The following is a 288,358-nucleotide window of genomic DNA, read 5'->3' as shown; positions in this document are numbered from 1 at the left end:
AGCCAAATAATGATTTCTTGGGATTTAAGGAAATGCCATATTTCCTGCATGTTAGGAAAATCTGTCTCAAATGTTTCAGATGTTCTTGGTCAGATTTTGAAAAGGGTGTAAGATCATCTAAGTAAATGACTAGGAAGTCATGAATCTCTTTTGCAAAAGCAATATCCATTGCTCTTTGAAATGTTGCCCCTGCATTTTTCAATCCAAAGGGCATTTTTACATATTTGAAAGTTCCCCATGGGGTTGTGAATGCAGTTTTGTCTTGGTCATCAGGGTGTACCAAAATTTGATTAAAGCCTGAGAATCCATCAAGTGATGACATCCTTGAAGCCCCCACCACTCTTTGGAGAATGTGATCCATTTTGGGTAAAGGGTAGTTATCTTTGAGTGATACTTGATTTAGATTCCTTAAGTCTACACAAAGTCTAATCTCACCAGTCTTTTTTCTTGTAGGGACTAAGTTGGAAATCCATTCAGAGAATCTGATTGGTGCTATGATGCCAGCTTTGAACATTTTTTGCAATTCCTTTTCAATGGAAGGAAGGAGTATAGGATTGATCCTTCTCAACTTCTGCTTGAATGGTTTTTTATTAGGCTTGAGAGGAATGGTATGCTGGATGACAGAAGTATCATAGGACTTTAGATCCTCATAACCCCATGCAAAGACATCTTGGAACTCTTTAAAGAGGTCAATGTACTTGGGTTTTTGATTAGGGGACAAAGAAGCAGACAGCTTTATTATTTTGGGCTTGTCAATGGTACCAATATTGCATTCTTCAACGGCTGCATCTAATGGTTGCATTTTTGGCTTCCTAGGGATGTCGTTTGAATCAAAAATGTCCTCTAGCGGGGTAAGGCCTGTTGGAAGGAAATTGTCTTTGAGTTCTATGATTTCAGCTTCAGCGCTGGTCACCTCTTCACAGTCAATTTGGTGAATTTGCTGAATGTTTTCGTTGTTGAAAATGGTTGGATTCAGTAATTGTTTTGTTGTTCTAGGTGATATTGGATGAACCATTTGTTGAAACAGTATTTGTGATTGACTTGCTCTGTCAAGCATTTGTGATTGACTTGCTGACTCAAGTATTTGTGATTGACTTGCTGACTCAGTGTCAATATTTAATCCTGCAAACTCTTGTTGTAAGGTTAAAAAATTGTTTATTTGCATATCATCCTCAAATACTTGCCATTCTTTGACATTGTTTGGAATGGAGGGTCTGTACTTGACCTCGGCTGTGAAGCAGTTGTTGGGTTCCAGTGGAAATTTGAAGGTGCTGGCAAATGTTGCCAAACTGTGTGCATGGAGATTGTGGCTCCTTGAAATTTTTGTGATAAGGAACTCAGAGAAAGTGTCCAATATTTCAATTACAGCGGACCTGTAAGACCTCAACTGATCCAGGTGGATGTTGGTGGCCACCCACCAACCCATTTGGACCCTCACAACTGTCTCTTTCAGTCTTTTCAGTTTCCTAAATTGTAGCACAGTTTACTATTTTTAGCAGTTTTTCGGGTCCTGAACTTCCGGAGCCATTTTGAGGCCCTAAACGACGTTTTTTTGGGATTCTGGGGCAACATGGGTCCATAGACCCATGTTGCCTCCCAAAGTGGTAGTACTCGGATAGATCTTTCTAACGAGCTATCGTACGCGTCAAACGGAGATCGTATGCCAAAGTTACGACCCCGGGAAATTGATGTACCAATTTACCCAAACGGGGCCCACAATTTGGCGTTTCATCTTCTAGGGTTAGGTTTCGGGATGTGAAGGGTTTTCCATTGTTTCTCAACAATAAATAGGCCTTCGAGCCTCATTGTAATACAGTTTTGAACAGTTCAGAGGCATGTAGCCGCACATCTCTTCTCAGAGATAAGCTACCATCGCCCTAGCTGGTTTATTTCCATTTCTGGTTGTAAGCATATTTCAGTATTTTACAGTAATGAAATGAAGTATTATTTCCGCTGCATCTCTGTATTTATGGTTATCGCATCTCTGTATTTATGGTTATCTCTGTAATCTATTGTGTTCCTGTCTAAATCCGGATCAGTGGTATCAGAGCGGTCTGCTTTTTCTCTGTTTTTCTTCGCATGTCCCCAACGAGGTCGGGATATAAGGAGTTAGGGCTTGAACTGGTCGAACCTTTGCAAGACCAGCCTCGGAAATCCCGACGGCCTCCCATGGCGGATGAGAAGAAAGACGAGGGGGCAGGAGATCCTATCAAAATCTTGCTCGAAGAAGCGCTCGAGCGGCAAAGGAACGCGATGATGGATAGCTTTGCGCAGATCCTTCAGCGGCTACCCAGAAGCGATGCGTCGGCTTCCAGCAGCTACTCTGGAAACGCCACGCCCTTTAAGGTACAAGTTAATTTTGAAATCCCCATCTTCGAGGGACAAATAGACGCAGATGCCGTAGATAAATGGTTAAATCTGCTAGATGGGTATTTTTCTGTTCATGAATTTTCAAGTCGGGAAAAGATTGTTTTTGCTCTTCTCAAAGCAGCCCCCCACGTCAAGGACTGGTGGGAAACCTACTGCGAGCAGAAGGATGAAAGTACAGGCTCACTGTTTTCAGCCGCACCCACTTGGAATGACTTCCGGGATGCCATCAAGGAGCAGTATTACCCTGTCGGAAGCTATGAGGACAAATACATCAAATGGACCACACTGCGGCAGGGACGAGACCAAGATGTGTCAGAGTTCACAAACATTTTTCATACCCTTCGCACACAGTTGGGTATCAAAGATTCTGAGCTGCATCTGGTACTCAAATACCGTGGCTGCCTGCACAAATACATCCAGGAAGAGATGGTGTTCTTGAACATCTCCTCACTCGGCACAGCATACCGATACGCTGTCAAAATCAAGCAAAAGTTCAAACAGAAGAAGCGAGACTTTGGATCTGCAAATCTGAAGCCCAAAGGACAAAGCCAAGGCGGGGTGACCCAAGACAACCCGTCGAAGCCGCAAGAAAAGAACAACACCACGAAGCCGAAGAAGGACACAGGGAAGTGGTGTGAGTTCCACAAGAGTCCCACTCATAACACAAGTGAGTGTCGGACCAAGCAGTCCCTTGTGGCCGAGTTGAAGGCTTCCGAATCAGATGCATGTTCCGATCCTGAGCCAGAACCCGACAAGGGGAATGGTAAAGGGAAGCAGATCATTGATGCAGATCCCAGTGCCACTGTTGCCACTGCCAAGATCAAGAAAAATGAGCCCGAAGATCCAGAGGAGGGGGAGCGTCTTTTCCACTCACAGATGTGGGTGAAGGGTTCACCGCTGCGATTCATTGTTGACAGTGGTAGCCAAAAGAACCTGGTTTCAGTAGAGGTCGTGAAGCGGTTGGGCCTACCGACTACACCACACCCGCAGCCGTACAGTATCGGGTGGCTTCATGAAGGACGAGATCTCAAAGTTCGCCAGCAGTGCCGCCTTCCCTACAGCATCAAGCCCTTCACTGACGAGGTATTATGTGATGTTACACCTCTGGATGTTTGTGATGTACTATTAGGCCAGCCATACTTGTGGAGGCGACATGCTGTGTATGAGTCAAGGCCTCGCGCTGTCATTATTTCTTTGAATAATTCATTATACAGGATACCGGAGGTAGCCCCACCCACTGCCACATCCTTGATCACTACCAAGAAAGGCAGCAAGCTCATATCACAGACCAGGAAATTCATTTGTCTGGTTCACTCCCAAAATAAGGGGAAGATCGTTGCTACATCCATGACCCCTGCAAAGGGTTCCTCCACGCAGCAGCAGCAGCAGAGGGATACGGTCATGACAGAACACAGGAACAACTTCTCCTCACCCATAGGGGTACCACACAAGTTTCAGGTGGGCGACAAAGTTTGGTTACATCTGCAGAGAGAACGCCTTACCAGAACCCATCAGAAACTCAGGCAACTCCGACACGGTCCTTACACTAGTACCAAGGCTATGGGCAACAATGCTTTGAAGCACAACATTCCTCCATTCCTTCGCCTGCACCAAATGTTCAATGTGGACCATCGTCGACCATGCTTCCCACCATCACTGGACATATCAGAGATTGCAGGACAGGTTCAGCAGATGGAGGGACTCAACGCAATGGGGACCATTGCTTCCTAAGGGGGGAGGAATGATCCAGGTGGATGTTGGTGGCCACCCACCCACCCATTTGGACCCTCACAACTGTCTCTTTCAGTCTTTTCAGTTTCCTAAATTGTAGCACAGTTTACTATTTTTAGCAGTTTTTCGGGTCCTGAACTTCCGGAGCCATTTTGAGGCCCTAAACGACGTTTTTTTGGGATTCTGCGGCAACATGGGTCCATGGACCCATGTTGCCTCCCAAAGTGGTAGTACTCGGATAGATCTTTCTAACGAGCTATCGTACGCGTCAAACGGAGATCGTATGCCAAAGTTACGACCCCGGGAAATTGATGTACCAATTTACCCAAACGGGGCCCACAATTTGGCGTTTCATCTTCTAGGGTTAGGTTTCGGGATGTGAAGGGTTTTCCATTGTTTCTCAACAATAAATAGGCCTTCGAGCCTCATTGTAATACAGTTTTGAACAGTTCAGAGGCATGTAGCCGCACATCTCTTCTCAGAGATAAGCTACCATCGCCCTAGCTGGTTTATTTCCATTTCTGGTTGTAAGCATATTTCAGTATTTTACAGTAATGAAATGAAGTATTATTTCCGCTGCATCTCTGTATTTATGGTTATCGCATCTCTGTATTTATGGTTATCTCTGTAATCTATTGTGTTCCTGTCTAAATCCGGATCATCAACCTTTTGTTATTGGTGACAAAACTTCCTTTCACTTGTTGAATCACTAGATCAGAATCTCCCATGATCGAAACCGTAGGAGCTTGTAATGCCTTTACTAGCTTGAGACCTAGTAACAGAGCTTCATACTCTGCCATGTTATTAGTGCATCTAAAGTTTAATCTATAAGCTCTGCCTTCTGCATGGTTTTTCTCTTTGTTATGTATCCAAACTCCAGCTCCTGCCCCTAACTTATTGACTGAGCCATCAAATTCTAGGACCCACAGGATATCTTGCTTGACAGGAGATTTAAAGATCTGTTCATGGGATGGCAATGTAAGCAGGAGTTGGGGTTTCTTCTCTAGCTTGTCTTCTAGGACAGTTTCATCACTTGTTTGAAAATCTTTGACAACTAGAGGAGGGGCAGTGTCTAGTGCTTGACTGATTGATGTTTTATGGGTGGTACTTCCTTGATTAATGTTTTGTTCTTGCATGAGTGTTTTAGTCCCAATATCATTGTTTGAGAGGCTTGCGCTGTCATTGAAGAGAATGAACGAATCTATGTCTGAATGGACAGCATATACCGGAAAATTTTGAGGCTTTTCCTCACTGTTGACCATGTATTTCATGAGTGTTTCTCTGTAGAGTCTTTTTGGTTGCCCAAAGACAGAGATGGTGGCATATGACATATCTAATTGCAGGGAGCCTTGGAGTTTAGCTCCCCATGATCTTGATAACAGCATCCCATATTTAGGTGGGATATCAGCGACTACAACATCCATTAGAATGGTTTTGTTAGGGTATTGAACCAGAGACACACATAAATCTTTTATTAGACCTAAACACTTGACTTGGCTGGAGTCAAAGGAAAACAGGTCCTTGTATGGTCTTGTTATATCCAAATTCAATCTTTCCATGACTGCTTTTGGCATGAGGTTATGAGAGGCACCTGAGTCAAACATCGCATTATGCAGTATTTTGTCATGAATATGCAAGCTGACATAAAAAGGTAATATCCCTGTGACTACTGTTTTTCCATCTACCTCTGGGCCAAACAGTAATTCTGGAGTGTCATCTAACACATTTACATCATCTTTGCTATTAGTGAGTTGAAGGGATTTCTTAATCTGTTGCTTATAGATGTCAAGCTTGGCTAGCTCTGAGAGGGGAATTGCTATCTTTAGCTTGCCAATCTCTGTGCTTAGGTCAAAGGATTTTTCAAATTGGGTCCTGGGGTTATAGGTGGCAGCCCTTTCTTTGCTCATTAAATCTTCTTGTTGGTTTTCATCTTGACTTTGAGACCTGCCCCTTTCACTCATGTCTTGAGGGGTAATATTTAAATCAGGGTGAGAGGACGACGTTGCCATAGGCTGATGTAGTGGTGACAATAGTTTGGTGACCTCTTCAACCACTACTTCTTCTATAGGCAAGTTTGTTTTGTCATTAGGTTCTGTGACTATGGTTCCTTTAGACTGCTGTTTATCCTTTATCTTTTCAGGCTGATTTACATTTACAGTCCTACTCCTTAGCTTGTACTGTTTATGGACTTCATAGACAGCACTATCATATCCTTGTTTAAAATCAAAGGATTCTCCTGATTTAGTTTGGAATATTTTGATTTCATCATCCTCATGATCCTCTTGTGTTAAGAAAACTTGGCTTTTACCATCTAGACCCATTAGATTAATCTCAGGATCTTCATTGGGTTCAGTTGATGTTGAAGTTTCTGCATAATTTTCTTGGAAAGGGGGTCTTATGTCTTGGTCAGCACTGGCCTTGCCAATGTTTGGGTTTGGGTTTCTCCTAAAATTTGGATTCCTAGGAGGATTGTTTTGTGGTGTTTCCCATGATGCTTTTCTCTCAACCGATTCTACCCTATCACCCAATCTCTTCATACCATTAAGTATTGCATCAAGTTTTTGATCAAGGGCTGTAGGTTCTTCTTTGTATATGCTTCTCTTTTCTAACCTTGCCCTGTTTCTTTTGGCAATCAGGTTTGCCTCCACTGTGACAGCAGCCTTTTGAGCGTCTTCAAGGGTTTCAGGTTCTCTTTCCTTCAACTGATATGCCATGTCAGGATCAAATCCATCAGGGAATTTGTACAAGGCCAAATCAGGAGGAGGTCTTAGGTTTTGTGGTATTGCATTGTACACATTGTTGAATCTAGCACAATACTCCAGAACGGTCTCTTGCGGACCTCTCTTGATTGTTTCATACTCAGCAAGTATGTGCAGGGGATCTTTCTTCTTCTCCCATCTGGTAGTAAAGGCTTGATACAGATCATTGGGAGTTGCAATGGAGTTTGCATTCAGGGATCTAAACCAAGTTCTAACATCCCCAGTTAAGCTTTGAACAAAAATTCTCATTCTGACACTGTCATCATCTATTTCATAGGTCTCAAAGTGGTCTTGCATCTTCTTAGCATGCTGGACAGCTGTTAGAGAGCCATTGGAGTCAAAATATGAGATTTTGCTTTGGTAATCTTGAGGTAAAGCTGCAGCATTAGCTGGTATCTGCAAGGGTGCATATCTGTTAGCCATATTTACAGGATTTAGAGGATTAACAGGTGCAGCTGGGATAATAGGGACGATGGGTACCACAAGGGTGACAGGTGAAGCTGAACCTAAAGTGTGGTTCAAGGGGATATGTGCAGTGGATGAAGATGTGAGAGGAGGACTGTGAGAAGTGGATGGTGAACTAGGGGAACTAGGGGTGGACCGGAAAAGAACTTTTATTGGAGTAGAAATGGGGTTGGGATGAACTGTATGAGGGGTTAAATCAACAAGTTGGTGCTGCCTTTGCTGCCTTCTAATATTTCTAGGGATGGTATTTGGATTATCAACAATGATGGGTGGATTAGGGTCAGGATTTGCCCTAGTATGCCGTGGATTTTTCTTAGGAGCCAGCTTCCAACCTGTTTTTTGGGATTTTGTAGGAAGTTTTTATATCTGCAAGGATTGGATGAAGATTTTGGAATGGCTATATATTCTCAGAGCTAAGATGAAGATTCCCCAAACAAGCTCCTCCTTAAAGCTGTTAATGTGATGCAGAAACAAATTAAAGGCCTCTTGGCTGATTTCAGGCTTGATAGTAGCTATGAAAATATATGGTAATTGAAAAATTCAAGCACTCCCCAGTGGAGTCGCCAATTATGTTAACACCCAGGTTGTTCCCTATGACTCCCAAGGGAATACGGCCGGGGTAACCACTAACCAATCTTTGGGTTACAGTTCCTAGCCTAACTGCAACCAGAGAGGGCTCTCTCTTTATGATTTGTCTCTGTTATGATGGTGTTTTAGGCTAGCTATTATGCTCAGGTTTTGGTTTATGTTTTGGTTGAAGGATTTCTTTCAGGTCTTATGATACAGTGTTTAGATAGTATAATACCATTGGGCAATGGAGTCTGGAGTTGTGAAGTGATCTGATACGCTGGATTGGTGGTGTTCAAACTGCAGGGCCTATTGTGTATTTTAGACAGACAAAATTAGATCAAATGGTGATGTATGTCAACCAACAGAAAGCAATTAAGAATTTTCTATTAAGTTGGTGGGGTGAAAGTGAGCACACTGCACAGGAGCAAAACTTGAATTCCTGTGACAAAGGTCACTGTGAAAGATGTATTCTGAAAGTGCAGCAATTAAGAATTACACTTATCTAGATTACAGCTGAAGAAAAACATTCATAAACAACACAGATTGAACTCAGGGTACTCAGTGAATAAATCCTGAAAGCTATTCTTTTTCCTTGTTGCTTAGTATTGAAATCAGATAACATATATGGATTTTAACAAAACAACTAATTAACAGAGAGAGATACAGAGACTTATTGTATGGTGAAATACACAGGGATCCAGCAGTTATCAACAGACACCAGAACGCATCCAACACCTCAGAAATCCGAGAAATTCCATTGCTTTCTCTATTAACTTCTGAAAGGATTACAGCATAAGAACTTCTTCAGGAGAAATCAACAACAACCCTTGCAATCTTATGCGAAGGGGACTTTATAGGAATGCGTATACAAAATATCTCAGGCATTGAGTCATCCGAGAGAGAAAATATCTTCATTACTACGTTCAGAAAGTAGGCAAGGAGTTATTACAACTTTGAATGCAGCGTAAATGCTCTTTATGTCTGTCAGAGGATTGTTTTGACTTTTGAGAGTCACTGAGTCGGTTGCATTACTCTGTTTTAATTCTGGAAATACGCATTTACTTTTGGCTGCGCAGTGCATTCTCGGGTTTGCCAGCTGTGGTCTTCTATTTCTGCTTTGTTGGCCGCTACATCCGCTGAGTTGGCTCAGCTTTGATTTATGCTGCATGCTGACTTTGCTGAACTGTGCTTTTTATAAAAATTTGTAAAAAATAGAAATTGGTGAATGCCTTACTGATTACAAAATTCTCTGTATTGCATCTGTCCACCATTCCTGTGTAGGGAGCTGATGCCTGAGGATGGCCTCCATTGTCTCTTCTGCTTCTGTATATTTGAAAAAATTTGGGGCCACATCAAACAAGTGATTAATTTCATTCATTATAAAAAATAGATTTTCTATCTTACTATAGAAAACCTGCCCTGTAATAGGCCCTGTGTCTTCTGAAGTGCTGGCCCTCTCATTGATCTGTGCTGAGGCAAAAACATTTACTCTTTTAGCATACTGTTCATGGGTGAATAATTTCCCTCCGCTGTTCAGTAAGCTAGGGAGTCCTCTACTCTGTAATACCTGAAATTTCTCCATGAACCTGTTCACCTCTGTCTGCATATCCTGGGTTCTTCTGTCCAATGTCTGTACCAGATTTCTAAGAGTAAGAACCCTCTTGATCAGTTGAATAGTCTCAGTTCTATTTGTGATTCCAATGGTGGCTAACTGAGAACTTGTTTTGTGGTTAAGCACATTGATCATTCTTGTAGCAACTTCAGGCATATTTCCTAATAAGGCTCTTGATGTTCGGATTTCCTTCTGTGCCTTTGGGATGAGCTCTAGTTGCTCATGGATTGTCTCAATATATGGCCATTGGTTGGTGATGGATTGGCCAATATTGGACCATACCATTGCTCTGATCTCAGATATGATTTTATCTAGCTTGAGCTCATTCTCAAGCTCCTTGATCCTATCTTTAAGGGCTTTGATTTCCTTGCCCTTTTCTGCCACCTCTCTTTTTGTCTTATCATGCCTTTCATTGACCTTGTCCAGCTTTTCTCTGGTTTCATGCAGCTCTGTCATCTGAGCTTCCAAGATTTGTATTTCATTCTTTAATTTCTGCATGTCTAGGCTCTGTGCCTGTTCTGTACTTGTAGGTGCTGCTGAAGTGGATGTAGCTGTTTGTTCAGGTTGTTGAGGTGGAGGCACAGTGGTAGGAGCAGCGTCCTCAAGATTGATGACTTGAGGAAGGCTGAGAAGTCTGACCCTCTTGTCTTTGCTTTAGTGCTGCTTGTAAGGCCGCTTGAGTAGCCTCAGACTCTCCTAATTTCTCTTGTGTCTGCAGGAGCTGCTTATATATAGATATTAGCAGATCTGTGGCATCCTTTTCCATCCTTTGTTGGGCTACCTCATCTGTTTGGGGGTGAATGGTAGCTGGGAGTTTGACTTTCTTCCTTAATGCAGCCATGTCAGCATCCCTTAGTTTCAAGATCTCCTGTATCCCTTTGATGTCATTGGGGTTATGCCCAATTTCCACGATGATGTCCTCTAGGGATCTTATCCTGTTGTCTTTGGCCTGAGATGAAGCCCTCTCCAATTCTAGTTGAGAGGCTGTAGCATTGAGGCTGCTTGTTAATTTGTAATTCTCCAACGTTTTGTCTGCCAAGGAGGCATACACCATTTCGCCAGTTTGCTTGTGCAGCTCAATTTTATCCATTGGGTGGATGTCCTTGGCCAGGACCTCTAGATTAGTCCTGAGATAATCTGCAGTAGATTGTGGCTGGAGCGCGGTGGGTATGAAGTGACTCATAGTCAACTTGCCTTCGTCCACATCAAAGGCAGCCATTAATCTTTGTTGGTTGGAGGGAGCCATTTTCAACAAATGGTTATATAATTTGATTTTCATGGGTTCACTCCTTCTTTTGATGTCTATAAACTGCTGTTTGATGCCTACCTCTCCTTCCCTCTGCTGGCTGGAGGAAGTGACCTCCCCTCCCATGATTCTGTCTTGTTCTTGGTGGAAGGAACTGACCGAGGCTTCCCTGCTGGGTGGGCCCATACCCATTGCTTGTCTAATTGCCGCATCATCCTCTGAGAAGTCATTTAATCTCTGTCTCTTCTCCCCTTGGTTGATGGATGAAGTCATGGGTGTTTCTCTGTCCCTTTTTCTACTTAGGTCCTCCTTCTGTGGAGTTTGAAGGACCGAGGCATCAGTAATGTTTTCAGGCCTTGAGTGTTCTACATTTTGGGCCTGCTGCTCAGTGGTAGTTGGGGCATCTACCACTCTTTCTTGCTGTAAGGGCTGCTGTGTTTCAGGTTGCCCTTCTCCTTGCTGCTGTTGCTGTTTTTGTTGTTGCTGCTGCTCTGCCTGTTCTTTCTCTCGCTGCTCTGGCTCTATCTCCATCACCTGTTCTTTTCCCTTCTCTGATATATTTCCAGCAACTCTTGTAGCTTGCTGTTGGGCGGTTGAAGAGGATGCTGCTGCTCCAATTTGTGTGCTCGGCAGTGAGCTGACCTGTGAATAAAACTCAAGGTCAGCCATTTTCTTTAGGTTTCTTAGAGCTCTTTGATTAAGCTCTTCTTGAGTAACAGCTTCTTCTAAAGTCCCTCTCCTCCATTTGCTTTGATTGGCATGTTTTTCTATGTGAGGAAGGCTGCAATGATCATAAGCAGACAATTTGTATTTAAGCCTCCTCATGGTAATGAAGTTATTAGGGTCGTAAGGTTTCCATAGGAAGCTGTATTTGAGACCAAGGCCCCCAAGTATTCTATCTGCTTCCTTCCACCCTTCCTCCCTTTCGTTATAGAGGAAATGGCCAAGTTGACTTTTGACCTTTAGCTGTGCCTTCTTACCTTTGCCTGAAAAGTGGAACATATCCACAAAGCCAAACTGCCTGAAGTATTCTAAGGCAAGTAGTCTCATAGGCACAAATCTGGGTAGTCTAAATGGGGGCAACTCACACCCATATATTCTGATGACGGTGTGGTGTTGGTAGAAGTACCAATCCCCAATACTGTATGCTTTTGATAAATGCAGGAGTCTTTGCATCTCATCTGTCAATCTGGGAGGAGGTGAGCCCAAAAGTAGAGTCATGGCTGGATGAATGAAGTGATCAATGAACTCACAGTAGGTGTATGGAGAATAGAAATTGAGGTGGAAAGCAGATGTCCAGTACACCACAGATCTCAAATTTCCCTGTGCATCTTCTCTTTTCATTGGGAAGGAGAACTTCTCATGCTGGAAGTATAGAAGCAAATGATATATGTAGGAAGTGTATTTAAATACCCTATCTCTTGATAGGTTCATCAACTGCTCATGCATCTTGTCTGAGATGTATGTGGCATAGTCATAGCAGACTGGTTTTCTTCCTGGAGAAAACATGAGCATTATGTGCATAACCGTTTCATCCACATATTCCACTGAATCATATCCCAGGATGGGACTGATCATGTCAACAAGGTCCAGGCCCAATTGGTTGAGGTAGACAGAGTTGATGGGAGGAGTTTGTACAGTGTCAGCTTTGATGAATAACTGGTTAAGCTTTGTAATCTGGGCCTCTGTTATTCTGGCTCCCCCTATTATCAAATCAGCTAGTGATAGAGGGACCAACTTCTTATTTGTTTTGAACTGCAGCATCTCCCTGATGGCTTCAGGGGTAATGAGAAACAGAATTGCGCCTGAAGAATCAAGCACTGCCCTCTGGGATGCATCATAATACTCAGCACATAAGTGGATGAGTTCTGGGAATTGGTTGACCTGTGGTAGCTTGAAGATTGGGAGAGAGGAATCCCAAATTCCCAAGATGTCTGTCCCATTCTGATGTTGGATTTTAATTTCATTTAGTATTTGGAGATGAAACCTGCTCCTGCTTAGCATTTCTTCTGATATGTTATAGTCTAAGTCAGCTAATGCTTTCCAGCCCAATGCTCTGTGAGGGGCATTCAGAGGAGCTACATTGAGGGCTATGGGAGCCACAGGGGGATCCATGTTTTCTTTAGGATTCTGTTCTTTTTAGGACTGGTGTTACTATGCAGAGTAACACAAAAGGGGCTTTTCTGAGGAAGATGGGAATTTCTGAGGAGAAAGAATGAAATAGGGAAGGATGCAGCAATTGAAATACTGCCTTTGAACCAATAGATGATTTGCAGAACTGAGCAGAGTTTGTTTTTGAGGCAAATTTGATTTTTGCGGGTAACTGGTTCACGATTGCGCGAACCAGCGAGGAATTTATGTTCAATTTGCCCAATGTGGTTTTTTCAAACGTGTAATGGTAGCTCTGGTTCGGTATTACTGCTGGTTCAGTGGAGTTTAGTGGTGAAATCGGCGTTTTAAAGTCTGCTTACAGGCTACTGTCGGAATTTACGAAAAAACGGATTTGCAGAGTAAAGATGGAGAGTACCTGTGGAATTTCGCCGGTTAAACTTGCTAGTGCGTGAAGGATGGACGCTCTGGCGGTCTGGAAGTTAGCTCAGCAGGCTGGTGCAGGTTTGAACGTAAAATTTCATGCAGAACAGACAACAAAGCTCTCGCCAAAAATAGCAAAAAACGCGTTGACATAAATATAGTTTTTGGTGATTTTGGCGCGTTTTCGTGCTGACGTCAGCATGACGTCATAGGTGGGGTCAGGGTCGGATGACGTCAGCAGGACGTCATCCGGCCAGGTGGCGGGCTCTGGTTGGTCCACGGGGGATGGTGAGGTGGCGGGACAGGTCGACCAATAGTTGAGTGGAAGGTTGACGTGGCGGCATAAGTGGCAGTGACGTGGGGATGACGCAATGCGGGCGGAAAGGAAGAAACCGGAAACCGCCGGCGGTTTCATATCGCACCGCCTATGGTACGGTGGCGGTAAGTGTCAGTGGTACCTCCGATGGGCCGTGGAGGCGACGCGTGGCTGCCGCGTGACGTAGCCAAAATACGGCCGTCGGAAGATATCGTCCGGACAGCGGATCTGCTCCGATGCAGCGATGGCCGTCGGATCTGGAGAGATGTGATCTGACGGCTATCGGAGGTTAGATGTGATAGGGGGATAGGGTGGGTAACGGGCGATCCTCGGAGAGGGTCCGATGCAACCAGAGCCGTTGGATGCGCAAGATCGGATCGGACGGCTGTCGGGGTCGATGACATGATCGGGGGATACGGCAAGGCGCGGCTTTATTTAACATATTTTTCGGGATGCGCGCTTAGGCGGAAAACGATCGGGGTATGGTGGTTTGGTAAGGTTTTTCAATGTATTTCAAAAACAAATGTATGCGCCCAGACTTTAGTTTAAGCGGCGGAAGTGGGTTTTCCATGTTTTAGCCATTTGAAGTGGGTAAGGGTATAAACAAGGCTTTTTAGGAGGTTTTATGTGTAAATGGGGATTTGAAAGTGAGAAAGGGATTTGTAAAGGGGAAAAGGGGTTTTGGCTAAGGCTTATCATAATGACCAGATGTCATCTGATCCCTTTAGAGAACATATGGCTATAATGCCAAGGGGAGGGATATTTATACCAAATTTGGGGTTTATACACCATGGTGTTAATACTAGTAGGGGAAAGGCAATACAGGGGATTTACATAGTAGAGTTAGAGTTAATATGGATGGGGGAAGTGAATGGAGGGAGAAGATACTAAGTTTACTTGAAACTTATTTAGTTTAGGGAGTAGATCAAAATGAAAAGATTTTTAGACAAGAAATGTGGCTTTGGATGAACAAGAATCATCATGAAACCATGATCTTCCTCCCTGAATCTCAGCTCATAGAGGGATGTTAGTAATGAAAAGAAAGGGGGGAGGAGGGAGGTTAGTCATGCTCCTTGCTGTAACTTGATGAATATGAACACCTTGTCACTTGATAGACTTTGCCTTGGTAATCATAGTCAACATATCTGCAATGGTAATGATAGCCTTTCTGCAACTCCAACTACTTTCCTAGCATTTTTATTTCTTCTTAGAGGGTGCACTTGGACTTGCAGACCCTTACTTGCCTTTTCTTTTCTTTGGCTTTTTCTTTGTTATTTCTATCTACTTCTACCCTTATCTCCTCCAAGGTCCCAGATTAAGCTGTTGGGAGCCTTTTCTTCTCTACCTGAACTACTTGTCTGCCAAGATTAAACAGTTTGGACAGACTCCTTTCTCTATTCTACAACTGTAAATTTAAACCATGGAATGATCCAGATTAAGCTGTTGAATCATCCATCAAAATTTGAAACTCATACCAAGCTATAAGCATAGATTGGGTTCTCTTGGAAATATGTGATCTTTGAGTCATCAAAGCAGAACAAATTTGGACCTTCCATAGCCAATCATGAAATATGAAACCTATTGGTATAGGTATCTAACAGTGGCTCCACATGGGGATGGTGTTTCTTTTGAAAGACCAAGAACAGCAGGTCAGATTGCCTTGCTCCATTGCTGCCCATATCATCCTTGAAGTTTGCTGCTTTGAAGTGCCAAATTTTGTGCTTCCCTTCTTGGTAGACCTCTGATTCTATTTACCTTTTGCTGGTTAGTCAATAACTTGGAAAACTGCATTTTTACAATCTAAACAGAAAATAATATGTACATCTGCATATATACAAGGGAACCTCAGGTTGCACTCATGGGAAATAGTCAAAATAATGCTTCAGCATCCTGCCATTGACAGGACCTTCATCCAAGTCAGCTTCAGTTAGACTTTTAAGGAAGTAAGTGTTGTTACCTTGTACTGCTTGGACAGCAAATGGTCCCCTCCATAAGGAATCAAATTTTCCATGCTTTCCCTTTTCTTCTCTTCTTGCATCCCACTTTAGGACTTTGTCTCCCACATTGAAATCTTCTGCTTTGGTTCTCCTGTCAAAGGCCTTCTTTAATTTTTCTTGTAACCCTTGAACTCTGCTGAAAACCTGATCTCTAGTTTGCTGCAGACATATGATTTGATTTATCCTTCTTTGCATATCATTTGGTTCGGCTTGGTTTTCTTGAAGAAGCTTCATGACAGGTACTCCCAGTGAAGAGGGGAACTTGGCTTCTAGTCCATAAACCAACTCATATGGGCTGGTCCCAATTGATCTTTTGGTTGTTAGTCTATCTGCCCATAAGGCATTGACTAGTTTCTTGTGCCAATTCTTTTTGTTTTCTTCCAGCACCTTTTTTATGATGTTCACCAGGCTCTTGTTAGATGATTCAGCTAGGCCATTTCCTTGGGGATAGTATGCCGTAGAGTGTCCCAAAGTAATATGATATTTGTGGCAGAAGTTCACCATTTTCTTGGATCTGAAAGCAGCAGCATTGTCTGTTATTATTTTGTCAGGACAGCCAAACCTAGCCAGTATGTTGTTCTCCAAAAACTGAATGATTACTGAGTCATTTGCTTGTCTGCATGGGGCAGCTTCAATCCATTTGGTGAAGTAGTCTGTGGCTGTCAGGATCCATCTATGTTGGCCTGAAGATGAGGGATGAATTTCCCCAATGAAATCCAAGCCCCATTGTTGAAAAGGTCTCTCTGTTGCAATGGGTCTTAGGGGGAGTGGCAGCAACTGTCTTTTGCCCTCAAACACTTGGCATTTGTGGCATGAGGTAGTGAATTTCTTGACATCAGAGAACATGGTGGGCCAGTAATAACCAGCCCTCAGTATTTTGTCCACAGTGGATTTCCAGTACAAATGTCCACCACAGTCTCCTGCATGAAAATCTTGCATGATATTGTTAGTTTCATTTTCCATTAAACAGTGCAGCAATATACCTTCATGGTTTTTCCAAAGTAAATTTCCATCCATCACACAAAATCTAGATGTTTTCATTTTTAAGAACCTACACTTAGTTCTGGACAGTCCTGGGGGAGCACACAGGTTTTGTAACACATAACAGATGTCAGAGTACCAAGGGGATTGTTCAAAGGCTACATTGATCTTTGGAGTCGCCAGCTCTGTTTCACTGTCCAGCTGATTGATATCTAGGGCTTGGAAATTTGCTTCTGTCATTAACTTGGCCAGACCTTGCCCTTTTATTAGCTTTGTAGGTTTTATTTCGATGTCAAATTCTAGTATGTTTGCAATCCATTTTCCTCTCCTGCCCTCTAGGTTCTCTTGAGTGAGTATGTCTTTTACAATAGGACTTGGCACATATGCTATGACATGGGAATAAAGGATATAAATCCTAAAATCCTTAATTGCTTTGACCAAAGCATAAGCTTGCTTTTCCATGATTTGGTATTTCAGAGGTGCGTCTCTAAGGGCTTTGCTAAAGAAAGCAATTGGTTTCTCATTTCCTTGGTCATCTTTCTGCAGCAAAACAGCAGCAATAGTATGCTGGGAGGCGAAAGAGAAAATGATAAAGTCTCTGTCAAACTGAGGATTGGTTAACACTGGGGTTTGAGTCAAGGCCAATTTTATACCTTCAAAGGCTTGATTTGCTTCAACAGTCCATTTTACTTTTGAATCCTTTTTTAACATGTTGTTTAATAATCTGATTAGTTCTGCTAAGTTTGGGATAAACCTTCTTAAGAAATTGATTTTTCCTAAGAATCCCTGCAACTCCTTGACATTCCTTGGGTGGGGCATTTGTAGGATAGCTTGTATCCTATCTGGGTCAATTCTTATGCCATCTTTTGAGATAATGTGTCCTAAGAGTTTACCTTCTTCCAAGCCAAATAATGATTTCTTGGGATTTAAGGAAATGCCATATTTCCTGCATGTTAGGAAAATCTGTCTCAAATGTTTCAGATGTTCTTGGTCAGATTTTGAAAAGGGTGTAAGATCATCTAAGTAAATGACTAGGAAGTCATGAATCTCTTTTGCAAAAGCAATATCCATTGCTCTTTGAAATGTTGCCCCTGCATTTTTCAATCCAAAGGGCATTTTTACATATTTGAAAGTTCCCCATGGGGTTGTGAATGCAGTTTTGTCTTGGTCATCAGGGTGTACCAAAATTTGATTAAAGCCTGAGAATCCATCAAGTAATGACATCCTTGAAGCCCCCACCACTCTTTGGAGAATGTGATCCATTTTGGGTAAAGGGTAGTTATCTTTGAGTGATACTTGATTTAGATTCCTTAAGTCTACACAAAGTCTAATCTCACCAGTCTTTTTTCTTGTAGGGACTAAGTTGGAAATCCATTCAGAGAATCTGATTGGTGCTATGATGCCAGCTTTGAACATTTTTTGCAATTCCTTTTCAATGGAAGGAAGGAGTATAGGATTGATCCTTCTCAACTTCTGCTTGAATGGTTTTTGATTAGGCTTGAGGGGAATGGTATGCTGGATGACAGAAGTATCATAGGACTTTAGATCCTCATAACCCCATGCAAAGACATCTTGGAACTCTTTAAAGAGGTCAATGTACTTGGGTTTTTGATCAGGGGGCAAAGAAGCAGACAGCTTTATTATTTTGGGCTTGTCAATGGTACCAATATTGCATTCTTCAACGGCTGCATCTAATGGCTGCATTTTTGGCTTCCTAGGGATGTCATTTGAATCAAAAATGTCCTCTAGCGGGGTAAGGCCTGTTGGAAGGAAATTGTCTTTGAGTTCTATGATTTCAGCTTCAGCGCTGGTCACCTCTTCACAGTCAATTTGGTGAATTTGCTGAATGTTTTCGTTGTTGAAAATGGTTGGATTCAGTAATTGTTTTGCTGTTCTAGGTGATATTGGATGAACCATTTGTTGAAACAGTATTTGTGATTGACTTGCTCTGTCAAGCATTTGTGATTGACTTGCTGACTCAAGTATTTGTGATTGACTTGCTGACTCAGTGTCAATATTTAATCCTGCAAACTCTTGTTGTAAGGTTAAAAAATTGTTTATTTGCATATCATCCTCAAATACTTGCCATTCTTTGACATTGTTTGGAATGGAGGGTCTGTACTTGACCTCGGCTGTGAAGCAGTTGTTGGGTTCCAGTGGAAATTTGAAGGTGCTGGCAAATGTTGCCAAACTGTGTGCATGGAGATTGTGGCTCCTTGAAATTTTTGTGATAAGGAACTCAGAGAAAGTGTCCAATATTTCAATTACAGCGGACCTGTAAGACCTCAACCTTTTGTCATTGGTGACAAAACTTCCTTTCACTTGTTGAATCACTAGATCAGAATCTCCCATGATCGAAACCGTAGGAGCTTGTAATGCCTTTACTAGCTTGAGACCTAGTAACAGAGCTTCATACTCTGCCATGTTATTAGTGCATCTAAAGTTTAATCTATAAGCTCTGCCTTCTGCATGGTTTTTCTCTTTGTTATGTATCCAAACTCCAGCTCCTGCCCCTAACTTGTTGACTGAGCCATCAAATTCTAGGACCCACAGGATATCTTGCTTGACAGGAGATTTAAAGATCTGTTCATGGGATGGCAATGTAAGCAGGAGTTGGGGTTTCTTCTCTAGCTTGTCTTCTAGGACAGTTTCATCACTTGTTTGAAAATCTTTGACAACTAGAGGAGGGGCAGTGTCTAGTGCTTGACTGATTGATGTTTTATGGGTGGTACTTCCTTGATTAATGTTTTGTTCTTGCATGAGTGTTTTAGTCCCAATATCATTGTTTGAGAGGCTTGCGCTGTCATTGAAGAGAATGAACGAATCTATGTCTGAATGGACAGCATATACAGGAAAATTTTGAGGCTTTTCCTCACTGCTGACCATGTATTTCATGAGTGTTTCTCTGTAGAGTCTTTTTGGTTGCCCAAAGACAGAGATGGTGGCATATGACATATCTAATTGCAGGGAGCCTTGGAGTTTAGCTCCCCATGATCTTGATAACAGCATCCCATATTTAGGTGGGATATCAGCGACTACAACATCCATTAGAATGGTTTTGTTAGGGTATTGAACCAGAGACACACATAAATCTTTTATTAGACCTAAACACTTGACTTGGCTGGAGTCAAAGGAAAACAGGTCCTTGTATGGTCTTGTTATATCCAAATTCAATCTTTCCATGACTGCTTTTGGCATGAGGTTATGAGAGGCACCTGAGTCAAACATCGCATTATGCAGTATTTTGTCATGAATATGCAAGCTGACATAAAAAGGTAATATCCCTGTGACTACTGTTTTTCCATCTACCTCTGGGCCAAACAGTAATTCCGGAGTGTCATCTAACACATTTACATCATCTTTGCTATTAGTGAGTTGAAGGGATTTCTTAATCTGTTGCTTATAGATGTCATGCTTGGCTAGCTCTGAGAGGGGAATTGCTATCTTTAGCTTGCCAATCTCTGTGCTTAGGTCAAAGGATTTTTCAGATTGGGTCTTGGGGTTATAGGTGGCAGCCCTTTCTTTGCTCATTAAATCTTCTTGTTGGTTTTCATCTTGACTTTGAGACCTGCCCCTTTCACTCATGTCTTGAGGGGTAATATTTAAATCAGGGTGAGAGGACGACGTTGCCATAGGCTGATGTAGTGGTGACAATAGTTTGGTGACCTCTTCAACCACTACTTCTTCTGTAGGCAAGTTTGTTTTGTCATTAGGTTCTGTGACTATGGTTCCTTTAGACTGCTGTTTATCCTTTATCTTTTCAGGCTGATTTACATTTACAGTCCTACTCCTTAGCTTGTACTGTTTATGGACTTCATAGACAGCACTATCATATCCTTGTTTAAAATCAAAGGATTCTCCTGATTTAGTTTGGAATATTTTGATTTCATCATCCTCATGATCCTCTTGTGTTAAGAAAACTTGGCTTTTACCATCTAGACCCATTAGATTAATCTCAGGATCTTCATTGGGTTCAGTTGATGTTGAAGTTTCTGCATAATTTTCTTGGAAAGGGGGTCTTATGTCTTGGTCAGCACTGGCCTTGCCAATGTTTGGGTTTGGGTTTCTCCTAAAATTTGGATTCCTAGGAGGATTGTTTTGTGGTGTTTCCCATGATGCTTTTCTCTCAACCGATTCTACCCTATCACCCAATCTCTTCATACCATTAAGTATTGCATCAAGTTTTTGATCAAGGGCTGTAGGTTCTTCTTTGTATATGCTTCTCTTTTCTAACCTTGCCCTGTTTCTTTTGGCAATCAGGTTTGCCTCCACTGTGACAGCAGCCTTTTGAGCGTCTTCAAGGGTTTCAGGTTCTCTTTCCTTCAACTGATATGCCATGTCAGGATCAAATCCATCAGGGAATTTGTACAAGGCCAAATCAGGAGGAGGTCTTAGGTTTTGTGGTATTGCATTGTACACATTGTTGAATCTAGCACAATACTCCAGAACGGTCTCTTGCGGACCTCTCTTGATTGTTTCATATTCAGCAAGTATGTGCAGAGGATCTTTCTTCTTCTCCCATCTGGTAGTAAAGGCTTGATACAGATCATTGGGAGTTGCAATGGAGTTTGCATTCAGGGATCTAAACCAAGTTCTAACATCCCCAGTTAAGCTTTGAACAAAAATTCTCATTCTGACACTGTCATCATCTATTTCATAGGTCTCAAAGTGGTCTTGCATCTTCTTAGCATGCTGGACAGCTGTTAGAGAGCCATTGGAGTCAAAATATGAGATTTTGCTTTGGTAATCTTGAGGTAAAGCTGCAGCATTAGCTGGTATCTGCAAGGGTGCATATCTGTTAGCCATATTTACAGGATTTAGAGGATTAACAGGTGCAGCTGGGATAATAGGGACGATGGGTACCACAGGGGTGACAGGTGAAGCTGAACCTAAAGTGTGGTTCAAGGGGATATGTGCAGTGGATGAAGATGTGAGAGGAGGACTGTGAGAAGTGGATGGTGAACTAGGGGAACTAGGGGTGGACCGGAAAAGAACTTTTATTGGAGTAGAAATGGGGTTGGGATGAACTGTACGAGGGGTTAAATCAACAGGTTGGTCCTGCCTTTGCTGCCTCCTAATATTTCTAGGGATGGTATTTGGATTATCAACAATGATGGGTGGATTAGGGTCAGGATTTGCCCTAGTATGCCGTGGATTTTTCTTAGGAGCCAGCTTCCAACCTGTTTTTTGGGATTTTGTAGGAAGTTTTTATATCTGCAAGGACTGGATGAAGATTTTGGAATGGCTATATATTCTCAGAGCTAAGATGAAGATTCCCCAAACAAGCTCCTCCTTAAAGCTGTTAATGTGATGCAGAAACAAATTAAAGGCCTCTTGGCTGATTTCAGGCTTGATAGTAGCTATGAAAATATATGGTAATTGAAAAATTCAAGCACTCCCCAGTGGAGTCGCCAATTATGTTAACACCCAGGTTGTTCCCTATGACTCCCAAGGGAATACGGCCGGGGTAACCACTAACCAATCTTTGGGTTACAGTTCCTAGCCTAACTGCAACCAGAGAGGGCTCTCTCTTTATGATTTGTCTCTGTTATGATGGTGTTTTAGGCTAGCTATTATGCTCAGGTTTTGGTTTATGTTTTGGTTGAAGGATTTCTTTCAGGTCTTATGATACAGTGTTTAGATAGTATAATACCATTGGGCAATGGAGTCTGGAGTTGTGAAGTGATCTGATACGCTGGATTGGTGGTGTTCAAACTGCAGGGCCTATTGTGTATTTTAGACAGACAAAATTAGATCAAATGGTGATGTATGTCAACCAACAGAAAGCAATTAAGAATTTTCTATTAAGTTGGTGGGGTGAAGGTGAGCACACTGCACAGGAGCAAAACTTGAATTCCTGTGACAAAGGTCACTGTGAAAGATGTATTCTGAAAGTGCAGCAATTAAGAATTACACTTATCTAGATTACAGCTGAAGAAAACATTCATAAACAACACAGATTGAACTCAGGGTACTCAGTGAATAAATCCTGAAAGCTATTCTTTTTCCTTGTTGCTTAGTATTGAAATCAGATAACATATATGGATTTTAACAAAACAACTAATTAACAGAGAGAGATACAGAGACTTATTGTATGGTGAAATACACAGGGATCCAGCAGTTATCAACAGACACCAGAACGCATCCAACACCTCAGAAATCCGAGAAATTCCATTGCTTTCTCTATTAACTTCTGAAAGGATTACAGCATAAGAACTTCTTCAGGAGAAATCAACAACAACCCTTGCAATCTTATGCGAAGGGGACTTTATAGGAATGCGTATACAAAATATCTCAGGCATTGAGTCATCCGAGAGAGAAAATATCTTCATTACTACGTTCAGAAAGTAGGCAAGGAGTTATTACAACTTTGAATGCAGCGTAAATGCTCTTTATGTCTGTCAGAGGATTGTTTTGACTTTTGAGAGTCACTGAGTCGGTTGCATTACTCTGTTTTAATTCTGGAAATACGCATTTACTTTTGGCTGCGCAGTGCATTCTCGGGTTTGCCAGCTGTGGTCTTCTATTTCTGCTTTGTTGGCCGCTACATCCGCTGAGTTGGCTCAGCTTTGATTTATGCTGCATGCTGACTTTGCTGAACTGTGCTTTTTATAAAAATTTGTAAAAAATAGAAATTGGTGAATGCCTTACTGATTACAAAATTCTCTGTATTGCATCTGTCCACCATTCCTGTGTAGGGAGCTGATGCCTGAGGATGGCCTCCATTGTCTCTTCTGCTTCTGTATATTTGAAAAAATTTGGGGCCACATCAAACAAGTGATTAATTTCATTCATTATAAAAAATAGATTTTCTATCTTACTATAGAAAACCTGCCCTGTAATAGGCCCTGTGTCTTCTGAAGTGCTGGCCCTCTCATTGATCTGTGCTGAGGCAAAAACATTTACTCTTTTAGCATACTGTTCATGGGTGAATAATTTCCCTCCGCTGTTGAGTAAGCTAGGGAGTCCTCTACTCTATAATACCTGAAATTTCTCCATGAACCTGTTCACCTCTGTCTGCATATCCTGGGTTCTTCTGTCCAATGTCTGTACCAGATTTCTAAGAGTAAGAACCCTCTTGATCAGTTGAATAGTCTCAGTTCTATTTGTGATTCCAATGGTGGCTAACTGAGAACTTGTTTTGTGGTTAAGCACATTGATCATTCTTGTAGCAACTTCAGGCATATTTCCTAATAAGGCTCTTGATGTTCGGATTTCCTTCTGTGCCTTTGGGATGAGCTCTAGTTGCTCATGGATTGTCTCAATATATGGCCATTGGTTGGTGATGGATTGGCCAATATTGGACCATACCATTGCTCTGATCTCAGATATGATTTTATCTAGCTTGAGCTCATTCTCAAGCTCCTTGATCCTATCTTTAAGGGCTTTGATTTCCTTGCCCTTTTCTGCCACCTCTCTTTTTGTCTTATCATGCCTTTCATTGACCTTGTCCAGCTTTTCTCTGGTTTCATGCAGCTCTGTCATCTGAGCTTCCAAGATTTGTATTTCATTCTTTAATTTCTGCATGTCTAGGCTCTGTGCCTGTTCTGTACTTGTAGGTGCTGCTGAAGTGGATGTAGCTGTTTGTTCAGGTTGTTGAGGTGGAGGCACAGTGGTAGGAGCAGCGTCCTCAAGATTGATGACTTGAGGAAGAGGCTGAGAAGTCTGACCCTCTTGTCTTTGCTTTAGTGCTGCTTGTAAGGCCGCTTGAGTAGCCTCAGACTCTCCTAATTTCTCTTGTGTCTGCAGGAGCTGCTTATATATAGATATTAGCAGATCTGTGGCATCCTTTTCCATCCTTTGTTGGGCTACCTCATCTGTTTGGGGGTGAATGGTAGCTGGGAGTTTGACTTTCTTCCTTAATGCAGCCATGTCAGCATCCCTTAGTTTCAAGATCTCCTGTATCCCTTTGATGTCATTGGGGTTATGCCCAATTTCCATGATGATGTCCTCTAGGGATCTTATCCTGTTGTCTTTGGCCTGAGATGAAGCCCTCTCCAATTCTAGTTGAGAGGCTGTAGCATTGAGGCTGCTTGTTAATTTGTAATTCTCCAACGTTTTGTCTGCCAAGGAGGCATACACCATCTCGCCAGTTTGCTTGTGCAGCTCAATTTTATCCATTGGGTGGATGTCCTTGGCCAGGACCTCTAGATTAGTCCTGAGATAATCTGCAGTAGATTGTGGCTGGAGCGCGGTGGGTATGAAGTGACTCATAGTCAACTTGCCTTCGTCCACATCAAAGGCAGCCATTAATCTTTGTTGGTTGGAGGGAGCCATTTTCAACAAATGGTTATATAATTTGATTTTCATGGGTTCACTCCTTCTTTTGATGTCTATAAACTGTTGTTTGATGCCTACCTCTCCTTCCCTCTGCTGGCTGGAGGAAGTGACCTCCCCTCCCATGATTTTGTCTTGTTCTTGGTGGAAGGAACTGACCGAGGCTTCCCTGCTGGGTGGGCCCATACCCATTGCTTGTCTAATTGCCGCATCATCCTCTGAGAAGTCATTTAATCTCTGTCTCTTCTCCCCTTGGTTGATGGATGAAGTCATGGGTGTTTCTCTGTCCCTTTTTCTACTTAGGTCCTCCTTCTGTGGAGTTTGAAGGACCGAGGCATCAGTAATGTTTTCAGGCCTTGAGTGTTCTACATTTTGGGCCTGCTGCTCAGTGGTAGTTGGGGCATCTACCACTCTTTTTTGCTGTAAGGGCTGCTGTGTTTCAGGTTGCCCTTCTCCTTGCTGCTGTTGCTGTTTTTGTTGCTGCTGCTGCTCTGCCTGTTCTTTCTCTCGCTGCTCTGGCTCTATCTCCATCACCTGTTCTTTTCCCTTCTCTGATATATTTCCAGCAACTCTTGTAGCTTGCTGTTGGGCGGTTGAAGAGGACGCTGCTGCTCCAATTTGTGTGCTCGGCAGTGAGCTGACCTGTGAATAAAACTCAAGGTCAGCCATTTTCTTTAGGTTTCTTAGAGCTCTTTGATTAAGCTCTTCTTGAGTAACAGCTTCTTCTAAAGTCCCTCTCCTCCATTTGCTTTGATTGGCATGTTTTTCTATGTGAGGAAGGCTGCAATGATCATAAGCAGACAATTTGTATTTAAGCCTCCTCATGGTAATGAAGTTATTAGGGTCGTAAGGTTTCCATAGGAAGCTGTATTTGAGACCAAGGCCCCCAAGTATTCTATCTGCTTCCTTCCACCCTTCCTCCCTTTCGTTATAGAGGAAATGGCCAAGTTGACTTTTGACCTTTAGCTGTGCCTTCTTACCTTTGCCGAAAAGTGGAACATATCCACAAAGCCAAACTGCCTGAAGTATTCTAAGGCAAGTAGTCTCATAGGCACAAATCTGGGTAGTCTAAATGGGGGCAACTCACACCCATATATTCTGATGACGGTGTGGTGTTGGTAGAAGTACCAATCCCCAATACTGTATGCTTTTGATAAATGCAGGAGTCTTTGCATCTCATCTGTCAATCTGGGAGGAGGTGAGCCCAAAAGTAGAGTCATGGCTGGATGAATGAAGTGATCAATGAACTCACAGTAGGTGTATGGAGAATAGAAATTGAGGTGGAAAGCAGATGTCCAGTACACCACAGATCTCAAATTTCCCTGTGCATCTTCTCTTTTCATTGGGAAGGAGAACCTCTCATGCTGGAAGTATAGAAGCAAATGATATATGTAGGAAGTGTATTTAAATACCCTATCTCTTGATAGGTTCATCAACTGCTCATGCATCTTGTCTGAGATGTATGTGGCATAGTCATAGCAGACTGGTTTTCTTCCTGGAGAAAACATGAGCATTATGTGCATAACCGTTTCATCCACATATTCCACTGAATCATATCCCAGGATGGGACTGATCATGTCAACAAGGTCCAGGCCCAATTGGTTGAGGTAGACAGAGTTGATGGGAGGAGTTTGTACAGTGTCAGCTTTGATGAATAACTGGTTAAGCTTTGTAATCTGGGCCTCTGTTATTCTGGCTCCCCCTATTATCAAATCAGCTAGTGATAGAGGGACCAACTTCTTATTTGTTTTGAACTGCAGCATCTCCCTGATGGCTTCAGGGGTAATGAGAAACAGAATTGCGCCTGAAGAATCAAGCACTGCCCTCTGGGATGCATCATAATACTTAGCACATAAGTGGATGAGTTCTGGGAATTGGTTGACCTGTGGTAGCTTGAAGATTGGGAGAGAGGAATCCCAAATTCCCAAGATGTCTATCCCATTTTGATGTTGGATTTTAATTTCATTTAGTATTTGGAGATGAAACCTGCTCCTGCTTAGCATTTCTTCTGATATGTTATAGTCTAAGTCAGTTAATGCTTTCCAGCCTAATGCTCTGTGAGGGGCATTCAGAGGAGCTACATTGAGGGCTATGGGAGCCACAGGGGGATCCATGTTTTCTTTAGGATTCTGTTCTTTTTAGGACTGGTGTTACTATGCAGAGTAACACAAAAGGGGCTTTTCTGAGGAAGATGGGAATTTCTGAGGAGAAAGAATGAAACAGGGAGGGATGCAGCAATTGAAATACTGCCTTTGGACCAATAGATGATTTGCGGAACTGAGCAGAGTTTGTTTTTGAGGCAAATTTGATTTTTTGCGGGTAACTGGTTCACGATTGCACGAACCGGCGAGGAATTTATGTTCAATTTGCCCAATGTGGTTTTTTCAAACGTGTAATGGTAGCTCTGGTTCGGTATTACTGCTGTTTCAGTGGAGTTTAGTGGTGAAATCGACGTTTTAAAGTCCGCTTACAGGCTACTGTCGGAATTTACGAAAAAACGGATTTGCAAAGTAAAGATGGAGAGTACCTGTGGAATTTCGCCGGTTTAACTTGCTAGTGCGTGAAGGATGGACGCTCTGGCGGTCTGGAAGTTAGCTCAGCAGGCTGGTGCAGGTTTGAACGTAAAATTTCATGCAGAACAGACAACAAAGCTCTCGCCAAAAATAGCAAAAAACGCGACTTTTTGACATAAATATAGTTTTTGGTGATTTTGGCGCGTTTTCGTGCTGACGTCAGCATGACGTCATAGGTGGGGTCAGGGTCGGATGACGTCAGCAGGACGTCATCCGGCCAGGTGGCGGGCTTTGATTGGTCCACGGGGGATGGTGAGGTGGCGGGACAGGTCGACCAATAGTTGAGTGGAAGGTTGACGTGGTGGCATAAGTGGCAGTGACATGGGGATGACGCAATGCGGGCGGGAAGGAAGAAGTCGGAAACCGCCGGCGGTTTCATATCGCACCGCCTATAGTACGGTGGTGGTAAGTGTCAGTGGTACCTCCGATGGGCCGTGGAGGCGACGCGTGGCTGCCGCGTGACGTAGCCAAAATACGGCCGTCGGAAGATATCGTCCGGACAGCGGATCTGCTCCGATGCAGCGATGGCCGTCGGATCTGGAGAGATGTGCTCTGACGGCTATCGGAGGTTAGATGTGATAGGGGGATAGGGTGGGTAACGGGCGATCCTCGGAGAGGGTCCGATGCAACCAGAGACGTTGGATGCGCAAGATCGGATCGGACGGCTGTCGGGGTCGATGACATGATCGGGGAATATGGCAAGGCGCGGCTTTATTTAACATATTTTTCGGGATGCGCGCTTAGGCGGAAAACGATCGGGGTATGGTGGTTTGGTAAGGTTTTTCAATGTATTTCAAAAACAAATGTATGCGCCCAGACTTTAGTTTAAGCGGCGGAAGTGGGTTTTCCATGTTTTAGCCATTTGAAGTGGGTAAGAGTATAAACAAGGTTTTTTAGGAGGTTTTATGTGTAAATGGGGATTTGAAAGTGAGAAAGGGATTTGTAAAGGGGAAAAGGGGTTTTGGCTAAGGCTTATCATAATGACCAGATGTCATCTGATCCCTTTAGAGAACATATGGCTATAATGCCAAGGGGAGGGATATTTATACCAAATTTGGGGTTTATACACCATGGTGTTAATACTAGTAGGGGAAAGGCAATACAGGGGATTTACATAGTAGAGTTAGAGTTAATATGGATGGGGGAAGTGAATGGAGGGAGAAGATACTAAGTTTACTTGAAACTTATTTAGTTTAGGGAGTAGATCAAAATGAAAAGATTTTTAGACAAGAAATGTAGCTTTGGATGAACAAGAATCATCATGAAACCATGATCTTCCTCCCTGAATCTCAGCTCATAGAGGGATGTTAGTAATGAAAAGAAAGGGGGGAGGAGGGAGGTTAGTCATGCTTCTTGCTGTAACTTGATGAATATGAACACCTTGTCACTTGATAGACTTTGCCTTGGTAATCATAGTCAACATATCTGCAATGGTAATGATAGCCTTTCTGCAACTCCAACTACTTTCCTAGCATTTTTATTTCTTCTTAGAGGGTGCACTTGGACTTGCAGACCCTTACTTGCCTTTTCTTTTCTTTGGCTTTTTCTTTGTTATTTCTATCTACTTCTACCCTTATCTCCTCCAAGGTCCCAGATTAAGCTGTTGGGAGCCTTTTCTTCTCTACCTGAACTACTTGTCTGCCAAGATTAAACAGTTTGGACAGACTCCTTTCTCTATTCTACAACTGTAAATTTAAACCATGGAATGATCCAGATTAAGCTGTTGAATCATCCATCAAAACTTGAAACTCATACCAAGCTATAAGCATAGATTGGGTTCTCTTGGAAATATGTGATCTTTGAGTCATCAAAGCAGAACAAATTTGGACCTTCCATAGCCAATCATGAAATATGAAACCTATTGGTATAGGTATCTAACAGTACCTTCGTTGGACTCGTAAAAACATCAAACAACGATGGACTCATCGAACATGATAAGGCCAAACCACTCCTTCTCAGGGTTCATTAAAGACACTCAGAGGGATTCATTCAAAGGATGACCTTACAGATTAAGCATATGTTATCCTACTCAAGCTTGTTAAAAAATAAATAGGTATTGACCAACAATGATTGGGGAAATTGGGAAAACGGGATGCTCTACAAATTAATGGAAATGAGTCGCTCTTGAACATGACACTCTTTCACTTCATATTTGTGACTATTGGGTTGGGAAATTTGCGTGTATTTTGGTTCATCATACCATATCAAAGCCTCTTCTTTTGGTTTTAAGTTAATGTTGCCAACTCTATTCAGTGTCGCCGATATGTTCAAGAGAAATCATTCAGTTGATATCTGCTATGATACTCTTAATCCTACATTCATGTATGTTGTTCCTGAACTAGTTCCACATTAGCATCATTTTGTCTCAAAATCATAATACATGTTTCGTGTCGTTGATGAGGGATAAATCAAGGACCTCCTGTGACAAGTCGCTTCTTGTCGACATCAACTCATTATCCAGGGAGTTGACTTAGAAACTCACTTTGGTACCTTGGGACTTTCATACATCAATGCAAAGTTTCCTCACTCTTGGCGATAGGTTTTCATCATTGGCCTTTAACCAAAATATTATGTGTGGTGTTCGACTTCAACTCCTTCATTCACACCATACATATTGTACTACAATACATTGAAAGTCATTAAGATCATCGGTGGTTTCTCTTGCGTTTTTTAACAGCGTACATCATTCATTGGTAATCGTGTCTACCATGTTCGAACTCAGATCATTTATTCACATGGTTAGACTCGTACATTAGGTGATCGAGTGAACAAGATAGAAGACCCTGGATCTAGTTCCATCCATCTGGGTTGCGCTTTCAAGATTAATGCAAGATTACAAAGCATGATGGTTATGATCATAAAGGCAGGCATCCAATCATGAGTCCACTCTTTTTCATCATTGGCCTGACTTATTGATCATTGTACATGTAATGTTAGCTTGTGTGTTGAGAATGGGTATGCCTCCTGTTAGCACCCTATAATTGAACCTCTAGGTTGAGAAAATGTTTACCGGGGTAACGACAAACCACTTACAAGCTAGAATCTAGCCCTTATAGCTTTGGAAAGGGCTCTCTCTATAGATTTTTTCAATCAATTAATTGGCTGAGTATTTCAGATCTTAGGCTAGTTTTTAAGAGCAGAAAGAATAGGATTTGTTTTAATGTTTTGATGATAGGTGTGAGGAAATTCCGTTGTACATGGAGTCACTTTTAGTTGATGTTTTCAATAAATAGGTAAAATAATGAAATGTTCTTGTAGCGGGAATGAGATAGGTAGTCCTTCTGATGTTTTTGATCAGGTTCATTGTAGGAGAGTGAGCAGCATAATGGTGGACAAATGACACATAAAGCATCTAACTAAAGGATGAATTTTGCATGTCATTTAATAGGAAAAACATTTATTGTTTAAGAAACTAAAACAGAGCGTTGCATTAGTGAATTCTAAGATAACACTTTTTTTATTTAAACAAGAAGATATATATTCATGGTATAATAACTCCAACAAGAAACTTACATCACACATAAACATGTCGCCATAATGACTAACCCAATAATTCTTGCAACAAGTCACTTCAACCTTCTTCTATTCACTGAAAATATTTGAAAAATATAAAATACAAGTTGCTTGCTTCACACACAGACTAACCCAACCATTTTTTCATGTCTAATTCTTCTTAAATACATTTAGTTACATGAAAACTAAAGGACCAGATATAACGTATCTGCTACGGACTAAAAGATCAAGATAAACTAAATCATGGAAAAATCATTGACTTAAAGCTTGATAAAATTTAGCAACTATCAAGTTTCAAAAATCAGACTTATCCACATACCTACCCCTATATTGATCCCTAACATCATTATGATCACTAACATAATTATATAAGGTTCTGAAATATCAAAATTCAAAAACATGCCTAAGAAATATAATTGCGCACCAGAGTGTAGTAAATTTCCAAGTTGAAGTGGTTGAAAATCCCCCTAAGCAAATCAAAGTAGATGGACATGCTTGTAATGATGGTGTAATAGTGTAGAATCTCTGAAACAGTGTTTCCCGCTCCTGCATATCTCCAAAACAACTGACTCCAACTTGCGCAGCATATGCGCAACAGAAGTTGAATTTTAAACTTGTATTGAATTCCCCTACTCAAAAATTATTTTGAGTGTCCATTCAACCATATCATTCACCTTACAATACTCATCACACTTTAAGCCTTCCAAAACTTCTAATTTACAAATTGAATTTCCAAAATTTCAAAATAATGTCAGGAAGAAATTGTGAAAATGGGTCTCTAAGTGACACTTGTAATTCCCAAACTGTGACACCTATACAAAAAATGAGAGATATTTTTGTATGTGAACTTATTTTTTATAGCAACCTCTCTCATTTTCCTCAAATTCTTCTCCATCTCTTTAGAATCTGCTCCCCAAGATCATAACTAAAACAATAAATTGCACAGTCTAAAAAATATGCTTTAAAGATGTATTTTAATCTCCCAATATATGACACCTATGTAGAAATTGAAGGAAGTTTTTGTTCGTTTCCCCATTCTTGATAAAAATCTCTTTCAGTTTTTAGAAATTCAGCTTCACTTGGTCGGCAAAAGTTGTTGCAAATTATGACTAAAATAGTCAATTTTTGAACAAATTCACAGCAAAATGCAGCAAACCTCCATGTTTGATATGGTTGCAGATGGTTTTGTGCAAGGCTGAGCGCATAAAGGTGCTTGACATGTCCTGTTTGTGATGTAGCACACTCTAATTACTTCCTTCTATGCTTGTAGACCTCCAAAATGGTTGTTGTCATTTTGTGCAACATTTGCGCAGCGACTATGTGGCTTGGAATTTGCGCAACAATTGCACAATGACCTTCTCCCACTTGAAAAAATTGCATTCGAACCTCTACCAAGATGCTCTCAACCTTCTGACAGTTTTTTTGAACATGAAACATTCTCATAGCGCGGGTTGTGGATGGACAGAGAGAGAATGAGGGTAACATGAACAAAAAATTGAAAATGTGCGCCCCATATATCTTGTCTTGGTCATGAATGTAAAACTTTGGGTAAAGGGTTATTATGATCATGAAATATGAATGATGGTAATGAGTTGTGGAGGGATGTAGTAGCAAAGATGATGAGAGGTGAGTTGAGGGGAGGGTTTTGCATATGATGTTATATGTAAATGAAGGGGGTCTATGGAACGTGAGTTATGAATGGAAGGGGTATATGAAAGGAATTATGAATATTAAATGGTGAAATGTGAATCATGAATCATGAATGGTGGAATGGGGGCATGATGGAAACCATTATAAACAAGCCCACATAACTTTAATAAATGAAACCTGACTTGTTCTATTCATGGTTCTGACTTGTGATACATACCCTTTAAACCCTAAATGACTCTACATGGAAAAATGACCTTATGACCTTCTCATAGACTCGAACTCTCTCAAATTCAATCTTGAATTTGAGGACCCTCTATGACATTAAAAACTTGTAGTGACCTCAAACAATGATTCTTTAGACTATGACAGTAGTAGTTCATAGGCTAAACAACTAAACAAAATCCCAAAATGAATAAAAGAGGCAAAGACATTTGATCCCTAGACCCTATGACCCTAACATTGGCTCTAATGCAGATGGGAGCCTCCTAGTGAGGTGACAAGAACATTGCAGACTAGTAGCATAACCATTGGGAAATGGAGTCAAAAATAAAAAGACTCAACTGAATGGTTGATTACAAAGCTGAAAAATTTAAAGGAGATAAAAAATTTGACAGCACATCACCAAAGTCTTAGGGCCTTCTCCTCGGGCTTCAAACATTGATGATAGTTATCCACACATGTTGAAGATATATATACACATACGTGAAATGATCCCACCAATGTAGCCAATCAAGAAAATTTCTACTTGACAGAAGCTGGCATTTGGCTTCTCCATGCAGAAAGAAAAATTGAGAAAATGGAAACTCAAAATTTCCACTTAAAATGTTTTCATGATCCATAAATTCCTCAGTGTTCTTCTGCTCTAATGATTGTAATACACTAGCCATAGGATCTTGAAAAACATGGAAAATTCCCTTAAGATATCCTTCTTGTTGACTTGGAGAAAACAAAATATATCCTTCCCTTGATGATTCCAATAGAACAACAAAAGATTCTTCAAAAGCATGATTAATTACCTTTACTTGATGATCGGCAAGAGGAAAGAAGCAGTCTCTTAGAAACTTAGGACTATCTTGGAAAGAAATGGGAGCAATTTGTTCATCAGTCTTTCCATGTACGTCATGGAAAGGAATAGTGTGTTCTTGAAAATCTTCATTTGAGGCAGCCATATCTTGAATAACAAAAATGTTTACAAATGACCCTTCATGTATATCAACAAGAGTGTCATCTTGGCTTTTAAAAAATTCTGAAAATGTCAATTCAAGAGATGTATAATCATGAATAGATTATGCACTATCCAAGGAATCTAAAACAATCTGCTCTTCATTATCCTCTTGTAATTGTGGAGTATAGTTGTCATTTTTTAGCTTACTTCTTTCATGGATAACACCTTCATCTTCATCTAAAGTGAGCTCAATGTTTTGAATTTCAACATTCAGAATTTGATAAGACTCTTCTTGGAATAAAGATGGAGGAAATAAAAGGGTTGATGAAAAATTTGATTATCTATCCTGTTCTTTCTCTTGGTGACTTAACATTTGATAAGACTGCTACAAATTTTCTTCAAACTCAGAAGACAAATCATAACTTTCTGCATCATGATGTTGATCTATTTCATTTTTAGGCAAGAGAGAAGTTACCATTTCTTCTTGGTGATGAAAATGGTTCTTGTACAAAGCCTCCAGGATTTCTTCATCCATGAACTCTTCATTGCCATAAAAAAATTCCAGATTTTGAATGATATTCTCAACATGGTCGTAGCAATTCTCAACCAACAACAAAAAAGGATGAGATTCTTTGTATTTCTCCAAAAATACTAAATGAAAATCCTTAACTGAATACAAGCTACCAGGTAGAAAACCTTCATACCAGGTTCTCTCCAGAGTAGCCATGAACATCTTCATGAGGCAATGTTCAAGAAATTGAACCCTCAACTTGCGTACATGTATATAAAATTTAACCAAATGCATAGTAGCATCGTCTTCGTCCTCATATTTAAATTTTGGAAAATAAGTTTGCCAATGTACACAAGGCATGCGTTTTGGAAAGCCAAGTATCTAAGCATGACTCATAGGAGCATACCTCAAAGATTGTTGGGCATGGAATCCCCCCCAAGGCATGTTTTGGGGCTCAAAGCCCAAGTTTTGACCGAATGGTGTTGTAAAGCTCTGCGAATTGCAAGCAGGGAAGTATGTTAGAGTCACAGGGTTGTCCGCCCTAGTTTTGTAATGTAATGTCGGCCTACCCATGGTCCGCAAACCATGGGATTGTATAAATAGAGTGAGGCTCTAAGTGAGAAAGAAGGAAGTAGTAGAGAGAAGAGCAAGAGTCTAAGTGACTAGGTGAAGTGTGTCTTTGGGTCGTAGAGTAGGAGAAGGCTCTGCAGCTGAGTGCGCAAAGGCCTAGTAGTCCGCAGCTGTGTGTGGGCCCCTGCAGCTGAGTGTGCAAGGTGGAGTCGAGTCTGTAGCTGAAGAAGGGATTAATAAAGAGAAGTTTGATATCAATTTGTGTATTTGTTCTTGTGTTAATGCATGTTTGATATAAATTACAAATATATTGTTTATTTACTGCACGCACCTGTATGAATGATTTATGTTGTTAAGTATAACTTAAAGCACACAAGAAGGCTAAAATAATCAACATTGGAATACTAGTAAGAACTTAGGTAAGAACAGCATTCGGCCGTCAAGTAGGGCTGCGTGAAGGCAGCATCTCAGGCTGCGAGGTACGGGAAAGTGCGCGTAGCGACGTGCGCGCATGGTCGAACCGCGAACCACCTGAACTCATCAGACATCTCTAGGGTGTAGAAACCTAGTTCTGGCACCCTCCCATACTACTTCGGGTGAGACCTCAGTCAGCGCTCCATGAACTGTTGTCGAAAGGGCCAGTAGTATCAAGATTTTTTTAGCCAAATCAACTCTGAACCTGGGTCAGGCCCCAATAAGCCAACAAATGGTTATATTGTCGGGACCGGGATCTGCATAAGAGATGTCCGATGTCATGTCATTAGAATCTGACAAAGAAAGAAATTGAAGAGTTGTTGGACAGAAAAATTCACGAGTTCACGGCGCAAGAAAACAGGAATCCGCGAGTATCGAAGGAACAGTGGTTAGAGCGCTACTTATATATGGAAATCCACGAAATTTTCTTTGCATCCTTCCCCTCTGAGTTGTATGAGTGGATCGTGTGTGCTGTGGACCATTGGCTCGATCGAATTATAGGAGGGTTTATCACCGAGTTCGCAGTAGATACTTCAGTCAGCTACAGCGAGGCGGAACGACGCTTCCTCAAAGGACCACAAGGTAAGTACGTTAAATCTTTGAACACTTGGATTAAAATGCTACTGTGTGAAAAGCGGGTTATGCGAATAAATTGATGTTTGGGGCTACACGAAGTGGGAGGATCTATAGAAACGAAGGTAGCACAAAGATAGAAACTAGCCCCTTGATTTCACCTCGGCGAGAAAGCAAGGAAGAGCTCGTGAAAGTTTCACCAAGAAGTGCAATCAGTCTGATAAGGCAGCGAATTCCGCACATACCACCCCCACCTACACCACCACCAGTTTCACCATCTTCACCCCCATCTCTACCCACACCACCTCTGCCACCGCCACAGTTCAATATGGCGAGCGCAATAAAGTTGTCGGTGTTCAAAGGAGTAGGGAACGAAGATCCAGACCAATTTTGGTTCGTGGTAAAGGCTATATGGGAAGCGCAAGGAGTCACAAATGACAACATAAAGAAGGCAACGTTGGTAAGTGCGTTGCAGGATCACGCACTAACGTGGTACATTAAGCATTCTAATGACAATCCAAATGTGGGGATCGCGGAAATCCAAGCTGCGCTAAATAGGGAATTTGGCAAGCCAAAATCGGAGACACGGTCGATTATCGGATTTAAGGAAATCACAATGATTCCAGGTGAGACCCCCTGGGAGCTGGATCAGGGACTGAAGTGTATGATTCGTGAAGCCAATATGACCTTGACAGATGGGAAACATCGTGCATGGTTTGTAGCATCGCTAAGGCCACATCTAAGGACCGCATTGTCACAACAGAAGCTATCCACTCAGGCCAAGGCCTTGGAGATCAAAATGAGACTGCATGAAACCTCGATACAAGATCCTAACCTGGGAGTCCAACAGATCCACGCGCAATTGAAAAACTTGTGTCTTGAGATGCAGAGCTTGAAACAAGACAGGACAACTCGCCCAGAAGCGCGCGAGGAGGTATGGTGCATAAAGTGCAAAGACAAAGGACATGACAAGGACCATTGTCCAGTCTTCACGAACTACCTGGCGAAGGATGGCCAATGCCATTGAGACCAGAGGCACAAGCAGGACCGAGTGCAACACCTACATTATGGTGCACGATTTTTCAGATAGGAGGGAATCATGCTACAAATAACTGCCATCTATTACAGAAGTATACGCAGACATCCCAGCAATTGTTAAGTAATTTCTGCAGGTCAGTAGGCCATGATGAGCACACATGTAGCAGTTATGAACTGATGATGGATCAGATTCCCACCTACATATTTTAGACTAAAACACGAGCCCTCGATCAAAATGCAGGGATGACGTGCACTGCATTTCAGGGGCACAGACGAGCTCGAGGTGGAATGGGACCAGGAAGAGGTCGTGGATAACTGATCTGTTACAATTGCGGAGGGCCAGGGCATTATTCCCGCGATTGTACAAATCTAACGAGACCATCATGCTTATATTGTACCCATTTTTATCATGAGATGGAGGAATATCCCACGCTGATAGCGAGGTTACGCAATAAAGGAGCACTCCAACCTCCCCCAACTCAGAACCTGCAAATGATGAGGTTTGAGCCATGCGAGGAAGAACCAAATGTAAATATCGTGCTCCGAAGTGATATTACAGTAGGAGCTGACAAAGGCAAGCAGCCCGAAGAGAGTGCCTGGATTCGCAAGGCTCCAACAAAGGAACCAGAATTTGATTTGGAGTGCGCTAAGGAGACATTCATGGAAGCTAAGAAGAGCTTCGCAGAAGCCTCCACTTCATGTAGTAAAGACAAACTGGAACCAGAAATGGACCCATCAATGCTCACTACTTTTTTGGAGACATGCATGAAGTTGTTGTACAACAGCAAAGTGGTGAGGGGACTACAAGAACTCATCACTAGATATGCTGGACTAGGAGAACTGCACGTAGTTCAGAAACTTGGAAAGCACACAATGCGAACAGGAAGGGAGATGAGATTAACTGCGTAGATCGGGGAATATGAAATGGATCAAATGATTTTGGACCTAGGATCGGACGCGAACGTCCCGCCAAAGCACACATGGGAGCGCATGGGCAAGCCTGCGTTGCAATGGTCTCCTATTCAATTGCGGATGGCGAACCAGAAAAATATCCTACCCATGGGAATATTGCAGGGAATAACAGTAGATATCAAAGGTGCAAGTGCACTTGCAGATTTTGAAGTGATAGAGATTGTTGATGACAGCAATCCCTATCCGGTGCTACTAGGAATAGATTGGGCCACTGACATGAATGGAGTGATACCTTTAGACCCTGCGGAAGGATCGCACTACACAGAGCCGGTGCGTGACTATGAGAGTGATGACAATCTAGATTGTGTCTACAAGATCACCATGCAAGAGTAGGACTGGGTAAATCCAACAGCGGATGGCAGGATTTTGTCGGAGCACGAAAGCTCCTGCACCTCAGATTTAGACGAGGAGTAGAACAATGGCAGAACCGGTTACACGACGTAATCACACTCAACTGTGACATGATGATAAGGTCACTATGTTGCGTGGCAACATAAGTAAGAGATCTACCTGTGTATGATGGGTTGACAGCAGTGGATGATTTCCTGAACAAATTTGAAAGAGAAGAGCCAGAATAGCAGCATTTCGATGCTCTGAAATGGGCACTATGTGCTACACCCGCAAGATGGTGGGATACGCATCAAAGAAGTTTTGAGGACTGGCGCGAATGTAGAAGGATAATGCTCATCCGATTTGGAAAGCCTCAGATGTGAATGAAAGTCAGGTATGATGGACGAAATAGCCTATGTGGCCACCTCTCCAGATGGGTACAGACAGATTGTACGCAACCTGCACGAACGCACACCGTCCTCGTGATAGGAAACAGGACCAACAAGTAGGAGTAGGCAAGACGATGGTGTGAATGACGAAGTATGATAAGACCAAGTGCGCTGAAGATTATCCGCGTGGAAGCCTTTGACAAAGTATGTGAAGTACTGAACACGTTCCACCATGTGAAACGCACTGACTGGGACCTGCGCGTACCAGTGGTTCTATGGGCTTATAGGACCATGTGAAAAACCCTGACTGCACGGGCACTTCCCATGTTGAAGTATGAAGCGGATGCTGTAATCCCTATGGAGCATGCAAAGCCTAGTCCGCGCATAGCCACACCTGTAGACATGACGGTTCACGAAGCCCAGAAAGAAGGAATCACACAACCGCAAGAAACAAAACACATGGGACTTGAGGAAGAAATCCAATAGGGAAACCTTAGACTCTGCGAACTTGAAAAAGAAAGGGTACGGTTAAGGAAGAAAAGTGCTTTGATGGACGCAGAGGTCAAGAAGCTAGAGGACGAGATAAAGGAAGAGTTTCTCGCCGAAAAAACTAGGATGATAAGGCAAGGTGCGCATGATCATACTGACAAGTTTGAGAACTATCGCTGTGAATTGGTTAGTCTGATGCCTTGGCTTGGACCGCATATTGCTAAGCGTAGTGACCAGGGTAGCGCATTGCAAATGGTGAAGTGCGCGATGCCGACCATAACAATAGAAGGTGGGGATTCTCCAAGAACCATGGTGGAGGATAGGATGGACCTCTACACGAGTGGTGGGACCACTTGACTAGCCAAGGGAAGGATAATTTTAGCGCTCCAGGCAGTTGGAAGGGAGCACGGGACTGTAAACTATCCTGCTCGGGAGCTGCGCGATATTGGAGATTGGTGCAAAAGTAGAGAGTCACAAGGTCCACAACCATGCACAGGGGGTTGTGCTACCGCGCGGGTTGGCCAGAAAATGACCATTGAAGTCACTATTCATGATAGGATGCTCGACTTAGGGCCAAATGGAGTAGGTGATAGGCATTTAAGACGCAATTTATGGGCAAGATTTGGGAAAATCTACCACTAAGAAAGCATTAATGGACTAGAATTGGGGGGAACAGTCGAATTCGAATTTAAAAAGCACTATAAAATACAAAGGGATGCCCAGAAAACAACACTTCATCATTTGAGAATTGAGCGATTGAGCAAAGCCCTGAGCATTGTGAGCCGAGCATTGATTGAGCCCCTGAATTCGCGAGTGACAGATTACAGCCCAAGTACAATGACAGCAACTAAGGATGGTCTGGGAATAGAAGAGGTAATTGTCGGCGAGGCCGCGCAGGCCCTAATTATGGAGGATGTTCCAGAAGGTGTCGGGGTTGTGGCAGAGATCCTCAAATCACCGTGTACACCAAGACCCAAGAAGGATAAACAAGTAATGGCTCTCGTACGCGTGTCCCCGAGGAACCCGCTGCGCAGCAAACTATCGATGGAAGAGAAGGGGAAGTTGTCATGATAGAAACAGATGAGGAAGAAGAAGATTTGCAGGCCCTTATCATCATAGAGGAAGAAGACGAAGGCATGGAGGGGGATACTCAGCCTAGGCACTCTACGACAAAACTACCCGCCTATGTCCCTCCACAGAAAGGGAAGGCCAAAGTACCCAAAGACCTGGACGAGACCAAGAGTTCGCTCCAAACCCCGCTCCTCCCAGATGGCATTACGTTTGAAGGCACGCACCTGGGCTGCATGTCGACTATGAAATTTGAAGATTGGGACCTTGCTAACCGCAAGAAGTTCCCTCACCTTGAGACTGGGAACCTCATGAAGCAGCACACCGCGGGGGTAGTAACAACATTGGAGCCACAGAAGTGGTTGCACGATGTGGAAAAGGTCGGGCTGCTGAACCTACTTTGGGTGCCGCATTTCCACCGCCCCCCAATAACCATTTTTGTCATCAAGTAGCTACTCTGCCTAGTGCATGATGGGTATCTATGGCTGGAGGAGCCCATCCCCATCACGGCAGACCTAATTCATCATGTTTCCCAACTCCCCTACAAAGGAAAGGACCCCACGACCATATCGGAAGGAAATGGCAGTGATTTGGCCCTCGCGGAGGCCATGAAGACAAAGTACTAGCTGGAAAAGAAGAAGAGGGGTTATGCCATCTCCAGCATCAAGGACAAAGTGGTATGCTTGGCAACCCACATTATGGCAGGCAAAGTTATGCGGAAGTGTTGCACAGACGAGGTACCTGCGATGGTGGTCGCACTGGCCGAGCAGTGCGCGGAGGGGGTCCAGTTTAACTAGTCTGAATACCTCTGCACATAACTTTTAGAAAATTTCCGCGAAGCCCAGGAGCAGGGTAAAACCTTCCACTATGCATGGATGTCGCTATCCATAGTGTTCATAGCGGACCCATGAACCGCGTCCACATAGTTGAAGTGCCCACACACAGTAGAGCGAGCAGGATCGAGGAAGAAGGTCAAGGCCTCGAAATTGGCCATTGACCCGATCACCCTAACCGAGGGTGATCTGCATGACATCGACGAGACAGTGCGCAATGTCACTAATGAGGCTCTTTAGGATTTTATGCAGGAGCACCAGAATGTGTTGGGGCCCCTTAGAGCACAGTTCTAGGAGTTATAGGTGTGCCCCCCTCAGGCTGGTACCCTTTCAACCAACCTCGCATTAGGATCCTTGGCAGCAGAGCAGATGTTGCGCACGCGAATGGAAAACATAATAGTGTTGCTAGAAGGGCCTCTAGTGGCATCAAATGAGGACGACAGGCTATCAGTTAGCATGATGAAAGGTCTCAGGGTTAATTTAGCTGCCCTTTCACGTGAGACATTATATTTATTGCAGGACGGGATAACAGAAGAGATGCGCGCTAAGGAGAGTAGCGCGATACAAGTCCTTAGTGAGCAAAAGATCAATATGGAACAACTCAGCTTGAAGCACGACGAACTGGTGTCACAAAATCAATAGTTGGTGCAGGTGGTAGATGATACTTGCCGAAGCGTCCCAAAGCTAGCCATCCCAGCAGACCTACCAGTGGAGGTGTGGATCCACAGGTTAGCAACAAGTGTCGTGAGGCCAAGAAACAAACGACAAAGGTTCAGCTAGAGCTGAATCTTCAGACTGCTGAGCTGTGGTTAAAGGCGCAGCCATCCACTCCCCCGAAAGTCAGAGAACAGCACGTTAGTGCTATCACAACGGGACTGGAGGAAATCGGAGGTGCAGTGCGAGACTATACCAGCATGTTGGAACAAGCACTTGAGGTCCTCACGACTCTGCAGGAGGACCCCAACATCCAGCACTTGGAGACAGAGGCACGAGAACTCCAACAGCAATATGACAGTGTCTGAGGAACTACGCAGACAGTGGTCCTCACCTAGCGGCTTGCAAGGATGTAGCAAGCTAAAGCACTGAAGGAGTAGGTGGACGTGGCACGACATAAGGAGGCAGTTCTAAAAGCGCACATCCAACCTTGGATCGACGAGGCCTTCACTATCACGGCAAACATCGAAGGAAAGCTCATGCACATACAGGGGATGCACACATTAATGCAGAGAAGCACCCAAGACACCGAGGTCTCGGAACAGCGGATGCAGTAGATCTAGTGAGCAGCAGCTCAGTGCACTGCTGACCTCAGCACAGTTGGAGGGACTTCGTGCAATGATCGTCGCACCAATAGAGTGACTCGAGGGTGAGTCACGATGTTTGTGTTGGGGGCCTTTTGGGAATGGAATCCCCCCCAAGGCATGTTTTTGGGCTCAAATCCCAAGTTTTGACCAAATGGTGTTGTAAAGCTCCGCGAATTGCAAGCATGGAAGTATGTTAGAGTCACAGGGTTGTCTGCCCTAGTTTTGTAATGTAATGTCAGCCTACCCATGGTCCACGGACCATGGGATTGTATAAATAGAGCGAGGCTTTAAGTGAGAAAGAAGGAAGTCGTAGAGAGAAGAGCAAGAGTCTAACTGACTAGCTGAAGTGTGTCTTTGTGTCATAGAGTAGGAGAAGGCTATGCAGCTGAGTGTGCAGAGGCCTAGTAGTCCGCAACTGAGTGCGCAAACCCCTGTAACTGAGTATGCAGGGCAGAGTTGAGTCTATAACCGAAGAAGTGATTAATAAAGAGAAGTTTGATATCAATTTGTGTATTTGTTCTTGGGTTAATGCATGTTTGGTATAAATTACAAATATATTGTTTATTTACTGCGCGCACCTATATGAATGATTTATGTTGTTAAATATAACTTAAAGCATGCAAGCAGGATAAAATAATCAAATAACATTAGAATACTAAAAAGAACTTGGGTAATAACAGCATTCGACCCCCAAGTAGGGCTGCGCGAAGGCAGCATCTCAGGTTGCAAGGTACGGGAAAGTGCGCGTAGCAACATGCGCGTAGGGTCAAACCGCGGACCACCTGAACTCATCAGACATCTCCAGGGTGCGAAAACCTGGTTCTAGCACCCTCCCATACTACTTTGGGTGAGACCTCAGTCTGCACTCCACAGAATGTTGCCGAAAGGGCCAGTAGTATCAAGATTTGTTTGGCCAAATCAACTCTTAACCTGGGTCAGGCCCTAATAAGCCAACAAAGCTGAATTCATTTTCGGCCAATAGAATTGCCAGTAAACTCTAATTTTTGGATCCTACTGCTAGTGGAGTCTTTGGATCATCTTGAAGCTTGATTGGAGTCACTAGCTGAAAGGTTGAGCCTTCATGTGTTTGACTCTTGTCCACCATCAGTAACTAGATCTATAACTTGGATGATCTTGCCGAGAGAAGATGAAACCTTTTGTTCCCCGGAAACGACGACACTATCTTAGCACCCTATAATTGAACCTCTAGGCTAAGAAAAGGTTTACAGAGGTAACCACGAACCACTTACAAGCTATAATCTAGCCCTTCTAGCTTTAGAGAGGTCTCTCTCTATAGATTTTTTCAGTCAATTAATTAGTTGAGCATTTCCGATCTTAGGCTAGTTTTTAAGAGCAGAAAGAATAGGATTTGTTTTAATGTTTTGATGGCAGGTGTGAGGAAATTCCATTGTACATGGAGTCACTTTCAGTTGATGTTTTCAGTGAATAGGTAAAATAATGAAAGGTTCTTGTAGTAGGAGGGAGATAGGTATCCCCTCTTATGTCTTTGATCAATTTCATTGTAGGATAGTGAGTAGCATAATGCTGGACAAATGACACATAAAGCATCTAACTAAAGGATGAAATTTGCATGTCATTTAAGAGGAAAAGCATTTATTGTTTAGGAAACTAAAACAAGGCATTGTATTAGCGAATTCTAAGATAATGCTTTGTTTATTTAATCAAGAAGATATATATTCATGGCGTAATAATTCCAAAAATAAAACTTACATCACACAAACACATAACCATAATGACTAACACAAGAATTCCTACAGCAAGTCACTTCAACCTTCTTCTATTCAGTGAAAATCTTTGAAAAATATAAAATACAAGTTTCTTGATTCACACACAGACCAACTCAACCATTTTGTCATGTCTGATTCTTCTTAAATACATTTAGTTACATGAAAACTAAAGGACCAGATATAACATATCTGCTACCGAATAAAAGATCAAGATAAGCTAAATCATGGAAAAATCATTGACTTAAAGACTGATAAAATTTAGCAACATCAAGTTTCAAAAATCAAACTTATCCACATACCTACCCCTATATTGATCCCTAACATCATTATGATCACTAACATAACTATATAAGGTTCTAAAATATCAAAATTCAAAAACAAGCCTAAGTAATATAGTTGCGCAGCAGAGTGTAGTAAATTTCCAAGTTGAAGTGGTTACAAATCCCCCTAAGCAAATCAGAATATATGGGCATGCTTGCAATGATGGTGTAATGGTGTAGAATCTCTGAAACAATCTTTCCCGCTCCTGCATATCTCCAAAACAACTGACTTCAACTTGAGCAATAGAAGTTGAATTTTAAACTTGTGATGAATTCCCCTGCTCCAAAATTATCCTGAGTGTCTAGTCAACTATCTCAATCACCTTATGGTACTCATAATACTTTAAACATCCAAAACTTTGAATTTACAAATCAAATTTCCAAAATTTCATAATTCTGTCAGGAAGAAATTGTGAAAATGGGTCTCCAAGTGACACCTTTAATTACCAAACCGTGACACCTGCACAAAAAATGAGAGAGATTATTGTATATGAACTTGTTTTTGAGATCAAACTCTCTCATTTTCCTCAAATTATTCCCCAGATCCTTAGAATTTGTTCCCTAAGATCATGACTAAAACAATAAATTGCATCATCTAAAAAATATGCTTTAAAGATGCATTTTAATATCCTAATATATGACACTTGTATAGTAACTGAAGGAGGTTTTTGTTCTTTTCTCCATCCTTAATATATAAAAAAAAAACTCTTTCCATTTTTAGAAATTTGGCTTCATTTGGTCGAAAAAATTTGTTGAAAATGATGACTAAAACAGTGAATTTCAGAGCAAATTTGCAACAGAATGTAGTAGACCTCCATGTTTGATATGGTTGCAGATGGTTCTATGCAAGGATGAGTGCATATATGTGCTTGATATGACCTGGTGATGATGTAGCACCCTCTGAGTGCTTCCCTCCATGCTTGCAGACCTCCAAAATGGTTGTTCTCAATTTTGCGCAACATTTGTGCAACGACTGTGTGGCTTGGAATTTGTGCAACAGTTGCGTAGCTACCTTCTCCCACTTGAAAAACTTGCCTTCGAACCTCTTCCAAGATTCTCTTGGCCTTTTGATCTTCTGTTTGAACATGAAACCTTCTCAGAGCGCGGGTTGTGGATGGACACAGAGAGAATGAGGGAAACATGAACAAAATTTGAAAATGTGCACCCCATACGTCTTGCCTTGGTCATGAATGTAAAAATTTGGGTAAAGGGTTATTATGATCATGAAATATGAATGATGGTAATGAGTTGTGGAGGTATGTAGTATCAATGATGATAAGAGGTGAGTTGAGGGGGTGGTGGGGGGTGTGAATATGATGTTAAATGTAAATGAAGGGTGCCTATGGAAGGTGAGTTATGAATGGAATGGGTATATGAAAGGAATTATGAATATTAAATGGTGAAATGTGAATCATGAATCATGAATGGTGGAATGGGGGCATGATGGACACCATTAACAACAAGCCCACATAACTTTAATAAATAAAACCTGACTTGTTATATTCATGGTTTTGACTTGTGATACATATCCTTTGAACCCTAAATGACTCTACGTGGAAAAATGACCTTATGACCTTCTCATAGAATCAGACTCTCTCAAATTAATCTTGACTTTAAGGACCCTCTATGACATGAAAAACTTGTGGTGACCTAAAACAATGATTCTTTAGACTATGATAGTAGTACTTCATAGGTTAAACAACTATATAAAATCCAAAAATGAATAAAAGAGGCAAAGACATTTGATCCGTAGACCCTATGACCCTAACACCTGCCTCAAAAAATATATCATGATGAAAATATATTTTAACATATGATTATATCAGCCAGTTGTTCTTGATCTGAACTTTTCACAAGGTAAATTACTTCAATCATCAGTTATCATTTCTGACTTTGCGCTTTACGAGGCAATCTTTTATAGGCCATTTTGTTGCATCTGGTTAATAGGCCTACAAATTGGATCGATCATCATCTGTGAACATGTTGTCATCATTGCCTACACAAATCCCTGAGCATGACCTTCTAAATGCCTGAGATTATGGGTCTAACTACTTCATAACAATGCTTTTAAGCCCCAATGCACCATGGCCTTTTAGGGACTTGCATTCAGCAGCAAGTTCTTCCTTACTGCACCAATGTTGATAAGAAACAACTTGTCCCTTGCTAAGGGTGCGCTGATTCTAGAAAATTTGGGAAAATTAAAATGAATCCTGAATCTTCCTCTTCCATAAGCTTCTAGGAGTTATTTTAACCATTTACCTTGGATAAGAAGTTTGAATCCAATCTTATCCTACCTTGGAGATTTCACCTCTCGTCCCTTGAGCTCATCATCCCATCCTAAGTGGATCTTAAGACTAGATTGGTGAATGGATAAGAATTCCTAAACTACCACACTCTCTTATATATTTACAGCCATCCACAACATCCTCCCATCCACACTGGCTTTTGGAGATTGATCATGCCCTCATGTTGTTGCCTTGAGTCTAAGAGAGTCATCATCTCCACGCATTAAGGTGACATTGAGGTGTGCTTTGTGAAAATGAAGGACAAGTCAACTTGTGGAGATATCTACATGATCAAAACTATCTTTGGTGTAAACTCTCTCCAATTTCTATTAATACAAAGATCCTATCGTTTTCCTATATGTGTTATGTTATGTTTACATTCATATATTCCAATGCCTCGTCGATTCATTGAATAGAGTAATTGAACCATGCTACATATATGTTGTAGATCCTTGGTTTTTTTACCGAATGTGCAGGTTCTAATTATAGCAATTGGAGCTAGGATTGGAGCTTACAAGCTGGGAGGAAAGTAAAGCTTGCAACGTATTCCAAGTAGGCCTCTTCCCATCTTTCAATTTCTCTAAGGAAAACTTTATATTCTTTTCTTTATGTTGTTCTAGAAAAATCCACTAGGCCTAGGGGTGATACTTTTGTCCACGATCGTAAATCTCGCATAACACTAGTATTACAATCCTTAATTGGAGTCGCCTTAGCCCAACACGTTAATTAATAAGTGGTGGTAATAATGTAGCGAGCGTGTGAATGTTGCGTAGGGGGATTTATTGGCCCAATAAAATCAACATTCCACTTTTCAAAGGCTTCAAGAGCTCTGATTAAATGCAATGGGACTTAATAATGATGGAAGGTATTTCAACCCTCTGACATACATCATAATTCTTAACATGTTCCTTAACATCTTTAAAGAGAGTCAACCACCATAATCCAACTTGGACCACTTTCCTTGCAATTTATTTTTGTCCTACATGACCTCTCACAACACCACAATGACACTCCCATAAAACAACATCCCTCTCATGGTCAAGAATACATCTGCATAATATATGATCAAGTTCCATCTCATATAAGTCGCTTGTAATTAACTAGTAATTTCCAACGCACACCACCAAATTCTTATTTTGTGTAGTATTATAGTCATCTGGGCACTTACCAGTTGCCAAAAATAGTGTAATATCTTCAATATAATCTGCCATAGCTTCGATCTTAAATAAATCAACATTAGGCAATTGATCATCAAGTGACCCTCTCGCTTCTCTAGATTCCAAGTGAGAAAGGTGATCTGGTCCCACATTAGCACAATCTGGCTTGACAACAACTTCAAATGAAAACTCCTGGAACAAAAGCAACAACTATAGATTCTTCCCTCGAGAAAAGGTTTGCTAACAAGATACTTCAATGCAGAGTGATCAATGAAAAACTTGCAAGGACCTCCAAGTAGATAATGTATAAAATTTTGAACTGAATACACCACAGTGAGAGCCTCACGCTCAATTATTATATAATTTCTTTCAGCATTAGAAAGTTTTCTACTCGCAAAGTAAATGGGATGATCAAGATTACCTTCACGAGGTTGCACCAAAATAACACCCAAAGCAATACTGGATGCATCAATGTGTACATGAAACTCTTTATTCCAATGTAGATAAACCAATATTAGAGCACTCACAAGCTTCTCCTTCAAAGTATTAAAAGCAACATCACATTCTTCAGTCCATACAAACCATTCATCCTTCTTTAGTAACTTCTCCAATGGTGTTGTGATTAAAGCATAGTTGCAGATAGATCTTCGATAATACCCCGTATGCCCCAATGTAGATCGCCATTGTTTATTACTGGTGGGTGGATGAATATTTAAAATCATTATGACTTTAGTAGGTTCTATACACAGCATCTTTTCCTATTGTGATCATCCCATCAAGAAATAAACTCACAACAATTTTTAGTAGCATGAGTGTTTACTCGAAAGTGGGAACACTAGGACCTCCTTGGAAATGGAAAGTTGTGGGCAACATGGCTCCCTTGATCAAATTTGTGTATCGAATCAGGCCTCTTCCTCCATATTACTCTTGTTTTAAGCCACCTCCTCCTCCTCCTCGACTATATCATCCAAAGTTATGCACTAGTATGTATGGTGAGTTGGAGACCCACAAAAATCATAGTACATATTGTTTGGGACATTGGAATACTTCTGCAAAACAATACAAAGACAAGGTGCATGTCCATAAGAGTGACATATATCACAATACTCATTAGCAAATGTACCTTGATGATTGGGAAACACATGATACTGAGTATGTCCCTGATAAGGAACACTTGTGGATACTTGTGAAACTCTATTAGTAGGTCCTAACAGTGGCAAAGGTGGTCCCATGGGTATAGTAAAAGGGCCTATACTCCATAAACCTGGGAATTCAGTAGTGCGATGTCCTTAAACATAGCCATTAGTGCACCAAACTTGTGGACATAGAGCTTGTATAGTATGCATATCCTTCAATCTCTTTATTAGATCTGCAATCTAATGTTGTAAACCAATGATAACAGGATCACTATAATTACTAACTGCCCTATACTCATGAGGGTATCCTACCATTGCCTCAATCATCATAGCTTGTTCTAGGGCATCTTGTAATGTGTCGATCCTATGTTGTGTCTATTATACGAGATTTACAATTGCAGACAAAAGTATCTCCCCTAGGTCGATGGCTAACCTAGAACAACAGAGAGACAAGGAACACAATATTTTTCCTTAAAGTAAATAGATGACTGAGTGAGGCCTACCTAGACTCCTTCACACACTTCACTCCTTCTTTAGCTTGGAAGCTCCAATTCCATCTTTGAATGCCAAAATTAGAGCCTGCACAGTCAAATAACACAAGCCAAGAAACTACAAGATCTATGCAGTATCATCTAAGTACCTCATTCAATAAATCAACATGGTATTGAAATAAGTGAAATAACAACATCACATATAGGAAAACAATGAATTCTTTTCATTAATATAAATGGAAGGAGATTACAACCATAATTAGAAATTGATCTTGTAGAAGAGCTCCTCCAAGTTGTTGACTTGTCCTTTCCTTGTCACAATATGCACCTCTAATCACCCTAAATGCATGAGATGATGACCACTCACTACAGCAGCATAAGGGTAGAATCACTCTCCAAAATCCAACCCCCAACCACATAGAAGGCTGGGAATATATAGAGAATTAAGGTAAGTTGGGAGTTCTTATCCAATTACCAATCTAGGGTAAGAGATCCACCTTTGATAGAGGGATAGGATGAAAGGATAAGTGGTGAAAACTCTAAAGTACGACAGGATAGGATCTGAATGTTTTATCCAAGATAAGTAGTTGAAACAACTTCTGGAAACTCCTAGAAGGGGAAGCTTCCGGAATCCCAATCATTCTCCTGGATTTCTAGAACCAATGCAGGTGAAAAGGGGAGCAACTTGCTGGTGACCAACACAGGTGAAAAGGGGAGCAACTTGCTGGTGACCAACGCAGGCCATAGTGGAGAAACCTACTAGTGAATGCACCCCACTATGCTTACAGGAAGCATTAGTCCTCAAACTAGCTTATATGAAGCAGTTTATGGCTGAAACTCTGGGAAATGAAATGTACATGCTTAGGGATTTGTGAAATATGGTGACAAAGGGGAATAGGATGTTGATTAATCCCATTAGGAGCCTCACTGATCGGACGTGACAAAATGGCCTAAAACAGAATGCCCCCTAAATCAAAAAGTTAGAGATGATGACTGATGACTAAACTGTTTTACATTGTGACAAGTAGGGATCAAGGACAACTGGCGAGCTTCATCTGTTACAATACATTTACAACATGGCATATTTTTTTGCTAAGGGAGGAATACCCACACTCAGCTCATAAGCTAACATAACATGTACAATGATCAAAATACGTGTCCACAGATGCAACTAGTGGACCCGTGACTGGATGATTGTTAATATGATCATGGCCATCATACATTGTGATCTTTGTATAATTCTGAAATCACCACCTGGATGGCGAAAACTAGATTTGGGTCTTCTATCTTGTTCACATAACCAACCAATGTATGAGTCTAACCATGTGAGTCAATGAGCTGGAGTCAAACATGGTAGACACCATCTGATTACCAACCAACAATGTAAGTCGTTAACAGACGTGAGAGAAACCATCGATGATGTTAATGGCTCTCAAGGTACTACAATACAATCCATATGTTGTGAATGAATGAGCTGATCTCGAACAACACACATAATCTTTCGGTCAAAGGTCATTGATCTAAACCTATCGTTGAGAGTGAGGAAACTTTCCATTGATGTATATAAGCACCAAGGTACCAAGGGGTGTTTCTAAGTCAACTTCTTGCATGATGTGCTGATGTCGACAGGAAGTGACCTGCTGCAGGAGGGCCTTGACATATCCCCCATCGACGACACGAAATGGGTATGATGATTAAGACAGAATGATGTTGACATGGAATTAAATTAGGAAAGGTAGACATGAAATGAAGGCTTAAGAGTATTGTAGCAGAGATCAACTGAAATGACTTCTCTTGAACACACCTATGATACTGAATGTAGTTGGCAACATTGACCCAAACCGAAATGGAGGCTCTAAAAATAGTATGATAACCAAAACACAAGCATATTACCCAACCCAACAGCTGTGGAGATGAAGTGGAAGAGTGTCATTTTCAAGAGCGACTCGCTGCCATTAGCAAAATGGAATCCCTTGCTTTCCCAATTTCCCAACCGTACTGGCCAGTACCTCTTTATTTTTCAACAAGCTTGAGGAGGATGGCATATGTTTCATTGTAAGTGTTACAAGTATTTTGTCACACTTCCTGTTCCAGATCCCAAAGTGCCAAAATGTTGACAACTGTGAAGTGTACACATCATGAAATACATACTGAAACATCCCTGAAGAATGGAAGAAAAACTGCCCTAAGTCAATTCTGAAGAAATTTTACTAAAACCCTAAATTTCAGGACCAGTGCTCTTTGCTCCACTGCTTTCCTGTGTTGATGGCAGACTATAGTTCTTCAACCTATAACTTCCAATGTGGGTTTTGATAGGAAATCATGTGTGGAACCTCTTCTGGCAAGTTTTCTCAAAATGGAGGAGAAGCTTCATATGCTAGAAACTTCGAGAAACAATGAGCTGGATGTTGTTGGGTATAGATATGGTTGAGCTCTCCCATTTGGAGCTCTTGATCCTACCTTTAAGGGCCTTCCCCTTCATATGTGGACCTTCCTCCCTCTTTTGTGGATCTCTAACTCCCTCTCCCTTCCTATAAATCAAATCCCCTCCATCCCCAAATGGTTGGTCATTGATTGTTTGCATTCCTATGCTGAGATTATGCCTAAATGTTGCCCATCTAACTTGGAGAAGGAGTTCTTGAAGTGTCTTGGCTTGGACTTGGACATCCACCAAAATGAGGTCTCCAACATCAAGGAAATGGTTGTATGCTTCCCTTTTTGATTCATTAATATATACATCTGATTTTCACTTTCCATAAATGTCTAAATATTTATGCAATTAGCTTGATACTCCTTGATCGATCGAGTAGTTTATGTTTGATATACACTATGTATGCTCTTGTATCTTGTATTATCCTTTGATCTCTCTTGCAGGTACACAAACGCAAGGAACAAGCAAGGAACGAGGCTGGAAGCTAAGGGATCGAAGTCATCGTCAAAGGATTAAGAAATTAACATAAGAGTGAGGTAGGCTTCTCTCTATCTCTCTCTTCATTTTTAAACATAAGCTAGGAAATTATGCATTAGTTTGTTCAATTTGTTGCTAGACCCACTCATTGGACTAGGGATATCGCCTTTGTCCGCAGAGGGGATTTATCTTCATAAAAAAATGGTCAACCATTGCAGCAACAAGGTCAACCATTGTATCAGCAAGGTCAACCATTGCATCAACAACCCTATACTCAATACTCCTCACAGGTTGTCTATCCCCCTTATGGTTCTCAACGGCCTGTGTTGGGTCAATATCAAACTTTTCTGGGTCAGAACCCACCTCTATGGGGATATACTCAACCTTGGTATGGTCAAAACCCACCACTATGGGGGGGGAATAAGTACCAACAAGGTTGGAATCCTCAATCTGGACCTTATCAAAGGCCTTTCATGCCTTTTAATCCTCAATTGTCATTTTTAGCTACATTGGAGTTACCGGATGTGTCGAGGCTCACAAATGACCCAATACTTCATTCACCGTATTGGCCTCCAGTTCCTACCAAAATTCCTAGTGATTATCCAAAATTTGAAGGGAAGTCTGGAGAATACCCCCAAGCTCATGTCATGACCTACCATTTATGGTGTTCATCCAACTCTTGGGTCTACAATTCCATTCAATTGCATCTTTTCCAGCAAACCATAACGGGTGTTGGCGATAAATGGTACATCGAGTTACCTCGAGGTGCCTTTCAATATTTCAACAATTTATCTGTGGCTTTTCTTACTCACTTCCACCTACCAATTCGATATGAAACTGGTACCCATCTCCTAACGTCTTTGAAACATAATATTGCTACCAATCTTCAATCACATCCATGAATGGAGGCATCAATGTCATCTTATTAAATTTGAAATCCCTAATGAAATTTTAACTGAATGGTTTACAAAGTCATTCATTAATCAAATCACCAAAGACATAGCTATGGGTCGTTGTGTGATTGAAGAACAAGCCATTTCCCATGCTCAATATCTATATTTGGTATATGCATAATCTAGCACGATTTATGATCTCTTACCCAATGCTTTGTGACCTTCAATTGATCCAACATCTTCTAAACCTGCAGAGACACCACTCATTGATGGTATTGTTGGGTCGGTAGCTCAAACTTCTAGTAATACTTCTTCTGCTTCTTTGAAGCATAAACCTTTTCTCACTACTACACCTTCTCCTCCTTCGAATACTCCCAAAGATCCTGGTAAAACTTTCAAGGTGAATGTTATCCAATTTACCACAGTAGACAAAGCCTCGAAAGGAAAAAAGAAGGGTAAAGGTAAGGCTAAATATGATACCCCTAAACAGGATTCTCCTAAACCATCTGCTGATGATACATCCAAACGCAAGCCAAAATATCCTTGTCTTATATGTGACGAAGATCATTATACCAAGGATTGTCCCCGTCGTGTTGAAGTTAGTCGTCTATTAAAAGGCACCCCAGGGACACCGACTATGTTGAAAGAACCCTTTCTGTCATAGCATACTTCAATGGTAGATCAACCTCAATCCTCTACGTCTCAGGATCTATATTTTTTATGAGTGGTACGACACCTATCTCTGTTGCTACTCAATCAAAATATTATCATACTCCTACCAAACCGATTGTGGAAAATGATGCCACTAATATGCCTTCTACCTCCACTCCACCCAATTCTGGTCCTCTTCATATTGAATGACCTAGTAATGATTCCATTATCCGACCACCTCCCAAAGGTGTTCTTCAGAAGTCATCATATAATCCGAATGTGCGAGCTGCTCAACATTATAATATTATGGAAGATTTAGTGCAAGAGCCTTTAGTGATGTCAGCTTTGGAATTCCTCCAGACTTGTCCATCACAAAGGAAAGAATTACTATCTACCATAGGAGGGATTGATCCTACAATTTCAAATCTGATTACTTTTGACCTCAAAAACCACATTCCTCGTCCCCTGCATCAACTTGACTTTTTTTATCCAAGTTATTATCAAAGGGAAGAATATTCATAGGACTTTTATTGATGAGGGTGCTTCTACTTGCATCATGTCCCTTTCATGTTGGAAATTTATTGCCTCTCCACCTCTCAACTGGTCACCTAATACATTGGAATCTTTTGATGATAGAGGTTCTCGTCCATATGGTATTCTCAATTACTTGCCAATTCAATTGGAAGGAAAAACTATTAACCTGGGAGTAGAAGTTGTCGATGCCAATTTGAACTACAATCTTCTACTTGGTAGTAGTTGGACCCATGCAATGCTTTGCATGGTCTCTACTCTATTTCGTGTGCTTTGTTTTCATCATCAAGGGAAAATAGTCATTGTTGATCAACTCGCCTTTTTCTCTTCCAAATCCTCAAATGGCAATGTGCCATATGTTGGGAATACCGACATCCCTTACAAGAGCGTTGGGGTGGTTCTTTTCAAAGACTCTTCCCTTATGGAAACTTTTTCCCTTCCACCTCTGAACGTCGCTTCAATTAACATGGTCTCGACTTATCACGATCCTTGGGTCATTCCCCATCCTGATCATATTGACAGTTTTGGTGATGTTATGTCACTTAGCCCCATAGAGTAAGCATATCAGGCTGTCATTTCAGCTTCTGCGGAAACTTCTAAAATTCATGATCATTTCAGTATGAGTATAAACGAATATTCACAATTTCCCTGGCTCGGTTCTTGGGATTCTCCAGATCCTTTAAATGAGACATTTCCAACTAACAAGAGTATCGCAGAAGTTATGTCTCTTGAGGAAACTCCATGGAATGAAGCCCATCATCATTCCTCATTTCTCCTAAGTCTTGGTGAGATTCCTTCTTGTCTAGAAATCTTTGTTTTAGATGTACTGACAAATCCACTTCAGACACCTATTTTGGTTCACGAAGTGTTGTCCGAAGGAAACATGGGGAACATTTTGGCTACCTTGCCTAGTGACATCTCAACCCAGCTTGAGGTTGTCAAAATATTTCACTTGGGGGCATCTTTTTCTTGCAATGAGCTTAATATTTTTGCATCCTCCTTCATGAGACTTTCTCACCAAGTTTTTTCCGTTCGCCCATTATCACAATGGGGAATTGATCCTCTGACTTGGATCCCTCACTCGCCCGGGGGGCATTGTCATTTTTGTGTGTCATTCCACTAATTGGTTGAGTCAATGCTTACATATCATGCCAACAGTGAAACTACGGTTTTACTCTCTCTTGATCAATTACCCGAGTCCCAAAATGGGCACCACATAAATAAAAAAAAGTACGCGTGATTTCGTGTAAATACTTTGTACATTAGTGTGTTTTTCATTAGTGTGCAGTTGGTTTTGGTGTGTTTGTTTTCTTTTGCAAACGTGTTTTCCTTTGCTTACCATGTGTTCTACTTAGTTTGTAGATGTCATCGAACCTTTATGTCAGTTTTGTTGATGGAGCTTGCCATAGTACATGGAATATATCTTCACCGCATGGGAAATCTATGACCCTAATGGTGAGTTAGTGAATTTACAAGGCATATGTTTAGGACATACTACTAATAATATTTCTTAATATAGTGCAGTTATCGAACTATTGTTAGAAGCTATTGCTCTTGGATTTAGAGAGTCAGTTGTTAATCTTGATTCACGGCTCATAGTACTACAACTTAATAGACAATATTCAGTTAGAAACCCTCAGATTTTGAGAATGCATTTGCGAGTTCATCTCTTGGAACGAGACTTTGATTATATCACTTATCAATATATTCTGAGACGTTTTAACACATTAATATATACATTGGTTAATTACGTATTAGATAGACATCTACGACAGATGTAAAACAAAAAACCATCACATAATGAAAATAACATAAAAACATGTATATATATATATATATATAGAGAGAGAGAGAGAGAGAGAGAGTGTGTGTGTTTTTGCAAAAAGTTTATTACATCAAAATGTCAAAAATTATGTTCTGAGACACATGGCTTCTCAAGCCTACATAAGTGCGGAAGATAAAGACTAGAGACAGCTATCCGACCACATGGTGCTCATGGTAGAATGACACAACTCTAATGACTCAGTTCAACAACCGACGCAGTTTGGTGGGCACCCCTACAGTATCCCTCTAATATCGTAGTGGCACCTCATCAATCGATGCATATTCTGGAATGCCCCTTGTCAGGGTTTCCAGATTGCATTCAACCTCTACGATTGGGTTTGCTCCCTCCTCATATGGAGCATCCTCTATCTATCATGCCACTCACTTGGCTATTGGAGAAACCCTTGGAGGTCTCTCTGGTCCAAAATCTACGAAAATCACAAGTCTCAAATCTCAGTACATATATAATAATAAAAAAATCAAAAACTTCAAAACTTTAAGAATAATTTTAACCTACATCTATCCATTGTGTACCAGGTGGAAGTGGAAGGTCTGGATCTCCCCAAAAGGTTGTACCTGAATATGCCCAATCATCTACCATGATTAGCTATTATCGCAACCATCCAAAAAATGTTGGGGGAAATGACATTCGCTGGCCACCTCCCTATCGAGGCATCATCTCACCCCACCTCAACAACCGTGGATCTCTAGGTGCTAGTGCATCCATTTATATCCACTGATATCAAAACAATGGTACACATTCCAAGAAGAACATCACCAGGATGGATCCATACCCGAACTGTTTCAGCGTACCTGACTTGCATTTCGTGAGATTGCTCTTCATGTTGGCCAACAATCCCTCACACCAGTTAAAAATGGAGGGACTTAGACAATCGATGGCGTACTGGAAATGAGACTTTGTTGCTTCATGCAAAGCCTGAGCCCCAACTATTCAGACCATAGTATGGAGAATCGTTCTTAGCGGGATATTGGTGATGGTCTTTATATCTTTCTTCCCACTCTGAGATTTTCGAGTGTCGGGGCAATATCTCACAATCAACATATTTGTGCTCTCCCCTCCAATATGAGAACTAGATAGTTGAATATGTTGTCCCTTTCTGGACAACCCCGTAATGAAATAGATGTCTATGACATCTATCTCAAGTTCTTGGTCCACAATCATAAACAATTCGCAATCCACATCCCACCAACCAATCAAACGTTGTAGTAACTCAACCTGGCTCCTAATCCCAAGAATCCAGAAGAATTTTAGAAACCCACCTTCTCGAAGGGCAATAATGCAATTTGGGTCTTGGGCTGCTTGATGTTCTTCGGCTTCATGTCCTCTTTATTTCCATTTGATCACCATTTTTGGTTGATTAACCTATGGAACATCCATAAAACAACATTTCATGAGTTTCTATGGAAACAAATCTGGAAACAAATCATTAAACACGAAGGGTTTTCCAAAATTTTCACAAATCTGCACCAGTGCATCTGTTTGTGTATTTTTCCACGCTACCACAGTTGACCATAGGGTGAGTAGCATGGGTCTAATGGGTAAAACCCGCGTCGATCGCCCTCAACATAAAATTTTGTTAAGCCCTCCTTACAGCCTAATCTATGGATGAAAATACATGAAATTACAACCAAATTGAAGGGAAGGGACAGATCTCTTACCTGTAGCAAACGGCTTGACGAATGGTGTCCGGGATTGATCGTACTCCTCACTTGAAGATCGAGGTAAAATAGGGTAAAAATGCTCTTTGATTTGAAAAATGGTAAAATGCTAAAAATGATTTACTTTTCTGAGCTTTTATAAGTTTTTAAATGAAATTTTTACCAAATCAGGGCATATTTCACTTATATTTAATATTTTTCCTCAAAATGGGTACTGTGTGTTTCACTTGTGCAGCGATAGGTCATGGTCTATGGTGATGGTGATTAATTATGACTAATTCAACAAGTTTTATTTTATCACTTTTTCAGACTCATAAAAAATAAACAAAAAAGAAACCCCCTAGAGCCATATTTAAGCTCTTTTCTGACTATTGAAACATGAAAGATCGTCGAGTACTTGTCGTTTTGAACTCGTTATAGTAAATGAAATGATGTCTACTCAGTATAAGTTTAACCCTTTTCGGAACTGAGATAAACTATTGTATGAAAAAGGAATACCTTAGTCGAACATGGCTAAGAGTTTCTCTTGGATATTTTTTTCTACCTTTTAGGGTTCAAGAGACGATTTACGAAAAGGGACCTTTGGAGTTTTATTTTTTGCCTCTTTTTCAAACTCTCTAAACATGAAAAAGATGCTAAGTTACCCCTCTGTAGGACTCGTAAAACCTAAATGACACAAAACTTGTCACCATGACAAGACCGATTTTCTCCTTCCTAGGACTCATTAAACTTACTACGATGGATTCATCTAAAGGATGAACTTATACGACAAGCATACATTATCCCCTTCAAGCTTGTGATTAAAAATAATGGGGTACTCACTAGAAATAGTGGGGGGGGAGTGAAAGAGAACATATCTTGTATTTTGTGTAAAGGTGGCATGTCGCTCTTGAACGTGAAACTTATCTATTGCTCGTGTCAGGTTTGGGTTATCCTCACTTCATCACTTGCCTACCTGGGTTTTGGAAATAAATTTTGCCTCTCATTTGATTATACTACTTTTTCATCATGAACTTTGATCCTATGTTGAGTCAAATGCTACCAAACTCTAGAGTCATGTCGCTGATATGTTCAAGAGAAGTCTTATCTGCAATTTTTTACTGCTTAAACATTGTCTGAATTTGTTGCCACAGACTTGAATCAAACTTACCTACTCTACTACATCTCTTGTTTTGTGTTGATGATGTGGGACACATTATGGCCCTCCTTTGATGGATCACTTCATGTCGACTTCAGTTCATTATCCACAAAGATGATCTAGAAAGTCCCTTCTAGTACCTTGGAGCTTGCATGCCTCAATGGAAAGTTCTTCGCATTCGATGATAGGTTTACATCATTGGCCTTCAATTGAATGATTCTACAAGTGTTCAACTTCAGCTTCATTATTCAAACTCATGGATTGTGTTGATTGTACCTTGAGATCCATTGTCATTATTGGTGGTTTATCTCATGCCTATTAACGGTTTACATCATTGACCGATAATCAGGTGGTTTTCTATCATGTTCGACTTCGACACATCTATTCACATGCTAGAATTCGTACATTGATCGGATCGGGACAGAGTTGAAGGCCCTGGGTTTCATCTAAAAAAATCCAACTTGTGTGGAGTTGTGAGTTATTCATGCTTGTACATATGATTATATGGATCGTTGCGACCATACTGTGGGTCCATATATATGATCCTTTCTATTCGGATGGCTACGTCCATGTCGTGGATCCATGCACATGATCCCTCCTATTCAAATGGTTGCGCCCATACCATGGATTCATGTATTCGTTAGATGCCTATACATGTATCATTAGGCATGTTTATATCAAAGATGTCAAATATGTATATGTATATTCTTGATTTGCAGTTCTCCTTACGGTGTTTTTTTGGTCCCTTCCTTGACTTGTAAATCATTTCACCCATCACTCCTTGTTATACCTTCATGATTTAGGGGGAATATGTTACACAGTATTCTGTCACACTTCATGTTCACTTCCTGTTCCACATCCCGAAGTGCCAAAATGTTGACAATTGTGAAGTGTACTCATCATGAAATACATACTGAAACATCCCCGAAGAATGGAAGAAAAACTGCCCTGAGTCAATTCTGGAGAAGGTTGACTGAAACCCTAAATTTTAGGACCAATGCTCTTTTCTCCACTGCTTTCCCGCACTGATTTCAGGTTGCAGTTCTTTGACCTAGCGCTACGAACACGGTTTTTTATATGAAATATTGCATTGAACCTCTTCCGGTAGGCTTTCTCAAATGGAGGAGAAGCTTTGTATGCTAGAAACTTTGAGAAACAACGAGTTGGATGTTGTTAGGTAGAGATATGGTTGAGCTCTCCCATTTGGAGCTCTTGATCCTGCCTTTAAGGGCTTTCCCCTTGAGATGTAGACCTTCCTCCCTCTTTTGTGGATCTCTAACTCCCTCTCCCTTCCTATAAATCAAATCCCCTCCATCCCCAAATGGTTAGTCATTGATTGCATGCATTCCTATACTGATATTATGCCTAAATGTTGCCCATATAACTTGGATAAGGAGTGCTTGAAGAGTCTTGGTTTGGACTTGGACATGCACCAAAAGGAGGTCTCCAACATCAAGGCAATGGTTGTATGCTTCCCTTTTTTATTCATTAATATATACATCTAATGTTCACTTTCCATAACTGTCTAAATATTTATGCATTTCGCTTGATACTCCTTGATCTATCGAGTAGTTTATGTTTGATATCAACTATATATGCTCTTGTATCTTGTATTGTCCTTTGGTCTCTCTTGCAAGTACTCGGATGTAAGGAACAAGAAAGGAGCCAGTCTGGAAGCTAAGGGATCGAAGTCATCATCAAAATATTAAGCAATTAGCATTAGAGTGAGATAGGCTTCTCTCTCTCTCTCTCTGAATTTTTAAACATAAGCTAGAAAAGTCTGCATTCGTTTGTTCAGTTTGTTGCTACACCCACTCGTTGGGCTAGAGAGATCGCCTCTGTCCGCAAAGAGTATTTATCTTCACAACAGTAAGTTCATCCTTCAGATGAATTTCTTTAAGTATATTTAACAAATCCTGAGAAGGAGTGGTTCGGCCTCATCATGCAATGAGTCCATCACTATTTGATGTTTTTACGAGTCTAGCGAGGGTAAAAATTGACATATTTTTCATGTTTAGAGAGTTTAAAAAAGAGGTGAAAAAGAAAACTACAGATGTCCCTTTTCATAGGTAGTCCCTTAGGTACGAAAAGGTAAAAAACAATACCCAAGATAACCCCTTAAAAATTTTCAACTAAGGTTTTCCCTTTTCGTAGTTAGTCTATCTTAGTTCGAAAAGGGTTAAACTTATACTGAGTAGATGTGTTTTCATTTACTTTTACAAGTACGAAAAGACAAGTGCTCGGAAATATTTTCATATTTTGTGAGTCTGAAAAGAGTTGAAAGAGGACTCCAGGGGGTTGCTTTTTCGTAGGTTTAAAGAGCCTGAAAAAGGGATAAAAGTGTACTTTATGGTCAAAGCAACCTGTTCAAACATAAAAAAACATACTAACAATTGTCGACCTGCTTAAAACACCACAAGAAGGATTAAACATACATGTTTCATAGCAAAAATGAAGTATATCTAGGTCAAAATACTGAAAATGAATAAAATGATGAGAAAATGTCCATAAATATTAAAAATGACTTCTCATTTTTACCATTTCACATTTTACCTTCAACGGTTGGTATTTGGAGCCCTTTTGCTGTCAATTTTCTGCAGCTGATTGCGGCCAACCCAAGAAACCATTTCAAGTGACGTTGCTTCCAAGTAAGAACTGAAACCTTTTTCTATCTTTCTACGGTCCATTTTCATGTTTTCATGCAAAAAATTTAAGGTTTTGAGGCCCCTGAGGCTCATAAAAAAAGCCTTGGGACCAACACACCCCCTTTGTGTTGAAAATTGTGTTGCACCTAGGCGGAGGAACACTGCAGGAAGAGGTGCAACGCTCTAGTAAACATTGTTGGGGTGTATTGGGTGCATTTTCCTAAGTTATCTTTCAGTTTTGCCTCAAGTTTTTTGCATGGGAAAGATCCTAATGGATTCCTTGTTAATGTTTCAGGTACCCATTAGCACAAAATGACATTCATTTGGAGAGAAAGAGAACATGAGGAACAAGACTTGAATTCAACAAATGACCCTGCTACCATCCAAGCACTCAAAAATTGTGGGTTATTCAAATTCTAAGGCAACAAATGGAGTTGTTGAAGTACCTTGTCCATTCATGGGATATTCAGGCATAGGCATTCAAGTTTGGGGAGAATCTACTCAAGATACAGGTAGAGGATATTTACTTTCTGATAGGATTGTCAAAGTGAGGTGCCCCCGTCTCTCTTCTAGGTGGAAGAAGTGGCGGCGAGACAGTGAAAGACTATATTGCTACCTATTTCAGACCTCAATCACTTCCTACTAGGGATGGAAAGATCAAAATAAAGGATGTAACCCAATTACCTCTGAGAACGATCTTGTTCAATATCGCAAGATTGGTAGATAACTCAACACTACATGTAGGGGAAAATCATACATGCAATATGGAATAGAGTGTCTAGAGCTGACAGTATTCAACTAGAGTGAGGGTGTCTTGGTCAATTTGAAGGAACAACTTACTAAAGCAAAGGAGGGGAAGTTTAAGAACTTCAGCTATGGCACGATCTTAATCTCTTTTGCTTTAGAGAGGGTGTCATTACTGCAGCCTCAACAGATTATACTAGAGCCCATTGATCTGAGGACCCCACAGATGAGGAGGTGGCTAGACCATATGAGTCAGCATGCAAGCCCATTAGCAATCAACTTTTCACCAGCCCTCTTTCGATGGCTACACAAGCAGTTTATCATTATCGATGATTATCCTTACACAGGGATGGATTCCCGTGATAATCCCGAGCTCGAGTTTCCTGAGGGTGAGAAATGGGATGCTTCACGTAAGATACTTTGACCATTGATTTTTTGAAAGTTTTATGATTTTTTTGCGTGTTTTTTTATGTTCCCAACACTAAACTATTTCATGTTTTCATGTAGATATCGGACTTGTTCAACCAGTAGTTGCTACATATCTCCATCACCTAGAGAGACAGCCATAAGAGGAGGCAGTGAGACCAGTAGAGGTCGTTGCAGTAGGACGGGATGCGCTATGAGATCCATATGTAGTAGAGATCCTACCAGAGGTGGAGCGCCACATGGAAGGACTGACACACGAAATTGATGAGACCGTTCTTGATCAACTTCCATTGCGTCTTCAGCAACACACAATCAGATTGCCTAGTCGTATTCGTCGATTACTATGCAAGATAGATCATGCAGCCACTCGTTTTACCATGAGAATTACTGATTTGTCTACTTAGATGTTTTGAATGTAGTTTTTATATGGCCAATGTAGCCAAATGTGTATCAGGGCACAAATTTTGTAAAACCAAACTTCATAGATATATATATATATATTCAGTGTTTCCTAGTTCCTATTCTGCTTTCAATATGATGTGATGTGAATTGAAAGTTATTTACATTCTTTGCAAATGTAGATCTAAAAAAAAATTAGCTAGGGCATCTACTAATGTGTTCAGATTTCTAAAAATATGTTCATATTTCATGAAATCGAAATGTCTTTCCATAAGACGCACTCTCAAAACCATACAAAGGATGGCGAGATTTCTCACTGAATAGATATTTGCGAGTTGTAGTAATACGAGCTATGAGTAAAGCCTAATGACTATATGGTGGATACCATGTGAAATAACATCAGAAAGTAGTTCAACCACAACGCTATACTCAATGATGTTGTTAGTCGAGTGACCAATGCAAATCCCTTGCATGCTCATCAGCTCATACTACGACTAGCACCATCAGCATAACCGATATGTGGTTCGGGAGAGGTTGACAAATGCAATCCAAAAGTAAATAGAATCAACAGAAACCATGGGAAACTCTAAAAAACACACTGCAAACACACTCAACACACCTATAGACAATATGTACATAGTGTACCATACATGGGATCAAGCATAGTATTTTGTGAGGTACAACCCATTTCTAGGATGCACCAGTGGAACTCCATCGAAATCTACTAACTCATAAGCCCATTTTGTAAGGACTCACTTGATAATCTATGGGCCCAGCCACATAGGCTAGAACTTCACTCATCCTAACTTGTCGACTTCCTGGTCATATAAGAGAACCATATCTCCTTCCAAGAAGATTCTAGGCTTGACACTTTTTTCATATTGCGCTTTAATGTGTCTTTTATGGGCTTCATTGGCTAATGCGACATCGCATCGGGTTTCATCCAAATGAGTTAAATGTAAAAGACGCTCCCCCTCTGAGAAAGTAGAAAGAATAAGTTCAATAGAAAGTTTCAGCGATGGAATTTTTCATTCGATGGGGAGGATCACTTCCAGGCCATACACACATTGAAAGGGTGTGAATCCAGTAGCAGTCCTAATTGAGGTTTCATGTTGTTATAGACATATTTGGGAACTGCAACCCTAATCACATATGTCAATATTCCAAGGGCTCTTAAACCCCTAAAAGTGTTGTTTCATACCCTAAAGGATCAAGGTCAGCTGATCCCAGAAGTCCCACCTGAAAAACTACTCATAACTGGTCAAAACTGACCCATACAGACTGCTCTTTGGCCCAAGTGCGATGCATCTCACCTATTACACATAGGGGGTGTGATGCATACTAAAAAAGCCTTCTGTAGGGTGCGATGGGTGAGAGTAGATAAATGGAAGAGGCAGTTGGCTAAGTGGAAACCCAGAGAATCTTCTAGAAACTGCTCATATGACACTTGCCTCTCTGAATTCACCCAAGGATGAGTAAGAGATCATGAAATCTGACACTAATCAAAAACCCAGAAGCTGACTCACCCCCGTGCAAATATCTATATATGGATCCCTCATCCTAGAGATCCAGGGGCTGGAATTTTGTATTTTGTAAGGAAGTGTTGTTGGTTTCTCTGTGAAACATTGTACTGTTGGGTGATCTAGCTTTTCATGAGGTGAAGAGGGCTTTCATGCTGGGAGGATGGCATTGGATCAGACAGTTGGGTTGTAATCCTCTCTTCTACTTATATCAATAAAGTTATTTGAGTTTTCCTCCATATACTTGCATATTTCTGAATCTCGTATTTGTGAATGCATTTGTATGGTTAATGTACTTCTGATTCTACATTGTTTATGGTATCATAGATCTCTATGCTTTGATGGTTTCTTGTTGCTTTGCCTCTACGGGTGTTCTTTGAAGCGGGACAAGTGAGAAAGGAGCGGCAAGCTCTATCAAAGGAAAGAGGAAACAAGTAAGGAGCCAAGCGAAAGACTAAGGTTGGTGCTCTCTGCTTCTCTCTTATCTATCTCCCATAAAGGAAAACACAAGTTACTTTGAATTGTTTGTTTCTAAGATAGTTACCTGTCTTAGTGGGACTAGCAGATCTGAATAGACACTAGTTTTCCCGGAAACAAAATGGCGACTCCGTTGGGGAGCGAATAGTTTGTTTGTTTGTTACTATTGTTTTCTTTATAAACTACAGACAGAGCTTGAAGTTAAGCCAGCTAGCCTTCAAACTGCTTTTGCTATGCAACTGCAAAGTAGATCAACATTGCTTTAGACAATCTTCGGGTTGGTTTATGAAATGAACATCTGACTTGCAAACATCCTAAGTGCCCTGGTGGTGGCTCAATAACCTCATAAGATCATACCCCTATACTTTGTGTTTACTGTCCATCATAAGCTCGGCCTAAATCACTGAACTTAGTTGCAAATTGTGAGTGAAAACCAAGCTCAGTCTCGTCCCTGGACCATCACACTGTCTCTCATTGGCAGTCTGGATGCATCGCACCTCCCGTGTGCTACAGGTGAGATGCATCCCTATTTCCCTTAAGGACAGGTGCGATGATTGAATGAGACTGTTTCCCTCTCTAGATTTTGGTTTTTTCTTCATTTTTTTCAGCTCTATTCAGTAGTTTTGCTGCTTATGATTAGTATATCATTGTTGAAGCCTTCTTCCTTTACATTATTCAGCCTCCATTGATAAGGAATTGTAAATGTTTTTTTATGTATTTTTCATCATTTACAGTCCTCCTTTGCAAAAAGTAGCTTAATCGAACTGTCATCTTTTGATTCGAAAGTGTCGTAACTATCGTTTTCAGTCAAGAAAAAGAGAGTCGTAAAGTATTCCTCTTTTAGATATTCAATTGTACTTTTGCCATTGTATTTGATTTGAATTCTCAATTCTTTGAAAGTGTCGTCTTAGTCTTCCTTTCGTTTTGAAAAGAAATTATTAAAGTGTCGCTTTGAAGAAAGTAGTTCAAATCTATACTTAGTTTCCTTTTTGGCATTCACACATTAAGGAAGCAGAAAAATAAATACATGCATGTGCATTTGCATTTAGACTGCATGCGGAAAATGATTTAGGAAAAGTGCATTTAGTGTGTGCTCTCTGCTCTCTGTTGAAAGAATCGTACTTTTCTTTCCTTAGTAGCTAGGATTTCCATTGCTAAAAGAAAATAAACGATTGTTTATCATTTTAGATTGCATATTTAGGAATTTTACATCTACATCACGTGGTGAACCTTGAAAGGCAAACTACTTAAGAAAGATCAACTCTAAAATAAACCTCAATGAACATAAAAATGCTTTGGAACCTAATGCACAACATCTAGAATTCTAGGCTAGAGACGTATTCCGGCGTCGTAAAACCTGGTAACTATCGTTTTCTCGAAGATTGGGTGATTCCTCCTCTTTGATACGACAAGTTCCAGTACAGACTTGTGCTCCCCATACCACTAAGTATATATTGGGAGACCAAAATAGGCTGATATCATTTATCCTTAGGAAGCAGTACCTGCCACCCTATCGATCGCAATGCACTGAACATAGCATTCGGGAAGATTGACTGCCGTACGTAAAGTCCTTGGTAAATTCTCTTTAATTTACCACCAAGGTGTATATTGCAGTTTTGCGATTGGTTTGGTAATCCCTCTGTCTAGACTTCTAGAGTAGTCACTTTCGTTCCTTTTCGACTCCCTAAAAGGAAAGGTCCATCTGAGCACTTGTCACTTCAGGCTCATTAAAAATCGAAGGTGACTAGAGTCACCTTTAGCTTTTTCTCAACTCTTAAAAATTGAAAAAGCAAGTTGTGTCAAAACGTCATAAAATTCATTTAATTCGGAATAACATTTTCCCCTTTTAATTTTGAGTTGATCGAGTAATCCGTAATCGTGGAGGAAAGTCAATCAAAACCCCGTCATTCGCGGAGACTAACGAGTCAACCATCTTTGACTCCAGAAATGAAGCCATTCCGGGCCAAACGGTCTCACTTAACTGGGTCGAAATCTCCTGGTTTATTTGAAACTTGTTTTTCAACATCATCAAAGACTCCAGTTACTCCAATTATTTCTGGTACCCCTGCCTTTACAAAAGAAGTTCCGCAGTTACAAGAGGAAATTAGAACTGATCCTAGTGTAACGGTAAACACTTCTATTCCTGAACCAGCTCCATCTAGGGTTGATTCGGAAGGTGTCACCCCTCCAGTATCTGTCGCTGTAGAGACTATACCTTCTTCGTCACCAGAAATATTTTATGGACCTAACGGTCTGCCTCTTCCACCTAGACTGATTGTTATAGAAGAGATTGTAGAGGATCTTCCATCCAGTACTCCATTTCATTTTGGAACTGGGATCCACCTATATCCTTCTACTACATAAGTTAGTTCTTTTAATCACCCTTCATCGCAAGTTCTTGTTGAATCGCTAGGAAATTTTTTGGATAGACTCAATATGTCTAAACAACCATCAACATCTAGGACTGTGTCATCTGATACAGTAGCAGCAGAGCCTCCTACCGCTACTCCGACAATGTTTGCTGGTATACCATCTGTCCCAACTAGTTCTCAACCGCTAGATGGAGTTCACCCAGGCACTGTTTTGACAGCATGGTCTGTTCCTATTTGTTCATCCGAAATATTATTTGGAATTTCTTATTTTGAGTCTCGGTAAATTGATCCTTCACATCAATATCAATCGGGGTAGTCCAGTCTCCAAAGACCAATTTACCCTTTGAACACTCGATTTCCGCCATATGGGGGGCAGTATGCCTTTTCATTGTCCCTCCGGGAGAACAACCATATGAGATTTCACAACAAAATTCAAGTCAAACTGGAATTGCATCCAGTGGTTGGGTACCAATACTGCCTCAACAACCACGAGTTGTATATTCAATGCAACCAAATCAACCTGTGTCGAACATTCCCACTACACCTACTATTGTGATGGTGTCGCAAGTACAAGCGTTGCCTGTTGTATGTCAACCTCAAGTTTCTCAAGTCATAATACAACAGCCTCTTGTCTCTACGACTCAATCACAACCACAGATTAGTGGCTCCTTAACTGAAGCGACTCAGGCTCAAACGAGTACTATCACCCCTCATCTTAGTCAAACATCCAGTATTGGACAACAGCAAATTGTCCAACAACCATGGCTGGTACAATATCAACAACCACAATTCCAGCAAGCTTACCAAGGACCTGAGCAGCAAAGCTTTGCAGGTAATGGGCAACCGTATGTTCAAAACGGTTACCAACAATCATATTATAATGGTTATACCCATCAACGTTATCAAAGTTATCAGCATCAAATACAATATGCTGGTATGCAAAGACCCACTGCTCAGGCGATCCCATCTTATCCTGGGTATGCTTTGCCAAACCTGAATCAACAGTTGCCTTTCGTAGCAACTTTAGAATTACCAGATCTGAACCGGCTAACAAATGATCCAATTGCTTACGCCCCTTGGTGGCCAGCGATTCCTCATAAACTTCTATCAGATATTCCTAAATTCAATGGAAATCTGGGTGAAGATCCATCGAATCACGTGATGACCTTTCATTTGTGGTGTTCATCCAACACCCTCAATGATGATTCGATTAGGCTTCACCTTTTTCAGTGAACGCTAACTGGTCCGGCAGTGAAATGGTACATCGAATTGCCTAGAGCTTCATTTGATAACTTCAGCACCCTTGCCACCACCTTTTTAACCCATTTTCAGTTACCCATAAGGTACGAAATAGGAACGGAGCTCCTTACCAATTTTAAATAGACAACAGCCACTCACATATCTGATCATATTCATGAGTGGCGACGTCATCGTAAAATGGTAAAGACATATGTTCTTGAACAGCTTCTAGCTGAATGGTTTATTAAGTCATCATTACCTTCTATTATAGAAGATGTGGCCAAGGGAGGGGTCGTTACTGAAGAGCAAGTCATTGCTCGTGCACAATATCTAGACTTGATCTATACTCAATCTGGCATGCTCTATGACAAAATTCCTAATGCTCCTAGACCAGAATTTTCCATTCCTCCCCCTCCTAAATCAAACAGGGACACTCATGCCGACAATGGCGTGATTGGTACCTCAAGTATGCAAACCGTAAAGGCCCCATCTGGTAAGGCCCTTGCAGTTTCCAATAAAAAAGAAAATGACAAACTTCCTGCCTCAGAGGTTAATGTTGTGTCATCGGACAAAGGCAAAGAACTGAAGAAACCAGGGGGAAAGAAGTAAGGGAAAAACAAAAAGAAGAAACAGGAAGATTCGAATCCTGAGGAACCTTCTGGAAACCCTATTGGGTGAAAGGAACCTAATCAGCCATGTTTCATATGTGATGAGTACCATTATACGAGAGATTGTCCGCATCAAAATGAGTTCACGAAGTTCTTCAAGAAACCAAGTACCTCGGTGGTATTGACTGATCTGTTTTCAAACCCAGAAACTAATCTGCTTGCTATCGATAATGCTTCCCCATCCCAAGTGCTTATGTTGTTCATTTCGAAACAGCAAAATGATGCTTTGATATCAACAAGGAATAAAGATTATGGGAATCCACAGATGTCGAACAACAAGGTTACAGATCAACCTAGTAGTTCGACAACAACTTCATCCGAAGTTCTGCCACCCATCATTCCTGAGCTAACAATAAAGCTGCCAAAGGGAGTAGCACATAAATCGACATTTAATCCTCGTGCTCGAGCAGCACAGAATTATAATATAGTAGATGATATGGCCCAATTTCCATCAGCTATGTCGACACTTGAAGTACTTCAAAATTGCCCCTCCCAAAAGCAGGCTCTATTATCAGCAATAGGTGGGATTAACCCAACAGATTTTAATCTTATGGCCTTTAACCATAAAGGATATGAACCTCAATTACTGGCTCAACTCTCTTTCCTCGTACAGGTAAAAGCCCTCAACAACACTGTTCACTGAATAATCATTGATGAGGGGGAATCTACCTGTATTATGTCAATGAATTGCTGGAAAACTTTAGGCTCACCACCCTTCTCAAGATCATCAACGACATTAAAAGCATTCGATGGACGAACATACACGCCGTACGGGATTCTAAGTAACTTGCAAATTGAACTGGGGGGCAAAACAATAGAAATTGAAGTCGAAGTTATCGATGGAAACCTTGACTACAATATCTTACTGGGCAGGCCCTAGATTTATGCTATGGCTACTATTGTGTCAACATATTTTAGAAAGATTACATTTCCATTCCAAGGTGGAATTACAATCGTTGACCAGCTAACCTTTTTCCCCAATAGTTCACAAGCTACGCGAAGCATTCCAATGATCCATGGAAGCTCTCAATAGCTTCAAAATGTCGGAGTAGGCCTCCTAAAAAACCCTGCCTTAATGGGTACTTTTTCCCTCCCGCCTCCGAGTAATCTGGCGGAAGTGGCCACGGTGGAAACCTGCAATATGGTATCTTCTACATCAGCGAAGATTAAGAATATTTATGAACATTTTGTTAGCATGGATCATCACCAGGTATTGCCTCCAAGCCCAATAGAAATTTTGTAGCAATCAATTTTCTTAGCCTGGGCGGCAAACCCAAATCAACACTCATCAAGTGTTTGGATAGATAGGTCTCTAGAATATGGCACCTCTTCAGATCCTTGGTCACATATACATTTTACAGATGAAGGAATCATTCAATCAATGATGATAGGAGAGGCACCATGGGAAGATTACCACCATCATTCCCATCTTCAAGATAACAATGAAGATTATTCCAACGACCTTGATCATCCTTTAGTTTTTTATTTTCTATCAAATACTGTAAATACAGTGGATTCTGAGCGAAATCTGTCCAATATTGAAGAAACTATCGCCATAAATATCTCGACCAAACCTAATGTTGTAGAGAATATTCATGTTGGCAAATCTTGTTCTTCTTCAAAACTGGAAATATATTGCACTCTCTTTCGCGAATTCAGAGATGTCTTTGCATGGTCATATGAAGAAATGCCAAGCATTGACTCAAGCATAGTTGAACATGAAATCAAGATGTATCCAGATGTCAAACCGGTACGACAACGGCTTCGGCAAGTTCACCCGAAGAAAGCCGCTGCCATCAAGGTAGAAGTTGAAAAAAATTTACATGCTGGTTTCATTTACCCTGTTCCTCTAACTGACTGGGTATCGAGTATTGTTCCTATCATGAAAAAGCAAGGAACGATTAGAGTGTGCGTTGATTACAGGGATGTAAATCAAGCTTGTCCAAAGGACAACTACCCTACACCCTTCATCGACCAGATAATTAATGAATGTGCCGAATGCAAAATCTTTTCATTCATGGATGGACTTTCTGAATACAATCAAATAAACATCCGCCCACAGGACCAGTCGAAGACTGCATTTATATGTCCATGGGGCACATTCGCGTACCGTAAAGTACCTTTTGGTTTAAAGAACGCAGGGGCAACTTTTCAGAGGGCTATGAACTACGCCTTCCACGACATCAAACACATCATTCAACCATATCTCAACAATCTACCAGCTCATTCACGAAAGCGGACTAATCATCCGAAGCATTTGAGAGCTATATTTCTACGTTGCCGACACTACAAAATACGAATCAATGCACACAAGTGTGTGTCTTGTGTCGGTTCTGGTTGTTTACTTGGTTTCGTAGTTTCTAAGGACGGGATTTGGCTCGACCCATGTAAGGTTCAGGCAATCATCGACATGCCTCCACCTTCAAATTTGCTTCAGATTCAGAAACTCCAAGGGAAAGCAAACTTTCTAAGGAGGTTCATTCCAAATTATGCCAAACTTGCTAAAGGTTATACGCGTCTTTTGAAAAAAGAAGTGCCCTTCAACTGGGATCAGGTTGCACAAGCTTCCTTTGATTCTTTAAAGGAATCCCTAATAAAAGCATCATTAATATACGCTCTTGATTATCAAAAAGACTTTAACCTGTATCTAGTTGCAGCAGATACAACCATCGCAATGGTTTTAGTACAAGAAGAGAATGGAATCGAACATCTGGTCTATTATTTAATTCTAAACTTAAATGATACAGAAAGCAAGTACTCCTATGTTGAAAAGCTAGCTCTAACAGTTGTTCAAGCAGTACAGAGATTTCGACACTATATCCTCTTTCGAAAAACTACCATTTGGTCAGATTGCAACCCTATGACTTACATTTTGTCACTTCAATTACTAGGGGGAAAATATTCGAAATGGATAGCAATTTTGCAAGAGTTTGATCTGGAATTCGCAAAATCCAAGTCAAAGAAATCTCTAGTTTTTGCAGAGTTACTATGCGATCTCCCATCGTCGTCCAATGATTCAACATCCAAAGCATCAATCGTGGATGAATCTTTGTTTCTGACATCCTCAAGCGATCTGTGAAATGGAGATATATTGATCTATCTCCAAACCCAAACATATAGGCCTAATACTTCTCGCTCCGAACAATGACATACTCAATACCAAGCAAAAGACTACATGATCGTCGGTGATACACTTTACCGTCGAGGTATCGATACAGTTCTGCGAAGGTGCCTCATGCATGAGGAGGCTGAAAAAGTCTTGAATGATTGTCATTCAGGCGCGTGTGGGGGGGCATCAATCTGGTTACGCTACGGCACAAAAGATCTTACGACAAGGTTACTTCTGGCCTACTATATTTAAAGATTGCATAATCACAGTGAAACGTTGCCATGCTTGTCAGATATTTGATCGCAAAACCAAACGACCACCCGCACCATTGCATCCAGTAGTTGTTTTTGGGCCATTTGCCAAAATGGGCATAGATTTCATGACATGTAACCCCACCTTGGGCAGGTGCATGGGTATATCATAGTTGAAGTTGACTATTTTACAAAGTGGGTTGAGGCAATGCCTACATTAAACAACAGTGGCGAAACGATTGCTCTTTTCTTTTTCAATCATGTGGTCTCTAGATTCGGTGTTCCACAGGCTATAGTCAAAGATCATGGATCGCATTTTCGCAATAACATGATGGTTGAATTAGTTGCCAAATTAGGACTGTCCCACGACAGTTCTACTCCATATTATCCGCAAGCTAACGGACAAGTTGAGGCCATCAACAAAGTCCTGAAGCGCATGCTGCAAAGGATGATCGGAGTCCACAAACGGAATTGGCACTTAATCCTGTACTTAGCTTTGTGGGCATATAGGACATTGGTGAGAAATGTGACCGGATTTACACCCTTTCAGCTCGTGTATGGCTTGGAAGCGGTCTTACCGATTCAGTGTGAAATTTCATCTCTCAAGCTTGCAGTCGATCTACTTCCCGAAACTTCGGAAGAAGAGGCTTGTTTCTTGGAACTAATCCAATTGGATGAAACTCATCGTGATGCCGCTTTGGCTAACGAAGCTCATAAGAAATGAGTCAAGGCGCAATTTAACAAAAATGTCAAACCCCGTGTCTTCTCAAAAGGTGACCTGGTCTTGCTATATGATTAGGAATCCGATAAGTTGGGAGCAGGTAAGTTCGAACCATTGTGGATGGGCCCCTACATTGTTAAAAGATTATTGGCAAAAGAAGCCTACGAGCTAGTAGATTACGATGGGATTCCATTGTCGTAACCCCGGAACGGGTTGTATCTTAAGCGTTGCTATGCTTGATTAAGTGTGGTAATCTCTTTATACGCTTTTGTTACGTTTTTTGTTTTCGTCAAGAGTTATCACTTTGGTTAGGCAATCCACTTTGCATTTTTTGCAGATGTCAGACCTATTGGAATCATTTGTTGGATACGCCGACGGAGCTAGTCGTAGTACGCGGAACCTCTCTTCTGTATCCTGGGCCATTTTTTATCCAAGCAGTGAGTTAGTGAGTTTCAGAGGGGTATGTATCAGTCAATCAACGAACAACATCGCTGAGTAAAGCGCATTGATGGAGCTTCTCTCTGACGCCATCGCACATGGCATACGCCAACTTGTTGTCAGGCTAGACTCACAACTCGTCATCCTACAGCTTACTGGCATATATTCCATTCGGAATCCAGCTATCTATCGTATGTTCCTAAGGGTCAGGATTTTGGAAAGGCAGTTTGATTCTATTCAATATCAACACATTTCCAGAAACTTAAACACATTAACTGATTCATTAGCAAATTATGTGTTAGATAGACATTTGCAGAATTTATAAAAGAAAAAGCATTTCAATCAACATTTGCATCAGGATCACATAACTTAACCAAAATAAAGCTCCGAAAATCAAAAACATATATAACTCTTTATAGTTTTTACAAAAATTTAAAAATGCAGAAAAGCACCCTAGACTAATGGTGCTGGTGATAACAAGTCACCGCCTGTGCGATCATACGTAAGAGCCTAGTCCATCGACTCGGCACGCCAGTGGTATGGCACTGTAATCTCAGAGGTAACTCATCAGTCCTCACATCCTGAATACCAAGGGTGAGACCCTCGATCTAATCCTGCAATACTGCAAGGGTCTCCGCTATGTCCAGATCGCGAAGGACAGCCCTCCCTACAACCTCTCCTGCTGGAACGACAGCTGCTACCCTTGGGCGCCCTATTGGTCGCTCTGGCCCAACATCTGCACAAATATATGGTTTTGATTAGTCTTGATAACATTTTAAAAAAAAAACACAAGAACATTATAAAAGCAATAAACAAAGATATGGTCAGATCATTTTACCCATGACACTCCACTACTGGCCAGCCGGTAGCGCCAAATCTGGGTCGTCCTGGAAATCCATCCCAACGTATGGATACTCGGCGAAGACCATCTTTTCGGCCGGATAAATCGTTCTTGAGAACAAGACCGATCTCCCTAGTATCAACAGATATCTAGCAACAAGCAGGACAAGCAAATCTACCTTTCTCTAAATATATTGTGATTCATTAATAAAAACTAAAGAGGTGTTTTAGACCCTACCTTAAGTCCAACGCTAGTTTGTGGCAGCCACGCTTCGACCGTCCGAACGAGTTTCCTTTTGAGAACCTGCAATCACAAACAAGCACACATCAAATAACACCTGCATAGCCAATATAATAAATCATATTCATCATGGTGATCAAGGAATCCATGAAATAAACCATAAAACACAGCTTATTGAGAAAAATAAACTTGATTGTATTAACTTTGAAAATAAAATAACTTTACAACCTTTGGTGCCTTGATGTTGTACAAGCTCCTCCCAGGGTCCGAAACAGGAATCTCCTCTACTTTGACAAGCCTCACACTCTTCCAAATGAGATCAACAAGGTATGTAATCTTTCCTCACAAAAGCTCAATTAGGAAGACTAAGTTCCAGCAGCATTTCACCTCAAAAATCTTCAGCTTTCAACCTCCCCAGTAACCAGCCCAATGCTTCATTTTATAGTGCAAAGGAAGGAGGTTACAGGTCCACCTATGAAGGGATAGAGTCCTCCTTCAAAGGGATAAGCTCCTCACATCAAGGGGTTAGCTCCTTAAGGTATGGGATGCATGAACCTTAAAGGAGCGAACTTGCCACCTCAAGATTCCTTCTAGAAGCTTCCATAAATGACTCAAAGTGAGTTTTTAAGAATGTACTTGCACCTTTTTTACTTTTACAGGGGTCCGCACCCATTACACAGAGACAGAGCGGTCAGGTACGCAGGGGACATGACCAGTAGGTGCGGGACCGCAGGTAATGCTAAGAGAAAGTGTGAACCAGAGTTTTAAAGACTTTTAAGGGCTTTCTCTTATTTTTCAAGGCTTGACATGAAGAACTGAGGTTTAAGACTTGCAAAGGAGGAAAGTATGAGTGGTGATAGACTCACACCGATTGCAGAATGTCATGGTGACAATATTTTGTGCAACAGATTTCCCCCTAAAGTGCGAAGTCTGTAATAGATGAGGATAGCATTTGTCATCTAAAAAGAGTGAAGTACTTTATCATTTCAAGGATCATCCTGTGGAAACCCTGGTTGGAACCTGTAAAAATATTCAATACAAAAAATATATATATGTGAACATATTATCGCTGAGGTAGGCATTCCCATACTCAGATCAAAACTGACTAGAAAACTAACTAAACTGCTCTGATATAGGAATGATTTTGTAATACATCACAAGTATAGACATATGTAGACACAGTATGGGCGCAGCCATCTGTTTATGAATAGTCCACTGTATAATGAATAACAAAATTCCTCGCATCCTAGATGGTGGAAACTAGATCCAGGGTCTTGATTTCTGCTTCCCGAACTAGTATGATTCTATCCATGTGAATGAATGTGTCGAAGTCGAACATGGTAGAAACCACTTGATTACTAGTCAATGATGTGAACTGTTAACAAGTGTGAGAGAAACCACCAGTAATGTCAATGGCTCTCAAAGTACTCAGTACAATCCATGAAATGTGAATAGATGAGCTGATGTTGAACATGTCATGGAATCCTTTGATCGAAGGTCAATGATGCAACCTATCGTCGAAGGCGAGAAACTTGCCATTGAGGCATGCAAATTCCAAGGTACTGACGATTTCTAGATCATCTTTCTATAGAATGAGCTGAAGTCGATAGAAAGCGATCCGTCATAGGCAAGCCCACAACACGAAATCATAGATCAAGTTTGAAGAAATATATTTGGCAAGGACTAACTCAGGGATGGTCAAGATGGATGACAGATATTTTTCAGATGAATTGTTTATTTGAACTGACCTCTTGAACACATAACGACACTGCAGATGGTTTGGTGACAATTGACCCAAAGCTAATACCCAAAAACTGGCTAAAGACTTTCAATATGGTTTGATTAACTGTTAGGAAAAGGATTTCCCAACCCAGGTGAACAAAAAGTGTCATGTTCAAGAGTGGTTAAATGCTTTTCTAAAACACAAAGTATGACAAACAGGTTCATTTTTCTCTCTTTTCCCCCACCATTTCTGGCAAGTACCTCTTTATTTTTGACAAGCTTGAGGAGGATAACATTTGCTTGGTTATAATCTCATCCTTTGGATGAGTCCAACTTAGTTTAAAATTTGAACCCTAAGAAGGAGAGGTTCGTTCCTGTTTAAAATTGAACAGGTCCTTTACTGTTAAATTTTAATGAGTCTAGTATAGGAGAAACTCGACGTTTTTCAATTTTAAGGAGTCAGAAGAAAACTTAAGAAAACTCCATGGTTGTCCTTTTTCGTAAATTTGTGTCTCCCAAGCTCGAAAAAGTGTAAAATAATGCTTGATAGACCCGCTTGACCATTACGATCAAGGAGTACTTTTCATAATTAGTGTCTCTGATCCGAAAAAGTAAAAAAGCGATCAACGACACATCGTTTTATAGCCAATATCAAACTTGAAACGAAAAAAGCCCAGCAATATTTTCATGTTTATATGGTCAGAAAAGAGCTGTAAGTGGACCGTCCTTTTAATTCCGTTTTAACGAGCTTAAAAAGAAAAACTCAGCAATCTTTTCATATTTTACGAGTCAGAAAAGAGCTTAAAGAGGACTCCAATGTTTTTTGTTGAAAATGATCAATTTTTCCTGAAAAATCCAATATTCTGCACAAAAACTCAAACATTACTCATACCTGTTTAAAATAAATAAAAATGCATCAAAAATTACCTTTTTAAAGTGAAAAATAAACAAATTGAAAATTCATTTATTCAAAAAAGCTTATAAAAAGGGCTTTTGTAAATTCATTTTTACTGTTTGACTTCAGTGTGAGAAGAGAGAGCTTTTGGGTAAGAAACTTCCTGTGAATATTGTGGAAAATCCATCCATTGGAATCGAAAACTATTAGCTCCAGGTAATCCACATCATCTTTATCTTGCATTTCAACCGTTTGCATTTCGTTTTTAAGCTTCCATTTTGATTTTTAAGGGAAAAATTAGTTTAGAAATCCGCTCGCGGGGGTCCGTAGGAGCAACATGTGGAACCTGTGGACCCCGAATTTTTTCTACAAAGGAAAGAGCCAGAGTTCCACACCTGTTGCTTGGGAAGAGTGCGGACCTACGCACTGTCCCTAACTAGCGGGTGTGGACCCCGCGAAATAGGTTTTAAAACTTCAAATTTCTCCATTTTCGCCCAAAAATTTTCGAACTAAAATGTTCTAATACGTCTTTTTTTGCAATGTAGGACATACAAAATGCTTATTTGGTGGGAACACGAGCACGAGGATGTGGACCTTGCCGCAATAAATCATCAACCCTCATTGGATGCATTGAGAGCATGCAGACTATTTAAATTCTGGGCCATACCCGGCATGAGGGCCCAAGTAGACTTTTTGCAATGGCTGGTAGACAAGTGGAACATACAGGACCAGTGTTTCATTATTGGTGGCCACCGGCTCGAAATCGAGCTAGAGGACATTTATTTCTTGACTGGTTTGCCCAAGAGAGGTGAACGATTATCTCTATTCGGGACTAGGCTAGGTGGCCAATCTGTTGATAGTCTCTGACTAGAGTTTTGTAATGACCAAACAAAGGACAAAGGGATCGATATCAAAACTATCTCCCATCCTGAACTTAAAGTGATTGCATTTACTGTCACCAGACTCTGCGGAAGCGCAGCACTACATGTAGCTACCGGATCCCAAATGCGAATGGCAGTAGACTGTTATCGAGGTACCATCTTCAACTGGTGCGAAGCTATGTTGGCGAATGTAAAAGGCCAACTAACTAGAGCAAAGAATGGACAATTAAAAAACTTTGGATATGGTTTCCTAGTTGTGAGCTTTGGTCTAGAGAGGGTTCCGATGTTGGTCCCACAGCAGCTTTCCGTTGGAGTTGGACTTCCCCGAGAGCCTAAGCTAATGCGTTGGGTTGTAGTTATGGCCCATCATCCTGAGGAGGGTTCAAAGGTTGTTCGATTTCCGCCTGAGTATTTTCGTTGGTTGGAGAACCAACTTTTCGTGATTCAAGATTTTCCATATGTTGGGATAGATTATCGTGGTGACCCAGACATGACTCTTCCACCAGGAGAGCAGTGGGATGATTCAGGTAAAATCATTCTCAATATTTTCTAAGTTTTAATTAATTTTTTTTGTTTTTAAATCGTCCAAAACAGATAATAAAAAGTTCCAAATGCAGATGTGGGTCCACAACAACCAGCCGCTCTTCGGCCCTATCAGAGGAGACACCCAGCTGCAGTAGTACCGACCCTATGAGAGGAGACACCCAGCTGCAGTAGTACCGGCCCCACGGGACGAATCTACAGAGACCCTGACCGAATTGGAAAATCATCTAGAGCGTTTGACAGCAGATATTCCAGAGACTAGCATAGATGATATTCCACTTAGGTTACAGCGCTATGTGATTGGGGTCCCAGGACCTTTCAGGAGGTTCCTTTGTAGGGTGGCCCGAGCAGTGGTTTCTTATCGTGATCATCACCAGTGATAGGATGATCGCCTTTGTAGACTCATATGACATTTTTTGCTTTTTGTACTATCATTTTTGCCGATCATAAGGTGTTTTTCAACCTATGATCGAAGACGATGTATATTTGACATGCTTCTATGCTATGCTATATCACTATTACTGGATATCTTGTATAACATGTTATGGAATGTTTTTAATTTACTATTTGATTATTGCAAATGTCTATTTAACATTCGAGAAGCAATTGCATCTGCTAATGTATTTAAATATCTTGGAATATGTTGATATTCAATATAGTCAAATTCACGTTCCAAGAGACGAACTCTCAAAAATAATCTTAATAACACTGGATTTCTAATGGCATAAACTCTATTAAGCTGCAATACAACGAGTTCAGAATCTAACCTAACAATCAAACTCTGAATCCCGAATGAGATGGATTCAGATAATAACTCAATCACTACACTATACTCTGCAATGTTGTTCGTTGTTTGACCGAGGCTTACCCCATGCATAGATACCAACTCATCAAAGGGTGAATAGATAACCCAAGCTGCGGAAGAAATGTTCCGTGTATTACGACAAGCACCATCAGCGAAACTAATGTATGTTTGAAGAGACGTCGACATCTGCAATATCAAGAGTAAAATCAAGATAAGCAGGAATAATGATAAAAACACTCTCTAAACTAGGCACACTTTTCTAATCTAAAACACACCAGCTAGAAAGAAACTAATCTAACTAAAATCTCCACACCCAAATTTAAGCATAATATCTCTTCAAATAAAGACCATTTCTGGGTTTACCCAAAGAGACACCATCAAAATCTACCAATTCATAGGCCCCTTTTGCTAGCTTTCGCTTAACAACATAAGGACCATGCCACATAGGTACAAATTTTCCAACCCCTAGCTTATCGTTTGCTTGATCGTATAGTAAGACTAGGTCTCCTTCCGAAAAATTATGAGGTGTAACATTTTGATCGTACTGAGCTTTAATTCGTTTGGCATGAGTTTCGATTGCTAATGCAGCATCACGTTGATTCTCATCTAGCTGAGCTAAGTACAACAAACGTTTCTCCTCTTTAGAAGTGGTTGGGAGTAATTCTATGGCTATTTGCAATGACGGAATTTCGCATTCAATGGGTAACACAGCTTCCAAACTGTAAACCAGTTGAAAAGGAGTGAAACCAGTTGATGTTTTTACTGAGGTTCGATACGCCCAAAGTGCTGAAAATAACATGTTATGCCAATTCGACCTATGAATTCCAATGATTCGTCGGATCATAGTGACTAGAACTTTGTTGATAGCTTCAACCAGACCATTAGCCTGTGGGTAATATGGAGTAGAATTATCATGACGCAGGCCAAGTTGATCTGTTAGTTCAGTCATCATGATGTTTCGAAAATGACTCCCATGATCAGTAATAATCGCTTAAGGAAAACCGAATCTAGTAATTATGTGATTGAAAGCAAAAATTGCAGCAGTTTTGTCGTCTACCGAAAATGTAGGCATCGCCTCGACCCACTTAGTAAAATAATCTACCGCAAGGATGATATACGCATGCCCCCGGCCGAGTGAGGGTTACATGTAATAAAGTCGATACCCCACTTTGTAAAAAGACCGACGGCAATTATAGGGTGGAGAGAAGCAGGTGGAGCACGCATCTTACGATCAAAAATTTGACAATTGTGGCATTTTCAGACCGCATAGATACAATCTTTAAATAAAGGCGGCCAGAAATAACCAGCGCGCAACATCTTTTGGGCTGCGGCATACCCAGACATATGACCGCCACATGCTCCAAAGTGACAGTCATTTAGAACCTTTTTAGCTTCTTCATGAGTTAAACAACGTCGGAAAACAGAATCCGCCCCACGACGATAAAGTGTATCTCCAATAATTTTATATTGTTGGGATTGGAAATGTATTTTCCGTCGCTGAGATCATGAAATTTCAGGCCGAAAAGATTGGGTTTGGAGATAAACAATGATATATCCATACCATGGATCAAGAGTACTGATAAGAAACAAAGATTCGTCCGTAATGGGCTCTTCCGCCACAGTTTCAGTATCAGCACGTGGGAAATCACACATCAATTCCGCAAATACCAAAGATTTCTTTGCCTTGGATTTTTCAAATTCCAAGTCAAATTCCTGCAGGATAACTATCCATTTGGAATACTTGCCCCCTAGCAATTGTTTGGTCAAAATATAGATCATAGGGTTACGGTCAGAAATTACTGTAGTTTTGCGTAGTAAGATGTAATGATGAAATCTTTGGACAGCTTGAACAGTTGCCAAGGCCAATTTCTCCACATGCAAATATTTAAGCTCAGTCGGATTCAAAGTTTGACTAAGATAGTAAACCACATGTTCGTTGTTGAATTCATCTTCCTGAACTAAAACCATCCCAATGGTAGAATGAGAAGCGGCGAGCTATAAGAAGTAATCCTGGTTGTAGTTGGGAGGATGCAATAACGGTGCATGGGTCAACACGTGTTTAAGTGCATCAAAATATTTGTCAGCTATCTCATCCCAAGAGAATGGAGTATTCTGTTTCAACAACCTGGTAAAACCCTTTGTTATCTCAGCGTAGTTAGGAATGAAACGACGTAAAAATTTTGCTTTCCCTTGCAAACATTGGAGTTGGCGAAGAGTCGAAGGAGGAGGCAAATTGACAATAGCTTCAACCTTCAAGGGATCGACATGAATGCCGACTTTTGAAACAACAAATCCCAGTAAACAACCTGTTTCTATACAGAAAACACATTTGTGTGGATTCAGCCTAATTCGATAATGCCTACATCTCATAAAGATTGCTCATAAATGAGTGAGATGATCGGCTCTATGTAATGAATGGGCAGGTAAATCATCGAGATATGGCTGCACAATGTGCTTGATGTCATGAAATGCGTAAGACATAGCCCTTTGAAAAGTTGCTCTGATGTTCTTCAATCCAAAAGGCAATTTGCAGTAAGCAAACGTCCCCCATGGACAAATGAAAGCCGTTTTTGGTTGATCAGCAGGGAGTATGTTGATTTGATTGTAACCAGAAAAACCATCCATAAAGGAGAAAATTTCACTGCCGGCACAATCATCAATGATTTGATCGATATAGGGGGTTGGATAATTGTCTTTAGGACAAGCTCGATTAATATCCCTATAATCGATACATATTCTTATCGTTCCTTGCTTTTTGTTAACAGGAACAATATTCGATACCCAATCCGTTAAGGGAATTGGATAAATGAAACCTACTCGAAGTAATTTCTCAACTTCAGCTTTAATAGCAGCAGCTTTTCTCGGATGTATCTGACGCAAACGTTGCCGGACAGGTTTAGCATCCGGGTAAGTTTTAATTTGATGGACAACAATTGATGGATCGATTCCTGGAATTTCTTCATATGACCAGGCAAACAGGTCAAGGAATTATTGAAATAGAGCTTTATAAGTTTGGAGTTCATTATCCGTACAAGAAGCACCTATATGAATGTTTTCAGCAATTCCTGGTTTAACTGAAATGTCAATAAGAACCGTTCGAGAGATATTTCCCAAATTTAACTCAGAATCAGGATGTTGCAATGGATTCTGTGGTTCTTTGACATAATCAGTAGTAAAAATAGATGAAAAATCATTTTCAAAATGATCAAGCTCAGGTAAAAATGAAGATCGATGATGAAGATCTTCCCATGGTAAATCATCAACAGACAAAAGTTCACGAATCTGTTCATCAGTATGAACAAGCTCGGAAAAAGTTGTTGAATCTGAGGTTGATATTGAAAGTGATTCTCCATGGACCACATTCATTAGATCAATTTCGGTTGAATAAGGATCAGAAAACGACTGTACAACCTGATATGCAATTTCATAAGGACTCAAATGCATCGCATCACCAAATAAATCCACCTCAGACTCAGAAGGTACGATCCAAGGATCATCAAAATCAATAGTGTTTGATGAAATCATATGAATAGTTGCAGTAGGAGGTGATACGTTAGGAGGAGGAAAGGAAAAAGTTCCTAGTAAACCAAAATCTTTAATCAATCCTACCCCAACATCCTTGTAAGGGATAGTTGTTTTACCGACATGTTGGATACTTTCATAAGAGGTTGGGTCGCATGAAAAATAAGTCAACTGGTCTATTGTAACGATATTTCCATTATGAGGAAACTTGATAAGCCGAAAGACCGATGAAACAACAGCAGTCATAGCCTAAGACCAGCTGTGACCCAAGAGAAGGTTGTAATCTAGAGGGGCATCAACCACTTCCACGTCTATATTAACAGTTTTGCCTTCAACCCCTATAGGTAAATCATGTAGAATGCCAAAAGGATGGAACCCACGGCCATCAAAAGCCTTTAGAATTGTTGGGGATTGATTGAGTGTAGGATAACCAAGCGACCTCCAACACTGGATCGACAAAATACACGTAGATGCTCCCTCATCAATTACAGTCCTAAAGCAAGGTCTATTTTTGACTAACACTGGAATCTGGAAAGCCATTTGATGAGGTAGGCGAGGTGTACTATTCTCTAAATCAAAGATTATAAGGTTCGAATCTTGAATATCAACAGCTCCTATAGCCGACAATAGTAATTTACGTTGTGCTGGGCATGATTGCAGCACCTCCAAAGCCGACATTGCTGAAGGGGAAATAGCTAAGTCTTCAACAATGTTATAATTCTGAGCAGCTCTCGCATGTGGATTGAAAGCTGACTTCCGAAGTATACCTTTAGCAGGCGGTTTGATTACTAAGTCTGGGTTAGGTTTCTCGATCTATAGCGGATCAGAACTATAAGGAGTTGAAGTTGATGGGTTTGAATTAGAAGATTCTGCTTCCTTACCACCAACAGGACTTTTACTACCATAATCTTGCGATCACCTCGCAATCCTGACATGGGACATCATCATTATGGGTTCTTCTGAGGCATTAGAGGAAGAACCAATCATCTTACTATATTGACTAGGAAAAGGATCCTTCAAGACAGCAGGCGTTTGAGAACCTTTGACGATTTTCGCAACCTCAGCTCGATGTGGGCAATCTCTTGTAAAATGCTCCTCTTCACAAATGAGACAAGGATAGTAAGGTTTACGTTTCTCGTCAGTAGATTCAATTTTATTTGATTTCTCTTTTGAGTTTTGTTTATTTTTATTCTTCCCTTTCTTTTTACCACTGGATTTTGATTCACGACATGAATATCGGCAGGAATTTCAGCGGAAGAGTCTCCTATCGGGGAATCTGGTAAAGTTATAATAGGGGAAGAATTATTTGAAGATTTCTTCTTGCTTTGGTGCTAACTGAACCAATCATACCATCAGCAACATGAGACCCTGAAGGAGTTGCAGTTATTTGATTTTGTCTCGGAAGGTCGAGGATTTTTTCGTGTAAAGTACTCGACTGCGTATAAACGAGGTCAAGGTACTGAGCTTGAGCAATTACTTGCTCTTCAGTAACAACTCCTGCCTTAGCTACATCCTTAGTGATTTTAGGTAATAATGATTTAACAAACCATTCTGCTAAAATTTGATCCGGAATAAAAACTTTCACTAAACGTCATTCATGAATATGATCTGAAATGTATGTGGACGTTGACTGTTTTAATGAAGTTAATAATTTCGTGCCGTTGTCATATCTGACATGCAACTGAAAATGAGTTAAGAAAGAAGTGGCTAACCGATTAAAATTATAAAAAGAAGCTCACAGTAACTCAATGTACCACTTGGCCGCAAGACCAATCAGAGTGCGCTGAAAAAGACGTAAGTGAATTGAATCATCAATAATGGAATTAGATGCACACCAAAGGTGATAAGTCATCACATGGTTTGACAGATCCTCTCCTGATTTACCTTCAAACTTTGGGATATCACTGGGCAACTTATTCGGCATTGGCGGCCAAAACGGAAGATAATTAATCGGATCATTCGTAAGGCGTGACAAATTAGGCAAGTCCAAAGTTGCAATAAACGGTAACTGACGATTAGGGTCACGAAAACCTTGGGTCATAAGACCAGCCCCAGGAGGAGGATATCCAGGATAACTTGGAATTGGAATTGCATTTGGAATATTATATCCTCCCGAAAAACCAGGATTAACCGGACCAAACTGGGGTTGAAGGAAAAACTGTTAATCTAGATGTGGAAGTGGTCGATGCCCCTCTAGATTACAACCTTCTCTTGGGTCGCAACTAGTCTTATGCTATGACTGCTGTTGTTTCATCAATATTTCGGCTTATCAAGTTTCCTCATAATGGAAAGATCGTTACAGTAGACCAGCTGACTTATTTTTCATCCGACCCAACCTCTTCTGAAAGTATCCAACATGTCGGTAAAACAACTATCCCTTACAAGGATGTTGGGGTAGGATTGATTAAAGATTCTGGTTTACTAGGAACTTTTTCCTTTCCTCCTCCTAACGTATCGCCTCCTACTGCAACTATTCATATGATTTCATCAAACACTATTGATTTTGATGATCCTTGGATTGTACCTTCCGAGTCTGAGGTGGATTCATTTGGTGATGCGATGCCTTTGAATCCCTATTAAATTGCATATCAAGCTGTACAGTCGTTTTTTAACCCTTGTTAAACCAAAATTGATCTAATGAATGTGGTCCATGGAGAATCACTTTCAATATCAACCTCATATTCAACAACTTTTTTCGAGCTTGTTCCTACTGATGAACAGATTTGTGAACTTTTGTCTGTTGATGATTTACCATGGGAAGATCTTCATCATCGATCTTTGTTTTTTCCTAAGCTTGATCATTTTGAAAATGATTTTTCATCTATTTTTACTACTAATTATGTCAAAGAACCACAAAATCCATTGCAACATCCTGATTCTGAGTTAAATTTGGGAAATATCTCTCGAACGGTTCCTATTGGCATTTCAGTTAAACCAGGAATTGTTGAAAACATTCATATAAAGTCGGGGTCCGCAGGTTCCGCATGTTCCGCATTCATTGGAGTCGCCAATTTGTCAGCCGGATAAATCATTCTTGCGGACAAGACCGATCTCCCTAGTATCAACAGATATCTAGCAACAAGCAGGACAAGCAAATCTACCTTTCTCTAAATATATTGTGATTCATTAATAAAAACTAAAGAGGTGTTTTAGACCCTACCTTAAGTCCAACGCTAGTTTGTGGCAGCCACGCTTCGACCATCTGAACGAGTTTCCTTTTGAGAATTTGCAATCACAAACAAGCGCACATCAAATAACACCTGCATAGCCAATATAATAAATCATATTCATCATGGTGATCAAGGAATCCATGAAATAAACCATAAAACACAGCTTATTGAGAAAAATAAACTTGATTGTATTAACTTTGAAAATAGAAGAACTTTACAACCTTTGGTGCCTTGATGTTGTACAAGCTCCTCCTAGGGTCCGAAACAGGAATCTCCTCTACTTTGACAAGCCTCACACTCTTCCAAATGAGATCAACAAGGTATGTAATCTTTCCTCACAAAAGTTCAATTAGGAAGACTAAGTTCCAGCAGCATTTCACCTCAAAAATCCTCAGCTTTCAACCTCCCTAGTAACCAACCCAATGCTTCATTTTATAGTGCAAAGGAAGGAGGTTACAGGTCAACTTTTGAAGGGATAGAGTCCTCCTTCAAAGGGATAATTTCCTCACATCAAGGAGTTAGATCCTTAAGGTATGGGATGCATGAACCTTAAAGGAGCGAACTTGCCACCTCAAGATTCCTTCTAGAAGCTTCCAGAAATGACTCAAAGTGAGTTTTTAAGAATGTACTTGCGCCTTTTTTACTTTTACTGGGGTCCACACCCATTACACAGAGACAGAGCGGTCAGATACGCAGGGGGCATGACCAGTAGGTGCGAGACTGCAGGTAATGCTAAGAGAAAGTGCGAAACCAGAGTTTTAGAGACTTTTAAGGGCTTTCTCTTATTTTTCAACGCTTGACATGAAGAACTGAGGTTTAAGACTTGCAAAGGAGGAAATTATGAGTGGTGATAGACTCACACCGATTGTAGAATGTCATGGTGACAATATTTTGCGCAACACATCTCCTGACAGTTGAACCACTCAAAGAGGGCATCAGAGAATGAAATCTGTGACTGGCCAGCATGTCTAGCCATGAGGTCAACCCATCTCTGCATCTGTGGTTCCCTCGGTGCTGGTAATCCTAGTGAAATGTACTGTGGTTGCATCAGTGGAATCCTCTCCAAGGCGAAAGCAGTCATAATGGAACCATAACCGAAGTTCTTGGATCTTCCATTCTTCACCTTGGAAAGTTGTTCTTTTATAATCGGAAGCACTGCCTCACACCAGTTGAATACCTTTAGTTCCAGGCATTCTAAAGCATACTGCATATACGATCTATTGGCCAAAGTAAGCACCGCACTACCAGCCAATCTAGCAAAGGTGAATAAAATAGTCCTCAAGGACCAGTCAGTGACATCTCGAATACTAATCTTGCCATCCTTGCTCGGCTGAGATCCATCTCTACAGAACTGGCGAAGATAGTCCCTCACGAATTCACCCCCATGGGCAGATCCTGATAGTGAGAGAGGGGCACCATGCCTCGATGACCCGGTCAACAAGTAGATATCCTCAACTATCAAAGGAATGGATTTTCCTCTAATCTGGAACACCTAGTTGGTTGGATCTCATGCATCGAGAAGATATTGCAACAAATTGATTTGTTGCCTCATGCTAGATATGCATAAGAATTTGAGCAAGCCACAGTTTCGCAATGCAATAACCATACCCGGATCATGTAAGGCAATCATGTCCTCTTCTTCATGCTCATGTTCAAACCATGTAACACCCATCTTGATTCGATGAATCTCTGAAACACAAACAAGAGATGAATTAGGATCTTGATTTGGGCAAAAACAGGCAAAAATTTCATGAGAAAACACTTCATAAACTTTCCCTCCTGCGCCCATCGCACCCTAGCTATGTACAGGGTGGGATGCATACTGACTGGCTAGTGGCCAACTCAGTATGCATCGCACTTTTCGATGCATACTGACTGGCTAGTGGCCAACTCAGTATGCATCGCACTTTTCGATGCATACTAGGTGCAATGTGGAGAGAACGAGTTTTTCAAACCCCTGAGGCCCAAAAGAACAGGAAAAGTTGCTCAAAATCAGAAAAGGAAGGAATGCAATTAAAGAGCTCAGGGTTAGCTCCTACCTGGTCCTGACGGCGCTAAGAATAGTCCACTGGACCTCCCAAAATCAGCTGGTTAAATTTGAGGGGGAAAATACCTCCAGAGCTCCAACAATCCCAAAGTTGAATGAAATGGTAAAAATGAGAGGTAAAACTGCTTTTATGTTACTATTCACGTAATTCAAGTAAGATGTTAGTTTTAACTCATTTTTCAAGCATGTATTTATGTTTCTAATCAAGTTGATGGAGTAATTGAACAGGTTGTGCGACCGTCGAAAGAACACAGTGTTAATGGTAAATTGAGCATCTCTGACTATTATCAGCGAGCAATGTTTCCGCAAAGTTCAAGATCGTTAAAAAATAAACCTAGCACTGAGCACATGTTGGCACAAGGTTCAAGCTCATTAAAAAATAAACCCGCCACTGAGCACATGTTGGCACAAGGTTCAAGCTCATTAAAAAATAAACCCGCCACTGAGCACATGTTGGCACAAGGTTCAAGCTCATTAAAAAATAAACCCGCCACTGAGCACATGTTGGCACAAGGTTCAAGCTCATTAAAAAATAAACCCGCCTTTCAATAAATAACCTTTGTGATTGCATTGCTATCAGCCTTTTGAGCCTTGGTCGTGTTCTTATCATCACCACCACTCTTTTAGCCGATCATACGCCTCCACTTGATTGTTTACCCTTTTGAGGAACAGCTGCGATGAGTGATTCTGTTAGCCACCCTCTTTTACTGCCATGTTTGAGAAGTTCCAAACTTACCTGGAACCAGTTGCTACCCGAAAACACCACTTGTTCCTCAAAAACGAGTCTCTTTTAAGCTCTTTTTAGACTCATAAAATATGAAAAGATTGTCGAGCTACTGGCCTTTCCAGCTCGTTAAAGTAAAGGGAAGCGCCATCCCTCCTCTACATTTTAATCTTTTTGGACCTGAGGGATCATTCCACAAAAAGATCAAGCGCTTGCCTTTTTCGACTCGCTAAAACTATCGAAAACTCATCCCTTTCGTATTATTTTATACTTTTACGGACTTAAGGGATTATGCCATGAAAAAGGACTGCTGGAGTTTCCTTTTTGTCCCTTTTCAAACTCTCTAAACATTAAAAGGACCGAGTTATCTTTGTCGTTAAACTCGTTAAAACAATAGTGACAAACTTGTCTATCCGGACAAGAGCGAGTTTCGCTATCACTAGGCTTGCTAAAACATAGTGACAGGTTTGCCCGAAGGGAAAATTATAGAACAAGCATATGTTATCCTCCTCGAGCTTGACAAAATAAAGAGGTACTGGTCAGCAATGACTGGGGAAAAAGGGAAGAAAACTTGAAGAACTTCATTAGTAGCAAGTTGCTCTTGAACATGACACTTTCACTCCATCACCATGATTGAGTCAGGTTGGGTTATTCCGTTCACCGGTTACATCACCATTGGTCCTCCGTACCATCCATTTTTGGGGTTAACGCTACCAATCCATTTCAGTGTCATCAATATGTTCAAGAGAAGTCGCTCAGAGAATTCACCAACCCAGCTAACGCCTCATCCACTGCAATACCTTCACTCTCCATTTTTCATGACCGCCATTCCTAAACCTTGTATCATCAGATCATTTTCACCTCCACAAAATCATTTGCTTCATTTTGTGTCATAGATGTGGGATTCATTAAGGCCCTCCTACAACGGGTCACTTCTTGTTGACATCAGCTCATTATCCAAGAAGTTGACTTAGGAACAACCCTTTCAGTACTTTGAAGCTTGCATTCCTCAATGGCAAGTTTCTCACTTCCGGCGACAGGTTTACATCAATGGCCTTCGACCGAAAGATTTTGCGTGGTGTTCGACATCGACTCACATATTCACACCACATGAATTGTATTGCAGTACCTTGAGGGTCATTATCATTATCAGTGATTCCTCTCGCGCCTGTTAACAGCTTACATCATTGGCTGGTAATCAGGCGATGTCTTTCCATGTTCGACTTAAAAACATCTTTTTCACATGGATCGACTTATACAACGGGCAAAGATTGAACAAGTTTGAAGACCCCGGATCTAGTTTCATCCATTCAGGTTGCGATATATTCAGGAAAATAAAGACATCAAATGTACTCCATAGCTACACAGATGATCATCCAAGCTAGGGATGATGGTTCTACTAGAATCACCAGTCTGCGACAGCCAACGATTGTCTGTCGTATGTACATGAAAATGAATTTATAAAGCTGAGCATGGGAATGCCCTCCTCAGCTAGATCATGAAAATATTATGAAGATAATGTATTGTATTTTATCTTATTACAGGTCACCTTCCAATTCGAAAAACCTCGGATCCTCATGATAAAGCATTTCACCCAACATCAGAAAATTTATGACCTCATGCTTTAGGGGGCAACTGTTATAGACATATTTGGGCACTGCAACCCCAATCACATATGTCGATAAACCATGGGCTCTTAAACCCCTAAAAGTGTTGTTTCATACCCTAAAGGATCAAGGTCAGCTGATCCCTGAAGTTCCACCTGAAAAACTACTCATAACTGGTCAAAACTGACCCATACAGACTGCTCTTTGGCCCAGGTGGGATGCATCTCACCTATTACACACGGGGGGTTTGATGCATACTAAAAAGGCCTTCTGTAGGGTGCGATGGGTGAGAGTCGACAAATGCCATAGGCAGTTGGCTAAGTGGAAACCCAGAGAATCTTCTAGAAACTACTCATATGACACTTGCCTCTCTGAATTCGCCCAGGGATGAGTAAGAGATCATGAAATCTGACACTAATCAAAAACCCAGAAGCTGACTCACCCCCCTGCAAATATCTATATATGGATCCCTCATCCTAGAGATCCAGGGGCTGGAATTTTGTATTTTGTAAGGAAGTGTTGTTGATTTCTCTATGAAACATTGTATTGTTGGGTGATCTAGCTTTTCATGAGGTGAAGAGGGCTTTCATGCTGGGAGGATGGCACTGGATCAGACAGTTGGGTTGTAATCCTCTCTTCTACTTCTATCAATAAAGTTATTTGAGTTTTCCTCCATATACTTGCGTATTTATGAATCTTGTATTTGTGTATGCATTTGTATGGTTAATGTACTTCTGATTCTACATTGTTTATGGTATCATAGATCTCTATGCTTTGATGGTTTCTTGTTGCTTTGCCTCTACAGGTGTTCTTTGAAGCGGGACAAGTGAGAAAGGAGTGGCAAGCTCTATCAAAGGAGAGAGGAAACAAGCAAGGAGCCAAGCGAAAGACTAAGGTTGGTGCTCTCTGCTTCTCTCTTATCTATCTCCCATAAAGGAAAACACAAGTTACTTTGAATTGTTTGTTTCTAAGATAGCTACCCATCTTAGTGGGACTAGCAGATCTGAATAGACACTAGTTTTCCCGGAAACACATGTGCCCACAAGGTAGCAAAGAGAATCAAGTGCTAGTCCGATTTGTGGACCCCTATCATGCGTTGAAGCATAGTCTTAAGAAATTTTCTAATCGCCTCAACTTATCCGTTGGCCCGAGGATAATAGGGAGTGGAATTTTCATGTTAAATTCCCAATTTGGTAGCTAATTCGGTCATCATATGATTTCAAAAGTTCTTCCCGTGATTTGTTACTATTGCTTGTGGAACACCAAACCTAGCAATCACGTGGTTGAAGAAAAAGTATTGAGTCATTTCGTCGGTATTATTGAATGTAGGCATCGTGTTGGCCCACTTAGTTCAGTAATCAACATCAACAACGATATACCCATGTTCCCTGACCGAGTGAGCGTTACATGTCATTAAATCGATGCCCCATTTCGCAAAGGGACCAACAGCGACAACGGGATGCAACAAAGCAGGGGGAGTGCAGAATTTTCGATCGTAGATATGGCACGCATAACATTTATGCACTATGAGGATACAGTCACGAAAAATGGTCGGCCAAAAGTAACCGGCGCGTAAGATATTTTGCGTAGTAGCATAACCAGATAACTATTCGTCGCATGCCCCCGAGTGGCATTCATTCAAGACTTTCTCGTCCTCCTTAAGAGTGAGGCACCTCTGTAAAATCGTATCGATACCACGATGGTAAAGGGTGTCACTGATAATCATGTAGTTTTGGTATTGGTACTGAACACGTCGTTGCTTAGAGCGAGAGCTATTAGGTCGGAAAGTCTGGGTCTGGAGATAGAAGAGAAAATATCCATACCATGGGTCAGATGACGAGATCAGGAAAAATGACTCGTCTCGTATGGAATATTCAGATTTAGATTCAACATCAAGGGAAGGGAGATCTCACATTATCTCGACAAATAATAAGGATTTCTTTGACTTGGATTTGATGAATTTGATCAGGTGCACATGTCCTAAGGTCGTAAAATGCTCAAAATTTAAAATGCTCAGAACTGGTTCAAAGTTGAACGACTGGAAATTGCTCGTCTTCCTGATTCCAGCGCCGCAAACGGTTCGAAAAACGGTCGCCGTATGAGGAAGTTATGGCAAAAAGAAGAATTTGTCAATAACATTGTAATTTTGAATTTTCAAAAAAAAAAAAAAAAAAAGGAATATTCCGCAGAATATTCCTTGGAATATTCCAGGGAATATTCCCTTTTCAGCAACCAATCACAGGCTGCCACGTGGCAGGCCCGGAGGCCGCCACGTGGCCCCCAGATGACGTCAACAAGCATTATGGGTGCATATTTAAAATTTTTGGGAGTTCAAAGTTTTGAACCCACGACCTCAGCTACCACAATACAACACCTTACCATTAGGCCACAGGAGCGGATCTATCATATTGGTGGAAAAAAGTTATTTTAAAGTTTAACTTTCTGTTGGGCGGGGCCCGAAGGGGGCCAGCCCCCATACCATATGATCATGGGCCCATAACTGTGGGCTCAACCCCCCAACCGCGGGCACGAAATCCGAGATAAACCGCCATCCATGCATAAGCATTTAATGTAACTGCAGTTCGTTTGGCGGAGATTCTGGCAGGAGCACCAAAATTGGCGGGCCCGCCATATTTGGCGGGCCTAACCGGACTCCAACTAAAGTTAGCTGGAGTGTTTCTAGGCATAACTGAAGGAAAACTTTAATTGGCCATAACTTTGGCTAGGAAAGGCGGTTTGGACGAATTTTTTTTTTTTTTGGGACCTTCTCAAGCCATTGGTGTAGGTCTTACAGCCATCTGATGTAATTTGTAGAGGTTTTGGGGCCGTGGAAGTTCTAGGAGCCACGAGGGCCCAGTATTGTGAAGACTGTATAGGGTTGCAGGTATCCATTGGAGGTGAACCAGTAGTCAATCCTGAAGGATTCAAGTGTTCTGAATCCATTTTTACCATCTATTCCACCTATAGATGCTTCTATTCAGCTGTATATTCAATTTGAGCATTTAATGAAAACAAGGACAAGCCCATTTGGGAGCTTTGGACCCAGCAGACGTAGCCCAGGAGGGGTGAACTGCTTTATCAACTTCTTTTGCATATGTGGTTGATTTATTTTTTAGAACAAATTCGTTTTAGTGTGTTAAACAGTAAAAGGAAATAAATCTGCTATGCTTAAATGGGTCATGAATAGCTGAAAATTTCATTTGTTTTCTTTCTACAAGACATGGAAATCTTTTAAACATGTATATTTCTGAATTGAATACCTTGCAAACAATTTACAAGTAGTTTCAAATTCAGATCCAGTTGGTATCAGAGCAGGTTTTTGTGCAAAGATCTTCTAACTGTCTTGCAAGTATTGATGCTTACCAGGTTGAAACTTAAAAGAGGGGAAGGACAGTTGACTAGAGAACGAGAGAATCCTCAGTCAAGGAAGGCCAGAGAGCCATCACCTCCACCTTCAATTTCACCCTCAAGAGTCTCAACAGAAGCTTCAAGAATGTCTGCACATGAAGGAGAAATTCCTGCAGACATGGATCCAAAAGAAGAAGAAAGAGTCTTCACAAAGGCTTTCTTGGACCTCACTGAAATGGTGAGGATATTATACCAAGAAAGAAATGAGAAATTGGCTGGAGAAGGGTCCAAACATCCACATGAAGGAGAGGGCTCTTCAGGAGGTAAGAAGGATGATGATCATTCCAAGAAAGGACATGGAGGAAATGGTGATCCACCCCCCCCATCGTCACCTTCTTCCTCTTCATCCTCGTCTTCTTCTTTTGTGCATAAGCATAGATTCTCTGGAAAAAGTCCTTTTTTGAAGCTTGATGTAAAATTCGAATTACCTATGTTTAATGGTGAAGTGAATGCAGAAAAGCTTGACAACTGGATTAGGCAGTTGGAAGTTTACTTGAGGATCCAGAATATTCATGATGATGCCACCAAGATTCAGTTGGCTTCTTTGAGAATGGATGGAGCAGCATTGGTCTGGTGGGAGGCTGAGACTAAAGAGGAGATCAACAAATTTTGTAAGGTTACCTTAACATGGACTGAATTTCTGTTAGCCATTAAAAAACAGTTTTATCCTCTTGCTCACATGCAGAAAGCCATTATGAATTGGAAAAATTTCAGACAACTTAAGGGTCAGAGTGTCCAAGACTACACCCAAGAATTCAGGAGAAGAGCTCTCTTGTTAGGGGTAGATTTACAGACCCAGGAAACCTTGCTGAAATACATTGGTGGCTTGCATAGCTACCTTAGACACACCATCTTGATGTTTAACCCTACTAGCCTGGACGAGGTTTGTGTCCAAGCTACCCATTTAGAGGCAAGGGGAAAAAACACATTTGAAGAGGGTAGAAACAAGCCCCCCAAGGGGAAAAACAAAGAGAAAACCTCCAAGGGAAAGGGCAAAAAGAATGCATCTGTCAAACAGGAGAGTGAGAAAGTGATATGTAAACACTGTTCTAAACCAGGCCATGAGGAGAAAAACTGTTGGAAATTACATCCTGAAAAAAGACCTCAATCTAAAAAATCCAAAGGGAAACAAAAAACTGCTGCTACTACATCTACACCACAGGATTTAGGGGATGATTCAGGTGATGAAACCAAAATTGCAGCCATGGGTTTGAAAAACTTGAAGGGAAAAGAAATTGAAACTCAAGCCAGCACTAGTACCTCAAACTGCCATGTACAAGCTCCTAATGAGGAAGAAAGAATTGAACTGTTTCATGTGAGGGTGATTTCAAAACATACTAAATTGACACACTTTTTGATAGTGGGTCACAAGCAAACCTTATATCAGAGGACTTGGTCAAGCAGCTTAAACTTGAGACCGTTCCACATCCAAAGCCATATCCACTTGGATGGATTTGCAAGGATGCAAATTTACAAGTTTCAAGAAAGTGCACATTGCGCTTTGCAATTACTGCACATTTTATTGACACAGTTGAACTTGATGTGGTACCTTTTGATATAGCAGGAATTGTTTTGGGAAGTACTTACTTGTTTGACAGGAAAGCTATCTTTCATCGCCATGAAAACAAATATCATCTTTTCAAAGATGGCAAGGAGTTCATTGTTAGAGCTCATCGCAAGAAGACAAATATAGCGATGGTGAATGCAGGACAAGTAAAAAGGCTGGTCAATTCAAGTAAGAATTTTGTTCTTCTTATGATTAAGCCCAAGGTTGATGTGAATCATGAGGCATTTGACAATTGTGATCCAAAACTTAAGTCAGAACTGTATGATGTAGTTGATGCATATCATGAGATGTTTCAGGAGCCAACAGGTTTGCCTCCTAAGAGGGAGATTCAGCATGAAATCCATTTGCATCCAGATTGTCCTCTTCCAAACATAGGCATGTACCGCATGTCTATTATGGAGAATACTGAAATAAAGAAGCAAATCAAGGACTTGTTGGACAAGGGTTTCATAAGGCCAAGTACTTCGCCATGTGGGTCACTGATTGTATTGATTCCAAAGAAAGATGGCACCTGGCGTATGTGTGTTGATTTCAGGGCCTTGAACAAGATAACGGTAAAGAATCGTTACCCACTCCCAAGGATAGATGACTTGCTAGACCAGCTGAAAGATGCTCGATATTTCACTAAGCTAGATTTGCGCAGTGGATATCATCAAGTAAGAATTGAAGAAAGTGACATTTGGAAGACAGCCTTTAAAACCAAACAAGGACTCTTTGAGTGGCTTGTGATGCCGTTTGGTTTGTGCAATGCACCTGCAACTTTCATGCGTGTAATGGATGATGTCTTGCGTCCTTTTCTTGATGATTTCGTTATTGTCTACTTAGATGACATCTTAATTTTCAGCAAGTCTAGAGAAGATCATGTCATGCATGTTAGGAAAGTACTTGATGTTTTGAAGAAGAATCAGTTATTTCTTAAAATGTCAAAGTGTGAATTTGGAAAGACTTCTTTGGTTTATTTGGGACACATAGTAGGAGGAGGTGCTTTGAGAATTGATCCTGCTAAGATTGAGGCTATTGTGAAGTGGCCTACTCCCAAATCCATAACAGAGGTAAGAAGTTTTTTGGGTGCAGCTCAATATTGGAGGAAGTTTATCTCTAACTTCTCTTCTATAGCAGCTCCTATGCATGTAGTGACAAGTGTGAAGCATGCTTTCCAATGGGGAGGCAAGCAGAAAAAAGCTTTCGAATCTTTGAAAGAGAAGATTAGTTCAGCTCCAGTCCTTGCATTACCAGATTTGAGATAGCCATTTGAGATACAAACCGATGCTAGTGATTATGCCATGGGTGCAGTTCTTCTACAGCATGGTAAGCCTATTGCTTTTCATTCTGAAACTTTTAATGGTGCTGTTGTAAATTATCCTACATATGATAAGGAGTTGTATGTGTTGGTACAAAGCGTCAAAAAGTGGAAACACTATTTGATGGGCAAAGAAACTGTTATACATACCGACCATCAGCCCTTACAGTACTTGCAATCACAAAGCAAGTTACAACAGTCACGACACTTCAGATGGATGAGCTTCTTGCAACAATTCCATTTGGTAATAAGGTACAAGAAAGGTACTTTGAATAAGGTTGTTGATATGCTTTCAAGGCCTATTATTGGTGATGTTACTTTACTTAAGAATGATTCCATTGTACATGATAGTTACATAGAACAATATGCATCTGATGATGACTTTAAAGATGTGTATGCTAACTTGAGTAAAGGGAATCATGTAGAGGAAAATGACTATCACATGCATAAAAATTTGTTGTTTCATTTGGGAAAGTTGTGTATACCACAGGGGGAGAGAATAAATGTCATAAGAGAAGCTCATTCTTCTCTTATTGCTGGCCATTTTGGTGTAAGCAAAACAGTTGCACATCTACAGAGGTATTGCTATTGGCCTCGCATGGTAGATTCTGTTTCAAGGTTCATAAGAGGTTGTTCATTATGTGCTACAAGCAAGCCTAGTAATAGGAATATTGGCTTGTATACTCCTTTGCCAGTACCTTCTAGACCATGGGAGAGCATCTCTATGGATTTTGTAGGAGGTTTGCCAAAATCTAGAAAGCAGCATGATTATTTATATGTAGTAGTTGATCGTTTCAGCAAAATGTGTATACTTATGCCTTGTAAGAAAACTATAACTGTTGAACAAACTGCTGAATTATTTTTTCATCATGTATGGATTCACTTTGGTTTGCTTACTTCCATTATTAGTGACAGGGATTCCAGATTTGTGGGGAATTTTCGGTCCAACCTATGGGAGATGATGGACACAAAGTTGAAGAAAAGTATTGCTTTCCATCCGCAAACAGATGGACAAACCGAAGTTGTGAACAGAACCATTGTGCACCTCTTGAGAGGTTATTGCAGCAAGCATCCCAAGCTTTGGGATGAACATTTGCACTACATACAGCATGCTTACAACCGTGCCAAGCACTCTTCCACAAACACCTCACCGTTTGAATCTTGTTTTGGTTACTTGCCAAAATCACCTCTTGATTTCATTCTTGAGAAAGATGTTGCCATTGAGGGACATAGTGATATTGACAAAGCTCATTCATTCATTGAAAGAATTCAGCAAATACATCAGCAAATTCAAGAACAGCTTGAGAAGAGTCAAGGCAAGTACAAGGAAAGACACGACAAGCATAGAGTCGATCACAAGTTTCAAGAAGGGGATAAGGTATGGCTGTACATTAGTAAGGAAAGGATGCAAGGAGAAGGTAAAAAGCTTAAGCCTATTCGTTATGGTCCATTCAAAATCCTCAAGAAGGTTGGAAATAATGCTTTTCAATTAGATTTGTCTTCCTACATGCAAATGTATTCTATTGTCAATGTGGAGAACTTACGTTTATATGAACCTCCTTTGATTGTTGATCATGAAAGTGTTGTTCAGCTGCCATCTATAGAAGATTTCTCGCCAGAATTCTTAGATGAGCTAAAAGAAGATACAGTCCTTGACAGAAGGACACGCACTTCAAGGAGGGGCAGTGTAGATTATGTTCGGGTTGGTTTCAAAGGCAGCAAACCGAACAAGGCAAAGTGGATGGAGGTGGACAGAGTGAGGGAGTTGTACCCTCACCTATTTAACAGGTAGTTGAAGGCTTTTGGGGTCCAAAAGCTTCCCAATGGGGAGGCGTGATCAGGTGCTCATGTCCTAAGTGTCGTAAAATGCTCAAAATTTAAAATGCTCAGAACTAGTTCAAAGTTGAATGACTGGAAAGTGCTTGTCTTCTTGATTCCGGCGCCACAAACGGTTCGAAAAACGGTTGCCATATGAGGAAGTTATGGCAAAAAGAAGAATTTGTCAATAACATTGTAATTTTGAATTTTTCAAAAAAAAAATTAAAAAGGAATATTCCGCAAAATATTCCTTGGAATATTCCAGGGAATATTCTCTTTTTGGCAACCAATCACAGGCTACCACGTGGCAGGCCCAGAGGCCGCCACGTAGCCCCCAGATGACGTCAGCAAGCATTATGGGCGCATATTTAAAATTTTTGGGAGTTCAAAGTTTTGAACCCACAACCTCAGCTACCACAATACAACGCCTTACCGTTAGGCCACGGGAGCGGATCTGTCATATTGGCGGAAAAAAGGTGTTTTAAAGTTTAACTTTCTGTTGGGCGGGGCCCAAAGGGGGCCAGCCCCCCATACCATATGACCATGGGCCCATAACCGTGGGCTCAACCCCCTAACCGCCGGGCACGAAATCCGAGATAAACCGCCATCCATGCATAAGCATTTAATGTAACTGCAGTTCGTTTGGCGGAGATTCTGGCAGGAGCGCCAAAATTGGCGGGCCCGCCATATTTGGCGGGCCTAACTGGACTCCAACTAAAGTTAGCTGGAGTGTTTCTAGGCATAACTGGAGGAAAACTTTAATTGGCCATAACTTTGGCTAGGAAAGGCGGTTTTGGACGAATTTTTTTTTTTATTTTGGGTATTTTTGACCTTCTGAAGCCATTGGTGCAGGTCTTACAGCCATCTGAGGTCATTTGCAGAGGTTTTGGAGCCGTGGAAGTTCTAGGAGCCACTAGGGCCCAGTATTGTGAAGACTGTATAGGGTTGCAGGTATCCATTGGAGGTGAACCAGTAGTCAATCCTGAAGGATTCAAGTGTTTTGAATCCAGTTTTACCATCTATTCCACCTATAGATGCTTCTATTCAGTTGTATATTCAATTTGAGCATTTAATGAAAACAAGGACAAGCCCATTTGGGAGCTTTGGACCCAGCAAACGTAGCCCAGGAGGGGCGAACTGCTTTATCAACTTCTTTTGCATCTATGGTTGATTTATTTTGCAGAACAAATTCGTTTTAGTGTGTTAAACAGTAAAATAAAATAAATCTGCTATGCTTAAATGGGTCATGAACAGCTGAAAATTTCATTTGTTTTCTTTCTGCAAGACATGGAAATCTTTTAAACATGTATATTTCTGAATTGAATACCTTGCAAACAATTTACAAGTAGTTTCAAATTCAGATCAGAATTCCAGGTCAAACTCTCAGAGAATAACAATCCACTTAGAGTATTTTCCCACCAGCAATTGACGTGACAATATGTATGTCATATGGTTGAAAACAGAAATGACCGTAGTTTTGCAAAGCAAGATGTAATGGCGAAATATCTGGACGGCTTGAATCACTGCCAAAGCTAACTTTTCCACATGAGTATATTGGATCTCGGTATCATTGAGTTTTCGACTCAGATAAGAAATGGGATGTCGAATCCCCATAACGTCTTCTTGGAGATTATTGTCAATGGTATATGGGAAGGAGGAACAATGATGATGTCCGTCCCATGGCACAAAATTTGACATCATGATCTCCATGATGCTTTCGTCGATACAGAATGTACGCGAGAAAGGATCAGAGGGTGTTCCATAACACAATGATTGATTTACCCAATTAATTGAGGAAAAGTATTGAGCACAAGCTGAGTCTTTCTCAACGGGGATGAGTGGCATCCGGTTGCCAAAAATTTTGATGTCAGTTTCATCAGGGACAATCTATGGATTGACTAGGATCCTAGATGATGAGATCAAGTTGATATAAGCAACTAAAGTGGAGGAGCTGGGAAGGGGAGGGGGAGGGAATAAAAAAGCTCCCATAAGTGATGAATCCTTCAATAAACCAACTTCAACATGTTGATAGGAAAGTAAGGCTTCCCCTACAAGAGGGACACTTCCAGTAACATTAGAATCAAAGGTGAAAAAGGTGAGTTGATCTATGGCCACAATATTGCGTTTACTAGGAAAGGCGGTCATTCGAATATAAGTTGAAACGATGATAGCCATATCATAAACCCATGTACGTCCCAATAGAAGATTATAATCCAAAGGTCCATCAATAACTTCTACTTCAATGGAGACGACTTTTCCCCCTAATTCCACTTGGAGGGAATTCAGAATCCCACAAGGTTTGTATGTCCTTCCATCAAAGGATTTTAATGTGGTGGTCGATTGACTCAGTTGGGGTGAACCAATTGCCTTCCAGTAAGAAAAATACATGATGTAGGTTGAGGCTTCCTCATCCACAATAGAACGATGAATGTTCTTACCATGAACAATGACCTGAATCATAAAAGCTAACTGAGCCAGAAGTCGAGGGGTATAGTTTTCATGAGAGAAAACCACTAGGTTGGAATATGATGGATCTACACATCTGATATCTTATTACAAGGCCTTCTTTTGGGTGGGGTAGGTTTGCAACACCTCAAGAGTTGACATAGCCGAAGGAGACTGAGCGAGGTCTTTAACTACATTGTAATTTTAAGCAGCTCTCGAACGAGGGTTGAAAGTAGAGTTATGGATAACACCCTTCAGAGGCTTGATAGTCAATTCCGTAGGAACCAGAGGTGGAACATGATCATATGAAGGTGGTGTCAAACTAGAAGGTTGATCAGTAGCCTGACCGTTCGATGGATTTGCATTACCATAGTCCTTATTTCGAGTGGCCACCAAGACATCATATTTCAGCTATGAGGAAGAAAGCATCAAAATTGTGCTAGAGGAAGAAGCATCTTAGGTAACCATATGAGTCTCCTGATTAGGAAATGGGTCTGTCAGCATAGCAGGAGAAATGGATGATTTAAGAAACCGATTCACTTTAGCACGGTGTGGACAATCATGTGTAAAGTGATCCTTGTTACAAATCAAGAATGGGTAACGAGGCTTTCATTTATCATCAGAAGATGAATTTGTTTATTTATCCTGTTGTGAGAAATCTTTCTTTTTCTTAACTTTACCTTTCTTCTTGCTTCCAGGTTGTTGTTGAGACTTTCCTTTATCATATGAGACGACATTTATCTCAGAAGTAGAAGTCATAGGAGGATGAGATGGAGGGTTTTGTGCAGGAGCGGTAAGAGCAATACCAGATGGTTTACTCGCCGACTGTGAACTGGCAGAACCTATAATGCCATCGGCAGCATGAGATTCTTTACCAGGTGGAGGAGGAACAATATTCGAAGGTCTTGGAGTGTTTGGTATCTTATCATAGAGCATGCTCAATTGGGTATAAACTAGATCTAAATACTGAGCACGAGCAATAACTTGCTCTTCGGTCATGACTCCACCTTTGGCCACATCTTCTGTTATGGGAGCTAATAGAGATTTGACAAACCATTCCACTAACAACTGATCAGGAACATAAGTCTTGACCAACTAGCGACGACGTCTCCACTCATGAATGTGATCCGAAATGTGAGTAGAGTCTAATTTTTTGAAGTTAGTCAATAGTTTCATTCCAGTTTTGTATCTGATGGGAAATTGGAAATGTGTGAGGAAGGTAGTGGCTAAAGTGTTGAAGTCATGAAACGACACTCTAGGTAACTCAATATACCATTTAGCTGCGGTACCCATAAGCATTCGTTGGAAAAGACGGAGTCGAATGGAATCATCATTAAGTGAATTGGATGAACACCATAGATGATATGTCATAACATGCGTCGACGAGTCTTCTCCAGGATTCCCATTGAACTTTGGGATATTAGAAGGCAACTTAGTGGGAATAATTGGCCACCATGGTGAATGAGCGATGGGATCATTAGTAAGCCGAGTTAAATCTGGTAATTCAAGAGTAGCCACAAAAGGCAATTGCTGATTAAAGTCTGGAGGTGGATGACCTGGATATGAAGGGATAGCCTGGGCAACAGGCACTTGCATTCTTGGATAAGGAGGGTTCTGATAATAAGGAACCTGGTTACCAGAATATGGAGGGTTCTGATAACCAGCATACAAGTGGGTTTGTTTCCTAGTCCCAATATGGTGATAAAGTTGTTCGAATGGTTGAGTTTGGATTTGTGGGCCTTGAAAAGGCACTTGATGTGATCCATATTTTTGTCCGATCGGGGTTTGCATTGCCCCTATTATGGGTTCGATTGAGATTGTGCCAAATTTTGAAGAATTTGACCTACCAAAACTTGAGGAGTACCTTGTGCAAGAAATTGAGAAGGTGAGGGACCTTGTACAGGTTGACGAATCGGGATCTAGGGAGAACCAGATACTATTGGAATGGGATGTAAAGGTTGGTTCACATATATTTGAGCTTGTTGAGGTGTTGATGGGTAGGTAGGAATTTGCGATGAAGATGGTATAGTTTGAGGATTCAACAATCGATCCCAATATGAACTAGGTTGTACGGGTAAAGTAGGCTTCCAAACACTAAAAGCCATTCTAGGATCAGGAGGATAACTAGGTGGTTTACCATATTGAGGTATACCAACAACAAGTTGCCCCCTTGCGATGGGAGGAGGGGATGATGGAGGCAACTGTGATCCATATGGAGGGTACCCAACATAAGGAGGGTTGGGATGTTGAGAGTAGCTTTTCCCATTGATATAGGGTCCAACATGTTGCTCTATTGTAGGTGTGGATGGAGGAAGAGGAGCAGATTGTGTGGCATTCATAAGAGAAGTACCAGACATTATTCCTGAATTGGATGACATGGGAGAGGTCCAAGGACTGGAAGCCACACCAGAAAAGGTACTAGATAATGACTGATAGCTAGGCGGGACGGACGGGCCACCATATAAATGAGCTTCTGGTGATGTTACAAACATAGATGATGATGTGACGCTTGATGTATCAACCATAGTGGTGGATACAGAACGAGAGTTTGAATCAGTTCCAGTCATGGTTAATAATCCCAATGAAAATTGTCGCGAGAAATCTGCGGGTAAGCCTAAAGAATCAGATAAAGGATATTGTGTCAATGGTTGAAGAGAAGGAAGAGGATCAGTTTGATATAAATAAGTCCCTCCAAATGAACATGAGTAGAAGAACGAGGCTCTTATTGAGGGATCTCTTCAATACCTATAAGTCCATATGGAAGAGGCTCACCGTCAAGCCCAATATATATTGGTTTTATTTGAGACAAAGGAAGAGAGAAGGAAGGTCCCAAAGACTCAAGTGAAGATGGTTGAGGCTCCTCAAGTTCAATAACCTTAGGAAACAAAGTTTTTGACTCATGGAGATTAGATTCAATGACCTCGGGTAACAAAGTTTGAGGGTCTTTTGTTTCAATTATGTCAGTGTCACCAACAGGAATAGATGTAATCTCAGGTTTGAAACTCAAAGGGATAGATGATTCTGGTTGATCAATATAAGGAGGAGGGCCAGGAGCAGTTCCCAATGTTCCTAATTCGGTAGTTTGCATTTTCCTACGCCTTGGACGATGGTTAGGAGTAGCCTCTGGATGAAGAGGAGGATTATTTTGCATTCTACGCGAATGATGGGATGGGGGATTTTGTTCTTCCACATTGGACAATATTTTTTATTAACACACAAAGAAATAAATCAAAAAGAGGGTAATCTAGGCATATAGTATTACCAAGCAACCATGAACTGCAATATACACCTTGGCAAACCAAGGACTTAATGTACGGCAAACAATCTCCCTGAATGTTATGTTCGGTGTATCATGGTATACAAGGTGGTAGACTCAGTTACCTATGGATGGATAGAAACGTATTTGGGACTCCCAAAATATATGTGAATGTATGTGGGAGTGCATTACGTAGTAGTGTTGTCTAATGTGTAATTTCGATGAGAGCATTCCCATATACTTTACGTGCATGGAGAGCCACCAATATACCTGAACATACGTGGAGTACATTCCTATACACTCACATACGTGGAACGAGATTTCACCCCTCGAGATGCAACGTTGGAAAACAATGAAAACTCCTACATTTAACGACATCGGAACACGTCTCTAGCCTAGACCTCTAAATGTTTGTGTTAATGTTACAAATGCTCTTCAATAGATTTTACTATTTATCTTTGATTATGTTTCAGTTTTAGGGCTCACCACCAATGTCACCTAAATATCCTAAAATGCAAACCTAGCATGAGAAAATAGAAATTCTTTCTCTTTCAATGAAACTATAGCTAAGGAAGGGAAGAAACAATCAAGATGCAGCACACAATATACGACAAACAAGATGCAAGATGCAATTTCCTTTCCAATGCAATAATTCTTATGATAATAAACATGCAAAACCCTAAATGTCGATGCAAAATTTTTCTTTTCATCACACTTATTTTCAAAATGAAGAAAACTAAGATGCAAATGTTCAATTACTAATTCAATTACTAATTCAATTACACATTTTAAAATTACGACTAGAACAACAATTAATCTAAGCGATCAACAATCAAATGAAAACAGTGTGCAAGTGACCAAGTGATAAGAACAAAGAAAAATCAAAACCAATTCTTACCAAAGGAAAACAACAAAAATTCAAACCAAATGGAGGCTTTAGAGAGACCACAAGACACTAAAGACTCAGGGAAGTTCAACTAGAAGTAGGTTGAACAAAGATAAGCTCAAGAACCAAGGCAAAATTCATGCCAAAATAGGGGCCAACGTTGGTGAAGAAGAGGCACCAGTGCGTTGCAACATTGGTGCAGATGGGCCAAAGTGAGGTGCAACACTCTATCAAAGGCACAGGGGGTGTGTTGGGCCTGGGAAGAGAATTCTAGCACAAAAATTGCAAAAAAGGCTCAATGAAATCACTTCCTATGTTTTTTCTTGGTTGGATGATACAACAAAGGTCTGTCAAGGAGGTAATCAAACACAATGGACAAGGATACCACCAAGGGAATGCTTTGTTCCCCAGTATGGTCGCCAATTTGTTATATGGGATTTACGATTGCGGACAAAAGTATCTCCCGTAGGTCGGTGGCTAACCTAGAATAACATAGAGACAAGGAACGCAATTATTTTCCTTAAAGTAAATAGATGACAAAGTGAGGCCTGCCTAGAATCCTTTGCATGCTTCGCTCCTTTTTAGCTTGGAAACTCCAATTCCATCTCTGAATGCCAAAATTAGAACTTGCATAGTCAAATAACACAAGCCAAGAAACTGTGATATCTATGCAGTATCATCGAAGTACTTCATTCAATAGATCAACATGGTATTGAAATAAGTGAAATAACATCACATATAGGAAAACAATGTATTATTTGCATTAATATAAATGGAAGGAGATTAAAACCATAAGTAGCAATTGATATTTTAGAAGAGCGCCTCCAAGTTTTTGACTTCTCCTTTCCTTGTCACAATATGCACCTCAAATCACCCTAAATGCATGAGATGATGACCACTCACTACAACAGAATAAGGGCATAATCACTCTCCAAAAGCCAACCCCCAACCACATAGAAGGCTGGGAATATATAGAGAAGTAAGGTAAGTTTGGAGTTCTTATCCAATTACCAATCTAGGGTAAGATATCCACCTTTGATGGAGGGATAGGATGAAAGGGTAAGTAGTGAAAACTCCAAAGTAGGGAAGGATAAGATTTGAATGTTGTATCCAAGGTAAGTAGTTGAAACAACCTCTGGAAAATCCTAGAAAGGGAAGCTTCCGGAATCTCGTTCACTGATCTCCCAGATTTCTAGAACCAACACAGGTGCAAAGGGGAGCAACCTGTTGGTGACCAATGCAGGCCATAGTGGAGCAACTTGCTAGTGAGCGCACCCAGTAGGCTTAGGCTTACAGGGAGCGTTTGTCCTCAAACTGGCTCAGATCTATAGTTTAGGGTTGAAACTATGGGAAATGAAAGGTAAATTCTTAGGGATTTGTGCAAGATGATGACAAGGGGGAATAAGATGTTCATTGATCCCATTAGGAGGCTCACTGATCGGATGTGACAAAATTTCCTATAGTAGCATCAAAGGAGTTCTAGCTAATAGCAAGAGAGCCTTAATGAACCAATACTTTTGATGATTATGATCAATAGGATAAGTCAATTTCCAAATTGCATCTTTAAACTGTTGCATGCACTCTCGTGTAGTCTCTCCTTCTAGTTATTTAATATCCCATAACTTTGATAAACCCTATTGATCTGTGTGATGAAGTTTAAATTCATTAATAAAATCTCATTTAACTGTGTCAAGTGTTGGATTCATATTCAAATCAAACCATTTGATGACCCATCAAAGTGCTCTATCTCGCAGAGTTATATAAAACTCAATAATTTTAGTGGCATTTTGGGTTTGTCTAGCCCTCCAAATGGCTTGACATAGATACCAATGTTGCTCTACATTTTCATCTCCTCGACCCGAGAACTCAGGTTATCGAGTGAATGATCCTTCTACATTTCCTGCCATCATTGTTTGACCAAGTGGAACTAATAAAAAACCTTGCAAACCAGGTTGTGAAAAGACTTCAAAGTTTATCTGAACATTGTTACCAGAACTACCAAATCCAATAGAGATATCAGTTGTTTATTGACTATGAACTTTCTAAAATTTCAAAGGTTTAACTAATTTGGAAAGAAAATTGACAGGAATGTGATAAAGTACCAGGGGGAGATTATGGAGAGAATTAGTTGCATTACTGCTTTGAAGACTACTGCTTGTGGGTAACGAATCATCTTTGAAGAATAATTGCCTCATCACAAAATGCATCTCTTCATCTACGGGAGTATTATGATCAATCATTGAAACTGGTTGTCTAGGCGTTTCAGGTGACTGGATTCCTTATGAATCTTGGTGGGCTCCACTTCCTCTATGTTGGTCTCCTATCACATCTCCTCTAGCTCCTCCTATTCCACTAGAATGAGGTCTTTCTCCTACTTTGTAATTTCGGAATGCTAGGCTAGCCATTCTTCCTATCCATAACCTCATACTACTCAACACTTCACTTATCTACTGTAACTCTCTTCTCCTTCTCCTAATCTCTTGCAACCTATTCTCTCACCACTCATTAGCTATATGTGCCCTTCTAAGTTCCCTAAAATCTTGTGCCTTCTGCAACTCTTCTGCATCCATCACAACTTCCTCTCATCTTCTACAATTGACCAACATTTATCTCTTAAACCCTACCCGTAGTACCTGGGGTTTTAAGTTTCCATGTTGGTTCCTTTGAATGACAATAATCTCTCTTCAACCATAAGAACCTTGATCCATAAATGGATTTCTTTTACAAATCTTCCCCGCAACCCATACTTAAGCACAACTTCAACTTTAGAGAAAAATTGATGATTCTCTGTAGAAAATTAAATAATGTAGCCTTCCAAAGTCGCTTGAACCAAAAAATCAATGACTTTGGTTAATTTAATATTTATCTAGTGCAATGCAATGTCATCTATGGTCCATTTTTTGAATATTTATCCACGACATCCAATTATATAATTCCTCAGGAAATTTACATTAGAAAATCTCATCCTGATCACATGTAGGTTCTGAAAATAAGATTTCTTCTGTAACCCGATGTAATTTCTTCTCTCATTTGAGCTTCTTGTAGGATAAATGAATCACGCTTCTCATACCACCATTCTTGAATGTTGTCCTTAAGAATCCTCAACACCATGTTCTGGATCCCCTTGTAATTGTCACGGTTTCAGTAAAGGAACCATTTGTTGGAGGAATTTTTTGTCATGTACACCTAGCATTCGACCATTGGTTGCCAACAAAAGTCTCCATTGTAGTCTGGCGCAAAATCGGCATTTTCATTCCTCCGCAAAGGAGAAAAGTATCACCGAATGTATTCTGATACTTCTTAAATGTGAGAGGGAAGTTTAGATAGTGTCAGGATTCAAAATATTAAACACAATGTTCATCAGTTACTCAGATAAACGGGAATCTCAAATGACTTTGCACATGATATACATATATAGAAAATACTACTTAATACGCATTACAAAAATTTTAAAAGGTTGATACATAACACAACAACATTAAATCACAAAATATGCAAATATAGCCTCGCAATACTCTCATTATATTAAATCAAGACTTGAACTGTTACAATACATATATGCAAAACTATGCAAGATCTACCCAAGTTTATGCCGAATAAAATAGCACAAGTCTGAATTACATTCACAATATATGCAGAGAAACTCAAATCTCATTTCGACAGCATGTTGGCTAAGTTCTCTTTGTTTTGTCTCTCTTTAGCTGGATCCATGTGGATTTTATATATTTTCTATACTATTTTGATCCTGCTCGCTTGATCTTGTCCAACTTGATCCCTTTGAAAAAATCCAGGTGCTTTGGTCCACTTCCACTTTGATTCCTTCAAACTTGGTATTTCGGTCCTTCTTCCGCAGCCTTGGCAAGTCTTGAGGTAACCGCTTTATTTTTGCACTTGTCGCTTTCTTACTTTTTGATCTCGCTTTTTGGCCTGTTTTGCCATCTACTCTTCGTACTATCACTGATCATCCTTGTGACTCCATTCTAGCCAAAGATTGATCAAAACTGTCCAAAAATGAACCCAACATGCCCCACACCTAGTTTGTATGGCAGGGCCACTAGAGCCAAGTAGGGGACACATGGATGCCACATGGTAGTATAATGATGACACGGCTTAGGCTAACATGGCCTGGGACAACATGACTTGGGGGTGGACCCTACCAGACTTTTCAAAGGATCTAAGTGTAGAGTAGGCCTAGAGATCGACGATCAAGATCGATTAGGGGTCCCCTTATGGTCGGTGTTTAACAAATAGGGGGGTTACGATTGGGATTAGTGTCATTCTTCCTATCTTTATTAAGGGCTAAGATAAACTGAGGGGCATCCCTTCCCCAAATTCTAAACCACATTTGTGGGGAATCTACATTAACTAGTCTTTTTGGTTGAGACCTGGCTAAAACATGACATGTGCGCATGGAAAGGAAGTGAGTGGGGTTGTAGTGAAACCTTCATTATGGAACTATTCCATTGGGCTAATACCAAACCTTGGCCATTGGCCTAGAGTGTTCATGTGCAACGAGGAAACCCTCAACATTGAGATGTCAAGATGATGTTGGCCAGCGGGCATGGGTCTTATGGATGGAAGCGTGGGTCTGGTGGTGTGGTAACCTAAAACCCATCCAATGATGATGTGACAATGCCATGTGAGTAGGGTGGAGGCCACATGGGTTCCACTTAGTGACTTAGTGATGTCATGGCCTCTATTAAAAGGTCAAAACTATAATAGACATCAACTTTGATCTGAAACTCAAATTGAGGTAAATTTTATATTGTCAGAAATATTTACGCAAGTTGATCTCAAAGGTGGTGTCGGAATTAAATTTTGTGTACTTGAAAAACTAAAGATTTCGCTAAACCAATCTCCATAACAGACCTTGGAGGTTGGGTCAAAATACACATGTAACACCTTCCGCATCCCAACGAAAAACAAGGGGTGGGATGTTGAGTTACAACTACTATTCATAAAGAGATTCAAAATGCCATAAGATTTTTTTTTAATGACATTTTAATTTTTAGATATTTTTATTAAATAATGTTTTATTTGTTGCTTCATATATTTTTCATGTTATAGGGGGTGATGTGTGTTCAAGAGTTGTGTGCAAATACCATGGATTGCATGAGAAAGTGTGTTTATTCTTATTATGCTCGATCAGAGGAGATAAAATCTACATTAAAACAAAATATTCTCAAGAAAATCATAAAGGGCAAAAATTGGCCTATGCTACATAAAATGTTTAATGAGCCACCACTTGTAAGAACTATTCAAATTCATATTTTTTGGTTGGATATGAATTTGATATTACATGGTATTTAATAAAATCATTTTCTTGTTCACCATGTTTTTCTTTCAATATAGAGATTTGACTACCTCTACCCAATTGTGTGAGGACAATATCTTCACTGTAGGTGATCCATCTTCTTCAGATATGCAAGAAATAATGATGAAAGTGTTAAACACGGGGAAGGAAGGAGTCATACTCCCAATGTCGAAGGAAATGGTCAATCTCCTTTTACTTCATCAAAGCTTAACATTTATACTTACCAAAGTTATAGCCCATTATATGATAAGACACCAGCTATTGTTGGTGATGAAAATGAGATTTTGGATCAGTGTTTTGAGGAAAGTTCATAGCCTTTGTATGATAATACATATGTTGGGTGTGTGTTATATTCTTTCCACGCATCAAGTATTATTTTATGTGAAACCAATTATAGTTGGGTGAACCCAAAGATGGTGGTTGGACCTACCCATGGTTTTGCGTATGGTTTTCGTGCATGGTGGTTTTTACCCATGATATTTGTAGATCCAATCAAGGGAACTACAGTTATGTTCTAATCCATGGTTAGTGAATTAAGGTTTATGAATTCTTCGACATGTATATATATATGTATTGTAACATTGAAAAGAATATAATGAAAATTCAATCTAGTATTCCCGGTTTTGGGATCCAGGGGAAATTCTTTGTGCATATTTGTTTTATGTTCTCGCCATTGTATATATATATATATATATATATATATATATATATATATATATATATATATATATATATTAAGAATTTGTTTGCAGAAATTTCTGTAAAGGGTTAAAACCTTCAACATCAAACATTGTTGGTGAGAAAAATGAGATATTTGATACTCATGACATTATTTTGTAATCCTGTGGGTTATGTTCTACACCAATATTTAATATGACACCAAATGATGCTTCTATAAGCCCACCAATTTTTTATACAACTCCTATGGGATTAGATGACCTGTTTTATTTTCAAGTGAACTTGCATTTGTCTTCTTATAGATGTGATCAAAGATGCAAGAGAATTTTTCTTTGATGGGAAAGAAGGAACTTTGTTTATTGAAAAAATCACATTATTAGAGAGGATAGATCTTTGATCAATTCAATTGATATTAGAGTATCTTCTACATTGGAAAATACACATTTGCGCACAAATAGACAAAACAAGGGCCACAAAAGAACCAAACTCACCCTAGATGAAACCCGGCAGGAAATCAAAATATCACCACCCATCATTTTATTCACAATATATTGCATAAAGAGGCCATACACATGCACTATAAGGAAATTAGGTGTGAATTTCTCTTGTTGAAATGTTATAATATTTATGTAGTTCATCATATTTAAATAAACTGTATTTCATTATGGATTATAATGTCTACTCACTATTTAAAATGGAGTTACTTTATTTGTATTCAATTTTGATTTATGTTTCTTTGATAGATAAAACTTCTAGAATCCACACTCATATCTTCATCTCTTGCAAGGGACATGTTTCCAGGGTTATCTAAAAGGATTTTTATAACCAAGTTGCAACCTATTAGTAACATTTGTGATAACTTTTGGCATGTGGATATACAAGTAGTATTGTTTTTCTGGGAGCTTTTTGTAGAGTCATTCAGTTTATTTATCTTATATGTTGGCAATGATTTGTACAGAGAAACTCAAAGGCCACTAAATAGTGACCAGTTAGGGATTCACTATAAATATTCCTTATGTCATTGTAAATTGTTGGGGGGGGGGGGGGGTGGGGTGGGGGGGGTGGTTATGTTGTGAGAATCAATGGGACATTTAGTCCCAAAACCTTTATGTATTGGAGATATATTTAAAAAATAATAAAATCAACATATTCCTTGTTTTAATATTTGTTACAAGTTACCACAGGTTTAAATGATTGAGCTAACCTGTGAATTGCAATGATATGAGATCGTGACTAGTAGAAAATCATTTTTAGAAAATGTGTAATATTTGATGAGTCATTTTTTATTTGGTGGAATAAAGTTAGTTCCATGCACACCATGCAAATTTAGTTGACATTTATGATGGAAATTGCAGAGAGTGCAATGGTGTATCATCATGTATCATCAATTGTAGAGAATGAAAATTATACATCATCATGGCCATCGGTATTATATGACTCGAGTGGCAATTTCTATCATTCTTTTTTTGTCATTTTCATTATTTTTTAAGAAAAAAAATATGTTTTTTGTTTTATTGGAAAATTATAAGAAAATATTGTTTAATACTTTTTTTTCAAAAGCTTCACAAACCTATAGCGCAAATACTCAAAGTTTTGTATGGCAGGGTAAACCCTAAAAAACCACCATGGTCAAAGATATAGTCTATGTTGTGAGTAATAACTCTTTACATGGGAAAAACAAAAAAATACTTTTGTTAATCCATGAATGTCAATTCCAATGGAGCTTTGCTTCCAAATTCAAGCTGTAAACCTAACACATAGAAAGATCATCTTGGTTTTACATTATTGATTATTGAACAAAACATTCTTTAATAAGGAGTATTAATCATTACACTGTGCATATTTGCGGATCCTAATTGAAGCTGGGAATAGGAAGTAGCTACAAAAAAAAATCCAAATTTTCTATTACTTTATCATTTCAAGGATCATCTTGTGGACACCCCAGTCGGAACCTGTAAAAACATTCAATGCAAAATATATATATATATATATATATATATATATATATATATATATATATATATATATGTAGACATATCATCGCTGAGGTAGGCATTCCCATACTCAGATCAAAACTAACTAGAAAACTAACTAAACTATTCTGATACAGGAATGATTTTGTAATACATCAAGAGTATAGACATGTGTAGACACAGTATGGACGCAGCCATCTATTTATGAATAGTCCACTATATAATGAATAACAAAATTCCTCGCAGCCTGGATGGTAGAAACTAGATCCAGGGTCTTGATTTCCGCTTCCCGAACTAGTACGATTCTATCCATGTGAATGAATGTGTCGAAGTCAAACATGGTAGAAACCACTTGATTACCAGTCAATGATATGGATTGTTAACAAGTGTGAGAGAAACCACCAGTAATGTTAATGGCTCTCAAAGTACTCAGTACAATCCATGAAATGTGAATAAATGAGCTGAAGTCGAACATGTCATAGAATCATTCGATCGAAGGTCAATGATGCAACCTATCGTTGAAGGCGAGAAACCTGCCATTAGGGCATGCAGATTTCAAGGTACTGATGATTTCTAGATCAACTTCCTAGATAATGAGTTGAAGTTGATAGAAAGCGATCCGTCGTAGGCAAGCCCACAACACAAAATCATAGATCAAGTTTTGAAGAAATATATTGGCAAGGATTGACTCAGGGATGGTCAAAATGGATGAAAAATATCTCGCAGATGAATGGTTTGTTTGAATTGTTCTCTTGAACACATAACGACACTGCAGATGGCTTGGTGACAATTGACCCAAAGCTAATACCCAGAAACTGGCTAAAGACTTTCAATGTGGTTTGATTAACTGTTAGGCAAAGGATTTTCCCAACCCATGTGAACAAAAAGTGTCGTGTTCAAGAGTGGTTAATGGCTTTTTAAAAAACAAAGTGTAACAAACAGGTTCATTTTTCTCTCTTTTCCCCCACCATTTCTGGCAAGTACCTCTTTATTTTTGACAAGCTTGAGGAGGATAAAATTTGCTTGTTTATAAGCTCATCCTTCGGATGAGTCCAACTTAGTTTAAAATTCGAACCCTAAGAAGGAGTGTTTCATTCCTGTGTAAAATTGAACAGGTCCTTTACTGTTAAATTTTAACGAGTCCAATATAGGAAAAACTCGGCATTTTTCAATTTTAGGGAGTCAGAAGAAAAACTTAAGAAAACTCCATGGGGGTACTTTTTCATAAATTTAGTCCCTCAAGCCCGAAAAAGGATAAAATAATGCGGGAGAGAACTCTATTGACCGTAATTAGTCAACGTATACCTTTTTCGTAAATAGTCCATTTCAGTCCGTAAAAGGGGTAAACTTATACTGAAGGGACTATTATTCATTTATTTTAACGAGTTTGAACAATCAAGTGCTCGGCAATCTTTTCAATTTTCGAGAGTCTGAAAAGGGCTTAAAGAGGACTCCAATGTTTCGCTTTTTTGTAAATTTTTGAAAGAGTCTAAAAAAGTGATAAAAGTATGCTCTTTGTTGAAAAATGATCAATTTTCCCGAAAAATCCAATATTCTGCACAAAAACTCGAAAAATCGATCTTGCGGACAAGACCGATCTCCCTAGTATCAAAAGATAGTCTAGCAACAAACAGACAAACAAACCTATCTTTCCCTAGACATATGTGATTTATAAGTAAATACTACAAAGGTGTTAAGATCCTACCTTAGATCCAGTGCTTGTTCGTAGTAGTCATCCTCCAGTCGTTCGAAAGAGTTATCTTTGAAGACCTATAATCACAAACAAGCAAACATTAAATAGCACCTGCATAGCAAATATTATAAATCATGCCTATTATGGTGATCAAGGAATCCATAAAATAAACAATGAATTAACATCTTATTAAGAAAAACAAATATATTTGTATTAACTTTGAGTAGTAGAAGAACTTTACAACCTTTTCAGCCTTGATGTTGAACAATTTCTTCCTGGGGTCCGAAACGGGAATTTCCTTTACTTTGACAAGTCTTGCACTCTTCTAAATGAGATACATAGAGGTATGTAATCTCTCCTCATAAAAACTCAACTAAAGAAGACTAAGTTCCAACAGCATTTTACCTCAAAAATACTAAGCTTCTCCGTCTAACCAGTTAACCAGCTCAATGCTTCTTTTTATAGTGCAGAGGAGGAGGTTACAACTCCACCTATGAAGGGATAGAATCCTCCTTCAAAGGAATAAGCTCCTCACATCAAGGGGTTAGCTCATTAAGGTATGGGTTACATGAACTTTAAAAGAGCGAACTTTCCACCTCAAGATTCCTTCCAGAAGCTTATATAAATAACTGAAAATAAGTTTTTTCAGAGTATACTTGCGCCTTTTTAACTTTTACAGGGGTCCGCACCTTTAACACAGAGACAATGCGATCAGGTGCACCGGAGACATGACCATTAGGTGCGGGACCGCAGGTAAGACAAAGAGAAAGTGTGGAACCAGAGTTTTAAAAACTTTTGAAAGCTTTTCTCTTATTTTCAAGACTTGATATGAGGAACTGATGTTTTAGACTTGCAGAGGAGGAAAGTGTGAGTGGTAATGAACTCATACAGGTAGCAGAATGTCAAGGTGACAATTTTCAATGCAACATCTATACTTTTCCAGTAGCTTCTTGAGTCCTTTAAGAATTCACATAGAAGAATGGCTTGATAAAATTCCAAACTTTCCATACTCTTCTAGTATTTCTCTTGAGTTCTTTAACAAATCATGTAGATGAATGGCTCAAATGAAACTCTATGCTTATTTAATGCTTATATTCTCACAATGGATTAGAAGGTATAGTATTTTCTTGCCATTTACTTAGATGTTTTACTTTTCCTAGGATCCAACAATAGCATGTGAGATGGTCCATCTAACTGGGTGAACCTCGACTGTCCAATTGTATGCCCTATAGCTATTAGATGCTCACAGTTCCCAAGTGTAACCTCCTTAATAAAATCATCCCACTAGTGTTCATGAATGATAAGAACCACTCCACTAATCCACATAATGAATGGTATATAACAACCATCACAAATGTGTCAATTGGTTGTTGAAAATGTGGAAGATAGTGGGATGGTTGGAGAGAAAAATCGTGCATGGAATGTCCACAATAGCTAAGGCAATGCCTCAAAACCTATAACCTTGTGATTGTTGTTCATTGATTATTAAAGGCCAAGTGTAATATTTGTCCTTGTAAGACTTTTCCTTGGCCATTAACCATGTGTGCTCTATCATCAACAACCATCTCTCTTTGATTTATCATCTAGTGAAGCAAAAAACTCCTTTTTGTGTGTCATGTGTCAGTGTCACGTGTCTCACGACACATAATTTTATAATATACCTCTATTTTTGGGCACTAGAACCAATAAATATTATGATATCCCTTACCTTGCTCCTTTTCCACATACTTTCCATGTACCTCCCTTTTCTTTAATTTAACTTTATTGAATTTTTAATTTCAAAAAAAAATGCATCAAGATTATAGAATATTTATGTAGATAGACAAAGGTGTGTTCAATGAAACATATGTGATAATCAAGTATTTAAGTAGTAATCTCCAACTTGTTGATAGAGATTCATTTTTCCCATTCTTCGTCTTCTTCTTCAATTTGTTGTTCACCTTCCTTAATATATGGATTTGGATAAAAAGTGTACCATAGGATGGTTTCTAGTGTATCTTACCTAGGACATTGTGGACCATCCTTTGCATTCTTTGTTTGAACAATATTTTGAGATGGACTCCTTGGCAACTTCCTCTGGTGTGGTAGTCTCTACATCCATGTAATCCAACTCCTCTACTAGTTTAGCAAGTATCTCTTCCATAGAATCTAAGTTTCCTACCAGTTCTTGTGTAACAATAAGTGCTCTTTCCTCAGTAGTTATGCCCCATGTTGGTTATTTTGTAACAACAAACAAATCTTTTCAAGGGGTTGACCTATTGGTGCTTATGTAATAGAAATTGGTCCTCTCTCTGTTGTTGATGCTAATTTTAGTGTATGAACATCATTCTTAGCTTGTATAAACCCTCCCATTCAACCATCAATGAAATAGTATTACCCAAAAGTAGAGGTTGTTGTTTGTATATTTATCACCCTTTGTTTTTCTTTAGAGAAAGAGAAAATTAGTACAATCTTAACTAAGCTACAAATTCATATACATTACAGAGAATAATGCTTTTGTCGTTTACAAAAGCAGGTCAACTTGTTATTTAAGCATGCTACTTTTGTTGCAACTTTTTTATACAACATATCTTATGCTTTCACTAAATGAAGTAAATTGTGCTTAGAATAATTCCAAACAAATATTATAATGTGTCAAATTCCAATAGTAACAAGGATGGAAACAATTGGATATTGTCAATCTTTACACAAAAGCTACAAATTTCTGGTTTATGTCAACATGCCTTCTATTATATCATCCATTATATGGCACATGAATTCTATGAGATATTAACCATGCCAAAATATGGTAACAAGGAAGAACTCTTATTTAGAAGGGTTGTGACCCCTCCCAAATATAAAATCATGATTCCTCTCTCTTTAAGCAAAATTGCTTCCTATAGCTACAGCAAGCATACTCTCTATATTGCTTCATTTATTTTTTCTTCATATGTATGTATGTATGTATATATTTTCAGCATGGTGATGGGGGTGGAGGGTTCATGTTTGTAGCATGTACTAGTCTTCCCATACTATGCAACTTAGCTTCCAAGGATTTTGAGATAGAGACTCAACCAAATGGCTTCCTAAGAGAGTGCTCAAACAATCCCAAAGATATTTGTCACACTTTGAAAAGTAATTTGAAATGAAAGTGTCTTTTAAGTTAAAATTGGAGGCACTTCAAGATTGATTAGAAATGGTCTCTAAGAGGTTCATTTACCAATTTCAAAACTAGGGATATTTATGCTAAAATATGAACATATCAAGCACCATCACAAATTTCAGCTCTTACCTCTTTATATTTATTGACAGTCATGTCAACCAATTTAGGAAGAATATAACACTAAAACTATGTGTGAGTGCATCAATGTGCCCATTGTTCCAACTTGAGAAATTTCTATTACATCTTGGGTTAACAAAAACATCCCATGTACTAAGCACTAAGGCTATTACATGCTACTAGATCTATGGTTTTTTTAAATATTATTATCAAAATTGCATAGGCATTGATCAATAATAATAAGATAAGGGCGGTAAGTCTAATTCAAGCTTAGCAATCTATGTTTTAACTAGGTTAATTGGCTTCTTCTTCTATAATCACATAAATTGTTTCAAAAAAAATTACAAGATAGGTTATTAAGCTAGAGGAGTTTCCAATGAAATAATTCAAGAGATAAGAAGACATGGTTGTAGTTTTACCCGCATAAATGAGGGAGGGAAATGTGCATGTCATACTATGGCACTGATAAAACTATATAAATGGTACTGAGCAAATTAAGCATGATGTTGGGTAATTTAATTATGAGTTAAATTACTTAGCATTAAATTATCAATCCAAGTTCATATACTTGTGAAGTACACTACACTATATGTGCTAGGAAATCAACTTTCAATTTTAATTCTAAAAGAAGAATTATAATTTATCAATAACAAGAAATGAATGGTAAACCTATGCAAATGAATCAAATAGAATGTGATGGAGTGAAAATGAAATCTTAATCTAAAAAGAAATTGAATTTTAAAGACTGCAAATGCAAGGAAAATCTATGAGATGAAATCTAGTCAAAGCACACACACATACTTAACTTTGATGAAAGCAATGAAATGATTATTCTTGAAGGTAGTAAAAGCAAAGACAATTGTTCTAATCTAATGAAAGCAAGGACAATATATTATAGGAAAGCAAAGAACTTTTAATCTAATGAAAGCAAAGACACTTATGCTAATTAAAGCAATAAATCTAATCTAATGAAAGCATTTGAACTTAATCTATCAAAGCATGAAATCTTAATCTATGAAAACATTTGAAATTTAGTCTATGAAAGCATGGAAATCTTTAATCTAGAAAGGCGAGTAAATCTAATCTATGAAAGCTTGTAAATTTAATCTATGAAAATGATATAATTAACTATGAAAGCATTGAAGATTGTAAAGCAATTCAGAAATTCAGTGTGTGTTCAAAGCTTAGAGTTCATTCATAAATTAAAACTACGATATGCCTACAAATGCAAATGAAATGAGTGCATAAAGAAGCTAAAGAAGTAAATATTTTTGGTATTTTAAATGTAATTCAAGCACTTGATCTACAAAAGAACATAAATGAAATGAGCATAAAAGAACATAAAGACTATGTATAAAATAGAGCATCTAATCAAAAGACTTGAAATAAACCTTGCAGAAAATGAGCATAAAAGAAACTAATATATCTTGCATAAATGAAACATTAAAATACACTCGTACTCATCAAGGGGGCTTCTTGAAGTGCATGAGAGGTGGAAAGTTCAGGAAACTATTGATCAAACACCATATCTCATCATGAAGGCATAACCATATCAAAGGATTGTATTAACTGAACAATGCATGAACTTCAATAGTATTCATCAAGCATACACGATGCTTTAGCATTCAAAACTTAACACCCCTTTGAATGGAGAAGGCACTCCTATTTATACAAAAAATAAGATAACTAATTAATAAATGTAGATCCACAAATATCTCATGTGGTTACAACCATGTGTTAACATCTAGCAAGTAACATCTCTTCATATCCTCTCACAAATCTCTAAAATATTTGATAGGAGACACTTATGAAAACTTCCATGATTCTTCTCCATGAAATGTGCTTGATCAATGATCTCAAATCTTCAAGAGTTTGAAGAGGAAATTCGAATTTGAGACTTAGAGGCCAAATATGACTTTGTTGGAATCTTCAAATATGCCTACAAACATCACAAAACTCATCCAACTTTTAGATATAAGTGAATACATGTTATTTTTCTAATATTTAACCATAAATTCACTCAAAATACTAAAATAAATGCTTTGGAAAATAATAAGTATAAACCCATATATGATCATGAAAATGGTCTTAGTGTAAGGTGATGGAGCTGTGGAATATGGTAAATACTAAAGGAAAGTGCAATAAATGAGAGTGAAAAAGAATGACATTTTGAAGACCCAATAACTACATCAAGTTTGACGGTGATACATTTCAATTGAGGGGAGCTTTAACTATAAGAGAAGAAAGGTTTAACACAATTTTAAAAACATTTGTTTGGCCTTCCAAAAGTCTAATAAATCATAAGAAAATCCTTCTTCTCACTAGGAATGCCTCCTCTACTATAATAGAAGCAATCCAAAGAAAGCTACAAATTTCCATACAATAAGAGTGGACATCCTTCAAATACTTGGGAATTCCTATTAGCTTAAAGGCCTTCCCACACAATTGGCATCCAATTATAGATAAAATAAAGGTGATATTTCTTCAATGGGGAACACAATGTCTAAACCCAATAGGAATTATTAAAATATGTATGTACTTCCAGTCTTCCAATTTTTTGCTTCTCTCTCCTCTGTGGGAGTTAGGAACTCAATGGCCCAAGAATTGAGAATTTTTGTATGGGAAGGAGGCAAAACAAATTCCAAAAGATTCGACCTAGTCAATTGGGCAACAATCAAAGCCCCCATGAAACATGGTAGCCTAGGTGTTAAAGACCCCACCCTAATGAACTTGTCTATGGGGGTTGGGGGTTGGGAACTGATATGGAGGTTGATAATAGATTATTACAACTAGTGGAAGCAAGTTATACATCAAAAATATCTTATAGGGGATAGGGGAATATGTATAGATCAAATCAATCTCTCTAAAGGTGGCTCCCAAATATGTAAATTAATGGTGGAGGTTGCCCAACAATACAAGGTAAGCTCACTTGGATCCCAAGAAAGGGGAAAAAATACAATTATGGGCAAATAGTATAATGGGAAACCTTCCTTTGTGAACTCTCCCTTCCCTTCTTCCTCTCAAATTTTGGCTTAGACATCATGAAGACCTCACTCTTTTCAACATATCTTATTGGAACCAAGAAGGTAAATAGTATGGTTGGAACCTATCCTTCATCCCCCCCGCCTTTATCTAATTTATTTCTAGAAGTTAAGAAAACCTTGACTGGAAGCACATCTTTGTCCCTAATTGAAAAGGACAAAAGGGATGGGGAAATCCACTTACACTGTTAAATTAGGTTATGAATCTTAGCTCCATATTCCTATATCAAAATCATGTATTTGGAAGAATATTTGGAATAGGAACATCCTCTTGAATATTAATATTTTCTATTGTACATTGTCCCATAAAATAAAAATAAAAAATAATAGTTGAAAAACCTTGAAAAAGTGGGATCCATGGTACATCAATTTGTTCCCTTTGTAGATTATAAGCGAAACCAAATAATCATCTTTTTTTGGAGTGCAATTTTACAAAAAAGTTTGGGAGCAAGTCTTGTAAGGAATAATTTAATTTACCGAGAATCAATATTCCAATTTTTTGAATCATGGAACAAGCGTTACAAATCGTCCTTCAAAGGGAAACCAAATTTTTTAAGAATCTAGATGGCTCTACCCAAATTTGTATGTTGGAAGATATGGTTAGCAAGGAACTAAGTAGTTTTTCATGACTCTTCTACTCTATTAAAGGTGGTAGCAGAAAGAGCAAAGTCTCATTTAGTTGAGCATACAAACCTTATCATTCTAACCCTATTCAACCCTCAAATAATGAACAAAACTGAGGAATGGGTGCTCGCATACTTCCATCTTCAATATTAGTTCATCCACCCATTAAATAAGCAACAATACTGGAAAATTTAATTACAAAGGACTAATTCCAAGAATAGATTAGTAATTAGAAATCCTAAATTTTATGTTTTGATGGGGCTTTAGATATATATATATATATATATATATATATATATATATATATATATATATATATATATATATATATAGATATATATATATATATATATATATATATATAAGAAAAAATAACCCAAGGGTTGTAGGAGTGGGGGGGAGGGGTTTCTTCACAAGCTCTATGGAAAAATTGAATATGAGTATTCATGGAATTTAGGGTAGCCTCAAATAACTAAGTCGAGATGTACATGCTCCTTCAAGGCCTCCTATTAACCATGTCATTGTCAATAAGATCCCTTATAGTTATAGGTGACTCAAATAACACAATCAAGCATATTGCTCTTAGGACTAGTCCCTCGGATTCAAAACTACCACATCTATATAAGAGAGTCAGTTCATTGAAAACATCATTCTCAAACATTCAAGTTAAACATATTTTTAGAGCACTTAATAATGCCTCGGATAAACTCGCAAACCAATCAATACAACTAGCCCCCAAAACCATGTTGATCAACAAAACCTTGAGGGAGGCTCTCATCCCATAGTTTGTAATCATAAGTATATGAAGGAGGGGCATGCACCACAAGGGAAATTCGTGCAAAGATCATCACACCAGCATAGACATAAGGGAGGTAGGGTACTTAGGCTTCCAATCAAGGTTCGCTTGAGGATATGTGGCATTCACCCTGTGCTATGTTATTAGATACCACCCTAATATGAAAGTGCATATGAAGACAACGTTCAACACTGTATGTCTAGAGTGGGATTTGAAGTAGAGCATAGACATTTCCTCCATGAGAGTATGATGAAGCAATGAGGGATATCAATTCAAGGGACGTGGAATTGGAAACCCCATTAATATACCAGTGATGGTGTTAATTGGCAACATGAACATTTGGGCATATAAATAGAATTCGATGACAAAAGGAGCATAGGTTAACGCAGTGGTTCAAGTGTAAGGCATGGAAATTGAGATTTTTGTGAGGCTACATTAAGATGTTACCAGTGGAGAAGCGTGGGCATAATTCGAACTATGCTTAGTAACAATGGGGAGCAAAGGGAAACAATTGTGTGGAAAAACAAATACCCAAAAGTTTAACAAAGATCTCAAAATCAAGATTGCAATGGTTAAGAAAGGTGGACAGACTCATCGTCCAAATAGGAACTACAATTAATATCCTCTCCTTACACAAGCAATAATTTAATGGCGTCAACCTCGACCTTAAATGCCTTGAAGCTCAATTGCAGGAGTTACTAGCTTAAAAAATAGGGAAAACATGAGAACTAGGAGCATAAGCTTCATCTGTTAACTCAGTCTAGCCAATTCAACCTAAGTAGCTCGATCTCAACATAGTAGAACCAAAAGGAAATCTCATTATTGTTGATGATCAATGATGTCATTTGGAGTTGTATTTATGTTTAATGTCGTCTAAATATATTATGTATTAGACAATTTTTGTAGATTATATCCATACAAGCATAAATGGTGTTTTGAAAATAGAAAAAGCAATAATTTAAATGGTCATCCTCTATTAGCCTTCAAAACTTTTTAGTTGTACTCTTTCAATGCTTAAATACAATTTAGTAATACAAATTTACATGTAAAAAAATCTCATAAAATTAAGTGAAATTACAATTAACTAAAATTACTATCCATAAAAATAATGCCCTTCAATGTATATTTTTAAACTATAACAAGTTTATCATTTAAACATAACAAATTTATTAAATAATTTACCATTTAACTATAAAAAATTTACTTAAATATTACAAAAATAGGTTTTATCATCATTCCCTAAATTACAAAAGGGCCAACCTTCTTCCATAAAAACCCTTTAAAGAACCTTTCATACATTATTATATGGTTGTAACTTTCACAACTAAAATCCCTATAAAAGACAAGGCTTCCAATAACCCTCTAATGTGTGATTCATGCACGACCATAATAAAACAAATCTAAGCAATCCACATGGCATATGCAAACAATTTCCATCACAATAATTTGACATCACCTCTTAAGACGGCCTACTACTTATTATCATGCGTGACATTTCATCTCTTTAGATAATGTCATTCACTTGCACAAAGTTGAGGTAATTATATAAATAGGTATATATTATTATTTATATAAATATATGTATATATTTTTAATGCTTATTGATTATAATTTTAAAATTGATTTCTGGTAAAATTGAAATGTATTTATATAAATATATTAGTTTAGTTTTAAATTGAAAAAATATCAATTCAGATTGTATTTTAGATTAATCATATCATTGGTTTTTTACTCAAAACCAATGGTGTAATTAATCCAAAATACATTCTGATAATTTAAAAATTAAAATTAATATATTTATATAAATACATTTCAATTTTATAAGAAAAATGATTTTAAAATTATAATAAATAAATATTAAAAATATATATATAATTTATATAAATAATAATATGTACATATTTATATAAGCAATATGGATCACAGAAGTTGAAACAAAAAATTATTGATTCATTATATATAAAATTTATAAGTATTTTTACATGAAAATTATGTAAATAATATATCTTATTTGTTACACAAAATTATATCCAAATAAATTTTATTTTCACTATTGTATCACTGATTATACATTACTACATTACATAATGTTTAATTTTCACTCATTTGTTTTTTTTGCTAACATTTATGGGGGATTTGAACTCATGACTTATTGCAAGGAGTTTCTTAACAATGCACCTAGTTATTGTCAATACAAAACTCCATAGGCAATTGTCACTCAATTGTTTAATAAATATATATGAAAAAATGTTTTCTAGGTGATGATTCTTTCAACGTTACTAGAAATAAGTTGGGTCATTATATAACTTATGTTGAGCCTAAGGGTAATATTTTCTCTTGTGTTAGATTATCTGTGGAATTGGACATTGAAAAGGGACTACCAGAGACAATTCAACTCAATTTAGAGGATTGGAGTCAACTTTAGGGCCTTGATTATGAGAAAATTCCTTTTAAACATAACTATTTCCATGAGCATGGCAATTTTGCCAAAAGTTGTCCTAAAACCCAAGGAATATAACGATCTTCTAAGCTAAGTTCAACTCCTCATAGTAATATTGAGCAAGGTGCATTCAACCAAGTAGCAAGAAAGCATAAAAACCAACAGCCTAGGGGGGCTCAACCTAACAATGGGCATCAATAACACATCTGGAGCTCTTTAAAATTAGGAGGAAGAAGAAGAGAAATTGGTTGAGAAATATCCTCCAAAGAACAACTTAGAGCATAAATTTAGGTTACCACCAAGGGAACAAAAAAGATAGCTACAAATGGTACCCCCATTGAGGTATGTGTAGCTTCACATGTGAAGGAATCATAACTAGAAATGGTGGGAATGGATCTAATCAACAAGGACGGGACTTCAAGAACTCTTGAAGAAAATGATCCAACTTTGGATGGGAAGGAGTTCAAAGAACAAAGGGAAGATATCCTTGATGTTTCCAAATCTCATTCCTTTGCATAAGTACTAAAGAGGGTCATTCTTTGTTGTTAACAAGAGGTAGAAAATCAAATAAAAAGCATAGAGAGAGAAATAATATCTAGCTTTTCATGGGGTGTGCAATAAACCTTAGATGTACAAGTGCACAGTGATGGGAGAACTACTTGATAGAGTTTTTTTGTTTTTTTGGCAAAGTTAAAGTTTCATTGATCATTCAAAAAAATATACACACTGGGTAGTCTAAGCATGCCTTGATCTGCCATTAGGGAAACCAAACTAGTGGCAATGCCTTAAACCTTTATCCAACAACACTTTTGAAGTCGTAATATAAACCAAAATAAACATACAATGTTGTCCAAAAATAGATGGCCTTAAGCCAAGTGACTTAAGTAGACCGAGAAACTAGAGATAAAATAAGACTGTTATGAAACCAGAAAATCATAGAGGGTGTGGAATAAGAAGGATATACCTCTATAGGCTCCTTACTCTGCTGATATAGAATCCATGGATCTAGTGGGATGCCTAGGCGAGTTTCTATCCTTCTGAATCTACAACTCAAATACTTCATTTGAAGTTTAAGTTTGTCCATCATAAGCAACATTTCATGCTTGGCATAATTTGTGCCTAACAACACCCTACCCAACAAAGATTTCAAGTGCTAATATAAGTCAATGGTTTGAAGCTATTGGTTTTGTCTTCCCCGCATATGTCCTGTGTCCGGGATCCATGCAATGACTTTGGCAAGAATATCAGTATCTAAGAGGCAAACCCCTCTCTCCTACAATTTCTTGCCCAGATTATTTGAGCTCCTTATAGATGGATATGGGGGTCTTCTCTTGAAAATGTCGAAAATTCAGTCTGAAATAATCTCTTGAGGCTCCCCGCAATGTGTAATGCAAAACACCTCTTTGACAACATGCTCTATAATGAGCTATAACTAAAGTCTAAGCTCATAACTATAATTGAGAGTTGGGTAATTTTCTGGTGGAGAGACCTCTAGAAACTAAGGGAATGAGTTAGCTAGGAGCTTGTGTATGCCCCTAGCCAGGAACTGGGATGGACAAAGCGAGGGAGCTAATTAAGGATAAATTGAGCATCCCTAAAGGAAAAAGTAAAGTATGAGTTGGTGTGATACATGTTCTGTGTGTGGAGACCTACTTTCTCTACTCCACAACTAAAGGAGGCACACTAGAGGAGGAAACTCAGAGTGAAAGACTATGGAGGAATCAACTCCAAGAGAGAACATAATAATAGAAAGTTCCTAAGAGGTTTATAAAATAATCCTTATCCTCTAATGACTTTCAATGCGAGAGAAAATTCTCCATTAAGGAATCCTACAACTAGAATTTCTTCACATTCGTGAAAAAATGTAACATCAAATACTTCAATCATGACGAGGGTGGTGAACAGACAAAGTCCACATATAACAGTTATAAATTTGCATGAGTAAACCAAAAGGAGATATTTGTTGTATTTTTCGTGGGAAGGACAACATGGCATGTCCACTCCCATAATTGCTTGGTGGGACGATTGCCATGCTGCCCTCCCACTTATTGCATCCCACCTCACCCCATTCAAGATACTTCATAAAATAGTGAATCAAGTTTTGTTTTTACATTAGTTTATGCGAACAATTCGTAAGAATTTATTGTTGCAAGAAGGCAGTAGTAAGATTAATTTTTGGATAATTTGGGGATCATGATAATTTTTAATCATTTAAAGCTAGTCAAACATCATAAAACATCAATCTCATAAACTAGACAAGTAACACAAGATATACGTGGAAACCCTTACAGGAGAAAACCACAAAACTTCTTTATATGAAAGATCTTATAAGCACCAACCAACCTATAAAAGACATCAATTCCCTTTACTTCTTTATAGGCACCAACATATAGGATACACCAATCCCCTTTACTTCTTTGTATGCACTAATTTAGAGGAGAAACAATCCCCTCTACTTATTTATAGGCACCAACCTACAAGAGACACCAATCCTCGCTATAACAAATATTCATAGACACCAAACAACTTAAATAAGTCTGCTCACCTCTTCACAAGGTGTGTTAATTGTTTCTGCTTGTTGCTTCTATCTTTACCAACTCTATTGGTTTCTTCTACCTTCATTAGGTTTACTTGTTGCTTCTTCCTTCATCAAGTATACCTCTCTCAAAACTTGTTGCTTTTGGCTTATTCCCAAGAATGAATTTGCACAACATGTCACATATCCAATTTTCAAAATATTGTTTTGAAATTTCTACCACAAGCACCTAGAGATATCTTCTTTGTCTCATCCAAATTTCACAATCTGAAACATATCAAAAAGAAAGTTATAGCAAAAATGACAAGCTAACATATTTGAAGCATGTTTCATGAGCATTTAGGAACACTAACTTCCTCAAATAATATCTCTGAGATTATAATGAACAAGGTCTAGAATTTCTATCACAAGTACCTTGAGTTCTCTCCTCTGTCTCGTCCAAAATCCAAATTTTGAAAAACATTGTAGAAGGAAAGATATAATGAAAATACTAAGCTGACATGTTTGAAGAAAATTTCAAGAGAACTCAAGAAGCCTAACTTCATTACAACATATCTTTGAAATTACAGTGAACCAATGTCTATAATTTGAACCATAGGTTGATCCAAAATTTTTCAGGAATGAAATGAAATATAGATTCAAACAGAAACACAGAGTTATAATGAAAACTGAACTTCAATTCATTAATATCAAATATTGAAAATTGTTTACATGTAGAATGGAAATAAACTAGCTCAGACGATGGTAGCTTATATATGAGAAGAGATGTGACGGCTACATGCCTCTGAACTATGTTACAATGAAGCTCCAAGGCCTTTTTATTATTGAGAAATAAGGAAAAACCCTAAACATCCAAAAACTTAACCATAGGAGATGAAGCGCCAAAAGTTTGCGGGCTCGTTGGGGTTAGTTGGTACATCAAATTCCGAGGGTTGTAACTTTGCCATACGATCTTCGTTTGACGCGTCTGATTCATCATTAGAAATATCTATCTGAGGATTACAACTTTTTACTGTAAGCCCCTCTCATTGCATGTGGGTTTGTTCGTTTTCCAAAAAAAGAGTCATTTAGGACCTCAAAACGACTCCAGAAGTTTAGGACCCGAATATTTGGCAAAAATTAGTAAATTGTGCTATAATTAAGGAAATTGAAAAAAAGAGTGTTGGGGTCCAAGTGGAATAGGTGGGTGACCACCAATATCAACCTGGATTATAGGTACATTACAATCTTCTATCTTTGTCCTCCAAGTCACAGTCTAAAAACATCCTAGAACAAAAGTTATAGTGAAAATGTCAAGCTCAAGAAGATTTTAGGAGCATTTAGGAAGCCTAACTTCCTTACACCATATCTTGAAATTATAGTGAAACAAAGTCTGGAATTTGAATCGCGTGCACACAAAGATCTTCTATATGTATCCTCTAAGTTTAACATTTTGAAACATCCCAGAAGAAAATCTATAGCAAAAATGACAAGCTGACTTGCTTGAAGAAGATTTTAGGAGCATTTAGGAAGCATAACTTCCTTAGACCATATCTCTAAAATTATTGCAAATTAAGGTATGAAATTGGAAAGATAGGTACATGAATATCTTCTATCTATATCCTCCAAGTTTCATGTTTTGAAACATCCTAGAAGAAAAGTTATAGTGAAAATTCCTAGATGACTCGTTCACCCCATAAATCACATTTTTGCTTCCACTCTTAGACTCCAAGAATCACCCCAAAAGTTATTCCTCAGTTCCTCTTGCGACCTCAAATCTTCTGGTTGATGGATTGATGTTTAAATAAACTCATATTATCTTTATTTATGGTGTTTGATGTTCACTTATGAGGCTTACTTGTTAAACTAGTTGGGCAGGCCTTCTTGCACTTTAGTTGGGTTATCTTGACAAAATCTTTCATATCTCCTCATTTCCTATGGAGATAGAGGGAGTACCATATATCGTTGGAAAGGTCTAGGAATAAGCTTTCAGCCATATATATTATTTTCCCATTTGATCTAGCTAATTGGAGTAAATATGCATTCAAATATAGGGTACCCAAATGGGGCATCAAAAGCCCCAAAACAATCTTTCTGACAATCTTGATTTTCCAATCTTTATCTTAGACATAAGTAGGTTCTCCATGTCTTTGACACTAATAACAACAATATTTCCAACAAATTTTCTCTTATATCATGTCGATGAAGGAAATCTTAAAACATCTTTGAAAGTTTTGTCTAATTTACTTCATTTTGTACCTTTGTTGAAACTCTTTCTATTGAATATAAATCCACACACACACACATATCTTAAGCACAAATCTAACATGAGCTGAGAGGGATCAATTTATTTTAGGTGCAAATTTATTTTAGAGTGCAAAAAACAATGTGTAATTCTTAATTGTTTATAAAGATTATATAACATGTGTATTGCGCTATTTTTATATCAACGCACATTAAACTTGTTTTTTTATTATTAATATATTTTTAAGTATACATCAATATTATTTCATATTAAAATATTGTATTCATAACTCACATTGGATATTTTATTCTACACAATATTAAAATATATTATTTTAACATATTTTTTCTATATATAGATATATATGAAGTTGATATCACGTGTTAAAATAGTTTTTGAAAAGTATAAGGTTTAAAATGTTACTTACATATTTTTTTCTTCTAATTAGTTTACATAAAAATTATATTAGGTCACATGAACAACTAATTAAATATGCATAGCATATTTTTTTTCTTTTTTCTTATAGCCGACATGAATATTTTATTTTTATTTTAAGACGGACGGACATACTTACACATCGCCTTCAGACTGGGTCGTAGAATGAACATGTCAGCTCATTATATATATACAAGGATTGGTGAATTTATATTCAATAGAAGGGGTTATATATATATATGAATTATAAGTTTTTAAAAACATTCTATAATGTAAAATGTATGTAACCCCTTGTCTTAAGCACAATTATTAGACTCAAAGTTCTCTTTCTATATTATGTAGGTGTACATACTTTACAAATTACCCCCGTCTGACATTTTGAGAGGAAATACAAATGTTTAACTATCAAACTCACTCAAACTTCATAGTTAGATAAACCCATTGAACTCAGCCGAACAATGAACAAATTGCTCTAGAAAGCATTTGCTAACCAATATTGGGGTCCCTCCCATGTTTGAAGCTCGATTAACCCGCCTAGCATGGTTTATGGGTGATTATGTTAGGCTCGGAAATATAGGAGCAATCCCTCCTACTGACCTCGAACCTCCTCGGTGATAGATGACAACTCTAGCAATTCTCTTGAATAATAATAATAATTAAAATTAAAATGTTCTCATATATATATATATATATGAGAACATTTTAATTTTAATTATTATATATATATATATATATATATATATATATATATATATATATATATATATATATATATATATATATATATTCACAAACAAGTGATTATTGTATACTAAATTTCAAAACTACCCACTAAAACATTTCCTAACTTTAAAACTTTAAAGTATGCATAAAAGGATGTTGTTGTTACTTTTAATCGGTATATAGTTTTTTTAGACTAGAGGAATCAACAACGAGGCTAAGGCTCGTATTTGCGTGACACGTGATCGATTTCGATTGTTATCATTGTAAGCTCTAAATGGAACCACGCACATCCCAACACATAACTCACAAACTACATGGAAGGAATTTGAACATTGAATCACACTACATAATATCTCTTAACATTACCATCACCAATTAAATTGCCCTAAACACTATTTACAAAACACATACACATAAAAATAGACTTTGATCCACTTGAATTACAAAAGTGTTAATATAATCTCTTTAAATAAATTAATATATAATTCTTTATTAATATAAGAAATTGTAATTTTCACACCTAAAAATTAATAAATATTAAATATATAAAATAAATAAGCGAAATATATATTTGTTTAATTTTTTTTTTATTATTAAATAAAATAATCACTGCATCAAATTCATTTAGAATTTGTATTTAATATATGTTTAGTTTATCATTAAACTTCCATTGAGCGTTAAATGTAGTGGTTAATTATGTTGAACAACCTACTCAGTTAAGGGAGTGTGAACATCTATATATATCTATAATTTTAAATAATATAATTAATTAAAATTTAAATATTTATTTTAATTTAAATATTTTAAAAAATGATTTTTTGGAGTAATTTATTTTTTCTAGGTAATGTGAGTCTAAGATGATTGGCATTCCTAACCTGTGGTTGGAGTAGCCGCGAACCAAAGGTATCTAAGTTGTCAAAATCACCTAGGGGTCACACCCGACCTAGGCTAGACTAACCCTTAGTGCATGGTTGGATTTTTGCCCGTGGAGTTTTGAACTGGTGACCTTTCACCACAAAGTGCCTTAATAGAACATCATGTCACCATCTGCTCTACGCCACGTGGATGATTTTTTGAAGTAATTTAAAATAATATAAAAATTGATATTTTTTAAAAATTTGGTGAGAATAATTTTGAATTAATAAAAATATTTATTAATATTACAAAAGTAAACTACAATAAAGATTTGATGAAACTATTCATTATGATTGCAAAATTAAATTGTATTAAGGATATTTGAGGGTGTTTTTTTTTCCACAAGAAAAAACTGTAATTTTCATTCATTTATAAAATGATTCAAAATTACAAATTCTGCATATACACCCTTAAGTGTATTCCAAGAAAAAGCTTTGAGTGCTTGTATTGAGAGTTAGCATACTTCTGCCTGATACATTTTTCTCACTTTGCCTTAGGATTTTCAGAAATAGCTACATAGATCATATTATACAAAAAAAGGTGAAAAACAATTGTTTTTGGCCTTGTTAGAAAAGTCTCTCATATGGACTAAATGATTTAGTGTATTTTTTATGTGAAGTGTTCATTCAAAAAATTAAGTCCTTTCAGCCTCGACTATTTGTTCTATGTATGGCCTGTGATAGTACTCGTAGGAGGAATCTTCACACTGCTCTTGCATATGCGAGAGACCTCGATCCATAGACAAACCTGCTTTTGAAAGCCTATCATCTAACCCATTTTGCTCCCTCTAGATATGAGAACATGCAAAAAAAAATATGAGTCTTTGATCCTCCATAATTCTTCCAAGATGGGGACTAGAAGAAGATTTTTGCATGCTTGTGATTTTTTTAGCCAGTTTATTATGAGCATTGAATCCCCATAAACTTGGATCTGAGAACATACTTTTCCTTTACAAAAAGCAGCAAATTGTTACATGTCGTTAGTTCAGCTAAATTGTTTGTTCATGGACCAAATCCCATTTTAACATGGAAAAAATGTGTAGCAGATAGAAAAAGTGCAAATCCACCCCCCTCCTATGACTCGTGTCACTAGAAGCTCCATCAAAGAAAGCTCATGGCTTTGTGAGGTTTGAATTTTCATCAACAATTATTATGGGAGGACTAATGCCTTTTTTTGGGGGGAAAGTGAGCTAGAATTGCTAGAGCTTCAACTGTGATATGCTCTGGGGCTGAGGGCTTGTCCTAGAAGATTGCATTATTTCGGGCCAACCATACACCCCAACAAATTATCAACAAGAGGGCTCTATGTGCATGATTGGTTGGATCTAAGTACCATCCTCTCCATGCTTCCTCCAAGTTTTCCCCTTTTCAATATAACTTCGGATTAGACTCGATACAAACATACATGCTTCCCACACATACTTGAAGAATGGGCACTGCTTGAACACATGCACAAAGATTTCTTCACTTCCCTTGTAGAGGGAGCACCAACCCAGCCCAATGGAAAACTATCTTTAAAGGATGTCCCAGGTGGGGACCTTCTTCTCCGTTAGGAACCACATAAAAAATATAACTTTTGCTAGACACTTGGCTTTCCAAACCACTCTCCACCACCATTTAGGTTCTTCCAATGCCCTGTCTACATTTAATACTAAATAATCGTGCTTTGGGGAGTAAGAGTGAAAGGGAGAGAAATTCTAGACTAGTTCATCCTCTCACTATGTGATCCTTATATGACTGATTGTCATAGAATTTAAGTAGTCATTCCATGCCACATGGAATTCTACCTCTATCCCAAGCTCCTCTGTTGATCTCCATCCTTGCCTCCAGATGGTGGACTGGCCCTAACTGACAATGTGTGCTAGCTTTGAAATACCCCTATTTTGTAGGGAATTAATGAGTGGTTGGGGAAGGATGTGGCCAACACCACACCCTGACCATGGATCTGTTCCAATCCACACTCTATCATCCTTACTAATTTTCTAGGCCAACCCATGTCATATCTCTAGATTGTTGAAATGTTTGCCTAAGGCTTGTGCACCCTCCTGATCCATTCTTCCAACAGACTTAGGGCTATATATTTATGCATAGTTACAGATTTCCAAAGGCTCTATGTTGCACTTTTCCGCCAATGTTTTGGAAAACAAAAAGATGGTTTTTAGCCTCCATCCACTTAGGAGCTTTGGAGCCGCTAGTTTGTCCAATTTTACCCAAGGGAGGACACCTTATTCTTGATTCCTTAACCAAAGGAATTTGAATCATATTTTTCTTATTTTTTCTAGAATGCACTTTGGGACCCATGCTAGGGATATCCAATAGACCAGAATGACTTCAAGATAGATTTTATCAATACCAAGCAACCTACTCTAGATAACCATTTTAGACTCCAACTTTTCAATCTTTTCTCTACCTTAGCAATGAGCCTTGACCAATGCTCCTTGTTGTAATTGTTTGTTTTTAGTAAGAATCCCAAATACTTTAGACCTTATTCCAAAGGCATTGTCTCAAAAGAAATTTATTTTTAAGTATGGGGGATTTACGCAGTGCATTATATTATATATCATTTTTGGGATTCAACTGCGTTAAGTAAGTCATTCAAACGTATGACCATTTCCATGAGAGGTAGTCGTAACTGACTAATTTCTCATGATTTTTGAATAGTTCACTTAGCACTCATTGCATCGGGTGATGCTCACAGGGGTGAAGAAGTGGGATTGAAACTAGTGAAATGTGGAGAACGAATCACATAGCATCAATCATCACTTCCGGGGCTTACACCCGGTAACCAGGACTTCCCAGGAGGTCACCCATCCCAGAACTCCTCTGGCTCAAGCGCGCTTAACTGTGGAGTTTTCCCCACAATCAAGCCCACTTAGCTTGCTACCCCATTTGCAAAACCTTAGCAAGTATTGTGCCTCATGAACCATTCAAGTAGAGATCCCTTGACTCTTTTTGAATTTAAGTATGGGGGATTTACGCAGTGCATTATATTATATATCATTTTTGGGATTCAACTGCGTTAAGTAAGTCATTCAAACGTATGACCATTTCCATGAGAGGTAGTCGTAACTGACTAATTTCTCATGATTTTTGAATAGTTCACTTAGCACTCATTGCATCGGGTGATGCTCACAGGGGTGAAGAAGTGGGATTGAAACTAGTGAAATGTGGAGAACGAATCACATAGCATCAATCATCACTTCCGGGGCTTACACCCGGTAACCAGGACTTCCCAGGAGGTCACCCATCCCAGAACTCCTCTGGCTCAAGCGCGCTTAACTGTGGAGTTTTCCCCACAATCAAGCCCACTTAGCTTGCTACCCCATTTGCAAAACCTTAGCAAGTATTGTGCCTCATGAACCATTCAAGTAGAGATCCCTTGACTCTTTTTGAATTTAAGTATGGGGGATTTACGCAGTGCATTATATTATATATCATTTTTGGGATTCAACTGCGTTAAGTAAGTCATTCAAATGTATGACCATTTCCATGAGAGGTAGTCGTAACTGACTAATTTCTCATGATTTTTGAATAGTTCACTTAGCACTCATTGCATCGGGTGATGCTCACAGGGGTGAAGAAGTGGGATTGAAACTAGTGAAATGTGGAGAACGAATCACATAGCATCAATCATCACTTCCGGGGCTTACACCCGGTAACCAGGACTTCCCAGGAGGTCACCCATCCCAAGAAATTTATTGGGAGATATGTCTCATCTCCTCTTGTTCCAGGTTGTGGTGCGAGAGACTTTTTGTTGTTTATAATCATCCCTACGACTCTTCCGTAGAGATAATGGATCTCCACTATCTTGCCCACATCTCTTAGAGAGCCATTTCAAAATATTAGAATGTCATCGACAAAGAGGAGGTGAGTCAATGCCAGGGCCATAGAAATAAGAGTTCCTTGTAAATCCCCTCTTCTTTTAGCTTATGCCATAAGACGACTTAGGGCCTTTACTACTAGGAGAAATAATAGGGGTGATAAAGGACACCTATGTATAAGCCCTCTTTAGGCACAAAAGAAGGGGAAAGTCGAGCCATTTATCAACACTGCAAAATAAATTGTTTGAATGCAACTCATAACCCTATAGATGAAGTCTAGATTGAAACCTACATGAGTTAAAAAGAGTTTGATATATATCTAGTTGACCCTCTCGTAAGCTTTTGAGAGATCTATCTTAAGAACTACTCCTTGAAGATTATGAACCTTTATGCTATGAAGGCCTAGTCTTCGTGGGCCACTCCAATCACTTCATGAATTTTCCTAATCTGGATTTAAACAGGAACATGGCAAATTACAGATATAACCATAAATTCAAAGATGCAGTAGAAATAACACTTCATTCATTAATATAAAATACTAAAATATGCTTACAAACAGAATGGAAATAAGACTAGCTCGGGCGATGGTAGCTTATCTCTCAGAAGAGATATGGCAACTACATGCCTCTGAACTATGTTACAATGAGGCTCGAAGGCCTATTTATTGTTGAGAAACAATGGAAACCCCTAAAAATCCACAAACCTAACCCTAGGAGATGAAGCGCCAAACTGTGGGCCACAATTGGGTAAACTGGTACATTAACTTCCCAAGGTCGTAACTTTGGCATACGATCTTTGTTTGACGCACACAATACCTCGTTAGAAAGATCTATCCGAGAACTACAAATTTCAAATGGCCAACATCAATGTAATCCCCGTGTTGGCCCCCGTTTTCCAAAAAAAAAAAAAAAAAACATCGTTTAGGGCCTCAAAACGGCTCCGGAAGTTCAAGACCCGAAAAAAACTACCAAAAATAGAAAATTGTGCTACAATTAAGGAAACTGAAAAAACTAAAAGAGACAATTGTGGGGGTCCAAGTGGGATAGGTGGGTGGCCACCAACATCCACCTGGATCATTTCCTTCCTTCCAAAAAGGAAAATTGTTCCTTTGAAATTGCTTTTGAAAGGATGGGCTTCAGTTTGTTGCCTGCCGCTTTTGCTAATACTTTGTAGATTGCATTGCACAGAGAGATGGGTTGGAAATCTTCAAAAGATTTAGGAGGTTCGACTTTGGGTATGAGTGTAATAACGGTCGAGTTAAACGCTGACAATAATTTTTGGTCCCTCTTCGATTCTTCAACAACTAAAAGCAAGTTTTTCCCAATAATATCGTATAATCCCAAAAGGAAATCAACAACCCAACCACCAACCCTGGAATTTTGTGCTTTTGAAAGATATGTAATAAAATTTTAAGCTCTTCCTCGATCACTTCTTCCATGATGGCTCTACTCTCTTCTTCTTATGCAAATCTAGGAAAGAGCATAGTTGTTCTAATTGTTTTTTGCTATTGAAGACCCCTTTGGGGCGCGGAAGAGGTTCTGGAAATGAATCTTTCCAAGGGTTTCAAACCCTTCAAAGTTTGAAGCCTCTTTGCTCTCTGAGTCCTTTAGGCTCCAGATGGTGTTTCATAATTTCCTTCCTTTTGAGTAAGATATGATTTTTTTTTTTGTTCTTATCACTGCATTCCAACCAAATGGCTCTACTCTTTAATCTGCATCGGCCCCCATTTCTTCTAATATCTCTTTTTTCCTTTTTCCAACTTGAATGGCTCTGCTCTAGCTTCGCTTGATTCATATCCTTCCCCTTCTCGACTTGAAAGAGTTTGAAGCTAGTTCTCAATTCCTACCAACTCCTATCTAGTTTATTGTTTCTCTTTCTTAGCCCATTCCTTAGACTTTTGTTTTATGACCTTCAAATTGGCTTTGAATTGATATGTAGCTCAAGGACCGTCCATGGGGTTGTAGGATTTCTAGTGGGAGTTAACAAGGTTATTGAATTATTCTTTGTTAAGCCAAGAAGAGTTGATTTTGAAGGGACTTGTTAGTTTCTCAAAAGCTCCTTTTATTTCCAGAATGATTGGGGAGTGATCTGATTCACCTCTCGTCCCTACCCACTGTTTAATTAAATTAAACCTATCCACCAGAGATTCTGAAATTAATATTTTTTTTAATTTTCTTAGCAACATTGTCTTCCCATGTTCTACGATTTCTCTAGGTATGAAAAATTCTGACTGGATCCATATCCACAAGCTTGGTCCTATCAACTTTGTTCATGAAGTATTCAACGAGCGGATTTGGGCTCGCCTTGGGGCACCAAGATTCAACTTTTCCTAGGGAGAAATTTAGATACCCTCCTATAATAAGGGTGTTTGAATTAATGAGAGCATTATCAAAAAGTATGTCCCAAAACTCCTTACGATTAGTAGGGGACATGATGATTTAGGACTGAAACAATGGTTCCAAGTTCCTCTGATAAGATTTCCATACCAAGGCCATGCTTGACACTCCATAATTATTTTTCTAGAAGAGCCCTCCATTTTAAGCCCATTGTTAATCTTCTCGATCTTCCTCTCACATCTAACCCTATGAACTTCAATCCCCCTATAAGAGATTCAAGACATCTAGCTATGTAGTCTCCTTATCTTAGGGTTTCTTGGAGGAAAATTAAATCCAAAATATTGGTAGCTACAAGCCTCTTTAAAGCACATATTTTAGGAGGACATGCTAACACCCTACAATTGAGAGAGTATATTCATTTGGAAACCCCTCATAGGGCTTTCATTGCTCCAAGCCCCCCTTGAATGGTTTGTTTTTTACCAGTTGCTAGCTCCTCTCGAGCCTGCTCTTTTGCTTTCACCAAATGTGATTTTCTACCCCTACCCCTGCTTTCACCAGAGGTGATGAAAAACCTACCTAGTCCCTTTGCCAACCATTCAGGATGAGGCATAATAGAACATGAACAAATGTTGTAAACTATACCACCCTCTTTTGAGTTCTCAGAGAATGATTCGAATATTGAAGTCGTAAGTGAAGAGTGGTTGCTTAGCGCTTGAGAGCATGTGCAAAGGCCTTTAAATAAAGGACATGGAAGGGAAGAAGGAAATGACAAATGAAGTGCAAATACCATAACTAGAAAGGCCCCATAATTCTCAACATTTGTAGTTATTTGTGAAACATTTGAATTGATAAGAACAGGGCAAAGGCAGTTGGGTAAAGAAGTCATGTAAGTTCCTTTTGTTGTCTTCATCATTCCAACTGAGTCTAGGTTTGGATTTTATGCCTCCGCTTGTTCCCTTGGTGGTTCAATTTTTCTCGGGCCAGAGAAATTTGATGGAGGTTGCATGACTATTCCTCCTCCATATGTATTGACTCCTTACCCTTTTGACTAGGTTCTTTTCTCTTGTAGGGGGTTGTGAGAGCCCTTTTGTGGAAATGAAGTTCGCATTCTCTTACCAAGTGTCCATACTTGTAACACATTCTGCATTTGAAGAGAACCCCCTCGTAGTCTAGAATTTGTATTCCCCCCGCCATACCCAATGTTGATGTCTTCAGGCAACCCCTTATATAGGTTAATATTTACTAGGATGCGAACTAAAGACTTGTCCCCTATCATTAGATAAGATAAGTCATGTTCCAAGTACATCCCCAGAGAGTTTTCAAGGTCTTGGAAAACTAGGGCACCCCAATAATTCGTTGAAAGGCCTAGAAATCTAACCCATATTGGGACAATATCCATTATTTCTCGTTTGGAATCAAACACTCGAGTCTAGAAATTGAATATGATTGGGGTGGAGTCCATCTTTTAGAACTTCTATGCAAATTGTTCTGCCTCTACCGCTTCCATGAATTGCAAATGAATCCATCTCTTCGCCAATAGAGTGACCTCTGGGGGTTCTTGATTGTAGGCAAGATTTAATTAACCACCCACGACTTTATGAAACTTGTACTGAATTTCTTCCCTCTCGTTCGACTAACCAAGGAATTCTCTACTATTCCTTCAACATTCTCCATTGTGGCATATGCCCCTAGAACTTTGGCTCTACTTGCCTTTTAAACACATCACATATTTTTCCACTTTGTGCCCTTCTCCTGCATCTCTTTTGAACTTAGGTGTTGGGTGCGGGATCTCCCAAGGGAAGTTTTGGGGCTTAAAGACCAAATTTTGGTCAAAAGATGTAAATTTGATGTAAAGATTCTGCATTTTGTGGGTGTGGAGCGCAAAGTTTGTACATGAGTCATAGGGTTGTTTGCCCTTAATTTTGTAATGTAATGTCGGCTTTAGAGATCTACCCATGGTCCGCGGACCATGGGATTGTATAAATAAAGCGAGGCTTTAAGTTGTAGAAAAGGAGAGATAGAATTGGAAGAAAGAATGATGAAGAATTGAGTCTTGTCTGAAGTGTAGAGTTGAGTCTTTGGGTCATAGAGTAGGAGAAGGCTCTGCAGCTAAGTGCGTAGAGGCCTAGTAGTCCGCAGCTGAATGCACAGACCCCCGCAGCTGAGTGCGTAGGGCGAGTCGAGTTTGTAACCATTGGAGCATTAATAAAGAGAAGTTTTACAACATTTTTGTGTATTTATTTCCTATTTTCCGTATCGAATATATTGGGTATAAATTGCATTTCTGCTATCCATATGATGCGCGAACATATCTGATTCTGTTAATTAAGTAAATGCGAGATAAGGTATCTGTTTACGTGAAGTTAACTAACAATTGTAAGAAGATAAGTAAGATACGCGGTGTAACTTGGGGAAATAGCACAGATCGCTGCCCTAGCAGCGCGAAAGCATCTCAGCCCCTGGTTAGGGTTTGCGCAAAAGGCGATCCTAACAAATCATGAAGTATCGCAGGTCAGAACAATGCACGGAGTAACCTGCGTGAAGGTAGGCATAGTTGGACTAAATCAACCCCTCAGACATCTCTAGGGTGCAGGAACTTGGTTCCAGCATCCCCCCATACTACTTCGGGTGAGACTTCAGTCCGTGCTCCGCGGGATGATGCTGAAAGGGTCAGTAGTGTAGGGATTTGTTTGGCTAATTAACTCCGAACCTGGGTCAGGCGCCATCAAGCCAACAAATGGTTCTGTTGCTGGTACCAGAATCTGCATAGAGATGTCTGATGACGTATCATTGGAATCCAACTAAGAAGGAAATTGAAGGTTGGTTGGACAGGAGGATTTACGAGTTCATGGCATAGGAGAACAAGAACCCGCGACTGACAAAAGAAGAGTGGTTAGACTGCTACCTGTACACAGAGATCCACGAAATCTTCTTCGTGTCTTTTCCTACTGAGTTGTACGAGTGGATCGTAAAGCTAGCAGATAGCCAGGGAATGTGCAAACTCAACAATCCTATTGTGTGGGCCCCAAAGTTAGTGTGAAGGTTGGAAGAATCGGAGGATAAGATCGCGCGCACTGTTGATCACTGGCTCGATCGATTATAGGAGGATTCATTACTAAGTTCGTGGTAGATACTTCAGTCAGCTATAGCGAGGCAGAGCAATGTTTTCTCAAAGGACCGCGAGGTAAGTACGTAAAGTCTCTGAATACTTGGATTAAAATGTTATTGTGTGAAAAGAGGGTTATGCAATTACCTTGATGTTCGGAGCTACATGAAGTGGAAAAACCTATAGGAACGAAGGAAGTAAGGGACCAGAGAATAGCCCTTTGATTTCACCTCCACGAGGGGACGAGGAAGAACTCACAAAGGTCTCTCCGTGAAGTGTGATCCATTTGATAAGGCAGAGAATTCCACACATACCACCCCCACCCACACCGCCACCAGCTTCATCACCATCACCTCCATCTTCACCCGTACCACCTCTGCCACCACCGCAGGTCAATATGGAAAGCACGATAAAGTTGCCTGTGTTCAAGGGAGTGGGAAATGAGGATCCGGACCAATTTTGGTTCATCATAAGAGCTGTATGGGAAGCACAAGGAGTTACAGATGACAATATAAAGAAAGCAACACTGGTTAGCACCCTGCAGGACCACGCGCTGACCTGGTATATTAAGCACTCCAATGACAATCCAAATGCGGGAATCGCAAATATCCAAGCAGCGCTAAACAGAGAATTTAGCAGGCCGAAGTCTAAAGCATAGTCGATCATTGGATTCAAAGAAATCATGATGCTACCAGGTGAGACTTCTTGGGAGTTGGATCAGAGGTTGAAGTGTATGATTCACGAAGCTAATATGAATCTGACAGATGGACAACATCGTGGATGGTTTGTAGCATCGCTAATGCCACATTTAAGGAGCACGCTATCACAACAGAATTTAATGACTCAGGCAGAGGCCTTAGAGATCACGATGAGGCTGTATGAGACCGCAATGCAGGATCCTACCTTGGGAGTTCAACAGATCCACACGTAGTTGAAAAACTTACGTCTTGAGATGCAGAGTCTGAAACAAAACATAACAGCTCGACCAGAGGTGCGCGAAGAGGTGTGGTGCGTAAAATGCAAGGGTCAAGGTCATGATAAGGACCACTGCTCAGTGTTCACGAATTACCTCATGGGAGTAGGACCAATGTTGTTAAGGCCGGAAGCACAAGCAGAACCTAGTGCGGCACCTGCTTTGTGGTGCGCGTTTTGTCAAATCAACGGAAAACATGTTACGGACAACTGCCATTTGTTGTAGAAGTACATGCAAAACTTGCAACAATTTTTCTATAACTTTTGTAGGTCGGTGGGACACGATGAGCGCACTTGTAGGAGTTATGAGTTGATGATGGATAAAACTCCCACCTATAGAGTTCAGGATGAATCGCAGCCCCTAGACCCGAATGCAGGAGTGGCGTGAACAGGATTTCAGGGGCGCAGACGAGGCCGAGGTGGAGGAGGACCTAGAAGAGGTCGTGGACAACTGATATGCTACAATTGTGGAGGGCCAGGACATTATGCCCGCAATTGTATGAACCCAACGTGTCCATTGTGTCTGTATTGTACCTTGTTTGATCATGAGACGGAAGATTGTCCTACGCTAATAGCTAGGATACGCGATAAGGGAGCGCTACCACCTTCCCCGACTCAGAACCTATAGATGATGAGGTCTGAGCTGCGCGAGGAAGATCCAAATGTGAACATTGTGCTCCGAAGTGGCATTACGATGGGAGATGACAAAGGAAAACAACTCGAAGATAGTGCTTGGGTTTGCAAAGCTCTGGCGAAAGAAGCGGAGTTTGATTTGGAGCGTGCTCAACAAACCTTTATGGAAGCTAAGAAGAGCTTCGTTGATGCCTCCACTCTAGGAAGCAAAGATAGACCGGAGCCAGAGATGGACCCTTCTATGCTTATGACATTCCTGGAAACATGCATGAAGCTACTACACGACAGTAAGGCTGTAAAAGGATTGCAGGAACTCATTAATAGATGCATTGGGACCGCGCTAGGAGAACCGCGCGTAGTCCAGAAGATTGGAAAGCATAAGATGAGGACGGGAAGAGAAATGAGGTTAACCACACAAATTGGAGAATATGAAATGGACCAAGTAATTCTGGATCTAGGATCGGATGTGAACGTTCTACCGAAGCAGACATGGGAGCGCATGGGGAGACCTACGTTGCAATGGTCTCCTATTCAGCTGCGAATGAACCCGCAGAAGATAATGCCTATGGGGAGATTGCAAGGAATTATTGTGGATATTGAGGGAGCGAGCGCGCTAGTAGACTTTGAAGTAATAGAGATTGTTGATGACAACAATCCCTACCCCATGCTCTTAGGAATTGATTGGGCCACTGACATGAATGGAGTGATTAATTTGAAGAAGCGCAAGATGATTTTTGAGAAAAAGTCTTTGCATGTAGTTATACCTCTGGACCTTGTTGAAGGATCGCACTATACAGAGCCGGTGTGCGACTATGAAAGGAATGATTATTTAGACTACATTTATAAGATAACAACGTGAAACCAGGACTGGGTGAATCCCATTACAGATGGACGACTTGCATGGGAGTGCGAGAGCTCCTGTACTTCGGATTCAGATGAGGAGATGGAGCGATGACAGAACCATTTACACGAGGTAACCACCCTGAACTGTAATATGATGACAAGATCGTTGCGCTGCATATCGACAGAAGTAAAATACCTGCCTACTTATGATGGGTTAAGTGAGGTAGATGCCTTCTTGGACAAATTTGAAAGGGAGGTGCCGGAAAAGCAAAGCTTCCAAGCCTTGAATTGGGTATTGTGCGCTATGCCCGCGAGGTTGTGGGGTACGTATAAAGGGAGCTTTGATGACTGGCGTGAATGTAGAATGATGATGCGCACACGGTTTGGGAAGCCTAGAGTGTGATTGACAGGTAAATACCATGGGCGGGATGATCCGCGCGCACATCTAGCCAGGTGGATATAGGCATATGGAAAACAACCTACGCAGATATGCATGAACTCCACGCTGAAAGGTATGGTCAAGAAGCCTATGTTGGGGTGGTGCATATGCAGATGGATTTTATTGTTCCAAGAATATGACTTTGAAGTTATTGTGAAACCTGGATGATTGAACGCAGGACGAGATCACTTGTCGCGCATTGAGACAGGAGAGGAACCTACTAGTCTAGAGGAAGGATTACCTGACACGCAGCTCTTTGTTGTGCGCATAGCGGATGGACATTTTGAATATATAATTCACTTTCTCACGACTGGAACTACGCCGAAAGGATACTCTATCCAGCAGAAGAAGGAACTAGTGGTGCGCGCGGCAGATTTCTCTGTCATTGTGGGGCACCTATATAAGATGGGGAATGATGAGATACTACGAAGGTATGTACCTGAATTTGAACGAAACAATATCCTCGTGGACGCTCATGGGGGCACTGCGGGAGGACATTATGCAGGAAGAGCGACCATGCAGAAGATTCTCTGCGCAAGGTTGTGGTGGCCGACCCTTGATCAGGATTCAAAAGCACATTGCAAGGCGTGTGATTTATGTCAAAGAACAGGTAAACCATTGCGAAGGGACAAGATGCCTTTGAATCCGCAAATGACGTTGCAGCCTTTTGAAAAGTGGGCGATCGATTTCGTAGGACCTATCAAACCTCAAGGAAAAACAGGAACGATATACATTATCACTGCGCCAAAGTACCTGACTCGTTGGGTAGAAGCGCAGCCGGTAAAAGATTGCACGGCCACGATGGCTGCGAAGTTTTTATTTGAACATGCATTGACACAATTTGGATGTCTGAAGATCTTGATGAGTGATCGCGATACACATTTCCTGAACGAGACGATAAGCATGCTAACAGAAGAATTTCAGGTGTATCATCAGAAAAGCACACCGTATCACCCACAAGCTAATGGGACAATAGAAGCGTTTAAAAAAGTACTGGATACTGCGCTAACCAAGGTATGCAATGTGCAACGAAGTGATTGGGACTTGCGCATACCCATAGTATTATGGGCCTATAGGACGACATGCAAGAAACTGATGGGATAGACACCTTTCCGGCTAGTCTATGGAGTGGAAGCAGTAATGTCGATGGAATACATCGTGCCTAGTATGCGCATAGCAGCACTCACAGGTATGATGGATCGCGGAGCCCTGGAGGAGAGGCTCGCGTAGTTGGAGGAACTCGAGGAAGAACAATTTTTGGCTGGCTTTCACCAACATGTACAAAAGCAGCGCGAAAAGGCTTGGCACGATCGACATATTAAGTTGCGCACCTTCAAGGTGAACGATTTGGTGTTACTATATGATAGTAAGTTTGATAAATTCCCAGGAAAACTCAAAATGCATTGGCTGGGACCGTATGTTATTAAGGAGGTCATAGACGGAGGCGCGGTGCAGTTGGTAAAGTTAAATGGAGAACCTTTCCCAAGAAAAGTGAATGGCAGTCAGTTGAAGCCATACATGGGTGGCTCGACTATCTGACTAGCTGACAGAAGCACAGTCTTAGCGCTCCAGGCAGCTGAAAGGAGGCGCAGGACTATAAACCAGTTTAGGGAAACAATTCAGCTACAACAGTCTCTAAACATCGCGTCCAGGAAGTGCAATAGGCAGTTGCTTAGTGCGCTTCCGATCTTGCAGCGGTCCAGGCAGAGTTGGGTGGTCTTCGCGTGAAGATCTCTGCATTGATAGAGTGACTCGAGGGCAAGTCAAGATGTTTGTGTTGGGGGTCTGTTGGGCGTGGGATCCCCCAAGGGAAGTTTTGGGGCTTAAAGCCTAGATTTTGGTCAAAAGATGTCAATCCGATGTAAAGACTCCACATTTTGTGGGCACGGAGCGCGAAGTTTGTACATGAGTCATAGGGTTGTCCGCCCTTAAATTTGTAATGTAATGCCAACTTTAGAGATCTACCCATGGTTCGCGGACCATGGGATTGTATAAATAGAGCAAGGCTCTAAGTTGTAGAAAAGGGGAGATAGAAATGGAAGAAAAAATGATGAAGAATTGAGTCTTGTCTGAAGTGTAGAGTCAAGTCTTTGGGTCGTAGAGTAGGAGAAGGCTCTGCAGCTGAGTGCGCAGAGGCCTAGTAGTCTGCAGTTGAGTGCGCGGACCCCTGCAACTGAGTGCGCAGGGTGAGTCGAGTCTTTAACCGTTGGAGCATTAATAAAGAGAAGTTTTACATCATTTTTGTGTATTTATTTCCTGTTTTCCGTATCGAATATATATAAATTGCATTTATGTTGTCCATATGATGAACGAACATATCTAATTGTGTTAATTAAGTAAATGTGAGATAAGGTATCTGTTTATGCGAAGTTAACTAACAATTGTAAGAAGATAAGTAAGATACGTGGTGTAACTTGGGGAAATAGCGCAGATCGCTGCCCTAGCAGCGCAAAAGCAACTCAGCCCCTGGTTAGGGCTGCGTAAAAGGCGATCCTAATAGATCGCGAAGGTATCGCAGGTCAGACATCTCCAGGGTGTCGAAACTTGGTTCCAGCATCCCCCCATACGGCTTCGGGTGAGACTTCAGTTCGTGCTCCGCGCACTGATGCCGAAAGGGCCAGTAGTGTATGGATTTGTTTGGTTAATTAACTTTGAACCTGGGTCAGGCCCCATCAAGCCAACATTAGGGTTCCACCTGAAACAAACGAAGGGTTTTCCTCTGAGTTCTTTTTGCCGCTTTCACCTAGATTTTGACCCTCCCCTTCTTCTGAGACCACCACATCCATCAAGAAACTTATCGTAAACCACAAAGGTGAATGCTCCTTGGGAGGCGTTGAGAGCAGTGGGGCTCCTATAAAGAATAGATCCTTGTTGAGACTTGGTTCCACGAGGGGTTTCTGCCAGGGTTTGGATTGTTTGGTGGGATATCCTTGACGTAAATATTGATGGAATGAGTTTTGCTTGGGAAGGAGTGAGTTCATTTGGGAATCCCCAGGACATCCCTACATAGGCATGACCCTAGACCTCCTAGACCAGGCTCAACATCCACTACATATCTCCATCCAAAAAATCCGCAACTAAATTCGCTTCTGTTGACCCTCTAACAGGAGCTCGATTCTCTTCCAAATTAGCTGTAACAACCCTGGTGAAAATTCCATGTCAAAAATATATAAGGCCATGGATGATGGGACATGTATTCCAAGCTGAATGGTGGGGGAAACATCCCAGTGGGTGTTGATTCGATTTATTATGGCTAAGGAAATTGGCAAAGGCAATGGCTAAGGCTTTGGAAAGGAAAAATGACATTTTGGCACATTTATTTATGAAAATAATGGAAATTAGGAGAAAAAGGAGGTGAAAGGTCACATGTTGCATGTGAGGAGGGAAACGAAAGAAAATAATGGAAAATGAAGAAAATAGAGGCCTCATTAATAAAAAGGCTTATGAGGATCAGTTGACAAGCTCTTGGCTCAATATTTTGATAGGTTTTGGTGGAACTCTCTCATTACTCTCTCTCTCTCATACTCTTGGAGACTCAGAGTTTTCTTGGAACACTCTTGGTGGGTGGGGCATACTTGGATTCTTGGAGCAAGAAGGCAAAGGAAGAGCAGGAAAGCGTAAGAGGACATGAGGATCAACAACTACAATGGGTTTGGCTTGCAGGCACCAAGTTGCATGTATGTTTTCCTCACTAGTTTCAACATGCATGTTGTTTCTTGGTTATGATTTGTCATTGGCATGGAGGATGACCGAGATTGACAGTGGATTGCCTAGCCTTGCCATTTCCTGGATAGCCATGGTGATTATGGGTTTATTTTCATTGCTTTGTTTTGGTTAGTTCTCATGTTTCTTAGCTTGGGTTGAGTTATTAGTTCCTATAGCCTTGGTTAGACAAACGCTCTGGAAGTCGTATAACGACTTGGGTTGATTAGAAGCCCTGGTTGGACAAACGCTCTGGAAGCCCTTGGTGGGTTGAGTTACTAGTCCTGGAAGCCCTGGTTGGAAAAACACTCTGGAAGCCTGGAAAACAACGTGGGTTGAGTTACAAGTCCTGGAAACCTTGGTTGGACAAATGCTCTGGAGCTTGACGAGAGCCGTGGGTTGAGTTACTAGTCCTGGAAGCCGGGTTGGAACAAACGCTCTGGAAGCCCTGGAAGGCTTGGGTGGAGACCAATCTGATGATGGTTTTGTGATGTCTGACTGTGAGGTGGAGTCATTGTTTGATGGGTTGATGTGGATGGCCTCTGGAAGCCCTGGATGAGTTTTGATTGATGCGTTCTACGAGATCCCACAATCATGCTTGGAATACGGCATGGGGGTGAATGACTGAAGAGAGATTTGGCTCAGCCATTCTACGGTCGTGTGGAACGTGGAAGTCCCATCCCGGGTTGGATTTTGCATCATCAATAAGAGTTTATTTCTCCTTGTATTTCTATGAGTAATATACTGGATTATATGCCTGTGATTTCATTTATATTTATGTCCCTATTACGTTGGTTATGTATATATCTTGCGACAACAACTATGTATGGCTCTCATCATGTTTCTACTTGAATGAACAATGTATCTATGAACTATGGATGGAATGATAGTTAATGTGTTGATACATCAATGCTTCATGACGAATCTTAGATAAGTATGAGACCCTTATGCTTAGATATGTTATTTACACCTGTAGATTACATATTCTTGATATGTTTGACGAAATGCCTGTCATGGCTAGTAAGGGTCCAGTTAAGGTCTTAAACAAGTATTTGCTTTAGCACTGTCATTTCCATGTTATTTTACTATTATGAAGAGATGGTTCAATGCTGGGCAATGACCTGGGCTCTAGGCCTGAAAAGTTGGCTCAAATCTCGGGGACGCTAGCATAACATTGACAAATTTAGTCTCTGGACACTGGCAGGCAAGCTTGTGAGAGCGACTTTGGGTTTCTGGATGCTTTCATGCCTATAACATGAGAGCGACTAAGGCTTAAGTGGTCCAAAAGTTAAGTGGGACCCAAGGGCAAGCTGTTTGAAGTGTTGGATTGGTTCCTGAGGGTCCCGAAGCTGATGTTGAATGTCTGTATGGTGTGTTTCTGTCGGTTCCACTTCCTTAACGTGACTTAGGAGGTCGAATCATATCATAGTGGCCTCTCATCCCATGTTTACCCAGGCTGACCGATTGCTTGGGTAGATGTGGGAGGAGGGTGTTACATTAGTCGTTATTGGAAAGGGGTTAGTCCGGGGCTCAATTTTTGGCCACGCTTTTGCCTTATCAATAGATGTCTTGGACTTAAAATATGAGGTGGATGCCCAAATATAGACATCACCACCTTCCTCTGATTTAGAATCAACCAACTCTTCTTTCTCCATGGAGAACCTGACTTATTAACCAATAGATCAACCTAAGAACCTAGCCTCTCAATAAACCAGTCGATTGTAGACCCGACTAATGAACAACTGGAAATAAATTATCATCAATATAAAAGGAGAGGAGAACCCTTAATTGGGAATGACCTACATATAATAACTAGCCCTAAAGGCCTATGTACTCCAATGCTCTCTCCCTTATACACTTATCCAAATATAAAAATAGATAAAGACATATTTATAATTTGAATGCATGCAATTGCTGCGACCATTAACTATGAGATGCATGCAATTGCTATGATTCATAAACTAATTTGAAAGGGTTTTACTAATAGTGCAGGTTAGAATTCTTAATTTGAAAGGATTCTGCTAATAATGCAAGTCATTGTTCAAGCTTGACACCTATGAGTTTATGCAAGCTATAATATGTATGCAAGATAAACAACTTTGAGTGGGTTTTACTAGTAGTGCATGCCAATATTCTTAATATGAATAGAATTTACTAACAATGCAGGTTAGTATTCAATATATATTTGTGCTTTTGCAAATAAGAGTACCCGTTTTTGGGCCTTAAGGGCATTGAATCCATTTGTATATTAATTTTTTTCTCAATAATTAAGAAATACAATTTCAACATTTTTTTTGGTTTAGTAATAATGCATTCAAATCATAGAACATTTAACTTTCTTTGACTAAAAGCAATTAAAAACATGAAGGATTAACTTCTTCGCTTTATTAGCTAAAAGTTTACAAAAGACTCTTTATACAACTGAGTGGGCCTAATGGTTAAGAGCACGTGTTTCCTCCTAAGAGGTCACAGGTTCAAAACCGGAGGGGAGTAGAGTATGTATCCCTTCGTAGACTTAGCACTCAAATTGCTACGCGAAGGGGTCCCTTGTCCCACAAACAAGGCGGTCTCATACACCAATTTGGTGTCTAGGTGAAGGTGGGTCCCTTGTCCTACAAACAAGAGGGTCTCACACAGGTGTGAGTCCCTTGTCCCACAACCAAGAAAGTCTCATACACTTTAGTGTCCGACTTAGCCGTGACCTTAAAATTGAATAATAATAATTCAAATAAATAAACATATATACATAATTTTGATTTTTTCTTAAAATTGAATAATAATAATTCAAATAAATAAACATATATACATAATTTTGATTTTTTTTAATTTTATTTTTTAAATAGACATTATTTATGAATTCAACCCTAAAGATTCATAAGTAAACTTGTTTATAAAAATGGATTGGCCAGCGAAAAAAAGAGAAAACTTGTTAAAAGAATTTGAGCGTTATGAGAAAATAAGAACCAACGTTACCACACAACCAATCCAATTAAAAAAAATAAAAATTCACAAGAATAATAATCACAGTTACTTGCAACTCACCTCATTTAAAGGCCCAATTGAAATGCAAGAACACCATCCCATAAAAATCACCCCAAACCACGACTTGAAAACTCATTGTTTACAGCTACACTTACCTACCAATAAGAATCATCCCCAAACCACTAATGGAAAATTCATTGTTTACAGCTACACAAATGAAGCATACAACAACCACTCTCCATTCGTTTACACGCCGAAACACTCTTTCACATGGCTTCGCCCCAGCCCCACCCTCCCAAGCGCTGGAAGAGCACGCAAGGCCGAGAGTGCAAACATGTGTCAATATAAAAACTCAGAAATATAATCAATACTACTAGAGACAAATAAACATATAGACTAGGCAAGGCAACAAAATTCACAGAAGTAGAACTACACCTAAACATCTGCATATAATTTTCCCTTCAAAGTTAGCAAGGGTTTGTTCAGACGGGCCTACAATTGGATCAGCTCCTGCAGATCGGATCTATCTGGCTGTCCGTAAATGAAATTTTTAGGGCGATTGGATCGGAAAAGTTACAGACGAACAATTCAAAATCCTGGATATTATCTATCAGGGACAAAGGGAAGAGCTCTGTAAATAATACAGACAATGAACGCCAGGAGCCCTCCCAAGTATCGCCACGATGGGACATCGCCATTGCCTCTGGGAATGGATTGGAGCCCTCCCCCTCGCAAATGGGTAACAATTCATCCATTCTTTCATTTTAATTTTCAGTTTTGATATCCTTTTCTGTGGCAGGACGATTGAGATTTCATCGAATTCTCTTTTTATTTGTATATTCACTGCTTCTGGTGTTGCAAATTCGATTTCTTCGAGGACCCGATGTTTGACTAGGAGGAAATGATGAAAGACATAGGAAGGTTTTTTATCTAGATCATAGCTTGGATGGATCCATGGTGGATCTTTAGGGAGTTGAAGTTGTGGCTAAACTGAGTCGGGCAAACCCCAATTGCTTTTAATTGCTCGTTTACATTTAATGCCCAATTAAACATCTGGTTTACTCGACTGTAAACATGTTTAAAATATGTTGGTTTTAGAATTTCAGACTGCGTTCGGAAATTTCCATTATGAGTTTTCCTAGCATGTTGAGATTCTCGGTCATGCCTGCTCGTGATGCCACTGGAATAATTTTCGGTTAAAAATGTAATCAAGGGCTATGTGATGAAGACTTTGTGGCCAAATTAGTAGAGTCTACCAATTGGGTTGCTGTTCAACAGTGCAGGCAGTAGCGTGCGTTGACTCGGACACCCACCAAGGTTCAATTCTTGCAGAGGCACGAACAAACGGCTGCGTTGAATCAGGTGCAAGCCCTGTGTTATTTGGATGGAAGAGTAACTCTGGTTACAGAGGCTTAGCTGAATGGAAGTGCCTGTGATTAAATAGTTTGCTCTTTGAGGGCTGTCTTGCTGGTGAAAAAGGGCCACTTGTGGTGCTTGACGGATCCGGTTTGATGATAATGCTTCTAGAGTTTAAAGGAGGCGCTTGCTTTTTTATTTTATTTTATTACTTTTTATAATTAAATTTTAAGTCAAAGATCGAGAAAACTTTTAGGTTGGCTTCGAAAGGTCTTGAAGTCTGTCAATATTATCCAAATTCTTAAGTTGGGTGACAGGGTAAATTTCCTATTTAAAACAAATTCTATCTAAGAAGCGTAATGTACATCAATCTAAACTAAAAGCTGCCATGGTAAAATTTTATATGAACTGCATTAGTAGATAAAGTTTGTGGGTAGCACATGTTCATTATCTTGGAGGCAGTTGTCTGGTTGCTTAGATATGCCTTTGTATTTCGAATTTGAAAGTTTTGCGGGAATTTTCATTGTGTGATAGGCCTTCCTGGGATACTGCATTAACTGAATTGGCCACCACACATGACTTTGATTACACCACGCTTGTATCCCAAGATCAGAGTTCCAATACTTGAGACTCCCTTGCCACAGCTGCCAAAATCCCGTTGTGTTGGGTTGTGCCTGTTATTTGTGCTTTTTTTGGCTGCACCTCCTACGCCTATGGGTGGGCTTCTACAGCTTCTGTTGTACTCGTGTTTCTCTTACGGGTGCACTTCTGTGCTTTGTTCTTGTGCCCATTTATTTCTATAGACTACCAAGATTTTACGCTGTTACAACACTTTTGTTTGCTACATTGTGTAGACAAAGAATATCTAGCATGTTTGGAAATAGAATTTGGATATTTGTGTTCTCAAATAAGGTGTTTGGTCTACCGAGTACAAGGATGCAATTTGCTTGGAACTACGACCCTTTGCAGCGAGGCACTTGTCTTGAATTTTTGCTCATTTGCTAACAATGAACCAAGTTGGGACACTGATGGCACCCAACAATTGTTAATGCATTTATATGTAGAAATTAATCATGCATAAACATATTTTATAATAATTAACTGTTCCAATTCTTTCAAATATTCCACAATGAGATTTTCCATCAACTAACCATTCCATTAACAAAATTGAAATAGGCAACAAAATTCAAGGAATTAATTTACAAAAGACAAATCTATTTTTCTAAAATATTTATCCACCAAATCAGTTGTAGTCTGTAGCGTAGTGATTCAACTCCTAGCTGTAGGCACCTATTGTAGATGGCACCTCCAAGTCGGGCCATTATTAGACTGCAAGGGTGAAGGAAAGCCACTTGGATCTATCTCTCCCTCATTCCGTCCCACAATACTCTTGACTAGACCAATTTACCACACCATATGATATTCTAGGCGCCTCACCAATGTTGAATAAGCCACAAGTCTCTTTCTCTTTGATAATCAGAACACCAACTCGTGCATTTCCTTTTTTGATACATAGTCCTTTAGAAGTTCAACTTATCAAGTACTTTAGTGTATGAATGCAGAGTCCAATTGCTAATTGATCTTTGGGAGAACTTGGTATGGTAGTTTTTGGCTCAAATTCCAGTAACAAACCAACAACTGCATGTGGGTAAATGGTGCCATCTTCCCCTAGCCTCTATATTCACTCTACAACTAGGGATTTCTCACCAAGAACATTCCATCTCCTTCTTCCACCTATAGGCTATGATACGAGCATAGTACCAATAATGTGAATACTCACACACAAGCGAATATAAGAGATCAAGTATGCAAGTATAAGAGAGGAGATTCAACGTTATACATAAGTTGTACACTTATCTCTGTTACTATATATAGAGCATAGTTTTAAAACTTGGAACTGATCATTGAAGCGACCACCTATGAAACCAGGTTTCTTCATGGGCTCGAATTGACTTGGATCAATCTGGATTCTATGAACTGGCTTTTAAGAAAATACATAAAATACATAATATCTTTATGAAAAAATTATTTTTAAGATTCCAAACCATCAGAGACAAGATGCAAAGTTTGTTCATCTATACACCATGTAAGGGTGAATATACCAAAATGGCACTGGGCGCAATGCATATCAACAACAAGATACAGTTTAATGGGGTGTTAAATAGTCCCTAGACTAGTCCAAAAACCATGCTACAAGCTATTGGGCCACTGCCCTACTAAAAATCACTGATCACTCATCAAACTCATCACCACTATTAGAAATGGGATCATAAACAGAAGCTACATAAACATCATTTGGTTTGTCTCGGACTCCTTACAAACATCTGCAACCTTAGTAGTAGCAGTAGTTGTAATAATACAATGCCTAGCAAAAGCATGAGTGGGGATCCTAGCCTAAAAGCCAGCCTATACACTCATTTAAAGTCTGCTTGTGTGGGGTTCATGCAGCCTAACTTGCTCAGGTGGCTCAAGATGGGACTGGCTGATTTGGGTTTGTTTGATAGTAAACTGGTACAAGCCAGCTCACTAGTTCGGGTTGTTGGTCAATTTGGTACTTGGCCCTGTCCAACTGACTGGTTTGACCAGTTTCGGTTCGGATTGGGCTAGGTTTTAGAACTATGATATGGAGTACAAAATTGTGGGGGAGTGATCAAAGTTGACCATGTCTCCAATAAGATAGAATCAATTGGGTGACCAGTCAATTTAGATTAAGTCACCTAAAAAAGGTAAGGTTAAAGTTCAAAATAGAAAAGTACAAATCTGTAACATCTTTCTTTTCGTGGTGCAATTTTTTTCAAACACGAGCTTCGTCACTCCTTTTGTTCCAATCATGTGACAACATCTTTAGTTTCACTTTCACACTGACAGTTCTGTCATCTACACTATTGGAAGTTTGTGACAGAAATAGTAATATGAACTTTTCAAAAGTGCTTACTGTGTCTTCCATCTTTTGTTTTGATATCTACTTTATTGCATATATTCTTTTATAATGAAGTTCTTCAGTCTTGATTGAACCAATGCACACTCCTCTTTACGATATGTGATACATAGCTGAAGTTAGCATAAAACTGAGCGCATTTATTCTGAATGTTGGTTTGACTCCATTTGAAGTCACTCCTAATTGAATGTGAGCAAGACATCCGGCCTTTTTTAAGAGCTTCAAGGATTTATAACAATGATTGACAATGGTGTTTTTGATTTTGGTAGACTGGACGCGATACTATTTGGCCACATGATCCACGGACTGGATGGAGTTTTTGTGTGATGATTCCTTCGTGGGTTGTCCTTCCTGAAGCAAAAACTGCAGATGGTACCTTGATTAATCCCACAGTGGTAAGCAGAATGCTCTTTAATGTTCTCAAGCATTTTGTAACCACAATTTCATGATCTATGCCTTTTTAATTTCTATCATGCCGGGATTCACTATTTTTTTGTTTCTTATTTTTGCTTTTGGTGAACTAATTGGATATTTTCTGTTTTTCACTGTAACATAAATAAAGGAAAAGGATATGTCAATGATTGAGTTGAAAAATTTGTGTCAGGCTAACACTTTGAAAGGAACACAAAGTGATAAAAAACAATGAAGGTTTTAAATGGGCTATGGATTTTTAACACGTATACATTTCATGTACTCGTCAAGATATGATATGTGACACTATTGTTTTTCTCCCACTCATAATTCTTCTGTTTGTGTTTGATTTTATTGCTGGTAATGGTTATTTCTCCGCTTTGTATACGTTTTAAAATCTTGTCTCTCTAGAAATATACCATAGTGGAGTGCTAGAATATGAAAGGTAGAAGAGTAGGTTCCAGATCTGGTATGCAAATGACAGATAGCTTGGTTTCTACTGTCATCCTTGCAACAACCTAGAAGTGAGAATGGAACTGGGTTGTGAAATCACTTGACATCTATGATATATTACTTGAAGTGTTAACCATTTTGCAATGTTGATCTTGATCTTATTCAACTCATAATCTATACAATGCATGTGATGAACATAGATGGAAGTGATGCTCAATATACAAAATGATTTTTCAAATGAGAAATGGGGAGCAGCCATATTATTGAATCCTTCCTCTTCCTCCTAGATAGTCCTGTATAGATATCTGATTTGCATCTTTCTCGAGGACATATTTAGATCCTTCATGGATATGGATTGGGGAAGGATATAGCATCAATCTAAATAGGTTCTGATCTGGATATGTTTTTGACAGATTCATGTCTTATCATGCACATGCAAGCCAATTAATAGCCATATGTATGAACAAATTTATGAGACTATTTTTGGTTCTTGCTGCACAGGAAGCTTTTATTTTTTTGAATAAATTCTGTGTATATAATACAGAGAACATAGAAGTACAAGATCATAGAGAGCATCTGCCTTAATGGAATTAGGGGTGCAGTGACCTGAGAATGAGCACTAGCAGAAATATCTTTGGCATCCCTAATCAACAAAATCTTTCACCCTAGTTTGAGCCGATAATTCATCAAATCCTGTGTTCCAAAAATACGTGATCGTTGAAAAGTACAATGCCAGGTTTATTGCGAGATATAAGATAAGATAATTTTCGTAATGTTCAACAAATGACCACCAAGTTAGGTTAATGGGACTAAAACATACATCTAGAGTAAATATAATCAGGAAGTGCAAGAATAACTCCTGAATCAATAGCAAAAGAAGATGAAGAACAAAGTTTAACTAATAAAAAATTATCGACCTTCTACGGTTTATCCCAAATCCTAGCTTTCTTTGTCTTCTTAGGGCATAAGTTGAACCCTATCCTCACCTTGAATCCCCTCAAGAACCCTAGTGCTTAAGACAAAGAGAGCAAATACAAATGAAGAAGAGTAGAATGAGACGAGTTCACTCTGGCTCACATCTCTAACACAAGTTTGTGATCACATGAGTGGACAACATTGAAGTGATAAAAGACCCTCCTTTCCCTTTATCTATATGAAAGCTGAAGGAGGCCAGTGATAACAAGTGGACCTAGTCCACTACAAGTAACCTGACTAAACAATAGATAAGCCCACATGTGAAGTGCTCCAACTCTAAGTGACACAAGTCATGCTCCAAGGTGAGCACATCCAACAAGCAAGGGTCCAAGGTTGAACCTTCCTCAAGAAGCTGTAATGTCCCAAAGTAGGAGAAACAATGGATATCAAAAACGCGCACTAAGCTACAACAAAATTTTAAACATGCAACACAAAATTCACATAGCAAATATAAATCAGTAAACAATAGAACAACAACCATAAATCTAAGCCATTTTATTTTATTTTCATCTATAATTGAGTAAAATGGAGTGGAATGATAGTGAGCCACAAAAATCGAATGGCTGAAAATACTCAATCTTCCCAAAGGTAAGCACCTCCAAAGCCCAACGAAAATTCTTCTTCAATCTTGCAGCAATAATCAACTCCAACAACCCACAAAACACCCAAGCTCAACCTCTGTGCAGGAAACAACCAGTAAACACCAACACAGGCCCAAGAAAGAGAAAATTCAGCTCCCCAAACTTCAGCACTTTTAGCCTGGAAAATTCCCAAGAGAAACTCGTCCTCCTCAAAGGATTTTTTTTGCAAAATCTCTGGCCCGGAGGACACCAAATTCCAGCTCCTCAAAGCACCACGAAAACTCTAATTGCGTCCTCCAAAAATTCGCACTAGCTGAAGATGCTCTGCAATAATCCACCAAAAATGCCAAATCCTGTTCAAAATCTCTCTTCTAGAGTGACACTCGAAGTTCATTGAAGAAGAGTTGGGATTTGTGCTTGGAAAACCCTTGTGCTAAACAACACTGGTTTGCTTGGCCAAGCAACTCAAGCAAACTCTCCAATTTTGAAAATGAAATGCCAAAATGATGCCAAGAATGAGGCTCTTCCTTCCTTTTATAATTGTTGCTCACCCTTTGCTTGTGGGCTCCACCAATTCGGCCCTTGCTTTTCTCATTCCCTTTTCCCTTGTGGTTTGATTTCCCTTTCTTGACCCCCACAACTTAATGCCACTTTAATTTTTTTTTCTTTTCCTAAGTTGAGCCTTCCTTTTTCTCCAGAATTAAATTAATACCTCCACAACTTGTTTTTTCCTAAATTTTATTTGTCATAGTATTATATTAATCGCCAAAATTGCAAAATTGAGAATCCCCTTCGCAAAATTTTTAATTGGGGACATGACAGTGCTCCCCTCCAAAATGTTGCTTGTCCTCAAGTAACTGCAATGCTGGATGCTGTAGAATTTGTTCTCCCTCCCAAGTGGCATCCTCCTCTGGTAGGTCCTTCCACCTGACATGATATTTTGTGATGGTCCTGTTCTTGAGCCTCCTCTCCCTCTCCTGCAGTATGGCCTCAGGTATTAGAATCAGATGTCCCTCATCGTCCAAGGGTGGCAGTTCTGCTATAGCTGTAACTTGTTGTCCCAAGGCCTTTTTCAGGCAAGGCACATGGAACACAATATTCACCTTGCTTCCCAGTGGAAGCTCCAACATGTAGGCCACCTCTCCAACTCGTTGGATCACCCTATACGTCCCATAAAAATGTAGTTTGAGCTTCTTAGCTCCCTTCTACTTCAGTGTGGATTGTCTATACGACTAGAGACGCAAGAAAATTATGCCCCCAACCTCAAAATGTCTCCCCACACGGTGCTTGTATGTATAAATCTTATGCTGATTTTGCGTTGTCTGCAAGTTATCCTTGAGAGCCCTTGGGATTTCCTGGCTCTCCTGTATCCAATCCTTTGCCCCTAGGGCTCGACTGTGGCCAAAAACCATGTCAACAAACGATAATGCATCATAACCATAAAGGACACGAAAAGGATTACTCTCCCATGGGCATATGTTGAGTGGTGTTGTAGCATTACTCTCCCATTGAAGCCACTTCACCCATGCTTGATGTTGCCCTGTCACGCAATTCCGCAAATACCGCTCTAGCCATTTATTCACAATCTCTTTCTGCCCATCTATTTGGGGGTGGTAGCTAGTGCTAGGAGTATGCTCAGTGCCCACCAATCTGAATAACTCCTGCCAAAACACCCCCATAAATCTGGGATCTCGGTCATTGATGATGGTCTTGGGAAGACCATGCAACCTGAATACCTCCCTGGAGAAGAGCTCAACTATCTATGAGTTTGAAGATCTGGATGGAATGACGAAGAAGTGAGCAAACTTGGTCAGTTTGTCCACCACCACATATATGCAATCACACCCTTGAACAACTGGAAGTCCGGTGATAAAATCTACAGATATGCTCTCCCACTTCTTCTCTGGATTAGGAAGAGGCTAAAGTAAACCAGTTGGATATGTCTATTCTCCTTTATTCCTCTAGCGAACATCGCGCTCCTGTACGTGCCTCAGAACATTTTCCTTGAGGCCTCTCCAAGTAAAACGCTCTCTGATGGTCCGACAGGTTTTGAAAAACCCCTAATGGCCTGCTATAGGTGAGTTATGTGTTGCATGCAAAATATTTTCCTTCAATTGTGAGCTTGGCACCAATTATATCCCGTCCTTATAGTATATGACCTCATCCAACACTCGATATCTGTCATCTCCAAAAATACCATCCAAGATCTCGAATGCCTGTCGATCCTTGGAGTACTCTACTAGCAATTGCCCCCTCCTATCCTGGGTGATTCCATAAGTGACCATCGCAGGTCTGCTAGATAGTGCACCTGCCACCACATTACGCTTGCCCTTGACGTACTCATTCTTCTTACTCACCCACTTTTGTTGCCTCTCCTAAAGCTCCTTTTGCCCCAAAAAGAATCAAAGACTGTTGTGATTAGTCTTCACCTTGAACCTATTACCCACCAAACACTGTTGGAACTTGGGCGACGCATGCATTATGGCCAACATCTCCTTATCATAGATGGAATATAATCTCTCATTTAGCTGTAGCTTCCAGCTCTCAAATGCAATGGCTATAGCTTCCGGCTCCCAAATGCAATTGAGTGGCGTCCCTGCGTCATAACTGCTCCCACACCCTCTCTTGATGCATCACACTCCAATACAAAGGGTTGTGAAAAATCAGGTAAATCCAAAATTGGACAACTGCTCATCACCTGCTTGAGGTGCTCAAAAACCTCTTGTGCCACGTCTGTCCATTCAAATGCTCCCTTCCTTGTCAAGTCTGTGAGTGGTGCTGCCAACTGTGAAAATCCCTTCGCAAACTCCCTGTAGTAAGTGCATATGCCCAGGAAACCTCGCAACTCTGTCACATTCCTAGGTGTAGGCCAATCCAAGATAGCCCTGATCTTCTCTTAATGGACTCTGAATTCATCCTCTTTGATTAGATGCCCGAGATACAACATCTATATCAAACCAAAATCACACTTGGACATCTTGGCGTAGAACTTGTTGTCACCTTCTACAAAATGTGTTCCGGCTGTAAAAAATAGTCCATTGGAAAGTGCTCTGAACAAGCTTTCCAATGGTATGTGGAAGTCTGAAAATGGACTTCTAGATCAGAAGATATGGGCAGTTGAAGTTTAAGGGGTTTTGTTGCCTTTGAAAGGAAGGAAGGAGAGGAGCATATCGGAGGTCCAAGACGTGTTGCAAATTGCAAATCGGAGGATCAGGCAGTAGGGCACATCCGCGATCGCAATATCAGAGGTCCCGCAATATTGGAGGTCCAGGCCATATCGCATATCGGTGATTGGCGTTTTCAAAATTTCAACCTTCAACCTTAACAAAGTTGCGATCGGTGAATGCCGATAGTGTTAAATCGTCGGGATTGTGCCTTCAGTGTTGAAGCACTGGGAAAGACTGAAGATGAATTAACAAAGGATTTTAGTGAAAAACCAGAGCAGGTTCGGGCCTTTTCTCTCCTCTAACGGGACACGTGGTAATGTAAGATTGGTTCCGATGAGGGACACGTGTTGAATAGTGATTGGTTTCGCTAAGCTACGTGGTGGCTAACGTCATCATGACATGGCTTTATGGTGGACACGTGGTAGGCAGATTCGCCATTTTCAGGGGTCATAAAAGGCCAAAAAAGGGTGACATGTGTCACCACTAAGGAAGTGCCAAGTGGCAAGGATGATGTCACATCACACATCGCATATCGGAGGTTGATGGATATCGGCATTTTGTAGCAGTGGTCACTTGAAAATCGTTGATAATGGAGCTCTGATACATGGCTAGCCCATGGTCAAGAGGAACTTAAAGAACCAGGGGCGGAGAGTAGTTTATAAAGGAAAAGTAGCTCCTGGGCAGGAACATAAGGCCTTAGCGCCTTAAGGCTAAGCATGCAGTCACAACCCTTGGTCTTTTGGAGAGAAATGCGGGAAGGACCAAACACCAAGGAGCTCATCCAATCGGAGGTCGCTCATCCAATCGGAGGTCGACAATCGACGGATTTGAATGCCGCACCACTATGAAGATTGTGATATGGGACTTCTTCGATAATGCACTACAGCGACACTACAAGGCATAAAGGGGCTCCGATTGCATGATACTGAAAGTTTAGAGGGATGGATGAGTTGGTAGCTATGATTCCTGAGCAACACAAAGGCCATCATTGTTAATCGCTCCCAGCTCTAGAGAGTGGGAAGTTCTTTCAGTTCAGGCAAAAAGCGACAAGGGAACCGACTCAGTAATGTAAGAGGCATAATGTGGCAGAGACGTGGCTTGATCAGAGGCCATCATAGGAAGTGGCGTGGAGATATTTTGGCTATAGTCATCATTCAGTTTTTTCCCATGTTTTGTTATTGAGTTGTTTTGTTAGTCTGTTATTATTGTATTTTAAAGAAAAATAATCATTCTGTTGCAATGATTTGGGTGACAAAGCCTTGCACGCCGAGATAGCTAGTGGATCGGACAGCTGTAGCTCAGGCTGGATATTTTGTAATTGTTTTCAAACTCTCCCTCTCCTTATAAAAGGAGGGAAGAAACACTTAAGAAGGGTTCAAATTTTTCTGGAAATACTTCTCTTAAGAGAAAGGTTACTTGGGAGTGCGAGCGAAAACGGGGAGCGAGAGCGACATTTTCAGAAGTTCCCTGTTTGGGAGCTATTTTTATGATATATATATATATATATATTTAAATTTTTTTTTTTGTTATATTTTTTTATATTTTGATGCATATATGTCAACAAAAGCATGTAGAATGATGAATTAGATATAAAAAACATAGATTGAACCATCTAACAACAATCATCTAGAAGTTATAATCTTCATTAACCACGTCCACAATTTAGTAACATACAACATATTGAGTCTCATGATTCATTAATCTTAAAGTTTCAAGCTTTCAAAATTCAATATATAACATTTATCCTAATTGATCACCAAAGTTGTACTTGTAAGTTAAGTGTAACCATTACAACAAAGAATATCTAACATGAAATGAAACAACTTTCAACTTTCACGAAGCATCATATTCATAATTCATTACCAATGAGTTATAATTGCCAACTTCAAACTTCAAACTTAAATTGTCATAATCATATATTGTTTACAAAAAATATCATAATAAATATGAAAGAGTCAATAGTTATTAAAACTACTAGAAACTAGAAAATTCAAAAGACAAGTAAATCTATTATCTACAACTTCCTCTTGCCGCCACGAGAAATGTCTAATTTCTGAGCAGGTCGTGGTGGTCTTCTAGGAGTCTCCTCCTGCACAGTCCCATGACCAGAACCAGAAGCCACATGCCCTCCACGTGAGGATGTAGATGGAGGAGGCGACGACAACAAAGGAACAATACTTGGAACTCGAGCACTGGCACTGCTACTAGATGGTGGGGGTGGCATGGTTGTTCTTTCATTTTCATCTCTCATAAGCTCTTCTTCCAATTCTTCAAGATGTATAGTGCCATCCTCCAAATTATCGTCCTCTGGGTGGTTGTCCCAAATTTTATATGTTGGATCCTCATAAGCATGATCACAGTAATGAATCAACAACCTCAAGTTGTAGTGCACATAAACCAATCTTTTTGCCCGGCTTTCATTTAGTTTGTTTCTTCTCACATTATGTATGAAGCTGTAGGTGCTCCAACACCTCTCTACAGAAGAAGTATTTACAACCTGTGAGAGAACTTTTTTTGCCAATTTTGGCAAATGTCCCATCCGCGATATGCTTCCCACCATGTGAGAGCATCAAATTTGTCTCTATCCTCCATTGCATGCAAAAAACCAAACAAACCAGTGCAATTGAAGTATCTGCCTAATTCAAGATGCACATTAGCACCCTCCACCCTGTTAGGTATCAAATTGTCTAATGCTTCCAAATATCCTGTAGATACCTCTTCATTTGTATGGGGTTTGAACCTAATTCTAGCCCCAGGTGCAGGTTGGCCCAACTAAGATGGAGAGTAGTATTTTGGCGTAAGGATATATGCCAAAGCATGTAGTGGAACATTAAGTTTATTCCACCGTGTACACACACAATCGTGAATCAGCGTATACAAGTTGGGATCATCTTTCTAAAGTATATCTTTTATTTGCCCCAACATGGTATCCATCCGCTCATACACCTCCCCAATCAATGGTTTATCTGTATCTGCAAAATGAATCATGTGATAAATGGGCTTGGTGAATTCCAGTACTTGCCTCACATGTGCCCAAAACAGACCATCAAGAGCGGTCTCCTCCACCTGTTCAAAACCTTGCTTGTCAGTTGCATTTGTAGCCCTGTCCTTTAATACACGTTAGTGTGGACTTGATACCATGCTAACCAATGACTCTCTTACCTTCAAAAGGCGCCTGAAGGTGAGGTAATAGCTAGCAAATCTAGTCTTCGCAATCTTCAAATAACTCCAATCTTGAGTGACTGCAGAAATGCCCATGGGTATTGCTATGATTTGTAATAAATTTTATCATTTGTTTGCCTCTCTTTTACAAATCACCAATCCATTTATATTGTTGGTTTTTGTTCTTAATAATATCATGCAACAAAAGGTTCTTTGTGTGAACCAAACACCTAGACCAAAATATGTTGGGGTATTTATCCTCAATAATTGCTCCCGTTGCCTTACAATTAGCAGCATTATCAGTGATGGTGTTGCAATGTTGATGACGGTCTTGAACTTATTTGAATAATCATATGTTGAAAGAAAGATGGTACCACTAACAGACACAACATGAACACTTATCAATGGCTTGCCTTTTACATTTGTCCATCCATCAGATACAATGAACACCCCATGATCAGTCCAAGAATTTGTCATTCTACCCAAAGTATGTGATAGTTTTTCTTTTTCATGATCAAGTCCAACCGTTCTAGCCTTGTCATACCTAGGGCTCTTGTATCTTTTAGGGGCATCATTTATGGTAGAAACCATTTCATGCAATAAGGTGATCGAAGAACATTGAATGGTGTCCCACATGCATAGAGAAACCAGTAAACTTTCGAATCCACATCATTCCTACACCCTTCATCAAGGAAATATGATATGGTTCTACGCCTTAAAGAGATGTTTGGTGACCCTGTGCCTCCATATCCATTGCCATAGGATGATGCTGAAGGGGTTCTTCATGCGTGTTGATGTGATTGTGAGCTATGTTCAAAGAAACCCTTTGATTTGTTAGATTTATATTGGGCGTCCTCCTCTTCCCTTATGTATTTGGCTCTATCTGTTGTTGACACACTTGCACAAGTTTTGATTCTTATTTGTTTATCTCCATCCCCTGGCCTTTTCCCACAGAGGTGCTTTCTGGCACGGGTGTATGAACCTGTGTAAGTATTGTTACAATGGGGGCAGTGAAATTTAGTGGTTCCACCCCCTTTCCCTGTTTTAGGCCTAGAAACATATTTCCACAATGGCGTTTGGTCTTGTTAGTTTTTTGGGTTGAATCATGTTCTCTCTCTTCCTCCTCACCAAAGTACTCCTCTCTGGATTTTCATCAAATCCACTATAACCCACTTCTTCATCCTCTTCTTCATGTTCAGCCCTCCTTTTTCTACTCTCCAACACCATAATAACCAAAAAAGGAACCAAGAAGAAGAAAATGCCAAACCATATAACTATGATGTTTGAAATTTGAAGTTTTGAATCTGCGAAAAAATGGATGAATGAGAATGGGAAATAGAGAAATTTATTTATTTAGCAATGAACATAAAAATAGTGCTAGATTAGAGTGTAGATCCTACCTCTTTGGCCTTCAATCTCAAGATCCAATCTCCCCTTGCAAGCTCCTCAAACTTGTTGAAATTTGGTACCGGAGGACAGGTGGTTCCCTAAGGCTTTGATCTTTGGCCTAGGGAAAAGTGTCCAAAAGAATTTATTTTTTTCTTCTAAAGCGACTTTAAAATTTTTATAAAGTCAAATTTAATTTAAAAGTGACTTTAAGTGATAAAGTTACTAAAGTCTAATTTTAAAGTGATTTTAATAAAGTCAATGTAAAATTAGAAAGGAAAAGTGACTTTGGAAATAAATGACTAAGTGAGTCTTTATTAAAGTGGGGTGAATTAAAAAATAGAAAGTGAGATTTAAATGAGCATTTAATCTCAGCTTTAGATCTCAATCTATTTCAACCATTGGATTTAGGGATTACCCAAAAGTCACTTAGGGTTAGATTAAGGGAGGAAAATGAGGAAAATGTCATTCATTCTTTCATGAGCAGATTGAGAGAAGGAGAGCAAGAGAGCAAGGGAGATTTCTGGACAGTGAGGAGGAGGAGTTTCAGCAAGTCCATACAGCGGAGTTTCAACAAGTCTGTACAGCGGAGTTTCAGCAAGGCGGAGTTTCAGCAAGTCCGTACAGCGGAGTTTCAGCAAGGCGGAGTTTCAGCAAGTCCGTACAACGGAGTTTCAGCAAGTCCGTACAGCGGAGTTTCAGCAAGTCCGTACAACGGAGTTTCAGCAAGTCCGTACAGCTGAGTTTCAGCAAGTCGAGGGCAGAAATCCGTACAGCTGTACTGCTATTTTTTCGAGGAGGCCGTACAACATTTATTGCTGTTCTGTTTTGCTGTTTGCAAGTTTTCCCAGTTGGCTGTGAGGCACGGAAAACGAGATAAGTTGTAAAATTTGCTTGCTGATTTTTTGTTGAATATTTCTCACTGTAAAAAGCATTTTTCAAAAATAAGAAAGAGCTCTCGAACTGGTTTTCCCCAAGAGTTGTAGGGGGTTTTTCCAGGGTCACCTTGACCAAAAATCACTGTGTTTAAATGAGTTAAATCGCTGTTTGTATGTGCTGATTTTTATATTTCTGCATTTTCCAGCATTCTGTAAAATTTCTAGAATTTGTGTTTTCAGCAAAATTTATTTTCCAGTTGTTGAATGTATGGATATGGGAAAGGGCATTTAACTATTTTGGAGAAATAAGGTGGAACTGAAAACCGGGGTGGGAAATGAGAAATTTTTTTACAAAACTCCTCCAAGCTCCTCTCTCCAAGTTTCAAACTCTCTCTTGCTCCAAACTCTCTTGCTTTCTCAATGGATGAAGTGAATAATGTGAGGGGAGAGGGTCTATTTATTCCCCCCCCCCATTCCCTCTCTCCTCTCCCCTTTTCCCTCCCTTTCCCCCTCTCTCTACGTTGCCATCGCCATCCCTCTTGTTCGCATGGGCTTCCTTTTCACCGGGTGGGAGCGATTTTTTCAATGGGGGAGCGGTCGGGAGCGATGGCTCTCCCATTGAGAAAATCGCTCCCGGAGCGGCGAGAGCTAATTCGCTTCCGAAAAAACCAGGGAGCGAATTTCTTTTGTCGGGAGCTTGAGTTGCTCCCGCCAAGAGTGCGAATTGGGAGTGGGATTGGGGGGGGGCGCTCCCCTGCAACCCTGCATAAGAGACCTTTTCTTGGTTTCATAAAGGCATGTATTGACCTTGATGTACGTTGGGTTTTTCTTAGAAGATTAATACAAGATTTGTGGTGATTCCAACTTATTGGATTGCAGTATGTTCTTCTCCCTCTGTATTTTCATGTGTTAAAAATATTCTTCACAGATTGCATGTTAAGTAGCAGCTAGCCATATTTCCCTTTGGATGCATTCATTTAAATCAAACCATTGATGGATAATGCCTGTATTAATGTGGAACTTCAGTCTTTAAAAAGCGCTCTGTGCATCTTAGCATTCCATAAGCATTTCCTCACTTTCACTTCTGTCCAAATCTAAATGTACAAAATTCTTAACGTTTAAGCTCTGTATGATAGATTTCTCCTTTACAGCGTTCTACCATTACATCTGTCTCAACAATTAATTTGCTGCAAATTCTTAATCTGATTTGGCCACCACTAGTTGAGTATTATTCCTTGTGTATTCCTATGTATATGATGCTTCATACCCTGTATCTTTATGAATGGTTATGAATCAATCCTATTTGAGTTACTTGTGACAAACTATAGTGCTGTAAGTCTTTAAGTCAAATCTGACTAGCACTCTCTAAGATGTCCTAGGCACTGGTCTCCCTTCAACCCAGAGGTTGTCTCTAGGAAGCTTCCATATCTCTTGAAGCACTTGTGCGGCAAGTGATAGAAAAAGCAACCACAAAACTGTTGCTCCAAAATGCGCAAGACCTCTTTCAAGTGATGCAGATGCTCCTCCCATGCCCTACTGTAAATCAAAATGTCATCAAAGAATACCAGCACAAATCTGCGCAACTGCTTGCGAAACACATGGTTCATGCAACACTGAGATGTGGCTGGTGTGTTGGTCAACCCAAAGGGCATCACCAAGAACTCAAAATGTTCGTAGTGGTATTTGAACGCAGTTTTCAGGATGTCTTGCACCCGCACTTCAATCTGATGATACCTCAAATGAAAATCTATCTTAAAGAAGTATTTAGCTCCTCTAAGCTCATCCATCAACTCATCAATGCGTGGGATCGGGTACCTATTCTTCAGTGTCTTTTTGTTTAGGGCCTTGTAATCAATGCACATGCAGAGTGTCCCATACTTCTTCTTCACCAACACAACTAAAGAAGCAAAGGGACTAGAACTGGGTTTGATGTGTACTAAGGCCAGTAACTCCTGTATAGCTCTCTTGATCTCACCTCAACATCACTTGGGATGCTTGTATGGAGTGGTGATGATTGCATGCACACCCTCCTCCAACTCTATAGTGTGCGCAAACCTTCTGTTTGGTGGACAACTTGGGGAATGTCCCCGAATACTACCTGATGCATTCTCTAGTAATGCCAAAACATTTGGATGTGGTTGCTGCTGCTTGTCTCAGAAATGCGCAAATCTACTGCCCTTCTATATCTCCATGTCTCAAATCGGCCTCCATCCTATGGGTTGATACAGTCTGTGGCGGATATGAGTGCATACCCCTCAATATTACTAACTTCCCATCATATCCAGCTTCTTCCAGTTAGTAGTAACCCGCCCCAAGGAATATAACCACTGGACATCACCACGTTGGTATCTGGCACATCAACCACAAAGAAATGATCCGTCACCAAATAATTTCCCATGGTCAGGGTCATGTTGGGAACATATCTCGTGCATTGCATGGTCTGATCTCTTGGTACAAGCACTAAAAACACCTCGAATGTCTCTGAGTATGCCTCTTCGCTCCATTAACTGAGCATAAATAAAATTGTGGATTGCCCCACTGTCTACTAGCACTGAAACTTGTTGTCCCTTCACTGTGCCCTTGATTCGTAGTGTCAGATACTTCAGAACTCTCCGAAGTGAAGCAATGATTCCTCTGGTGGGCAAAAGAGGTCCTCCTCCCTGTGGTGGTGGTAATGGTAGTCCACCTCCCATGGTTTGGGGTCCTCCACCTCCTCCATCTAACTCTTGCTCCATCTCATCATCGAGCTCACTATTTGAATACACCTCAATGTAGTGGGCCTTGCCCTTGGTGCACTTATGCCCCGATGCCCATGGCTCCTAGCACGTGAAGCACAAATTCTTCCTATGGAGGTCCCTTCCCTTCTAGTCTCATCATCAAGCTGTCTACGCCTAACATCTCTATGTACCTGTCTGGTGTCTCGTCCCCCTTGGGGTGTAGTGTGTCTAGCAAGTATAGGGGCCTTGGTTTTGGGCAAGGCATCAATTGTGTCTCTGGCTCTAGGAGATGGCATCCTATAATGTTGTAGGCCTGTAAGCCCTCACCCAACCACGTAAGGGATCAACTAGCCCTTCAATGAACAACATGATCAGTCAAGTCTTTGAAATATCTATAACCATCACGGCCAATTGTTGGAACTCTGATATATAAGCTCGAGGACTACCAGTCTGTCTTAGATGTGTTAACTCCTTGATGTGCAATTTTGGATCCTTCCTATTAAACCTCTCAACCAACCTCCCGTTGAACTCAGTGTAGGAAGTAATGTGTATATGTCCAAGAGTGATCAAGCCATGGTACCACCATTCCTGTGCATCTCCCTCCAAATGCAGGGTGGCAAATCGAATAGCACCAGTCTCTCGCATGGGGTTCAAATGGAGGTAAGTGTCGAGCTTTTGGATCCATGCTCTAGCTGAGCTCTTGGTTGACCCTACTACCCTCTACATCTCCTGTTTTGACTGTTCTCCTCTATGTGATAATCCATCTCCCGTTTTGTGTCTCTCCTTGAGGTGAATAAACTCACCAAGAGACATGGCACACTAAATCCTGGGGTCTAACCCCTCATACTCATTAATCCTTGTCTCCACAGAGTGCACCAAATCTGCAACAGGATCTGGTTCCCTCTCTCTCATTGGCTCATCCCTCAACTGTGGCATAGTGGGTCGGCTAGCCTGGCCATGAGTAGGAGTATGTGGTTGCTGGAATGTACGCTCATTTGTGTGTTGGTTCCCACCTCCTGCTCTGGAACCTCCATCACCATTGTGCTCATGCTCAGGCTGGTTCTGCACTTGAAGGCCCATCATTTGCTGCATCATGTCCATCATTAATTGACCCTGCCTCAACATTTGCTAATTCACTCTCAACAACTCCTCCATAACCTGGTTCTGTCCTCTTTGCCTAGGATGTTCGTTTCCTCCATTTCCATCCTAACCCTCCATGTGACGTTGTCAAGGTTTTTATCAGAGAAATGGTCAAGTTCTCCTCCTCCACGTCCTCTTCCTCTACCTCTACCGTTGCCTTTGGTACGATAGACCATTCCACCAAAATGTCGAGAAATCAACTGCTCTTGTGCCCACGATTGACCAAGAACATGCTCTGATACCACTGTAATGTCCCAAACTTGGAAAAACAACGAATATAAAAGACATGCACTAAGCTACAACAATATTTTAAACATGCAAACATAGAATTCACACATGCAAATATAGATTAGTGAACAATAGAATTGTTGACCACTGCGTGTCAACTCCCCATAGCAAGTACACCCCCCTTTCTTAGCAAAAAGGGATAGCGCTTGATCGACATGTCTGTGCCATTCGACAATCATCAACGACTTGATCATACTATGTTGTAAACCCAGTCTGCATGTGTGAATTGTAAATAATCTTAGCAGATATGAGTCATGTATGTAAATTGCCTAGGTAGACCTAATTTCCTAGTGATAATCTACGTTCCGGAAGGTTTTTTGTCTCACTGATCTATGATCGGCAGAGTTTTCCTTCAGCGTAACCCCAAAGCCGGAATGGATTTTGTCATTAGAATCTTAGGAGAATCCTAGTGTGTTAATCTGCTAGATTATGGTTGTGTCGCAGAATTGGGTGGTTTATGAGGGTCTATGTCAAATGGGTTCTTCCCCTTGAGATGTAAAGTTGTAAAAGTCATGATGTAAAGTGTTTTGAGGGTTAGAAAATGTTTTAATCCCCTCATAAGTCCTAAGTCCTAGGTCCTAGGTGATTTTTCCAAAGGCTAAGTTCGAGGATTCATTTAAAAATAAATTAAAAATTAAAAAAAAAATAACTGAAAAATAAAAATTATAAAAAATAAAAAATAATAAAATTTATAAAATAAACTAAAAAAATAAATAAAAATTTAGATAAAAATAAAAAATAATAAAATAAAGTAAAAAACCTAAAAATAATAAAATAATAATATTTTTGAGTAAATAAATGTAGAATTTCAATTTTTTAATGCATTAAAAATTCGACGGATGAGATTAAGAGATATCTTGATCCTCATCGACGGTCGAGATCATTTTGACATGGATCACTCGAACTAGCCGTTGGGAATTTTTCCTTTAAATAGGGTGCTAGGGGTCATTTGAGATCAGATTGGATCTGAGAGTCTGGTGCTAAAGAAAGCTCTCTTGTAGTCATTTTTTTGTGCAATAAAGAAGACTTTGGGGTTAAAAATCTTGCTGGTGTTACTCTTCTGGAAATGCTGTAAGATTGTTTTATTTTTCTGCATAATTTTATTTTCAGCCATTGATGATAGCTTAATGAAGATTGATCTAGGCACAGGTATCTTGTCTGATCTTTGGGGTTTGAATGATAGTTTAGATTCTGAAATATAGTGGCAGGTATCTCCATTTGATCTGGGTTTCACTATTGTTTTCTCCCCCTAAGTTAATGGTTGATTTTAAGTTGTGTAGGAAATCCCTTTTTCAGATTATCGGGCGTTAGGGGAAGTTCTTGGCTGGACCAGCGAACTCCCGGATTGTGTTTTCTGAAGGAGCCGAGCCAGTTCTTGATCCCGGGCTTATCATTTGAATTTTTTTTTATGAATGCATGCAGGGTTTTCTGAAGTGTCTCACGTTAAAATTAAATTATGATAATATAACTGTGGATTATTGACAAATCTGGCTGCTAAAGAGCCTTAAATCTGTAAATACTGTAAATTTTTAGCTAGGTTTAGGGTTTTCAGCTTCATTTCTTGCACATATTATTTTTGGGTTTTCGGTTCTTTGTCATTGCAAGTTGCAGGGTTTTCTGGAGATTTTCGAGGGTTTATCCAAGCTCTTTTGCTGTCCAAGGGTTTCAATTTTAGTTGTTTTTAGATCTGGAGGGTTTTATTTGCAGGAAGAAAGTTCCCGAAGAAAACTTTTGTGACCTGGGCAAAGCCCTTGCCGCTTGGCCAACTGCCTGTTCGTTGCATTCCCTTACACCTGCAAATGAATCCATCTATAAAGAAGATCGTGGCCTTTTCCTGTGTTCTCCATATTGCCCAACAGACAGTCTTTATTTCTGCCCTGTGCTGCCATCACGCAACTCTTCACAACGGCAGCAGCCCACACTCACATTTCACCGTTGAATGCCCAGATCTGCGTGTTTTTCTCCCTTACGCAGTCATTTTGCATATTTCCCTTAGGCGAATCTGTTTCTCAAAACCACAGTCCATCGATTCTTTTCCACTGATCCTGCACACGCCTTTCTCAGCAAGCCACTAAGCCTGCGTCAATCCTCTCTCCCTCACGTGATCTCCATTGCTGCTTGAAGCTGCGTATTTTCTTCATAATCCAATACGCTGCCTGCTGTTCGATTTCCCACGCCTCTATCTGCAAAACGCGTCTGCTGCCGTCAAGTTACCCACGGTCGATCTGCAAACACCATACGCCTTCCAGTTCCACACACCTGCATTCACACACTGCAAACTTTTCTTTCCGCCATCAAAGGAGCTCCCAACGTCAAACATCGTGGGTTTGCATATGACCAACGCTGGAGGCTTTATGTGATTGTTGGAAGCTGCAAACCTGCAAACGTCTTCCATCCGCCGTTGAAGGAACCTGCTCATGCACAACGCACAAATTGATCAAACAATACGGGCCAGGTAAATTTTTGGTGAACTGTTATATGTGAGTCTTCTCCCTGCCTGCGTATGAAGAAATCGTTTTAGGTTCAGCATAAATACGATTTGAAAGCTTGGGCCTTTGGTTTTATTTCACTCAGATTATAGTTTAGAGGCTTAGCGTTAATTTAGTTTTCGGCGTCTTTTTGTTTCATAACGTAAGTCTTTTTGTTTGATCTGATTTAGGTATATAAAAAATTAAAATCAAAAAATTCGATTTTTATTTTTATTTGTGTTCGATTTTTCACTGTAGACTTAAGTTTTTATTTATTTATTTAGGCTTTGTTTTGTTTTCATACATTAGATTAATTTTGATTTAGTTTTAAATTTATTTAAATATAAAAAAAATAAAAAATTTCGTTAGATGTTAGTTTTTGTTTAGATAGTTTTAAATTAAATATTATTTCTTTGTTTCATTTTGAGCTTAAAAAAATTAAAATTTATAAAAATTATAAAAATAAAAAATCATAAAAAATATAAAAAGACTTACAAAGTCCCATTTTATTAGACTTTAGATTTAGATTAGATTTTAATTTCAAGTTTTGTTTTAGTTTTAGTTTAGATTTTATTTTTAAAGTTTTGTTTTAAAAAATATAACAATAAAAAATTCATAAAAATTATAAAACTTTAAAAAAGCATATAGAAATTGTTTTCTTATAGTTTAGTTTTTGATTTAGTATCATTTAGATTTTTTAGTTTTAAAATTTTATTTTATCTGAAAAATATAAAAATATTTTGGGAAATTTTTTGCCAATTTCAGTCTTGGCTCGGGAATTTCTTAGTTTTCATCTTTTCTGCTGAGGCTAAAATGTTGATGTGGGAATTAATGTTTAACATGCTTTAATGTTCATATGAAGATCAACTACATGAATGTGACCTCTGGTTAATATTTTACGTGGTTATGTATCAAACTTTATCTTTCGAAATTTTAATTGCTGGAGTATCACTAAGCCATTGAGCCTTTATTGATTATCTCGTATGTGGTAAAAGTTAAGCTTTGATGATAAATGATTGCTCTACATGGTTTATATTTCTGCAGCGTTTGATAATTAATCGTTTAAACATTAACTCCACAAGGCACTGGTCGATTAATTCAATAAGATCTATCTAGTGTTGGTTTCCTTTCGTGTCTCCCAAACCAACTGATTCACAGTTGGTCATCCATTTTCCTATAGGGTCAGCCCCCCTTAGCCGCGGGAGACAGGCTTAAACGGAGAGATCGGGGATCAGGGTGACAGCCCCTGGTCTGAGCGTTGTCGTGACAATCTGTGCGACAACAAGAACAACAACCATAAATTTGAGCTATTTTATTAAATTTTCATCTGGAACTGAGTGCAATGGAGGGGAATGATAGAACTTGGGCTTGCTAATGCAAGCATGTAATACCCAGGTGAAGATCTCAGCAAAAATCCAACTGAAATGGCTCAATCTGCCCAAACACATTGCCTAGAAATTTCTGTGATTGCTGGAGGAAAACTGTAAAATGAACCCTCAAAATTGCCCCAAAAAATCTTAAAAATTAGAAGGCTCCTCACATCCAATCCAACAAAACCTAGACAAATCTCAAGCTGAATCCGCAAGCCCCTGAAGCCCCAAAATATGTGTGTGGCTTTTCCCAATCTGCCAATGAGCCACATAAATCGAATGGCTGAAAAATACTCAATCATCCTAAAGGGAAGCACCTCCAAATCCTAGCGAAAATTCTTCTTCAATCTCTCGGTAAAAATCAATTCCAACAACCCACAAAACACCCAAGCTCAGCCTCTGTGCAGGAAATAACCAGTAAACCCCAACATAGGCCTAAGAAAGAGAAAATTCAGCTCACCAAACTTCAACACTCTTAGCTTGGAAAATTCACAAGAGAAACTCATCCTCCTCAAAGGAATTTTTCTGCAAAATCTCTAGCCCAAAGGACACCAAATGCCAACTCCTCAAAGCACCACGAAAACTCTAACTATGTCCTCTAGAAATTCACACTAGTTGAAGATGCTTTGCAATAATCTATCAAAAATGTCAAATCCCAATCCCGCTCACAATCTCTCTTCTAGAGTAACACTTGAAGTTCACTGAAGAAGAGTTGGGATATTTGCTTGGAAAACCCTTGTGGTAAACAACATTGGTTGGCTTGGCTAAGCAGCTCAAGGAAACTCTCCAATTATGAAAATGAAATGCCAAAATGATGCCAACACTGAGGCTCTTCCTTCCTTTTATAATTGTTGCTCACTCTTTGCTTGTGGGCTCCACCAATTCGACCCCCCTTTTATCATCCCCTTTTTCCTTGTGGTTCGATTTCCCTAGGGAGTTCGATTTCCCTTTCTTGACCCCCACAACTTAATGCCATTTAATTTTTTTTTTCTTTTTTCTTTTCGGAAGTTGAGCCTTCCTTTTTCTCCAAAATTAAATTAAAACCTCAACAACTTACTTTTTCCTAAATTTTGTTTATCATAATATTATATTAATCGCCAAAATTGCAAAATTGAGAATCCCCTTAGCAAAATTTTTAATTAGGGACATGACAAAGGCATTCATGTAGTATTCTAGCATAATTTTTTTGTCCTAGGGCTTCTTCTTTCAACTAGGGTTTCCTAGTAGAACAATAATTCTTTATTTACACAACAACAAATATTCTTCCATATAGTACACAATCATCTAATAGCAACAGTGGGAATACATGAATAATTAAACTAACAACAATAAGATATTTCCCAAAAGGCAATAAACGAATGCCCAAAATCAATATTGCACCAATACTTTGTTGTTGCAAGTGTAAGTAACTAGATTCACAATCTAATTGAGTTATGCTATCATTTATTCTATACTATTCTCATGTACCTAACTTGTTTATCTATATAAATTGGTTGGTTTGAGATGATAACTACAATAGCTCGTTCTTCAAATTTGTAAGTCACAACAGGGCCATGTAGAAGAGTATGTGTCTATGTTACAAGCTCGACGACCTTCCTCAGAGTGCTATTGAATTTCCTCAACAGGTTGCCTCATAATGTTGAGATTGTAGATTTGGCTATGCAGCCCTCGGCCCTGCATTCTAGATTACTTCAGCATCGCCATTTGTCCATAAAATCACTGAAACTGTGCTCAAGATACCATCGAAAATTGTCTCATGATGCCATCGAAAATCTGCCTGAGGAGAGCACTGAAATCTTCCTTAGGAGAGCACCGAAATCTACCCGAGGGTAGCCATTGAATTTGCTGTTCAACCAGATAGATAGATCCCATGATTTCTAGACCAAAACAAAAGATAAATGAGAAATTTACTAACTAGGGTGGAATCTTTCACCACAGAAATTAGTAGAGGAAAAGGGGTGTTAGCACCCTCAGAACCACAACTCAAGAAAATAGATATATTTGATCCAATTCCATGATGCTAATTTGATTCCAACTAGTGTTGCGGGGAGCGCCTCCCTGCCCCCTCGATCCCGCTCCTAATCCGCGCTCCGGGCAGGAGCGAATCGGGAGCGCGCTTCCTAAATTTTTTTTCGCTCCCTGCCTTTTCGGGGGCGTTTTGCCTTTATTGTAATTTTTTTTTGTAGTAATGTTCGAAATGCAATTTTTTTTGAAAGAAACAAATAATTTTTGGGTGGGGCAACTTAATGATCAAGTCTATGTCCCTAGTATTGATATGCTATTCATGGTAATGTTAAATTCTTAAAGTAAAAGTGACATTCTCCTTAATCTTCATTTTCATCCTTTTATTTAAACTTTTAACATTACAATGAAATGACTCAGGATGTCTGAGAGTGGTTCCGGCCTCATTGGATTTCATATGGAGAAAGTAGAATTTTAGATTTCATTCAAAATCCAGCAGGCTTATCAGTTTTTCAGGATTTCAAGATTGGGGGATTGCAATGTTTCCATTGAATTTTGTCATGTATTAGGGTATGGGACTCGTATTTAATCAAGAGCACCAATCCCTCTATGTACCTTGATGTTAGTGACATTGGTTGTCGAACTCCTCTATCATGACCCTCCTAAAAATGTACGCATCACTCAAACAAAATCTTGACTTGACATGCTATGCTTTTTCTATCTTATGTTAATGCTTAGAGGGTGATATTAATGACAAAGATCCCTATACAGATACAGAGGTAATGACAAAGATACCTCTGGATATTAATGCTTAGAGGGTGATATTAATGACAAAGATCCTGATTTTCCAACAAGACTAAAAAATTAGACATTTCTCGTGGTGGCAAGAGGCCCAAGCATAAGAAATAGATAATAGATTTACTTCTCTTTTCTAGTTTCTAGTAGTTTTTATAACTATTGACCCTTTCATATTTATTATGATATTTTTTTTTAAACAATATATGACAATTTAAGTTTGAAGTTGGCAATTATAACTCATTAGTAATGAATTATGAATATGATGTTTCTTGAAAGTTGAAAGTTGTTTCGTTTCATGTCATGTTAGATATTATTTGTTGTAATGGTTACACTTAGCTTACAAGTACAACTTTGGTGATCAATGATGATAAATGCTATATATTGAATTTTGAAAGCTTGAAACTTTAAGATTGATGAATCACGAGACTCAATATGTTGTATGTTACTATGTCACTAACTTGTGGACGTGGTTGATGAAGACTATAACTTCTAGATGATTGTTGTTATATGGTTCAAATTTCAATCTATGTTTTTTATGTCTAATTCATTATTCTACATGTTTTTGTTGACATATATGTATCAAAATATAAAAAATATATATTATATAAAAAATGCTCCGGGATTCGCTCCCAAACCGGGAGCTTCTGAAAATGTCGCTCCCGCTCCCTTTTTCGCTCCCGCTCCCCACTTTCGCTCCCGCTCCCAAGTAACACTGATTCCAACTCTCCTCTATTTATAGATTCCTATGGGCTCCCAAATGTGAGGGGTTGTGAATGCATCCCCCAATTCTGGGCTTTTTTGCCCCAGTTGAGTCGACATTTACATAATGTTGCCCCAACATTTAAAAAAATGGATTTTACCCCTTTATCAAGACTATAGCCTACAGGGTTGGATAGGTTATTTTGTCCTCCTTGGGGCAATTAATTAGCAAGGATCATTACAGTTCAACACTTCTGCAAAGGCCTCTAATGCTCCAATGCTACCTCCTAAGCCATGAGCTCCATGGTGTCTATCAACCGCATCTCTGTGATCACTTGCCAACCAGTCATCCTCAAGTCAAGTACAAGCCTACATGCAAGCAACTTAGTGCCCTTATGTAGTCTAGGGCTGACGAGCTTCCTCCAAGATGCCCAAATTTTTGTCCTCTAATTTGAATCATCCTCCTATGCATGAAACCAACCTCCACGTGCATGCCTCATGAGGAAGCACTAAGCAACTTAGGTTTCCAACCTCTTAAGGTAGTACGCTACATAAGAATCAAGTTAAGGCATGTAATCCATGAACAACTGTTAACTTTAGGTATGTTCTATGCTTAGAGCAATTTATTTCAATTTTCATAGTTAGCTCAATATCTTTTCCAGATTAGCGATCACATCAACATTAAAGTAAACTGCAAATAGACCATAAACATAAATCACAGAAGACAAGCCAAGACAAGAGGACACAAGATGTGGCGCTAGCCAGGGACAAACCCCAATGTGGGGAAACCCTTGATCAATTCTTCTTATATGTTCTTCAATAGTTCAGCACACACAGAGAGAGAGAGAGAGAGAGAGAGAGAGAGAGAGAGAGAGTACATTTACAACAGAAGTCAACACTTCGACTTTCTAGATAAGAGAATCGATCATCTCTACATGAGATCAGTTGAAGACATGCTGCTTCAACTGATTCTCCAAGGTGACTCCTTCACCTATCATTGTGCTGCATCTCGTCCATGTGCTGCACCTCACCATGCTGCACCATGCTACAACATCATACCATGTTCCTGAGCTGCACCATGCTGCTCCACTGTTGAGCTGTACCTCATCACGCTGTACACAACTTGCTGCTCTTAATCATGCTGCTGCACACATCATGCTGCTGCACAAGCTGTCACTGCTTTATGAGATAGGTCATCAACATTCAGTGTTCTTCCTTCATACAGTCAACAGTGCAGGTCTTCAAGGTGAGGCTCTACCACTTGAGCGATCCTTAGATTACACTATGCTGCTGGCTATGGCCTACGACCTAGCCCAGCAGGGAGTTAAGCCTATGATTATTGAGCCCAACAAGATTGACTCAATCTGAATATACACAAGGACAATTTTCTTCATTGTAATGACAACCTTATAAACTGTCCTCATGAACAACTTCATCACTGCACCGTCACCACACTTCTATGACACAGTCTTTGATGTTGTCATGATGATTGGTTAGGGCACTTCTTGGTTGTAGCTTAGGGATCCAAGCAGCCCTAAAACAACCTCTAGTTCCTCCTTATTGCGAATTCTACTGCCCCTCGAGAATAACATTAACTTGCCCAAACAGTCCTTAAATAGGCCATGCTGTCACCTACAGCAATGTGGCATTATGGCAGCTGCTTAGATGACTGTAACAGGTCTCTGAGAGTTGCGTATAAGGTCTTCTTGCTACGGAATAAGGGTTGCACATAACAGTGGCTAGGGCATCATCCTAAATTGTGTCTAAGACCTTTCCTTGACAACGTTTAGGAGGAGCTTCTTCAGGCAGCATATAGGTCCTCCCTTGACTGCGTATAAGTCTTCTTCAGGATTGCGGATTAGGGCTCCTCAACAGCAGATAGATTAGGTCTCTTTTGTAACATTTAGTCCTCCTTTGTGCAGCATAGAGAAGCCTCCTTTAGCTGCAGATATTGGGCTGTATTTAGACCTTCTTTTGTTGCGTAATAGGACTTGCGGTAGGGCTCTTTCCAACTGCGGCTATGCCTCTTTTGTGACTGCGACTAGGGCTTATTAAGGCCTCCTTTATACAACGTATAAAGATCCTCCTTGACTGCGTCTATAGGGCCTGTGTCTAGATGTCCAGTGTATAGATCTTTCCATGGCTGAAGCTTGATCTTCATTAGGGCAGCGTAGAGGTCTCCTTCATGACAACGTATAGGATAGGGCATCCTCTAGGGCAGCGTATCCTTCTTTAGGTCTCTCCTCCCACCAACACCCAAAGACAAGTGGAGAGGAAGAGATCACCAAGAGGATGAATGTCTAAATGACTTGAAGTCCTCCTTTAGTTATACTAAAATGTTGAGCACAAGTGGGGTTTATTTGGTTGCTGGCCGACCTTGACGAATTGTCCCATAACACAAATAAATTCATATCTCCATGAATACTTATCGGAATCGGATGATCTTTAGATCAATCTTACACCTCTCGATGAGAAAGAGAGGGATCCAAGAAAAATATCAGCTGCCATTAATAAGATGACTCCACATGGAGTTTGGTCCTAGTTGCCAATTTTAACAACCTTTCTCTTATGTGTATGTCCATCATGATACATCCAAGGGTAATCAATACCCACACCCCGTATCACATGGAGCACCCCCAAGCATGTTGTAAACAATTTCAAAGTAGCCCCAAAAGGCAACAAAATTTTACATTTCGACTTACCACTGTCTTTCACCGTGTTGGAATATATATTTGGTAAGACTTGTAGGTGTCACTTTAACCAACAAATATAACTGTAATGCTTGGGGGTCCAAATCTAGTTGTCTTCTTGTCAAGAACATGAAAATAAATGGAACAACCAAATACATGAAAGTGTTATACCCTTGATTTCTCACCAATGTTGAGAATTATAGTTTGGATACGAACTTTTGCAAAATTTTAGTGTAAATGCATGAGAAGTAGTTCTAGATATTTGTATTTTTGAAAAGTAATTCTATTTTGACTTTAGTAAAAAAAGCAAAAGTCTTATATTTCGTCGTTAAATTTAAAAAGGTGTATCTTATGCATGCATGATTTAGACTATGAGTAAATTGAAAATAGATTAGGGTTTTGATCTCAACTAAAAGCATAACGACAGGTCAAGATATGTTGGAAAATGTAACTAGTTTTGGTCTTCATAATTGTCATTGTACTTATATCATTATGTATATCTTATGTTACAAGCAAAAGAAGAAAGAAATTTTTTATTATTTATGCATGGGTTTCATGCTCTATTTGTATTGGTCATCTAGGTCAAGCATGCATTTCATGCTCCTAGGGTTTGTCAAGTCAAAAGAATATTTTTCTTGAGTCAAGAGAGTCTTTATCATTTGTATAAGACCCTATTGGGCAAGTTGTAACATGTAAAAGATATTATTTTTGAGTCTAGAAAGTCAAAAGTGACCTCTAAGACCAAGTCGACTCTGCCAGAGGAAGTCAACTCAGTTTGAGGCTATTCGACCCCCATAGAAGCATATATATAGAAGCTACTCTACCTCATTTAATGACACATTTGATTGACACAAGAGAAGTTTGATCTAAAGCAAGGAACAAGAAGGAAGGAGCAAATATCTAAGAAGAGGAAGCATCTCAAGAAGAAACCGAAAATCTAAGTTTTGTGATCATTCTCTCTCACATGTGCGGATATTCTAGGGTTTCTGTAGTTGTTGCAGGGTTGTAAGTTGCAGGCCAAAATTGCAAACTTGATTTGAGGGCCAAAACCGTGATTGGATCAGATCTTGAAGGAGTTGACTTTCATTGAGTTTGGAGACCTTAAATTGCTTGAAGAAAGATATCTTGGAAGGCTGACACATGAAAGAAGGATAGGGTTTTTGTTGTTGCTAGAGGCCGAAATTGCAAATCTGAAGTGGAGTAGATTGGAAGATGTTTGACCTTTGTTGACTTGGTCAATCTTTGACTTGTTTGAAGGTGATTCTTGGAGAGCTGATTTGGTGCTTGGACGAGGTCTTATATTTGGTCTTAGGGTCTTGGATTTCTCATTTGAACTGATTCTATAAGAAGAGAAGAGATTCTTTCAGGGTTTTCCCCTTAGAGGGGTTTTGCCTTGGCTTGGAGCCTACTTCTTGTGTCTATTGTCTTTATTGTTTTTGCTCTTGATAATTGTTTGATGAAAAGTTCTAATAATGAAGAATAAGAAGATAACTAAAGTTCACAAGCAATTATTAAGGATAAGGAGAATTGTTTAAATAGCTGCCCTAGTAGATTCTCCAACATGGTTTTAGAGCTTAGGTGAAGAAAAGTAAGGCAGCTTGAAAATCAACTTGTTGACATAAGAAGGGATTGCTTGCCAAGGGGAATCATTTGCAAAAGGACACAAGGAAATAAGAAGACCTATTGACCTTGAAGGAAGGAAGGATACGCTGTTGTTGAAGGTCCTCTTTTGCATTCCATCATCTTGAAGGAAAGGAAACATCTAAAAAAACCTAGGATCATCATCCATTCTCTAAAGCTGCTTGAAGACAATATTGTTGAAGGCATCCTAGAAGTCATCATTCTAGGGCATCTTTGAAGTCTCTTTAAAGGTTTTGAAAGCATCATCAAGAAGGACACTCGTTTGACAAGTACCATTTTGTGTGCCATGTCTCAATCTACAGATCATATGGCTACATTTTGCAAGGAAAGCAACAAGCTCGTTGGGTCAACAAACTTCCTAAGAAAGAGGATTGACTTGGTGCTCACAAAAAACGAAGTCATGGAATATTTTCTTGGTGAAGTTACTGTACCAGAGAAAGAGAAGACTCAAGAGTTATCAAAATACAAGAAGGGAGAAGTGAGGGTACAAAGGATTCTTATTGAATCCATACAATATCATCTTGTTCCCTTTGTTGCTGATTTGAAGACATCTAAAACTATGTATGATAAGTTGGTGAAATTGTACTCTACAAGTACATCGGGTCCGAAGATATCCTTGAGTAATCAACTATATAGAATAAGGAAGTCAAAGGATGAAGATATGACCACTTATCTGATGAAGATCTCACAATAAGGGACCAGTTGCAAGGGCTTGGGGAAGTCGTTTAACATACATAAATGACTATTTGTGTGTTAAATGCTTTGCCACCTGATTGGAGCAATTTTGCAACTAGTGTCTACTCAAGAAAGGATACTACTCCTTTTGATGAACTATGGGCTCAATGTATCTTGGAAGAAACTAGGATAAAGGCAAAGGATGACACTGAATCAAATGAGAAGTCTCAAGCCTTTATTGTAAAATCCAAGAAGAAGAAGAAAGGAAAGTTTGGAAAGTCCAAAGGAAAACAAGATATGTCCAAAATTCAATGCTTTGGATGCAATGAGTATGGACATTTTAAGAGGGATTGTCCAAACAAGAAGAATAACAAAAGGAAGGAAAGGAGTGAAGCTCACATAGTTGAAGAAAAGGGAGAACCTAAGAAGAAGTTGAAAGGAGAAGATCCCAAGGATCTTTACTATTGAAGGAAGCTCCATCTCTATCAGGTTCATTATGCAATTTGTCTTTCTTTTATTAAGTAGAAAGTAGAGTAGCATGCATTGTTGCATTCTCTAGAAGAGTCTTGATTTTTATAAAGCATGGCATCATAGAAAGAAGCATATGATAGTAGATGTATTAGAGTCTACATGATCAGGTTGCTTTAAAAGAAATTATCTAGCTTACAAGAATTAGAAGATTGGGACCATATTGCACATTATAGTTCATCCAAGCATTTTCTAACATAACGTTAGAAGTAGTCATCTTGCAAAGAGGGATCATCAAGATCCAATAAGAACCACCATTTTAGAATGTTCTTGGAAGGAGCATTATGACATGACTGGTATCTATTCTATCTTGTATGGAAACAATTGTCTTGAAGAATGAAGGCATGCAAATGGTTGGATGACAGTTTGAAAGGCAGAAAGTGAAGTCTTTCTACTCTTAAGGAAGGAAAACTTATATAAGGATTGAAGCAAGCTTATTCAAAGAAAGTATGACTAGATGGTTATATGGAAGCATAGGTATGTGTAACTCTTCTCTAAGGTAGGGTTCATATCTACAAGGATCATGCAAAAAGTGTTATAAAAGTGTGCTCGATAAGTCTTCCATGTGGTTACTCAATGCTTGAAAGAAGAAGTTTAGTATGCTTCAAAATGACTAAAAGATCAAGACTCTACTGCAAGTTAGCATGGCATAAACATAATGACATTATCAACATCAAGTATGGTCTCCATAAGAAAGTAAGGGAGTTGATAATGACAACTCTAAGGAAGATATTCTAGCTTGTTGATTAGATCGTTCCATGGGCACCTTGATTAAAAGTAAATGCATGGAGAAGGATTCTTGCACAATATGAAGATGGACCATGCAGAAGGATGTTGATCTCAAAAGCAAATACTTTGATGAATGGGCCATCATGATAAGGTAATTCTGATATTAATATTGTGGCATTGGTTATCTGGTTGATATATAATTTTGCTACCTGAAAGAATATTGCAGAAATACATCATGGAAGTCAAGGCATGTTCAACTATTGGTTTTGAAGTCAATTCAACGATCATATGGATTGAGTGAATGGTTTTGGTAATCCTTGAAGGATTGAGTGGTCAAGATGTTTACATTATCATCTTGTGAAGTGAAAGGTAGCAACACAAGAAGATAACCTAATGTTCTTGTTTCGATAAAGATCACTTTCACGTTTAGAGGGAGCTATGATTAAGCTCTACTTTGGTAGGCTCTACATAATTCCTATATTGATGATGACTAGAGAGAAGTGATATGAAAGGCTAATGGCCTGAACCCTATCACAAGATTAAAAAGAGAGGATGGCTCCATAATATCCAGGAAGGTAGAATCTCAATATGATGAGTTTCAAAGAAAAGGAGGAGCCTTGCAACGACTACTTGAAGATTTCCACGAAGAACTAGTAGTTGATGTACTTATGAAGACGAGTTGAAGAGCTTGTGATTATGATTTCCAAATTAAAAGGAAGTAAGAACTCTCCTTTATGTTTGAGAGGGAGTTAAAGTCTCCTTGAATGCTTGAAAAAGGAGCAAGGATCAATTCCTTAAACAAAAGGGAATGAGGATCTCCTCTCTAGTTGAGAGGGAGTGATGTTGGACATCATATTCTCCATGTGTCATGCACTAGACCATGACTAATAGCTGGAAGGAGAATGTTGGATTGGATGAGCATCTAAGATTAATACTCCTTGAGGATGAAGAATCCAAGATAGGAAGTAATCTTGTTGATCGACTCTCTTTGAGGATTGAATAGGTATCCAAGACAAGAGTGGTCGAAGAGGATCAATATTCTTTGAGGATTAGAAATCCAAGATAAGAATAGTCCTAAAAGGACATACCTAGTGAACATCCGGATGGGGTATGTACCTTAAGAGGTAGTGTGGGGTCTCACGTAAAGCCTCCCAGGATTATTCTCTAAAATAAATAGAGCTTGTCAAGTTAAGGACTTACTATCTTGACAATGTTGGTTATGATCTTGATGCTTAAAGTCAACTTACTAATTTGACTCTTCTTATGAGAACTCTTCAGTTTGAGAATATCCTTGTACCAGTTGTACAATTATGAATACCTCCCTAGTTAAGAGGGAGTGTTGGAAAATGTAACTAGTTTTGGTCTTCATAATTGTCATTGTACTTATATCATTATGTATATCTTATGTAACAAGCAAAAGAAGAAAGAAAAATATTATTTTTAAGCATGGGTTTCATGCTCTAGTTGTATTGGTCATCTAGGTCAAGCATGCATTTTATGCTCCTAGGGTTTGTCATGTCAAAAGAATATTTTTATTGAGTCAAGAGAGACTTTATCATTTGCATAAGACACTATTGGGCAAGTTGTAACATGTAAAAGATATTATTTTTGAGTCTAAAAAGTCAAAAGTGACCTCCAAGACCAAATCGGCCCTGCGAGAGGAAGTAGACCTTGTTTGGGGTCATTCAACCTCCATAAAAGCATATATATAGAAGCTGCTCGATCTCATTTGATGACACATTCGATCTACACAAGACAAATTCGATCTAAAGCAAGGAACAAGTAAGAAGTAGCAAAGATCTAAGAAGATAAAGCATCTCAAGAAGAAACTGAAAATAAGAGTTTTGTGATCATTCTCTATCACACATGCGAATATTCTAGGGTTTCTGCAGTTGTTGCAGGCTGAAATTGGAGACTTGATTTGAGGTTCAAAACCTTGATTGGATCAGATCTTGAAGGAGTTGATTTTCGTTGACTTTGGAGACCTTAACTTGCTTGAAGAAAGATCTCTTGGAAGGTTGACACATGCAAGAAGGATAGGGTTTTTGTTGTTACCAGAGGCCAAAATTATAGATCTGAAGTGGAGCAGATTGGAAGCGGTTTGACCTTTGTTGACTTGGTCAATATTTGACTTGTTTGAAGGTGATTCTTGTGTTAGTTTTTGGTAGCATCAGAAGTGCTCTAGCCTTGAAAACTGGTGGAGAGGCTAAGGCACATTCCACCCGGATTGTATTTTACTTAAAATAATTAATATTTTTAATGGAGTTCCTAAGTCTAAGCTTAAGTAAATTAAAATATTAACGGGTATTAATCAAAATATTGGTGAGAATGATATAGAAGGCGGATCAAGTCATGTTTTAATCTTAGTTGTTGATTAGAGACTTAATCTCGGCTGTTGAAGACTCAACAGGAAAAGTATAAAATGGAGGCTTGGGGTCCATTTGGAAAGACACACAGAGAGATTGAGGAAATCGACAGAAATTGAGGAAAGGACAGAAAGACACCAGAGGAGGGCTGACGCTGGCCTATGCAGTGTTGATGCAAAGGCATTGCAGTCAGTGAGGGGAATTCGAAATTCTGCAGAGGGAATTGGACTTGTAGTTGTCGGGAGCCAGGGTGTGAGATTGGAGGCAAGAAAGTCAATTTATCAGCCAACAGAAGATCCAAAGCAGAGAGGCAGCGTAATACCCAACAGGGGTGATGCAGAGGCTGCCCAGGGTGACGCAGAGGCCATCAGAGGGTGACGCAGAGCCTCCCAGAGCTGAGGACCAGTCATTGTTTCTCTAGTGATAGGGTGAGATCATTTCACCAATATTTTGTCTAGTTTTTTCTCTGTAAAGGATTGCTAGTTGAGCATCCTAGATTTGTATTTAGAATTTTTTGCTGCATACTAATAAACCCTCAGAGCTGTTGCACCTGTTTTCCCGCATTGGGTTTTTCTAGGGACTATTGTGTCCAAAAGTAAGTGTCTTATGCATGTTGTTCTTTGCTCTGTTCTGTTTCATGAGATCAAATATTTAATTAGTGTAGGTTGTAGAAGTAATTTGCTTCAGTATTCAGAAGAATAACTTGATGAATTAAATTTAAAATCAAGTAGGTGAAGTAGATTCAGATTTGCTGCAGTAGGGGTTCCTTCGAGGCTAGGAATTTTCACATCTTGGAGGCCTGATTTGGTGCTTGGAGGAGGTCTTGACTTTGGTCTTAGGGTCTTGGATTTCTCATTTGAATTGATTCCATAAGAAGAGAAGATATTCTTTCTGGGTTTTCCCCTTGGAGGGGTTTTGCGCTGGCTTGGAGCCTACTTCTTATGTCTATTGTCTCTATTGCTTATGCTCTTAATAATTGTTTGATGAAAAGATCTAATAAAGAAGAATAAGAAGATAACTAAATTTCACAAGCAATTATTAAGGATAACGAGAATTGTTTAAATAGTTTCCCTAGTAGATTGTCCAACAAGATAGAGGTACACAGTCGAGCAGTTGAGCAAGTTGAGTGGCTAAGAGAGAGAATAGGAAGTCAGGAAAGAGGTGTTTTCAGGCTTTGCACCATTCCAATGAATGTTCCACACAGTTGTATCATTGTATGAAATAGTTTCAGAAAGTTGCATGGAAGTTCATACAGTCGTATAGACAAAGACCGTGTGGATTCATACAGTCGTATAGACAAAGACCGTGTGGATTCATACAGTCGTATAGACAAGTCCATGCAGATCTATAGAGTTGTACGAACATGCCCATATAGTTGTATAGATGGACTATATAGGGGAACATATAGTTTGTATAATCAATACAACATGTTGTACTTCTTAGGCATACTATTTTGCCCATATCAAGGTGAATCAATGACTGTGTGGTGCCATTTTCACTGGGCCACTTGTACATGTATGAATTTGATTTTATGCTTCCACTATTTAATATCCAACTATTGTGTGATTGATGCTATGGTTTGAATTTAATTTCAACCTTAATTAAATTTAGGACATGAGTAACGTATGGCTTGGAATTTTCACATAACATTAGAGTCATTTCATTGATTGGAATTTTTAGGGAATTGCAGTAGTAAATCAATTGCAAGGAAGGAGGACAAGCAATTAGAGGATAAACCAATTTTCAGATTTGGGAGTTTATGTAGTAGATCTTAGAAATGGCATTTGCTAGCATAAGGTTTGAGGATAGATTGGATGGTGTCTTGAATTCCTTATCATGGAGGTGAGTGTTACACTCTTACTAGAAGAGAATGATCTATGGGATATTCTCAAGGACACTGCGACTTTGCTTATAGCTCTACAGTAGTTGTAAGCTCACAACAAGAGGGAAGTGAAGGCCAAGTGGATGATCTTGAATGCTATAAAAGATCATCTAATACCTTCATATATCTGAGTAGAAGTCAATGAAGGAGATGTTCAATGCCCTGATTAGTCTCGTATTCTATGGGAGTGAGAATACGAAACAAGAAGATGGTATTGCGGAACAACCTCAGATCCATAGAGATGATCAAACCAGACATGGCACAATAGAAAAACCCTAGATCATCAATGCATTCCACACATTATACATAAGCATAAAGATTGTTCAAAAAAAAGGCACACTTTCAAGATGAAATGTATGAACATTCCATTATCAATCCAAGACAACTTCTCCAAAGTTAAGAACGAGCTCCAATAACCAAGTATACTCCATAGATCACACCTTTCAAAAGAATAAAAGAGGTCAAGATTCTTGTAAGAGAGGCCAAATTGTCGAAGAGATGATGATGAATTACAAAACGGTCCTCTCCTTTGTTTATATGAGGAGGACAAGACATAATTTAGTCTAAAAGCCCCTAGACAACAAGTTAAATCACAACAATGCATTGGGTTACAAGCCAACCCACTAGCTTTCAAAATAAATGCTAGAGAGAGCCCACACATGTGAGTTGTGAGGCCTTCTAAGCTGACGTCATGCATGATAGATACTCCATATGTCAAGCATTGAGGCTTTTAAGTGCCAAGTGTGGTGTAGAAGCCTATAATGATCATCCTTTGAGGGTTGACTCTCAAATCTGTATCAATGGTTCTGAGTGGTTCCCAAAATCCACTTGGAGCACCACAAAGGGGTCTCTTGGGTATCCAACTGTGACAAAATGTCCATCTTTGCTTCAACGTTGAGGGCTTTTCAGGCGCTTCTAGACCTCCCAAGTCTTTGAAAGTGAGTACATACTCATCTGGGCCTTGAGTCAGTTGCCATCCCTCATAAGTTGCTAAGGCTATCTTGGGGGCATGTTGGGTCCAGGTGTATCACCTTGAAGAATGAAACAGAAAATGCTTGATACGCAGAAATTTATATATGTAAATATTTTATTAAGAGATGAAAATTACAGATGATGAATGTTTACAATGGGTTGCCTGGCTTATATACCGCCATGGGCACCCTTTGGGAAAGGGCATGATCTTATGATCGTGCCCTTTCATCTAATTAAACCTAGAATTAAATAATAACCTAAAATTAACTAATTTTTTACATAACATTGCCTTCCTCTCGAAAGAATGCTTTGTCCTCAAAGCATACGTAACGACGGATGTTGTTGACAAAATGCTTCATTCTCCCATGAAGCGTTTTCTTCGGCAAGTCTTTCCACTTGATTATATATTCCAAAATGATCAAAGTCACACACTGTAAAAGGTCTTGGATTAATCTCTCAATTTCCGTTTTTTGGAGATGTGGATATCGGTATGGCTTGATGTTGACAAGGTCTGACTCTGTTTTAACTTCTGTTCTACGCTCAATTTCCGTATTAGGCGGCATCTTCATAGGTAGGTCTTGAATCTCTGGTGATTCTTCTCTGGTCATATTTGCAGATAACATTTCTAATTGGTGACATTGTACTACATAAGTAGGTGCCCCTTTTTGATTCAGCTTCATCATCTGGGATGATGATGTAACTTGATTTTTTGGTGGTTGGAATCCGTGTAGCTTGTACTTCTGACCTCCCCATTTGAATTTTATAAATTGTACTTGATGGTTGGCGGCATAAGTACCTAAAGTTCGTAGCCATTGGATACCTAAGACTACATCTACTCCTCCTAACGGTACTGTGAAAAACGGAGACTCTAAACTGAAGTCCTGAATCTGCAATTTAACCTTATGGCATTTTCCCACCTTTTCAATCTTTTTACCGTTAGCTATCATCACTTTCATGTTTGGTAAGGGAAATGAAAATATATTGAGTCTCTTTGCCACAGTTGTATCTAAAAAATTGTGTGTGCTTCCAGAGTCGATGAGAACCACTACGTTGTTCGTCTTTATGTGTCCTTTTAACTTTAAGGTCTGAGGTTTTGATATACCTGTCATGGCTGATAATGACACTTGCGGAATACTTCCGTCATCTAATTCTGGTGAGAATTCTGCGGTGTCTTCTGTGTCTTCTATGTCATAATCTTCACTATTCGAATCATTGGTTGCTAAACAATTATATAGGTTCTTTGGTTCTTTTCCTTTAACACATCTATGTTTGGGGTCCCACTTCTCACCACAACGTTTACATTTACCCTCTTTTATCCTTTGCATTTCCACATTAGATTTTTCATCTTCATGACGATGTGGTGGAACATATCTTGTATTATTTGAGTCCACATACTGGGGTATCCTTCGTCTTGCATAAGCTTTTTCCGCTGTTGACCAAAATATTGGTTCGGATTTCTTTTCAGCTGTTTTTGTTTTTCGTCTTGCTTCTTCTATAGATGTAATATCATGCATCTCAAGTTCTGCTTGTAAATGGGTTTTGAGTCCCGAGATGTATGACTGAATTAGACGAGATTCTGATAACCCAGGTACTCGTGTTACTAAGGTCTCCCATTCTTGAGTGTATTCATCAACACTTCCTTTTTGTCGTAGTTTGATGAGTTTTGAAAAGAACTCTTCTTCCTTTACACCTTGGAATCTTTTGAAGAATGCATCTTTAAATCTCCTCCACCTAATGACGTGTGTTGTCTTTTTCCACCACATATACCAGTTATATGCTTCTCCCTCCATTTTCATGGATGCATGTCTGAGCTTTTCGTCATCGTCAGTGATGTCATATATCTCAAAGTATTCTTCTGCTTTATTTATCCATGCAACATTGTTTTTTTCGTTCCCATCGAATTTAGGCATCTCAACCTTTACCCTTTTCTGGTATGTGGCTAATGGTTGAGCAAAAAAAGGGTGTTGATTATTAAGGGTATCCCAAAGTTGCTTGTTTGTAAAGGCAGTGTTACTTGCTTCTTGGTGGGGTGCCGCTGATTTTCTTGGGGATTCAACCTTTTCATGAGAATTTGTTGACTTCGTTGAATCTGATGAGCGATGTTCTTGATTTTCTTCACCATCTTTGAATAGCTCTTCGGGTGTACAATTCGAATTTTTACACAGACTTTTTAGCATTGTTAAGACTTCTCTGAAGTTTACTCCTGTTTGGACATGTTGACTTTCCATCTTTATCTCTATTCGATTTGTCGTATCTTCAAGATTTTTGATTTTGTCTGCTTGCTCCCCAAGCTTGCTCTCGACTTCATTTAATCTTTTACTGACCTCGTCGTGGTTGTTATTTATCTTTTGCTCTGCATCCAACAACCTTTTTTGGAAATCCGCCATTGTCATTGTCGACATTGAGCGGGTTTGCGGAGGCGTGTATTTATTTAATCTTTTTTTTATTTTTATTTTTAAAATAATTAAATTAAATTAATTTAATAATTTAATTTAATTAATTAATTATTATATATATATATATATATTTTAATTAATTGTAAATTATAATAATTATAATTATTAACCTTATATATATAAATTAAAGTTATAATATAACTTATAATTAAATTATATATTATATTATATAAATTAAATATGATATATATATATAATCAAATCACGTTATAATTATAACCTACGAATGGATAGTCACGTCTTTTCCTCCTGTCCTGAAACTTATCGAACATGCTAATATATTTCGTTAAACTCTGAACAGCACGTCGCTTATATATATCACCGCAGGATGGGAATATATGTCACCGCAGGCACTCTGAACAGTCCGTCGATGACTGGTAGCTTTGTCACGGACGAGAAGGCTACAATTTGAGCCGTCGCAACCAAAGCAGTGATTTGTTGTGAGACGATGGCAGTGAAACAATGTGGAATGGTCAGCGCAGATGCGGAGGACGACAACGGATTTCGGTACGGACAATCGACAGGAGGACGGGGGACTGTGGGCAGCGGACGGACAGGCAACTCTACACCGAGAATGAACCGCTCTGATACCAGATGAAACAGAAAATGCTTGATACGCGGAAATTTATATATGTAAATATTTTATTAAGAGATGAAAATTACAGATGATGAATGTTTACAATGGGTTGCCTGGCTTATATACCGCCATGGGCACCCTTTGGGAAAGGGCATGATCTTATGATCGCGCCCTTTCATCTAATTAAACCTAGAATTAAATAATAACCTAAAATTGACTAATTTTTTACATAACAAAGAATCATCAAGTATAGTGCAAAGTGGCATAACGTCTTGGGTGCAGGTGGTGCCCAGGGGTGGGTATGAAGAGTTGTTACTAAGAGACCTAAGGCTCTCAACACTTCACCTGGGTGCCAATATACTTCGTTGGGGCTTGGGTACCTGTGGATTAGGTGCCCAGGTCATGGGCTACTAAACCACCTGAAACTTACAACATAAAATCTAGTGAAAGCAACCGATCATCAGGGACAATAATCATTTTTGCATCTAAGTGAGCTAAACTTGAATTTAAAGGGCTATTTAATACTTCAAATAAGGATTCCCTTCCAAAATTGGGGCCTTTAGCTCACAATGGTGTTTCCTCCCTAGGTAGGAGTGGCTGAAGGACAACACTATAATTGGTAGGAGTAACATTTCCTTGGTCCAACCTTCAATTGATAGGTGTTAGTGAATAATAATGATGGTATGGAGGGGAGAAGACTTTATGGCCAAGTGCCATGGTCAAAGGGACCAACATAATGGGGATCCACGTCGCGATTGTATAGATGTGAGGAGGGAGCAATTGTGGATGCATGAGTTACCAACTTAGACTTTGTTTTTCTACCCCTCTTTTCCAACATGACCTTCTATTTTTGCTTGATTTTTTCTTTGTATTACTGCTTGTAGCTCAAAGGGTTAGAGGTTTCTTTGAATGCTATATAACAGTTATATTACCCCTTAAGGATGAGGCATTTCATTGCTCATCGGAATTGGTACATGCAAGGGTTCCTTTTTATGATGTAATGGAGCACTGTGTGTTTAGGAACTGGGTGATGACCATAATGAGTGAGGAAGAGCTCATGCTAGGATTTTCCCAACGTGCTAATGTATATCTTGACCATCTTTTGCATTTTGATATTCTTTTTGTTATGTTTTGTGGCCATGATATTCTCTTTCCTTTTCTCGTAGCTGCATCAACTTCCTAGGGCAAAGTTCCGGGCCCTACCTAGGTTTGTGGATGCATGGGTGCGAAATCCTAGAGAACCAGTGGTCAATTGAACCTGAAGAATGGAGGTGGAATATGGGCTTGTAATGTAAGATGGAAAGTGGTAAGTATGGAATAAGGATAGATGGAACAATGCTATTTCAATTAGGAATTCCGAGTAGTGCCCCTCTTATACCCATTGGGCCATTAAGGGAGGTCCCACTGCGCTGGGATCAAAGATTAACTCCCCATTTAAGGTGAGGGTGTGATATCCCCTGACTTGAGGCTTTTATGTAATTAATTGTGTATATGTGTGGTTCCTTTTTGAATGTTTAAAGCTTGAAAAACATGTGAAGAATTTAATTATCGATATTCAGTTATTGACAATGAGTAATTATAAATCTATAATTATGAGGCTTTTGTTTTTATAAATAAAGCAGTATGGAAAATCAATTTTGGAGTACATGTGGTTGAAAGAGATGAGGCTGCAAAATTATTGGTGAATATTAATTATTAGTAAGAAGTCCTCGGCATCTAATCTGGATGATTAGATTTATTGCGAAATTATGGAATTGGCCAATTAATTGTTTCCTTAAAAAATATGGTGTTGTCTTTTGGAGTGGGAAACAAAAGCTCATTAATGAGCTAGTAGCTACCTGCCACCTGTTGGTGAGGTGGAGGTAGTTACCAACCACCAAAACGAGTGGTAGATGGGTATGGAAAACTTTTTTTTGTTTTTAGTTTTGTCTTCTTGTTTTCAAGTTGTCTAACAAAGAAACTGTGAGAACAACAAGAGAATAGGACAAACAAAAAGGTATTTTGTAGACCTGTTATGCTCGGGGGGATATTGGATGGATGTTGTATCAAGGTTGGGAGGAGCCATGTATTCAATTTTTATTTTTCCAGACAACTAAATTTAGGTCAATATTCTTGCCTTATGTTCTGTTTAGAAGAGTAAAAGATATAATTGCTTTATGCTTTTATTTTGTGTAGTTTATGTATTGTTAGAAATGATGACAGAATGAAAAGATTAGAACAATTGTTCCTTACTTTATCATTGGTAAAAGAATTTTTGAAGAAATAGATAAGAGAAAAACAATAAAGATGTGGAGGAGGATTTGCTTTTGGCCATCAATGATTTTTCTTTCATATGATGATGAATGAGATTACGACTGTGAAATACACAAAAAGTAGTAAAATTCTAATTGGAAAGCATGTTCTTTCCTTTATAATGAAAAACTCTAATGCATTTAGGATTTTATGGCTATAAGCGTGAATAACCAAAGGTGACAAGTTGTATTCCAATCCTGAACAAAGTTTGTCTATTAGCGAAGATAAAGTAGTAGTATAGTTGTGTATTGAAACTTAGGACTCTTCTTATAAGAGATTAAATGATATATAAAGGTATAAATATTTATACATGTGTATATGATTATATGTATACACGTAATACTTATCTGCTCATATTATCTACATAAAGGTTAGGGAGTTACAAATAAAACTAAAATACAGATATTGTAAACAAAACGCTAAGCGTATAAATAAGGCAGATAGTAATATAGATAGAAGCAGAAACAAACATGTTAATGAGTAATGGTTATTGAGGAAAAAAAACTATTAAACTAACTTGAATTTTCGAAATATTACAACCACATAAGGTCAAAAAAACACATACTAGTAAGCAAAAGGAGAAGTTGTAAGCAAAGTTATTTCCGTAATTACTATTTAGTACAAATACATGCTAAAGGAAATAATAAATAGAAGAACTGTGCAATAGCAGTTTGAGTCAACAAGAGTGACCCTAATCTGTGTTGCAAATGCGATTTTAAAAATACATTCAGAGAATTTATAAATAAACATGTATCATAACTTTGGCAGTGAAGTCACGAACATAGGAGCGAGGTACAAGAACTTTCGACTTGGTAAAGAGACTAAGTGACTTGTGAGCCGAAGTAAAGTAACGCATTAACTGGAAACATCGAAGGAAAAGAGAATAGCCCATTTTGTACAAAAAGGAGTATCTGTAGAACGAACAAGTGTATACATATTAGTCCTAACAGTAAATTGCAATAATGATGCAAATGAAGAATAAAAACCAGTATTTTACTAGGATAATAATTAACTAGTTACCTTGGATGAAATCTCATTCTTACATTCTTTAACAATACCTATAGAGCAAATTTTTGAATGATTCGTTACACACACACACACACATATATAGAGGTTTACCCTCTCAGCGAGATTACTCATAAACCCAGTTATGTATTAAAAATATGTTTAATCAATTCCGTGATTAAACATATTTTCAATACATAATTGGGTTTATGAGTAATATGGTTGAGGGAGTAAACCCTGGCCTCTAATACCTAGGTAAGTTTTGTATTACCAATTTGTAATTCAATATATATAAAAATAAAGATTATTAAAGTCATTGCGAAGAGGTGGACTGTAATAATATTATACGACCAAGAAATAACTTTTAACTCCAAGATTATAAAAAAATATGTAGATAAAATTGGTATAAAGTTAGAAACCCTAAGGGGAATTTATGAGAAAACGACCAAATGACAGAGTAAATCTATAATATAGAATTAGGAGAGAGAGAGAGAGAGAGAGAGAGAGAGAGAACTTTATACATTTCACTTGGAATTCGAGGAAGCTGTCAAATTGAGGGGTAAGAGTTCTGAACTCTGGAACCTCAATGATAGCTCCAATGAAATGTATATCCGAGAAGAAGGTTGTAAATGAATTCTAGATCACAAATGTAAAAGTTGAAACTTTATATTGACGAATTCTAAAAGGAAACAAGGACCAAATAAGAGTTATATCTGAAAGATTGCCTGAGAAGCATTGCATGGTTGGAAAGTAAAACGAAAGAGCCTATCGTTACAAATTCTCTGGAAAACTCTTAAGGCCGATGGCCAAAGCTTTGTAGAAAAACCTCGACATAGAGACATTATAAAAGTGGCAAAAGCCCTGATAAAAACAATGACAAGGAAATTAGTTTACAAGTAGATAAAACCCAACAAAGTTAACTAGAAATTAGTTTGAGAACAATAGAAATGACGTAACAATTTTTAAATTTTTTACCTCTGATTAAATCCTCACTCAAATTCAGGGTATAACTACCTATTCGAAAGAATCAGCAACTCGAGGAATGATACAGATGAAACATTTGTTCTTCCATGCCATTGTACAAGAAGTTGTTTCTTGAGAAAATTTAGTTGCAAAGAGGTGAGCTACGAAACGAAACGAGAAAATGAATGGATTGATACGAATTGGCGAGGTAGTCATTACACTACTCGAAAAACCCTAAACCTTAAACACTGTTGATTTTGCAAATCAAATCTTAGTCATAGATTTGGTAGATCAAAAGGACTGTGTGTGGAATCACAAAGAAACAACACATATGTATGTGGAAGAGTTCAAAAAAGTATCAAATAAACTTTATAAACTATATCGAAATCGTTATATAAACTAGGGGATTAATACCACATTGAAATGATAAATGCAAAGTGTAAATATTAATATAGGTGGATGCAATCCACTATAATCAATCCAAACATATATATGGTATGTTCCATGCAATCAACATTTGATATACGTTTTCAAGATTAGGTTATGAAGACCTTGGTTAAAGTTGAAAACGATGCCGATGATGGTATTAATAATGTAGTGATAGGAAAAAAGTTTTCTCCTACAGGGTTGCCCATTTTAGTGGGTAATAGGCCCAACAAGCATAAAGTGAAGAGTGAGGAGTCAACCTCATAGCTAGGAAAGAAGGATTTGAGTAAAATTAAGTGCATTTTTTCATGAGCATGATCTTTATGTGTCATTGTATTTAGAGAAGAAGAAGGATAATCGGAAGCAACAATTGAAGCATGTATCAATCTCTACAAAAACTTAGATGAACAAGTTTGCTATCAAGTTCTAGAAGGATTTTTCGACAATATCTTGCCTTTCTATTAATATGAATGTAAATATAAAATATTATAAATAATAATGAACTCATAATTAAAAGTGGCTTATAATTAATGAAGGGACATATGAAAGTACATGTTCCAACTAAAAAATGTGACCCTTAATGAAAGGGCACCCGCCCCTAGTACTTATAACGAGGCCCTCATTAATAAATCATTTCATTTCTGATGTAGTTATATATACATTATTTATTTATCCTATAATGGATTTTGTTTTAAAATTCATGTGGAAAATACCTTTATATTCAATATAAGGAATATACATGTTCGAATCCTTGAGGGACTATTAATTTTCAACAAGGCTCGAAGCCATTACATCAAATCTCATCTCGTCACTTGCGGGTGTTGTCGCTGCCTAATCCACACCTTGGGTCACGTGGAAGAAATCTTCAATCCATTGGGTGTGGTCTTAGGGGTGAATCTTGAGTCGGGTTTACCATCACTTTATCTCGACTCCTCAGTGTACGCTAACTCCTAGCAGAACCAAGGGGGGTAGTCCCTAAAAAACAACTAAGGCTGATTAAGCTATAGCACAACAATAAATTATTCTAGGAGATAATTCGGTTACATAAATGATAACAAATAACTTTTATGATTGACAAGCATATTAATCAAATAATAAATTTAAATAACAAGATAGACCAATGCCAAAAGTAAATGCTTGTGCTGTTGAAAAAAGAAACTCTAGCAAACGTAATCGTGGCCCAATGAATTATGCTGTCAGATGTTTTGGAGAGTTGCTCTTGGTATTTTTATTATGGTTGAGTTCACTTGGAATTATTTGAGTGAGTGCAAAATGGATAGGCAGATATGTTGATTCACATGTGATTGCAAGATAAGTTAATCTATAACTTGCTTCCTTTGTGGCTTTTATCCTTCGAATGAAAACAAATGAATCGCTTATTGAAGGGCTTGGAGATCCAATGGGAAGAAACGTAGTTTCAAGGCATTCCTCTGATTTCACAAGTCAACAACAAGTGTTTCCAAACTCACAATAAAAGTTGAAAGGTTTTCCCTAATTAAACTATCTAGCCAACACAAGTTCCTCTCTGAATCATGCCAAAGGTCAAGCTTTTGCTTGCAATGGTTGAGAGCATAACAAGAACTTGGAGGGGAAAATTCGTTACTTTATTTGTTGAACAAGAAATCTATCAAAAAAAATTGAAATCTAATATACAATTTGAATGAAATCTAAACTAAGAAAATGAATGTTTTGTGGTGCTTGGGTTTATTCCTTTAAGTTAATTTTAACCAAATTGAGGAAACCATGAAAATGAGACAAAACACAAAATTCCCCTGGGGTAGGGGGAATGGGATGCCTAGGGGACTCCCACTAGCTCCCTCAAGATTACAATGATGTTTTAGAAGGTTTGGTAACCTTTGAAACAAAAAGAAATGGATTGTTGACTCCTTTTTAACTAGGGGGAAGTGTTGGAGAATGTAATTAGATTCGGTCTTCATAATGACTTTTGTAATCATGACATTGTATATTTTATATAATGACTTTTGTAATCATGACATTGCATATTTTATATAAAAAGAGAAAAATAAATTTTATTTATTCAAGCATGGGTTTCATGCTCAAAGTCTAGGTCAAATCATGTTCTTCATGCTTCTAGGGCTTGTTGAGTCAAAGAAGAATTTTTGTCATGTATTGTAGTCCTATTTGGACTTGTTGTAACAAAAGAAAATCATTATTTTTTAGTCTAGAAAGTCAATTTGTCCTCCAAGACCAAGTTGGCCCTGCCAAGGAGAAGTCAACCTAGAAGAGGCTTATTCGACCTCTTGAGAAGTGTATATATAGAAGGGACTTCTGCTCATTTGAGAAAACACACACAAGTTCGATATGCAACAAGACAAGAAGGCATTTCAAGAGCGAAAGTCAAGGAAAAAGAAGTCAAGAATGAAGGAAGAAGACCTCAAAATCTGATAATTTCTGCTCACATGTGTGAGAGAATTAGGGTTTCAGTGCGAGTTGTAGGGCCGAAAGTTGTAGGTCGAATTGCAGACCTGAAGTTGCAGGACTGAAACTTTGACAGGAGCAGATTTTGGAGAGTTTGACCTTTGTTGACTTTGGTAGAATTTGACTTGTTTGGAAGAGATCTTATTGGAGGGCTGACTTGGTGCTTGGAAGGAATCTTGACTTTGGTCTTTGGGTCTTGGAGGTCTCACTTTGATTTGATTCTATAAGAAGAGAAATATTCTTTCTGGGTTTTCCCCCTGGCTTGGAGCCTATATCTTGTGTACTTTGTATTTTTGTGATCTTCAATGCTTTGGTAATTGCTCGATGAAGAAGAAATAAAATTAATAAAATGCCAACTAATATCACAAGTAATTATCAAGTAAGGAAAGTCAACTCTAATTTGCAAATACTTTGATTTTCCAACTGGAAGGACATGGATCCCTTTTGGTGTGCAAGATGGTCTAAATCATCAAAATTTGGGCAACACCTCCCCTTGTATGTTCTGAAACATGCAATTAACACCAAGTCACTAATGATGAAAGATGCCCCAAATGACTTTGGGAACACTCGCAAAAGTTAGTCCTAAAATCAGAAATTTTCGAAGTGAACTTATTTTAAAAATTGATAAAAGCTAGTCTAAACAACCAAGAGAGAGCTAACTAAAGCTATCTCTTTTAGATGCTTGTTATTTGTTGTTGGAATAACAAAAGATTGACACTAAAATTTGCCAAATATATCAATGATAGCTTAGAAAAAGTAACTAGAAAAGATTTTAGAGATTTTAGCTTAGAAGTAAGAGAAGAGGAAGAAGCTTGTAGGAAGAATCCTTGGGCAATGGAGCCTCTTGTTGGAGCACGGTGGGATATTGCTTCTTATGGTTTGAAGTTAATGGAGCATCTAGCCAAAGTTACCCACTTCTCTAAATCGTGGTGTCTGTAAAGCCTTACAAAAATTCTTTCCAAGAAACATTGTTAAGAGATAGGTGTTTCCTGCATAAGAAATCTAGAAAATACGCCAATCAAATTAGAAGCACATATAATCTTGAATTCCAAGATGTAAGACAATAAATAGATTTAACAAATAATCAACTTTGAAAAATCTATTCCTACTAGGTAACAATACCCCTTCAAAGGCCTTTAACAAGGCTTAAAACAAAAGAAAAACACAAAGCAAGGTTACCTCATATGTTAAACATCAAGCATTCACACAAAGTTTGTACACCATTATTTGCCTCCAAAGCCTTTTATTCCAAATGATAAGAACAATTACAAATGCTAGCAAAGCTCTCTTCCAATCTTCTTCTCCCACCTCCTTTACTATAGAGGAGAGTGCTTTGTTTTATAGACCAAGAGGGAGGAGTTTCCAAAGAGGAGTATGAATCTCTAGAAGAGGAAAACTCGCCATATGCCCCACTTAAATCCCCTTAAAACATGTTACTAAGCTCCCCCTAACTTGTCTCCAATTCGTTATTAACTGACTGTGAGTCTTAGTGAGATTGGAGACAAGCAAAAATCTGTCACTTAACTCCCCCAAACTTGTCTCCAACTCGTTATTAACTGAATGTGAGTCTTAGTGAGACTGGAGACGAGTAAAAACCTGTCACTTAACTCCTCCGAACTTGTCGCTTGTCTTAGTGAGATTGGAGACAAGTAAAACATGTGTCCTTAAAAAAGGGAGTCAATTTAGACACCTTTTTTGAGGGAATAATTGTTTTCTATGAGGAAAATTAATATTTTTTCTCAAGAAGGGAGTACTAAGGTAAGGTGGGTGCTTTGAGCTAGAAAATGATTACTCCCAAGGCATATGACACTTCCTAGTACCAATTTTTTTTCTTTATTACATAAAATTTACAAGGAAAATTTCCATTTGCGGGAATTTTTATTATAAAAAAAATCATGGAAAAATCTAATGCAATTTCGTAAGACTCTGGATAATGAGTAACATGGTAATATACATTGACTCTAGACTTAGACAACACCACTAAGGCCTAGCCATTAGGACGTACTCCAACTTTGGAGGTATGAGTGAAAAAAATTAGGAAATTATTAATCGCTAAAAAGCAAAAAAATAATTAACCAAGTAAAAAAACACTCTAGAGTAACTTCCCTAATAACTAAGTCCTAGGGAGCTAAGTCTTTTACATAAGTTCATCATGCTAACATCATTTATTACAATTCCCCATGGGGTATGGAAATTGCATAGAGAAGAAAACTAGAAGAAAGGGAAAAATTGTCCTGCAAGGCTTTTGAACTTGAAATTTGAACAAGTGTCTTGTTCAACCTTGGTGGCTCACTGCAAGTCCTTCTTGGTACATCTAGGGAGGTAACATCTGGCTTCATATGGGGACGTGTGCTAGATCTTTAGTAGAGGAAAGCATGTGAGAACTCCAAAATCTGTGATCTATAAAATCATAAATGTCGTGCCAAAAAATATTAGTAGAAAATGCACTATACAAAGACTATCCTACCAGCTGCAATATAAGAAATAAAATATGACTAAGGGAGTGCTGAAAAGAAATTGAATAAAATACAATGGAAAGGGTTAGAAATATTTTACAAAGGATACCCCCTGACATTAGATGTTTTCAGTGAAGAATAACTTAAGGAGCTTCCCATTCACAAACAGATTCATCGGTTCACCATCCAATTGGTTGAGATGATGATGTAAGGCCCTGCCCATAGGTTGTTGAACTTTCCATGTTTTCTTGGCTTCTCTTCTTTTGCCCCATAGTAGTACTTTGTTGCCTTTCTGAACATTTCTTGGCCTCAGACTTATCAAATGCCATCTTGACTTTATCCTGATTCCTGCACCTTTGATCAAAGGCCTTCCTTCTAACTTCATCTAGTTCTATCATCTGTTTTAATCTGTTTTGAACTGCATCTTTGTTTGAATTAAAACCCTGAAGGAACTGATACACTGGAAGCTTCAGGTGTACTGGCAAAGTGACATCCAAACCATATGCTAAATCAAAGGGGCTCTTTACAGTAGTGCTTTACTTTGGTTATTTTGTTGGCCCGCAATGCATACTTGATTTTGCTGCCCCATGACCTTTTATTGTCTCCTACTATCTCCTTAATGATAGTCATCAAATTTTTATTATTGGACTCTACTAGTCCATTTCCTTGGGGGTAATAATTTGATGAATTGGACAGGACAATGCCATACTTGAAACAGAAAGAGGAACATTTTGCCGAGCTGAAGGATTTGGCATTGTTAGTTGTAATCTTGGCGGGCACATCGAATCTTGTTATAATCTTGTCTTCTAGGAAGTCAATGATGACTTTATAGGTTGCTCTCTTGGTGGGTATAGCTTCCACCCACTTAGTGAAATAATCAGTGGCAGTCAAAATCCAAGTATACCCATTACTTGAATTTTCTTTGAACTGGCCTATGAAATCCAGGCCCCATTGTTGAAAAGGTGCATCAACTACTACTGGTTGCAAAGGCAAGGTTGCTAGTTTCTGTTTCCTTGTGAATAACTGACATGGCTGACAACCTCTAACAAACTTATGCACATTTGAGAAAATGGTTGGCCAATAATAGCCCGCCCTAAGGATTTTATGGGCTGTTGTTTTAGCTGCGTAGTGCCCCCCACAAAATCCCACATGAAATTCAGCTACAAGTTTCTTAGCTTCTGGTTCAACAACACATGTAGGTATTAAGCCCTTGGGGTTCCTCCACCCTAGTCCACCTTGAATTATACAGTTCTTAGATGCTTTCAACCTTAATTTTCTTTTATGTTTTACTATATGGTTTGGGCAAGTAAGGATTTGAAGAAAGAAAATAATATCAACATACCAATCAAGTTGCTCTAATCTGTGATGTTTTAAAGAAACCACTGGTTTTGATGAACTATTTTAGACATGCTATACCTAATGCCTCCTCATTTCCCTCCGTTAACATCTGCGCTAGGCCTCAAACTTTGACCAATTTGGTGGGCTTTATTTCTAAGTCATATTCTTGTATTTTAGAGACTCACCTTCCCCTTACTCCTAAGCAATCGTGGTGGGCTGAAATGTCTTTCACTGTTGAGTGAGTTACATATCCTACTATCTTTGAATACCCAATATATATCCTGAAATGCTGAAGTGATTTGGGCTAGGCATAGGCTTGCTTTTCCAGAATGTGGTATTTTAGCTTTGAATTATGCAAAGCTTTGCTCATAAATGCAATGGGTTGCTCTTGCCCTTCATTATATTTTGGAGCAAAACCCGCACAATAGTGTCTTCAAAGGCGACGGAAAAGATTTGGAATCTTTGGAGTCATCGGGACTGACTAAAACATGGGACTTTGTAATTGAACTCTTGATATCTTTAAAAGATTTTTTTCCTTGATCACTCTACTCAAATTTTGCATCCTTCTTTAAAAGTGTGAGAATGGGCTTTACTACCTCAACAAAATTTGGGATAAATCTCTTGATAAAATTTATTTTACCTAGAAAGGATTGGAGGGCTTTCTTCGTATGAGGCAAAGGAATTTTTTCAATGGCTTCGATTCTCTTAGGATCAATCTTTACCCCGTCTTTTGAGATGATGTGGCCCAACAATTTTCCTTTATATACACCAAATATTGACTTGGTTGGGTTCAAGGAAATGCCAAACTCACAACATCTTCAAAGATTTGCTTCAAATGACCAATGTGACTTGTCCCATTTTTTGAAAAAACATTTAAATTATCCTGATAGATTTCTATAATCATTCCAATTAAGCCCTTGAAAGCATAATCCATGGCCCTTTGGAAGGTAACACCTGCATTTGACAAGCTAAAAGGAATTCTTAAATACTTGATGATGCCCCAAGGTGTTTTGAACATGGTTTTATGTTAGTCTTCTTTCTTTACCATGATGTGATTGCATCCTGAAAAATTATCTAACATGGACATAATTCTTGACCCAGTGACTCTTTGTAGTAAGCTCTCCATTTTAGGAAGAGGATAGTGGTGCTTTTCACAAGATATATTTAAGTTCCTAAAATCCACACATAACTAGATTCCTCCATTCTTTTTAAGACCACCACTAAAATAGAGCACCATGAAGAATGCCTGATTTGTCCAATGATACCTACAACTAACATCTTTTTAACCTCCTTTTGCACTAAGGGGGCCAACTTGTGATTGATTTGCCTAAGCCTTTGTCTAAAGGGCTTGGCATCTTCTTTAAGAGGGATTGTGTGCTAGATGACATCTTCCCTGTAAACCTTTAACTCATCATAAGTGAAGGCCAACACATCCCTATATTCCCTTAATAGATTTATCAATTCATTTTTCTCTTTTTCTTATGTACCCTTTCCAATTTATGTATCTTGGGATCCAGATCAGTTCTAGTATTTACCTCTATGTGGTCACCTAATTTTATTTTCTTTTCATCTTTCTTCCTATGCTTGTCATGCCTATCAAAGATATGCTCAAGAGCTATGAGTCCTTTGGGAGTGGGGATTATCCTAGTCTCATCATCATCTTGATATTCATACCCTTCTTCTTTATAACTAACTTGAACATCTTAGAAGTCGTGCATATTGTTGATAAATCTCAGTATCTGTTTATCATCTCTAAAAGCTTGCTAAAGATCTAGATTATCAAGCACAAACAGTCTAAAGATAATTTCCATTTTTATTTGATCATTTGTTAATTCCTCTATAGCCTGAAATGCTGAAGCTGCTACTGCTAACTCATCTGCTTTGCTACTTAATTCCCTAGGGACAATTATTAGGTCTAATGCATCAAATTACTCCATGGCATCCATATCACATTTTTTTACCTTCTTAATCTTTCACATTTGCATGCATATTTATTTTTTAATTGGAGAATTACTAAATCATAGTCTTCTTTAATATTTAATAGTTTGATCCCCATGTCTTTAGCAATCTCCACTTCCAATAAGAGTGCTTCATACTCTACTACATTATTGGTTGCTTCAAATTCTACTATGTAAGCAAAGTTGAGAACTTTCCTAGAAGGGGAAGTGATTATAATCCCAACACTCTTTCCTAACCTTGAATGGGCACTGTCAAAGTTTATATGTCAAACTTTATCAACCTTCTCTTCCTTAACTTCATCTTTTAATGGTGCTAAAATGTTGGATAAAATAACGTAGTTCCCGATATCCTCTGTTTCATAGATCAATTCATTCTTTGGTTTCTTGGGATTTTCAACATGATATCTTTTTTCCATCTGTTTGTTGAGTCTGGACAAAGTGTTATCAATGGTTGGCATGTTAGCATATGATAGATTCGTTTGGATATTACCACCCAGATTTGTAGCCCATTTTCTAGACAAAAGCATACCCCATGCATCTGGCACATCGTTGTTTTGTTTTTTTCTAGATCTTAGAATTTGGTTTCACTTTTATCATAGAGGATAAGGGCATTGTAAATGAGTTCAAGAATGAGCAAGTCCTCATTAGGGCAAAGGATTCTAGCTCAAATACAATTCAAGTAATTGTTAATAAATCTAGGGCAACTAGATTAGAAGTGATTTCTCTTTTCTTTGATAATTGCTTGTGATGTTCCTTTACTTCAACTTGTAGTTCTTATTATTATTAGCTTCTTCTTCTAGTGTTATTATAGTTTTCTAATCATCAAACAACTACCAAACAAATGAAGATCAACAAAGATATAGTGGACACAGGATATATAGGCTGCTAGCCAGGGCCAAAACCTTTTTTAGAGATGAAAACCCCAAAGTAATTATTCTCTTCTTATAGCATCTTCAAATGATGAATTCCAAGACTCTTTAGATCCTAGACAAAGATCCCTCCAAGACAAAGTCAACCTTCCTTCTTGATGAGCTTTCCTTGAACAACTTCCAACAACAATTTTGACCTTCCAACAACTTCCCCAGCAATTGCTGCAACTTCGACCCCCAACAACAAATAGCAACTTCTATTGTAGGTCTGCAATTTTTGGCCCTTTTGTAGTGGCTGCAACTTCACACGTGTGGGATAGGCAGGCTAATTTAGGCCTCCTTTCTCCTTCGCTTGGCTTGCTTCTTTTTTCTTTGACAAATAGATTATGTGTCTTGTCTTTTGATCACAGATTTTGGCTCTCCTTGGAGATCTGAAATTTCGTCCTTGATGCTGCAAAAACCCCAACTTCTTCTTCGCACGTGTGAGAGAGATTGACCCAAAAACTTCAAATTTGTTGTCTTCTAGTCCTTGTCTTGTCCTTCGATCCCTTTTCTTCTTCTTCTCCTTGATATTGAACTTACTTGGATTCGTTTACAAATGAGGTTGAGTACTTCTTATAAATAGGCTTCTAAGGAGGTCGAATTACCCTTCATGAGGCCTACTTGATCCCTCCAAGACAAAGTCGACCTTCCTTCTTGATGAGCTTTCCTTGAACAACTTCCAACAACAATTTCGACCTTCCAACAACTTCCCTAGCAATTGCTGCAACTTCGACCCCCAACAACAAATATCGACTTCTATTGCAGATCTGCAATTTTCGACCCTTCTGTAGTGGCTGCAACTTCGCATGTGTGGGATAGAGAGGCTAATTTAGGTCCCCTTTCTCCTTCGCTTGGCTTGTTTCTTTTTTCTTTGACAAATAGATGATGTGTCTTGCTTTTTGATCACAAATTTTGGCTCTCCTCGGAGATCTGAAATTTCGTCCTTGATTCTGCAGAAACCCCAACTTCTTCTTCGCACATGTGAGAGAGATTGACCCAAAAACTTCAAATTTGTTGTCTTCTAGTCCTTGTCTCCTTCGGTCCCTTTTCTTTCTCTTCTCCTTGAGATTGAACTTGCTTGGATTCGTTTACAAATGAGGTTGAGTACTTCTTATAAATAGGCTTCTAAGGAGGTCAAATTACCCTTCATGAGGCCGACTTGATCTCTTGCAGGCCGACTTGGTTTGGGAGGGACTTTTGACACAATTTTGACTCAAATAAATTCTTTTGACTTGATACAAGATGCCCAATAGGGTCTATTACATATAACAACGATTCTTTTGACTCCTTGACTCTATTGCAAACCGAGAAGCACACAATGGGTGCTTTGACCTAAACCAAATTGACCTTGAGCATGAAACCCATGCTATAAAATAACAATAATAAATTTTCTTTATCTTGTACATAAAATCAAGAATACACAAGATATTATGAATACGAAACCTAGTTACATATTTTAATAGTAATCAAGGTTAGAAAAGGTGATTTGTATAGGTTGTAAGGTGAATCTATTAGATCCCTAGTGCATAAAAATGACAAAGTATGTGAATTGTGGCACTTGCTTCATAGGGCATTGCTTATTCTGAGGGAGATAGTCATAGGTCTTCTAGATTTTAGTATTGAGCAACTTGGTGTCTGCAGAGGGTTCACACTTGGCAAGCATGCAAATGCTTCTTTCTTGAGCAATGAGCATAGGTCTAAGGGGATTCTAGACTTAGTATATTTGGATGTTTATGGTTCAATGTTGGTAGTGTCAATAAGGAAGCATGTGTTATGTTTCTTTTATTGGTAATTTCTCTTGCACGACCTGGGTCTACTTTTAAAGACCATGGATGAGGTCCTTAGTAGGTTTCAGGAATTCAAAGCTTTAGTTGAAAACTAGACAGGGAAGAAAATAAAATCTTTAGATCGGACAATGGGGGAGTGTATACCTTGAAGGACCTTGAGGGTTTCAATAAGGAGGATGGAATTAAGAGGGAGGTAATAGCTCCATACAACCCACAACAAAATGAGGTTGTAGAGTCGAATAATTGTTCCATCATAGGAGCTGCAAAGGCCATGATACTTAACTAGGACTTGTCGATATTTCTTTGGGCAGAAGCCTGCAACATAGTAGTCTACATCTAGAACCAATGCCCTCAAAATATCTTGGAGGGAAAGAAACTAGAGGAGGAATTCATTGGTTTGAAGCCAGAGGAGAGTCATTTTCACACCTTTGGTTGTCCAATTTATATCCACGTACCACTAGAGAAGAAGACCAAGTTGGATCCCTCTAGCAAGAAGGGTTTATTTGTGAATTACAGTGAGACAACAAAGGCCCGTAGTGTTTGTATTCTAGATTAGAGGAAGACAATAGTGAATTGGGATGTAAATTTTGAGGAATAATTTGCATCCAAGAAGTACCATGAGCCTCTTTCAGTGATATAGGATGAGGTATAGGAAGCTCAAAAGTTTGTGCCTGGGTCACTAGTGATTTCCAGAGTAGGACAACAACCTTCATTTGAAGAGGGGGAGACATTAGCTCCTTATTCTTTTATATAGTTACCTCGATGATTCACTCAGACATTGAGTGATGTTAAGGAGCATATTGAATCTCCTAGGGGCACATTTAGAGAGAGTAGATCTCCAAAGATGTTTCCAGACTATTGTTATTGATTGGCAACATTATAGTTTCCAAGACTTCCACCTTTCGAGAGGTAGCTGACCAACAGGTATCGCAGGATGCCATGGTGGAGGGGACCTCTATCATGAATAATGGTGTTTGGGATTGTTAACACAAAATCTAGCACCCTTGTGCTAGGTTGCATTGGATCCTTGGCAACAACAAGATCCAACCCATTGTCATCTTAGTAGTGAAAGCCCCTGCTGTTTTGTGGGCGAATGTTATCCTCGCAAGGGAGGCTTTCCTGGTAAGACTTAGAGGTTAGATGACTAAAGGGAACCTAGCCAAATGGTTCTCCAGGAGCTTGCAAATTTTACACCCTAGAATAGTCTTCAATAAAGTATGGCTTTGAGTGAAATTAAGTAGGTAGGTCAAAGAACAAATGGCTAAAGATAGGTTTTGGAGATGCTTAAACCGATTCCCAAACACATGCCACTTTGAATATAATGATCTTCAAAAAAGTATAAAGTGATGGAGTGTGAGGGAATAATGCATTTACTTATCAATGAAATTTTGGGCATATGGAGTCAACAGACAAGAGGTGGGTCAATCGCTGAAGACCGTGGATGGAGGGGGAAAAGAAGGAAGGATAACTTCTCGATATAAGACTTGCGACTTTCCAAACCAGGAAACCTGAGGTCAAGGAAGGAAAATCTGATTTCCTTGATGGATACTTGATGACAAATTTTGCATATGAAAAAAATAGAGTTCCTAAGAGATGTTGCAATTTTTTGTATGGCACATGACCAACTCCAATCCAACAATTATAGTGAAATGAAAGAAAAATGGAAACTTACACCATTCTTCCAAGCATCACTTTGTCAGTCCAAAGAAAGTTGCTCCATATAAAACACATATTCCCCAAGAAAATTTGCCTCATTTGAAATATTCAAAGCCAAAATTTACAAGGAAAAGTCATTTTTTTCAGATTGCTATGGGATTTCTCCCCCAAGTTTCCATGAGAAAATGAAAGGAAGTGCACCTCTATTATAGAGGAGGTCCTTAACTTCCCCGAGTCCTGACAACAACATAGTAATTTGGTAAGCTAAAATCCTCTATATAAGCCCAAGGAGGGGCTCAAAGTCCTCTCTGCACATTAATTAATCTAAAATAATACAAATTAGGCCTTCTAAAGCCACATGTACAAAATCCATGGGTGTAAGCCCTCAAAGTCTAAAGATGGTTTCTTCTGGCAAATGGAGGGCAAGGGGAGCTGATGCAGCATCCAGCCTCCAAAGGGCCTTCAACCGCATGATTTGCTGAAAAAGTCTTCCAATCTTTTGTCCCAAAGCCCCTAAATCTGGGCACACAGTCCCAAATGGTGGGAAGTCCACAAATCAACTAGTAGTGCTCCAAAAACATCCTTTAAAGTGGGTACAAGGGCTCCAATTGTTCTTTGCAAAGTTGGTAAGTAATACAAAGAGAATTCTTAATATTTTCTTCTTCCACCAATCATGCCAAATCTTTTAAGATTGTCGGGGCCTCAACACCTCCTCTTTCCTCATACTTGTGCACAAGGGCTTCCTAGGTGCAAAAAGTAACCCTTTTCAATGGAAAGTTTTCACAAATCAGCAAAGCACTCTTTAATTTCCAGCGATTATGTGGTTGATGCTATGGTTTGAATTTAATTTCAATGCTAATTAAATTCAACAATTTATATGGTTAATTGAGGTCACAAGGACATTAGTCAGTTAGGGCCATAGTTTTAAAAGCTAGAACTGGGTTTTGAACTGGCCAACCTATCTAAATGGGTTTTGAACAGGAACTATATCAAACCAAATTTGAAAAAAAATACATAAAATAATTATTTTTTAATGAAAAATTGTTTTTAAGATCTCAAATTATTAGAGACAAAAAATGCAAAGTTTGCTCATCTATATGGTATATACCATGTAAGGGTGAGTATACCAAACTGGAAATGAGTGCAATACATACCCACGACGAAATACATAATCAGTGAGGCTGTAAATGACATCTAGAGTCCAAAAACAATGCTACAAGCTGCTGGGCCACTGGCCTACTACAAATCATTGATCAACATGATCACTCATCACTGATTCACCACTACTAGAAATAGGATCATCGGCGAGAGCTACATAAACATCATGTTGCTCAAAGTCTTCATACTCGGATTCCTCAAACCTTATTATATAGTGGAAATTGAAAAAGTTTAACATTCATGACCAATGATTTTGGTTTGAGTGAAAGGTGCATCTCCTCAACCTTATAATGCGGTAGAAAGAGCTTAACGTGCCTAACTAATTATTTTGGTTTGAGTGGAGGCTACATTTTTGTTAAGGCCATGGCAGTGGAGTTTAACAATCAATACCATCAACATTAGAGAAGTGTTGGAATTTTAACTACGTTTGGTCTTCATAAGTTTCATTATACTTGTAAAAACAAAAGAAGAAAAATTATTTTTATTATTAAGCATGTTCTTCATGCCTTATTTTAATCAAAAGAAAAAGTCAAGGGCACGTTCTTCATGACCCTATGAAAAGAAGAAAAAATGAAATTTTGTAAATATCATTTGCCTCTCCAAGTAGCCACGTCAGCCCTCCAAAAAGCCAAGTCCGCCTGCCAAAGGACGTGACTCTTCGCATGGACAAACAACTATATATCGGCACCTGTTCTCTTTAGTTTTGGCAATCAATTTTCGGGTGTCTGTGGCAAGTTAAAAGGCTTGTGTGCGAGTTTTCTATGGCATAGGATCTGAAAAAGATGCGAGTTTTTCTGTGACACATGACCTGGAAAAGATGCGAGTTCTTAAGGCTAGAATTCTGTGAAGTTATGTGAGTTACTGAGACTATCTCTCTGATGATATGTGAGCTGAAGGAGGACTGTAAATACTGTGATATGTGAGCTATAGGAGGACTATAAGGTCTGTGATATCAATATGTGAGCTACAGGAAGGACGGATATCTCTGTGGGACAAGGCATCTAAAGGACAGGTTTGTGACAGATTAGTTGATCATATTGAGGATAAAACATGACATAGTTTGGGGGGCTGACTTGGCACTTGCATCTTTGGTTAGTCTTGCTTGGATTTCTCTTGTTGATAAAGACTCTATAAGGAAAGGCTTGATGGGTTTTCCCCTTGTGGGTTTTTCCTTGGCTTGGAGCCTAATATTTGATGTAACGTCTTTTGCGTTGTATTTGTCTAATTGCTTGATGATCTAATGAATGAAGTAAAGAACTAAATGTAAAACATAAGCATAAATAATCACAAGTAATTACCATGGTAAGAAATTCTCCATTGCTCTCAAATTTCAACAAGGAGCTCAACAATCAATATCACCAACATCAAGGTACATAAATGGCTTCACAATCTTGATTGCATGCTAATCCCATACTCATACATGATAGAATTCAATGAAAATGTTGCAATCCTACCAATCCTAAAATCATGAAAACTGTTAAGTCTGTTGAATTTTGAGTGGGATATGAAATTCTATTTTCTCCATATGAAGTCTCAACCACTCTCAAACATCTTGGAACAAGTAATAGTAATGTTAAATATTTAAGTGAAAGTTGACATTGCTGGTTTTTAAAACTATGCTTAGGGCTTCATATTTTCACTAGCAAAGATTTCCTCTTGAATCTTGTTCTTGAATATGTTGTGAGGATCTATTCCAAATGTAGATAGCTGATTTGCATGTCTCTGCCTAATGACACATGGACAAACAATGTTGTGGATCACAATTTTGCTCGACTCTATGATGGATCAATTCTCTCTCAGTAACCCCTTTTTGTTGTGGGTTGTAAGGTACTGTTAGCTCCAACTTGATTCTTGCTTCCATGCAATTGGCATCAAAGTTCCTTGAGGTGTACTCTCCTTCATTGTCAAATCTTAGCACATCTATCTTCCGACCTTTTTGATTCTCCACTAATGCTTTGAATTTTTTAACTTAGGAAACACTTCATCTGTAATCTTCATAAATCCACTTCTTCCTAGAGGAATTGTCAATAACAGAGGCATAGTTCAAACTACCTGTCAAATAAGCTGAAGTGATTTGTCCACAGTGCACACACATATGTATAGATTAGATCAAGAATCTCTCTTGATTTGTGCTCACTGCTTGGAAAAGCAGTCTTGGCATGCTTGTCAAGTGCACATCTCTAGAACATTCTAGTGTTCTCAAAAGTTCAACAATCCTTACATTATGTCCTTTAAAGCAAAAGTGCTTTATAGATCTGGTGACAAAACTTCTTGTGCCTTGCACATTTTGTCCTGTCACGTACTAAAATATCTTGCTTTGTTGGATCTACTAACAACTTGTGAAGGTCACCTTCATGCACTCCTCTGGCCAAAGCTTGACTATGGTTATGGTTGTGTTTTCTAATGATCACTTATTTATGATAAAACTCAACGATGTGAGACATTGAAAGAAGATTCTTTGTTAAACTAGGAACATACAAAAAGTTCCCAAGATGAAGAGAACCCATTATTGCTATGGACATCAACTCCTTACCCTCCACTTTCACGTTGATAGTAGTGAGCTGATCTTGAATCTCGTTGATCTTCACAATGTAACTGACCACTATGTCTGTACCACTTATGTGTATGGTAGTGATCTTTTTCTACAACAACATTTTGTGAGAAATATTCACACTCTAGCACAAAGTAATGAAGACATCGTACATATCCTGGGCCAATTTCTTCTTTGTGAATGTCACAGATTGAATGGTCCTGCATAGAATCAAGGGAGTAGTTTTTCCACCTTTTTGATATGCTTTGCCAACTATGTGGGATCTATAGAGATTATAACATCCCCCTCAAAACACCAAAGATAAATCAGATCATAAACCTATCATAGATGTGGGTTGCCTCCCGTAGGCACAAAACAACACTCTAATCACGGGAGTATCATGAGTATCTCTCCCACAAACTACTCACAGGTCCATGTGCCCATTTCAGAATAGATGGCATTGATCATTGAAGATTCTTGGAGATTGAAACCACTGAAGCCCACTGATATTTTCCTGTCATAAGCAACTAATCTCTCCATATGTGGATTCCAAAAAGGCTTTAGATGCACAACTTTGATACCATGTTAAAATTCCAGATCACATTAAGCATATCTGCACTTCCTATAGGTGAAACCTTGACCTGAAAATGTCTATTCTACTCCCAAAATAATGTATTGAATGTACACAGAAAATAGCACTGCAAGCAAAAAGTGCTGAAATAGCATATATAAGCGAAAAAAATGCAGAACGATGGACTGTATAAACTAAATGTGCATAAATGATAGTTCTGGAAATTATGATAGCGACAGAAAAATTCTGAACTCAACTCACCATCACACTTGCTAATCACTAGCTCAAAATGGGAATGAATAATACCCATCCACTCTGCCTTCTTTTATAAATGAAAAGAGCAAGGATGTGAAAATTCGGAAACCCGAATCCTATTGCAGCAACTGGAAATTATTCTCTTGATTGTTAATTAAATTTAACAATTTATTTACTGTTTCCTACAACAAACACTGAATAACTCATTCTGCAACCTACACAAATAAAAACTGCGGAAGAATAAACAATGGAAGAAAAGCCAGCACACATAAATTTACACAGTTATTTTTGGACCAATGTCCCCGGAAAAACCCAACTCGGGAAAACCGGTGCAGTAGTTTAGGGTTTCATTATTATGCAATAGTGAAATGCTCTGAGTACAACTGAATGCCGAAACTGACAATTCTACAAAGAAAAACTAGCAAGAAAAATCTAATGAGGAATTTCCTTACTCCACAGGCAAATTCGGGCTTTAACCTCAACTCAAATTGAGCTGTCCCAATTGGCTCGTGCAGTCACTGCATCACCCTAGCGCAGTTGCTCCTGCACTCAGCTCGGAACAACTTCTCCTCAAGCTGTCTGATCAGTTGCTGTCTGGGAAAATGTCTCTCCTGGCCTTTGGAACCTCTGCCTAGCTTCTGGCACTGAAACTCTGCTTCTCCCCAACAATTTCGAAATTGCCTCTAGAGGCTACTGCGTTGCTCTGTGTCAGCCTCACTGTGGCTCCTTTGCCTCTTTGCGAATGCACTCACTGGGATGTAATCCTTCCTCTGGCTTCACTGTCCTGCCCCTCTCTCACTGCTTCGATTTCTCTGGCTTTCTCTTCGGCAACTGAATGCTTCTACTCAGGAAATTGATCTGCTCATGAAATCGAACTGCATAAGTAATTTCTCCAAGCCCTATTGACTTCTTTCTATAATCCTCTGTTGACTTCAACAACCAAGATTAGATCTTAATTGATGGCTAGGATTAACTTGAAGTCGATCCGTGTGAGTTTTTAAAACATTCACACCATAACTTAATTAATTATGATTAATTAGTCATATTTCCTAAGTTTAGACTTAGGAAATATTTAAAAACTGATTAATAATCTAATTAAGTCATTTCTAGGCGGAATTTCTAGAAACGATTTCTGGGTTTTGGAGATCTCCTGTATTTTATGTTAGTTTTTGGTAGCATCGGAAGTGCTCTAGCCTTGACAATTGGTGGAGAGGCTAAGGCACATGAGTTCTAAAGAACGCAGAAACCGTTTGGTGAAATTCCACCTGAATTGTATTTTGTTAAAATATTTAATATTTTTAATGGGGTTCCTAAGTCTAAACTTAGGAAAATTAAAACATTAATGGGTATTAATCAAAATATGGGTGAGAATAATCTAGAGCCGGATCAAGTAATGTTTTAATCTTAGCCGTTGATTAGAGACTTAATCTTGGCTGTTGAAGGCTTAACATGAAAAGTATAAAATGGAGGCTTGAGGATCATTTGGAAAGACACAGAGAGATTGAGGAAATCGATTTTTTGAGGTGAGAAGTTCTCAGGAGGAAAATTGATTAGGGAGATCTTGCAGCTGAGGGGTAGAGAGAATTCGGGAGAAGGACTTTCCGGAAAGTACAGAACAAAGAGGCAGAGAGAGCTTGTAGAGAGGCAACGCAGTAGCCGGGAGACCTGATGCAAAAACACTGCATGTCACGCAGAATCTAGACTGTCGAAACAACCGAAACTGCTAAGAACTGTCAGAACAACCGAGAGAGTCGACGCAGAGGTAGCGAAGTAGCCGGGAGAGTTGACACAGAAAAGTTGCTTGTCACGCAGAATCCAAAACTGACAGAACTGCCGGAAGAGATGATGCAGAGGGCAGAGAAGATGATGCATGGCTGACGCGGAGCCAATGCAAAAATAGCCGGGGTTAGCCAGTCTTGTGCCAGATCAACTGGAATTCTGCTGGGTGAAGTGAGGTAAAACTCACTCAGATTTTCTGCCAGTATTTTTTCTGTAAAGGATTGCTAGACGAACATCCTAGAGTTGTATTTAGATATTTCTCTTGCATAATAATAAACCCTCAGAACTGCTGCACCGGTTTTCCCGCATTGTGTTTATTCGAGGACTATTGTGTCCAAAAATAAGTGTGTCCTATGTATCTTGTTCTTTGCTCTGTTTTTTGTTTCATGAGATCAAATATTTAATTAGTATAGGCTGCAGAAGTAATTTGCTTTAGTATTGAGGAGAATAACTTGATGAATGTAATTTAAAAATCAAGTAGGTGAAGTAGATTCAGATTTGCTGCAATAGGGGTTCCTTCGAGTCTAGGAATTTTCACATGTTATCAAAGCATTGATTTTGAAACAGGAATAGCAGATCAAGTGCTAAGTAGTGAGGCCGAAAGCTACACTTGGCAACAATTCGAATCCCCTTGAAGGGATTGTGCAGTCCTTGCTGGGAAGCAAATCCGAGGAAATCTCTCTCTGAGTGAGACGACAAAGGTATGATTTCCAGTTCATGAGCTCGCAGAGGTAGAGGGACTGACGTAGAGCCTCAACACAGTGCTTGAAGGGCGCAGTTTTTGTTGGGGAAGAAATCCACTGGAAAAAAAACGAAGACACGTAGAAGGGGAATTTTCTCCTTAGAGAAATTTCTGCTAGAAAGTTTGAATTTCTCACTTGCTGAGCAGTGCTAAGTAGTGCTAAGCAGTGACTAGAGGAGTCAGTTCGACAGTTGGGTAAGATGGCATCACATGGGCTCAAAGATCAGGACAAGTTGGAAGGAGCTTCCAACTATGTCATATGGAAGACCAAAATCTTAGCTGTTCTGGAGGAACATGATCTCGAGACCTACGTCAATAGTGTTGTAGTTGTTCCTGTTGACAACGATCAAAAGAAGAAATACAAGGCCGAGCAGGGGAAGGCAAAGAGGCTCATTCTCGATGGAGTTCGAGATCACGTGGTCTCACACTTGCAAGGATACAATCCGAGAGATGTGGGAAGCCTTGTCTTCTCTGTATGAAGGCTCTTCTGAATGGTGGAAGATTTATTTAGAGCAGAAGTTACAACGAATTTTGATGCATAAAGGAGAAGGGGTGAACCTCTATCTTCAACGTCTTCAGGACACTAGAGACCAGCTTGCAGTAGTGGGGTCCACTCCTCAGCCAACCGCGATGGTGAGGATAGCCCTGAATGGAGTCTCGGATGAATGGCAAGATTTTGTCCAAAGGGCAGGGAAAAACTACCTTCATGGGAGGAGATGTAGACGACTCTTCAACAGGAGGAGTTAAGAAGGGACCTAGTGAAGGTCAACTTCAATGGCAACAGTGGGAGTAGCACAAAGACGAAGGAGGAGGAGGAGAATGCAACTCTAGCATCGAAGGGAAAACAAAAGCCGAAGCGAAAGGAGGACATTTCGAAGGTGATGTTTTAGTAGTGGCGAGATGGGCCACTATGCATCCTAGTGTCCTTCGAAGAAAAAGGATAAGGATGAGAAACATGATTCTAAAGCTGTTTCAACAAAGATCGATGAGGATGAGTTTGCCATGAGCGTCCACGCATCTCCAGGAGGGAGATGGGGCGATATTGAGCTGTAGTTAGGAGGACTACATGTGGGCAGGATCCTTGAGGAGTTCACCTCTTGGATCAATTCCTTGCTACGAGAGCCCAAGATTAAGTAGTAGCGAGATGGACTTAGTGTCAAATGATGCATTAGAGTGTTTGGAGGACAGATGCAGTAGCTGGGGACCAGAGATTGATCAACGTAGAGCAAGGTTGGCAGCAGTTCAGATGGTACAGTGCAAGAGTCAACATCAACACAAAAGATCCAGAGGGTCAGAATCAACAACAGTCAGATTCCAACATTCATTGTATTATGTTGATCACAATTAAGTTCAACTAATTTTGAATGTTTTTCAATTGCTTCTCTTAGCAACTGAGTTGCAGTATGGATGTAGTGTTAGCAGTGGTAGTGCTAGCAGCATAGTAAATACAACGTTTGAGAGGGAGCTGTAGTACAAGTGCAACAGTGGCAGTGGCAGTGTCATGGGCAACAATACAGTAGCAGCAACAACACAGTGTTAGTGGCAACAACACTACAGAAAGGAGGTGCTTCAGAAACAGAGCGACATGTAGGTGGACATTGTTGCTAGAGGCTAGAGCACTTTCCTCGCTAAGAGGGAGTGTTAGTTTTTGGTAGCATCCGAAGTGATCTAGCCTTGAAAATTGGTGGAGAGGTCAAGGCACGTGAGTTCTAAGGAACCCAAAAATCGTTTGGTGAAATTCCACCCGGATTGTATTTTATTAAAATAATTAATATTTTTAATGGGGTTCCTAAATCTAAACTTAGGAAAATTAAAATATTAATGGGTATTAATTAAAATATGAGTGAGAATGATCTAGAAGGCCGATCAAGTCATGTTATAATCTTAGTCGTTGATTAGAGACTTAATCTTGGTTGTTGAAGACTCAACAGGAAAAGTATAAAATGGAGGCTTGGGGTTCATTTGGAAAGATACACATAGAGATTGAGGAAATCAATTTTATAAGGTGAGAAGTTCTCAGGAGGAAAATCGATTGGGGAGATCTTGCAGCTGAGGGGCAGAGAGAATCCGGGAGAAAGACTTTCCGAAAAATACAGAACAAAGATGCGGAGAGAGCTTGCAGAGAGGCAGCATAGTAGCCAGGAGAGCTGACTCTGAAAAGCTATTTGTCATGCAGAATCTAGAATTGCTGGAACAGCTGAAACTTTCAGGAACTGTTGGAACAACCGGGAGAGCTGATGCAGAGGCATTGCAGTAGTTTGGAGAGTTGACGTAGAAAAGCTGCCTGTCACGCAACATGCAAAACTGCCGGGAATTCGAAACATCCGAAACTGTCGGAACAACCGGGAGAGCTGACGTAGAGGGCAAAGAAGGTGAAGCAGGGCTGATGCAGAGCTAGCACAGAAATAGCCGGGGTTAGCCAGTCTTGTGCTGAATCAGCCAAAATTCTGCCGGGTGAAGTGAGGTAAAACTCACTCAGATTTTCCGCCAATATTTTCTTTGTAAAGGATTGCTAGATGAGCATCCTAGAGTTTTATTAAGATATTTTTCCTGCATAATAATAAACCCTTAGAACCTAAGTTGCAGGAAACGTTGCCTAGGGGTCCGTTTCCGGCCGGAAACGAAACGGAAACGCGTTTTTTCCGGCCGTACGGGCCCCGTTTCCCCGAAAAAATGACTTGTTTTTAATTTTTTAATTTTTTTTTTTTCTAATTAGTTTTTAAATTTTTTTAGGGTTTCTAAGCTGTTCTAGAAACCATTTCTAAAGTTATAAAGTTATAAATTTTTTTAGGGTTTTATTCATTCTGTGAAGCGCAATAGGTTGGGCTCACAGAAAGCAGAGGATCTTGTTTATGTGCACTCCAACCTTCGCCTTGCATCTCGTAGGGGTCCAGAATACAACAGTGGTCCTTCTAAAGAATGGGATGTGGATGCAGAAAATCCTGATTTGGATCTCTCTCTTGCTGCCCTGAATATTGAGGACGATTCTGGAAGTGGAATTGGTGCATCATCTTCTTCAGCACCACCATCCACTGTTGAGCATTCTGCTGCTTCTATTTTTGATGAGGATTGTTATGATGAGGATTAGTCTTTTGTGACTTGTCTCTATAGTTCTTGCAGCCTTATAGTCTTTATTGTACTTGCAGCCTCATATACTAATATAAATAAAGGCTGATTTTGGATTTTCCAGTTCCTATATTTTTATTTTCATTATGTGATGACTCATGAGTAAATGTGATGTAAATTTAATCTTAATGTTAAAATGTTTAAGTAAATGTATCATTATTGCTTTATGATTGCACATATATATATTAATAATTTTTAAATGTTTTTAATATATATATATATATATATATTATATTCGCGTTTCCCCGTTTCCAAAATTTGGGGCGGTCGCGTTTCGTTTCGCTTCCCCGTTTCGTTTCGCTTCCGCGTTTCCCGGTTTCGTGCAACTTAGCTTAGAACTGTTGCACTGATTTTTCGACATTGGGTTTTTCCGGAGACTATTGTATCCAAAAATAAGTGTGTCCTATGTATCTTATTCTTTGCTCTGTTTTCTGTTTCATGAGATCAAATATTTAAATATTGTAGGCTGCAAAAGTAATTTGCTTCAGTATTTAGGAGAATAACTTGATGAATGTAATTTAAAAATCAAGTAGGTGAAGTAGATTCAAATTTGCTGCAGTAGGGGTTCCTTCGAGTCTAGGAATTGTCACATTCTAGCCTCAACAGACTGAACAATGAAATTCCTTCTCTCTTTGCCTTTGAGCTCTCTGGATGATCAACTGCGCTCTGATACCATGTGAAATTTTGGAAACTCGAATTCTATTGTAGCAACCAGAAATTAGTCTCCTAATTCTTAATTAAATTTAACAATTTATTTACTGTTTCCTACAACAAATACTGAATAACTCACACTGTAACCTACATAAATAAAAACTGCAGAAGAATAAACGCTGGAAGAAAAGCTAGCACACACATAAATTTACACAGCTATTTTTGGACCAATGTCCCCAGAAAAAACCCAACTTGGGAAAATCGGTGTAGCAGTGAAATAATCTGAGACAACTGGATGCCCAAACTGGCAATATTACAGAGAAAATTTGGCAAGAAAAATCTAGTGAGGAATTTCCTCATTCCATAGGCAAATCTAGGCTCTGACCTCAACTCAAATTGAGTCGTCCAAACTGGCTTTGTGCAGTCACTGCATCACCCTAGCACAGTTGCTCTTGCACTCAACTTGGAACAAGTTCTCCTCAAGCCGTCTGATCAGTTGCTGTTTGGGAAAATGTCTCTCCTGGCCTTTGGAACCTCTTCCCAGCTTCTGGCATTGAAACTCTGCTTCTCCCCAGTAATTTCGAAGTTGCCTCTAGAGGCTACTGCGCTGCTCTGCAGGCTCATTTGCCTCTCTGCAAATGCACTCACCGGAATTGGAATCATTCCTCCGGCTTCCTTGCCCCTGCCCCTCTCTCACTACTTCGATTTCGCTGGCTCTCTCTCCGGCAACTGAATGTTGCTACTCAGGAAATCGATCTGCTCATGAAATCAAACTGCACAAGTTATTTCTCCAAGCCCCATCGACTTCTTCTTATAATCCTCTATTGAGACTTCAACGACCAATATTAGATCTTAATCGATGGCTAGGATTAACTTGAAGTCGATTTGTGTGAGTTTCTAGAACATTCACACCATAACTTAATTAATTTTGATTAATTAGTCATATTCCCTAAGTTTAGAATTATGAAATATTTAAAAACTGACTAATAATCTAATTAAGTCATTTCGAGATGGAATTTCCAGAAATGATTTTTGGGTTTTGGAGATATCCTGTATTCTAGCCTCTCCACAAAATTTCGTGGCTAGAACACATCCGATGCTATAGAAACTAACAAGGAATTTACTAAAATAGAGCACGTAAGCCTAGAAGCAAAGCCCTAAAACCTAAACTCAATCTAGAGGAGTGTGCTCAACATCAATAAGTATGGTGCCTAGTATAACAACCAGTGTTAGTTGAAGCATCTTCCCCACTTGGTCCAGGCTAGGAATCGTGCTTTGAGTGGTGTGCTCATGGGAGTACATAGAGTGCCTACCGTTTTGGGAGCATGGTGCTCCCTAGGATGCTCCTAGAGCCAAGGAGTTTTCCCAAGGCACTCTATGTATGCTCCCTGGATTCTCCATAGGTGCTCCCTAGATACTCTAATGGTATTAAGGATATCAAGATTGATGGGATTGCAGCATTTTCATTGGATTCTATCATATGTGAGTTTATGTGATTGGCATCTAATCAAGCACACCATGCCCTATACGTACTCCAATGTTGGTGGTGTTGATTGTTGAAATCCTTTGTCATGGCCAAAGGGCAAATGTACCCTTCACTTAATCCAAAATCAGGCATGTTAAGCTTTTTCTACCATATTTTGAGGCTTAGATTAGGCAATTTCATCAAAATTGGGTGGTGTTGACTAATGTCCCTAGATGATCAAGGTAGAGGCAAAGGCTAGGCAAGAGGCCAATAATGAAGTGTGATACTTATGATGAGGATCTCGATATAAGCAATGGTGGAGCATTGCTTGTCAAGGAGTGGTGGAATGTGCATGGCAGTGGTACCCCACAGCTACAGCATTTGGCAACATTGGTGATTTCACAATTGGTGAACACTTCTTCTAGAGAGAGTTGTTTAGCAACTGGCTTAGTTTATTTATTATTATTTTGGACCTTTTGGTCTTCATACTTCATTGTGCAGATGGTTGGCCTATTTTGTAAACATAACTATTTGGTCATGTTATTGTTGACAGTTGCTAGATAATCTACCTCGTTCCATAAGTTAATGGTCTACTTTCTATTATATGGTTTCAAAATTTGTATGTTTGTTTGTAATAGCTAGAATCTAGATTCCAGATTCCAGATGTTTGATACTCGATTGATTAATCATTAATGTACTATGAATGCCATTTCCACCTTCATAAATGTACAAATATGCATGTTTCATATATTTTGCAACTGATTTGGCATTCTGCATGTTATTTTTAATATATAAAATAGAGGCTCTGGGGATGCTCCACTTGATATTTTTTGGAAAATGATGGTCCTGGACTCCTGACACTCCCACTGTTCTTCACGTTCTCACAACCATAAAAACAATGCCTAACTCAGACTAGAATCATTTATAGCTAGTGCTTTCCTAAGTTCATAAACTCTGCAAATTTTGAACTAAAAAGCACTTCCTAAATAAAACAAATCTCCTGCTTCCTAAAACCTGAAAAGTGATCCAAAACAAGAAAGTCTACAACTGAAAAAGCTCTAAAGCTGGCTTATGCATGCTTCCTTTACTACTGTTGCATCACCTTATAAAAGTGCTTCCGTCCACTGTGCACTATTGCTGGACAGAATCCACCACTGTCCTGGAATTGCTCTAGCATGCCAAGCTGAAGCAGAATCGTTGGCTGAGCAACATGTAAACGAACATGAAGAATGCAGAGAAATAGCAGTCTTCTATCAAAACACACTATATTAGCATAATATCTCATTTGCCTGTAAAGACCCAGGGTCCTTTCCATGATGCTGTGTGTGTGGACAAGGAGCCACAACTAGACAACCTTGTCGAGATACCTCCAGTCACTGTTGCAGTAGAGAAGCCTATGTTTTAGGGTGATTAACTTGAGATCCTGTGCATAAAGGGCCTTAGCAATGATGTCGCGGATAAATCAGAACTAGGACACTTGCATCAAGGAATCAATCGTGTTGTTTTTTAAAATTTCATTTTTGAATATGCCATTGAGAAATTTTGAATGTACTTGGTTTAACACTGGAGAGCTATCAATGAGAATTTAAGTAACTTGACCTGGGTACACATGGATTCGAGTGTCTGACATGGGTGGATAGACTCCTTGAAATTGGCACGTAGGATACACAAATATATATATATATATATATATATATATATATTAAAATATAGAAATAAATATAGACTTAAAGATTTGGTCATCTCATATGATTAAACGATAGATCATGCATATAGATTCATAAAATCGGGAATCAGAAGTTTTGTGGTTTTCTCATTTAGTGTCATCAAAATGTATTACACAGAATGATTGATAAGATGAAATCAAGAAATTGAAGCATGATACTAATATACTATCATACTGTAGATGGAACGCCAGTGACAAATACAAAATAGGGTAGATTTGTACAAGAATATCATGGGTTATGAGTCATGGGCTATATCTCTACCTCCTACATCTTTTACTCATATCTTATGGAAGTACATTCCACATCTTTGTCCTTCCTCTCAATCTCTGTTCCCTTGCCCTGTATATTAGACAAATGTTCATATGCACTTATACCAATGTCCTCTCTACACAGTGTGAGAAATTTTTTGACATGTTGGGACACAAAAGCACACCTTTTTTGAATTGTTTTTGATTTTTTTTGAAAGATGTTGGTTTTGAGTGTCAAACATGCCAGGACACTCGGGGCCTGAGTGCGAGCACATATGGGACATAGATTTGGAACAGTATGTGTGTTCAACACATAGGTTCCACATCTCCAACATTCAGATGCAGGACATGCGGGTCCTATCCAACAGGTCCTGTTTCTTAGATGAGAATATGATTAAGTATATGGTTCCTTTTAATCATTATTCAATGTTGAATGAGAATCATGAATGTCAGTTGATGACTGACAAAATTTTGAAGTTGAATGATTTGAATATTGAATTTCATTTGAAATTGAATATGAATAATTGCCCCTGATGTAGCTGTCTCCTATTTCAAAAACCATCGCACCTGCTTCCATACCTATACACTCTAGCAATATATATTTATATACATGTTTATGTGTATTTTGTTTAGAAATGCAGTCAGTTCTTTTTCATAGTAGTGCTGCCTCAGTTTACCGACAGGCAATCTGATTTCCAGGATAACAGTTTTACAGGGTACAAATTGGCATTCAATCGCCAAATGGCATCACTGCTGTTCGGGGAATTCTTCGGAGATTTAGTGACTTCCTTAAGCTTTTTGCTGCTGTAAGTGCAGAATGCTTCTCTTATCAGTGCATTTTATTTGTAGAACTTGAAATATACTTATCTAGTAGAGCATTAGTGGTTTGTTTATGCTGCTGCATAATGCCTTTGATGTAGTCTAAGTTTCATTGATTGACCTTGTTGCAGGTTACTCTTGAACTAGTTGTTCATATTTCAACCTTATGTCACTTAACAATTTCTTGTTTTCACCTCTTTCTGTCTCTCTCTAAATATGATAATATTTTTTAGGATATTTTTAATAATAAAGCATTAAAGAACCGAAATGGTGGGTCTGAAGGCTTGGTAAATTTCTTCTAATTTCTATCATGATGTCCATTTCCATCTTCAAGCTTTAATTTATTTCTTTTATCTTAGCTTGTGTTATCTTGTCTCAGTGAGGTGTTTGAAAATCTGGAGACTAGTAGATTATAACTTGTTTTCTTTATCTTGATAATTACTTGTGATGTTGGCTTTTCATTACTTCTTTAATTCTGTTCATCACACAATTACCAAAAACAATGAAGATCACAAAGAGACAAAATACACAAGATATAGACTACATGCCAGGGCAAAACCCCTCCAAGGGGAAAACCCAAAAAATGCTTCTCTTCTTACAAAAAGACTTCCAAGACCCAATGACCAAAGCCAGCAAACCCTCCAAGCCCCAAACCAGCCCTCAGCAAGATCTTCTTCAAGGCAGCCTCCAGAACTTCGATACTGCTACTTTGATGCTGCAACTTCGACCCCCTTCAACTGCTTTGGAATTCCGGCCCTGCAATTTTGGCCTCCTGCAACTGCAGCTACATAGAAACCCTAGCTTCGCACGGGTAAAGTTTCTTGGAATATAGAATGATGAATTAGATATAAAACGCATAAAAACATGGATTGAACCATATAACATCAATCATCTAGAAGTTATAATCTTCATCAACCACGTCCACAAGTTAGTAACATACAACATATTGAGTCTCATGATTCATCAATCTTAAAGTTTCAAGATTTCAAAATTCGATATATAGCATTTATCATCATTGATCACAAAAGTTGTAACTTGTACTTGTAACCATTACTATTACCAAGTAACCAAATGATAACAAAAAATATCTAACATGAAATGAAATGTTTCAATTTTCAACTTTCACGAAGCATAATATTCATAATTCATTACCAATGAGTTATAAATGCCAACTTCAAACTTAAATTGTCATATATTGTTTACAAAAAATACCATAATAAATATGAAAGAGTCATTAGTTATAAAAAGGACTGGAAACTAGAAAAGACAAGTAAATCTATTATCTACTGCTTGATCCTCTTGCCACGAGAAATTTCTAATTTCTTGTCTCGTGCTTTATTGGGAGTCTCCTCTTGCATGGTCGAATGACCTTTGTGATCCTGATTAAATACAAGTTCCATACCCTTGTACCTTAGGTGTTCTTGATTATTGGGAGTCTCCCCCTCATTGAGGGCTTGGTGCTCTTGATTACATACAAGTTCCATACCCTAGTACATGAAAAAATCCAATGGAAACATTGCAATTCCCCCAACCTGAAATCTTGAAAAAATGATAAGTATGTTGGATTTTGAGTGAGATCTAAAATTCTACTTTCTCCATATGAAATCCAATGAGGCCGAAACCACTCTCAAACATCTGGAGTCATTTCATAGTAATGTTAAAAATTGAAGTAAAAAGATGAAAATGAAAGAAATTTAACATTACCATGAACTACATATCAACACTAGGGCCAAAATTCTTGTTTCCAATCTTCAATAGCTCCCTCTATCATGATTGATTGGTATTCTTCCTGCATAGCATTCCTCCATTCTTGATGTTTGGCTTCATCTTCATAGGAGGATGGTTCGACTTCAATAAGCTTTAAGTATGCAACATACCTTGAATACCTTTTTGTTCTTTTACTTCCTCTGGAGGTCCCTGATTGTTAATTTTAGGCAACAATGGTATGTTCTATGCTTTAGAGCAATTTTGCTTCAATTTCTTTATGAGCCCAATAGCAATTTCAGTTTAGCAATCACATAAACATGTAAGTAAAACGCTGATAGAACATGAACATAAACAGTAGAAGACAAGCCAAGACAATAGGGCACAAGATGTGGCAATAGCCAGGGACAAACCCCAATGTGGGGAAACCCTTGATCAAATGTTCTTTAAGTCTTCAATAGTTCAGTAGAGAGAGATAGTGAATTTATAAATTTTGATAATTTATAACAGCAACAAAAGAGCTCTAATAAGAAAAGTCAACACTGGTTAACAGGGCAGATTTTCTTCCTCAATTCGGCTCGGTCAAACCCAGTCAACTTCGGCCTCCAACAGCGAGTCTAATCAGCCCAAAATAGTCTGAAAAATTCTAGTCAAAATTGGTCAACAAAAGTCAACACTGCAGCCAACCCTAGTATAGTCAACGCTGGTCAAATAGGAGGTCAGATTGCCTCGGTTCTTGTGCCCAAATCTGAGACCTGCTAGGACAGAATTCCTCCACTGAAAATCGCACCAAAAACAAGTCATAGCTTGATCAACGCAGTCAAAACATCCTTTGAAATTTTTGGTCAAATCTGGTCAACACTGAAACAAAAAAACCCTTCCTTCCCTTTGCACGTGAGGAGAGCAGCTTCCGGAGTCTTGGAGTCCAATGCTAGATGAGGGCATCGGTTTTGAACATACATGACAGCGTTTGCAACTTCACCTCATAGAAACTTCGAAAGGCCTTGATCATGAAGCATGGCACAGATAACTTCTACAATAGAGCGATTCTTCCTTTCAGCCACACCATTTTTCTCGGGAGTGTAGGGCGTTGTAGTCTCCCTCTTAATGCCAACTTCTCTGCAATAATCTTGGAATTCATTGGATTCATACTCGGTCCCATTATCAGTCCTCAATATCTTGATTTTCTTCCCGAATTGGTTTTCGATCAAGGCTTTGAAATGTCGAACCTAGGTGATCACTTCATCCTTCTTCTTCAGAAATTAGATCCAGGTCTTGCGAGAGTAATCATCCACAGGTGAGATAATATAAGTATCCTCCCAAGGAGTTTACAGGCATCATACCAGATATGTCGGAGTGGATCAATTGCAATATGTCTGTGGTCTTGCTATTACTTGAGGGGAATGGTCCCTTGTAAGTTTTCCTTCGGCACATCCCAGACATACACCTTCAAGCTCTACTTTGAACTCGGGCATACCTGTCACCATCTGTCTCACATCGGGTAGGGCCTTATAGTGAAGATGGGCAAACCTCCGGTGCCATAGTTTAGATTGTAGAGATGTGTCGCAAGACATGGCTCCCAGTGGACTTCCTCCAACTTGATACAAACTGTCAACCTTGAACCCAAGATAAAAGCATCCTTGTAATTTCTTTTCCAAACACGTACCTTTCCATCGATAAAAGCCACTTTAAATCCTTTATCTTCCATTGCTGAAATGGACACCAGGTTCTTCTTGAGATTGGGTACATATAGTACTTCTTGCAAATGAATAGTGTTACCTTGATTCAATTGAAGGGTAACATTCCCTACTCCCTTCACGGGATAGGTGGCATCATCTCCAAGGATGATCCTCCAAGTTTGTCTCCTTTTTTATTAGATTAAAGAGGGATTCCTTATATCCGGTGAAGTGCCTTGAGGCACCACTATCAATCAACCAATTTCCCAAAGTCTTCGGAGGAGAGGCAGCGGAGAGGGCCGATATAAGATAGTACTCTTTTTTCTTATTGTTAACAACAGATTCATCATACCTGGAGTTCCTAGATTTCTTGGAGGGTCGACCATTTCCTTGATGTCTCACATTCCTTTTTTCTTTGCCATTGTCTTTGCCATTGTACCTGCCATTCCTTTGATCGTTGTTTTTGTTGTTGAAGTTGCCCCTGGAGTTGTTATGATAGTCATCATCTCGAGGTGTATCCCTTTTATTAGGACACTCCTTTGCATAGTGGCCAAACTTATTGCAAACAAAGCACCTGCCCTTCCTTCCACCCTTAGATCCAGGCTTTCCATGGAAGTGACCTTTAGACCCTGCATTATTCCTCCTTTTGGCATGAGCGGAGAATGCAGTGGGGTTACTTCTATTAGAAGGCATTTCTTGCTCCACCATTCTTGTTTCTTCTTGAATGCATCTCGACATCAATTTTTCAAACCTTGGAATTTGATCATTGTTGAGTATAGTGGTTCTAAATACATACCACTCAGGTGTCGGAGTCCTCCAAGTGTGGTGAGAGTAAGTTCCTTGTCAGGAATGACTTCTCCAATCGAGAGTATATCATTCTTGATCTCAGTAATCCTCAAGCAATAAGATTGAATGTCCTCGTCCTTGCCCTTCTTAATATCCTTCAACTTATTCTTGAGAAAGAGAATTTGATTAACATTACTAACCTTGAGCCTGCTGACCAACCTGTTGTATATCTCCTTGGAGGTCTTCAATTCAGAGATATAGGCCACCAGATGCTTGTCAATGTAATCCCTGATAATCTTCTTCGCTTTGACTTCAACCTTATTGTACTTGGTCTTCGTAGCAGCCAGTGCATTTGAAGGAGGCTCGGGGATTTTACCTTGCACATAATCCATCACCTCCTTCTCGTCCAAGGTTAAATCAAGAGACATCTTCCATCCATGATAGTCAGATTTATCATGGAGCTTGTCTTCAACTGAGAAGTAGGATGAGGAACCCATTGAGTCTTTTGTCCTTGTCCAACTGTCTTTGGTGATTGCTCTTTCACTCTTGCTTGGGCTCTGTCTTCACCTTAGCTCTGATACCATGTTAATTTTAGGCAACAATGGTATGTTCTATGCTTTAGAGCAATTTTACTTAAATTTCTTTATGAGCCCAATATCAATTTCAGTTTAGCAATCACATAAAATGTAAGTAAAACGCTGATAGAACATAAACATAAACAATAGAAGACAAGCCAAGACAAGAGGACACAAGATGTGGCACCAGCTAGGGACAATCCCCAATGTGGGGAAACCCTTGATCAAATCATTTTTTAGTCTTCAATAGTCAGTAGAAAGAGGGATAATACAATTTACAAATTCTGATAATTTATAACAACAACAAAAGAGCCCTAACCAGAAAAGTCAATGTTGGTCAACAATGCAGATTTTATTCTTGAATTCAGCTTGGTCAAACCCAGTTAACTTCGTCCTCCAACAACAAGTCTAATCAGCCCAAAACAGTCTGAAAAAGTCAAGTCAAAACTGGTCAACAAAGTCAACCCTGCGGCCAGCCCTAGTACAGTCAACACTGGTCAAACAGGAGGTCAAATTGCCTTGGTTCTTGTGCCCAGATCTGCAGCCTGCTAGGATAGAATTCCTCCACCCAAAATCACACCAAAAACAAGTCAATTCTTGGTCAACGCAGTCAAAACAACCTCTGAAATTTTTGGTCAAATTTGGTCAACGCTGAAACAGAAAAAACCCTCCCTTCCCTTCGCATGTGTGGAGAGTAGCTTTTGATTTTTGTACCCAATCAAAGTAGGAGAGAGAAGATGAGTGAGTGAAGTGTGTCCAAATGAGGAGGCATCATGTATTTATAGGCAAACATTGAGGATGAATAGACGTGACTGTTGGGCTTCTGAGCCTACATGAGTTTGTTGGCCGACCTTGACAATTTGTCCATAATCAAAATAAATTCATAACTTCATTTGTACATGTCAGAATGGGATGATCTTTAGATCAATCCTACACCTCTCGGAGAGAGGAATCCAAGAAAAATATCAACTGTCATAAATAAGATGACCCATGTGGAGTTTGGCCCTAGTTGCCAATTTTAACATTGATGCTGTGTGTCCTTCTGCTTCTTGATGTGCAGTCATCAACCAAGTAGGCCTCTTCTCATTTTTTGGAATAATCACTTGTTGTATAGGTTAACAACGACCTTCAATATTCTCTTGAGTAGATATCTGATCTTGACCATCATTGTCCCTAGAGATGTCCTCAAAGATCGGTATCTCTTCTTCATCAAAGTCAACCGGAACATGCTTTGATTTCTTGTAAGCTATGCTCTCATCAAAGATGACATCCTCGCTTACTTCAATTCAATGATCCTTAATATAGATTCTATATGCCTTTGATGAAACACTATACCTGACAAAGATGCCCTTTAGATTGGGAGGATCTAACTTCTTTCTCTTGTCCTTAGGTATATGAATATACACAGGACACCCAAATATTCGAAGATGATCCACACTTGGCTTCTTTCCTATAAATGTTTCGTCATGAGTCATATTGTGGAGATTTTTGTGAGGAATTCGGTTCTGCAAGTAAACAACTATCATATATGCCTCACCCCATAGGAATTGAGGGAGATCTTGATCATGTAGCATAGTCCTCACGCATTACTCAATAGTTCTATTCTTCCTTTTTGTCACATCATTCTGTTCAGGATTATATGGAACAATGAGCTCCCTCAAGCAATAAGATTGAATGTCCTCGTCCTTGCCCTTCTTAATATCCTTGCAGAAAGCTATTAGTTCTTTTGAGGTGCATTCTCCCCCATTATTTGACCTCAGAGTCTTGATCCTTCTCAGATAGTTTTCCCACTTCATTCTTGAACTCCTGGAACTTTTTGAATACCTCATCCTTATTCTCGAGGAGGTATAACCAAGTCTTCCTTGAGAAAGCATCAATTAAGGTTACATAATACTGATACCCACCAAGAGACTTGACTGCGATTTGTCCACATACATCTGAGTGTATGAGATCTAAAACTTCCTTAGATTTGGTATCACTTCTTGCAAATGGTATCTTTACATTCTTGCCTAGAGCACATCCTTTACAAGTTCCTTCACATTCCTCCAATTTGGGGATGCCATTGACCATTTGACCCTCAGAGATGGCAAATTCTGATAATGAAGGTGTCCATACCTTCTATGCCATAGTGCGAAAGGGCTCACATCCAAATGGACTAGGTCTTGAGATAGAGGTGTAAAGAGTTTATATAATGTCCCTTCACGGATCCCAATCAACATAGCTTCATTAATACGATAAGCCTTACCCCAAACCAGAACCTTACCATCAACAAAAGCAATTCTATCACCCTTATCCTCAAGAAATGGAAAGTAAGTTTTTCTTCAAACCTAAAATGTATAGAATATTGTTGAGGTGAATGCTTCCACCAGATTCGAGCTCCAAAGAAGTAGACCCAACGACTTTCACTGGATAGCTTTTGTTGTCTCCAAGTTCAATTGAGTGAGAGGAGTTTCCCTTAGATAGGGTTTGGAGTTGACTGCATTCTCCAGTGATGTGTCTGGAGGCACCACCTTACAATAACCCATACATTCTCGTGCTTGAAAGTGTTTGATAAAGCAAAAAACAAACTTCCATCTGATGTTTCCTTTGCAATCTTGGAGATGACCTTCATTACAGATTGTAGCAGCGCAATGGATGAGGGGAAGCAGGCCGAGCATCAACAACGCAGAGGACCAATGCCGTGGATTAGTGTGATACTTCTGTTGAGAAGTATTGCTAGAGCACATTCCTTGCTAAGAGGGAGTGTTGATTTTTGGTAGCATCGGATGTGCTCTAGCTCCGAAATTTTGTGGAGGGGCTAGAACACAAGAGATCTCCAAGATCCAAAAATCGTTTGGTGAAATTCCACCTGGATTGTATTTTATTAAAATAATTAATATTTTTAATGGGGTTCCTACGTCTAGACTCTAAACTTAGGAAAATTAAAATATTAATGGGTATTAATGAAAATATGGGTGAGAAGCTTCCAAGAGACAAGGATTAAGTCTAATTTAATCTTAGCCATTGATTAGAGATTACATCACGACTGTTGATTTCTCAGCAGGAAAAGTATAAAGGAAGGCTTGGGGTAAGTTGGAGAATACACATAGAGAGATTGAGGAAATCGCTTTTCTGAGGTGAGAAGTTCTCAAGAGGAAAATCGATTGGGGAGATCTTGCAGAGAGGGGCAGTTCGGCAGAGGGACTTCAGTCCAAGCCCGAGAATACATAACAGAGAGGCAGAGCAGCACCAGGGAGAGACAAGACAACTCCAGAAAGGGTGATGCAGAGGCTAGAGAAGCTGACGCAGACTCTTAGAGGCAGCGCTGGGGTTTTTGTGAGGCAAAGAGAGCAACAATTCAACAAATTGATTTTTGAGTCGGGGAGGCTCACTGGGAGGGTGATGCAACTCCTAGTGGAGGTGACGCAGTGCCAGCGCATAGCTTGGAGCAGCCATCGCTGCCTAGCAATGGGGACAACATAGTCCCCTGTGGGGTTTGTTCATTTAGTTGCTGGATTAGCCAAAATATATGTCTTCGGATAGAGGTACTTTTGCCGGGTTTATTCTCTGTTGGGTGAGTTGGATTTGGCACCCTAGTTGTATTCAGAAATCTGCTTAATAATAAAACCCTCATATCTGTTGCACTGGTTTTCTCGCATTGGGTTTTTCCGGGGACGTTTAGCCCAAAAATAAGTGTGTCCTCTGTGTGGTTATCTCATTTATTTTTTTCAGTACTTGATCTGTATAGTGGTGTAGGCTGCAACGTATTTGCATTCATATTTTCTGAAAATAACTTGTTAATGAAGAATACAAGTAGGTAATGAAAATCAGTTTACTGCAGTAGGATTTTTGGTGTGTTAGATTCAGAAAATTTCACATGGTATCAGAGCGATTGCAGATCAAGGAGGACTAAAGCCATTAGTGAAAGGACAAAAGAAAATCTGTGCTAAAGACACCTACCCCAAGAGACAACGTAGTTTCTAACCGAGAGTGCAGATGAAGGGTGACGCAGTCACCAAGGGAGGCTCACGCAGAGCCTGTGTCAGCCTGATTGGGTGACGCTGTTGCTGTAGAGGGCAGCTTAGTGATTGTTGGGCCATTGTAGAGACTGTTGAGTCTCGTTTTTCCGGTTGTCATGGCTAGAGGTGCAGCGTAGACTTCATTTGGAGTCGCTGGTGGGGTGCTGATTTTGTTGGTGCAGAACAATGCCTAGTGGGGTAGAAGCATAGTAGAGGGAATTAGTTCCTTAGAAGATTTCTTAACAACACATCTAGATCTAGTGCTGAGCAATAGCAAAGAGAGATCAGAGAGGGGTGGTTCGACAGTAGTTGGCAGATTTCCTTAGAGGATTTCTAGTGCCAAAGGGAGCTTGTTCCTTAGAGGATTTCTAGTGCCAAAGAAATCCAAATCCGAGTTTTGCTGGGGCAGTAATGAAAGAGGGAGAAGAGGATCAGTTCGACATTCTTTTGAGCAGAGATGGCCATTAACAGACTAAGGGATCAGGACAGGTTGGATGGAGCATCCAACTTCGTCATCTAGAAGGCCAGGATCCTGGCAGTTTTGGATAAAAATCGCATCAAGGATTATGCCTTGAAAACGGTTGTTGTTCCAGTTGATGCTGATCCTCTCAAGAAGTACGAGGAGGCTTCGGCAAAAGCAAAGTGCATGATCTTGGACGGGGTCAAGGATCACAACAAGGGAAATGTGGGAGGCCTTGACCACTTTGTACGAGGGAACTTCTGTTCAACGGAAGATGTTGCTTGAGAGTTAGCTGAGATAGTTTCAGATGCAGAAGGGAGAAGAAATCGATCCCTTCCTTCTCAGGTTGCAAGGGATCTGTGACCAGCGAACTTCCGTAGGGGCTACACCAGATCTTGAATTTATGGTTAGGACTGCCCGGAATGAAGTCACTGAAGGCTGGGAAACCTTTGTCCAAAGCATCTTGGGCAGGGATTCTCTTCCCAGTTGGGAGGTGATGTGGGCAGCTCTTTGATAGGAAGAGATCAGACGGTTGGCTAAGGCGGGAAGCAGCAGCAAAGGGATCAGAGTCAAGGAGGAGGAAGAGGAGGATGTGGCTTTCGCATTAAAGGGACAACAAGGGCAGCATAAGAGAAAGAAAAAGAACATATCCAAAGTCAGATGCTTCAGATGTGGAGAAACGGGTCATTTCGCCACATAGTGCCCTCAGAAAAAGGGAAAAGAAGAGAAGTCTGACCCAAAGGCTGCTCCAACGAACGCTGGCGGAGAGGACAACGATGATGATTGCGCCATGAGTGCTCATGCACCTCTAGAAAGGAGGTGGGGCAATATTGAGCTGTAGTCGGGAGGACTACACAGTGGGTAGGATCCTTGAGGTGCCCAAACTCTTGGATCACATACGACTACAGGAGCCCTTAATGACAGTAGCAAAATGCCGGGAGTTAGTTCGTGTGAGGGATGATGGAGCAACAGTGGCAGAGCTAGAGTGCCAAAGTTTGAAGCAGCGCAGTGGAGTGTTGCAGTAGTGCGAAAGGGACACAACAGATACAACAACAACACAGTAGCATCAGAGGGTCAGCATAGATTAGTAGCAGAGGTGCCTTCAGCATGAAAGGGGCATCCAGACTGACCAGTATGTCAGCGTTTGGGTGGCTCTTTAGTTGCTTACTTCTCAGCAACTGAGTTGCAGTGCAACAATTAGTAGTGGTAGTGCTATGGGCAACATGATGCATCATATTGAGAGGGAGCTGCAGCACAGAGGCAGCAGTGACAGTGGCAGTGTCATGGGCAGCATTACAGATTGTAGCAACGCAGTGGATGAGGGGCAGCAGGTCGAGCATCAGCAACGCAGAGGAACGATGCCATGGATTAGTGTGATACTTTCGCTGAGAAATATTGCTAGACCACATTTCTCATTAAGAGGGAGTGTTGATTTTTGGTAGCATCGGATGTGCTCTAGCTCCGAAATTTTGTGGAGGGGCTAGAACACAAGAGATCTCCAAGATCCATAAATCGTTTGGTGAAATTCCACCCGTATTGTATTTTATTAAAATAATTAATATTTTTAATGGGGTTGTTAAGTCTAAACTTAGGAAAATTAAAATATTAATGGGTATAAATAAAATATGGGTGAGAAGCTTCTAAGAGACGAGGATCAAGTCTAATTTAATCTTAGCCGTTGATTAGAGATTAGATCACGACCGTTGCTTTCTCAACAGGAAAAGTATAAAGGAAGGCTTGGGGTCAGTTGGAGAATACACACAGAGAGACTGAGGAAATCAATTTTCTGGGGTGAGAAGTTCTCAGGAGGAAAATCGATTGGGGAGATCTTGCAGAGAGGGGCAGTTCGACAGAGGGACTTCAGTCTAAGGTTGAGAATACATAGCAGAGAGGCAGAGCAACACCAGGGAGAGACAACGTAGCTTCAGAAAGTGTGACGCAGAGGCTAGACAAGCTAACGTAGACACTTAGAGGCAACACTGGGGTTTCTGTGAGCTAGAGAGAGCAACAATTTAGCAAATCGATTTTTGAGCCATGAAGGCTCACTGGGAGAGTGACGCAGCTTCTAGAGGAGGTGATGCAGTTCTAGCGCAGATCTTAGAGCAACCATCGCTGCCCAACACTGGGGACAACACAGTCACCTATGGGGTTTGTTCATCCAGTTGCTGGATTTGCCAAAATGTCTGTCTCAGGATAGAGGTACTTCTGCTGGGTTTATTCTCTGTTGGGTGAGTCGGATTTGTTAGCCTAGTTGTATTAAAAAATCTGCTTAATAATAAAACCCTCATATTTGCTGCATCGATTTTCCCGCATTGGGTTTTTCCAGGGACGTTTAGTCCAAAAAGAAGTGTGCCTTTTTGTGGTCTCATTTATTTTTTCTGTTCTTGATCTTTATAGTGGTGTAGGCTGCAGCGTATTTGCATTAATATTTTTTGAATATTTTTGCAAAATAACTTGTTAATGAAGAATACAGGTAGGTAATGCAAATTAGTGTATTGCAGTAGGATTTTTGGTGTGTTAGATTAAAAATTTTCACAATTTCGGCCTCCTGCAACTGCGACTTCACATAAGCCCTCTGTACGTGTGAGAGAGAGAGAGTTTTAGCCCAAGAAACTTTGCTCTTTTCTTCCCGTCGTTGTCCTCCTTAGCTCTTCTTCTCCTTCGTTATTGTAGATCGAACTTGACTTGAGTTAGTTTCTAAATGAGGTCGAGCTCCCTTGTATTTATAGCCTCTCAAGAGGGTCGAATAACCCTCCTTTAGGTTGACTTGATCTTTCTCTTGGGCTGACTTGGTCTTGGGATACAAATTGGATTTTTCTTGATAGAATATATATTTTTTTCTTTATTACAAAGAGCCCAAATGGGACTATGACACATGACCAGTAATGTTCTTTATTCTAGAAAGATCTAGAAAGACCTAGAAAACCTAAAACCGTGAAGAACATGCTTTTGACTCAAACTTGAGTATGAAACCCATATTGCAAAAATAAATATAATTTCTTTTTTCTTTTTTTATAAAGAATGTACGATGTCATGATGATTTATAATTAGGTCATTATGAAGACCGACCCGAGTTACAATTTTCAATAGGGGGTAGCTCAATTGGTGATCGAAGTAATGTGAAATTTGTGAAAATTGTGAGATCTAAGGTTCAAACCCTCTTGGTTGTGACCCAAGTTTACGGGGAGGAGGACAGACCGTAGACCCCCGAAGGTTTACTAGTAGTTATGTAATGCCCCTTCCCAATAAATTCTGCTTGGGGATTTCTACAATTTTCCAATTTTGAGGCGAAAACAATTTTGGTGCCAACCTTAGGAAAAGTGGATTAAAAAGGAAATTTTTATTAAAGGTGCTAAGGGCGTTTCCCCAAGGAATTTCGATGGGAAGTGGAAAGTGGGGGTCACTCCAAGGGAATACACACTCCTTGGAGGAATTTGAATTGGATGAGAGAGGGAGTTTGATGGGTGGAGCCCACAAGGAGTAGATGGATTGCTAGCTATAAATTGGAGGTGAGGCTCTCATTTTGGTTTTTTTGCCAATTTACAATAGAACCAAGTTCTCTTGAGCTGTTGAACCAAGACAACTCAGTGTTATTCAACACTAGGGGATTCCAAGTGGAAATCTCCACTCTATCGTTGGGAACTTCAAATGCCACCCCTAGGAGAGATTTCCTTGCCATACTTAGCTACTACAAGAGCTGTCACAAGAGTTCAAACAACCAACCTTGCCAGGGGAGGATGCGGTAGGAGAATTTCATAACACTTGGAGGAGTTGCATGTGGGGAGAAGAAATTTCGGGCTATCTAGGGGCAAAGTGGTCTAGTATTTTGCTGAGATTTTGGTGGTGGTTTCATAGCTGGAAGTTAAGGGAATTCTACAAGGGAAAATTCGTGGTTCCTAGGGCTTGCGCAGGCATCACACTAGGCAAATTCGCAGGGGCTTGGAGTCAAGGAATTTTGCTGTGAGAAAGGTTGGAGTTAGAGATAAAATTTGGGGAGGAATTTTCGGAAGATGGGGAAGAATTCTTGGTGGCATTTGGTGGGCCTCTACAACTATTTTTCAAGAGTGCATTATGCTTGTTTCATTGGGAAACTCACACTTTTTTGTGGGTTAGTTGGTTACTCTGAGTTGGGGCAAATCCTTTCTAGGTTTGGTTGAGTATTATTGGGAGAGGCTACAACTATATTTTCAGGTAGCAGTGGCTGCCATTTTTTGGGTTTGCCAAAAGCCATTTGGGGGTCGAAGTTTTCAACTCTTGGGGGAATTTTTCTCACCTGGGTCTGCTTCAACTTGCTTATGCAAACACAGGTGCACTTATTCCTTGCTATATGTACTCTATGCAATTCAAAATTTAATAAAATAGCTCAATAGTGTTTCTAAAATTTGTTTGGTGTTTTTGCATTTAATGTTATTTACAAATTCTTTGCTATTGTCTTGTGCGTGGTATCAGAGCATGTTCTTGGCCGGCATGGTGAGTGAATAACAGGTAATGCCACCAAAGTACCAAGGAGTTGTTTTCCAGAGGGGAGGTGGCAGAGGAAGAGGCAGAGGTCGAGGTAAAGAAGGAAGAGAATATCCATTTTTAGATACTGAGTTGGACAATTTTAGAGAGCCCATGGAGAATAACGAGGGTCTGGAACAACCCAGGCAAGGGGGCCAAAATCAAGTGCTATAGGAGTTGTTGATGACGAACTAGCAAATGCTGAGTCAAGGCCAGCTCATGATGGACATGATGCAACAAGTGATGGGATTGTAGTTGAACAACATACAGAACTTCAACCTCAAGGAGACAGGGGTTCTAGGGCAGGGGGAGGTAGCCACACACATGAGCGTCGTTTCCAGCAGCTTGACACCCCTTTGTGTGGGCAAGCAAGTTGTCCCATGATGCCCCATTTTGTGGATGAGCCAGAGCATGAGAGGGAACCAAACTCAGTAGCAGATTTGGTGAACTCAATTGCCTCAGGCATTGATGAATATCAGGCCCTAGACCCCAGGATTCAGAGAGTGATATCATTTGGGAAGTGCATTCACCTCAAGGAGAGACGTGCCATTGGAGATGGGACTCATTATAGAGGAGGGCAGTCAAATCAGGAGGTGCAGAAGATAGTTGCGAAAGTCACACTGCCCAACTATGATGGGTCAGCTATAAATTTGGCTAGGGCATGGGTTCAAAAGTTAGACACCAACTTTCATTTGAACCCCATCCAGGAGACAAATGCCATCCAGTTTACCACACTGCACTTGGAGGGAGATGCCTAGGAGTGGTGGTACCATGGCTTGATCACACTTGGACACATACACATCACCTCCTACATCGAGTTTACTAGGCAGCTGATTGAGAGATTTGAAAGGAAGGACCTTGGCTGCACTTAAGGGAGTTGGCCCACTTGAGACAGTGATCCTGTTGGCTCTAGAGACACACATAGGATAAAGAGGGCTTATGGAAACTAGAAAATCAAAATGATTAGAATGCTTTCGAACCAAGACTAGAGCGTAGATCTCGTCGTCCTGATCGCAACGGTGCGAACGGTTCCTCAATTCGAGCTCGTATGAGGGATAACGAGCTAGTCAAAGTTTTGGTTGACTTTTGTTGACTGGGCAGGGTTAATGGAGACACAATTTGGAAGTTTTCGGTGGATGGAATCCGGCTGGATTCCGGGCGAATTTGTGGCCTGTTTAATTTGTCTCCTTTGGTCATTTTTCGAATTTTTAAAAATGACTATTAATTTTAAATAAAAAAAATAAATAAAAAAATGGTGGCGAGCCATGACCCCCGCCATCGCCATCGTACCCCCAAACTATATTATGACAAAATTAACAAATTTATTGGGTCGATGGGCCATGACCCCTGTTGGCCCTCCCTCAGCCTCGCACCATAATACATTAAACTTTTTAATTATGGGGTGGGCGGGCCACCTTCGGTGGACCTGGCCCACATCCCCAAAACCCCAACACTCAACGTTACACCGTGTTAAAAGGAGGGGCCGGTGGGAGTTGAACCCACGGCTGGCGGGAGGGCCAGCCCCGCCCATGCGACGACCTCATATAACGCAGCCCATGTACCATGTACCACAACCTCCGTGCCGTTATAACAAAACAACGTGCCAAAACAATTACCACATATACTGCGGAAGTTATGGGGCGGGCCGCCCAATGCGGACCCGACCCCCAAAATACATTAACGCAATTTGTTTCAAAACTAAAGGGCATTAACATGGAGTAGGCAGGGTTTGACCACCCGACCTCCTCCACCAAATTCGATTTCATAACCAATCCACCAATGGCTGCCTTGGGACATCTGCCTGAAAAATTTATATAAACCTCACTTGTCAGTGCGCCCAACAAGCATGGAGGAACCAGGAGCGCGCATGGAATTCAAGGCCATAATTTTTTTAATTAATTTATTGCAGGTGGAACCATGATTGAGCAAAATTCTCATGGGGGTGAAATTTTTGTAGTGTCCAAATTGGACAAATTTTATGTCGATCTTACACCTCTCAGCGACACGAACTCGATGGCGCCGTCAGTTTCCTGATTTGAGCAGAGAATTTGCAGAGGACCCGGAGGAGGGAATCTTTGAGGAATCTAGCGAGAATCTAAAAGATTCCTTAAGCCCCAGATTTCCACTTTCTCAGAATTCAGAAATTTGATAGTTGATTTTGCACTATTCGATGCCACAAATCTGATGGTGTATTCAGATTTTCCATTTGCTCATTTCATTTTTCGATGACTTTTCTAAGTGGAGTGCAGGTGTCAACATTCATGTACGAGCAGCCATTTCCATGAGATTCGATGCTGTGAGATCGATGGTACGAACAACTTCAACAATTTGACATCCTTTTCTTTAGATGGCCCCAAGATGTGAGGTATATGCAGTGTGTTCATGTACTTCTTTTACTATGCATTGTGCTGCACAAATCCCTGTTTGATGTTTGATGTGGGATCTTGTTTTCTTCCTTGCTTCATGATTCCTGCTTGATGTGATGCGGAATCATCTGTGTGATGTACTTGTTGTCATGATTCGTCATGTTTTATTTGAGATCCCTTTGCTGTCATGTGGATGGGATACTCATGTTGTCGTCATGTATGTTTGCATTGAGATCCCTTTTATGCCATGTTGGTGGGATGTTCATCATGATCATGCATGAGTTTATGTCATATTGATAAGAGTCCTTTTTGAATGAGAGTTCCCGTAGCGGAACATCTCTTGGCACCACTCCTGCGTGAGGGCATTTTCCTTGTATGATAGCGACGTCACCTCTTATGTACATCATCACTATTGACAACACTTAATGTAGCGGCCTACACCATCTTGACACTGGGACCCGGAGACGTAGTCCCTCCTGGATGAACTCCGTTATCAACGTCTTGTTATTTTATGTTGCTGATGATTGTCATGTTCCTCTTCTTCACAGCATGCAGATGTATTCATTTATGTTCTTTTAAAAATGCAATTTAACACATCATGAAAGTAAAAGGTCTTGGAAGGGTCCTTTGTCACACCTGGACTCGGATCAAACAGATAGGCAACATAGAGGCCTACATTTGAAGTTGGTCGTGATGGTGACAGATATCTCGGTGGCTCGGTTGATTATGATCTTTGTGGAGGGGTTAGCTAAACCCTTTCGTAGTTGGGTGAGGGCCTACAAGCCCACCACTTTAATGGATGCTATTTCCAGGCCCTGAGACATGATTGATGTTGTGCCCAAGATCAGGGCTTTTGTGCCCACTAGGCCCACTGCTCCTCAACGGAGCTGAGACATTCGTCAGTCTCAGAGGGAGACTGGTTGTGGGTAGTTGGACGATGAGACTAGGAGGGACCTCTAGAGGAGGAAGTTGTGCTTCATGTGCTAGGAACCTTGGGCACTGGGGCACAAGTGCACCACAGGCAAGGCCCATTATATTGAGGTGTACTCTGATAGTGAGTTGGAGTAGGAGGTTGAGTTGGGGGCAGATCAAGGAGATGGGGCACCACAGTTTGCAAGGGAACGCCACCGCCACCACTACCACCACCTCAAGGAGGGGGCCCATTGATGCCCTCTGGGGGCATATTAGCTTCACTTTGGGGAGTCTCTAAGTACTTGAAACTTCGGATCAGAGGCACAATATAGGGACAATGTGTATTAGTGTTAGTGGACAATGGGGCTACCCAAAATTTTATTGATGCCCAAATGGTGGAGTGGAGGGGCATACACACAGAGACATTTGAGAGATTTTTGGTGTTGGTGTCCGAAGACCGGATGATGCAGTGTACAAAGTATGTTCCCAGCTTGACCCTGACTATGGGGAACTACTCCGTCACTGACCATTTCTTTGTAGTTGATGTGTTGAACACCAACATGGTGATGGGTGTCTAGTGGTTGTACTCGTTGGGATGGGTTACCACTGATTGGCAGAAGTTAGAGATGGAGTTCATGGGCCTAGATGGGAAGTTGGTAGTGCTAAGGGGTATGCACTCCTACCCACCTCAGATGGTGTTTTCTCATCGGATGGAGGCAGACTTGCGCCATGGAGATACAAAGTGGGTGGTGGAGCTAAGAATTTCAAAGACAGGGACCCCAACACGACTGGTTCATCCATACATCCTTGCATTGCTAGAGAAGTATCAAACTATTTTTGGGAAGGTTTCTCCCGGCAGGCCACCAGATCGGGGGTTCGAGCACACCATTGAGTTGGAGGAGGGGGTCAACACAGTTATCACCACTCCGTATAGGCACCCCAAGGCCTATCGGGACGAGATTGAGAGGGCCATCCAGGAGCTTTTGACGTTGGGACAAATCAAGCATAGTACTAGCACTTTTGCTTCATTAGTTGTGCTGGTAAAGAAAAAGGATGAGTCTCTATGTATGTGCATCAATTACCGGGCCTTGAACAAGAAGACACTGAAGAATCGGTACCCCATACCTCGGATAGACGAACTGATGGATGAGCTTAGAGGAGCCAAGTACTTCTCTAAAATAGACTTGCGCTCAGGGTACCATCAGATCATAATGCATGAGCAAGATATTCTAAAGACGACATTCAGATGCCATTATGGGCACTTTGAGTTCCTAGTGATGCCTTTCGGACTCATCAACGCTCCCGCCACATTTTGGTCTTGCATGAACCACGTGTTCCGTAAACTCTTGCACAAATTTGTCCTCGTGTTCTTTGATGATATACTCATTTACAACAGGACTTGGGAGGAGCACTTGCAGCACTTGGAGTAGGTCTTGAGCATCTTGGAGGAGCAACAGTTCTATGCCAAGATGTCTAAGTGCGAGTTCGCGCTGACTAAGATGCTATACTTGGGGCATGTGATAGGTGAGGATGGAGTCAGAGTCCACTAGGAGAAGATTTGTGCCATCCTTGATTGGCCCACACCCAGGAACATTACGGAGTTGAGGGGGTTCCTGGGCATATGCACGTACTACAGACGATTTGTGAGGGGATTCTCCCAGTTGGCTACACCCCCCATACAGACCTCACAAAGAAGGGGGATTTCAGTTGGTTAGACACGACACAGGAGGTCTTTGAGTGCCTCAAGGTGGTCATGAGCACTTGCCCAGTTTCAGCGTTGCCAGATTTTTCTTAGCGCTTTGTGTTGGAGTGTGATGCATCAAGGGAGGGCATTGGAGCGGTGTTGACTCAAGATGGTCATCCTATTGCTTTTAAGATTCGGAAGCTACAATCGCATGAGAGATTGTACTCCATATATGACAAGGAGATGTTGGCCATCATGCATGCGTTGGCCAAGTTCAGATAGTATTTGGTGGGTGGGTAATAAAGGTGAAGACTGACCACAACAATCTTCGATTCTTCTTGGAGCAGAAGCAGCTAGAGGAGAGATAACAGAAATGGGTCAGCAATATCTAGGCATATGACTTTGACATAGAGTATGTCAAGGGTCGACAGAACGTGGTAGCAGATGCATTGTCTAGGAGGCTTGCGACCCTCTCACTCATGAGCATCACCCCTGATTGGAGAGCGCAACTATTGGTTGAGTACTCCAAGGATAAGCATGCATGCGAGATCCTTGATGGTGTGGCAGATGATGAGCAGTATAGGGTGATGCATGAGGTGATTTACTACAAGGACAAGATCTACTTAGTGCTTGGCTCCCAGCTGAAGGAGAAGATTTTACAGGCAGCTCACAACTCACCTTTGGTCGGACATCAGGGGTTCCTAAAGACTTACCGGGCCATCAGAGAGTGCTTCACATGGAAGGGCCTCAAGGAGGACATATTGAGGCACGTTAGGGAGTGTGATACCTGTCAGAGGAACAAAGTGGAGTAGATGCATCCGACGAGACTATTGTAGCCTCTCCCTATTCCTCAAAGGAAATGGGAGAACATCTCAATGGACTTCATCACTGGGTTGCCAATAGTGCAGGGTCGAGACTGTATTTATGTGGTGGTAGACCAATTAATTAAATATTCCCACTTCTTTGCTATTCTGACTCGGTATTCAGCCTCACAGATAGCCTAGTTGTTTTTCAGGAAGATGTTTAGGCTCCATGGTCTCCCCAAGACCATTGTGAGTGACCGGGACAACAAGATTATGGGGGGTTTCTGGCAGGAGCTGTTTAGGCTTGTGGGGATGGAGCTCATTCCTAGCACAAGCTACCACCCATAGATGGATGGTCAGACAGAGATAGTGAACAAATGGTTGGAGCGCTACCTACGTAACTATGTGACTGGGCAACATAGGGTGTGGGTGAAGTGGCTACATCTAGGTGAGTACTGCTATAACACCACCCACCACATGTCTATAGGTATGCCCCCTTTCCATGCTCTGTATGGTTATGATCCACTGACGTTTGTTGATGTGGATTTTGGAGACAGGAGGGCCCTAGGAGCCAACAATTGGATAAGGAGAGTCAGGATATCCTTAGAGCCCTCAAGGATAATCTGCAAACGACACAAAACCAACAAAAGATTTATGCAGACAGGGGCAAAGTGGAGAGACATTTTGAGGTTGGGGACCTAGTCTTCATGAGGCTCCAACCTTACAGGTAGACCACCCTCAAGCAAAGGGGCGCAAAAAAACTCAAGTCCCGTTTCTATGGGCCTTATAGGGCGGCTAGGAGAGTTCGGGAGGTAGTGTATGAGCTGAAGCTTCTCCCAAGAAGCAAGGTCCACAATGTGTTCTAGGCCTTATGCCTAAAAAGGGATTTGGGGCAATAGGTTACCACAACAACTGAATTGCCTCCTTTGGATGATGAAGGGCACTTGATATTGACATAAGACGCATTTTGGAGACAAGGGAAAGGAAGCTGAGAAGCAGGGTCATCAGAGGATACTTGGTCAAGTGGAAAGACTTGCCAGTTAAGGAAGCCACTTGGGAGGGTGAGCAGATTTTGCAACATCTTGCACTACGGTGGCTTGAGGACAAGCAACATTTGGGAGGGGGGGATTGTAATGCCCCTTCCCAATAAATTCTGCTAGGGGATTTGTACAATTTTGCAATTTTGAAGTGAACACAATTTTGGTGCCAAACTTAGGAAAAGTGGGTGAAAAGGGAAAAATTGATTAAATGTGCTAAGGGGGGTTTTCCAAACATTAGAGAAGCCAAGGAAATTCGATGGGAAGTGGAAAGTGGGGGCCACTCCAAGGGAATACGCACCCCTTGGAGGAAATTGAATTGGATGAGAGAGGGAGTTCGATGGGTGGAGCCCACAAGGAGGATGAGGGATCACTAGCTATAAATTGGAGGTGCGGCTCTCATTTTGGGGTTTTTTGACAATTTGACAATAGAACTATGTTCTCTTGAGTTGTTAAGCTAAGACAACTCAGTGCTGTTCAACACTAGGGGATTCCAAGAGGAAATCTCCACTCTACCTTCGGGGGCTTCGCATTCCACCCCTAAGAGAGATTTCCTTGCCATACTTAGCTGCTATAGGAGCTGTCACAGGAGTTTGAACAACTAACCTTGCCAGGGGAGGGCACAGTAGGAGAATTTTGCACCACTTGGAGGAGCTGCATGTGGGGAGAAGAAATTTTGAGCTATTTAGGGGCAAAGTGGTCTAGTATTTTGTTGAGGTTTTGGGGTGGTTTCATAGCTGGAAATGGAGTGAATTATACAAGGGAAAATTTGTGGTTCCCAGGGCTTGCGCAAGCATCACACCAAACAAATTCGCAGGGGCTTGAAGTCAAGGAATTTTGTTGTGAGAAAGGTTGGAGTTGAGAGATAAAATTTGGGGAAGAATTTCCGGAATTTGAGGAAGAATTCTTGGTGGCATTTGGCGGGCCGACCTCTAGAACCATTTTTCAGGAGTGCATTCTGCTTGTCTCAATTGGCAACTCACACTATTTTGTGGGTCAGCTGGTTACTCTGAGTTGGGGCAAATCCTTTTTAGGTTTGGTTGAATATTTTTGGAAGAGGCTACAACCATATTTTCAGGCAATTCTAGGCACTACACGGGGAGATTCACACCACTTTTAGGTAGCCGTAGCCGCCATTTTCTGGCTCTATGCAAAATCCATTTGGGGGTCGAAGTTTTCAACTCTTGGCGACATTTTTCTCACTTGGGTTTGCTTCAAATTGCTTGTGCAAGCCTAGGTGCACTTATTCCTTGCTATATGTACTCCATACAGCTCAAAATTTAATAAAATGGCTCAACATTGTTTCTAAAATTTGTGTTGTGTGTTTGCATTCAATGTTATTTACAAATTCTTTGCTATTGTCTTGTGCATGCTTTTGTTATACGCAGAATATTTCCATTAGGGATATTACAAGTTACGTGTCAAGTGACTGTTGGGTTCCTTTGGGATACAACAAGAAAAGCAACATGAGTGTTATTTTCAAAATTTAGGTCATCAACTTTCATTTTACAAACTAAAATAGATTGAAGCTCAAAAGATTCCCCGTTTGTTGATTATATATTATTGAAGAAATATTGTTGGTTGATATGTATCATATTAAAGAACATAATTTGCAACAATTGAATAAAAAGCAACTATAGTTTTGAGAAATTTGTGAGAGGCTTCCTTGTGGAGGCCTGAAGTAATAAATAATGGAATTATTTATTTAAAAATAATGCAAAGTATACAATGTATATACAATGATTCTTTTTGAAATTCCAATTTTAGATTTCTTTGAAGGATGCCATAATTGGAGAAAAAAAGCACAAGCAACAATTGTAATCATATTCATAGCAACAATATGTAGAGGCAATATTGAGATTCACATTCTTCCAAATCGATTGTCCAAATTTATGTCTTTTTATATGGAAAATGTTCATGCTCTTTTTCATAATTTGGTACTTCCCTTTTCATACTAAAACACAAGTTCCCAGACGATTGGAGCTTGAGGTATTTTGCATTGGCTTTTGGAACAGGAGAATGGCAGGGATGGCTAGAGCACATCGCCAAAGTCTTCAAGGGAGGGTTGGTTGGGGACGGAAATGATGACGATGATAATAATAAAAATGTCAAAAATTTAGAATTCACCATAAACATTTGTTGTTGGTTCAAGCTTGTATAATAAGAAGCTATACTATATATTGTTATGCATAGTCCTTACATTGGCCAATTTAAAAAAAATGAACAATTTTAAAACGGCTTAGTGACATTCCATTATTGGCCACTAGATATGAGCAAAATGAAGTTTAGCTTTAGGAAACTAAGTGTAATTGTTTGCAATTTGCTATAAGGTTTGTTGTCGCATAGAATGCCCAGGCACCGTGACAACAACTTAGATCGGGTGCTGTTACCTTGATCCCCAATCTCTTCGTTTAAATTGTCTCCCTACAACAGACTAAGGGGGGTGGACCCTATGGAAATGGAATGAAGGAGGACTACTTGGGAACCAACCAGTCCGGGAGACATAGTTGAGCGACCAAATACTTGTTTAGGTCTAGCAAGACTTAAATGATTCGATTTATACAATTGATACCAGTGCCTTGTGGAGTCAACTATCTTGCTAAGAAATTTAGGACCAAGTACATGATGGACAACTGTTGAGGAAAATGTTATTATGATGAAAAGAGATGCAAGATGCGATTAGCAAAGGGATGAGTGAGTAGTCTTGAGGTAAGATCGTTTAAGACTCAAGTACTTAGTATTGATTAACTTTATGACAAGAGTACTTAATGAAATGAAGAGACAATCTTATACAAGACAAAGTGCCAAATATCTCAAGTGCCAATAAGATACACAAGATATATGCTCTTAAAGAAAGATCACTAATATGCCAAAAAATTATAATAACCACAAGCCAATAATGATATTAATGTCAAGAAAGAGAACTAGAGCATTTATCCAATTTATGCTTCAATGACAATTACTTGAAAATTCCAAAACCACTTAAGAGATATTCAAAAATTTAATGTCTTCATTTCACCACTTAAATTAATTGCCTAAGGAATAATTAAAATTAAACTTTAAAGTTCCTTGGTGTCATTGGTGTTAAATATAAAAATTTAATTTTTGTGGTATTGATTTCTCTATTCGCAAGTGTGATTAATGTTTTAAAAATTATATTGACTATCGGAGAATGATAAATTAATTCTAGATCTGGGTTATTGAATAAAATCATTTTTAATCTAGAATCATTGCTTAGCAGTTAATTTTCATAATTTTTCATGGGATTTAATTGCTAGAACATATTGCAGTTTTGGACGTTTACATTTAATCTTTCATGATCGTCACTATTTTGCACATTTATAAATTACCCTAGATAACTTGTTTTTATTTTTATTTTTTTTATTTAGTCTATGGTTAATTGAGTATAAAGGCATTGGTCCATAATCATTTATATCTTGTGGTTGTGTCTTATTTTATTAAGATTTATCCATTTCGGTTAACTAGGATTTGTCTAAATTCATCAAGTTGTTCATCCTTAAAATATCCTAGAGCCTGTGTTCTATAGACTATCTTCATCCATTCACCTTAGAGACTACCCCCCTTCACTTGTCTAGGATAGAGTCTAAACAGAGTGAGTAAGGATTAGAGTGACAACCCTTACTCTGAGCTTTGTCGCGGTGCCTAGACGCTTTGTGCGACAACAAGGTCCATGAAGGTTCTATGACATAGAATTGTTTTTATAGCAGATTTCTAATAAAAGACATTCCCTTATCAATAGGTTTTGCATATTTTAACAACTGTCTTGAAAACCACTTTGAAACAATTTGGTTTTGTAAAGAGATTAGGTTCATAATTCAGATTAAGAAGGTGATTCAATAGGAATTTATTCAAGCATTTAGTACCTGATCCATGTCACTACTGGTTGATTGTTTTCACAATGCTTGAGGTTTGGATTGTTGAAGAATTGGACATGAATGACTTTTGGAAACCCATGTACAATATGTAAAAGCCGAGATGACCCAAAAATGAGAAGAACAAGAACAATAACCGCAAGGATCAACCCTTCGGAATGTTGCATCCTTTTTTCTTCACATGGAGGCTTTGCTTGTTGTAATGTTGTTGCCGAAAATACAATATTTAAATCACCAAAAACCCGGATTGCAACCCATCATACAAAACCCATTTTTTGGGTTGTAACTTGTTCAACAGATTTGGATTCAGTGCAATGCAAACATAATGGAAGGGAAAATGATCATATTGTCCAAGCATCAATGTTCATGGTTGTCAAATCTGAAGATATATGCCCAAAATATCCTTGAAATCTGTTTGGAATGTCCTTGAAATTTGTATAGAATGTCTTGGGTCAATATTGCATGAAGTAGGGACGTTTTTTGGAAACGGATCCGTGGAAGCGCCATTTCCCAAAAATGTAGGAAGCGAAGCATCTTGAAAGCGTCTACTATATATATTTTATATTTTTTTTGCATTTATATTAAAAAAATCCAAAATACCAAATTAGTTGTAGAAGACATGAAAACATGCATATTTTTACATAAATCAAGATAGATATGGCATCCATAGTACATCAATGATTAATTATTCGAGCATTAACCATCTATATTCTAGCAATTACAAACATACATCAAATTTTTAAGCATATCATAAACAAAACATTTAGAAGATAAAATCATCAAATATTCAAGTAACTTATCTAGCAAGTGAGCAACTGTCAACATGAGTCATGTCCAAAATTCAAATAATAATGTTTACAAAATAGGCCACTTGGCCACTACCAAGACTCAAATACACATTGAACTAGGAAGAGTAAGAATTTTTTTTTCAAATTCACAACAAGGCTACAGGTCTAATCTATGAAAAAGGTAGTGAATTGTGAATATATCTAGTATCTACTAATCTCTCCTCCTTCCACCACAAATAGTACGTGAGCCTTCACGTGGTTGCAATGAAGAAGATGGTGGTAGTAAAGAAGATGGTGGCTCTGGAAGTTGTGGCAGTGGAACTGATGAAGATGAAGCCCCTGCTGTTGGTGTTAAAACATGGAACCTGTGAACCATGGGACCGAATGGGGGTGGCATCTCAACTCGATCATCATCATCTTGGATAAGAGCATCCTCCAATTGCTCTAATCGCAACACTCCATCCTCCAAATTGGGCTCCTTTGGATTTTTGTCCCAAACCTGAAGGTCTTTAGTAGTCTTTCAATCAACACAATAATGGGACAACAATCACAAGTTGTGGTGAACATAAACCAAGCCCTTTGCCTGGTCTAAATTTAACTTGTTCCTTTTAACACTATGGATGAAAGAATAAGAGCTCCAACACCTCTCTGTAGAAGAAGTGTTTACCACCTGTGATAGCACCTGCAATGCCAAAGTTTATAGAAGTGGATTAGCACCTCCATGCATGTTCCACCACTCAAAAGAAGAGAAATTTTTTCGATCTCTAATTGAATGCATGCTTCCAAATGGACCACTGATAAACGTATAGTTGCTCAAATGTTTCCATAGCATCGCAGACTCCTCATCAGGGACTAATTTATCCAATGCTTTCATATAACTAGATAGAACCTCTGGATCTAGGTGTGGTTTTCTTGTGCTCTCCCCTAGGTGCTGGTGTTGAAAGACTTGATGGATGATAGTATTAAGTGTCAGAACATATGTAAGGCATGCAATGGAATGTTTAGCATGTCCCATCTTTTTTCCACCTTTGCACAAATATAATTGTACAAGGTGATATCTCTAGGCTCAACAATGTCTTTAATCTGCCCCAACATGTTGTCCATTTGTTCATACACCTCCCCAATTATTGGCCGATTTGCAAACTTGATCATGTAATATATTGGTTCAGTGAATTGCAAAACATATTTAATCTGTGACCAAAAGTAACTGTCAAGAATAGTGTCTTTGGCTACATTAGCACCATCTTTATCAGTGTTAATGTCATCCCATGATTCAGAGGTTACCATATTAGTTAAAGCTTGTCTCATCTCACTAGCTACCTAAAGGTGAGGTAATAACTTGCAAATCTTGTTTTTGCAAGTATAAGCAACTGCAACTTGGAGTCAGTGCTAGAAAAGTAGTTCACCCTTGTATGCTCGGTGATGAATTTAATTACTTGCTTCCCTCTCTTGTAAAGCTCATTAATCCATCCACATTCTTTATGCTTCACAATATCATGCATCAAAAGGTTCAATGAGTGCACCAAGCACCCAAGCCAAAAGATGTGTGGATGAGTACGCTCAATAATTTTTTCCGTTGCCTTACAATTTTTTGCATTATTAGTGATCACTTGAACCACATTATTAGGACCAACATCTTTGATTGATTTCAATAGGAGATTTACAATGTTTTGGGAAGTTGCATTGATGGAGGAGGAGTCATGACTTGCAATAAACGCTGCACCACTAGCAGAAACACCAAGAACATTTATCAAATGTCGGTTTCTAACATTTGTCCACCCACTTGATACAATGGATACCTCGCAATCTGCCCACTCATTTGTAAAACGTGTCAATTTTTTTTGAACCTTTGTTTTTTCTCTTTTTAATAACACTGTTCTAGCTTTCTCATTGTTGGGCCTCTTGTATCCTTTTGCGGCTTCATTGATGCCATTAACCATATCATGCCAATAGGGGGAGCGAAATACATTGAATGGTATGCCGCAAGCACAAAGAAAGCAGACTATCTTTCCATCCACATTATCCCTCCCAACAACATTCAGGAAATCCCTTATTGTTCTTCTACTTTCAGTGGTTGTAGAAGTACCATGAGGAGATGAGCTACCAAATCTAGAGGTTGTGCTTGATTCATAATGAGTTTTTCGTTTCTTGTTTTTATGTTGTGGAACCTCTTCTATTTGGATGTATTTTCTTCTTTGTTCCATTGAAACCTTAAGGCAAATTGCTATCCCCACGACACCCTTTTTCTCATCACTATCCATCACTCCACAAAGATGTCACCTCACATCGGTATATGAACCACTATATGGTTTTCCTCCATGACAACCATGAGGGCACAAAATCTTGTAGCTTACACCACCTTTTCCCCCTTCAAGTTTGGTCACATAATTCCACAAGGCTGTCAATGCAGCTTTACCCTCTTACATTTTAGTGTCCTCTTTATCCTTTCTTCTTCAAACCCTTCCTCCTCATCATACATTGGGTCACTCATATGGGGGCCACTATCGTCTTGTTCTTCTTCCCTTCTATTCCTACCCTTCCTTACCATCATGAAAACCAAAAGTGGAATGATACATAGGAGCCAAAAGAACACCATTTTGGAATATGAATGTAGATGGACAACCTCCAATGAAGTGAACAAGAAGAAAAACTGGGAAAGAGTAGGAGAGGGAGGAGAAAAAATACAAACAACGATGACAAAAAAATGAGGTAGTTTGTGGTTTGCACTTACCTCTTTAGCTCTTGTAGATGGAAGCCCTTCTTTACTTCTCCAAGCTCCTCCTCCTTCACTCCAAGCTCTCCTCAAGCCTCTGTTACAAATATAAATTATATAAAATAAAAATTAATATAAATGATAAATAACCAAATGATAATTATTTTAAATAATCATTAGTTAATTGAAAAGGCATGTCTAAAAGACATGCCCCAACATGAAAGGACGCTAGCCTAGGTATATAAGTAGGGCCTCATTGTAACATTCAAACATCACTTGTACAAGCTACAGGTTTTGTTGCTTCAGTGTTATCAGAGCCATGCAAGTCTTTTGAACGTTATCCGCCACACAATATGCCGTTAAGTTTTTGTCTTGAATTCATTGAGCAATTTAGTAAAATTCAAGAAGCATTTCAGCGATTAGAAAAATCATGTGCAAAAGTTACAACATGTCTAAAGAAAAGTTATGCAAAAATCCATAATATGGAAGATGTTAACGTTGGTGAAGAAACGAAACATGGTAAAGCAGGAGAAGAAGATTTTAATCAGAATGATGATAATGAAAATGAAGATGTAATAGATAATGATGCGTATGAAAATGATATCGATCAAGATGAGGATCTAGATGAAGCTGAACTTGATGTGGATGAGGATTATGTAGATCAAAATGATGATTCAGATGAAGATAATGTGGATGAGGACTATCTTGAGAAACAAGAAGATGAACAATATCATAACAATGAGGAAGAAGACATTGATGATGATGAAGAGGAAAATGTGGAGGAAGCAAAAGAAGAAGATACTTTTGAAGATAATTATGAAGATGAGATATTTGAAAAAGAAAAAGTGGATTATGGGAAAGAGGAAGATAGAGAAAACCATAATGATGATGAGGTCGCTGTTATTATATATGAAGAAAAAACAAAACCTCTGTCAACGGAGGCTGCAAGGGCACCTACCAGGTGCAAGACTAGAACCCTTGGTCATCCACCATGTTACAGTTTGCAATTCCAAAACACAAACTCCATTTTGCAAATCATTAATGCACTTGTGTTTTTTGGAAGCCTTGTAACCATGGATGAGATGGAAGGTGCCCCATCACAATCTTCTTCTTCTACTTCTCTCGCTGAAGCTTCCTCTTCTCTAGTTCCTCCTCATGCAATTATACAAAACATAAAGAAACATGTCTAATTTATCAGAGAAAACGTTGAAGACTCTAATGAATTGCATAACAAGGTCGCAACCATTCGCGCTCTCAAAGGGTTTCTCAAGATTGACAAGAAGCACGTAGGAGCCATGGTGGGAGAGGGAACTGTTCCCATTTTAATTCAACAACCTAAAATAACTTCCCATCTTCCACCCAATCCCGCTGACAATATTCCGACAGGTATCCAGGAACTGGAGACTTGTGTATTGGGCCTATTGAAATATCTTGCCAGAGAGAACGAGTCAACCTAGAGAGCCATAATGCAGGGAAGAGCGATACCCAACTTTCTTCGTTTGTTAAACATAAAACACCGACACACAGACAATGAGTTGCCCCTTCACATCCATTGCGTTGTTCTGAAAATTTTCGAAGTGTTACCTTACCAGGAAGTGGTGAACGTTCTCGTTGCTATCCAAGGCCACGACAATCGTGGATTCGGCCGTGAATTCTCAATGCTGTTGTGGTTGCTTGATTGTCGGGTGCAACTCTTAGCGCTTCATATCATAAGCGCATTAATATCAGAGAGTCGGGAGTACATGCGTAGATTTACTTGGTCCAACCAAACCCTCCCTGCTCAGCTCTCGGTCATGCTTTCTTCCAACAATGTCAAGCTCCAATGGTGCAGTGCCTTTGCTATACTAGCCTTGTCTCAAGCTTGGCATCAAATTCAAGATTCAAACTTTGAATCTGAGCATCTGATAAAGACATTCATCAACGATGAAATTTTGGAGAACATAGTGGATATGCTAGAGAGTTTAGACTTCAAACTCAGGTCGCTCGCAACTCAGTTAGTGACCAGATTTAATTCTAACACTGTAACTAGAATTGTAACAACGAGGGCACGTTTGACAACTCATGGCGCAGTGAGACCCCTTGTTCAGATGCTCAGGTTGCCATATTCTCCACTGTTGACTCGTCGTTGTTGCGCTAAAAGTTGTGGAAAGATGCATGTGCCCATTTGAATAATCATCCCTATTCGAATCACGATTTTAAGAAATCATTATATATATATATATATATATATATATATATTAAGAAACATTATATAGTCATATATATATAAATCGATTTATTTAAATAAATAAATAAAAGTCGTGATAATAATATTATTATTATTATTTAAAAAAATAATAATATTATTATTTAAAAAAAATAGATAACCTGGTTCAAGACAGTGTTATCAGCAATTTATACAAGCCGAGGGAGTTATATATAGTGAGATGACAAATGCAAGAGGAATAAAATTGTCAACAATATAGCTTTGAGGACAAAGCTTTTGAAAGAAGGGGCAATGTCACGAATATAAGTTATATAAAATAAAAATGAATATAAATAAATATAAATAATAAATAACCAAATGATGAATATTTATAAATAGTCATTAGTTAACTGAAAAGGCATGTCTAAAATACATGCTCCAACATGAAAGGACACCTGCCTAGGTATATAGGCAGGGCCTCATTGTAACATTCAGACGTCACTTGTACATTTCATATATTAATAAAATTTTATTTACAACCTTTGTGTATTTTACATGTAAAGTCAACAAGCTACAAGTTTTGTTGCTTCAACCTCTCTTCTCCTCTCTTCTCCAAGCTCTCCAAGGATGCAAGAGTGAGGAAAAGAGAGGGGGAAATGACTTTTATCCCCATTTATTCTATCCCCAATTCAAGTTAAAGCTACAAAAAAAAATAAAATAAAAAAAAGTCTTTGCCGAAAGTCCCGGCGGCCCATGAGATCTGCTCGTGATCCACTCGCATCCGTGCCCGATTTATCATGGATCTGTGGCAGATCCTTATCCAGAACCGCAGAACGGGTACGTGCGGTTCCGGATTTCCATGATCCGCGGCCCCCCCAAATTTGCCCCACAGATCCATATGGGATGCGGTTCCGCCCTTGGAACATTGGGGGGTGGGGGGGAGGATCGTGCAATACTGCTTGGGGGTGTCTAGCAAGTCCCCAACAATTTGGGGACATTTCCTAAGGGTCCATGGGTTTTTTAGCAGAGGATGAGTCTCTCTGCAACATAGAGATTGAGTGGTTGTAGAAGACCTATTTTTTGAGTTGCAAATAGCTGTAGATTTCATGTATACAAACTAAAATGTTCCAATAACCATGTACTACTCAAATCAATTAAATGCCCAGAATGTAGTGTTATTCATGTTCAGTTGTGGTATCACCATTACATTTCCATGGCAATGATTTGTGTTACATTATTATGCACAAAAATGGCTTAGAAGTTTGGACGTTGTGATTGTGACTATGGGCAGTAATATGATGTATACTTGTCCATAGTACCATTGCATAATTTTTGATAACCTGTAGTATTTAGAAACAAAATTTCATTTTACATTTTTGTTTTGCAACCATTTGGTTCTCCCAAAGTAATGCTAGAAGTATTTACCTTTCTTGACGAGTGGCACCTCCTTTGCCTCTAGACATTAGGTTAGGTATCTTTTCCAATTCCGTGGTGCATAAGTTAGTTTAATTATTGCATAAAGGTTGCATGTATTGAAATCGAGCATCATTTCTCTCTCTTTTTTTGGGTGAAGCTTAGTGTTTTCTTTGATTTCTACTGTAAAATAATGGTTTGACGAATTAAGGTCACGATTTTTAATACGTCCAAGAACACTTTTTATTTCCATTTCTTCATAGGAACGAGGTTGATATAACGGCAACCTATATTTATTTGGATGTCCAATTCTTTGTTCCCAGATCTAGTGGACTGTGATATCCCTCCTCTCACTGGTTCTATCTTGATTATGGGCTAGTCATACCATTTGGATAAGCATGCACAATATGATGGCTAGTTCAAACTTCAACAACCTTAGTTTGCATAAGGATGGTCGGATATTCAAACTCACCTCAGTCCTTTGACTACCCCACCTATACTTTATGGCAGACTAGCTATTAAAGAAGTTACTCAACAAATTCTTGTTGCTATGCATTGTTCAACAAGTCGAGGGAGACAAAAAGGGAGACTCCAAAACTCCTTTCCTTAGCTTCATTGAACTCAGGTTTCCTCTTTGAAACTCTTGGAAAGTAATGGAGACTCCAAAACTTCATTCCTTAGCTTCATTGAACTCACATTTCCTTTTTCAAGCCCTTTGGAAAGTAACTGTTTGTTCTTCACACAATACATAAATGTACTCCATTGAAGACTATCAGATGTAAAACCCAAATGTAATTTGGCAAGCATTGTAGATGCATGCATGTGAAGTTTCAACAGGACTTTTATATTTACCCTTCACCTCGAGTCTAGAAAAAAATGGTCATTTAGGGTTTAGGGTTTGCACTGGCTTAGGCTCAAGTTATAGGAACTTCTGCTACAAATAATACCTATAATCACCATGCACTCTGACAATGAGTCATATCATCTTGGCTTATTTGATCACTGAGCTGGGTAAGCTCAAATTTGAAGCTTTTGTTATCAAAATGATACTGAAAAGCAGTTGTCTTGAAAACTATAAAGATTTCACATAACAAAGATTTTTCTTTAGCTTGGATCATCACGAGTGGTAACCTATAGATGTTCCTTTAGAGTGATGATTCAGTTCTGGTCCTTTCCGGTATTTCTTTCTAGTATTTTGCAGGACAAGAAGGAAATAATTTGTACTAATGTAGATTGATGACCGAAATGTGGTGCTGAAACAACTGCTATATATTGTAGCTCGGACAGGTGTTCTATATTTGAGAGGTGTCATTGAGGCTAGGAACATAGAGGTTTTGATTATCTCCAAACCCATGTATTTTTTCATAAGTTCCACCTAGGGAAAATATCTTAATTATGTCAATTAGTGATTTTTAAAATATTTCACAATTCTAAACTTAGGGAAAGTGGATAATTAATTGATATTATTTGGGACCTGGGTTAAGATCGATTTACCTCTAGAAGCTTGTAGAAAGTTTCTAATATGATCTCAGCGATCGATTGGATCGAGTTAACTTCTAATCCATTCATTTGTGAATGAGATATTATAAAGGTAATCGATGGGAAACTTTGGAAACACATTGAGTGGGTGATTTTCAGTGAGATACCGAGAGGGTTTCAGTAGTAGTGTTTGAGCCTTGAGGAAATATTTTCTGGAGGTTTTGCTCTTAGATATTTTCTGCAGGAGACTGAGTTTTTCTAGTGAGGCCGTGAGCTTCAGGAGGAGGCTGAGTTGCTCAATAAATTTGTAGGAGTAGAGGCTGGGATTTTTTCTGGGAGGCAGTGTGAGTCTTCTAGAGGCCAGTGCAGTTTGCCAGAGGAGGTGCGAATCGCTGGAAGACCACTGTGAGTTGCCAGGTTGACAGTGCAAATTGCTGGAGGCAGTGCTAATTGCAGAAAGAGGAAGCTATGGGAAATCTTCAGGTGATTTGATTAGCAGAAATGGAGATTTATTTTTGCCGGAGCTTTGCCAATGTCAAGCAAGCAGTTGTAATTTCTCAATAACAGTTTTTGCTGAGTGATATAAACCCTCACAGCTGAAAACTGGCTTTCCCCACATTGGGGTTTTTCTAGGGATGTTTGTCCAAAAATATTTTTATCAATTGTGTGATTGGTTTCTCGTATATTTCACTGTAATTTATTTTGTGAATGGTGCTATTCATGTTATTATTCATTACTTCCAGCAACAGGATTAATTTTTAATTTTTTTGTGAACAAGTAATAGGAAATAATTAACTGGGTTAATAGCACTTTCTGGGTATCATAAATTTCACAACAACCAAGTGAATGATTTAAGGCTTCAGCATATCTATTTGAACTTTGAAGTCACAATGTAGGAAAAGATTAATTTATGTGAATCCCAAAACCTGGTTAGAGTATGGCTGGGAAGAGAACTTATGGCTGCCAGTTTTGCTAATGTCCACCATATTTTTCTTTAGTTATCTTGCCCGGTTAAAACTTAAGATTCTAAGGAAGATTGTTAATTGGGATAAGCTAAGTTACCAGGATTCGGATTTGGATCGGGATCTGGATTTAGATATGGATATGGATCCGTCAGATTTTTTAAAAGCCAGGATCCGGATATGGTGGGGAAACGACATGTATATAGTAATAAATATTTTCCATAGTATGGAAAAGGCTACAATATTCATGGTTTCTGTTCTAACCTCTGTTGATACAATCTGAAGATCTCAGCATGCAGCTACATTATTGTGTAGGCAAAATTGGGCATCTAAAAATAAGTTAATAACTTGTATGTGGTATGTAATAGGGGCGACTTCCACCCTCGCAAGATACTTTTAGCTCTTGAGCCATTAATATGTTTCCTTACTTTCAAAGAAGATAAACATTAGCAATTATAATTTATAAAAATACAAAATTTTAAATATATAATTATATTTTGTGATATTTAATAATAAATATATATTTTCAATATATGATATCATAAACTAATATATTTAATCTAATATATATATATATATATATATATATATAAATTCTAATATTTCTATTTATAGTGCAATATATAAATTATAATATAAATATAGAACTTAATTTTAAATTATAATTTTTTTAAAGTCTAAGTTTGAATCTTATATATATAATTTTAATTTAGAAATTAAAACATAAATATAAAACTTAACTTTAAAATACCAAATTTTAAAATTTAATTAATATATATGAGCTTACAATATTATAAATTTAAATTTGTATAATATATCTGTATTATTACTATTATATGTTATAAATTACATAATTATTAATGTTAATAAGTTATAAGTTGAGTTCATTAATATATGAGCTTACGATATTATAAATTTAAATTTTTATAGTATTATCTGTATTATTATTATTACATGTTATAAATTATATAGTTATTAATATTAATAAGTTGTTAGTTGAGCTCTGACATCTGAACGTGAATAATCTATAGAACATTAATAAATTTTCCATTGTCCCCAAATGTCCCCACGTTCCAACGAATGGTCAGCCCTTGGTTTCCGATACCATAGTATTTCTAACATTACTGATATGTTCCATTGGTGACGAGATGACCCTGCGAGCATGCCCGCCATGGTGGCTACAAGCAATCCACCGAATGCATTTTACTAGCCAGGTATTAACTTTTAAGCTAAGTATTATTTGGGAAATAACCTCTTCCATGAGCAAATGAACCCGAAGCTAGGTATTTATTCAACGAATATTAACAATGTGTTAATTCAACAAATATTAATAGAGTATTAATTCAGCAAATATGAACTTCTCCCGTGACCAAAGGGGCCCAAAGTTAGGAATTAATTCAGCGAATATTAACAGAAAATTAATTCAGTGAATATAGGTATTTTTGTATTGTAAAAATCCCAAATTGCAGGAACCGTAGTTTGAATTTCGGGGTGCACATTATGGTGAAGAAAACATTTTCATATGGGTCCCTAGGCGGATCCAAGCGAATCCGGATCCAGATCTGGATCAGATCCAGGGATCCGCGAATCCATCCCCCAAGGCTGACGGATCCGGTAACATAGGGGATCAGTGGTAAATATACTGATGTAGATCTTAGTTGATAAAGGTATTAGCTCCATCTGATTGGCATGTTAATATAGTTGTAACCTATGTCACAGGGTTCGCCGAATTTAAAGCTTGAGGTTCGAAATTCGATGAACCTAAAAAAAAATTTCAAATTCGTTCAGGTTCTGCGGACCTCATAGCCAAACCTCAAATTCGAACTAAACGAATTCGAACCTGAACGGACCTGAACCTAAAGCCAAACTAGAAGCCGAACCTGAAGCCGAACTTGAAATTGAATTGTATAATTTTTTATGGAAGTTAGGGTTCGCGCGGTTTTTTCAGTGGTTTTTAAGATTTATGAAAAAACTGTGGGCGGTTTTGTGTTTTTTCGCTTCCCGCCAATTATTTCCCGCAGTGCCCACTACAACTACATTGGCTTTATTTACCTAGGACACATTGGCTTTATATTACTCTGGAGGCTGGACCCAGGACAAATATGGTGTTATGGACAAGCATGTGTCCTGGGTCCAACCTCCAGAGTAATATAACCAACATAAAACAAATTGCAGTCTGCAGAAGTGTTGGCGTCTATGTTTTCCCACCAATAAGTTAATACACATAATTTTCTTTATGGCATTTATAATATGACACTATTTAAAATATTTATTTATAGAAAAAACCGATTATAGTTGTAGGCTGCAGCTGCTCCATTTGGTATTTGTTATTTTTAAATGATGTTTTTAAAAGCTAATTTAATATTCAAATCTGGCATTTGGCATTAGTTATTTCTAAATGATACCTGTAAAAACTATTTTAATATTTAAATCATTTAGCATTTGTTATTTTCAAATCATTCTTTTCAAAACTATTTTAATATTCAAATATTGTATTTGGCATTCATGACTCAATATTATATTTATGTTTGTTTAGCTGCTATATTAAAAATTAAAATAAATATTTATGTTTGCTTAGCTGCTATAATATTTATATTTGCTTAGTATTATATTTATTGCTAATATACAAGGGATGGAATTTCACTATAAAATATTTAATATTGAAGAAATATCAATAAGATAAAAATGATTATTTATTGTAAAAAATAAAATTGAAAAATATAATCTCTAACTTAATTATTAAAAATTAGAAATGTAAACTTGAATACAGTTTATAAATTATAAATTTACTTTTAAAAATCAACATCTAAACTATTTTTTTTTAATTTATTAAAAATATAATACCTCTATTGTAATCTGTATGTTTAAATTTTGATTATGTTTTAATTATATGAGTTTTTAGAGAACACAAGTATTTGACATTATAGTCATTCTTTTAAATTTTGGAAATTGTAAATTATGCATCCCTTTTTGTATTTGCAAATTGCAAACTACTATGGTGTATGTTTACATTTAACTAATGTCATTGATAATTAGATGCTATAGTATGATTAAGTTATTCATGTATGCTTACCAATCAAAATTCTTACTCATATAGCTTTATTGATTGATTTCAATTTTTTTATTATTTTATGTCATATATATGTACATATATGTTGAAAAATATGTATAGTCGAACCTAATGTCGAACCTCATACGAACCTCATCGGAAAATTCGAATTTGAATCGAACCTAATCGTTGCGGAACTCGAATTCGAACCCGAACCGTGTGACATAGGTTGTGACTTAAAGGAGAATGGAACACAGACGTGTATAGTGAAAGAAACACAGCTTTGTAGTGACAATTATTTCATGTTTTTAAGGATGGCCAATATACAGGTCTATTGAACACACGAGTGCAGTTGAAATTTACAGCTGGGTGATTGGGACGCCTAAACTGTGATGACAGTCTGACAAGAGTTTGACTTAAATATTTTAATCAAGATTCAAGACAATGATTATTTCTGATGCTTGTTTACAGACAGCTACAATTCACGTTTCAAATCTGTAAAAAATGAAAAAACTTTTTGTTGTAGATCAATGATAACAACATTTGCCCATACAAATTTTGCTGTTTCAGGGGTATTTGAGGCAATAGTTTTCTTATTTGTTATGGGAACTTGTATGCCTTGTGCATTTATATTAATAAGTTAAAACATGCACCATCTTTCATCCAAGCGGGCATTCTGTTTTATTTTTCCTCTACATTTGTGCAAAAGTATATGGCTTCGGTAAATGGTAAATTTTAGCTGATCACTGTCACTTTGACCAATTTAGAAGGTGTAGGTGTTTCGTAACTATAGTTCTTTTGGTTAATGCTATACAAGTGCATTATGATACAGGTAAAATGTTCCTTATATTTCTCTTCACTGTTAATTGCAGCTTAAGCGCACATTTCCAAAGAAGCGAATTCCCCCAGCTCCACCAAAGCATTCATTTTTGAGAATTAACTCCAGCCAGTCACTCCTTCAAGAGGTGAGCTAGATTATTCTCTCAGTTATATCTTTTATCTCTGTTGAGTCATAGATGCTGCATCATTTTCTATAGGTTCCATATTACTTCGTGGTATTTTTTTTATACCCTTTCTTTATAAAAGAAAAATGGTTCTAGTAATGTGGCATGTTAAAAAATGTAATTTGAGCAATTGAAAATTTAACAAATTCATTGTCTTCGCAAGGGACCTTCTACAATGCTTTAAGAGAGGCTTGGTATGTTATGAGGGGCTCCTGCAAAACCTGGGATATCCAAGGACTTATACTAATTCTTTTTCCATGAAATTATGGTCCTTGTATGAGTTTGCTGTCCTGAAGTATCAGGAAACAACCCTCTTATATCTTCAGGGATTTCAAGGCTCTTGACACTTGAATTTTGGGCTGCTTTGTTCACCCCGCTTCTGTTCAGCAAGTAGAGAAACAAGCCTTTGAGACCTTGTGGAGTATCTCCTAGATGTATTTTGAATTTTCTTCTTGTGGAGTTGCCAGACGAGTTCTTAAGATGAGACTTTGGTTTTTGACTCATCAAGTGTCATGAAGCATATTCTTCTTAATTAGGGAAGTGGAATTTATTCCTGGCAATGACACCAAAATGTTATCACCCATGCCCTTAATTTTAGTGATAAAAAGTCTTATGCACAAGTAAGGTCTACTCAATGTCAACATGGCAGCTCTTTAAAATCACTTTTGGTTGGCTCTCCTCCAGCACAAGGGGGGAATCCTTAAGAAACCTTGACCTTATGTTATGACAAGCACAAAGAATGGCAATTTCTGTTCTTATGCTTGAATAAATTTCAGATTTGTTAACAACAATAGAAAAGTTGATTTTATAATTTTTTAGAGGTGGTTGAAAGGAATATCAGTCCCTAGAATGTTTTTGGGCATATGGAGTCTATAACGCAGCAACTACAAGCTTCTTTTTAATGAGATTAGGAACGAATGCAGCTGCAACTAACAACCTACTGCAGTCCTATCTTGCTGTTCACTAATACAGAAAATTCTTATGAAAAACTCAAATTAAGGAGAAATTCTAAACATGCACGAGGGTGTGTTTATTGATAGATATACAAATTTGCATTCAGCTTGAATGAAGAATGGATTTACAATATTAATAAAATAATCTTATCTTATCTAGCAACAAACACATGCATAAAAAGGGGATAAAGTTAAATCACAGTTCAGCTCTTTTAAATAATGGAGCAATGTTGCCTGGGGTTCAGCATTTTATAACACATTTGATGCTAGTATTTTCCAGCATTAATCTTCAGCAAATTGAGTCCAAACACATATGCCTCAAGTTTCTATTAACCTTCAATAAATTCCAAACATTGGTCTGTAGTGTTCTCACAAACTTTCAACAACCCAAAACAATAGGAGGAGCTTCTCGTACATAGAGAACAAGTTCAAAACATCCTCAAATTAAACAATAATATCTAAATGTGAGATCCTAGATCTCTCCTTGGATACCATAAACTAATACTATTCTCTAACCAATTCTTAGTAGACAAGTTAACCCATATGAACTAGGGCACTCAACAACCAAGGTGGAGACCTCATGAAAGTCATTAGAATAGTCACTAGAAAGACGATTCACCATTGAAATGTATGCAAGATGAGTAGTGCACCACCAAGAAGCTAATAAACATTATAAGTAACCCTTGGATAAGGGGAATGCATATTCTCAGTCCAGGCACTGAATAACATCAACCACATGATAGTACAATCTCCAAGCTAGACAATAGTGCTGATTATAAATGTGTGACAAATGTGCAATCAAATGACTATCACTAGAATGCTTCAACACCTGCTTAGGTGGTTAATAGATAAATTGTCACATGGGAACTTGGGAAGAAATTTTATGAAAGTGTGCATAAATAGGGTGCCCCTCATCTGTCAAATGCTCCATCAATATCATCCTTCAAGCCTTTAACATATGTGATGAGAATCACAAGCATGACTTCAGTGTGATGACAACCTATTCTAGATACTAGCTTCAAAATAGTTAAGAGGAAGGATACTTTTAGCTAGGCATATTACTAAAATTCTCACACATCCCAGATATGAGCTTGTGGAATACTTCCAAGCTACACATTTCAACAAAGTGCCCAAGAGAAAATCCAGTCACAAGAGAAAAAATGCCAAATATAGGCGCCTATAGGGTTACCACACTTTTATAATAGATCAAGAAGATGAAATGATGCAAATGGGAACTTGAGTTGTGCATCTCAAGTGAGGTGTCCTCTAAAGAGGAGTTATAGGCCCGCATAGCTAGGACACTCACCCCAAGAAGGTTATTGACTGTATATATGAAGTCTAACTAAATTGGCCTTGGCTACAAACCTAGTATACATTGATTGAAATAAAATATGGCCAAACTACACCATTAATTCCATTGGGTTGTTGAGGATGAATGAGGGGACCAAGAGGTACATTCCCCATCTGAGCCATCAATCACCATGAAAGGGTATGCATGGGTGGGTGATATCCTCCGGGGTTTGGCTGGGGATGAGGAGTCTGGCTGCATGATTCTGGGGGGTATGAAATCAAGTTGAGGTCATTTGATTTAAATGAAGGGTATAATGTTTGTAATATATTAGTGCCTAGATTTTCTTCATGAGTATGGAGATTATTGATGTGTACCCCAAGTATGTCTTGCTTGCCTTACCTCGTCTTTTACAAAATTCCATCATAAATCCACATCCTTAAAATGGGCACCCTTGGTCACTCATACAATTTATTATATTCATCAAATATTCCTTTTGAGGCACACATTATATTTGGTAGTTTGTGGATGTTCATCAAACAAACTTAAGAGATGCTGGAGGTTTTTTGGTGCAGGATTTCCTTGGTGCACAAATAATTTTGTCCTTGATTTACACATTTGGAGCACTACTTATCATAGCTTATTCACATCAACAAAACTACTTTCAAATAATTTTATTTCATCGCTGTCAGAGCCAGTCGGATCTTCCAGTTCATGGGTAACTATACTTTTCAGCTATTCGAGAAACGATGTGAGAATTTCTCTGTGAAGCTACTTCTTCAGAAAACTATTTCTAATTATTCCAGGGAAGGTGGGGGAGATTTTCCATGAAATTATTTCCTCAGAAAAAAGTACTCTTTTCAGCTATTATTTTCTTTGAACTGTAAGCTTTATTACTAACCGCCATGCAAATTATTCTCTGAATAATTGGGATCGCTTTATAAGGTCAGTGATGGTATATAAACTGTCAAGCAAGATCTGTGATAGTAATTTTCTTTATTTGGTTTTGGGCATCTGCTGCAGATCATAAGAGATCCTCTGCGTTAACTTTTATCAAATACTTGTTTGAATATCACTCAATGAATATGAATCTTGAGAACTACTTTATTGATGTCTATAGATGCTGAGAATTGCTGTATTTAAAGCTTTGAAAAGTATAGCTATCTTTTTTCTTTAAACTTCACCAGGTCTGTATTTGCTGCAGACGTGCTGACAGTTTATTTACTATGATGAATTTTAGAAGAGTGATCCTCTTTGTGCCTGAAACATAAATAAAGATAACTACATTGGATTGTGGAAATTAACGTCTGATTCGTTACTACACTTGGGCTATATTTACATGAAAGTTTCGTACTGTGCATTAATTTTTATATGACATATTTTGCATGTCATGAAGCTGATAATTTATAATACAAAGTCAGGAACATCTGATTACAGTTGGCTGAAATCACTGCAGAGGCGGCGTGCATTAGAAGAATGGATGTGGAAGGTTTTTTCAGATGTTGACATATCACGAAGTGCCCCAGTAGCGTCCTTCATTGAATTAGAGGCTGCTGCAAGATCAGGTACATTTTGATTTTCTTCTCTACACAATGTACTTGTGACTTGTTTTAAAGACAAATAGGTGCATTGCCCTTTGATCAATTCATTGAAAGTGAAAAACCACGAAACCTCAACTCTGCATTAATATAATTTCTTCAAAGTAGCTAAAATCTCACAAAGTTGAGACAATGGTGGAAATATTTCTCTGCTTTATTTCGAAAAATCGACACAAAATGAGGCCTTTAATACTTACGAGATAGAATGGTTGTCGAATAAAATTTTCCTATTTTGTTTGAACTTTTTTTTTTTTCTGTTCTGTTTTTAAATTTTCAGAATTCTGTTGAACAAAAGTGATTCTGCTGCCATATACCAGAGTCTTGATACCTGAAGCTTGACACCTGAATCCTCAGTAATTATGAACTCGAAAGAAGTTTGTAAAGGTCCAACTTCTTTATCAACAAAAACATCTCGGCTAAAGCTCACCTCATCAATGTCAGTATCAACCAACTTGTAAGCCTTATGAGTGTCGTTGTACCTTGTAATCATCAACTTCTTTCGCTGTGCCTCTAACTTGGTTCTTTTCTCAGCTGGAATCCAAGTGTAGCAGTAGAACCCAAGACTTTAAGATGACGTACTCTTGGATCTCTTCTAGACCATGCTTTCTTTGGGGTTTTCTGCTTGACTGCCATCGTGGGAGATCTATTTAATAGGTGTCAAGTATATTCCTGTGAACACTTTCATGGCCCTGTTACCTACCAAAATCTGTAAACCCCATAGGAGAAAACTTTTCTCCTTCATTTGACAGCCAACCGGATAGCCTACCAGCCAACGTCCCTTGACAACCATTATTTGACGATGATATGCCATGTGCCTCTTCCATTTGCATCAACCATATACCTTCACCCATCTGACATTACCATTTGGATGAAGATGGGCTACTATTCAAAAGGTACTTAGATCATTTTGCAATTGGTCGCTTATACTTGTTTGTTTTGAGCATTTAGTATGGATGAAGGGGTGATCTGGAAGATTGACCAATATTGAGTTCTCTCACCTTATTAAGGGGGTTAATCTTTAGCCCTAGTCTAGTGGGACCTTCCTTAAGGCCTTGAGGTCATAGGAGAGGCACTACTTGGAGAACCCGGATTGAGATAGCATGTTCATTATCCGACATTATCCCCTATACCATATTTGACAATTTCTATCACACATGACAAGACTGATATGGAATATCCATCCTTTGGGTTTAACTTGTCATTGGTTCTTTGGGATTTGGCACCCATATGTCCACACACCTTGGGTAGGGTCGGGAAACTATTGCCTTGGAGGTTGATGCAGATAAAAGAATGTAAAAGCATATCATGGAAACAACAAAAGAAAAAGAAAACCAAAATGTAAAAGATGGCCAGGGATATAAGTTAGCACGTGGACAACAGCCAAGCATGAGCTCTACCCTCCTCATTAGCCATCACCTGATTCTTGAGCAGTGATGCTCTTTTATATCAAAAGAAACCCTTGTGTGTCCCAACTAGGATGAGTGATAAACTGTCTAATCTGAAGGGGTAATATAAATGCTACATGATAAAGAGCAAGCTCTTACCTTTGAGCTATATGCGATAATACAAAGCATTATGAAGAAGTAAAAGGTGCACAAGAGGGGTGGAAAAAGCAGGTCGAGCGGGGTAACTCATTCCTCTACGATTGTGCCTTTCTTCACATTCATATGTTCGGGATGTGGACACTGCATCAATGAGTCCCCTTGACCATGGCACTTGGCCATGAAGCCTTTTCCCCTCCATTATCATAAATTTACGGTAACGGCTATTGATGTTAGTTTCTATAGCATCGGATGTGTTCTAGTCATGAAATTTGGTGGAGATGCTAGAATACATGAGATCTCCAAAACCCAAAAATCGTTTTTAGAAATTCCACTTAGAGATGGTTTAATTAGATTATTAGTCTATTTTTAAATATTTCCTAAGTTTAAACTTAGGGAATATGGCTAATTAATTAGAATTAATTAAGTCAAGGTGCGAATCATCTAGAAACTCACAAGGATCGACTCCAAGATGATCTTATCCATTGATTAAGTTTTAATCTTGGCCGTTGGTGCTCCAACAATGGATTATAAGAGGAAGTTGATGGACACTTGGAGAAGATACCCCAAAACACCAGAAGTTCGATTTCCTTGGTAGATCGATTTCTAGAGTAGAAGCAGTTAGTTGCTGTTGGAATTTCTAAGTCTAACTGTTAGAAATCCTTCCTGTCTTTTTGATTTATTTCTTCCTACTTGTTATGTTAATTGACAAGTTATTTACCATGTAAACACTGAAAATAAATACAAGTATGGTCTCAACACGTACAGAACATCAACTGAAGGAAAAAACAAGCACACAAGTGACACTGTTATTTTTGGACTAATGTCATCGTAAAATCCCAATGCGAGAAAACTGGTGCAGCTATCTGAGGGTTTTATTATTAAGCAGTTTCAGAATACAATCTGGGTGCTAGAAATGGCTCACTTAACAGAGAATGCCTTCGGTAGTAGTACCTCTCAGTCGGAGACAGATATCAGCCCCACGAAATCTCCCAGTGTCAACCTCGAGGGTCAGCGTCAACCTCTCTAGCCCAGCGTCTGCCCAGTGTCAGCCTATCTGGCCTAATGTCAGCCTCTAGTGCATTCACTGTCCCTCTGCTGCAACGCTGATCACTCCTTCTATTTCCTCAGCAAGCCTTGCCCTAGAAAATCGAATTCTTGATCAACTCGGTGTGTTTTCCAGGTGACCCTCAAGCCTCCTCTTATACTTTTCTCGTTGAAATTTCAATGGCCGAGATTAAGTCCCTAATCAATGACTAAGATTAGATCTGGCTTGATCCATGACTTTTGGACCATTCTAACTCAGTTTTATATTAATTCACATTAATATTTTATTTTCCCTAAGTTTAGACTTAGGGACTCCATTAAAAATATTAATTATTTTAATATCTCCCAAACTGGTTAGATTCTGCCCAAACCATTTCTAGGTATTGGAGATCTCATGTGCTTTAGCCTCTCCACCAATTTTCGTGGCTAGAGCACATCCGATGCTACCCCAAATCAACACTCCCTCTTAGCGAGGATTGTGCTCTAGTAATACTCCTCACTGAGCATCAGTCCTTGTGCTGATGCTAAGTCTCTCTGCCCAACATCCTCTGCACTTCTGCATCCTGTACTGCTACCCATGGCCCTGCCACTGCTACTGCTGCATCTGTACGACAACTCCCTCTGCATCCATGCTGCTGCCCATGGCCCTGCCACTGCCACTGTTGCATCTGCACTGCAACCCCTCTCATCATGTTGCATCATGCTGCCCATAGCACTACCACATGGTAACTGTTGCACTACAACTCAGTGACTGAGAAGTAAGTAACTGATCTCCCAACTCTAACATCTCCGTCAGGCTAGAAACGCTGCCGATGCTGAAGCTCTCTGTCACTGACAAGTGCTCCCTCTCTGACCTCTGCATTGCTGCAACAACTCTGTGCATCTCGCATTGCTGCCTCACGCTGTCCTCAGACTCCTGCACTGTAGCTCCCTCTGTTGCTCCATCCACATCCGCCAGTCCTGCTACTCCTCTTCGGGGCTCCCATAGCAAGGTATAATTCAAGAGGTTGGGTAGCTCGAGGATCCTGCCCCCCATCGCCTGTAGTCCGTCTGATTACAACTCGATGTCTCCCCACTTCCTCTCAAGTGGCGCATGAACACTCATGGCACAATCATCATCTGTCTCTACTTCTTTCTCTGCCCTTGCTGGCACAACCTTGGCCTCAGAAGCCTCTCCCTTGCTTTTCTTCCTCGGACATTGGCTCGCATAGTGACCCAGTTCCCCACAGTGGAAACATTTGACCTTGGAGAGGTCCTTCTTTCGTTTCTCCTGCTTTCCCTCAGATGCTAGGGCAACATCCTCCTCTTCCTCCTTCTTGATTCTGACCCCCTTGCCACTGCTTCCCGCCTTGGTTAGCCTTTTGATCTCTTCTTGACGAAGAGCCGCCCACAGTTCCTCCCATTGCGGAAGGGTCGACTTGCTTAGTATGCTTTGGACAAATACCTCCCAATCCTCTGAGACTGCGTTCAATGCGGTCCTCACCAACATCTCCTCATCTGGCGTGGCCCCTATGGAAGTCCACTGATCCCGAATCTTGTTCAATCGATTGAGGAAGGTGTCTATCTGTTCTCCCTTTTGCATCTAGTATGACCGCAACTGATTTTCTAGAAGCATCTTCCTCTGCACAAAAGTATGCTGATACAATTTTGTCAAGGCCTCCCACATCGGATTTTTTGTGTCCTTTTCAGCAATATGTGGTACTACATGGTCCTTGACCCTGTCAAGGATGATGCTCTTGGCCCTCGCCATTGCCTTCTCGTACTTTTTGTTCTCAGCCGCGTCAATTGGGATCGCTATCGTGTTCAAGGCGAAGTGCTTGAGACGATTCCTGTCGAGAACGGACAAGATCCTGACTTTCCAGAGTACGAAGTTTGAGGCTTCGTCCAGTCTGTCCTGATCTCTTACCCCATTCATTGCCATTTCGCTTTTCCTCTTTCGACTCTTCCGAGTCTCACTACTTCCCTCCTGGAAGTTCTCGTTTGACTCCCTCTGAGCCTTGATTTCTCTCCTGAAAACCTCTCTGCCAATGTCGAGATGCCCCCACTTCGATCATTAGTGCAGCTGCACCATTGATCCAGATTTCTTGGCTAGAAATCATTGGCAACAACTCCCTCCTCCTTGGTCTTGCACTATTAGGTATTATTCAGACTACAATACCTCACCAGCTTCACTCCGCAACTTACCCACAACCTCCTATGTCTCAACAAATTGAAGGTTAGAGCCTTTAGGCTCTGCGCAATCCCGACACCAACAAAATCCGCACCTCCTGGCCACGGGTGTCAATCCTTCCTAACTGAGAAAGGTGACTAGGCACTCCGTAGGTTAGGTCTGCTCCTCTTTGCCACTGCGCTGATCCTCTTCCCGGCTTGAACTGATGACGTAGGCACTGCATCACCCCCTTGCTTGCTGCTTTTCAGCTATGAACAACTTTTGTCACTTGGGACAACTGTTTCTGCTGCTGCTGCTCTACTCGACTGATGCCCTCAGTTATCTTGTGATCTGCAACCACGCTCTGATACCATATTGGAATTTCTAAGTTGAATTGTTAGAAATCCTTCCTATAATTTTTGATTTATTTCTTCCTACTTGTTCTGTTAATTAACAAGTTATTTACCATGTAAATACTGAAAATAAATACAAGTATAGTCTCAACACGTACAGATCATCGACTGAAGGAAAAAACAAGCACACAAGGGACACTGTTATTTTTGGACTAATGTCACTAGAAAAACCTAATGCGGGAAAACCGGTGCAGCTATCGAGGGTTTTATTATTAAGCAGTTTCAGAATACAATCTGGGTGACAGAAATGGCTCACCCAACAGAGAATGCCCTCGACAGTAGTACCTCTTAGCCGGAGACAGATATCAGCCACAATCTGCCACACAAAATTTCCCAGTGTCAACCTCTAGGGTTTGCGTCATCCTCTTTGGCCCAGCGTATGCCCAACGTTAGCCTCTCTGGGCTATGCGTGAGCTTTTGGAGCCTATGTGTCTCCCACGCTGGCCCTCCTTAGGCTCTGTGCAACTCCTCGCTGCCTTTGCGTGGCCTCTGGCTGTTTCTGCGTGGCCTCTAGCTGGCTCTGCGTCAACCCTCTCTCGGCTTCTGTGTTGATGCTCCCAGTACTATCTCTGCCTCTCTTCTACTGCATTCACTGCCCCCCAGTTGCAACTCTGATCACTCCTATTTCTTCAGCAAGCCCTGCGTCAGAAAATCGAATTCTTGATCAACTCGGTGTGTTCTCCAAGTGACCCTCAAGCCTCCTCTTATACTTTTCTTGTTGACATTTCAACGACCGAGATTAAGTCCCTAATCAACGACTAAGATTAGATCTAGCTTGATCCATGACTTTTGGACCATTCTAACTCAATTTTATATTAATTCACGTTAATATTTTATTTTTCCTAAGTTTAGACTTAGGGACTCCATTAAAAATATTAATTATTTTAATATCTCCCAAACTGGTTAGATTCTGCCCAAACCATTTTTGGGTATTGGAGATCTCATGTGCTTTAGCCTCTCCACCAATTTTCGTGGCTAGAGCACATCCGATGCTACCCCAAATCAACACTCCCTCTTAGCGAGGACTGTGCTCTAGTAATACTCCTCACTGAGCATCACCCTGATCATCTGGCATCGGTCCTTGTGCGGATGCTAAGCCTCCCTACCCAACATCCTCTGCATTGTTGCATCTTGTATTGCTACCCATGGCCCTGCCATTGCTGCATCTGTACGACAACTCCCTCTGCATCCGTGCTACTGCGCATGGCCTTGCCACTGCCACTGCTGCATCTGCATTGCAACTCCTCTCATGATGCTGCATCGTGTTGCCCATAACACTACCACTGCTAACTACTGCACTGCAACTCAGTTACTGTGAAGTAAGTAACTGATCTCCCAACTTTGACATCTCCGTCAGGCTAGAAACACTCCCGATGCTGAAGCTCCCTCTGTCATTGACAAGTGCTCCCTCTCTGACCTTAGTGTTGCTGCAACAACTCTGTGCATCTCGCACTGCTGCCTCACGTTGTCCTGGGACTCCTGCACTATAGCTCCCTTTGTCGCTCCATCCACATCTGTCTCTACCGACATCCGCCAGTCCTGCTACTCCTCTTCGAGGCTCCCGTAACAAGGTATAATCCAAGAGGTTGGGTACCTCGAGGATCTTGCCTCTCATCGCCTGTAGTCCGTCTGACCACAGCTCAATGTCTCCCCACTTCCTCTCAAGTGGTGTATGAGCACTCATGGCACAGTCATCATCTGTCTCTACTTCTTTCTCCGTCCTTGCTGGCGTAGCCTTGGTCTCAGAAGCCTCTCCCTTGGTCTTCTTCCTCAAACACTGGTTCGCATAGTGACCCAGTTCCCCATAGTGGAAGCATTTGACCTTGGAGAGGTCCTTCTTCTTCCGTTTCTCCCGCTTTCCCTTAGATGCTAGGGCAACATCCTCCTCTTCCTCCTTGATTTTGACTCCCTTGCCGCTGCTTCTCGCCTTGGTTAGCCTTTTGATCTCTTTTTGACGAAGAGCTGCCCATAGTTCCTTCCAATCTGGAAGGGTCAACTTGCCCAGTATGCTCTGGACAAATACCTCCCAATCCTCTGAGACTACATTCAATGCGGTCCTCACCAACATCTCCTCATCCGGTGTGGCCCCTACGGAAGTCAGCTGATCCCGAATCTCCTTTAATCGACTGAGGAAGGTGTCTATTTGTTCTCCCTTTTGCATTTGGTATGACCACAACTGATTTTCTAGTAGCATCTTCCTTTGCACGAAAGTATGCTGATACAATTTTGTCAGGGCCTCCCACATTGCATTTGCCGTGTCCTTTTCGATAATATGTGGTACTACATGGTCCTTGACCCCGTCAAGGATGATGCTCTTGGCCCTCGCCATTGCCTCGTACTTTTTGTTCTCAGGTGGGTCAACTGGGATCGCTATCGTGTTCAAGGCGAAGTGCTTGAGACGATTCCTGTCTAGAATGGACAAGATCATGCCTTTCTAGACTACAAAGTTTGAGGCTTCGTCCAGTTTGTTCTGATTTCTTACCCCATTCACTGCCATTTCGCTGCTCCTCTTTCGACTCTTTCGAGTCTCATTACTTCCCTCCTGAAAGTTCTCGGTATGACTCCCTCTGAGCCTCGATTTCCCTCTTGGAAACCCCTCTGCCAATGTCGAGATGCCCCCACTTTGATCATTAGTGAAACTGCACCACTAATCTAGATTTCTTGGCTAGAAATCATCAGCAACAACTCCCTCCTCCTTGGTCTTGCCCTGTTAGGTATTGTTCTGACTACAGTACCCCACCGGCTTCACTCCGCAACTTACCCACAACCTCCTATGCCCCAACAAACTAAAGGTTAGAGCCTCTAGGCTCTGCGCAATCGCGACACCAACAAAATCCACACCTCCTGGCCACGGGCGACAATCCTTCCTGACTGAGAAAGGTGATCGGGCACTGCGTAGGTCAAGTCTGCGCCTCTCTGTCACTGCACTGATCCACTTTCCGATTGTGGTGTGGAAGAGAAAAACACACACAACAGTGGGAAAATTTCTATCAGGGGATCTCGAGTTTAGAGATCTAATTTTTCCAGTTGCAGATTGGCAGTGGTTGTGAGTAGATCTTCTCACTCCAAAAGGGAGTGCGAGTAGCAGATCGAGCAGACGAGCAAGGAAGAGAGGGTGATTTTGGGTTTATTTTCTCCAGTTTAGAGTTTCTATATTTTTACAGCTTTGGAGGGATGACCGTATGATATATCCAAAAGAGGCTGTGCGAGTTAGCTAGAATGCAGATCTAGGCAGTATATCAACTTCCAGTTGCCAGAGACAGGTGCCGGAGGAAGTGTTAGTTGCAAAGAAAGGAAGTGTCCCAACCAAGGACTAGGCTCGATAGGAGATAGTGGGGCACCAGATCTAGGAGGAGGAGGAGTATGAAACTCCAGCGTGCCAGATGGGCGGGGTCCATTGAGGAGTCCACCTCATGGATCATTACCTGGCTATGGGGGCCCACAGTATTTAGTAGTAGGTTGGATCAATGTCAGAAGATGCAGTCAAATGCCAGAGTGACACTTGCAAACTAGTTGCAGTCAGATGCTGGGAAGCGCAATGTAGAGTGGCACAATGCAAAGTCAACAACAACACAAATTCTTCAGACAATGCAAAGGCTAGTAGCAATCAGGGCTTAGGAGACAAATGCATCATACTGAACAAAGTTGATTCAATAATTTACTATTTTGGATGTTTCTCAGGTGCAGATGTTGCAGTTGCAACAACAACAGATGAGAGGGTTGCCGTGCAAATGCAGTGTTGGCAGTAGTACAACAGGGTCAACAACAACACATAGGCAACATCAGAGATGTGCAGTGGTCGGTGGGCAGTGGCAAGGAGTCACAGTGGCCAGACATCAACAACGTGACAAGAGGTGATACAGAGACAAGGTATTGTGGCAGAATGTATAACACTAGAGAGAACACAGTCCTCGCTAAGAGGGAGTGTTAGTTTCTGTAGCATTGAATGTGTTCTATCCACAAAATTTGTTGGAGAGGCTAGAATACAACGGATCTCCAAAACCCAGAAAGCATTTTTGGAAATTCCACTTAGAAATGGCTTAATTAGATTATTAGTCGGTTTTTAAATATTTCCTAAGTCTAAACTTAGGGAATATGGCTAATTAATAAAAAATAATTAAGTCAAGGTGCAAATCATCTAGAAACTCACACAGATCGAATCCAACATGATCCTAGCCATTTATTAAGTTTTAATCTTGGCCGTTGGTGCTCCAATAGTGGATTATAAGAGGAAGTCGATGGGCACTTGGAGAAGATACTCTAGAACACCAGAAGTTCGATTTCCTTAGTAGATCGATTTCCAGAGTAGCAGCGGTCATTTGCCGGAGAGCTTGAGATCGAAGCAGTGAGTGAGGGGCAAGGACAATGAGTCTAGAGGAGATTTTCCAGATTCAGAGAGTTAGTAGCAAGAGGGTCGAGTTATTCCCAATGAGGCAGCGCAAAAGACTGCGTAGTTAGCTTCAAAGGACAATTCGATTTAGCTGAGGAAAAAATTGTTCTCAGTTCCAAAGGTTGGGTAGAAGGTTTAGAGTGTCGGAAAGGCGATTTCCTCAGTAGAGATAGGCATAATGACTTCATTAGAGGCAGTGCCAAGGTTGCTCATGGAAGAAGGGTAATTCCCTTAAAATAATTTTGCCCAAATTTACTTGTTTTTGGATTGCTAGTCAGACATCCATAGATTGTACTCAGATTTTCACACTGCATAATAATAAAAACCCTTACTGCTGGCGTTGAGTTTTCCAAGTTGGGTTTTTCCGGGGACAATTGTTCAAAAATAACGATGTCAATTTATATGTGTGTGCTAGTATTTTCTCAGATTGCAGCGCTATTATTTCCGTAGTTTTTATTTGTGAAAATCACAGTGGCGAACCGTTCAACAGATGTATGGCAGGTAGGGCAGGCTCCTTACCCATTAAGAAAAGGAAGAATGACGACAACTGGTAGCTTGGTTGGTATCAGTGTCCTGCGATGCCCGGAATAAGACCAGACAGAGGAGTGGGTGGGTTAACGGGCCGAAGAGAAACTAATTTGGTATTTGCCATAGCAAACTGCAAATAAATTGTTAAATAAAATTAACAATTAGGAAAATAATTTCGAGTTGTTTTGATAGATGAAATTTCCACAATTGATTGAGGGGTTGACCTCGAAACTGTCACTTCCCCTTGAGGGTTGGAAACACCTAATAGTGTCGACCACTAGCCACCTCTATCAAGGTAGGGAACACCTTTACAAGACTTGGTATCCAATACAGACCTTACTGGCTATCCAATACAGAGAATCTGACTGATAGAGAGATGAGGGAGATATACCTCACACTATCACTGGCGATCCAGTATTGATCCAGTGACTAAATGGCTAGCTCCTAGCTGTGTCTGCGCAGTTTCTATGCAATCATTGCGCCGCTCTACGTCACAGCTAGAGGGGACTACGTCACTCCTTCTCGCTGATCGCTTTGCCTCTGGAACTTATACTTTTTGCCCTCCCGGTCTCACACCTCGACTTTTGACTCTGAAACTTGATTCTCCAACAAATTGTGTATCTCCTCTCTGACTCTGCGTTGCCTCAGTGTCGCCCTACGCTGCCCAGCGTGGCTTTGTGCTGCGTCTTCTGGATCTCTCTCTGCGTCCTCTGCGATGTATCCCCGAATCAGGAAATCTTCCTTCAGAAACTATCCCTACCCCTCACTGTAAGAAATTAGTTCGATCACTTCTCTAGCAACTGCTACGCTGTCCTATTTGAGAAATTCAATCTTTTGATCTCTCTCCATGTGTTTTCGAAATGCCCATCAAACCTCTTTCTTATAATCCTCTAGTTGAGTAATCAACGACCCAGATTAGATTCTAATCAATGGCTTAGATCATTTCGACTTGATCCTTGTCTTCTTTTAGAAGTTTCATCCCCAGTTTAATTAATACCCTTTAATTATTTTAATTTCCTAAGTTTAGACTTAGATACCCTTAAAAATAATTAATTATTTTAATAAAACCTCCTTCGGGTGGAATTTCCTAAAACGATTTCTGGGTATTGTGGAATACATGTGCCTTAGCCTCCCTGCAAAATTTAAGGCTTAGAGCACATCCGATGCTACCAGAAATCAACGCTCCCTCTTAGCAAGGAATGTGCTCTAGTAATGCACCCTGCAGAAGCATCACCCTAATTCTGTAACATCTCCTTCTGCGTTGCTGATGTCTAGCATCACTGCCCACCAACTATTGCGCCATTGTTGCATTTGTGCTGCTGCTAGCCCTGCCACTGCCAACACTGCATCTGCACTGCAACCTTCTCCAACTGTTGTTGCTGCTGCAATAGCAACATAAAAGAATCCAAAATACTGAATAAGTGTTCAACATGATGCATTTGTTGTTGGAGTTCTGATTGCTGCTAGTCTCTGCACTGACCTTATGAAGCCTCTGCATTGTTGCTGACTCTACTCTGTGCTAACTGCACTGCTGCCAACTCTGTTTTGCACTGCTTAGTCTCTGGCGCTCCTAGCCACTGCAATTGTCAGTCCAACTCTCCTATGCACAAACTGACACTGGTCCATCATGCCACTTCTGATATGGACTCCCGTAGCAAAGTATTGATCCAAGAGGTGGACTCCTTAAGGATCTAGCCATTTGCAGCTCTTTTGAACTACAATACTAGATCACCCCACCCTTCCCCTGGAGGTGTCTAGACAATCATGGCAAACTCCTTGATCTTTGCAGCTGTAGCCTGCGGATCATGTTTCTCATCCTTGTCCTTCTTCTTGAGAGGACACTGCGTAGCATAGTGACCAAGTTCACCACACCAAAAACATTTGATCTTTGTGACGTTCTTCTTCCGCTTCTGCTGCTCCTGCTGCCCCTTAGATGCAAGAGTTGCATTCTCCTCCTCCTCCTTGGGCTTCATCCCACTGCTCCTAGTGCTGTCAAGTTTGCACTTAACCAAGTCTCGCTTCATCTCTTCTTGCTGAAGAGTGACCCACATCCCCTCCCATCCGACAGTTTCTCTCTGCCCAGGATACTCTGGACAAATACTTGCCAGTCTTCTGAGACCGATTTAAGGCCATCCTCACCATCTCGGTAGGTTGAGGTGATGATCCCACAACTACCAACAAGTTTCGAATTTCCTGAAGCTTTGCAAGAAACGAATCAATGCGTTCCCCCTTTTGCATTTGCGTGGATCTCATCTTCTGCTCCAAGTACACCTTCCGCTACTCGAAAGATCCCTGATATAATGTGGCCAAGGCATCCCACATCTCCTTGGTAGTCCCTTTGCCAACAATGTCACATACAACATGATCCCTCACTCCATCAAGGATAAATTGTTAAAATTTGGGTACCAGAGGACAAGTGGTTCCCTAAGGCTTTGATCTTTGGTCTAGGGAAAAGTGTCCAAATTTATTTGTACTTTTCTCCTAAAGTGACTTTATAAGTGGTAAAGTCAATTTAATTTAGAAGTGACTTTATAAGTGGTAAAGTTACATTCTAATTTAAAAGTAACTTTATAAGTGGTAAAGTTACATTCTAATTTAAAGGTGACTTTATTAAAGTCAATGAACAATTAGAAAGTGAAAAAGTGACTATGGAAATAAAAGGCTAAGTGGGTGAGTTAAAAAATAGAAAGTGAGAATTAAATGTACATTTATTCTCATTCTTAGATATAATTGAATCTCAACCATTAGATCTTAGGGTAACCCAAGAGGTCATTTAGAGAGTAAAAGGAGAAGAGAAGGGAAAAAGATCATTCATTCTTTCATGAGCATTTGAGAAAAAGAGAAGAGAGAGCAAGGAGAAAATTTCCGAGCAGTGAGGAAGTGAAGGAGAGCAGCAAGAAGACATTTCAACAAATCTGGGCAACAACATTTATTGGCACGCATCCCAAGGCAAAATTGTATAGTAGGAGAAAAGCACAGATATCAAGGAAGAGGGACAACAAAAAAATCGAGGGACAACAAGGGCATGAACTTTGAGGTAGATTTGGGCATGAATTTCGAGGCAGCCGTAGCGTAGTTGGCTGGACGTCTATCCTCAAACTGATCTCTGGTGAAGTTGTTCTACCTCCTACTGACTGAAAAGATGATTCTTCGGCACTTTGGGACTCCTTCTCGACCTCTGGAATTGAAAACCTCTCTCTTTCTCAGCAAATCAATTTGCCTCTAGAGATTATTGCACTGCCCCAGCGTCAGCCTCTCTGTGGCCCTTCTGCTTCTCTGCAAATGCACTTGTTGCATCTGGAATGCCTCCTCCAACCTCATTGTCTATACCCCTCTCTTACTGCTTCGATCTCTTCGACTCTCTCTCCGGCAACTCGCTGTTGCTACTCTGGAAATCAATTTGCCAATGAAATCGAACTCTACAATTGTATTCTCCATCACCACATCGACCTCCTCTTATAATCCACTGTTGGAGCACCAACGACCAAGATTAAAACTTAATCAATGGCTAGGATCATCTTGTAGTCGATCCGTGTGAGTTTTTAAACTATTTTTGCCTTATCTCAATTAATATTGATTAATCAACCATATTCCCTAAGTTTAGACTTAGGAAATATTTAAAAGCTCGGTTAATAATCTAATTGAGACACTTCTAGTCAGAATTTCTAGAAACAATTTCTGGGTTTTGGAGATCTCATGTATTCTAGCCTCTCCACACAATTTTGTGGCTAGAACACATTCAATGCTACAATAACTAACACTCCCTCTTAGTGAGGAATGTGTTTTAGTGTTGCAATTGCTGCCACAACACCCTGTCAACACCCTCAGCAGAGACAACTCAGGGCCAAGGGCCAAGCAGGATTCCGCCCAAACCATCAGACGATTGACCACATCCTTACTCTTCGTGCGGTGATCGAGGAAGCTAGGCATCAATCCTCTAAAGTGTACTGCTACTTTGTAGACTTCCGGAAGGCCTTTGACTCAGTCTCGAGGGAAGATCTTTTCCAGAGGCTAAGAGAGATTGGCATTTCCTCGACTCTCCTAACAACGATCATGCGCCTCTATGAGGTTGTCCTTGGCCGTCTACGCACAGTCGGTGGAATGTCGGATTTCATCCGAAGCACCATTGGAGTCAAGCAAGGATGCCCCCTTTCTCTTACTTTATTTGGGATCTATATCGATGAGCTTGAGTCTTTCCTTCGGGAGCATATCCAGGATACAGATGGGTGTCTACTTCACTAGGTCTTGATTTCCATCCTCCTCTTTGCAGATGATATTGCCCTGATTGCCTCCTCCCAAGAAGGCCTTCAGAGACAGCTGGATGCTCTTGCAGCTTTTTGTGACCGGAGGCATCTAACTGTGAACTTGGGTAAAACCAAAGTGATTATCTTCAATGGAGTCAAGAAAACCTTGGACTTCCACTTCCTATTTAAAGGAGGAGAGATTGAGATTGTCAGCACCTATACATATTTGGGAGTTTAGTTTTCAGGGCCTCGCTTCAGCGTGCGACAAGCTCTTCAGCCTCGGATCAACAAAGGGTATGGCTCCCTAGCCCTTCTGGAGAGGCAGTGTTTCCGACACCATTTCCAGGACATCTCGTCCAAAATGAGCATCATGGACACTTTGATTCGCCCCACAGTGCTTTACGGCTCAGAGATTTGGGGTCCCTCTCTCCTAGAGTTAGATTGGGCTTCAGCGGAGCGGGTCCAGACCCTCCTTTTGTGCTGTTTCATTAGGTGCAAGCAGACAGTTCCTCAACACATCATTCTAGCAGAGTTCGGAGCTCAACCTTTCCGCCTAGAGGTGATATTCAGGGTAGTGTCGCTCCTACACAGGCTCCGAGGCCTGGCAGACATGAGGAAGGGTCGTGATAGATACCCATATTTAGCATATTGCTCCTCGGAGAACATCGCCTGTACGTAGACAGGCCGATCCAAATGTGTGTACACCGGTGTGACAAAGCTTCTGGAGGCTTCAGGAATCCAGATTGACCATCCCCCTCCTTTTCAGTACTCTCTAAATGCTCCAGGCCACTTCCTTCCCAATCAGCAAGAGTTGAATAAAATCATCAAGGAGGATATCTACAGACGATACATTCAGAACACATGGACCAATCCTCCCAATGGGTTGCGTCCAAAAATGGCCTTCTACGCAGAGCATTGCCTGGAGATCAGGGATGGGCTCATCATCAGACCCCAGTACATGTTCCAGCATTGGATGCATGCCCTTAGAATCCCCCTCGGGCAACTCAGAGTTGGGTCTCACAGACTCCGGGTGGAGACAAATCACCACATCGATAGGGCAGATAGAATTTTCCAGCTTTGTCACTTACAGGAGATAGAGACAGAGACACACTTCATCTTCGGATGCCCTGCTTACTACGAGATTCGAGGTTGTTTCCATTGTCTCTTCAGGTCTTCTCAGACTTTGACCAGCTTCCTCAGATATGTTGATCAGAGATGCCTTGCACTTTATCTCCAGGAGGCCTTCAGATTTCGGGCCCATTTTCTTCAGCCCCCCACTAGATTGGACACCACGCAGAAGATCACGGACTTCTTTAGGGCGCTACCATCAGCGCGGGGCACCAAAGGAACCATTGACTGACCCACAGACACTGAGAGCAGATCAGGGCGGTCTCGGGGGGTCGACCCACCAGACTGCACCAGTGCTCCAGGATTGGATCCACCCTTGGGAGGCACCCTAGAACCTCCAAGCGACAGCACAGTATGCCCACAAGACAACAGTGTTTGACAAACTTTTCTCAGTTTTCTTCTCTTGACCTCGGATGTTAGGAGTAGGAACTGGGTAGGAGACTCCTTCCCCCTTTGTTTCAAAGCCGAGAGCTTCTAGCTTCTACATTTACATTTACTTAGATTATAGATGTATTTCTGCTTTTTAAGAAATGTTAAAGGGGACCGTTTGGTCCACCGGCTTGGCATGATGTAGTCATTGTAACTAACAGTCCCGTTGATCTATTATGGTCATTTGTTGGACATTAATAAAATTATCTTATCTTATCTTATCTTATCTACATCATCCCTTGTCACGCTGCTGATGTCTGGCTACTTCTGCCCACCAGCCACTGCGCAACTCTGATATGCGATGCATTTGTGCTACTACTGACCCTGCTGAACCGCTGCCAACAATGCATCTGCACTGCAACTTTGTTGTTGCTGCTACTGCAACATCTGCAACTGAATGACATCCAAAATTGAACCACCTGTCTTTAGTATGATGCATTTGTCACCCGAGTCCTGACTACTACTAGCATCTGCATTGTCACTGAGGAATTTGCGCTACTGCTGAATCTGCACTATGCCAATTGCACTGCTACAAACTCTGCATTGCGCCTCCCAACATGTCACTGCTACTAGTCTCTGCAACTGTCACTTTGGCATCTGATTGCTACTCAATAATGTGGGCCCTTGTAGCCAGATATTGATCCAAGAGGTGGACTCCTTAAGGATCTAGCCCATCAGTAGTGCTTTGGGGCTACATCACCAGGTCACCCCACATCACTCCCTGAGGTATATCGATGAACATAGCTAAGTCTTCCTCCAAGCCTGGATGAAAGCCTATCGATCTTTGTAGAAGCTGCTTGCTGGTCTTGCTTCTCCTCCTTGTCCTTCTTCCTGAGAGGACACTAGGTACTGTAGTGATCAAGCTCACCACATCTGAAGCACTTGATCTTTGACAGGTCCTTCTTCTTCCTCCTCTGCTCTCCTTGTCCTTGAATGGGACCCTTAGATGCAAGGGCCACATTCTCCTCCTCCTTCACCATCTTCTGCCCGCTGTTGTTGCTGCCATTGATGGAGCTCTTTCTATAAAAGAGCTCATCTCAACTCCTCCTGCTGCAAATCAACCCACATCCTATCCCATCCTGGTAGTGTGTCTCTGCACAATATGCTTTGGACAAAAACCTACCACTCCTTAGAGACGCTGTTGAGAGCTAATCATACTAGCTCCATGGGTTGAGGCACTGCCCCAACAATTGAGAGTTGGTCTCAGACCTCCTAAATTTTGGTAAGGAAGGGGTCTATGCCTTCCCCTCTTTGCATCAGGATGCATCTCAACTTCTCCTCGAGGTACATCTTTCACTGCTCGGAAGTACCCTGGTACAACGTGGCAAGATCATCCCACATCTGCTTGGCAGTATCCTTGCCAGCTATATGCGAGACTACATGATCCCGGACCCCATCTAGGATCAATCGTTTTGCCTGTGCCATCTCCTTTCTGTACTCCTTCAGTTGATTTGCATCCGTGGGAATCACCACCCCATTATCATTGTATGCCTTTAGGCCAAATTCATCTAGAAGGAAGGAGATCCTTGCCTTCCAGATGACGTAGTTGGAAGCACCATCCAACCTGTCTTGATCTCTCAGCCCTGCATTGGCCATCTTTGACAATGTCGAAAACTCCCTCTTCCCCTGTGCTTGACTGTTGCTCTGCTACTCGCACCCCCTCCTGGAATGCGTGGCTCTGCTAGCTGCTATTGCTGATCTGCAACTGGAAATTTGAACGTTTGAGACTAGAAGTTCCCTGAGAGAAATTTTCCCTCTAGGTGTGCTCTTCTTCCACTCGACGGAGTTTCTGCTCTAGCGAATTGTTGCATAAATCCTTTGCGTCTAGCTAGAGATCTGCCCAACGAAAAATATTGAGCTGCTCTCTCTGCCTCTAGACTCACTCGATGTGGAGAGATCGAATTTTCCTGCCCCTCACTCAAAAAAATTGAATCTCCTCAAGTAACTCTGCCTTTTGGCAAAGTGACTGCGTTGCCCTTGGGAATTTCTATCTGCTACCCACTTTGAACAATGAAATTCCTTCCTTTTGCTTATGAGCTCTCTGACTGATCAATTGCGCTATGATACCATGTGAAAATTCCAAACAACGAAATCCTATTGCAGAAACTGGAAATTATTAGTCCCTGGAAAAACCCAATGTGGGAAAACTGGTGCCGCAATTGAGGGTTTTATTATTATGCAGCAGTGAGAAAATCTGAGTACAATTGGATGCCAAAATACTAGCAATCCTACAGAGAAAAACACTGACAGAAATCTAGTAAGGAATTTTCCTCACCTCTCAGGCAATCTCCCGACATGGCTTGCCTTCAGAAATACAACACTCTGGCCCTCTGCGTCAGCCTCTGCGCTGCTCTGCGTAGTTGGTTGGATGTCTAGCCTCAGATTGATCTCTAATGAAGTCATTTTGTTTCTTGCTGACTGGAAAGATGCTTCTCTGACACTCTAGGACTCCTTCCCGGCCTCTAGAGTTGAAAATGTGTCTCTTTCTCAGCAAATTGATTTGCCTCTAAAGACTACTACACTGCCCCAACATCAACCTCTCTATGGCTCTTCTGCCTCGTTGCAAATGCACTCGCTGGATCTGGAATGCCTCCTCTAGCCTCACTGTCTTTGTCCCTCTCTCACTGCTTCGATCTCTCAGACTCTTTCTCCGACAACTAACCGCTGCTACTCTGGAAATCAATCTGCCAATGAAATCGAACTCTGCAAGTGTATTCTCCATCACCACATCGACCTCCTCTTATAATCCACTGTTGGAGCACCAACAACCAAGATTAAAACTTAATCAATGGCTAGGATCATCTTGGAGTCGATATGTGTGAGTTTCTAGACTATTCTCGCCTTATCTCATTTAATGCTGATTAATTAACCATATTCCCTAAATTTAGACTTAGGAAATATTTAAAAAATCAATTATTAATCTAATTGAGACACTTCTAGTCGGAATTTCTAGAAACGATTTTTGGGTTTTGGAAATCTCATGTATTCTAGCCTCTTCACAAAATTTCGTGGCTAGAACACATCTGATGCTACAAAACATAACAGTTTGATGATAATAACACCATAATAATCCAGATAAGAAGAAGCAAATTATAAGTACAAGTAGTCAAAGTAAGAAAACATCACAAGCAATTATCAAGTTTAGAGAAATCACACCTAGTCTAACTGTCCTAGATTTCTCAACAAAGCATTTTTTTGTGGATCATATTCACTATATGTATTAAGGCACTGTTGTTGTTGTTGTTACGGTCGCTCATGTTGTTGGGTTTTAATTTTATGTGCAAATTCTTTATTTTTAATGACCTGCAAGAAGGTTTTTTGATTAAATTTTACATGGTTCCAAAATGGAAAATGCTAAGTTTTAGGCTTTAGCATTGAAATTTTGGAAATGAGAGAAATTAAAAAATAACAAGCAATAGAATGAAAGAAAAAAATTCTTACCTCCCAACTATTAAAATTTGTGCTACTGTGCTCAGGCCGACTAAGTATGGAGTTTGAAGTCTCAACTGTGCAACATGCTTACAGGTTTAAACGTTGATGTGGCTTGTGGGTCTTCACTCTTGAGTCTTCGTTGCGATTTTCTTTGTTTCCTTGGGGCTTGTATTAAGTTGATTTTTAGATCAGAGTTGAAACTTGAGGAGTGAGCACAAAGATGACAAAGAGTTTAGATTGGTAACTTGGTAAGCAATGTTCAACGGGAGGTAACGGTTGAGGAGAGGGCAAGGGTTGAGCAGAGGTAAAAAAGGTGAATTTTAAGTTGGATAGCAACACAGGGTGTTTGGTTGAGGTATAACTGTAGCTTGTAACAATGAGGTAAGTTGGATAAGAAGCTAGGATATAGTGTTGCACATTGTAAGTTGAACCGGTAAACTGAACTTGGATAGCACTGTGGATTGTAGTTTCTAAGTCGAACTGGTAAGTGATAGGTTGGAATCAAATAACGTTGTTGCTTGTGGTTTGGTAACTTGGTATTGGTAAGTGACAAGTCAAATAGTGTTGTCGCTTGTGGATTGGTAAAGCCGAATAGGAACAGTGGACTGGTAAGTCGAATAGCGCCATAGGGGAGGAGAGTTAACAATGCTGAGTCAATTGGTAAGTTGGATAGCACCATGGGGTAAGCCAAGCAAAGGTAAGCTTGGTAAGTCAAATGAGTGAGTTAGGGATAGTTTAGGTTTTGATATTTATTATTGTTTTTTTTTTAGTTTTAATTTTATTATTATTATTATTTCTATAATGTTTTTAAAATTTTAAGGTTTATTATGCAAAATTGAGGGGGCATGCCCCCTCTCTAAAGGGGGGACACTTAGAAGAAACCATTTTGGGGAAACACGTCCCCCACGCTACGGAAACATTTCCCCTTGTGTCTCCCTGCATCTCCCCAAAAGGGGGACCTGGGGAAATGTTTCCCCAGGCGCCCCCTACCCAGGTGCATGGAAAAGCATGAAGTGTGTGCATCCCACCTTAGGGGAGGCGTCCCCATGGAACACTGTAGTTCAATGTGACTCAATCTGTTTAGGTTGAAGTGTGGAGTGTGACTTTTGAGGTCGCAATTGTGCAATGTGCTGATAGGTTTCAACGTTGACGTGGCCCGTGGGTTTTACTCTCGAGTCTTCTTGCAATTTGCTATAATTCATTGGGGCTTGTATTAAGTTGATTTTCAACTCAGAGTTGAAACTTGGGCAGTGAGCACTGAGATGGTGAAGAGTTTAGATTGGTAGCTTGGTAAGCAATGTTCCATGGGAGTAACAATTGAGGAGAGGTAAAACATGTCAGTTTTAAGTTGGATAGCTTTGCAGGATCTTGATTGAGGTATAACTATAGCTTGTAGGAATGAGGTAAGTTGGATAGGCAACTAGGCTATAATGTTGCACATTGTAAGTTGAATTGGTAAATTGGACTTGGATAGCACTGTGGACTGTAGTTTCTAAGTTCAATTGGTAAGTGACAAGTTGGACTCAAATAATGTTGTCGCTTGTGGTTTAGTAACTTGGTATTCGTAAGTGACAAGTCAAATAGTGTTGCTGCCCATGGATTGTTAAGCCGAATAGGAATAGTGTACCGGTAAGTCGAATAACACTGTGGGGGGAGGAGAGGTAACAATGCTGAGTCAACTTGTAAGTTGGATAATGTCGTGGGGTAAGTTGAGCAAAGGTAAGCTTGGTAAGTCGAATGAGTGAGGGATAGTTTAGGTTTTGATATTTGTAATGTTTTTTTGTTTTTGTTTAGTTTTAATTATTGTTGTTATTATTTTTATAATGTTTTAAAATTATTAAGGATAATTACGTAAAATTGAGGGGGATGCACCCCTATCTATAGGAGGACGCCCAGAAACAACCATTTTGGGGAAACATTTCCCCTTGTGTCTCCCCGCATCTCCCCAAAAGGGGGACATAGGGAAATGTTTCGCTAGGTGCCCCCCCTTCCCAGTTGCATGGAAAAGCATGAGGCGTGTGGCCTTCAGATAGAAAAAATGACAAACTTCCCCCTTTGGCAACAATGCTAATTTTAGACTTTTGATTTGATGAAGTGTGATTGGTTTATTGCATTTCAATGGACACTTGGTGTTTTGGTGTCCTTCTTTGGAACGCTTTTATTGACAATATTAATTTATATATGCTTGAAGAACCAAAGGATGCTTTTTGACTTTTGTTAGTAAAGTTTATTGAGTTAAAGTGGGGGACATTTTTAACTACCACTATTTGCTGCCCTTTTGTTTTTGGTAAAATGCTCTGTAATTATGTATATTTAATAGAAATTACTGGGAATTGAAGGAAACAATAATGATGATATTTTTAAAATGATCCCTACCGTTGACCCTAGATGGGTTTGTTGCAGTGCGCAGAAAAATTATGGGGTTGG

At 39.6% G+C, this 288,358-nt stretch overlaps 1 protein-coding gene across 1 annotated transcript; it reads left to right on the top strand.

The window, feature by feature from the left end:
• Positions 1-151,438: 151,438 nt before the first annotated feature.
• Positions 151,439-266,608, top strand: LOC149197331 (PX domain-containing protein EREL1-like). Its single transcript, XM_089408660.1, has 5 exons — positions 151,439-151,976; positions 155,801-155,926; positions 224,693-224,791; positions 262,660-262,752; positions 266,489-266,608. Exons 1-5 carry the CDS (start codon positions 151,887-151,889, stop codon positions 266,606-266,608), a joined length of 528 nt encoding a protein of 175 aa, XP_089264786.1. The 5' UTR covers positions 151,439-151,886.
• The last annotated feature ends 21,750 nt before the right edge of the window (positions 266,609-288,358 follow it).

This window comes from Pinus tabuliformis, chromosome 2_2 (genome assembly GCF_031772625.1).
Source record: "Pinus tabuliformis cultivar Carrire ecotype Pingquan chromosome 2_2, CPIR1, whole genome shotgun sequence".
NCBI classification, from domain to species: Eukaryota; Viridiplantae; Streptophyta; class Pinopsida; order Pinales; family Pinaceae; genus Pinus; species Pinus tabuliformis.
The sequence above is the reverse complement of the archived record's forward strand: the minus strand, read 5'-3'. Positions and strand labels throughout refer to the sequence as shown.

What these genes read in the sequence shown, in the direction of transcription:
- LOC149197331 (XM_089408660.1), top strand. Translation starts at nt 151,887, where the DNA reads ATGAACGCCAGGAGCCCTCCCAAGTATCGCCACGATGGGACATCGCCA. An exon ending in GCCCTCCCCCTCGCAAATGG is followed by an intron (nt 151,977 to 155,800) that starts GTAACAATTCAT and finishes TGATTTTGGTAG; the next exon opens with ACTGGACGCGATACTATTTG. An exon ending in GCCAGTCACTCCTTCAAGAG is followed by an intron (nt 262,753 to 266,488) that starts GTGAGCTAGATT and finishes AAATCACTGCAG; the next exon opens with AGGCGGCGTGCATTAGAAGA.